The 276896-nt window shown below is 40.4% G+C and overlaps 7 protein-coding genes across 15 annotated transcripts; 2 read left to right on the forward strand and 5 right to left on the reverse strand.

Annotated features, from left to right (window-relative positions):
* Window positions 1–29509: 29509 nt before the first annotated feature.
* LOC108709901 (pro-FMRFamide-related neuropeptide FF) lies at window positions 29510–34993 on the forward strand. Its single transcript, XM_018250147.2, has 3 exons — window positions 29510–29635; window positions 31887–32008; window positions 34556–34993. The coding sequence occupies exons 1-3, from the start codon at window positions 29510–29512 to the stop codon at window positions 34677–34679; spliced, it is 372 nt and encodes a 123-aa protein (XP_018105636.2). The 3' UTR covers window positions 34680–34993.
* Window positions 34994–37215: 2222 nt separating this feature from the next.
* On the reverse strand, window positions 37216–47647 carry tarbp2.S (TARBP2 subunit of RISC loading complex S homeolog). Of its 3 annotated transcripts, none has more exons than XM_018250148.2 (9): window positions 47470–47637; window positions 44847–45046; window positions 43172–43274; window positions 42132–42203; window positions 41414–41486; window positions 40756–40873; window positions 39796–39923; window positions 39129–39312; window positions 37216–38843 (listed from the first exon to the last, which is right to left on the reverse strand). In XM_018250148.2, the coding sequence occupies exons 1-9, from the start codon at window positions 47517–47519 to the stop codon at window positions 38686–38688; spliced, it is 1086 nt and encodes a 361-aa protein (XP_018105637.1). In that variant the 5' UTR covers window positions 47520–47637; the 3' UTR covers window positions 37216–38685. The 3 variants fall into 3 exon arrangements, with proteins under 3 accessions (XP_018105637.1, XP_018105638.1, XP_041440403.1); XM_018250149.2 differs by having other exon boundaries at window positions 44877–45046; window positions 47470–47634; XM_041584469.1 differs by lacking the exon at window positions 37216–38843 and having other exon boundaries at window positions 40721–40873; window positions 47470–47647.
* Window positions 47648–63286: 15639 nt separating this feature from the next.
* Window positions 63287–119784, forward strand: map3k12.S (mitogen-activated protein kinase kinase kinase 12 S homeolog). 2 transcript variants are annotated; one of them, NM_001100941.1, is given in 14 exon segments: window positions 63287–63559; window positions 100402–100884; window positions 101267–101450; window positions 102053–102244; window positions 104553–104711; window positions 111250–111408; window positions 112460–112568; window positions 112729–112838; window positions 113175–113291; window positions 113731–113853; window positions 114731–115163; window positions 115754–115824; window positions 118061–118334; window positions 118625–118787. In NM_001100941.1, coding segments are annotated over 13 exon segments (2424 nt in total). In that variant the 5' UTR covers window positions 63287–63559; window positions 100402–100466; the 3' UTR covers window positions 118700–118787.
* Window positions 119785–128579: 8795 nt separating this feature from the next.
* On the reverse strand, window positions 128580–156936 carry pcbp3.S (poly(rC) binding protein 3 S homeolog). 6 transcript variants are annotated; one of them, XM_018248031.2, is made up of 14 exons: window positions 156643–156935; window positions 151542–151603; window positions 148866–149017; window positions 148562–148618; window positions 147868–147984; window positions 146608–146739; window positions 145786–145914; window positions 143813–143887; window positions 140829–140930; window positions 139305–139346; window positions 138909–138984; window positions 138526–138581; window positions 137529–137698; window positions 134378–135018 (listed from the first exon to the last, which is right to left on the reverse strand). In XM_018248031.2, the coding sequence occupies exons 3-14, from the start codon at window positions 148932–148934 to the stop codon at window positions 134664–134666; spliced, it is 1380 nt and encodes a 459-aa protein (XP_018103520.1). In that variant the 5' UTR covers window positions 148935–149017; window positions 151542–151603; window positions 156643–156935; the 3' UTR covers window positions 134378–134663.
* A 4719-nt stretch (window positions 156937–161655) lies between these two features.
* LOC108709903 (proline-rich protein 13) lies at window positions 161656–171237 on the reverse strand. Its single transcript, XM_018250153.2, has 4 exons — window positions 171107–171237; window positions 164402–164446; window positions 162036–162451; window positions 161656–161925 (listed from the first exon to the last, which is right to left on the reverse strand). Exons 2-4 carry the CDS (start codon window positions 164421–164423, stop codon window positions 161890–161892), a joined length of 474 nt encoding a protein of 157 aa, XP_018105642.1. The 5' UTR covers window positions 164424–164446; window positions 171107–171237; the 3' UTR covers window positions 161656–161889.
* A 6197-nt stretch (window positions 171238–177434) lies between these two features.
* Window positions 177435–191503, reverse strand: LOC108709904 (anti-Muellerian hormone type-2 receptor-like). Its single transcript, XM_018250154.2, has 11 exons — window positions 191116–191503; window positions 190863–191039; window positions 190151–190285; window positions 185691–185756; window positions 185460–185590; window positions 182530–182760; window positions 181489–181603; window positions 180369–180526; window positions 179978–180125; window positions 179753–179889; window positions 177435–177734 (listed from the first exon to the last, which is right to left on the reverse strand). The coding sequence occupies exons 1-11, from the start codon at window positions 191174–191176 to the stop codon at window positions 177618–177620; spliced, it is 1476 nt and encodes a 491-aa protein (XP_018105643.2). The 5' UTR covers window positions 191177–191503; the 3' UTR covers window positions 177435–177617.
* Window positions 191504–217373: 25870 nt separating this feature from the next.
* sp1.S (Sp1 transcription factor S homeolog) lies at window positions 217374–234894 on the reverse strand. Its single transcript, XM_018250155.2, has 6 exons — window positions 234708–234894; window positions 233553–233635; window positions 226890–228312; window positions 222105–222273; window positions 221129–221328; window positions 217374–219117 (listed from the first exon to the last, which is right to left on the reverse strand). The coding sequence occupies exons 1-6, from the start codon at window positions 234712–234714 to the stop codon at window positions 218801–218803; spliced, it is 2199 nt and encodes a 732-aa protein (XP_018105644.1). The 5' UTR covers window positions 234715–234894; the 3' UTR covers window positions 217374–218800.
* Window positions 234895–276896: the final 42002 nt, after the last annotated feature.

Below are 276896 nucleotides of genomic sequence, written 5' to 3' on the forward strand. Positions count from 1 at the left end.
AAGAAGAAGAGGATGACTCCATGTTGCTCACCGAGAGGAACCCCAGGCTAAAAAAGTATTTTGCTAAAAGGAGCACCGGCCTGTGCTATCAGGTAAGTGATTACAGCCACTGGGGGTTGCCTAACTTTTGGCACCCCACCTCCCAGTGATTTATGCTTTACTTGTCCTTTTGAAAATGTCTTTTTTAGTAAATCTGGGTCAGTGATACTTTAGCTTCAAAATAGGCTGTTATCTTTCTTTCCTTAAAACAAACTTAGCCTGAAATTTCTTTTCATTCTTGGCCACTGTTCCCCAAAATATTGAGCGAGCATACTTAATGGTAATACCTGTTCTTGCAGTTTCATAGGTTCTCTCTGGACAGACGTTTTGCCTTGTTACTGCTTGGCAGGTCTCCTTTACTTCCAACTGTTTTTATCCATCTATACCCACTTGTCTGCTAGGCCACATTTATTTTGGTCTTTTTGTTTTTTGATTAGCACACTAAAAGAAGATTAGAGAAAAAGATAAAATAGACGGTGGCCAGAGAACCAGTGAATGATTCTTATGCAGGATAAAATGGAGTCTATAATAAAATTTATAGAAGAGCATGAAATTATGCTAAGCTCCTGATCTATTCAGTGGAATTTGTATATAAGATGTATAGTGGCCCTTTAAAGGTAATTATTCTATAAAAAGTTGTCCTGCTGAATTGTGCTTAGGTTGCAAACACCTATACTGGCATAGTTTTGTGTATCGCTGTCTGAAGATTTGGTTGTACATGGAATTTCAGATTGCTGACTGCTCTAGGCTGCTCAAACCTCCAGTGATATTAAGCTGTGCTCCTGACTGGTTCCTCCTATTAGGTTATTTAAAGGAAGAGGTCAGTGTTAAAATAAAAACTGGGTAAATAGATAGGCTGTGCAAAATAGAAATTGTTTTTAATATAGTTAGTTAGACAAAAATTTAATGTATAAAGGCTGGAGTGAACCGATGTCTAATATAATAGCCAGAACACTACTTCCTGCTTTTCAGCTCTCTAACTCTGAGTTAGTCAGTGACTTTAATGGGGCCACATGGGAAATAACTGTTCAGTGAGTTTGCAATTGATCCTTAGCATGCAGCTCAGATTCAAAAGCAACAGATATGACCCATGTGGCCCCCTCAAGTCTCCGATTGGTTACTGCCTGGTAACCAATCGGTGGAAACCAAGAGAGCTGAAAACAGGAAGTAGTGTTCTGGCTATTATGTTAGACATCCAGTCACTCCAGCTTTTATACATTACATTTTTGGTAAACTAAATATATTAGAAACATTTTTTAGAAATAATTTTGCACAGGCTATATATTTATCTATTTACCCAGTTTTTATTTTTATACTGAGTTAAACAATAGAGGAGGGTATTGGGAAAAAAATGAAAATATTGTTGCCAGACAGCCTGAGAAGAATGAAAGCTTCTGCAAGACTAAAACTGTACATTCAGTCTGTAAAACCTACAAATGTCATAGTGGTCCTTTAATAATTGACCCCAAGCAGTTATACGCAAGAGCTTACACAAGATGATGTTTGCATCATGTGAGCTATCATGTAAGAACCACCTGAGCGTGTATGGCACACATGCTTGTAAAATGTATGCTTCTTATTCTATTCGTTCATATCTAAAGACATTCATTTACTTGCAGAAAGTATAGTATTATTGTAAGAAAAGCTAAAGTAAAATATGCATTTATACTTTAATATATAAAGTATGCTGTACTTGTCAAATAACATTTTAAAATGTATAAAAAATCTATGGAAAAGTCTGTGCAACTTTTAATCAGCCAGGGGAAGGTATTTTATCTGCATTTAAAAGGCACAGACGATTGTTTTAACTCCAGATTTTACATCCAAATTTTACAAATATGATAGCGAATAATTTTTTTTTCCAATTCAAGAACATTTATTTACCAGCAAGGATGAGATAAACTTCTCATTTTTAAAAAAAAAAAAAATCAAAATCCATTCAGTTGTCTGCCAGGGAATTTGCTACATTGAGTGAATATCATTTAGTAGGGTTGGACTTGTCTGTCGGAACACCAGGAAAGTGGCTCCGAGATGACTGTTTTCTGGTTGGGTCTAGGAGGCCCACTCAAACATTGGTCTTAATCAGTTTTTTTGTTATTGCCGGTTTCATAAAACAAATTTGAATTTGATCTTCAAGATTTATCATACTCTGGCCTTTTAAGAACTACTATTCGCCACCTAAAACCTGCTGAATTGCAGTTTAAGTCAATGGGAGATGTCCAGGGATCAATTTGGAGTTTTTGGCAGCCTTCTTGACATTCAAGCTTTTTCCCCCGGAAAAAAAAAAAAGTTTTTACAATTCAAATCGAATTTGGTTAGAGTTTTCAGTCGATTTATCTTTGAAAAATTTTATTTTTTTAATTTCAATTGGTCGAATTTATGGGAGTTTAGTGGAGTTTTTAAAAACTCTAATGAATTTGAAATTCGACTTTTGATAAATGGGCCTCCCATAAACTCCATTTTAATTAAATAATTTTAAACATGATTTTCTTTTTCTCTGTAATAAAAAAACAAACAGTACCTTATACCTGCATGAGTGGATGACTAAAGCCGACTGTAAATAGGATCCATGTATGAGGCTCATCTTGCCATTATTGGGATAGTTGGTCAGAAAGCATTCGTGTTTTCTACCAATAATAGGAAATCAGTATATTGCCCCTTTGTTAATTGTGTTCCTATCCTCTTATGTTCTGTATATTTATGGGTAAAACAAAAAAGGGAACAGATTAAATGTTTATTCTAGAGCCTATTTACAGTATTGTATTGCAATAAATAAAGGGTGTTACTGAATATTGAGTTTTTCAATCAAAAGCAGGTAAATGTAGTATTTTTTTTATAGTTTGATCTAGTACTACATATGTAGGTTATTACAAGCAGATTGTATGAAATGAACAATTAGGGCATTACCTATAATCTGATATATGCAGACTGTGCTTATGTGCTCCTGTTAAAGGAAAACTATACCCCAAACAATGTAGGTCTCTCTAAAAATATATTGCATAAAACAGCTCATATGTAAAACTGCATCATAATAATACACATTTCTAAGTAGTATGTGCCATTGGGTAATCATAAATAGAAAATTGCCATTTTAAAAAATAAGTGCCGCCCCCTGAGATCCTACGATTCATTGTGCACACAAACATGCCAAACAAACCATACATGTTAGGTCACATGAGCCAATTAACAGACAGAGTTGTGTCTTTTGCTTCAATACTTCTTCCTGTTAGAGTTGTAGTATTTCTGGACAGGTGATCTCTGAGACAGCACACAGACCATCACGAAATGGTGGTTCAAGACAAGAGATGTAAAAGGACAATATTTACTTAAGTATATATTCCAGTTTGGTAAGATTCTTTAATATGCCACTTAATATGATATAAACTATCTGTTGATACTGTGAGCATATTTAAAGGAATGGTCCACCTTATAAGTTAACTTTTAGTAGATTATAGAGTGGCCCATTTTAAGCAACTTGTCAATTGGCCTTCATTTTTTCTTTTTTATAGTTTTTGAATTATTTGCCTTCTGACTTTTTTTCCTGCTTTCAAATGTTAAAAAAACTAAGGCTACACATTTATTGTTATTGCTACTTTTTATTACTCATCTTGCTATTCAGACCTCTCATATTGATATTACTGTCTCTTATTTAAATCTATACATTGTTGTTAGGGTAATTTCGACCCTAGCAACCAAATTGCAAACTAGAAAGCTGCTGAATTAAAAGCTAAAAACAGTAACTAAAAAAACAGCTGCAAATTGTCTCAGAATATCACTTTCTACATCATACTAAAAGTTGATTTCAAATCTGCCCCTTGCACCTCCTATTGACTTGAATTGGAAATTCCAGAAAATATTTTTTTCCCCTTGAGCATTTTTGATTTAAAGAGATACTGACACTAGAAATTAAACTCTTTTTTTACATCCATCATATTTCCTTTGCAAGCTACAGGAGTCCGTTCGCATTAGAATCTCTGGCAGGCTGAGATTGGACAGTCAGGTTGGCAAAACAGTCAGGTTTAGAAACTTCAACTATGATTAACTTTGTTAACCAAACCTATAGGTAACTTGTAATGTAAAATCATATTTCAAAAAGTAGTTTTTTAGTGTAAGTATCACTTTAAGGAGTTTTTCATTCAGTTCAATAGCAGCCACAGAATTATTTTGTGCACTGCAAAGGCCCCCAAGTGTCCCTGTGTGCCTTTGAACAAGGCAGATATCACCATTTAAGCCATAACTTGCACTTTCTGGGGGTTATTTATCAAAATCCAAAAATGATCTCATAATTTTCTGAAAGCTACTCCAACCAAATCCGCACAGATTTTTTCCCCTTATTTATCAATACATATTTCAGAAAAATTCCTGTGCAGTGAAAAACATGAAAAATTAGAATTGTTCGGATTTGACGCCTGAAAACCAAGAAATCTTTGGTTTATTGCATGAAATCCAGCGCAGATCAGAATATCTTCTAGACTTCTCCCATTGACGTCTACATGAAATCGGCAGGTTTGAGTTGGAGCACTTTTTTATTAGAACTTTTAACAATTGATGCACCGAATCCAGGATTCGGTTCGGGATTCACCCGACTCCTTCTGCCCAGTCTAAATTAATCCGAATACTGATTTGCATATGCAAATTAGGGGCAGGGAGGGAAATGGCATGACTTTTTTGTCACAAACGAAGGAAGTAAAAAAAGTTTCCCCCATTCCCACCCCTAATTTGCATATGGGAATCTTTCTCAAAGGATTCCAGGGGTCGGCTGAATCCAAAATAGTCGATTTGGTGCATCCCTACTTTTAATAAATTCAAAAAAAAATTATTTTTTTTTTCCACAAATTAATCGGATTTTATAGGGGGAAAAAAAGCATTGTAATTTGAGTTTTTTGCATTCGGACTTTAATAAATAACCACCTCAGAGTAAGTCCTTTCACCAAGCAAGATGAGAAGGATAAATCATTTTATCTTTCCTGTAAAATCCCCTGAATTTGTCCCTGTTCATGTATAATGTGAATAAACTAATCTGTGTGTGGACTAATAGCCGTGGAAAGCAATTGGCAGTTACAAACCTGATCCTCAGCATTAGTGCAACAACTTGCTGCCCATTTCATGGCTACACCTAGTGCACTTATACAATTTCTGCTTGTTCTTTTTAGTATTTCTCACGGCATTTAGATTCTTTTTTGATATTCGGTTGAAGTTGATGGATGCAACACTGCTTTATTCAATTTGTATTTGGGAGATTGATATGTCACCGATTTATTGCATTTTGCCCCTGTTCTGAATTATGCTGAACTATTAGCTGTATAAAAATGCCAGTAGGAACATTAGTGCCTTACCCTTTATACTTTTTCAAGATAAAGCAATTAAAAATAGCAATTTGTTAGCTTGATGTAGTTCTGTACTGTGTTGGTACAGGCAGACGGAAGGATAATCTCAGGTGGGCACCTGTTAATTTGCCAGATTGATATTTGACTATTCTTGCTAAGATTTTGTCGTATTAGTAGGGACACAACTGCCTTTAGTAAACTTTGCTGTCTTTGCACACTTTGTGTTTGTTTACTTGTTCTATAACAAGCCATGATAATCGTGTGTGTAGGTGGGTGAGAGAAAAGCAATGAGCACCACTGTACACTGGATTAGACTCCGCACTAATCTATATATATATATATATATATATATATATATATATATATATATATATATATATATATATATATATATATATATATATATATATATATATATATATATATATATCTGTACATGGCACCCCTTATGTTGTGCCTAATGCAAGACAGCTTGTTTCATTGACATTAGAATGGCATTAGGAAAATCATTTGCTCTCTACTTGGTTTTTGAACTTGAAAAATGGGGGAGGGCAGCGGCAAAAATACTGCAAATTTGTGTTTTATTCTTAAAGAGAACCTGTCACTCCTGAATTTTTTTTTTTTTTTTAATGGCAAATGAAAGAGAACACAATGGGCTTCATCCACTTAATTCATCCTTATTATGTAAAGCACGCAGACATTCGCCCAAGATTTGTTTGTTGGACGAATATTGTGCGTTGCATTGTGCAAACGTATTTTGTGAATAAAGCCCAGAGTTACTATGATGTTAATGGGAGTTTTATCTAGCATATATATATATATTATATGAATGTTTTATAATGAAATTGTATATTGCCTAATATTCTAATTAGTCTAAGTATTGGGAGACTGAAGGTGCATAGCAAATGCATTTGACCGCTTTGGAGAGCTAGACTGGCTGCCTGGCCTGCACGTAACTGCCACCTGTGTGTACTGCCAGATAAATGCTGTAGCTCCTCCCACAGCCACCAGTATGGCTACACTCACCTCAAGGAAAACTGAGAAGGCAAGTGAAACATCTTTCTTTGCTAGTTGTGAAAGAAATTTTTTATCTCCTATACCAGGGCCAGACATGGCCCTCTAAGGGCTAGTCCACACGGGGAGATAGCGACGCGTTTGCGGTCGCGGCGACAAAGCGCCGCGACCGGCGCAGGCGACAGTTTTGTATGGGCGCCTATGTAAAAACGCCTGTGCTAACCACACGAGGCGATGCGCTTTTCAACAGTCGCCTGAAAAAGCCTGGCGAGGCATTTTCAGGCGACTGTTGAAAAGCGCATCGCCTCGTGTGGTTAGCACAGGCGTTTTTACATAGGCGCCCATACAAAACTGTCGCCTGCGCCGGTCGCGGCGACTGTCGCGGCGCTTTGTCGCCGCAAACGCGTCGCTATCTCCCCGTGTGGAATAGCCCTAAAGGTTTTTTTAATAGCCCACAGTCTGCTCAGGGGCTCCATAGACTTTCCTATATGACATTTTTATTTTATGCGAAATCTAATTGGCCCACTACATGTAATAAGTTGGAAAGCACTGTCTTATACAATGGTTGCTGGTATGACAAACTCATTATTTGCCGCTCACCAGATATAGTTACTTGTGCTTTCCCTCCTTCATTAAGTATGTTAAAGCGAACGTTACCACTTGAATGACGCTTATATAAGAAACTCAGGATAGGCTGATTGTCTTAGATCCTGGTCTTTTCCATTGGCCGTAGCCAATTCCTGTGGCTGGCAGTGTATTCACCATTTCATGAGCTGTACCACAAACCTTGCCTTAATGAGAGCTGAATGTCTGATGCTGAGAAGGATGTAAATGATATTGTTTTGTTACTCAGGTACAACGTGTGCATTAATCTCTATATCAAAACATATGTATTCTGTAAGTGACCCTTGAGCTCAGAGGTTGTAGGTATGTCTCTGTAGCATTTAACCCTTCCCCTTTCAGAGACCTGCAGAGCAAATCTCTCTGGACGTGGGTGGAATAAAGGGTTTGCCTCTTTCGCCCTTGTTGACACCAAATAATGTTATGTGCCTTTTATTTTTGTTAATCATTAACATTAAACTCTGTGTTACCAAGTGTATCTGCCTCCTCTTTGATACTTCTGTCATTATTTCCTTTGGTCAAATATTAAACCGCACTTTGAAATGTTACTTCCCCGCTCTTTATTTTTATTTAAATCAAGAACACCGCATGAGTAATAATTAAAGCAACATGCCTGAGTTTGGTTGTCTTGATGGACTTTTAATATAGGTATAGTGTCATAGAGCAGAATGAAATGAACACTGGCATTGCCCTGCTATGGAACACATACAGAAGCAAACACAGGAGTGCAGGCTCATGCATACGTACCCTACACAATGTAAGTATACAAATATTAGAAAATTTGCATATTCATGAGAAAGGGGATGTTCACCTTCCAATACTTTTTTCAGATCAGATTCACTAGAAATACTTTTATTTCGGTTACTTTCTATTTGTGACAACTAGGAGAGGGGTATTACTGATTTTGTTTTAAATTGATGTATTAGTTGCTACATTTCTTATCTTTGGGCCTGCTGAGCATTAAAGAGGTTGTTCACCTTTAAATTAACTTTGAGTATGATGTAGCGAGTGATATTCTGAGACAATTTACAACTGGTTTTCATTTTTATTAGTTGTGGTTTGGGGGTTATTTAGCTTTTTATTCAGCAGCTTTGCAGTTTGCAGTTTCCACAATCCAGGTGCTTGGGTCCACATTCCCCTAGCAACCATGCAGTGATTTGAATAAGATACTGTAATATAAAATAGTAGAGGGCCTGATTAGAAAGATGAGTAATAAAAAGAAGCAATAACAATACATTTGTAGCCTTACAGAGCATTGTTTTTTTCAGATGGAGTCAGTGACCCCCATTTCAAGGCTGGAAAGAGTCAGAAGAAGAATCAAATCATTCAAAAGCTATAAAAAAAATAACTTTGCTTAGAATTGGCTATGCTATAACATACCAAACTTTAACTTACAGGTGAACCACCCCTTTAAAGGCAGCTGTTAGAATTGATACAATAGTTGCTAATATTCCCACAGATATGCTGAGAAATGTATCAACTAAATGTAATAATTTGTAACAGTTCAGAGTCTGCAGCTGGATCACTGAGCTGCCAGACTGAGACACCAGTGAACATTAAGCTTTAATATTGGGGGGAAAAAGGTAATAAAAAATGGAAAGCAAATGGGGAAAAAATGTTTGTTTTCAGATTGTTCACCAGAAATAAATTGAAATGAAGGAAATGTTTGGAAGGTGAACAGCCCCTTTAAAACTTTTAGGCAGGTATTTATTACAACTCGTTATTTTTCTCATTTTTATAAAAAAAAAATCAAACTCCCAACCACGAATGGCCTTAACTTACTTAAAAATCCTAAGCATATCTGGGAAAAGTAAAAAAAAAAAAATCATGCAACAATTAGAATCCTGCAACTTGAAAAAACAGCTTCAAAATGGCAGAAACCCTCGGGTTTGTGTTTTAACTGTTACTATTGTGTATATCTGCTAAATTCTCTGTATTTGTAAGGATACGAGTGATTATTAATATAAATATGATAATCCAAAGCCACTGTCGAAATATTTGCCTTAAATTGTTCCAGTTCCAATATGACCTCTGATTAGTTTTTTTTGGGGTATCGTCTCTCATAAAGAAAATGTCATCAATATAACTAATCCTGTTTTTTATACAAGAGTAGCATACAATTATTTTTCTATGTTTTTTGCTTACTCCCTAATAACAATTGAACTCTTTTTCATAAGAGACCATTGGGCTTATTTATGACCTCCTAAGGCAGTGTTCCAAGAAATGTGAAAATGTGTCAATTTTTTGCTCACTGCATTTCTGCAGGTCTCTGCACTCCATTTTGAAGCACAGAGACCTTTGTCTACCCTGTAGAATCTAGAGATATATTCATGAGGGACAAGTACCCCCAAGATTGCAGTGGTCCCAGACCCTTTTGCCTGCACCTATTATAGTTGGCCACATTGTCTTTCCATGTCCATATATTATAAGATGTAGAAGTATACTGCTGGGATTAGACGTTGAAGCAACAGGATACATTTACATGGAGAGGGGGACCCTAAAATGTATATTTTTTTGGGGGGGGGCAGGCTAGTTACACTTCTATATTTAATATTTTGATAAAGAAGGGGATTTATGCCTATTAACGCTGTAGCACTTGTCCCCAGGTCAATGGTAAATGGGGCCCAGGGAGCAACAGACCTGGATATAGGTGTTTTTATTGCTTAACTGTATTCCCTGCTTTGTGTACAACATTAGCAACCAACCAAGTCTTTGTGTAGACTACAGTTGTGACATTGATTTTCCCAAAATAAGATTACAGTAGCTAAAGTTTAAATAAGTTTAATTATGTTCTGTGTTGTCTATACAGGAATTAATTTACATGTAAAATCCAATGTACCATGCTAAGTGTAATGACAAAACATGGCCACAAGGTGTCTCTGTGCTCATTCATTTCCGTTGCTACATTCTCAGTTGAGATATATATTGAAAGAGGCAAGCATGTATCTCTGATGCATCTTGGGGATCCCTACAATGTGTCCTTAACAGGATCAGAAGTTTGATGTGCAGATATGAATAGAGCTCATGCCACCCTGATGCCGCTCTGGATCCTCTAGAAATCAGTAAGACATTTGTGTTGCTTATTCATTTTTTTTTCAGTCTTAATGGACAGGCATCCATTAAAGAAACTCACTTAAATTATTCAGGACCTGCTTTCTTGGTATTAACTTTTTATTTTTTCTTCCAGAACGAAGGATTTTTAGGAGGAAAAGTTACTTGGAAAGTCAAGTTGCTGCCGCTTGTATAGAGTGGTGTGCAGTGAGCAGCTTGACTTCCTACTTAGCTAAATGACATTCCCTGGCAAACTGGTCAGTATTCCTTAAAGTCTATAGTTTACCTGTGCATTTACTTTATTATGATGCAGACAGTTCTATTCTGACATAATCTGCAATTGGTCTTCATTTTGGCAGCGGAAAATGAATAGGAGACTGGACTGAACAGAAGGATAAGTATTAACAATAAAATTGTAGCCTCGCTGCAGCCCTCTAAGGTGCATGTGCACACAAATTTTGAGGCCAGTGCACACAATGAATTGTGGTACGCACAAAGAATTTTTTGTTGAAACTAAATTTTGTATTAATTTTGACCTGGGCACATAGATTTTAATAACTGCACACACAAGTTTAAAATAGGCATACAAAAGAATTTTTGCGGACACAGCCAAAATGGAATTAGAGGGAATGCATAGCCTCCTCCTTGTAGATCTTTATCTTTTGTGAAGAACTACAATGCAAAAGCTACAAAATTGGCACAAGAAGATATGTCATTACTAAATGAACACCCTGGTACAGCTAATAACTATCTATTCATTATATGCTCAAAGCAACATTTGTGTTCAGAATAATAGCAGTCCGACATCACTAACCTGATCAATCACTGTTTTTGGTAGTAATTCCATTTTTACATGGCAAATAATTTACTAGTAGTTGTAGTAGAGGAATAGAAACCCAACAGTCATGACATGCATGCTGCTGATTCGGTGTCATTGAATCATTAATTGAGGCTTGTTCCAAATAATAGCAGTGGGGAGTTCAATTAGTGAGGTCAGTCATTCTGTAGAAAAAAAAAACAGGTGTCAATTCCGGCCCTTATTTAAGGAAGGAAGGAGCAAATGTTGTGGAACAAACAAAAGAAAACAACCTAGGGACTATCATGGGGTCTGTAGAGGATCCTCGTTACCTTTCTTTTGTGTATCTTCCTTTTTGTTTCCTCCTGTGGAAAAAGATGCCACGTAAACTGGGAATATATTGTTTCAGATATTGTATTGGTGATATGTTTTTTATAAGAATTCCAGTCAGCATCTTCCTTCAGGAGAGCATTAAGAGGGGAAAGTATATTCGTGTGAATAGTTAAAGGAAAACTATACCCCCCAAACAATGTAGGTCTCTATTAAAAGATACTGAGTAAAACAGCCCATGTGTAAAACCCTGCTTCATGTAAATGAACCATTATCATAATAATATACTTTTTAGTAGTATGTGCCATTGGGTAATCATAAATAGAAAATTGCCATTTTAAAAAATAAGGGCCGCCCCCTGAGATCGTAAGATTCACTGTGCACACACACAAACCACATGTAAGGTCACATGAGCCAATTAACAGACAGAGTTCTGCCTTTTGCTTCCTCACTTCTTCCTGTTACAGTTAGTGTTGTAGTATTTCTGGTCAGGTGATCTCTGAGGCTGCACAGATAGAGTCACGAAATGGTTCAAGGCAAGAGATGTAAAAGGGCAATATTTATGTAAATATATATTCCAGTTTGGTAAGATTCTTTAATATGTCATTCAATTTGATATAAACTATCTGTTGCTTAAGTATTCATTTTGGGGGTATAGTTTTCCTTTAAGTGTAGCTTGAAATTGAAGTCACTAGATGGCAGCAGCCTTTGAAGGTTGGACACTTCTAGAGCAGATGAGGTCCTAAGCCTGGGGACCTGTATAAGGGAGTTGGGTTTGAGGAAGAGCTACATGGGCTCTTGTAACATCCAGTGAATTGTACAGACCGTTCAAAGGAGCAGTAACTTTTAGTATGTTATAGAATGGCTAATTCTAAGCCACCTTTTCTTTTTTTTTATTCTTTCCAGCTTTCGAAAGGGGGTCACTGATCCCATCAAAAAAAAAACAAATGCTCTACAATGTTTTTATTATTGCTACTTTTTATTACTTCCCTTTCTATTCAGGCCTCTCCTATTCATATTTCAGTCTCTTGTTCAAATCAGTGCATGGTTGCTAGGGTAATTTGGACCCTAGCAATCAGATTGTGGAAACTGCAAACTGGAGAGCTGCTAAATAAGTAAAAAACCACAAATAGTAAAAATCAATTGCAAATTGTCTCAGAATATCAATCTCTACACCATCCTAAGGGGCAGATTTATTAAGGGTCGAATTGAAAATTAGATTTTTCAAATTTTTTTTTTATGGTTAAAACTGTCACATTCGATTAGGGAATTATCCAAACTCAATTTGATTTTCGAGATTTATCAAAGTTTGGCCCTTTAAGAATATATATATATTCAATTTCAAGTTAGATCTAATTCATGTGAGTTAAAAAAAAATTCACATGAATTCAAAATTCAACCCGTGATAAATGTGCCTCTAAAAGTTAACAAAAAATGGTGAAACCCCTTTAAGCTGATGGTTGCCCAGGCATGGTGCAACAGGCAGGCCCAAATTTGTGGCGAGGCCATCAAGGCCCAAGCCTAGTTTGGCAAAATATTAGGGGCGGCATGTCGCCCATCTGCTTCTGAGGACAAGAAGCTCCCCAGTCAGGGCCACCATCAGGGGGACACAGGGGGTACTCCTGTACCGGGCCTTAAGGGGGGCCCGGCTGTGCTGCACTTAAAAAAAAAATACCCTGGCCCCCCTTGACAGCGCCAAAGCCGTGCCGCCTTTTCCGAAGTCCTGAAGCAGCGAAAAGACCGAAGTTGAAGTCCTGTAACCACAAGTTCAGTTCTACTTAACACCAATGTGTGTGTTTTTTTTAAACCCCTAGCCACCAATGTATTATTTTAATACTCTATATGCCCCTGACACCAATGTTTTTTTTAAAAAAAATATTCTCTGCGGCCACAATGTTTTTTTTTAAAACTTTTATGGGGGGGGGGCGTGGTGCCACAGTTATAAGGGGGCCCTTACCATCAATGGCTTTTTATAACTTGTGTGTGTGTGTGAGTTTACTGGTTTTAGCGCTGATGACTGTGTGGTCTTTTAACTGCGGTGTGAAGTGAGATCTGGGGGGGCCTGAAAATGTTGTTGTTTGGGGCCCTGTCCCCAGTTCTCCGGCACATTCGCATGAAGGGGGGGTTGGGAGGGCGTCCGTGCAGGAAATTCGTCCCTGAGAACAGGCTGATGTTGGTTAGGCTAGCTAGGCGCAGGTTAGTCATCTAGCTTGCTAAGGCAGATGTAGATCTATTAAAGAGGTTAGTGTGTCAGTTGTGAGCCAGCTGGAGAAACCATTGAGTACAAGTAGGTTAGTGTTTGAAACATGTGAGGTTGCCAGTGGGGACAGGAGAGGAACTGTGCATTATGGTTCTGGATATAGCACCTCTAGAGTGCCCCCCCCATAGGAGAGACAGGTAGTATGCTCCATTTTATGTATGAGGAATGTATGTACCAGTCCATGACTGTGAAGAAACATTACAGTTTGGGGTTTACTGCCAAGTTGTGTACAAAGCTGCTGCAGGTGCACCCAATTTCCATGGGAATCAGAGCTACTAACTGGCACAACTCATTGTGGCACTTGGAAAGGAAGTTGCTCTGTGCCGCATGATACTTCCAAAAGTGTTTGTGTGCCTTTAAAACTTATGGGTGAAATGTTTTTTAGTTGGCAGTATCTATACTAATATGTATATTTGCAATGTGAAAGCCATTGCTGAATGTTAAAACTTTTAAAAACAACATATTTCTCTGCATACCAGAAAACATTAGCAGGGATCCAGCTAGACATGAACAGCATTTAAAATATAAAAGTAGAAAGATAAGCCATTTGTGCCAGGACACAAGTCACAAATGTCTATATAGAGAGACGTCTGTAAAAGCAGCAGGAACATAAGGAATGCATTCAACTTATTTCTCTAAAAAATGTATTATACGGTTATTGTGCAATTATCCAGAAAATGCCAAATTACAAGTAAGCTGTCACCCATAGATTCCATTTAAAAATATATATATATTTTATTCTCTGTAATAATAAAACAGTACTCTGTACTTGAACCAAACTAAGATATAATTAATCCTTATTGGAAGCAGAGCAACCATACTGGGTTTAATTCATGTTTATATAAGTTTTAGTAGACTAAAGGCACAGAGATCCAAATTGCAGAAATTTTTCCTTTACTCGATCCATTATCCAGAAAACCCCCAGGTTCTGAACATTCAGGATAACAGGCCTCATACCTGTACTGAAATAAAGTTCCTTGCCTCAATCTTTTCACTGTGTTGCCTAGACAAAGGGAATTCCATATCAATTTTCTGTCTATTCCTCTAGCTATAATGAAATGCCATTGCCTGGGGCAGAAAAAGAAAATAATTTTTCTAGGTTGTTTGGGAAAGTGCTGGAAGAACAAAGAAAGAAAAGCAGAAGACTGAGAGCATGAGAGGGAAGGAGGGATGTTACTCAAAGTGAGAGAACGCTGATTAAATATGAGATGCAGATAGAAATTTTCCCTGAAGGAGTGAAATTTTATTGCCATAAATGAACTCAGGAGTGCAGGGATAGGACAAATTGCTTTAATAACAGTGTAACTCTCTGAATCAGAGATATGAATGGGCCGGAGAAATGCAAAACAGGAGAGAATTGAACTGAATCAGATTCCAGAGGGGCTTCCAGAAAAAGGACTCTCTATGGACTCTCTATAGGGAGCAGTTGTGTATGTCCTGCTTCTATATTTTTTTAGTAGCTCAATAAATTTGTCTGTCTCTTGGGATCGTCCAGATCAGACCCCTCCTCCCTTGTGCCCACTGTAATTTCCCCATTTGCTCCAGTTCCTCTGCAGGAATGATACCAAATCACTATGATGTACTATCATATTCTGTGTTTGTGGAGCTCATGGGACGTATGAACAATGCAGAACACGCTCTTGGCATGATATTGCTCATATGTGCTGAAACTTCAACTATCCTTAAAGGCCATGTAAAGACAAAAAAATAAAATCCCATTTTTCTGAGACAATTTACTTTAATGAATAAAAGAAACCTATCTCCAATATACTTTAATTAAAAAATGTGTACCGTTTTTAATTTAAAAAAAACGACTGTATGCAGTGAAATTCCCCCTTTATTTACTGCTGTGGATAGGAATTGTCAGACGGTCCCTAACTGCTGAGCAGGGAAACAATTTTACTTATGAACAGCAGGGGGAGCCCCCGCCTTACTTCTCAGCCATGCAGAACTCAAGCAGCTTTGTTTGTTTCCCTGTAGAGCAGTCGGCGACTGTGTAGAGATTTGTATTGGATTTTATATACCCTTTACATCCCCTTTACTGTTTCCAACTCCAGCTGCAGGGACAAAGATCATGCAGCCAGATAACAGATAAACTAGGATTATTGTTGCTGCAGCCACTGGTTCTGCAGAGTTGGAGAAAGTTTGTATTAAACAAAAACTATAAAATCCTTAATAGATTACATGACAACACAGGAGCCAGTGCAGTCTGCCTATTCTGATTATTAATCAGTCTTGCTGTATCAGCTTCTGGCAGATATTATTTGATTTGTGCTGTTTTCATAATTTATGTTGATTCCTAAGCAGCCCAGACCACACTGAGCATGTGCACAGTCTTGGTCTTGCAAAGTTACAAGATGGTGACCCCCTGTGGCCAACTTTGAAAGCATAAATTATTTGTTTGATTAGGCTTGTGGTGCAGTAAGTTTATTTTTAGTATATCAAATACAGCATTTCTAGCCTTTCTATTTTAGACTTTACTTCCCCTTTAACATTCTCCGCAACATATATCCCCCTAGTGAACTAACCCAGTGTCCATGAGGTGCTGTGACTCTGTGAATTATTTTTCACTGCTTCCAGGCTAGTGGGAAAGGGGCAGAAAGGAATTATAACAAAGCCCAAGAGTAAAGATAAAAAGGTACCTCGGTGACACATATAACCCAGGAACAAGAGCAGTTAATTAACCATGGCAGCAGACATGAATAAACTTCAGCTTTTTTCCCCCTCAAAGTGCAAATCCAGGGGATTGGCTAGTTTGCAGAAAGCTTCAGATTTCTTGGAGCTGTACCAGGACATACACCTTTGGGGGGGGGGGTGACAAGAAGTAAAAATTCTTTATTATCAGCCAGGCTTGGAAAGTCTTAGCCCTCCCTAGCCTTATTGAAAATCTTCTCAGTCCCAGTAAATGTGTTTCAATAAGAAAAAAGTCTTTCCAACACCATCAGTTTTACTCTTGTCGGATGAAGAAGCAGCTTTCTCGTCCAACAGGAGCGTCTTGTTGAATGGCAAATGTTTCATGTAGTTTACACATCAGATTTTTGTATCAGTCCAATTATATTAACCCATGCGACTTGGACTACATGCAACTTGGATGCGATCTGTCCATCCGACAGCATCTAACAAGATTTCTTGTGTAGTGTAGCCCTTAGTCTTTTTTTATTTCAGTTAGCCAAAACACAAGCAGAGTTTGGTGTAAGGGCCTCACATGGGTGCTCTTTTATTTGCACATTTAAAAATGTATTCTGGGGATGCACCAAATCCACTATTTTGGAATTGGGCTGAATTTACTTCGTGGAAGATTCAGACGAATAACGAATATGCAAAGTAGGGGCGGGAAGGGAAAAAGAGAATGGTACATGACACGTGAATTTAAGGTTTTGGATTCAGTTCAGCCAGGAACAACGATTTGGTAGAATTCTGCTGAAAAAGGCTGAATTCAATGCATCCCTACAGTTGCATTCATTTTTTTTATTAAAAATGTGCATAAAGAGCAAAAAAAAAAGAATTAAACTTGACTGCAATAAAACACACTTCTGAACACAAAAGTAAAAGGCAGAATATAATACAGTCAAGTTGCTGATGTGTTTAGATCAGTGATCCCCAACCAGTGGCTCACAAGCAACATGTTGCTCACCAACACCTTGGATGTTGCTCCCAGTGGCCTCAAAGCAGGTGCTTATTTTTGGCTTGGAGGCAAGTTTTAGTTGCATAAAAAACAGGTATACTGCCAGTCCACATAGGTGCTACACTGTACTAATAGCAAATCACAGCACTTATTTTACACCCAGGAACATTTTTATGCTTGTGATGCTTCCCAGCTCTTTTTACATCTGAATGTGGCACACGGGTAAAAAAAAGGTTGGGGACCCCTGGTTTAGATGAACTAAAAGCATGTGTACAAGAGGTTGATGTGTCTTCTGCCCAATGCAGTGAAATCGTCCCCAGGTGATTACATTCTGCAGTTGGGCAGAATATACCCCTCCCTGTTGTATAATTCCTGCAAACTAACCGTACAATGGAGAATACAGGCAGGGGAGTTTCAGAGATCCTTGCCACCCCCCCCCTTGCACCCAGCACATACCATTTAGAACACCAGAGTGGGTGTATGGGGGGGCCCTATGACTAGTTATTGCACTCTATGCACTAGCAGAGCCGAAATGCTGATTTAAAAGTCTGAATTTGGGCTCTTAAAGTTACCAGGAGCTGCTTGTTTGCTACCCCTGCCTACTTGCCGGCTGCTACCGTCTCATGGCATCAGCACCCCTAAATCAGGGGCATTTATTAAGTCATCAGGTTCCTTGGGCACATAAGACTCATCTCTACAGGACTTGTACAATATGAAAATCAGCCTGAAGTCTTTCCTATTCCTTCTCATTAGTAGGGTTCAAAACCCTTTCACTTTACATTTGATCTCCATTTATCACAAGGATTTAACCTAATTTCGTTTTTTTATCAGTTTAGACGGACTAACGATGATGAGTTGCTTGTGATGCTGAGGCAGCAGGAATGGTCCTGGGGGAAATACACACACACACACACACATCAACACCCACAACAGACTGAGGTTCATATTCTTTCATGGAAAACTATTTTGTGGAATATGCCATAATCAGCATTAGAATTATCTATATGAGCAATGCAATAGCCTGCTGGGCATTCCACTCCAACTGGCAGGTTTCCTTTGGACAAAAATGTTGAGCTTGATGGAAAAGTGTGTCTTCTTCCAAATTCCATTATTATATAAGAAGGAGACACAGCATTTCTGTCTTCGCTAGGAACCTCTCCTTAATTTTAACATTTCCTTGCACGCTTAAAGAGTTGATATAATAATTACATCACTAAGTACTTAAAGTAAAAAAAAATATGGGGAGACAGGGCTTCGGGTTGAAGAAAGTGCCAGTTTTCCCAGCATGCTTGGCTTATGTCAGCATTTAATAAGATACACCTGTGATTTAAGGTAAATACCCTTTACTCAGGGAACTATGTAATGCAAGAGGTCGACTGGCAAGTTCAGTAAAGGGACCAAAAGAGGCAGCACACTGAGCCCCAATAAATGACCCTTAGTGTTACTAACCATAGTTTGGTTAATGTGTTCTGCACTTTGAATATTTGACCTGAACAGGAAACATATGCCGTAGGCTCACAGAGGAGGCTGGGAAACAAGTGCTATGAGAGAATGAGGCTCTTAAGCTTGTTAATGAGGTAATTAAGTCAGGCTATAGATCAGATAACTACCGGCAGTGAGTGGGGAAAAAAATCAAAGCTACAAAGGCAATTTCATATATTGATTGAATATTTGCACTTCAATTTCTGCAGATAGCAGGGAATTGCATCAAATCTATTAATTCATTTACTGTTCTCTACTAGGAACATTGCTCTGCTAATCACCACGCTGGTGCCATGCTTCACTTACTCACTGTCCCGCACATTGGCTCTTTATCTGGCCCCAAACAGGAAGCCATTACTGTGGTTTCCAATATGAGCGTCAGAGAGAAGCTTTAGGAGCGTACTTCCTCTGGCACTGCTAGAAGCAGCCGCCGCTCCACTTGTATTAACGGATCAGCGCTCAATGGGCTTCTGACCTGGTGAACAATACACTGCAAGTACTCTAGCTAATTGGACGGCTTAGGAAGAGTGTAAACAAGAAGGGTAGGGTGTTGCACTACACATGTGGTGCCAGTGGGGTAAATATTTGTGTTCAAACCTTTCTCTTTGTGATACACAACACCTCAATAACTGATTTATATCTAAAGGGAATGACTCAACTGCTTGGGTTTACTTTTATTTCTCATTAAATCACGGCCAGATTTACATAGTGGGCACCCCTTGGCCTGCTACCGTTCGTCATCCCTGTCCCCTCCAGGGGGACAGCGCATCCCCAGTGTTTTTGAACAAATGTGGGTATGGTTGGGCAGCATGCCGCCCCCCCTAAAATCCTGCCGCCCTAGGACCGGGCCCCGGTGGCCTTTTCCACAAATCCAGGCCTGCATTAATTGTTGTGTCAGTGCCCAACACAAACCCTTTCCTGTATGGAGCACATAGAGTTGCACATAGAGTTGCACAGGGATGCAGGGGGTACCCCGTAATGCCCAATGGGGAGTTCCTCAGAGATCTACAGAGGATGGCTAAGAATAGTACCTGGGATGCTTAGGGCTTGGAGTTTTCCACATAATGAGTCTTCCCATAATTTGGATCAACATGGATGCTAAAACATATTTTAATTGTCTGCAGCTGAGATACCATAGAGTTTAATGTCCTGTCTTCTTATTAAGAAAATTAAAATGTCAAAATTAGAAACTGTTTGCTTGAATAGGAATCCATGGGAAATTGCATTCCTGTATTTTGGAGCATTCTGGATAATGGGGTTCTGGGTATAGTAGATCCCATATTTGTACCGCAAAAAGCAATAAACATATTTGTTTCTTATACCCTCCTGTAATAATGTTTTTTTGGGTCCCCAATAATGTTTCTGTGAATAAAATGTGTTCAGTATGAATGTCTGTGTTCTGTAGAGATCTATGGGGCAAAACATTCGCCCAATTCCGTGTATATAAATATAAAGAAATGTTGTGTATTGCCAAAAAGCTATGGCCAGTGGGATAACTAGATGTTAACTGGGCCCCACAGCAAATTAATTTTAGGGCTCCAAACGTATCCTGAGGTTGTCCCTTATACCTTCTGGGCCCCCTGCAACCGCAGGGTCTGCTTCCTGTGTAGTCTACACCCCTGGCTATGGCCCACATGTTGCTATGTACCGGCTTACAAATAGAGCAGGGCTGCATCAAGCAAGCATTTTATTCTGCTTTAAAGATTTTTAACCTTGAAACTGGATATATTAATATTATTATTATTATTAACATGTATTTATATAGCGCCAACATATTGCGTAGCACTGTAAAGTAAATGTGATTATACAACTACATCACATGAATTATATACATAGAATATATGGAGTAACAAACATCACAATCAATACAGGTACAAAGAGGTGAGGAAGGCCCTATGCATAGGCATACAGTCTAAAGGGAAGGGAGTAATACACAAGGTGTGGGAGTGGGCAAGATCGAATTAAGTGGGTGAGAAATGTGGTATTGTATGTGGTGTTGCGTTTGGTAGTTAAGCAGAGTGAGGGTAGGCTTCTCGAAAGAAGTGCGTTTTCAGAGATTTCTTGAAAGCAGAAAGGTTGGGAGAAAGTCGGACAGACCGTGGGAGAGCATTCCAGAGGAGGGGTGCAGCCCTTGCAAAGTCTTGAATGCGAGCATGTGAGGAGGTAATGAGAGAAGAGTTGAGTAGCAGGTCAGTAGAGGAGCGTAGTAAGCGAGTGGGTGAGTATATAGAGATGAGTTCAGAGATGTAGGGTGGGCCAGAGTTATGAAGTGCTTTGAAAGTCAGTGTCATTAATTTGAATTTGATTCTGAAAGGTAATGGAAGCCAGTGCAGGGATTGACAGAATGGCGAGGCAGAGGAGGAGCGGTTGCTGAGGTGTATGAGCCTCGCAGCAGTGTTCATTAGGGATGTCGCGGACTGTTCGCCCGCGAAATAATTCGTGCGAACATCGACCGTTCGCGTCCGCCGAATGTTCGCGAACGTCGCGCGACGTTCGCCAATATGGGTTCGCCTTAGCTGGCGCTTATTTTTGCCCTCTCACCCCAGAGCAGCAGATACATGGCAGCCAATCAGGAAGCTCTCCCTCCTGGACCACCCCCACACCCCCTGGACCACTCCCCTTCCATATATAAACTGAAGCCCTGCAGCGTTTTTTCATTCTGCCTGTGTGTGCTTGGAAGAGCTAGTGTAGGGAGAGAGCTGTTGAGTGATTTGAGGGACAGTTGATAGTAACTTTGCTGGCTAGTAATCTACTTGATACTGCTCTGTATTGTAGGGACAGAACTCTGCAGGGATTTGAGGGACAGTGAGTTTAGGTTAGTTAGTTTTGCTGACTAGTAATCTACCTTCTACTGCAGTGCTCTGTATGTAGCTGCTGTGGGCACTGCTTCTGATCTCATCTGCTGACTGCTGTAATAACCCAATAGTCCTTGTAAGGACTGCTTTTATTTTCTTTTTTGTTTTTTTTACTTTGCTACTGTAAGAGCCCAGTGCTATTAGTCTAGCTGTGTTGGGGAGTGGGACTGGTGTGCTGCTCCTCCTAGTAGTTCACCACTACCAGCACCAACCAGAGTCAAAATTGTTACAAAGTATCTTATTTGCACCTGTTAGCTGTTCTGAGCTCTCTGCCAAAAGCTAATTAAGTTAGAAACTGTTTTTTTTCTGGCTGTTCAGTTCAGAGAAAAGAGGGACTGGTGTGCTGCTCCTCCTAGTAGTTCACCACTACCAGCACCAACCAGAGTCAAAATTGTTACAAAGTATCTTATTTGCACCTGTTAGCTGTTTCTGAGCTCTCTGCCAAAAGCCAATTAAGTTAGAAACTGTTTTTTTTTCTGGCTGTTCAGTGCAGAGAAAAGAGGGACTTTCCAGTACAAAAGAGGGACAGGGGGTTGAGTGGTCAAAAAAGGGACAGTTGGGAGGTATGCAAGTGCCACCTAGCTGTGTGAGCTTTTTCACATTCTGTCTAAATAACAATAATAATTCCGTGTCCGTAAACATCACCTGAGTGATGTTTTTACAGCAGCAATAATATATTCCGTATCCACTACTGTATACGTTGCCCTTGCAGGCATTGTTTGCCCAGTCTTTAACCAAGTGCCACCTAGCTGTGTGAGCTTTTTCACATTCCGTGTCCAGAAACATCACCTGAGTGACGTAGTGTGATTTCTGCCCTTTACAGCACAAAACGCAGCGCTGTGTCAACAATGTATTTTTCAGATACATTTTTGCCCTTGATCCCCCTCTGGCATGCCACTGTCCAGGTCGTTGCACCCTTTAAACAACTTTAAAATCATTTTTCTGGCCAGAAATGTCTTTTCTAGCTTTTAAAATTCGCCTTCCCATTGAAGTCTATGGGGTTCGCGACGTTCGCGAACCGTTCGCATTTTTGACGCAAGTTCGCGAATATGTTCGCAAACATTTTTTCCGCCGTTCGCTACATCCCTAGTGTTCATTATGGACTGGAGAGGAGACAGTCTCTGGAGGGAGAGGCCAATTAAAAGAGAGTTACAGTAGTCTAGACGCGATATGATGAAAGAGTGAATAAGAATTTTGGCAGCATCTTGGGTGATAAATGATCGTATTTTGGATATGTTCCTTAGGTGGAAGTGATATGATTTAATAAGTGACTGGATATGAGGAGTGAATGACAGGGCAGAATCTAGGATAACCCCAAGGCATCGGGCCTGGGGAGAGGGGGTGATAGTGGAATTGTTAACTATGATGGATACTTCTGGGATGTTACTGGTGTTAGTTGGAGAAACCATTTCAGTTTAAGAGAGGTTTAATTTAAGGTAGCGTTGCAACATCCAGGTAGAGATAGCGGACAGGCAGGAGGAGACGCGATTTAGGAGTTCTGGGTTGAGATCAGGAGATGAGAGATAGATCTGAGTATCGTCAGCATAGAAGTGGTAGTGGAAACCATACGAATTTATTAATTTGCCAAGGGAGGAAGTATAGAGGGAGAATAGTAATGGTCCCAGGACAGAGCCTTGAGGAACTCCAACAGAAAGAGGTAGGGGAGAAGATGCTACTCCATTGTAGGAGACACTGAAGGAACGATTGGTGATGTAAGAAGAGAACCAGGACAGGGTTGTGTCACGAAGGCCAAGCGACTGGAGGGACTGGAGGAGGAGAGGGTGATCTACAGTGTCAAATGTGGCTGAGAGATCAAGCAGTATTAGTAGTGAGAAATGATTGTTGGCTTTAGCGGTTAAAAGGTCATTAGTTAGTCGAGTCAGGGCAGTTTCTGTGGAGTGTTGTGGCTTAAAACCAGATTGTAGGGGGTCCAGCAGGTTATTGTCAGAGAGGAATGAGATTAGTCGGTTGTAGACTAGGCGCTGAAGTAGTTTGGAGATGAAAGGTAGCAGAGAGATAGGTCGGAGGTTGTCAAGATTGGAGGGATCAAGAGAGGGTTTTTTCAGAATGGGGGTGACAAGAGCATGTTTTAGTTGAGAAGGAAACAGTCCAGTTGAGAGCGAAAGATTAAATAGGTGAGTTAAGGCTTTGATTAGACAAGGATTGGTATTGCGGAGAAGTTTTGAGGGAATTGGATCAAGCCGTCAGGTGGTAAGGTGAGAAGAGGCCAGAAGCTTTGAGACTTCCCCATTAGTGACAGGGGTGAAGGAGCACAGGAGAGACTGGGGAGTGTGGAGGGAGGGTGGTGGAAGCCTAGCGGGGTTGAGTAGTGTAATGTCCCTTCTGATAGTGTCAATTATGTTTTTGAAGTGCTCAGCAATATCTTGAACAGAGACAGAAGTGCATGGAGGGGGTGGAGAAGGGGAAAGGAGAGTTTTAAAGGTGGAGAAAAGTTGTGCTGGTTTTTTAGAAAGGGAGTTAATGAGTGAAGTAAAGTATGTTTGTTTGGCTTGGAAGAGGCTGGTGTTAAAGGAGCGCAGGGCAGATTTGTAGCTCCAAAAGTCTGATTCTGATCGGGATTTGCGCCAGCAACGCTCAAGTGCACGTAAATGTCTTTGGAGCGCTTTTGTATGAGCAGTATGCCAAGGTTGAAGTGGTTTGGGTCTAGAATGTTTAGTTTTTATAGGAGCAAGCTCATTTAGGGCAGTGGTGAGAGTACTATAGTAGACAGAGGTAGCCACATTAGGACATGAGATGGCTGAGATATTAGAGTGAAGAGAGTCAAAGGAAGAAGAGAGATGTGACACGTCTACAGCTTGCAAGTCACGGTAAGTACGTGTTTGGGGAATAGCAGGGGGTGAGGAGGGAGTTAGTGAGAGTTGAAATGTGAGCATATTGTGATCAGAGAGGGGAAATGGTGAGTTAGTAAAATTGGTGGTTGAACAGAGTCTGGTAAATATGAGATCCAGAGTATTACCATTGGAATGAGTGGGGAGTCTGAGCACAAAGATAAGCCTAGGGAGGAGGTTAGTGAAAGAAGTTTAGAGACAGAAGAGTTGTTAATGTTGTTAACGGGTATATTAAAGTCACCTAATATGATGGATGGGATGTTAGATGAAAGAAAGTAAGGAAGCCAGGCAGCAAATATATAAAGGTATTTCATTCAATTTCAGGGATTTCTAAAAACTACCAGAACTTCAACATTTCTGAAACTTCTACTTGGCCTGACTTCCTTGACCTGCTCACTCACACCACCACCTTCTCCCTCACCGCTCTGTCCAGATTCCACCATCACCATACTAAATTCTATAGATAGTATAGATATGGGTATATATAATTTATGTGAAGGTAGGGAGGGGTGTGTGTATGGATGCTGGGTTTCATGTGGAGGGGTTGAACTTGATGGGCTTTGTCTTTTTTCAACCCAATGTAACTATGGAACTATATCACCCTGAGACCCCTTCTTGCTCCCCATTACCTCTCTCTGGGTCTCTCCGTTGCCCATTGATCACTCCCCCCCAACTGTGCCCCCCTCATTGCACCAGAGGTGCGGCTCTTATCCCATTCCCTAGTTCTGGCCCTACTAATTTCATTCATCTGTGCTTGATTTGTGGTCTGCATTGTAAGCCAGGGACTTGTTCTGTTTCCATGGCATTAACATAAAGGGACCCGACCCAGTGTTTGTTGGTTGGGAGGAGTGACCCATGACCGCCCAGTACCTAATGTATACATGGAGGGAGGTTATAATTGTTTTGTTGCAAGGCCAGGTGAGGTGATGCACATGATTTGAAAGCTCTACCTAAAGACAAATTAAAATACAATCTACATTGCCTTGTTATTGACATGATATCACATTACCAGTTCCTGGCTTATTCATGTTCTAGAATTTCCTGACGAGGATAAATAAACATATTTTATTGGTGCCCGAAAGATAAGAACGTTTTAAGATTTAAACAAAAGACAACTGCAATTTGACTTTACAGGTATGGGACCTGTTTTCCGGATAATGGATCCTTCCGTTATTTGAATCTTCGTAAATTAAGTCCATTAAATAATTATTTCAATATTATATAAATCCAATAGGATTGTTTTGCCTCCCATAAGGATTAATTATATCTTAGTTGGGATCAAGTACAAGGTTCTTATTACAGAGAAAAGGGAAATCATTTTTAAAGATTTGGATTATTTGGATAAAATAGAGTCTATGGGAGACGGCTTTCCCATAATTCGGAGGGGTTTGGAATAACAGGTTTTCGGATAACTGATCCCATACCTGTATATGTAATGTAATTTAGTCCTTGCTCCCCGCATGAACAACATGGAAGACTTGTTCAGCAGCTTCATGCCTCGTACTCAAGGGCAGCCAATCAAATTCCCATCATTTGTTGGGGGACATGTGTTTATCATAGCAGTAGCACAACATACATTTTGCTCAATGATTCCACCATAATATATAAAGTATGTTGCTTGGAGCAAGGCTTTGCTGTTTTCTTTTAATCTATAGAAACATGCTGAGCCAAATGAGTTCTTTGAAAGAATATGAAGATAAACTTAGACTTGCATTAAGAGGTATGACATTTACCAAGTGCATGATTCATTCTGACTATCACCAGGTTATTGTCTCGTGGAGGGAACGAGCGAGATGTTGCCAGGCATGACTCTGCAGGCCGACATCCCTCTAGTGCTTGTTTGTGACTATGTGCTAATATTTCTTTGCCATCTGCATGTTCTTTGTGATGCATTAGTAAATCATTAGTGTTCAAAAGACAGATCAATATTACATGCATTCTAGAAAGAACTAGGAAAGATCTCAAGGCGCATACATGGCCGGCTTGGCATCGAGAAGTAGTTGCACAATGTTCCACTTACATGATGTCTTGCAATTAGCCTCATCTTAACACGCTTCTAATTCATTGTTGTCTACAACATGCAATGTTTAGTTGGTTGGTTTATTGCATATTAGCAGTAAGCTTAAAGGAAACATGCGCCTACAACATTATAGAAAGACAGATTCTACAATGGAAATTCCTTCCTTCCTGAGAATGATGTTGATACAAGTTTCTTGACCCTTTTATAGATAATTAGAAGTTCTGATACTAAGATCCAATAATGTAATGTAAAAAAAAAATGTTTTAGTTGGCTTTCCTGTGGATTAGTGATGTGTGGGTCAGGGTTTCCCTGACCCGCACCCGACCCTATATTGAACCTGTATGTTCAATGTATACACCCATTTATTGTACTGCACAGTGGAGTATGTTGGTGCTTTATAAATGCATGATAAAAATAATAGTAAATCATAAAATTAAATTAGACGAGACTTTTTAAAACCATAGCGTTTTTGTGGCATTTTGTTTCTTAAAATATAGGTGGCTTTTAGTACGTTTCATCATTTTTAAAGGATAAGTAAACCTTAAAAATAAGTGAATGTAAAATTGATGAGGGTGCTATTCGAAGCACTTTTGCAATGTACATTTTTTTTTTTAATTCCAAGATATTAAAGGATACGTGTACTGTTAATAGGACTTATCTGTTTAGGAAAAAAAATTGAAACCTTTCTCAAATCTTTCCTAAGCAGAAGAACATCAGAGCAGCCTCTTTCTTTCTCCTGACAACTTCCTTGACTACTTAGTGGTCAGGCTGGTGGGAAAATGACAAAGTACATGTATCCTTTAATATCTTGGAATAAAAAAAAATTAAATAAATAATGAGTGTACATTGCAAAAGTGTTTAAAATAGCACTCTCATCAATTTCTAAGGTTTCATTATCCTTTAATTGTTCTGGATGATTTGTGTTGCCTCTAAAAAAATAAGACTGCCTTTAGCTTTCTCAGTGCTATATGTGAATAAGAAAATGCCATTACTCCAAAAGAAAATGAAAAAACTATTAGCACAACCCACTTAATACTGACCGTCTAAAAAATGAACCAGGGGATGGTGCAAAGAAAACTGTAGTTTGACACCTCAATTTCCAGTTTGTGCAGATGAAATGTTACTATTGTTGGCTCACATTGTGCTTAGAGCTTCTGTCAAACTAATTTCATTAAAGTTCTGCCCTGTGCTCTGGTATTTTTTGTGCTCTTTTGTTTGGATTTAAATGGTATAGTGGATATATATACGTTTGACTTGAGAGAAATGCATGTTTAATGGGTTAGAACTTGGGTTCCTGGGTTGACAGCTGCCCTATTTGATCACATTGACGTAGTTGGTCAGCATAAATATATTGCAATATATGGACAAACAATTAGTGATGGGCGAATTTGTCCCGATTCGATTTGCCATGAATTTCGCAAATTTCTAGCGAAAACTGGCGAAAAATTGATTTAGACGGCAGCAAATTGTCAAAATGGGCACTGGCGTCAAAGTTGACGCCGTCACCCGTTAAAGTAAATGGGCATCCGTTAATCGCCGGCGTCGGAACCGTTTTTCGTCGCAAATTTGCACCTGTCAAATAAATTCGCCCATCACTACAAGCAATCCCTGTTTTGTTTAAAGGGTAAGGCATTTTTTAGTAGCAGTATGCACAAAATGTCGCTGTCTTAAATATATTGATAATGGGTTGAGTGCAGAGGACTCTTGTATTTGTCTATATGTATTTTGTGGTCACATCCTCATTGCACCCCCGCCTAATGGTTTAAACTTTAGTGGTGAGCAAATCCTTCTACAGGAGCCAGTGACCAGCTCCATGTTGTAGCTCCCAACATTCCCAGATACAGTCAGGTGATCCCAGTTGTGACCAATTAAAAGGACAATCATTTGAGAGTTTTAAACTTCAAAGTAAGTGAGTTACAGGTAAAACTTAGTCCCTGTGCAAAATGTATAATGAAGCAATAGAATTGTAATGAATCAGATAAAATTGAGCATAGGTCTGGCCAGATATGGGATGACTTTGACGTAGTTGGCCAGCTTAAATATATTGCAATATTCATATATACAAACAATCCCTGTTTTGTTTTAGGGGGGAATTGTTTTGTAGTTTAAGGCACAAAATGTCTCAGTGTCCTTAATATATTGATAATGGGTTGAGTACAGAGGACTCTTGTCTTTACTTGTGGAAGAAACCACAGACAGTCAGACAGACTCAAAGAGGCTTAAGGGCAGGACTACACGGCCGATTTTGCAGCGTTCCGACGCACTGCGTAAAATCGCAGGCGTCACGTCGGATGCAACGGAAATAAGGTAAGTAATTCAATTGTCGCATCGTCTCGCATTGTTGATGCGACAAGACTGTCTGATGCAGACGCTGCACGCTGCGTCTGCATCCGACAGTCGTGTCGCATCGCGACACGATCCGACACTGCCATTACTTACCTTATTTCTGTCACATCCGACGTGACGCCTGCGATTTTGCGCAGCGTGACGGAACGCTGCGAAATCGGCCGTGTAGTCCTGCCCTAAAGTGTGAGGCAATTGTGAACCCCAGTATCTTATTCAAGAGACCCCCAGATAAAGGTTCTTCAAATTTGATTTATGTTCTTGTGTAATGTCTGTCCAGTCTTTCACTTTCATGCTAAGCACCTCCTGATAAAGGATGGGATGGACCATTCTGATGCACCCCCTTTAATAAAATATATTTTTTTCAAAAATCTATACAAAGTGATCCATTCCGAAACTGCGAGTGCCCAAATGTGATTATGGCTTTATTGCTTTGGGACAGGAGAGATTACATTTGCTTTCTAGTTCTCCTTGCACTGGCTTTGTGGTGTGATTGTGGAATACTTTGTCATAAGAAAGTGGAAAGCGTTGCTGTCGTGTGCGTCGTGTGTTTGTAAAAGGGAAGAAATTAACAAATATTCGAAACCCGCTCCCTTTGGGACCCCAGTACATTAGCAGAACAAACAGCTTTCAATTAACTGTTCGCAAAGGGGTTTTAAGCTCAATTTAGTTGGATTTATCAAAGTAATAAGAGGAAGGTGAGATTTGCTCAGACCCAGGGGGGTATTTCACCTCTCCAGGGTCACATCCCAGCCTCTGGCTCCTGACAGCAACATGTGCATTTCCACTCTACAGATTAATCACCTTTCTGCTTTGCCTCTCCTACAGCCCCTCCTTCTGGGGTTCTCCTATTATATATACAGGGCTTGGGAGGTAGCACAACTCACACTCTCAGCCATGCAGCCACTCAGTCTCATGCTTCTTGCTCTGCTTGCGTGTGCCAGAGGTGCCCGCTCTCATCAGGCAGGGGAAGAGCTGTCAGACAACTTTCTGGAGGTGCCACCTAGTTACCTGGATTCACAGGTATGTTCTGCAATGTAGTGTCCTGCTGCCAGCTCTTGTATAGAGGGGAAGGTTTATGACAAATGAATTAGGAAATATACATTCATTTCCTGGGAAAGATACAATGCCTGAATAAGACTGACTCTGATTTTTATATATATATATATATATCTGAAGTTAAGGTTATCCAGAAACCCGTTATCCAGAAAGCTCCGAATTACAGAAAGCTATCTCCCGTAGACTACATTTTATCCAAACAATCCACATTTTTAAAAATGATTTCCTCTTTCTCTGGGATATTAAAACCTTGTACTAAAATGTAATTAATCCTTATTAGAAGCAAAACCAGCCTATTGGGTTTATTTAATGTTTACATAATTTTCTAGTAGACTTAAGGTATGAAGATCCAAATTACGGAAAGATCCGTTATCCAGAAAACCTCAAGTCCCGACCATAATAGGTCCCATATCTGTATCTCATTGTAGGAGATGTCAGTCCATGATGATCAGATGATGATAATGTAATCATGTAGCATGCAGCACTGGCATCAGGATTTTCAGCTGGTGACCAATTCATTATTCTATATAAATATAATTAGCTAGGCTTATATACCCACATGCACCAGTTCTGGTTTGGGCACTATCTGCTCGGAGTTTCTGTGCATCTATGTATTTTCCCTCCAGGAAAGGGTAACTGAACCTCCCATCTATGTGTCTGGGATATGGGAATTAGATTGTAAGCTTCACAGAAAATCATTCTGGTGTTGTATAAATAAAGCAGAATATCATCATTATCACTATTTGTTATTACATTGATAGTAATATTGAAAAAAAGTGATAACCTAGCTAGAAGAAATAGGCAAATAAGTGTATTTTAGAAGCATTAATAGATGATGTCTTCCACAAAGTATTGGAGTAAAGCTTCTCTTATGCATGGAACAGGTCCTGCTTTGTATATGGGGGGTACACAAACAATGGAATTGCTGTCATTAATGTGTTTTCTAATGCATGCAAATAAAAGAACTCAAAGTGTGTTGCAGGGCACATTATGGGGCAAATTTACTAAAGGGCAAAGTGGCTAACTTTAGCAAAAATTCACCGTCGTGACGTCATTTTGTTACTCCGCCGATTTACTAACAGGCGCTGGGGTAAATTCGCTAGCGAAGTGGACCTACTCTAGCGCTACTCGCACCCTTACGCCAGGCGAAGTTGCGCTATGGCGAAGGGACGTAACTACGCTAATTCACTAACTTGCGCATTTTACTGAACGTTACCTCTTGCGCCAGATTTGCCTTCGCCACCTGAGACCAGGCGAAGTGCAATAGAGTAGATAGGACTTGCTTCAAAAAAAGTTGACATTTTTTCTAAGTCCCAAAAAACGCTGGCGTCTTTTACTTTTTTAAGGGTGATAGGCTGTGAAAGATTGTACATTTCTTTTGGGGTACCCTCCTTCCCCCCTACATTTCCTAACATATGGCACCTAAACTATACAGTGGGCACATGTGTAGGGCAAAATAACAACTCTATTTTATTTTATGAAGCTTTCCCAGCTTGTGTAGTGTAATGTATTTGCTGCTACATATACGTCCATTCAACTTTAACTTGCGCCATATGCAAATTAGGCATCGCTAGCGTAACTTCGCTTGACGAATTAACACTAGCGCGACCGCTACCTTTTGCCTCCCTGAGCGCAATTTTAGTGAATTAGCGGCGCCCTGGCTAAATTTCGCCTGGCGAAGTGCGGTGAAGCCAACGCTGGCGCAACTTCGAAGGTAAGTAAATTTGCCCCTAAGTATTGCATGTATCTGTAGGAAAGGGATCTCGCTGCAATATCCATCCCATCTCCCCTGTTGTAATAAGATTCTACATCTTCAGCCTATTCTGTGATCATGTCCATTCTGAGCAACACTAAATAATAGTAATGATTATTAGTAATGATGTAAATGAAGGTAGAGTGACAACACCATTTATTCTTTAACCCTTCCATAGATTGTATAATTACAGGTGCTGGCATCTTTACATGCAACACATGGTTACGGCACATTTAAAAACCACCAGCAAAAGGAATTTATCATGTGCTGATTGTAAAATACCTGTTATGGAGGCGCCTTTATCATCATATAAACGTCATCAAAATCGTTGTAATTAGACATAAATATTGTGGTTAAAAAGAATATTACAGTAGATGCACCAAAACCCATCCTTGAGTTGCTATCGCTGTCAGTATTATCTGCCCATGCTATTGTTATTATTAATAATTATTATTATTACAGACAGATGAGACCAGTTTTATGTCACAACCGACGACCGATGAGAAAACAGTGCTGAATACATTGCTGAGGACAATTCTTCACAACAGACCAGCCCGGAGCTCCTTTCTTTTCCAGCCCCAGAGGTGAGATGCAGATTGAAATAAACAGGTTTTCCAAAAGGCTGATGGATTTGCCAATATTTTACTATAGATCAGTTAGGAGCTGTAGTGTGTGGGTCAGCCAAGACCCAAAATATGTTCTTGTAACTAAAGGCGATGCTTTTCTGTCACATTCTGCACATGCCATAACCCTTAAAGGGCATGTAAAGGCAAACAAAATAAAATCCAATTTTTACTTTCTTTAATGAAAAACAAACCTATCTCCAATATACTTTAAATAAAAAATGTCTACTGTTTTTATAATAACCCTGACTGTATGCAGCTTCTGAGGAAGTGGCCGGTAGCCAGGAAACGCGTATAGTGGGCAGCCTACAATATGTTCTGATCATGCCTTTACCATTTTTAATGATTCTTCAATACATTTCAATATTTTAACGGACGAATAATCAGCTCCTTTGGTGCTCCATTTTTTTTGTGCTTTCACTTTTTGCAGTGAAATTCAACCCTTCATTTTACTTACTCTGACTGCTGTGGATAGGAAACTTAAACTAACAAAAAAAATTGTTTCTACTTAATGAATAAAAAAACATCAAGGCAGTTTTAACTTTCAATTCGCAAAGTCTTTATTAAGAAATTACTTACCAATTCTCTGCTTGTGCTCCTCTTAAGAGACGGCGACCGGGTGACGATCCATCATGTGGCGCTCGATTTCTCCTCCCTGCCTTCTATATGAGATAGCCAGGGAGGAGAAATCGAACCCCACACGATGGATCGTCGCCCTGTCACCATTTCTGAAGAGGAACACAAGCAGAGAATCGGTAAGTAATATCTTAGTAAAGACTTTGCGAATTGAAAGTTAAAACTGCCTTGATGTTTTTTTTTTCATTAAGTAGAAACTAATTTTTTTTAAAAAAAATAAATAAATAATGTGTTACTGGTCTTTTAAGTCGGCCCCTAACTGCTCTGCAGGGAAACAACCATACTTTCAAATGGTGGGAGCTCCCCCCACCTTATTTCCCAGAACGCAAGCAACTTTGTTTGTTTTCCTGTAGAGCAGCCGGCGACTGTGTAGAGATTCGTAACTGCAGACCCAGTGCAGTCTGTTTACTCTGTATATTAATCAGTCTTGCTGTATCGGCTTCTATGGCAGATATTATTTGACTTGTGCTGTTTTGATAATGTATGACGATCCCTAAGCTTAGCCTCCCAACTGAAGCCCGGACCACACTGAGCATGTGCGTAGTCTTGGTCTTGCAAAGATGTTTAACAAAGTTAAAAGACGGTGACCCCCTGTGGCCAAGTTTGAAAGCATAAATCATTTGTTTTATTAGGCTTGTGGTGCAGTAAGTTCATGTTTATGTTTACTATACAAAATACAGCATTTCTAGCCTTATTCTATTTTAGACTTTATTTCCCCCTAATGGGGCATTTTTGGAAATTCTGAAATTCTTGAATTTTAGTAGCTAAGGAATGGGCCAAATTGCTTCTCGTTGCTCACTATGCAGATGTGACAGTCTCCATGTGCAATTGACAATCACCTGGAAACACTTTTAAGACCACTTTCAAGCAATTAGTAAAGCAGAGCAATGAGTGGGTGGTGATTTTAGTTTGATATGGCGCCACCTCCAGACTACTGAAATTGAACTCAGTGGCAAGGTTTAATCTATCAGGCTAAGCCACGTATTGAGCATCGAATGGTCTATCCCGTCCAATGTAACAGCACAATTTTCTAAGAAAAGTGAGGAACTGAGGATCAATGCCCTAGTGTTTTGGATGACTGTGTGATTTATTAGCTCCAATAATGCAACCTTAGGCTCCTTTATAACAATGAAGGTTATGGGCCTCTCCATAAGGGTCAGGACAGTACACAAGTAGTCACTAATAGGTGGGCAGTCCCTGAACAAATGGAGCAAATTGTATCTCCCTCCACCACATCTCTAACATCGGACTGGAAAACATTCCACTGACCAGACTAATTTAATTTAAGGTATAATTGGTAAATTACATTGAATTGAATAAGGTCACCTCTTGTATGGATCAAAAAGGAATATAGATTACTGGCCTCCATCCCACTCATCATTATTAAGGTTGGGATGTCACACTTCCATTTGATATATACTGAATGGAGCAGCCTCACCTGGAGCGAGAAGTAGGAATCTCGCTCCAGATACAGGGATATATCCATCACATGCAGTACTAGGGCTAAGGATACTAAGAAATGAGTTACCGTGCCAAAGACTTGCAGGCGGCAAGAGACCAAGGGGATGTGGGAGTCTTTGATAATCATATTTTGAAATCTTATTGGTTGCTAGAATAAACCTTGACTGTGGCTGTACTGATTCTACATAATACATAATATAAGCAGACCGTTTTTCTCTTATATAATGACATTCATTATCTTCCACCTACAGACTTGGATTTCTGGGCAGGTAGGGATCCACCAGGCCAAATTTTGGAACTTCTAAGGTGGTGGTGAGGGAATACATTTTTGACATACTCAATTTCCCAAATTTGTAATAAATCAAGCCTGGGATATCTGCTTCTAGTCCCTTAACCTCTTTTCTTCTTCAGATTTGGCAGAGACGAGCGCAGTTCAATGTTAGGAGAGAGCAGGATCCACTCACGAGGCTGGGATTCTATGGCGCCTCAGTTCTGGAGCATGGCCGTCCCCCAGCGCTTTGGGAGGAAGAAATGAAAGAGCACAAGACATTCATGCTGACAATTCCTTTCATGGCTACGACAGGTTACAATGGATGAGGAGCTTGTGGAGCAGGGACGGGTACATGAATGTTTGCAGAACCATGTCCCAAATACATGCTACCACTGTCAATTATTTTGAAAATTTACCAAATTCTCTTACTCCTTTAATTAGAAAGTGCCCACTCCCTTTTGTATTTCTCTCCTCTCATGTACACAGCACTGGCATTTTCACGGGTGCAGTTTAGTATCAGCCTACATGTGCCAATTCCTTCTCCTGCTCTTATCAATAAATTCATGTGTTGACCAAGATGTCCTGTTGTGTTCCTCTTACACACGAAATAAGTCTCTTCTTGAGCTTTTCCCACACAACGGGAAAAAAGAAGGAAAATGCCAAGCTCCCTGGGTATGTTGAGGACCATAAGCAACAGTAGAACATAATTGAGTTTTGTAGCACCGGAGTCCGTTGCCCAGGTGTATGGGGTAATGGTGGAACTATAGATATTATCCTGTATTATATAGATTTAATGAGTGTCATTCTTCCCTTTACAAAGTACTTATGTTTTCACAAACTTAAGGCAGAAGCCACACACAATGTTTTTGTTACTTTTTATCCCTTATTTTTCTATTCAGGCCTTCTGATATTCATATTCCAGACTCTCCGTCACACCACTGACTGGTTGCTATGGTAAATTGCATCCCGACAACCAGATAGCTGCTGAAATTCCATGCTAAAGAGCTGCTAAAGAAAAACCTAAATAATTCAGAAACCACACAAAAAAAAACTTGCAAATAGCCACATAATATAAATGGCTCACGTGTTGCCTTATGGACTAAGTCAAAATTGAATTTAAGTCACAATTAGATACACAGTCTTAACACTTCCATTTACAAACGCCTATGCCCTACACAACATCTTTAAGAATGATTATTGGAAATTAAAGGTTTGATGATGTGTCAGATTAGTGGAGTCAGATTGTGTGTCAGATTTTGATGGACAGTTAGATCCAATATATTTTATGGGGGCAGCTCCCTTTTCAGATTAGAGCTTTCTCAGATAACCGACTCCGCATGTAGAGATACAGGATTTCCGGTGATTTTAAAACAGTGAGCTCAAATACATCTTGTAGGTAAGGAGCCCCTCTATAAGATATATTGGATCTAACTGTCAATTCACCCAGGCCCGGATTTGCGGCAAGGCCGCATAGGCCCGGGCCTAGGGCGGCAAAAACTAGGGGCGGCATGCTGCCCAGCTGCATTATGGGGACGTTCGCGTCCCCGTTCAACTACACCAGCTGCGCCAGCATTGTCGCCGGCGCGCTGGGAAGGCGGGCGCTAGGACCGTGCGGCCTAGGGGCGGCCGGCCAGCCGACACCCAACTGCTGCACGAAGAGAGAATGAAGACAGTCAGATACTGAAATGGGGAGAGTGAAGATTAATGTGATCATTTCAGAAACGAGTCCGAATTTGTGGTTTAGAGAATGTCTTATTTTAGTCTGATGAACCATATATTAAATTTTCATTTTCACGTTAGTTCCCTTTTAATATTACTTATGTCACGGTTTCCCATAAGGAAGTCTGGTAATAATCTAGCAGCAGGCACTGACTATTACAGAAATACTAGAGCATGAGTTTGTATGGTGTGCAATGGTCACCATCAGTGTCCTCTATAGGAACGGCATTTTCTTCCCTTTTCTATAGGGGAAGCAACAAGCAACTAAGGGCATTATAATAGCTGGACATCTCCTTCAGTGGAGCACAATGGTCAAAACACCACTTAAGCCTTTTCCAGAACGGCCTAGAGATTGTTTTATTTATGTTCTCCGGTGCAAATAAAAGCTATTTACAGGTGCCTGCGGAGCCAAGAGCAACGTATGTGGTGCATTATACGTCTGCTGCACAGAGGGATACACAAACAGGGCAACTACCAGGGACCCATTATAACTCTAAACACATGTTTTAAATATTACTGTCCCCCATGCAATAAAATGTCTTCCATGTAACAATCTTTGGGTTTCCATCACGTATTGCCCCTATTATTACGTAGATGCACTATTAAATAACAGAAGCGGTAACCGTTTCATCTGTCCTACCCTGAAAGGTTGTTCTTTTCATTTAATCACAATAATTGTTCATTGTTACGTTTGTTTAAACACAATGCCTGAAACTGTGATTAACAGATGGGCAGAACACTTAATGCTGCATTAGTCGCTTTCTCGTATTAGCACAAATTGCAAACAAACACATTTATGGGCATAGAGCAAGCAGTGAAGCTTTTTTAGCGTAGCGCCATAACTACTTGGAACTTGTTATACAACGCTTACCACCCAGAAAGAAGCGGCACTACTTACATGCACCGACTGTTATCTGCCAAACCAAATGCAGGGCAGATGGTGCCCATATCGGAGGGTCTTTTCAAAAGGATAATGTCCAACCTGCTGCCCTCTAGTTGTTAAACTGCAAAGTTCAGCAACTGCCAGAGGTCAGGTTAGAGATCCCTGATGTATACACTGAAATTAACAACTGACCGTTACTCAATTTATTGTCCTTTATTGCTGTAGCACCAACATATTATGGAGCATCAGAGAAAGTTCACATCAGACCCTGCCCCAGAGGAGGTCACATTCTATAGGTGTCTATAGGACACATGTATTTTCTGTTGCAAGGTAGAAGATCTTGGTCACAGCTAAGCAGTTTGTGCCTAGTGCTAAAGCAAATAAAATACCGATATCAGGGGACTCAAGTAGTGGGACGAAAAAAAGTGCAGTGAATGCAGCCTGTCCAAACTGGGGAAGCTGCAAATCTGGGGGAGCTGGAAACAGAAAGAGAGGTGCATGGGGATTTAATAAGAAGCATTAAGTGGTGATCATCTTCCCAAATGCACAGGGCTGTGTTCAATAACAGCCCTTTGAGTTGTAGTTTGCCTTTATATTAGGGAGCTAGATATCCAAAAAGGTTATTGTTTAAGCATATTTATTCCTTACAAAAGATGTGTAAACGTGACCTCACAGCCAACCGCTATATGAAGTAACTTCCGATTGGCTCCAATTGAAGAGAGGAAAGAGCATGGCCAGCAACTGTAATGATTTAAACAGGATTAAAGATTTTGCTCTCAGATGCAGCTAGAAAACCATAGTTTACAGCCAATTCTATGCCATTTACAGGACAAAATGGAAACCAAAAGTTGCACATAGCAGATATGGGATTATGCATAGAGGTTTACACATTCCGCAAATCAAATTGATTGTGAAAGCCAGCTCAAATCTGCCTAATGATCGAATTGTTATGGTAGTTCACTCTTGAGTTTAAATTGAGGCTGGAATAATTAGAGCAACAAAGACACTTCCAGAAGAAGTAAAGAGATCCCCAGGGAGGGTACAAAACATCGCAGTTGCTCTTTCTAAAGGATACACACTGAAATAAAAACAACCTTCCTCTTCCAATGGAATCTTGGGATAAACTCTAGAATGGTTCATCCCTTCCACAAAAAAGGGAAACGTTCAAATAATTTAATGTGGGATGGGCAATGAAGCCTGGCAGCTCAACATCCAGTTATATCAGAAATAAAGGTTTCAGCAGCTAATGGTGCCTGGGACAGGAGGGGTGTGTCTTGACAGCCAGTGCTTGGAGGAAAGTTTCTGTGTTTGTTGAAAAGAAACATTTTCCAGCATTCTGCTGCATTCACTACACTCTTACACTCTGACCAATGGCATTTCATCTTCAGTCAGAATTTCAATATCCTTGGGAATCGTGTATCGTTGTACCAGGGCCTGCACCAGTGATATAAAAGGCACCAGTCCTGTTACGCTGGCCTTGCAGAACAGATATTTGTGGATTCTTTGTCTTATCAATGAATCGTTTGGCAAAGTGCAATTACCAGACTGGTTACCGGCTCATGCAGTCAAGTCCTTCCGTGACTGAAATAAGGTAAACTGGTTGTGTGAGATCTTAATAAAAAAACAACTGGGGGGGGGGGCAGTGGCACTGTTGCCCCCCCACCAAACTCACTTGCCCCCTGCCATGATTTTTAGGTACTGCAAAGCATTGTGGGCAGCATTTGCACGAGCTGCATCTCGGGTTGTGGCGGAGCCATGACAAACAGTAGTAGGCTGTGTAGAGAGTTCAACCAAACACTGATAGAGTCCACTCAAACTGCGCTCATCTGCAGAGACAGAGAAAGGACAGACAGATATTAGACACACAACTACCATGAATAACACCAACTGCACCAAACCAACAGTAGAACAATGAGCACTGGCTATAATAAATGAGAAGCTAGAACATTGAAGATAGCTCGTAGTACAAGTTGATCCAGGGACTGGTCCAATCTCCCTATTGCCCATGAATGTCCAAAGTTGAGCCTTCCACTGTTCTTAGCAGCACCTGACGCCTGTCTATAAGAAGCTGCAGGATGTGAATTCAGCACGTGGAGGACACAAACGCTCACCAATATCGAGGTAGCTAATCTGGAAGCTCTGCTCCTCAGACAGATCCTGCAGGAGGCTACAGAAGCCAGAGCTCGGGATGGTCAGGGGGTTACTTCTTAGATGCAGAATCATCTCTCCAGAGGAATTTCGCAGGGAGTCCCAAGTGCAAGCTGTCCCTCGGCCCCGACTTCCATCCAGCTTCCCCTGCCACATACAGAACACAGGAGCACAATCAGATGAAATTACGACTCAAACCATGAAATTAAGAATCATATTGTTCCTATGCAACATATTCCCAAGAGAATTAGGACTAATGTTAAAAAGATCTATTTTGTGGCTATTTGTACTTGTCTTATCCAAGGGTAGGGACAACCATTATGCTACATACAGCAAGGTTAGCTTTTTGGTCATGCTGACAAACGTGTGGACTGCTCAATGGCCCCTTCAGAGTCATCAGTCATATTAACTACTAGATGCAGTCCTTGGCCTAATCGATATCTAGCAAAGAACGTTCTTTTAAGAGATGGCAGTTTTTGGACAGTTGATGCCTGCATGCTTATGGGCATTTTGGGGATGAAGAAAAATAAAAAGCTGCGTGAGATTAATTTATTCCTCAACTTATGGCAGCATTGGTATCAGGCTTACCATAAGGGATAAAGCTGACAAAAGCAAGTTCCCAATAACTACCATAGAAAACTGATCCTCCTCAGGTTCTGTCTCCCCAGACTCCCGATGCTCTGCAGGTACCCGGTGAATCTGAAGAAGCATCTTTGCAGCTGCATTCCGCTTTGCCAACTTCTTGGATGTGCCACTGCCTGTGCAAAATGGTAAGATTTGTACCGGTTATGCCTCATGCAAAGGTTGAACAGTTCATTTTGCCATATAATGTTACATAGGCCTGCAAAAGCTAGGACTGTCAGTATCTCTGGGGGGGTGACATATTTAAATGCAGAAACATAAGTATACTAGCCATTAAACAAACACGCATGCAAGCAGCAGAGTTTGTAGTTGAGCGGTATCATAAGAATAATGAGCATATTAGATTCTGTGGCTGCTGAATATAAATTACATGCAAGTTTTATTTTTCGGAGCCAGTGTAACTGAACAGTTCTGTAAATTTCCCAAGCACAAAACAATCCTTTGAGGCCTGTGGGGATGCTCGGAGCGATTGAATTAGCTCAGTCTTTCCTACACATTTTTAAGCATGAATAATAAATTTGGTTAAAGCAATGAAATTAAAGTTATTCTCATCTGTCAGCAAAAGTATATTGTACGTTTGTCCGTGAGCCACTGTGAGAGGCTGATTTTATAATGGATACTGAATGTACCAGTCACATATCTGAGACCTATAACTGCAGTCTCTTTTGTAGTAGAGTAAAGGTTAATTGTAAGAAGAGGTCAAACGCAGATTAATGCTGCAAAATTCTGGTGCTTTTTATTAACACACTACATCTTTCGAGCAACGGTCTTTTTCATTAGAAGGAATCCGTAAGAATCGCTTTAAAAACAGAGAGTGAATCCTTATCCTACGTATAATGGAAAATGCAGTCTCTTTTGCACCTGGTATTAAAGTGGGGATTAGGAAGGCATATAATTAGAAAGCAGGACATGCCTGAATGTGGCCCCCATACCACAAAGAACACCAACCAATCTCCAAGAACCTTTCCACTCGACACGTCATAGTGAATTCCTTCCTGTGCGCTGGACCAGACTCTTGGGTGACGGTGTATTCTGGAAGTCTCCAGCCCTTTTGCACAACTAGCTCCTAGAGGAAAAGGAAAGGAAGCACAGTCAAGGGAAAAACAAGATGGGGTCAATGAATAAAGAGGGCTAGAGAAAGGAACAGTGACTAATTCTAAAGAAAATCCAATAATACAGGTTTGCTGCTTGTTATAGTCTTGTCTATCGTTAACCATTTAGACTGATGGCAAGGAAGCCACTTTAGCTCTATGGAAGATATATTTTCCATCACAGGAAATACAAAATGACTCATTGAGCAAATTCTGCACTGTTCCATGACTGCAAGCAACTCAATCTGCATTGCAACAGTGGCAAAAAGGAGCGCAGCTTTAGCAAAGTGCAGCATAAAAGAAAATGGAAACACTGCAAGAATACAGTCAACCACTATATAGTTTGTCCATCATGTCTGGGTGCTGTGAATAAGGGTGCTCGGCAAATGCTTGGTGGTAACCAGCATCTAAATAAGGATGGCAGTACCACCTATAACCTGCTGAGGAAACAGAAGGCACAGTACTTATGATAATTAGATAAGTGATGAAAAGGGAACAATGAGGACAGTACTCACCTGCAATGCCCCCACAGGGTTACATTCAGACTGTTGTGCTGAAAGTGGGGGTTTCATTTCTATGGTGTGATTCCTGCCAAAAATAGATTTTAGACATCAGGTAAAGGTTGAATGTTGATCAGCAATGCCATCTTCGTTTATTTAAGCTTTGCTCCCTGTACAAGATTATTATATACAGGTCGGTTTGAAGTATCTCTGGCTAGGAAGAGGCCATGCTGGAATGTCTGGCTAAACTCCCACAGCTGAACAATACATCCAGCTTCCCAATAACACCCTAACTTCCAAAAGTGTATGTGATCAGTTACTAGTTTTTAACAAACAGCGTTCTCGTGTACTACAGCCCGGAAAAAAATACATTGTTACGTACTGTGTGGGGTCTATAAAAATGTAAATTATATATATTTACTAAAAGTTTTAAGTGTATGACCTTGCAGAAAATGAATTACTAATAAAACACTGGGCTATGAAATGGCATTAATCCTCCCCTGTTATTGTGCATGTTCCCCTGTACCCTCCACCTCAGGATGGTGCCCTGCGCACTTGAAGGACAAGTTGGTGCAACATGAAAGGTAAACACTATTAGGAAGGAGAAGCCATATCTTTGCACAAACTCTGTTGCTGCAGGTGGCACACAAGCAGCTTCATCTTTCAAGGAACATAAATGATGCAGGAGAGGAGACAATCATTCAGTTTTTTTTTAGAAAATATGCAGAAATACCTGGTGCTTGGAGGGGGGGACATATCTGCAACTTCCTTCAGCTCTGCAGGTTGTTCTACGGACAACATCACACTGTGAATAAAACAATTCATTAAGTATCGGTCAGTTATTCCCGATGGCATCACACCCACTTCCAAGATAACAAACAAGATATACATAATTATAAATCAGACACTTGTAACTTTATTGCCTCCTGGAGAAAGCTGCCTTCTTGAGAAAGTGATTGGTCAGAGCATTAAATAATCAGTAACATCAAAAAAATGACGGTGTTTTAAAGTAATGACAATATCATGTAAATTCGCCCTGCACTGGTAAAACTGGTATCCTGTTCTCAAACGGCTGCCCCCATGGCTACACAGCAGCTTGTTTATATAAACTAAAGCTGGGATCCCCAAACTTTTTCATCCGTGAGTAACATTCAGGTGTAAAAAGAGTTGGGGAGCAACACAAGCATGAAACAAGTTCATGGGTGGTGCCAAATAAGGGCTGTGATTGGCTATTGATGGCCCCTATGTGAATTGGCAGCCTACAGGAGGCTCTATTTGGCAGTATATCTGGTTTTTATGCAACCACAACTCGCCTCCAAGCCAGGAATTTAAAAATAATCACCTGCTTTGGGGCCACTGGGAGCAACATCCAAGGGGTTGGGGAGCAACATGTTGCACACGAGCTACTGGTTGGGGGATCACTGATCTATTATAGTATAGTTTCTGAAGCAAACACAGAGCTTTTACCAGCACAGGACAACAATACATTATATTTTAATTACTCTAAAACACTTTCATTTTTTGGCGTTATTGTTCCTGTAAATATTTTATGTAACTTTATTTGAGTTTGTCAACCATATTTTATTTTATTGCTCTTTACATTTGTCAAATGAGCAAATGCATGAGTGTTCCATTAATTCACTGACGTCTATTTCACATCTAAAAATGACATGCCCAACGTTCTCTTTTCTGAAGGCAAGAGACTTCCTTATAGAGACAACTTTCTGCTGCTGTTTATAGGCAGTGCAGTCACATTAATTCTCAAGTTCTCACCTGTTTTCCTCACACATAATTCCAAACATGTCCCCTTCTTTTAGCAGTGACAGTGCCTCCTCGGCTGCCTTGTGCTTTGCAGCCTTTTTGCTGGGCCCTTGACCTGTGAGGGAGACAGAGGAAAGAACTCTGAGGAGGTCACACTTATATTTATTCCTGTCCCGTGGTCCATGGGAGACATAAAGGGTCACAGGAATGTAACAAGAAAACTCTATAGTTGGAATACAAAAAGTGATTAAGCATTTCATTTCTCACACAGTATTCTGACAAGTAACTGGAGGGGCTTGTAAGGACTACAACACTTTTTGAATTGACTAGATTCTAGCTACTCTCAAATGGAATAATATACAAGCAGTGCTACCAGTACTACCCGGCTAAAAGGGTTCCATCAAAAAATGAAAGTGTTTTAAAGTAATAAAAATATAATGCAGTGTTGCCCTGCACTGGTAAAACTGCTGTGTTTGCTTCAGAAACACTACTATTGTTTATATAAATAAGCTGCTGTGTAGCAATGGGGGCAGCCATTCAAAGGAGAAAAGGCTCAGGTTACACAGCAGATAAGCTCTGTAGAACATAATGGTGGTATCTGTTATCCACTATTTAACCTGTGCCATATAGCCCTTTTTTTTCTATTTCCACCATTGCTACACAGCAGCTTGTTTATATAAACAATAGTAGTGTTTCTGAAGAAAACACATCAGTTTTACCAGTGCAAGCCAACAGTACATGATATGTTCATTACTTTAAAACACTTTAATTTTTTGGTGTTACTGTTCCTTTAATGAGCCACTGGTGTTAAAATAAGCATAGTTAATTGCACATAAAACCAGTATAAAACTAGTCAAACATTTAATGCAATAAAAGTTGCCTTTCGTGCATAAACTGTGAATATAAATGCTGTGCTGGACCTGTATATAAAAGTGTGGGTCACAGAATTTAAAGGGGTGGTTCACCTTTAAGGTAACTTTTAGGATGTTATAGAATGGACGATTCTAAGCAACTTTTCAAATGGTTTTCATTATTTATTTTTTATAGCTATTTGCCTTTTTCTTCTGACTCTTTGGAACTTTCAAATGGGCGTTGCTGACCCCTTCTAAAAAGCAAATGCTCTGTAAGGCTACAAATGTATTGTTACTTTTTATTAATGATCCTTCTATTCAGGGCTCTCCTATTCACATTCCAGTCTCTTATTCAAATCAATGCATGGTTGATAAGGTCATTTGGAACCTAGCAACCAGAATGCTGAAATGGCAAACTGGAGAGCTGCTGAATATGGTCACCTAGACATGCACCAATCCAAGGCCAGTCCCTTCTGTTGCATTCTGGGTGATCTGAGAGCAGCCCTGCCTGTAACCCATCCCTCCCAATTGCAGCCCCATGAACAAATGTATAAGAAAATGAAATCAGAGAATCTGGAAATGATTAGGGCTCAGTTCATGTTACAATATATTTCTGGAAACAGGTCGCATGTTGATAAGACACACGAGCAGTTCTTGCATTCAGTACAATGGCACTAGCAAGACAAATGTGGCTGAGATGCAAAACAACTATCACAGAGCTGAATTGGTGCCCACTGCATTCATGTGAAAGCACAAATCTGGATGGCTAGGATCTCTGAGGACAGAACGAGGACTTCAGAACAGAAGAAGTAGGTCAGGGACGCTGGGCATTTCACCTCTAGTACTGGGCGGCGCAGAGAACTGACCGGTGCAGTTGATGTCTCCAACAGATACGCGAAAAGTAAAGTTGGGTTGATGGGCCTGTCCTTCAGCTTTAAGCAGGTCATATACGGGAGTCTTTCCTACCCGAGTGCCATACTCCTGAAGTAAGCTGATTGGGGTCTTCCCAGGACTCGATGCCAGCATCTGCTCAATACTGCACAGAGAGAAAAAAAGAGAACGGCTGTCATTAATTCATCACTAGTAAACTCAATAAAACCAGTGTGTGCATGAGTAAGTACCACAGGGGCCTCTATCTGCTTATAGCATCTGCTGACCAATGAAAAAGCACTTAGCCTTTTAACTATATACTGTGTGAAGAGCAGGTGTTTGCACAATAAGAGTAAAGTTGGCCATAGATGTAACAATTACGATCTTTCTTGGAAAAGATATTTCCAAGAAAGATCGTTCGTTTCAATACACACGTGTAGAGCTGAATCGTCAGATATACAGGTAGAAACAATAGAATTCTACCTGTAACTGATGATTCAGCACTAACAATGGCCTATGTTTGGGAGCCTTCAAAGGCACCCGATCAAAATTTTCCACCCAGCCCGATTGACAAGCCGACCGATATCCAAGTCTTCTGCCGACATCGGTCGGATCTTTTTCCACCATACACGCAACGAATATAGGACGAAAATTAGTTTCGTACGATATTATCTGTGCGTCTATGGCCACCTTAAGTGCATTAAGGGATGGGTGCCAAGTCAGAAAACAATATTTTCAAATGCACATTTGCAGAAGAGTCTTATGAGTGCACAGAGTATGTACAAGCTGTGGAAAATAAGAACATTGCTTCACGTCTCCAACATATGGAAATATTCATATGCTGGTTAGGATGAGTAGGAAGCACAGGACATACAACATTCACCAGGATTACCAGAAAATGTACAGTATTGTGAGCCACATGCAGTTGTCCTGCACGTGTAACTCAACATGTCAGGAACAGATGGTTATGTCAAGTGCTCCCTCCTGTATTCTTCATCAGTCTCCGCTCTCAGTCCTGCTCCATCACTGTCAGACCTCCTCCATCTCCTTTTCCATATCCTTCCTTCCTTCTTCGTCGTCCTCCCTGTCCTATTGGCTAGGCTTTTAAAGGAGAACTAAACCCCCTAAAATGACTAAAAATGCCATATTTTATATTTTGAACTTTTTGCACCAGCCTAAAGTTTTAGCTTGTCAACAGGACTTCAAATTTGTCACAGGAGGTCACCATCTTGGAAAGTGTCTGTGACACTCACATGCTCAGTGGGCTCTGAGCAGCTGTTGAGAAGCTAAACTTAATGGTCGGCACTAATTATCCAGCAGAAAATGGGGTTGGTCTGTAATATAAGCTGATGCTACAAGGCTGAGTACTGGTTTCTGTGCTGAAAAGTTAAAATACAGACGCACACCCTGGTCCTCCAATCACGAAGTCCTGGTGCACAGTGAGATAGGTTATCGGCCACCTATCCAATGTATACAGCAAAAGATTCACTGGCACACGGGTAATGCTGGCAGGGTGATACCCTTGCCATAAATTTAAAGCAAGGGTATCACCCCGCCAGCATTACCCGTGTGCCAGTGAATCTTGTACTGGTTTCTGTGCTGCCATGTAGTAATTATCTGTATTATTTACTAATCAGCCTTATATTGTGACATTTCTATTCTATGTGTACTGTATATTGTGAGTGGGTCCCTAAGCTCAGTAAGTGACAGCAGCACAGAGTATGTGCAGCGAATCAGCAGAAAAGAAGACGGGGAGCTACTGGGGCATCTTTGGAGACACAGATCTTTACTGCTAAAGGGTTGTGGTTGCCTTGGGCTGGTACAGAAGCACAAACCATAATGTACAACATTTCTAGCTACGTCTTTAGTTACACTTTAGTTCTCCCTTAAGAAGGGCACAGCTTGTGTTACAAGGAATGAAGACATGGCCCAACAGCGTGCGGAGGAGAGAGTGGCATGACCCATGGAAGTAGCAATTCAGGGGCCTGTAAATTGCTGAAGAATACAGGGAGGGGGCAGAAAGGATAACCATCAGAGGGCTCATGCTATACCTGAAATCTGACACAGTATATACAGGACAAATACATGTCCTAAAATGAACACCGTGCGCTGCTGCCTAAAGCATAATAGGAGACGTATTGGTCCCACCTGGACCTGCAGCAGCGACTGTGCATCAGAGAGTAACCGATAGCAACAAGACCAAAGGACCTGGGAATCTGCACCAGAGCACAATAGTAGAAAACTTACCCAGAAATTGTCATTTACACAATGTTAATAGTGACTTTGTATCTCATTGAATTCCTAATTCAATGAACTCCATGAACCCAGGCCTGGCAGGGAGTGAGGCAAGAAATAGAGGCTGCAGTACTACAGTGGCACCTTCTCATCAGCATGGCGGCTTATGAATGCCCTGTGGCAGCAGAATACACACACAATTGTTGATTTTCTAGTTCGACGCAGTGTCCCTTTAAGTGTGAGCCTGTCACTCTCAGCGAACCGGATGAATGAGCCGCTTCGCTGGCCTATAAAGGGCCCTTTCCGGGTCTGTATTTGTCAGAGAAGCCGCAGGAGGTGCCCGTACCCACTTACCTGGGGAATCCTGAGGGCGTCTGATTTCCACATTCCCCGTTCTCGCTCATTCCCTCCTGTTTTCCGCTAACCAGCAACAATGGCTGGGGCGGGAAGCGTGGCCCCCCACAACTCACCCAAGTCAATGGCGCGTGTATATCGGGAACTGTAGTTTCAGCTCCCCTGTCTTCTAATACCTACTAGGACCATTTAAACTACAATTCCCAGATGCCTTTTCTTCATGAGGGTAAACGTCAATGTCGCAGCCAATCAATAGGCGCGTCATCTAAACTCTCAACATGATTGGTTTAAATCTAGAGGGCGGAGGAAGGGGGCGTTTCTTGTTATTTTTTTTACAGTCACAAAGGTGAGAAGAAGCCTATTAATCCCGCCCATCTCGCCGCTAATAGGCCGCTTCTTTTACCAGCGGGCTCCTTGCAGATAAGCTTTTATTGGTTGCAGGAAAACTTTCAGGTGAGTAGCCGAATTTCTTATTGGCTGCATGTGGCCGGTTGAGTGTTGTGTATGTGGAAAGGTGTCTGTGATCGCAAGAGGAGGCAATTGCTGCAGATGGAGGGACCTTTGCTGAAATGGACAAATTACCTGTCAGGTTATTTATTACACGTGAGGCTCTTATTTCTAATTCCTACTTGACTGTAGCATCCCTGACACTTGCTGTTATTCTCAGGGGTAAGCCCTCGCAGCGGGGTGGAGGCAGGGTGTAGTGTAACTGTAACTGTGTGCAATGCACAAGAGATTGGGCGCCAGTAGTTTTATTTGCTTAAACAATAAACGGAGTTTATTAACCAAAACCAGAGTTCACCATGGAGCATGAAACATAGAGTAAAACAGAGATCAATCAAGGTAACACAATATACTCACTGTATGAATATAGAACAACTCTCTGAGGAGTAAGGAGTACATGTAGAGAACAATGCAGCTTGTTGGAAGGTATTTCCCCAATCTTCAGGATTACCTTAAATGGAACTCAGAAACTCTTACTTCCCTGAGTTTAACACTTAGGCCCTACTATGGGGTCAGTAATACCCGGGATCTTAATCCCTCTAATCTCCTCGGCGGAGCTTTGAGCTGCTCAACTAAATACCCTATCTATCACTCCTAGAGTGATCTATTAAAGGGTATAACTATCGCTTCACTAAACTCAGGATGAGTTCCACCACCCTAACCTCTGTGGCCTAACAGAGGAAAGGTTCAGCAGCAATGGCCTCTACCTCATGGCTTTCAAGCCCTTTTATATTATACCACAGTGCCATCTAGCATCCACTGTGAGAACTGCAGGGATGACATAAGCACAAGGTCCCCATAAGGACCCACTGAGGTGTCCATATTACTAGGGATATGCCTGTCTGTAATGGGTAAGGGTGTCTAAGATTTTCACATCCCTACACTGTAATTAAATTACTTATGAGTTTTTTTGGGTTTTTTTCCCGGTGGGCCAGGCATCAGTGGGCCCTTTTGCTTCTAATGATTTAGCCTATTTCATGGTCATTCCCTATTTCTTTATGGGGAAAAAAAGCACGTAAGTAGATCTAAAAGACTAGCAGAATAAAGAGGTTGAGTGAGGAGAGGAGGAATAATTGTTTGGAAAGTGGGCCCACTGTCTAAGGTTTTCTGGTGGGCCTCTGGCATTCCAGTCCTTCACTGATAATGTAGCAGAGATACACAGGTCACATATACTCCAGGGAATCTGGATCACACCAGAACAGGGTTTCCTTCTCCTTTAACCAATTGCAATGCATGTATATAGGAAAATGTTTTATTCCCAAAGTGAACCTAAACTGCTTTTGCTGTAGAGCTCATTACCTACTAAGTACATTATTGGCCTTTTGCTCAATGTACATTGTACAGTGCATTGCATACCTTCCCAACTGTCCTGTTTTTCGCAGGACAGTCCCGATTTGGACATCTCAACCCGCAGTCTCTAATTGTTACTGTGTCCCGACTTTCTGTTTGATCTCCTGCACTGAACAGGCAGCTTAAAGAGCTATTCAACTTCATTAGCAAAACTGTAATAACACATAAAAAACCACAGAAACTTTCATAACCTGCCAAATTTTGTAAAATGGGTCAAACAAATTCTGAGTGTGGCAAATCTTCTTGTCCCTCTTTCTTTTTCCAAAATGTTGGGAGGTATGCATTGGCTGTATCATATTTCTTTTATACCACAGTAATCTGAGTTGTCCAGCAAGGCATGTCATGGGAAGCAGCTAATGAGAAATTATACTGTAACCTCCCCATATGGACCTTCTCCATCTCGCCTTCAAACACTGGGATTTTGGCCTGTGGTGGTTGTATTCATTTTGATTGTATTTATGTCCCATTCAATTCTCTTATTCTTTAGGACTTTTATATTTTTGAAATTTTACATACTACAGGTATGGGACCTGTTCTCCACAATTTTCAGGACCTGAGGTTTTTCAGATAACAGATATTTCTGTAAATTGGATCTCCTTATTTTGTCTACTAACAAATAATTTAAACATTAAATAAAGCCAATAGAATTGTTTTACCTCCAATAAGGATTATATTATACCTTAGTTTGGTCAAGTCCAAGATACTGTTTTATTATTACAGAGAAAAATGGAGTCTATGGGAGACGGCCTTTCTGTAATTCGGAACTTTCTGGATAAAGGGTTTCCGGATAACTGATCCCATACCTGTATTTGTATTATCTTTTCTTTTAATATTTATTTCTTTTTTTTCTTTTAATATTCGGTTCTGCTAGTGCAGAGAGCACAATTGTGCAATTTTACTCTCCACACGAGCAATGAAAGGGCATCAAGGAGCCCCGAAATGTTGTCGTTAGCAACAAATCAGCAATTAATTTATATCAGTCTGCCATCAATTAGAAAATGAAAGCAAATATTAAATTTTTTATCGGTAAGTGTACTTGTGTCATTTAGCACCTATTTTAGTCAATCATCTGCATACTGTCAAGTGAGGACTCCCTTTTAGCTAAATATGAATGCAATACATTGATTATAACTTTCCTTCCCCAGAGGAGCCTTCTGCTGGTGAAACCCTTGGAAGGAAATTGTCGAAGTTGCAGGTATTTTGCAATTTTCTGATGCAGCAAATACAAGAAATGCAAGGAGCAGTGGATACAGATGGGCCCGTAGCTTCTCCTGATATAGAGGTATCAAATGCCTGGGTCTGGGCTTTTGTGGGCTTTTTACAATTTTGGGCCTGTACAGAGGAACTAGTATGCGCTGGCCCATTATGTAGAGTTAGCTGGAAATTATTCCCCAAGTGATATGAATGTCCTATGAGCTTACTGTATACTGATGGACATTTCTTCAACCATGACCATTTTTGCTATTACTTTATCTCATTTTAATATGTCCATGTTTTTGAATATCTATTGTACAGTGGGATTTTTTTTCTCAGCCTCTGACCAAGCAGGTTTAACTGGATTAGTGATTACAGGATAATCTGCACCATCTATCAGAGAGATTACATTTCACGTGCAAGGTGAAAGAAATGAACTAAATCTGCTTAGCACCTAGTAATGTCTTATGACTAAACTGGAAATTTGTGTAGATATGTACAGTATATTATTAAGGTGCACCGAATCCAGGATTCGGTTCAGGAGTCAGTCAGGATTTGGCCATTTAGGATTGTAGGATTTAGTGCTTGTTGAACTGAATCCAAATCCTTAAAATCACACAAAGAAATAAAAATGTTTTCCCTGTGGGACTGTGAGTAATCTGACTCCCTAAAGGTGGCCATAGACCATCGCTCTGATAACATTGTATGAAACTTTTTTTTCAAACAATATTTGGTACGTGTATGGTGGTAGACGAGTCGACCGATATCAGCAGAAGACTTGGATATCAGTTGGCTCAATGATCTGGCCGGCTAGAAAATTTTGATTGGGCACCTTTGAAGGCACCTGAACAGCGGCCATTGTTACTGCTGAATCCTCAGATACAGGTAGAATTCTATTGTTTCTATCTATATATCTGATGATTCAGCTCTACACGTGTGTATTGAAACGGACGATCTTTCTTGGAAAGATCGTTTCCAGGATAGATTGTAAATGTAATGTTTATGGCCACCTTTCGGGAACAGTCTGGGCTGTAATTGCAGGCAAATTAAAACAATGTGTCTTAAGGTGGCACCTCTACACTGGGTGAGTAGGGGTCTGTATAACTTTAGTAGTGATTATACCATAGAAACTAGAAATACTATAGAAACTGTTTTCTAGCGATGAAATGTTTAGGTGGATTCCAACTGAGAAGCTATATTACAACCATAACTAAAAAGTAATTATAGATACATCGAAGGATGATGTTGAACTAGGTAAAAATTGCTCAATTATTGGTGTTTAATTGATTAATGTGCATGCTGGTAAGGGAAGCAAAGCTGTGTCTGTGTGAGTTCAATTACTATTGCTATTATGCTTTGTGGAAAGTACAAGCAGCCTGCTGTGCCTTGTATGGGACCTGTTCTCACATCTCTTGCTCATTAGAAGACTGCATGAGGCACATCAGTTCCAAGCAATATGGAATTGCACAGGAGATGCCTCCTCTAGAAAAGCCTGCTGGCATTAAGCTTCCATGGCACACAAGGTATTTTATCAGGCATGACTATTTTAATCTCTGGGCCTACTGCTGCCATCTTGTGGCTGTTTTGTGCTTTCATTAGGAAGTTACCAAAAAATTCATTCTGCAGAAAGTCGTGGCATTAGAAAAGGGAATAACGGGAGAGTTAGTATCTGCAGCTGCAGATTGGTTATCCAGTTGTTTATACATAACTGTATTCATTGCTCAGTTAGCCAGTGATAGTTATGTGCCACACACAGTGATTTGCACAGGCTCCTGCACATTCCAGATTTTATGAAGATCGTTTCATATCTATATCTCCTTCTCCCCAATTTTACAGGTGAAAAATTCAGTGACCCCTTCTCCTATGAGAACACCACAGAGGTATGACCTAATGAGACATGGCTGGATAGTGACCAGCAATTAATTTCCTAGCTATGGGTCACTGCACTAGGGGAAATCTGTTTCCATATTTGTGAATAGCCAGTGAAATCCATCCATGGCTGCACTGTAAGACTAGGCGAGTATGAGACACAGAAAGATCTCACATTTTATTATCTGTAAATGGCATGTTTAGCCGAAGGAACTCTCTCTATACAGTAATGAGTGTCTTATTTATAAACTCAATAACATTTGGAACCTAAACATCTAGGAACAAAATCAGAAACATAGCTGTACAAAATGGTTTCATGCACAGCATCCCTCTGTACATGTGCACGTATGTATATGTTTATAAAGTGCTACCTGTGTACCCATTGCTGTACATTAAAACAATACAATAATAAAAAATACATAAATACTTTTACATATACAATCAAATTTAAGCACTAAGAGGCAAGAGGAAGGAAGTCCCTGCTGTACAGAACTTCTCTAAATACATAAGATTCTTAAAGGGACACTTATTAAAGGGGTTGTTCAGCTTTGCTTAACTTTTTGTATGATGTATTGGGGCAAATTTACTAAAGGGTGAAGTGACTAATGCTGGCGAAAAATCGTGTGATGTAATTTTGGGCATAAATTCACTAGCGAAAGAGACTCTGGTGCTACTTCACACTCTAACGCCAGGCGGATTTTCGATCTGGCGAATGGACGTAACTACGCAAATTCACTAAGATACGGATTTTAATGAAGATTACCTCTTGCGCCAGACTTGCCTTCGCCACCTCAGACCAGCGAAGTGCAATAGAGTAGATAGGAGTTCCTCAAAAAAAATGTGAACATTTTTCTAAGTCCCAAAAAACGCTGGCGACTTTTTAGTTTTTCAAAGTAAAAGGCTGCAAAAGATTGTACATTTTTTTAGGGTACCCCCTACATTTCCTTACATGTAGCACATAAACTATACACTGGGCATATGTGTAGGGCAACATAACAACTTTATTTTATTTTATTATCGTTCGGTGCCCTGGATGCAGCTTTGCATTTTAGTGAATTAGCGAATTTTTACCTGGTGAAGTGTGGCGATGTGAGCAAAGCTGTCGCTGGCGAATTTCCGGAGGTTAGTAAATTTGCCCCATAGAGTGATGTCTAATGGTTTCCTTTTTTATAATTTGTGGTTTTTGCTTTATTTAGCTTTTTAGTCAGCAGTTCTCCAGTTTGCTAATTCAGCAATCTGGTTGCTAGGGTCAAAATAACCCTAGCTACCATGCATTCATTTCAATATGAGACTGGAATGTGAACAGGAGAGGCCTGAAGTGAAAGATGAGTAATAAAAAGTAGCAATGACAATAAATGTGTAGCCTTACAAAGCATTTGTTTTTAGATGAGGTCAGTGACCCCCATTTGAAAGCTGGAAAGAAGATATACTAATTCAAAAACTAAAAAAAGCAAACATGAAGGCCAATTGAAAAAATACATAAAAATAGCCATTCTATAACATACTTAAAGTTAAATTACAGGTGAATCACCTCTTTAAAACATCAAGGGTTTGTATTGCTAAAAGAGAAGCTTACAGACTTTATAGGCTTGGGTCTCCTTTTGTAGCCTAACATTTGTTTGGGCGACCCTTGGGTCGCAGAAATATGAGAAGATGTTTGCTTTTATATAGTTCCAGTTTAATCCTAAAGTGTAAATACACCACCATGAAACTTGTTTTCCTTCCTTCCTTTGGAATCATTGGGGTGATATTATAACAGATGCAATCTTGATCTAGGTACAGTTAACTACAGAATCAGCAGGGAGCAGTCACTGCTTTTTAAAACATCTGACTGGTTTCTGTGGGTTGATAAATCTGGGCAAATTTTGGAGCTTCTATTTTATTATGTCTTCAGCAAGTAATGGAACTGACATAACAAGGCCTTTTCTCTGAGTCTCCCAGACAGGTTGATGATGTCACTGTATTATGTATTATTATGTGCTGGGCCCCTCTGAAGATGGGGGGCCTGGTGCACTCTAGTTATGCCACTGCATGCAACTTCAAGAATCAGTCATGATAAAATGGTGTGCATGAGAGGAGATATTTTGCTCTAGTAGGGGATCATTTAATAAAACGATTTGCCCCTTTTCTAGTAACCCATAACAGAGAGCATTTATTGGTCACCTATGAGTTACTAAACCTGGCAGCAATTCTTTTAACATTTATTAATTTACTCCGATAGATTTATACAAGTAAAAAAACAGGCAGGGATAGGTTCAATTTTTATAGGTGCTAATACCAGAACTCACGGAAATTCGGTAGGATTGATTTTGGCTTTTCATTTTAAACAATAATTTACAATCTCTTGTACTGAAATTCCCTGTAATTGATGCCTCATGTACTTTCCTTTGCAGAAAACCTTTGGAAGAAGCCCAACTAAATTTCATCCTGCATTATCTGTTTTTTGTACAGAACTTTTTTTTTTTTTTTGCCTGCAAGAACCAGGAAGTTGGAAAGTGAAATTCATTTGTTTCCTTGTTTGCCCTTTTAATGCAAGAAAGAACTGGCATTCATAGCTGTTTCTTAATTAAAACAATATGTTCAACACAAACGCTATTCATTGCATTAACGTTACTGCCCTTTATTTTACAGGTGTGTGTGTCAATGTAAAAAAACAAAAATAGAGACCACTCAGGCTCACCGCAGACTTCTCCCAATGCCAGGTGCTCAGTCTCCAGTGTCCCCACTGTATCATACGCAATAATCCGAATAGACGCCACTTCTGGGCTGTTTTTATTGTAGCAGGTAGCTGATCACATACCTAACGCGTTTCGGGATAAAATCCCTTAATCATAGGCTGACGTTCCATTACAAACAGCTGTAGTTTTATACAAGTTATTATAGTGACCCCTAGTGGGCTTACTTTAAAATACTTTTTTATTTTAAACTTTTAAAAAGGTTTTTCTGTTGAATTAGTTAAAACACAATATACAAAATATATATATATATATACAATAATCTTTCTATTAAAAAAAACCTAAAAGACCAAATAGAAGATTTAATACCCCTATTTAAATTCCGAAAAGGGGTGTAGTGCCTAAGTATACTTTATGGATACTAATTGTGGGTTTCGTACATTTTTCCTTATTTTCTTTTTTTCCTTTTTTATCTTATTCCGATCTTATTACATTGTATCCATTACTGGTATGGTTTCTTATTTACATGGGACCTATTTATTATGCATCTCTGGACATTTTAGAAGGGTAAAGGGGAGGTAAAGTGCATGTGTGTGTGTTTCTAGAAAAACACACCCTTGCAACAATCAAAATTATTTCAATGGGATTGGATACTCTATTTTGTTGCAATATATGTCATTTTTAATATAAATAACTAATGTCATGTCTGTAATTGAGGCCATTTGTGTGTGTCAATGTACGTGAGAAACATTTCATATTACAAGGGATCCTTTATTGGGGTAAATGCAGTCTTCAACAGCTCCTCCAACTACATTGTTTACCTTATTACTGCCTCCCTTCCTGCAGATAAGCTACACTTTGAATTTGTTATTGGATACCCATAAGGCTTTTCAGATATACACTGCCATCAGAAATCCTGGGGTAATATGATGAAAACTGATTTAAATAAACAGTAACAATGAAAAATGAAAGTCATGAAAATATTAGGTACTGTTTTGCTGCACTGGAAAAACTGGCTACTATAGTTCATATAAACAAGCTGCTGTGTAGCCATGGGGGCAGCCATTCAAAGCTGAAAAAGGAGAAAAGGCTCAGGATACACAGTAGATAACAGATAAGCTCTGTAGTATACAATGGGATTCTTCAGAACTTATCTGTTTCTAGGTGTGTAATAGTTTACACAAGGCAAGAAGGCCCTTCTGAATGTCTTTAGGAGACTGTTGTTCTGGCACTTTACTCATGTACCACTCTGGGGTATTGTTTTGGGATTCCTTTATATTTCACATAATGCAGGTTAGAGACATACACCACAATCATAAGCAGTTATAAATCTACAGTAACTGTAACCTAACCAGGGATATTACACATTAATATTTCTTTGTAAGACTGTAATTAATGTCTAAAAATATTGTAGTGTAATTATAGATATTGTACATATACCTGGGGTTTTGTAAAGCAAGTCCTCCATTATTTCTCACTGAAATACATTTTACATAAAAAAAAAACAGAATAGGTTGGGCCTTTCATAATATGGCAAAAGGGGTTCCCGGGAATAAATCTATATTTAACACTATTAAGCAGGGCATTGGAAGCTCATTCTTAAAGTGGGTCCACAGACCAAAATTTATATAAGGCTTCTTTTATTGGATTCCATAGGCAGCCTCATTACTCTTCATACTGTTGACTTTACTCCTCTCTCTCTCTGTCAGATGCTGATTCACAGTAGGACTCTTGCACTTCTCATGCTACATGATACTATATTAAGGAATCATAATGATGAATAATTGACAGTGTGAATGAGAAAATAGCTTTAAGCATGGCCTTACTATGCAATGGTCTCTGAGGGGAAAGGCTTTTGTCCCAGGGGGGTGCTGAGCATAATTACCATACAGGAATGCACTTGCTCTATTAATAGCTTGTTGTCAACAATGGTCTCATTTGAGGCTTGTTGTGATCTTATTTGTTTATTCACTTCAATGATATTAATGCTTTACCACTGTTATTCTAAAACTTGCTGCCAAGTTGTGCCGAAGCATTCCCTGTTACCAGATGGGCAAATTTGGGTTCATTTATGATCTCAAGATCTACTGTGATAGAATAGATGCAAAACGAAATATGCATTAATACTATTTACAAATGCACTTGCACCCTTACATGCTCCTAACAACTTGCAGCGAGTGGCATTCCGCCCTTTCAGCCTGCTCTGATAAACTGCGCATCAATGAATATATGAACACTTAGGGGTTAATTTATCAAAATCCAAAGTTATCTCGTTATTTTCTGAAATATACTGTGACCAAATCGCACGGGTTATTTCCCCTTATTTATCAATTAATTTTCCTGAAAAAATTTCAGTTATGGAAAAAATTGTGAAAATTGTACGAAAATTTGAACCGTGCGCATTTTTTTTGGATTTTCTTCCCGAAAAATTTAGATTTTATTCAGATTTTGCCCAAAAACGACGAAATCTTCAGATTTTTGCATGAAACCCAGCGCAGATCAGGATATTTTTGGGACTTCTCCAGTTGACTTATATACAACCTTGGCAGGTCAGAGATGCTGGATTTTCGGATTCTGACTTCTGCCATCCTCTGGGTATAATAAATCACAACAAATTCAAAAAAAAATTTTCACTAAAAATTCAGATTTTATATATAAAAAAACTCGATATGTTTTTTCGACATTTGGACTTTTATAAATAACCCCGTAAGGAACTCTAAGCAACTGGCAACCTGAACCTGGCAGTAATTCCAGGGTTCCTCTAACAGGTTGCATTCATGGATGCATCTAAGTTGCAGCAGTCAAAATTGGAGGTTAAAGCTATTAGTGATGCAGTGATGCCATCTACACATGTAGAAATCATATGCCACAAGACAAGTACGATTCATGAAAAGTGGGGGATAATTTGCACTTTTGGCAGACACTACTATGCTGGAATTCTGTAAGAAAAATGCTTTGTGGGAAAAAAATGCATATTGTCTTGCTTCTGTGAGTCCTATGGTGTTTTATTCTATGATTAGTTTGCATTTGTAAGAATGGGATGGGGGGCCCTTTAGGCCGTCATGTTCATTGTAAGGCTACATGGGGGTCATTAATAAAGTTTGTGCAGTGTATATTTATTTGCATATAATTGGTTTATGCATGCAAATCTGTTTAGTGAATATTTTGCCAGCCACTAGTGTTTTGGCGTAACTCTAACACAGTGTGTACATAAAATTTCGCACTTTAAATACACCAATCTTGTCCAGTGTTATAACTATAAACAAGCACAGGGCAAATATGTTCACTGCGTAAACTTCTGCACAAAGTTTATAAATGGACCCCCATGACTCATTATTAATAGGTTTTTATCAAGACCAGCCTTGAAAAGTCCTTGCGGAGAAAGATCAGCTGATGTGGTAACAGACAATGAATAAATGAGTTAAGGTGGCCATACAGACCGAGTCGGCAGCTTATTGGCCCGTGTATGGGGGCCCGCATCTGTTCGTTGATGCGGTCCCGCGATCCGACCGCCCGTTCGCTAGGATAGGGCCCAACGATCGGATCAGCCCGATATTGCCCACCTGAGGTGGGCATATCGGAGGGAGATCCGCTCGTTTGGCGACATCGCCAAACGAGCGGATCTCTCCATGTATGGCCACCTTTTGTCTTTGGGATGAAGTTATTGGTGGGCAAAATTTGTATAGATTGTGTAAATAGGTTTAGGTACCCAGCTGTATAAACCGACTACGACAATGCGGTAATGGCGGACACACACAGTGTGTCCAGTCTCCCATCCAATCGCAGCTCTCGCGATACGCCGTTCACTTTTTGCCGACTACACCATCACCTGCTGAATCATTGCGGAGTGCTGATCAAAGTATATCTAGGAGTCTGGCATCTTTAATAACAACTTGGCTGTATTCAGGCACATAATCAGGTAACATTACCCACGGTCAGGGTCTGTCACCTGGTGATTTAGACAAGATGGAATCACTCCCCATAGTGTTCACTAAACACACTGTCCAGGGCCATTAAACATGAGTGAATGCAATGCCAGAGGGTACAAGGCAGACTAAACTGGTCTCCTTTGTCTGCTACTTTCTAATTCCACTATCCAACTCCTTGCTGAGCATTTGACAGTGACATGAGGAAAATACATAGGAACAAAAAGCTAATACACATAAAGCAGCTCTCCATTTTAGACAATGCGGATCAATAAAAATAATTTTCTTATGGCATATAAACTAACAAGCAGACACGAGTGCCTAATGTAAAAGCCCTTACTCGGCTGAAAACATGCTGTCAACAAAGGGAAAGATTATATACACCCCTCTGACATTTCAGAACAATTGATATAATTGAATATGTTAACTCTCAATAAACCATTGTGTGAAAAAAAAAACAAAAGAAGGTATATGATACAGCACTATTGCTAAAGACTGATCAAAGACCCACCAGTCCTAAATGCTTAAATTAAAGGAAACTTGTGTTCTGACCTCCCGTGTCAATTTTAGCTGTATCTCAAATCTCTGAAGACCTTGCTCACCCCCCAACCTCTGCCATCCTTATGGGCTCCTCCAGTTAGGCCCACTTCTTGGGTACTTGGTATGCAGGACTCCATATCCAAGTGCTGACCTGGACTAAATAGGAAAGATAGAATTACTGTGCATCAAAGCAGTGGGTAGTTTGGAACTCATTGGACTCACCTGGAGTGGCTCCCCTGGGAAGAGAGAAGTTTGAATAACTATGCACCTAACCACTGGGCAGTTTGGAACTGACTGGACTGTTGCGGGAAGAGGGATGTTAGCATTACCGTGGATCAATCCTCTTGGCAATTTTAAAGCTGTTTGCCAGTTTTGGAATATCAGCAAAAGCAGCCTCTAAGTCTTTTATTGGCCCCATTTTTAGACAACTGGAAGTGAGGACTGTCTGGCAGGCTGCAATGGAAGCGTGTGAAATATAAGTAAAATATATACCCTGAGTGCTTTGCTGCTAATTATTATCTTGAAATTATGTATTAGGCAGGGGATATGGGTTGGTGCTGTGGGGGCAGGTTTCACAAAGAATCACTAAGTATTTGTCTCTGCATCATAAATAAATAAAATTCAGATATTTTAGCATATTTATATTTTTGTGCTCTAATGAATGTCCTAAACCTTTTGCCAAAGTACTCAGCTGCTTGTATACATCGGTTATGATGCTATTTTTGTAGCACACAGACATTAAGGTAAAGGGATATGTCTGGGCTGATCTTATAGAAAATGAGCTCATATTTGATTGACATGGGTCCAGTGGACCCTTGATGTGGAGTTTCTTTGTGTCTGTATTCCTTGCTGTGCACATCTGGTTCCAAGCCACTTAGTCCATTAGCAGCCCTTACCGTACTGATCAGATTACAAATTGCAAAGACTTATGGGGTATCAACACATTAACTAAGTCCCTTGCTAGGAACCAGCGCCTCTAATGTACAAGATGGGAATGCCCTTGATGCAGCTTGTCCTTAAAACTCACTCAGCTGTAGCCGCACATGCTCTTTCTTTCCTTACATAATCCTTTTATCTGTCAGAGATGTGCAGAAGTCCGATGATGTAGGCTACAAGACACTGCCTTTGCATAGCCTTATTTGTATCTAAACAAGAGCCCATTTGGATGTTTCTGGCTGCAGAGCTGTGATATCTACCATTACCAGGTATTGCCTATGGGTAACACTTAATAATAAATGAAACTGACCAGTCTGTGGCCTAACAAAGTGAGCTAAACTAAAAAAAATCTAGATACTACCATTTAGTTTACAATGAATATCTGACTGCTGTTTGCACATTACAAAATGAATTAGAAGGACCTTATGCATATTAATGTCTTTAAGCCTTGAAAAAAACATATTAAGGTAAAAGCTAGAGGTAGTTGACCCTGTGCAGTTTAGCACCTCAGGTAGCCAATATACCCCACATTGTGTTGGCACTTTCACCCAGAGTCTCAACCACATCTCTACATAGACACGTGGCTAATGGAATGGAAGTCATCAGGGTCATGTGAGTTTGGTTCTATTCCATTTGCACTGGTTGAAAGAACATAAAACCTTTATGATAATATGTTAGGACTCTTGTGTAGTGACCTATAGGTGAATGTGATGTCTGACAATGTGGGCACTGCTAGGCCACAATGGCATTGAGTCCTGATATATGATCCTGCAATCTTAAATGGGAAAACATGCATCAGTTAATAGTGCTGCTCCAGCAGACTTCTGCACTGATAATCGTTTTTCAAAAGAGTGGACAGATTTTTTCAACATTTAATTTTGAAATCTGACATGGGATTAGACATATTGTCCATTTCCCAGGTGCCCCCAGTCACGTGACTTGTGTGCTGATAAACTTCAGTCACTCTTTACTGCTGCACTGCAAGTTGGAGTGATATAAACCCCCTCCCTTCTCCCCCAGCAGCCCATCAGCAGAACAATGGGAAGGTAACCAGATAGCTCCCTGGTAGATATAAGAACAGCACTCAATAGTAAAAATCCATGTCCCACTGAGACACCTTCAGTTACATTGAGTAGGAGAAACAATAGCCTGTCTGATAGCAGTTCCATATATTGTAACCTCCACACACCTGTAGTTCACTCTCCCTGCTTATGGTGGTGCTGGACTTACATAGACCGGGCAAGGTCCGTTAGAAACAGTGAAAAGAAGTAACCGAATCCACACACATACAATTTTTTGAAAGCAGTTCCATCCTGAAGTGCTGGCTCTTTTTGAAAGCACATGGCCAGGAGAAATGAGCTAAGATGGCGCCTACACACCAATATTACAACTAAAAAAGATACACCTGATGTTTTAGGAATGAAATTTTATATTGTAGAGTGAATTATTTGCAGTGTAAACAGTGTAATTTAGAAATAAAAACGACACCATAAAAATCATGACAGAATCCCTTTAATCTCATTCTAGCAAGTCGAACAAAATAATATTAAATGATCACGAGGCCTATATGTTTCCTAACACACACACACCAGTGAAAATGCACTTGGATCAACTGTAGTGGAATTAGATGTAAATACTCAAAACACAGTGACATTCCCATATATTGGCTTTTGCTGAACTCACATTTGGGTGTCGTATACACAATCCAGTACATCGAGTTGGACCAAATGACTGACTGGACCATATGACTGACTGCCTTTCCTTGGGCTAATGACATTTTTCAGAGGAAAGCCATGTTGCTGGCATTATATACAGACCACGGGCTGCTCAATGAGCCAAGAGTGATGGTGTCTGCCTCCAAAATCTGTATATGGGAAACAGGCCCACACTGTCAATCTGTTAATAGTGGCAAATGCCAGATTCCATAGACACTCACTATTTATTAGGCCTCTGTGTTCTAGAAATGGCAAGTCATAATCTGAATCCCAGTGCAGAGCTGGAGAGAAAGAGCCCTTACATCAGAGCTACATGTCAGGGCCAGAACTAGTGGTGGGCAGCAGCGTCACCTGTATAAGACGCAAAGAAGATTTTTGGAAAGTGGAGTAGTGGGCACTTTCAGAAAATATTGCAGAATGCAAAGGGTCACTTTATTGTCTCAGCATTGAATCAGCCCCACAGCAAATTATTTCTCAGGCCCCCCAAAATGGCTGACGTTTTACCATTATTTATTGAAATTGCATATGAATTAATTAGGGCATAATGGGGCCCCTATTCGTCCTGCAGGGTCTGCTTTATCTGTAGTTACAGCCCTGGAGCAGGCCCAGACTGGCCATCTGTGAGTTCTGGCAAATGCCAGAGGGGCTGCCATAAGATGCCGTAGAAAGTCCCTATTTAGTGGTCTGATGGTGAGCTGATTGGGCCTCTGTGTACCTGAAATGCCTGGGCCTATTTTGACTCCAAGTCCAGACCTGCCCTGGAGTGACCCTTGCATTGGGTTCCAAAGTCCCAGCATCGCATCTATAAATCTGATGGGCTGCCACTTACATTTCAGCAATACACTGGTTCATTGGGATATAGGAATCCATTACTATCCTAGCAGAAGCTTAATTCGATCAATGACACGGGCATAGCGACATAGAGAGCGCTAATGTGGCGCTAACTGCACCGCAACGTCACCTTCATCTACAGCCGCTGTCCTTGGTCCTGAACAGGGTTAATGCTGCTGCTTTGGGCGTGACTAACCTCCGCTGGGATGCGTAGATGGGTGGGCGTGTCTATCTTACTGTCCCTCCCCCTTTAACACGCGAAACCCCCCCCACCCCTAAAGCATCAGTTCGGTGCACCGCTGGTCTCTGTGTCAGTCCTATCACAGGGGAGAACTGGGGGTCTGCAGTCTCATCCTCCCCATCCCCCTCACAGCTGTCTCTCCATCCCTCTCCCTGACACTACAATTAGCCAGATGGGGACCAGGCAGAAGCAGTGACAGAAGGCCCCAGGGACAGGCGTCTCCTACACTATTGTGCGACTGAGGCAGCGAGACACACGGACACCGACTGGCGACACATCCCGAGACGTCTCTGGAGCGCTGGCTTACAGGTGAGAGAGAGGAGGCTGCAGAGATTGCTCTATTGGTTCTCCATAGCTTTCAGTTTATTCTCCTTCCTTCTCATGTAGCACATCATGTACAGGGGGAATGGCTTGTGCTCTGTACTGTGTATTGTACTGTGTATTGTGTATATTGTACTGTGTATTGTGTGTAGATATAGATATATAACATCGTTGTGTGCTGCTGCTGATATGGGATGAAGCTGCATTATGTAGCCCTCTGTATGTGCTGCAGGCCTGCACCAGCCATGACTAGTATATAAATATATATATATATATATATATATATATATATATATATATGTGTGTGTGTGTTACCCTGGGCACTATTACAGCCCAGACCAACAGGCAGTGAGAGACTATAAATCACACATAAATGCAGAAAAATCAGGGAAAGGCCTGAGGTCTGTTACATTATCCCACTACCCCCCCCCCCCAGTGACCTATCCATTAGTGCAGGGGTGTCCAAACTTTTGGCTCGCCAGGCCACATTGGAAAATGATAAAATTGTCTGGGGCCACACATGAAATACACAAAAACACGTTTGATTTGTAAGAGTAAAGGAAATACACAGGAAAGAACTACAATACCAGTTGGATAACCAGATGGAGCTATACACTGGAATATGGGACACCTGGATATTAAATAGACTTATTATTACTGTATATTATTATTACTAACTGGGCAATGGGCAGAACCCCCCCTCCTCCTATTTCCTCTGGAACCAAGCGTTTCAAGATGGGCCGCATTCATATGCATCCTGGGCCGCATGTGGCCCTCGGGCCGCAGTTTGGACACCCCTGCACTAGTGCTACAGAGAGCTGCCAGCCATAGATAAGAAGCACTAGGCATGTACCATCATGGCAGGGGTACTGAGTCCAGTGCAGTAGAACTGGTGCCTGTGTAGGCAGGTGAGAGCATAGATGTAGGCAGGTTATAAATAGCAACGGAGATAAGGAAAAATGGTTGCACATAGAAGATGCGTAAACAAACAGCATACAGCGGAAAGGTTTCATAGAACTTGAGAATATGCCCTGGGAAATATGCAGAGCTTTCTCTTGTTTATTTTAATCCAAATGCACGGAAACCGATATTAATTATTTTAAAAGCGCCTGGAGATTCTTTTCTTCCGAATGTTGGATTGTTGCTTTATAATAAATGTGCTCAGCTCTGGAATCATTTGCTTGTGGTGCTGCTGGAGCAATCCCATGACTGGCCATGAAGGGGCAGTAGAAACCTATCCAAAGAGTAGGGGGGGTGCGATGAATGAAAAAGGTTACACGGATTGTTCATGGGTTTTTGTATGTCTCTGCTTATATCCACTGCCTGGACTAAATGTATGTGTGTGGGGAGGGGGTATATTGTATAGAAATACACTGGTAACTATCTGTACTTTACTTGTTTGCTTATAAATGCTATTTTGTTTGTTTACACATGGCTTGTATGTCTCTGGATACACTATGGATTTCTGCATGTCGGTATGATTCTGTACATATAAAATACCATTGCCTGATATATTTGTGTGTATTGTTAATTTAGGAATATCTAGGCTGCAACCCTCCAGCTGTTTGCCTCTAACTGTCATGGGGATGCTGGGAGTTGTAATTTATACTGAAGAAGAACTGGTCATACAATTAATATAAACACCCCCCCAAGTGACCCCTGTCATGTGGGTCTACCCTAAAACCAGCCCTGTGTGTTACTGTGTGCAGGCCGCATATGGATCAGTCAAAGGAATGTGTGTTCCATTGCTTTCTTATAAAGCACGTCTCTAGTAGATATCATGCTCGCTTGAATTTGTGTAGGAGAAGGTTCTTGGCAGTGTGAGCACAGAGCGATGGCTTGGCAGCTTTTATCTTGTGTGTTTGAGAAAGGATCTAATGCTGAACATGACAAACTGTTTATATGATAAGTCACAGATGGACAGGCTGAGTATGCCTAATCTTACAATATACATACTTGCTCTCAATAATTTACAATATTATGTAGGGTGCAAAATATTTATGTAAATACCCCACAAAATACATTATTGTAGAATTCTTAAAGCTAGTGTCGGACTGGCCCACAGGGATACCAGGAAAACTCCTGGTGGGCCCAGGTGTCAGTGGGCCCTCCTGCTTCAAAACATTTGGCCTATTTAATGGCCATTCTCAATTTCTTTGAGAACAATGAGACAAAATAGATTGAATAATAGATTATAGCATGTAAAGAAAAGAGAATACAGGTTGTGGGAGGAGAGGAATTATAATAGTACTAAGAGTGGGCCCCTGGTCTAAGGTCCTTTGGTGGGCCCCTGGTCTATGGTTTTTGGATGGGCCCCTTGTTTTTCAGTCTGACACTGCTTAAAGGGCACCAATAAAAAACTTGGTGGGCCCCAGCCCTGGTGGACCCCAATACCCCGGACCCGCTCTTCACAGCAAGCAGCTCCTGCACTCTTGCTCTCCTTCGTGACCTCCCCCGCCAGCCGATCAAGTATTAGCCTGCACCTCTGGTATGGGGAACAATTTTAAGATGATAGATGCCCTAATTAAATTGGAAGTGATGCTTTTATCAATGTAGTATTGCACAGGTTACACCGTATATATATATATATATATATATATATATATACACACACACACACACACACACACACACACACACACACACACACACACACACACACACTCATTATAGATGCTGCAAACAGTGTACACATGTCTATTACAGGTATGGTATCTGGAAACCAGTTATCCAGAAAGCTCTGGAAAGGCTGTCGCCCATAGACTCCATTATAATGAAATAATCCAGATTTTTAAAAATGATTTCCTTTTTGTCTGTAATAATAAAACAGTAGCTTGTACTTGATCCAAACTGAGATATACAGTAATTAAACTTTACTGGAAACAAAACCGGCCTATTGGGTTTATTTAATATTTACATGATTTCTAGTAGACTTAAGGTATGGAGATCTAAATTACGGAAACATCTATTATCCGGAAAACCCCAGGTCCCGAGCATTATGAATAATAGGTCCCATACCTGTACCATATATGAGATTCAATGCACAAAGCATGCTTGCGCTACTTATTATACTGGGAATATTGTTGATAACTGACCATCAATGTATTTATGCTCAAGTCTAGCGCCACAGGGTGCTCTTAAATTTTGCTCTCCATGGAACTATTTATTTATGTCTATTTGTTGGTATAAGGGCAGAAATGCTGAGCACGTAGGGACGTGGATCGATGTCTATTGATTATTAGTAAGAAAACATTAAGTGACACATAAAATGAAAGCCTAGAAGGGCTTAAAGCAGTCGGAAGAGGAGACCCTCCCAGAGAGAGGATAATGTTACAACAGATTCTCACGTATTCTCTGTATCATAATATTATTGTTTATAATGCAGTAGGCCTGCAGAACAGCATTGTTTACATACAAGAAAGATTTTGACAGTGGTAGGGTGTTTAAGGCTACTTTGTATTAGGAAAGTATAAAGCACAGGTCTCCAACCTTCAAACATTAATACATTTTGGAACTACTGTATGTACCATATTCCTCTTTCTGCAAATGATATTAACCATGGCTTGGCTGTTATTGATTGGGAAATTCAAGTGTGGAGTAACACTTACTGTCTGCACTAGTTGGCACAAATCTCACAGCTATACATTGACTAGACCAGTGTTTTCCAGCATTTCTATATAGTGGGTCAATTATCAAATATATCACGTGTTTTCATTAAATGCCTCAAGTTGGACAACTTTGTCCTGGACATTGACCGACAGCCCTCTGCTGGGTTACTAACTCTGCCAAGCATCAGATTTAGTTTTGGGATATCGCCTTTATGTCATCTATATACTCCCCAGAAAGCGAGGCAGGCAGCCACGAGCAAGTAAAATATATTAATGTTTTTGTAGGTGGATGAGAATATCTTGATCTAATAATTCATAGGAACCAGTCATCAGCTTTATTCACTTAGTGCAGGTAGAATGATAAAAGCAAATACCTGTTTGGTTATCCAGGGGAATTAATTAAGAGAGTTGCAATCGAGGTTAAATATTAGCTAATATAGTAACTGCAGCCGTACACAATATATTTTCTCAGGATGCCCTGCTTGGTCTTTATTGGGAAGCAGAGTTACACAACATGTTCATGTTGTGTAACTCTGCTTCCCAATAAAGAGTATCGCAGTCAACTTGCTGCCTTGGGTTTGTTCCACAACTAACTGCATTATTGATACATTGAATTGGGATATCGAACACAGGATAACCCGTGGAATTAAACCAACAAAGACTTTTGGTGAGCCGCACTTGTTCCTTTATTTGCCCTGCTTGGTCATTGTCTTCTGGCCCACAGCTACATTTTGGTGCTGGCATCATTGTAAATGGGCTTTCAATTTAAGACCTACTATTGCAGCTCTTGTCTGACAGCCCCTATTGTTATATGTCTGACTGGCACACAATTTTATTTTATAGAGTTTCTCCCTTGTTTTTATATGTGCATCTATCCCAGAGAACATCCCATGCAATGAGTTAATGCCTCTAGATGTGCATCACAGAACCATGGTTGACTTAGACCTACAAACGTGTTTCACTGTATTTAGTTTATCACTGAGGCCCATTGCTTTCTTTAGCGCTCAACTCAGCAAAGCCTTTGTTTTCTCTGGTTACTGATTGTCCACTAGGGTCACCATCAGAAATCATTGGGCTCCATGCTTTTTAGTTAGGAGGGTCCTCCCCCTGGGGGGGCCCAGTTATAAGTCCACTGCCTGCCCCCTGGGTGGTGGGCTGTGTCTACTAAGTTGGATGGGGCCCCAATTAAGAAAAATGTCCAACTAAATGTCACACCTAACCATGCCACTAGTCCACCTCCAGCCATGTCCCATTACAGCTACAACCCCCATACTTAACTCACCCACTTTAAACTCCTTGAACAAGATGTTTGTTGGACCCCAATAAAAATGCCCTACTGTTACCCCAAATGTGGCCCTGCTGTGCACTGATGAAAACTAACAAGACTGCACAGTCTGTCTGCATAGTGATGATGGGACTCTGATTATCAGTGGATAGTTAGCAGATGGGGAATAGAGGGAGTGATTTTCATTTTCTTTTCCAGTTTGGAGTATTCTTCATTCTTTATTTTCTTAACCTTTTTGTATAAAAATTATTTTGCAAATGTACATTATTTCTTTGACATCCATCCTATTTGCAATGATGGTCCCTTCTGTAACGTCCTCGCCACCTAAGCTGCCACTTTAGACCCCGACAAACAAGTACCCATATAGAAAATCTGGCACTGCCCACAGAGCAAACCTTCAATGAACCTGAACACAGTGACTAGTACTTAAATGTGCAGTACACAGACAACATCCCACCATATACAGTACATGCAGAATATGACCATGAACTTGAAGGACTGGCTGAAATGAAGTAGGACAGAAGCAGAGAGCAAACGGACAATGCTGTCAGTCAGGCTGGCTTCCATCAGTCCATCATGCCATTCAGCAAAGCTCCAATCATTCATTCTTGGGAACGAGTAGTTGAGATAAACCAAGGCTAATGAGGAAATACAGTCAATCAATCACTCTGTATCCCACTGGGTAGAGAGAGAATGAAGGTGATGCAAATGTAAGCTCATTAGGTCAGGACCAATTGATATCACAAGTCACATATGTAGTTTGTTTCACACCATATTCCATATTCCCACATGCCATCATAATAACTCTTCTGCCGGCTCTCTATCAATGCAAGTGGCCCAGGCTGACCCAGTATATGTCATATATTAGAATTCTATTTACTCACTACTCGCATTGTCTGTAATCTTTCTCTAATCGTTAAACTTGCAGTCTAGACAGCAATGAAACAACCTGACAGCACTAGCCATAACCAGAATGGTTACAATTGTCACCATTGTACTGTGATTGTCAGCATTATTAGTGATGTAATGAAGAATCTAAATTGGCTAATTTATGATTTCATGTATTTTCATGTTCTCCTTAGAACCCAGTTCTCCAGCGAACGATATTCAGAATTGCTTTAAAAATGATATTGGTCATGACTGTATGTAGAAGAAGGCCCTGCGCCTTACGTCACGCTGTATAGTCAGGTTTTATGAGTCATTGCATATAATTGAGGCTTCTGAAAGTGGAGGTCACCCAGAAAGGTTGTGCATGGAAGAAGTCAGTAACTGCTCTGCTGGGGCAGAAGAAAAGATACTCAGAGAGTTGTGGTAGAACAGTAATGAATAGAGAAATCAGTGTTGTATAAAGGAAACTAGGAGACAACTGTTGTCAAGGTTACAAAGCTGCAGTTATATCATGAACCATATATATAATATTTTTTTTTCTTTTTATCATCTGTGTATATGAACAGAAATCATTCATCTTAGTCCTTTTCCTCGGCAGCAGCAACCTCGGAGCAACTCTTTTAATGCTGTGCTCTTACACACCCAAATAAAAATATTTGTCTTACAGAATGATGTCCAGAATATAGCTTTAGCTTCATAAATGAAATGGATCATTACCCAGTATTTATGGATATTTGTAGACTTCTAATTCTGGGCATGTCAATGTGTCAGTGGCCCTTACTCTTTAGGCACTTTCTGTGCAATTCTTGTATAGTCAGTGACCCTAGATTGATGACTTGAGCCCAGTATTAGCAACTGGAGGTGTCAGACAACACTTACCCTTCATGTAATCAATTATTTCAGTGTGGAAAAGAAATAGTTAAATCTTTAATGTTTAGTATTTGTTTTATTAAGCAATAGCCAAACCAAGCAATCAATTAACCCCTCTCAATTTTTTTTTTAAACACCTTCCACCTTGCTTGCAACTTACTGTGAACATGGGTCCAAATTGTATCAACCTGGGAATAAAGGCTTTAGTGTTCCAAAGAAATAGTTGTACATATTTTCTACAGGGCTGCCATCAGTAATCATGGGGATCTATACTAAAAAGTTAGCAGGGCCCCCAGAAAGTGAGCCATACCAACAAATAGAATAGCACTCCAATTAAAAAAGTACTGTAGCGCGCCCGTAGGTGTAGCTTTTGCTGTGTATTAAGGCTGTGTGTGACCAGGCTAAAACTGCTTGTGGTGTGCCCTGGACCCCCAGTGTACCCGTGCAACTCCCTGCAAAACTCCCGGTACCTGGTGTAGATCAATGCAGCAGGATATTCAGCCAGACAATTTCTTTGCAGTAAACTATAACTTGTTTATTAACAGAGAACAGTGGCAAGGTTGTAGTTCACAAGCACTTCGATGTTCACAGTAATTATAGAGTAGCTTCAAACAGTAGTATTCCCTCCAGGGGGGACAAGGTGCAGCAGACAGGCTAATATTCAATATTTATAAGTTACAGCAACCATAGACTTGGGGAATAGTTACCACTCTCACTGGGCACTATCCCTCTGGTGAAGCACTAAGGCATGGGTTTCTCAGCCTGAGGTCTTGTATCTTGGCACCGGACTTGATCCTCACCTCACCCACTGTATTCAGCCTGGGGTCTTGGGTCTTGGTATCCTATCTGGTCCTCAACTCACCCACTGTAGTCCTTGCACTAGTGGTTCAAATACCACGGGGTCCTAACCCCACTATTTCTCCTCGTTGGAGCCACATCTGCTCACTAGCTACCCTGTGCTGACTTTCACTCCTAGAGCGACTATTACTGTATTACTATCACTATCTTACACTTAACTAACTTTCCCGGCAGACCTGGACCTGTAGTACCTCACACTGAGGCAAAGTCCCAGGACAGACCCAGACCGCATGGTGCTAAACCCTTTTATATTGACAAACAGTGCCATCTAGTGGACAAACTCCATGAACTAATGTGGACCCAGCAAGGGACATAGCTGCCTGAGTTAACTAAAGGACCCTTAGGTGTCCAAATACTACAGGGGAACTGCCTGAGTAATTTAACCCAAATCTCAGGGTCCCTACAGTACATTGAAGGCTTAGTTATGCCCCTGATTTACCATGGGCCATCCCCAATTATGCCAACTCTGTCCATAATCCTCCAAATTCCCACCCACTAAATATCGAGCTTCTATGGCATTTTACAGCTGCCGCATTTGCCACATTTTGCCATCTTGATTGGAATTTATCCCCATAAGATCTGCCTCCAGTGCATTGCCTGGAGAATGCGAGAATGAGAATATGTGCAATAAAAAATGTAACATACAGGGGCAATTAAAATTTAGTATGATCTTGTCATTATTCTGAAAACTTGCCATTGGGCTTCATTTTGTTTATATTTTATGGTTTTATAAAATATTTACTTGTTTTGTTCCACAGCTCGCAGCCTTGGAATTTCAGCTTCTATCTAGTTGCTAGGGCTTAGTTTCCCTAGCAACCAGACAGCAGTTTAATGTAAGATAAATAGCAAAGGTCCGGAACAGAAGGGAAAGCAATCAAATAAAAACTCTAAAAATGATAATGACTAATAATCTCAGATGACAATTGTCTGGATTGACGGAGCATTGTTACAGTAACCAGATGGCATTTTTCAGTTGCAGCCTGGCAGGAGAAGAATAATAATTCAAAACCCATACAAAGACCAGTTGAAAAGTTGCCTGGCATAGGTCCATTCATACCATGCTAAAATGTATTTAAAGACTAAAAAACAACTAAAAACTTGCTCCCATCTCATGATAATGATAATGACCTTGTAGATATTGAGTGATGGAAGAAAACAACATGGGTCCTTAGTGCCAGTGTTCTAGGGTACAAGTTTGACACTGAATATTGTACTTAATGCCATGGGCAGAAGAATCACTGAGGTTATGGCCCCCAGAGTCTCATTTAAATCTGACACATTTCATTTCTGTAATTAAACCAAGGCTGTTACAGAACATATTAAATTACAGCAAGAAAGTAGAAACATGTGAGTTACTGTCCCCTAAACACATTGTTACTGGTCTACTTCCCAAAAAGTTAAATGTTGTCCATTTAATGCAGACTTATTTTCACTTGGAACAATGTTTCAGTATAAGTGGTGCACCCCGTGGCTCCCTTCAGAAGCAGAATGAGATAAAGAGGATTTGCTGGCTTTAAGGAGACTAAGGGCTAGTCCACACGGGGAGATAGCCACGCGTTTGCGGTCGCGGCGACAAAGCACCGCGCCAGTCGCCGCGACCGGCGCAGGCGACAGTTTTGTATGGGCGCCTATGTAAAAACGCCTGTGCTAACCACACGAGGCGATGCGCTTTTCAACAGTCGCCTGAAAAAGCCTGGCGAGGCATTTTCAGGCGACTGTTGAAAAGCGCATCGCCTCGTGTGGTTAGCACAGGCGTTTTTACATAGGCGCCCATACAAAACTGTCGCCTGCGCCGGTCGCGGCGACTGGCGCGGCGCTTTGTCGCCGCGACCGCAAACGCGTGGCTATATCCCCGTGTGGAATAGCCCCAAAGGATTTCTTTTCACACTGTTTCTGAGATGCTTCAAATACAGATTTCTGCATTGTATTATCCCCTTTTGTCTATCTCCAGTAATAGTGAAAAATCCTTGTTCAATTACAACATAAATATATTAGTATATAATGATCACTGTAACTATATGTGTCTTCAATTGGGTTCCAGGTAGGAACTACAGCCATGGGAAGTCTGAGGGATACTAATTACAGCAGATGGGAACAGAACCACTTTACACCAGTGTGGCTAAATGTCTGCTTGTACTATACAACCTATAACCTGCAACCTATATGGCCCTATAGTAGACGACGTTTATTGTAGTACTGTATTGTAGGGAAGTTTATTCTGTGCAAAAAAAATATTCTTTCCTTGTATATGTGTATCCCCACTGAGAAGTTATTGTTTGTCTATTCTAAAGTAGACTGACAAGTCTCCAGGGCAAAAATACAGCAATAGCAGCATCTCCCCTAGAGGCCGTGAATAGATGGTGCCCCTTCTGTTGCAGTGGTCATTACTGTATTAAAGCAAGCAATAAGGTACATTTGGGATGCCTTATCTAGAAACCTGTTATCCCGAAAGCTCTGAATTACAGAAAGGCCGTCTCCCGTAGACTCCTTGACCATGATAATCAAATTATCCAAATTTTTCAAATGTATATCCTTTTTCTCTGTAATAATAAAACAGTAGTTTGTACTTGATCCCAACTAAGATATAATAAATCCTTACTGGAAGCAAAACCAGCCTATTGGGTTTATCTAATGTTGACATGATTTACTAGTAGACTTAGGGGCAGATTTATCAAATGTCGAAGTGAAAATTCAAATGAAAAAAATTGTAATTTCTAGCTATTTTTTGTGTATTTCGACTAGGGAATAGTCCAAATTCGATTCACATTTGAAAAAAAAAATCGAAAATTCGAATATCGAAATTTATCATATACTGTCTCTTTAAAAATTCAACTTTGACCATTCGCCATCTAAAACCTGCCAAATTGCTGTTTTAGCCTATGGGGGACCTCCTAGAACTTATTTGGAATCAATTGGTGGACTTTGAAAAATCAACGTTTTTAGAAAAAACTTCTAATCTAATTTGATGTTACTTAGATTCGTACAATTCGAATACAATTCGAACGAAAACGGACTATTCACCCGGCAAAAAAAACTTTGATTTTTTTTAATAGATTTCAGTTGGTCTTTTTTTTCGAATTTCAAAGTTTTTTTATGTGAAAATTCGACCCTTGATAAATCTGCCCCTTAAGGTAGGAAGATCCAAATTACGGAAAGATCCATTATCCAGAAACCCCCAGGTGCCGAGCATTCCGGATAACAGATCTGTACCTTTACCTGTACTGCAATGTTATCCTCATAGAGAATCCTTTCTCTGCAAACAAAAGGTGATGCCCGCATATGCTAGTGCCTGTCTAAGGCAGAGTACAAGTAATAATGTGTATGCCCACAAAATAATTTTGACTATATTTTTACAGCATAAAAGTCTGGATTTGGTTATTTAATGGTTATTTAATCAAGGGTCGAATTTCGAAGTCCCATAACTTCGAAATTCGAATGAAAAAATACCTAAATTTATCAAAAAATCAAAGTTTTTTTATTCTGGCTGAATAAGTCAGTTTTCTCGATCAAATTCGCATCATACGAATCAAAGTAACAGCGCATTCGATAGCATTCGATTAGAAGTTTTTACAAAAAAAAACCTAGATTTTTCAAAGTCCACCAATTGACTCAATTGACTCAAATAGGTTCTAAGAGGTCCTCCATAGGCTAAAACAGCAATTTGGCAGGTTTTAGATGGCGAATGGTCAAAGTCGAATTTTTAAAGAGGCAGTACATGATAAATTTAGATATTCAAATTTTCGATTTTTTTTTCAAATTCGAATCTAATTTGGACTATTCGAAGTTTTTTAAATTCGAATTTTCACTTCGACCTTTGATAAATCTGCCCCATGGTTCCTGCCCTTAGAAGGCACTCGCTATATTTAGTTTCCAACCTCAAATTTCATAGCACTACTAAACAGCAGCCATTTGTATTGGCCCCTTACTACATATACAGCGGGGTCTGTATCAGCCCATAAGTACAAAGAAACACATAGTCGGCATCCATATCAGCCCAGTACACACACAGCAGCCATTTGTATTGGGCTCTTAATGCATAGACACACACACAGCAGGCATCTATATCAGCCCATTGGTACAATGAAACACACAGTGGGCGTCTGTATCAGCTCATTAGTACAGAGGCATGCACAGCGGCCATTTGTATTGCACCATTAATATAAAAGACATAGGAAAACTCAGCAGGCAGCTGTAGGCAATAAATATGTCCCAGAAACACAAAGACACTGGAGTGGTGCAGGAATGTGAGTGCACTTTTGTGGTTGTGGGGCCAATTTAGGTTCCCTGGTCTGGTACTGCCAGAGAAAGGAACATGGCACAGTTTTTCTCAGAACAAAAAGGCATCAACAACCTAATTTTTATTCCACATCAAATAGCAACATAAAGGTCATTTGCAAATTAATATTTCCAGCCCAACTCTCCAGCACCAGGAGGGGGCAGGATATATTGCACAGGAGTAAGTTTAGAGCAGACACACATATTTTGTAGCAGCTACAAAATAGGCAATACTGATAATCGTCTCGAAGACACTATACAGGGGCACTAACTTCGAGTGAAGGATTCGAAGTAAAAAAACTTCGAATTTCTAAGGGGTAGAGTTATCAAGGGTCGAATTTCGAGTTCATGGGAGTTATTTAAAACTCCCATGAACTCGAAATTCGACCAACTGCAATTTATTAACAAATTCGAATTTTTGAAACTCTGGTGACTGGGATCGACTCGCAAACTCGAATCTAATTTGATTCGAGTTTTTTCTCTGAAAGAAACACGATTTTTCAGGAAGGCAGCAAATAGTTCTAATTGATCCCAGGACGTCCCCCATAGGCTAAAACAGGCAGACAAGCAGGTTTAAGATGGCGAATAGTCAAATTCGATGTTCTTAAAGGGCCAGTCTATGATAAATTTCAAAAATCTAATTAGAATTTTTTTAAAAACTCAAATCTAATTTAACAATTCCCTAGTCAAATTTTAACGTTTTGCCCATAAAAAAACGATAACATTCCAATTCAGAATTCGAATTCTGAAATTTGAATTTTCACTTCGACCCTTGAAGTGTCCTAGCAAAGCTAATTATTTTGTAGTCATGACAAGTAGGTGCTACTAGTAGCTCTGTGTGTCTTCACCCTTAGACGTCAGGGAATATCAACTGGTGCATGTGCCATTGCTTCCAGGAGCACTTTGAACTTTACCATCTTGTGCATGGGCTTTAGTTGCCCTTTGATTATGTTATGGGCAGGGTCACATGGGCTGAATATATAATGCAGTCTTCTTTGCAGCCTCAGTGGTGGCTCTGGCGAGGAGGGTCTGTGTATTTGCGGCATCCAATCCGTAATTGCATTTAGTGATTGACAGTCACATCGGGTCAGATCTAATGTGGCATCACTCGCTGCATCAGGGAAATGCTTCCTAGCAACTGGCCCTTACTTTTTATGGTTTGTAAACAATGAAAATAGCCTTGAATTGATTCCATTTAGGGAATCATTCATCCTGCCGCCTGTTCCCTTTTATTACCAATGTCTGGAAGCTGCGACATTGAACATTACTGGATTGCTGCTTTCTAACAGGAAAGGGGCACATGGAAATCGCCTGATTCACAGAAACCATCAAATAAATCATTGTCATTATTTCTATTTATTTACAACGTATCGACATTTTGCCCAGTGCTGCTCCATACAGTGGGAATAAGCAAACAATGCAGCAGAGGGGTTTTACCCACAATGCAGCATTTTACATAAACTCCAGTATAATTGTATCCACAGCAGTGTTGGACTAGCCCATCGGAATACCAGGAAAACTCCCGGTGGGCCCAGGTGTCAGTGCTGCTGAACTTTTGGCCTATTTCATGGCCATTCCCTAAGAGGCTAAACAGATGGAATAATTGATTATAGTATAAAGAAAACTATAGAGGTTGATTGAGGAGATGAAGAATAGTACTGAGAGTGGGCCCCTGGTCTAAGGTTTTTGGGTGGGCCCCTGGTGTCCACGTCGACACTGATCCACAGCAAATTGCCTGAGATGCATCAATATGGATGCAAATTAGCGTGTGTTTTGGTTAATCACGTGTGTGAATTTTTTCCCCTAAATTTGTGTTCAAGTAGCATCAGTTCCGGTGCACTTTAATAATAAAATTAGCATAGGCAGATATTAATGAAGGGTTGGGGAGGCTGCAGCACCCAGGCGGAGCATAATACTAGGGTGGAGCTCAGCTCTTGTTGCACAGTATACATTTTTGCTCCAAAATCCCTTCCGTATGGAAGTCGAATTCAGTGGATCAACCTTTCTCCATCTGTATTTCCAATGCCTAGTGTGCCTCGCACCTAAGCTGGCACAGGTGCAGATGGGGGGGCCGCTGGTACAGATGGGGGGCTGCTGGCACAGGTACAGATGGAGGGCTGCTGGTACAGATGGGGGCTGCTGGCACAGATGGGGGGCTGCTGGCACAGGTAAAGATGGGGGGATGCTGGCACAGGTACAGATGGGGGGGCTGATGGTACACTGGTACAGATGGGGGGCTGCTGGTACAGATGGGGGGCTGCTGGTTCAGATGGGGGGCTGCTGGTATATATGCTAATATGGGGGGGGCGATGATTGGAACCCTTGCCTAGGGTGCCAAACTACCTTGGCCCGGCTCTGCCTAAGCAGTAGTGATTCGCCTGGCACTAGTTTGCAGCGAATTACCGCTTTTCACAGCCGTCATCAATTTCTGATTTTTCCGTGAAAACGTTCGAATTGCTCAATTTTTCAGCGAAAATGTTCGAATTGCTCTATTTTGTAGTGAAAACATTTGAATTGCTCAATTTTTTCATGAAAATGTTCGAATTGCTCGTTTTTTTTATGAAAATATTCGAATTGTGAAATGATTTTTCATGAATTTTCGCAATTTAGCGAATTTTGCAGGAAATTAGAGAGCAGCATCTGGGCAGCGCCTGAATTTACAGAGTACAACCCTACAGCATGGGTTCTGAGTCTGAGTGCCCCTTCACATGGATACAATTGATACCATAGTTGCATACTTTTATAGGACACTGCTGTGAAATGTACTTAATAATGTAGCTAATGTAACCATTTCACCAAGTCACTGACCTGGCTCAGAGTGAAAGGAAAACCAAACAAAAACATATTTTAAACCTACATTTAAAGGACATACAAAGGAACTAAAAAAGGTAATTGTTCCACAGTTTTGTAATGTGTGTGTACTTGGGTTTATATACTGCTATTAGTGTACATAGCTCTATTGACTTAACTGATTTACTCTCATAAAATAATATCTTTTTTCAGATATTTCAGTTTCATTTTAATGCACGCCTAATTAGAGTTTGGCCTTAATCGCTAAATTAGTCTCCATAATGTTAAATAATTAAGACTGCAGTGGAGTTGTTTTCTTTGCTTTCCATTTTATTTTATATTTTTACAGTTTTACAAAAAAAATAATAATAATGGGCTACAGAAAAAAAACAAAAATACAGTGTTGGCAATAAGTAAAGCAAATAATATTACACTCTAGTTCCCATATGGAACTATTTAGTATTTGGTATTTATATAGTGCTGAGCTGACACATTTAGAGAGATTAAACATCTTTACACCAGTCCCTGCCCCAGTAGAAATTACAATCTAACATGCTTCTGTTTCTTTGTTCCTTTCTATGTGAAAAGAGATTTCCCACTATCTGTCTATGATGCCCTCTAATGCCCCTCACAGGCACCTTTATTCCAATGAAGGCAACTCCAACTTTTCAGCAATTCTCCAATCCCTTTTACCAGCTTAGTTGCACTCTCTCCAACTAATTTATATACTTCTTAAAGGGAACCCGTCAACCAAAGAAATTATTCCAAATTCTATTTTATCATGTTAGTCAAGCAAAATGCCCTTTAATTACACTGTATAAATTATTTGAAACTTGTTCGGGAATTCATAATTATAGCAAGCAGGCAGGAATAAAAAAAAGAATTTGGGTTTCATGTTTAATTTGAAAAGGATTTTTATTATACAGCTTTTTATGTCTGGGTGACAGGTCCACATTAAGGAGGCCAAAACTGCACTGTATACTTAAAGTGGACCTGTCACCTACACATAAAAAACTGCATAATGAAAGTCCTTTGCATGTTAAATATGAAACCCCCAAAAAAATTTTCAATAAAACATCCATACCTGTTATAAAGGTGTTTAAATATCTAAACTGTCAATCAAATATTACATGCCCCGCCTCTATGCCCGTGGCATAGAGGAGGGGCAGTCAATTACTTTCACTTTCCATTCAGCACTTCCTACATGTCACTGCTCTCCACACATTCCCCCTTCCCTCCTCAGGCTCTATATTTGTGTAGGGCACTGCACATGGACATTAGGTCCCCCATTCTGATTCATACACAAGATTTTGGGGTGATACACAATTTCCCTTAATAACCGTGTCCACAAAATGGCTGCTGCCTGCTTGCTGTGATTGTATAATTCCAAGACAGAAGGAAACAAAATTTAAATAATAAATACAGTGTAAGTAAAGTTTATTTTGCTCAACTAACATGATAGAAAAGAATTTGAAATTATTTCTTCGGGTGACAGGTCCCCTTTAAGGTACAACCTTACCAGGGATCTATAAAGAGGCAACATTGTGTTTTCATTTCTCCAATTAATGCTCGTTCTATAGTGAGACAGAACTTACTTTGCATTAGTAGCCACTAAAGGACGCTGCTGTGAGTTACACAGGCTGTTGTCCACAACCCCTCCCCCAAATCCTTTTCTGTTAAAAAAAATCATTAGCCAATTTGCTGGCCAGTTCTCCAGTTTAGAGATTGCTCTGCAAAGTGGCAGCATTCTGCATGGAATGTTTGGTTTTGCACAATTTACTTACAATGCCAACCCAGGAAACCAACAATAATGGATTTCTGATTAGATCTCGTGACACTTGTCAGAATGCTCAATTATAGGGATTCTCAGACATAAATCAACACAAGAACTGCTACTTTGAAAAGGAAGAGATTTAATCATCTGATTACACATTTTAGTAATTTTTCTTAAAAAAAATCTCTGCTTTACTGAACATTACAAATTGTGTTCAGGTATTTACAGATGGTTGGACAGTAGGAAGGGGCTATCGGGGGTTCACCACCTCCCCCAGGCCCTGTTCCTCTTATCCTTCTGTGAACAAGCCATTGGTATAAATGTAGGTGAAGGTCTTTAAAAAGTGATCACGGGACAAGGGGGTAGAGTTGATTTTTATATAATGCAGTGTTGCCCTACACTGGTAAAACTGCTGTGTTTGCTTCAGAAACACTACTATTGTTTATATAAATAAGCTGCTGTATAACAATGGGGGCAGCCATTCAAAGAAGAAAAGGCTCAGGTTACACAGCAGATAAGCTCTGTAGAACTTAATGGTGTTATCTGTTATCCACTATTTATCCTGTGCCATATAGCCTTTTTTCAGTTTCCACCACTGCTACACAGCAGCTTGTTTATATGAACTATAGAAGTGTTTCTGAAGCAAACACACCAGTTTTACCAGTGCAAGGCAACACTACATGATATTTTCATTACCTTTATAACACTTTCATTTTTTAATGTTATTGTTCCTTCAGCTTATCATCCTGGTAAAAATCAACTCTACCCCCTTGTGCAGTGAAACACTACATGATATTTTCATTACTTTTTACTGTTCCTGGGGGTTGTACAGACACAAGGGGGCAAATTTACTTAAGGGCGAAGTGGCTAGCGAAAATTCACCAGCGTGACATCATTTTGCCACTTTACTAAAGGGTGCTGGCGTAAATTCGCTTGCGAAGTGGACCTACTCTAGCGCAACTTCGCCTGGCGTAAGGGTGCGAAGTAGCGCTAGAGTAGGTCCACTTCACTAGTTAATGGCAAAGGGGCGGAACTACACTAATTCACTAAATTGAACATTTTACTGAACGTTACCTTTTGCGCCAGACTTGCCTTTGCCACCTCAGACCAGGCGAAGTGCAATAGAGTAGATAGGGATTGCTTCAAAAAAAGTTGACATTTTTTTAAGTCCCAAAAAACGCTGGCGTCTTTTACTTTTTTAAGGGTGATAGGCTGAAAAAGATTGTACATATTTTTGGGGTACCCTCCTTCCCCCCTACATTTCCTAACATATGGCACCTAAACTATACAGTGGGCACATGTATAGGGCAAAATAATTACTCTATTTTATTTTATGAAGCTTTCCCAGCTTGTGTAGTGTAATGTATTTGCTGCTACATATACGTCCATTGTACTTTAACTTGACGCCGTATGCAAATTAGGCATCGCTAGCGTATCTTCGCTTTGCTTGATGAATTAACGCTAGCGCAACTTCACTACCTTTCGCCTTCCCGGGGCGCAACTTCATATTTTAGTTGATTTGAGCAGCCTGGCAGACTACTTCACTAGCGCATTTTCGGCGCTTAGTGAATTTACCCAAAGGAGTGACCAAATTCTATAGGTTAGCGAGAGCTGTTTGCTCAAGAAGGTGCTGAAATACCGTTATTAAGATAGTTTGGTTTGAGGATATGGTCCAATGTCCCACAATAAGAAGACATAAAGGTTTTGGGTATTCAGAGATAAAGGAGTAATTACTGTAAAGATAAAGAAATAGTTACTGTATAAAGGGACTATGCCTGAAATCTTCCAAACCTTCCACCTGTCTGAGAAGGTCCTATTATGCTGTCGTTTGGCAGTGGAAAAGATCGTAGTCACTGTTATGGTCTTCTCTCAACCCTTAGGGGCAGATTTATCAAGGGTCAAATTTCGAGTTCATGGGAGTTATTTAAACTCCCATAAACTCGAAATTTGACCAATTGCAATTTATTAAAAAAATAGAATTTTTGAAACTCGGGTGAATAGGATCGACCCGCAAACTTGAATCGAATTCGTTTCCAGTTTTTTCTCCGAACAAAACTCGAATGTCAGTAAGGCTGCAAACAACTCCAAATTAATCCCAGGACATCTTCCATAGGCTTAAACAGCAATTCGGCAGGTTTAAGGTGGCAGATAGTCGAATTCGAGGGCCAGTGTATGATAAATCTTGAAAATTGAATTTGAATTTTTATAAAAACTCAAATTGAATTTCAACAATTCCCTAGTTGTATTTCACAGTTTTGGCCAGAAAAAAACTCGAAAATTCTAAATTTGAATTTTCACTTCGGACCCTTGACAAATCTGCATCTTATGGTTGCCAAAAAGCTACACTGACTTTAGGAATAATTTTGTGTCTTCCGCTTTTGGTGAAAGGTCAAATATTCTTAATAAAAAACAAAAAAAAATCTAATTTAATGTGCAATTTAATGCAATACAGCAATGTGCTAATTTTCCTAAGACATTCCACATGAATGCTATTTCCTTCAACTCCCAGCATCCATTTCCAGCAGGGGGATTTTGTGAACTGCAATTCAATAACAGCTGGAAATCATTTTTGTGACCACAAGCAAGTCTCTTTGAATGCCTCAGGTCCAGAACGGAGCATGCTGGGCAGATTCCTGGATTTAAGCCCACTGCAAAATACTCAAAATTCTCCCCCCCCCCCCGTAGTAATGTTAAATTGCTGAAGGAGCAGCACTAGTTCTTGTCAGCCAATCTCTGGCTTGAAAACACGCACTCGAGCCTGCATTCTCCTTCTCTGGCTCATAGAAATAGCATGTTTTGATGTTAAGCCACATATTTCCTAATAAATGAATTACATAGCAGGGACTGGCGCATTTTAAGGCTAATTCAGACGTTCATTCATTGCTATTTAAGTGAGAATAGAACACCCACACAATAGCCGCTGTGCAGCTGTAAAGTAAAAGCCTGCTGTGTCCTGCTGTTTCTCCTCTTTAAAGTGATGCCCTTCTACCCTTTGGGCTCTAGGAATTCTATAGAGGTAATGATATTAAAGGGATTCTGTCATGATTTTTCTGATGTAGTTTTTATTTCTAAATTAAGGTGGCCATACACTGAGAGATCCGCTCGTTTGGCGATGTCCTTGACCTTGAGGTGGGCAATATCGGGCTGATCCGATCGTGAGCCCTAGGATATAAGTTACTGAGGAGTTTCATGACCATATAAAAACACAAGGCTAAAGGGCGAGTGTTTTTATACAGGTCATGGAACTCCGAAGTAACTTCTAATATCCTCATATTTTACAACTGGGGGTACTTTATTTATTATAATACACAAGTTTCAGTGAGTCATGTGACAGAAATGACATCAGAACTCACCGTTTATAACTGATGACATCAAAACCGTTTATAAGGATATAATTTACAAGATATTCATGGCTTTTGTGTATTATATATATATATATATAGGGAGAGAGACTGATATCACTCAGTATAAATATGACTGTGTTGTGTAATGCAGGATGCACAGAGGTTGCAAGAGTGAGTTATATAAGCACCAGTTAGTGTTTGTAAGTGTGTGTTAAATATGGATGAGATGATGGTTGCTGCAGTGTATCACAATATATAGGATTCATTGCACACTATGCAGTGTCAGTATTGTAAACAATTATTATTATTATTATTATTATACGCAAGGATTGTCTACGCAGGTGACCCTGAGAGCTTCATACATTTCTATTACTGTGTCATATCCAAAACATTGGATTTAAATGTATATGTGTTATATGTGTCTAAATTTATATGTTTATCCATGAATATAGTGATATACTTTTGTGACAATTGTGTTAGATGACAGTATACATTCTAGCGAAGGCTGTGAGTGTCTAAATTGAGAAGATTTACCTTTGATTTACTTTTTGTGACAAATGTATTTGGTGGCAGTAGGCCCAGACTGGCAGTCTGTGGATAATGAAAAATGCCAGAAGGGCTGCTTTAAGATACTATAAACAGTCAGTATTTATTGGGCTGTTTGGTCCACTCTGTATTTAAAATAGTAGGACAGGACCTATTTTAAATCCCAGTCCAGACCTTGATAACAGCATGCCTTCCCATCATGCCCTGTGAGGTGCACAGTTTGGGGACTGTGGCAGCTGATGGAGAGCCTTGTTTGAATCCTTTCCCATTGGCACACAGGCAGAAATGCAGATTTGCTGACACAGCAAGGTGGCATAGAGATGCACGTGTTCTCCCACGTACTTGGCTTTGCTTTTCATTTCTCTCATCACACCACTTGATGTGTTTCTAACCCTCCCTCTCTAAAGCCAACTCCCATACCAACCCTCCAATAAGGGCTGAAAGTTTCTGTAATAGGTCCCCGGCGCTGCCTGGCCACATCCTCCTGATTGGAGAATACAGGGGTAGAAGTAAAGGAAGATTGGCTCTTGCAGAGGCCCCTTCTGCTTTCATTGGAGAGTGCCCCAAACTGATGTTGCGGGGGGGTTGTTGAGAGGCAGGGAGAGACTCTGTCCGGTGTGTGTGCTGAAGGGAGGTCGTCCCAGAGGGGGGAAACGTCTGGCAAACATATTTTATTTATGCTGTTTGGGTGCATTGTGCGGCACTCACACCCTGTCTGCGCACAGAAGCTCTGCAAATTTCCCCCCATCCACACAGAGCAACCAATCGGCTGCCATCACTGGTCCCTTTTACCAATCAGAGGATGACTGCTGTAAAACAACTGGTTCTGCCGCACTCGGATTGGTAGGCACAAGTGGGGGTATCTGTGCTGATTGGAGAATCAAAGCATGGCACAGGTGTTGCTGAGAGATGTTGGAAGGCAAAGCAATCAGCAGTATCTTTTCTTTAGGACAGGAAACAATTATGGCAACTTCTGCCTGTAGGATGCCAAGCCCTGAAATGTTGTTCCTGAGAGTTTTTCTGCATGTGACACTCCAGACACTGCCGGGCTATTTCCTATCATATTAGAGCAGGTTCTGCAAAGTCTGACTGTATCTCATATTTGCAGAGATCATTGAAATGCAGCTTCATATTGCCACTTGATTCTAAGGCAGGGGCAAATATTTATTATGAAATGTTGGTGCATGATGATATCAACAGCAGCTCCATGCACTTATTACTGTATATCTGCCATTAATTTATGCCCCCTGTTATTGCAATCGCTTTGCTTTCTCTATTTTCTTCTACTTATCACATACCTTTATAGCTTCCCTGTTATTACAGTGGTCGTTCAGCCTTCCCTGTTAATATATGCTACTGCACCCCATTATGGCATACTCCCCTATTATTGCAGCGATAGCACTGCCTTCCATGTGCAACACAATGTTATCATATAGCTCCCAGTGATCTCCATGCTTTCCCTTTGAATGTTCTTCTGCTTTACCACATTCCTTTCTACCATTCCTGGTAAAGTTCTGGGACTGCAGTCAATTATTAAATAGCTCCATTACTGAAGTGATCAAGTCCCTTGTATATGTTCTTCTTCTTCAACACACATTTAATTTATAGATCCCATTATTGCAGTAATCCATCTTCTTTCCCCTGTGCGCTTTTGTCTACTACCCCAATTCTTGCTTAAGTCTCTCATTATTGCAATGGTCCCTCTGCCTTCCCTATACATTAACAATTTTCTGCAAAATATCCCAAATATTTAATCAAATGTTCATTCTGGGCTTTTCCCTATATCTGTTCTGCTCCTTACCCCCTAGAATACCAGGAGTTTTATTTTAAGAGCAATTGGAGGAATATGTTGGACATCCCTTATAATGACTTCTAAGAATCCTTCTGCTCCAATGCTGAGAATGCAGTACCTTGCTGCTATAAAACGGGCCCTAGAATTCAGAGTTAAACTTCATGTCCCAGACTGTAGGAACCAAGATAGTAGTACGTAAGCAAAAGGTATTGGCTGGCAGAGTGTTGTGGGGCAGACTTCAGCAGTGCAGCATGATTGGATATAATGAAGAAGAAGAAGAAGTAGTTTAAGATGAAGTTTTTCATGTGGATAACTGCAAGGAAAGCAGGGTGGGCTAACTGTGTTGGGGAGAGACATTTGCTGTAATTAGGATTTGCAAGGACTACTTGTCTATACAACAGAAAGTGTAAGTGATAATTCTAATAATCCAGACAATTTCCAATAGTTATGGGCACTCTGACAGCAACATGTCAAGTAAGTTCAGAAAACAAGTTTGTGAGCATGGAGCGTGCATCAGGAGGATGGCAGATATGCCTGCCGCATGCAGTTCCTAGCTATCACATGAAGGATTCAACGCTGGGCAAATCCTATAAACTTGCTTTTTCTTCTCTTTCTCTCTCCCTTGTTGTAATCAGGCGTTTGCTCTGCCTCTCAACATCTCCCAGCAACACCTTTGCCAAGCTTCCATTCCACCAATCAGCACTAAGTAACCCATGTGCCCACCAATCATGATGTGGAGAACACACTGTTTACCACTCAGTTATCCTTTGATTGGATGGAGTCGGTCAGTGCTTGCTGTGGAATGGCTGAACTGCATGTATAGAGGGAAAGTTGCAGGTTTTTCATTTGCAGACAGAGAGAAAGAGGGAGGGCAAAGTAACACACATCTTCCAGGATTAACCCCTTTAACCAAGACAATATTCAGAATTTCAACTGCAGTACATGGCAAGAGAAATGTATAAGCTCCTCAGATAATCTTCAGAACAGCATGGTGGAATTAGTAATAGCAAAAGTTATACTGTAAAATTATCAGTATCCTCTAGGTCTTCCAAACCCCCAATAATTCAACAAATGTTGGAAAACTCTGAATAGCTTACAGCACTCCAGCAATAGTGATGGTGTAGGATAAGAAGTATAGAGAGATGGTGCCTATAGTCTCTGGGAAGGGACTGTGACTGTGGGATATCAGGTATAGTAGGCAGAGATGGTGCCTATAGCAGCAGTGGGATAATAGTCTCTGGGAAGGGACTGTGACTGTGGGATAGCAGGTATAGTAGGGAGAGATGGTGTCTAAAGTAGTAGTGGGATAATAGTCTCTGGGAATGGTCTGTGGCTGTGGGTAGCAGGTATAGTAGGGAGAGATGGTGCCTATAGTAACAGTGGGATAATAGTCTCTGGGAAGGGACTGTGGGATAGTAGGTATAGTAGGGAGAGATGGTGCCTATAGTAACAGTGGGATAATAGTCTCTGGGAAGGGAGTGTGACTGTGGGATAGCAGGTATAGCAGGGAGAGATGGTGCCTATACTAGCAGTGAGTCTCTTGGAAGAGACTGTGGCTGTGCACCCCTTAAAACAGGGGTCCCAACCTTTTTTAGCTGTGAGCCACATTCAAATGTAAAAAGAGTTGGGGAGCAACACAATCATGGAATAAATTCTATGCTAAATAAGGTCTGTGACTAGGTATTGGTAGCCCCTATGTGCCTTGCCAGCCTAAATGAGGCTTTGTTTGGCAGTGCACTTGGATTTTATGCAACCAAAACTTGCCTTCAAGGCTGGAATAAAAAAAAATAGGCACCTGCATTGAGGCTTTGAGAGCAATATGTTGATTGCGAGCCACTGGTTGGGGGTCACTGCCTTACAACCTTGAGCTCTATACATTTCCAAAGAAACAGTGAAGTGCACCTTGGGCAGTCAAGAATGTTACTTTTAGAACATAGAGGTCAGCTCGTTCTGTATCATCATAGAGATAATGATCCTGTCTGGCCATTTTACCAAAAAGAGTTGTCTGAATGCCTATTACCCCATTGCAGCTGATGTCATTCTCTCAGAAATGTCAGCACAAGTGATTTTGACATCATAACAGTTATCTGAATGTTTTTATATCCCAAACCTTCAATGAAATTATCAGTGGCTCATCTTGCAGATTTAGTTCATCTTGCAGATTTGTCCATGCAGACATTGTCTGTCAGACAGGTCAAAATGTTCGATATTGCCTCCTGCATGCCTGAGTGCATGTGTTATAATCCAACAAGGCTGTCCAGCTGGAGGCAATTTGGGCTAGATGTGGCCCTTCAATATGTTTTAATATAATATGGTCTTCAGTGTATGTAAAATTGTCCTAGAGCAGATTGGAGAGCAGTGTATTCCATTATGCCAACGGGTGGTGGCCTTGCAGCCAATTGGGCATGGCATTCTGATGAATTAGTCAATGTAACAGGTGCATAAATGGTGCCATCCATAGTAGCAACAGCTCCATCTCCTAGTCAGAGAAAAATCATCACACTAAGGGGCAGATTTACTAAAGGGTGTTTACTAAAACACGCTGGCGTCTTTTCCTTTTTTCAGAGTGATAGCGTGTAAAAGTCCTAAAAAATTTTTTTTTGTGTAACTGGTTTCCCCCATACATTTTCTAACATACCGAACATTAACTATACAGTGGGCTCATTTGTAGGTCATTATAACAACTCTATTGTCTTTATAAAGGTTCCATGGACATGTGTAATTAACAGTGGAAATGTAATGTATTTGATGCAACTTATAACATAAACACGTGCATTCAACTTTAAATTTCTCGCTTTATGTAAATTAACCTGAGCGCTTGACCTCTAGCGAATTTGTGCTGAGCAGAAATGAACGTTAGTGCATTGCTGAAGTAACGCTAGCAAAAATTCGCCAGCGTTCAGCGCCCAGGACGAAACTCTGCATGTTAGTGAATTAGCGTTGTCTGGACGAATTTTCGCCTGGTGAAGTGTTGCAATGGGTGTGCGAAGCAGACGCTGGGGAATTTTCGCTGGTTAGTAAATCTGCCCCTAAGCATTTTCCTGTAGCAAATACAATTAGCGAGGGCAATTAAAACTTGATTTTGCAAGTTTACCTGAAAATGATCCGTGGTCTCCATCTCCATTGCTTGGGCTTCAGTGAGGCTCCATGCTCCCAGGATATCTCTACATATGCACAAATGGATTGATAAACAGCACAGGCCAGTCAGTAGCTACAAGGGCGTATAAGGTTTTGAGATGGACTAAAAGTCAAATAGATTTGTGGGGGGAGGGGGTTATTCTTTCACTTATAAAGCTCTAGTAAGCCCCACCTAGAATATGATATGCAGTTTTGGTGTCCTGGATATTACTGAATTTAAAAACGATGTATAAATATACAAGGGGACCAGTAGGTCCTTCCAACTAACACAAGGGCATTCATTCCATTTAGAAGAAATGAATTCCCATCTAAATATTCAGAAGGGGGGTTATTACAGTGAGAGTTGTGAAGTTGTGGAATCTTTTTCCCTGAATCAGTTGTAAAGGCAGATACATAAGATAAATTCAAGAATGGGTTGGATGGCTTTCTATCAAGTGAGGGAATATATGGTTATTGATAATAGCTCTTATTAGAAAGGTGATCCAGTGACTGGTCCAATTGGCACCTTGAAGTCAGAAAGAATTTTTCCCCCTCTGAGGCAAATTGAAGAGGCTTCAAGATGGGCATTTTCTGGATTAACTACCAGTAAGTCAGATTTTCTTGAGATATAAAAGATTCAACGTGTCGATGGACATGTTCTAAGTGACTATGTCACTATGTTATCCTATGGCTCAAAACCCAATTGGGTCCCAATTTTGTTTGGGATGGGTGTCCATGATCCCCTTTATTAAATAAGAAACACCTTCCAGCAGTAATTTCTGGGCTGCTTCTACAAATGAATTTAGGACTTGGGAACTTGGGTCCAGCGAGGAACAGACCAAGAAACACTTTCCCAGTTTGTTTCCATATTGAACGTGTTAAAACCCATTAGAAGCAGTGAGACCCAAGAGCCATGAATAGCCTCAAAAATGAATCCTTATAACTGGTGCTTAGTGATCTAAAAATACATTAACATTTATTTATGGAAATTCAGATAGTGTTTATGCACCTTTTCTAAATAAGCCCAACTAAATGAGTTCACAAAAAAATTGGAGGCATATGTTAATTTTGAAATTGATATATATAACAATAGACGTACAACATTTCTATATTTTCCCTATATATAGATTAAATATATTATTGTATGGAAGAGAAATTGCATTCACATGACTTATTCTAGTCTGCACCATAATATTTGATTAGAGCGTCTCAGTCAAGACTAATGCTGTCAGTGATCAAAACGCATTGATCCTCAATAAACGATGTTGCAAGACCCAGGAGTGTCATCTCTCTGTTCCCTTGCACAAGCTATGGTGGCGGCAGCAAGGCCTTGACATTGGGTTAGTGAGCGCTGACCTTTCCATTGACTGGATAGATACATCAACATCTTACGTTCTGTTTACTTTCTATGACGAGCAAAACTCCTAAGTAGAAGCCCTGGGGAACTGGCTGGAGTGGACTGGCTCTTCCCAGTATAAAAGGGGAGGGGGGGGGGCGGCAGGCAGATGGGGAAGGGGCTGAAAGGAGGAGGTGACATGATGGGGGAGGGGCAGCAGTTGGTGGCAGAGGGTGCTGGAAGTCAGGGCAGCTGGGCATAGGATTAGCAAACACTATATTAATATATGCATTTAGAGTTACTGCTTTGATGTGTGTACATACACTCGTACGCTATCTATTCCCAGGCTATAAAATCAGATACCTAGACAATAAGATTACACTTATAGCCCTAAAATGGTATTTGTTATTCCTTTTGCAATTGCACCATATTATTGTGCAGAGGGGCTGCTCACAAACCCACACACACACACACACAGACACACACACAGACACACACACAGGGCTACGGTGACCCAAATAGTCACAAACACACACACCATCACACTGACACACACTGTATTACAACGTCTCTCTGCTGTCAGTGCTATCTTTAGCTCTGACTTCATGCACTGCTGGTAGGATGCGTCTCCCTGGCAACGCCGCAGCGTGCGCTATCCCATAATACTTCCCTGCACTTGATGTCAGGTAATCATGTGACCTACAGGAAACAAACGCAGGAGACAACGTGTCTCAGGGGGGTTACAGTCACAAATCATCCACAGCTTACAGATACACCTACCTCTAGAAGCTCGGCACTGGCACATTCTGTAATATGTATGCACTATGCTATGTCGGAGTAGCTAGTAACCATCCCAGATATTAACTGGGTGTAAATATGACCATTTAGGCACACTGTTGGAGCCTGGAGTTCTCTTCTTTAACAAGTTCATTGCCTGGTACTGCCGTGGTGCTTTTCCTTTGTGCCAAAGCTCTACATTTTCACACCTCTCGTTGCTCAGCTTTTCATATCCCCCACTGAAAATGTTCTTGTTGTTCCTGAGCTCAGCATCAAGACTGCAACTCTCTTCCAGTGGCTGAGAGAAAACAGATGAATTAAGTTGTGTTCATTTACACAGCTGTCGCCTTTCTACAGTTTTAATGCCCCACTTGGTTCTTTTGTCAGGCTCTTATTTATGCCAAACCCCCCCCCCACAAGTTAAAAAAACATTGGTGACCAGCCCCCCCCCCCACAAGTTAAAAAAACATTGATGACCAGGGTCCCCCACAAGTTAAAAAGCATTGGTGGCCAGGGGGTTGAAAAACAAAACATTGGTGTTCAGTGGAACTTACCTTTAAAATTTGGTTGCCTTCATCCTCCAGTCTTCGTCGTTCTTCTTTGTTCGTTTCCATCGTGGCTTCTTCATTTTTTTCCAGAGTGACTTCTTTGTTCTTTTCCGGTGCAGCTTCTTCGTTCTTCTCCAGAGCAGCTTCTTTGTTCTTTTCAGTCGTGGCTTCTTCATTCTTTTCCATCATGGCTTCTTTGTTCTTCTCTAGAGCACTCTTTGTTGTTTTCTGGAGCCCAAAACATTGCTTTACTCTGTGTGTATATGAGCTGAATAAAACACTTTTTCACTGAGTCACCTTTTCAGTGTGTTCCTGGATTTTTTTGCAGCTGGACATTGATCCCTATACAACAGTGGTGCCCAAGATGTTGATCCCGGTCTACCAGTCGATCACTTTAAATTTCCTGGTAGACTGTGGAAAATAGTCTCAAGTAAAAAAATATAGTTGAGCGTAAAAAATTAGTCACATGTAAAAAAAATGTTGTCGTCCATAGAATTCAATGCATATCGGCAAATTGGGGTACTGGGGTTTTTTATACATGGAATTGCCTCTGTGCTATCTTGAAGTGAGTTCTTAAGGTAGATCTCATGATGGACATCAGGTGGCAAGAGTAGATCATCAGGTGACAAAGTCTGGGCACCCCTGCTATACAAGGTAGGGCTCCTATCGGTCAATAACACATAAATGAGTGTCAGCAGAGAGAAAGGCTAACTTTCAATACTGATCATTGGTCAAGACTTATGATGAGTGTCAGCCACAAATAAAGCAAATGCAGCCTAGGTTAGGATTGGGCAGCTCACCTACCTGCCCCCAAAATCTGCAAGTGTGGCTTTCTCTTCTATCTGGGAGTCTCTTTCCTTTAGGAAAGCAGTTGTGGTGGATTAAAGGGGAAATTCAGCATTATGATGAACCTATTCTAAGCAAATTTTTCATTGGTCTGTGTGTTTTGGCATCATTTTATCTATATCCTTCATCTGGAAATGCTATCTGTTTGTATGAGGTCACTGACAGTTTCATTCTTTATTTAGCACCTCTGCTATTTAACTTCCATTTTGACTTCCAAACTTATCTTTAGTTGTTAGGGTCATCAAGCGTTAGCAACCAGATAGCAGTTACAATGTCAAGCCTGGCAAATGCACATAATAGCAAAAAAAAAAAGCCAATTAAAAAAAAACACAAAAAATGAATAGCGAACACCAACTGCAAATGATCTGTCTTCATAATACTAAGTTAATTGTAACGCAGGAATGCCATAATCAAAGTACTGGAGTTATGCGTGTAAGGCACTAAAATTGCACAGGAACAGTAACCCATAGCAACCAATCAGCAGGTAATATTTACTGGTCACCTTTTTAAAAGCAAACATCTTTGCTATGGGTTACTGCCCGTTAGCAAACTTAGTACCTTGTATTACCTATGGGGGATATTGTTCTATTGGTCAAGCAAAATCACCACTATGACTTTAAAATAAAGAATCGTTGGTATACTCTGCACCTTGTGGCCTCACTGAAAGTTCTAATGTGAGCATTTATCTATCAAACTGGCTAAATTGTAGTTAGGTTAGACTCCAGCTGAATCTACTGGAAAATCCATTCCACCAATGAATACTTTGTTTCCTTAGATATTCTGGGCTCTTGCCTTCCTGGAATGTTTCCTTTAATGACTGACAGGATCTGGGCTTTTATTAGCCAATGGATCACCCATTGAATTGACAGTTAGCCTACCTGACCAATATGCTGGTGAAAATCAGCCAGAAGTTTATCAATTCCTACACAGTCCTCAAACCAGATATGGGTCTCCATAGGCCCCACTGTAGATTCCTGTCATTTGCCCCCTGGCCAATAATGGGCTCAGCCTGCTTTTGAGCAGATAAACAGAAATGAGCCACCTGGCATTCAAGGGAATCCACAGGGCCAAAAATATAGAAGTAAAAGCAATATTTATTAATAATAATTTTCGCCCTGTGGATTCCCTTGAGTGGCGGATGGACCATCTTCTTATATTAATTTACAGCTCCCCGAGCTGAGCATCTGGTGCACCTGGGCAACTGATTCCACTTGGTGAGTTATCTACCTCTTCCTTCTCCTTGTTATATCAGTCCGTTTGGACAAGTACACGGGTAGCCTAATTGGGCCTAGAGTAGATGCAAGCTTCTCAGCATTCTATCAAGACAGCAACCACTGCTCTTACCCAACCCTCTTCCATCCACTGGCACCATTCTCACCTGTTGGCGTCTATGTTAGCAGCACAGGGACAGAGTTAGAGGAGCAGCAGAGCTACTGTATATAACATAGTAACATAGTAAGTTAGGTTGAAAAAGACACAAGTCCATCAAGTTCAACCTTTATATGCCTAGTGTCTTAGCCCCACCACAAATGCAGCCTGGGCACATGTCTCTTCTGTTTATCTCCAGTTCTGGCCCTAGTCAAGAGTCAACACACACAATCGGATCTTGCCTTCTATGACCAGAATTAAGCCCCCAACAACTACTATGCTTTCACAGTGCATTTGCTTTCTATATAATGATATTTCGATATATATATATATATAGTGTATATATATAAAAACACTATTTTTTAGAATGGATACCTTACTGATATATCTGCCCCTTATGGCAGTTCTTGGGAATCACTAAGGGGCTGATTCACTAAGCTCGAGTGAAGGATTCGAATGAAAAATACTTCGAATTTCGAAGTATTTTTTGGGTACTTCGACCATCGAATTGGTTAAATTCGTTCGAATTCGAACGAAATCGAACGAATCGAACGAAAAATCGTTCGCCTATTCGACCATTCGATAGTCGAAGTACTTCCCCTTTAAAAAAAACTTCGACCCCCTACTTCGGCAGCTAAAAGCTACCGAAGTCAATGTTAGCCTATGGGGAAGGTCCCCATAGGCTTGCCTGTGATTTTTTGATCGAAGGATTTTCCTTCGATCGTTGGATTAAAATCCTTCGAATCGTTCGATTCGAAGGATTTAATCGTTCGATCGAACGGAAAATCCTTCGATCGATCGATCGCAGGATTAGCGCTAAATCCTTCGACTTCGATATTCGAAGTCGAAGGATTTCAATCCGAGGGTCGAATTTCGAAGTATTTTTAACTTCGAAATTCGACCCTTAGTGAATCGGCCCCTAAATGTCATACTGTGTACCAGCCTAGAAAAACAGACTTCCCTGTATATTTCTGCTTTTTAACAGCCTCTCTGCACAAATCCCTATTCCAAAGTGCTCTGCATCTATCTAGTCTCATTCGATTCCCATACCCTACCCACACCCAGTCTTCCTGGCTCCCACCTTTCCTTCTGTGTGTCCCCACCCCCTGCCCCCTCCTACTTCTACCCCTGCCCATCTATCATCCATTTCACCTTCCCCCATCACATGCTTTATAGACTCCTAGCCCTACCCTCTTAACAACAATGTATTGTGCAATGATGTCACTGAGGTTTAACTACAATTCATGGTTCCCCTTCACCTTCAGCTGCAAAGGTCCAACCTAATATAAGGTAGGAGCCAAAAAGCCCAGTTGCTGATTGGTTGCTTGGAATACAAGAGGCGGAGGGGAGCAGCCACAGATACAAGTAGCAATTAGAGAGAGATGTCCTGAGTGAGCAGCAAGGGATATTGTTTGGAGAGGAGGTGTATTAAGGAGAGGAGGTGTATTAGGGAGAGGAGGTGTAATAGGGAGGGAAGAGGTGTATTAGGGAGAGGAGATGTGTAATAGAGAGAGGAGGCATATACTATACACAGACTAGAAGATATACAGGACAGGGAGGAGACAACGTGAGATTATAAAACCATGGGGGTACAAACACAAATATATATGTATATATGCTCCAGATCACAAAGGCATCAATGATGCTGAGCACATAGAGACACATGGGATACACAACATGGAGATGTACATTATACAGAGAGGTGGGATACAGAGCAGAGAGATATTATGAAGTGAGCACAATAGAGAGCATTGAGGCACAGCAGAGTCACAGGGAATAGGCTACAGAACAGAGAGGAACAGCATTGAGAGCACAATCAGGTTCAGAGAATACAAAGCACAGGGCAGATTTGTTGTTCACAAGAGGTTAGAGGCCATAGAGGGAATACAGAGCACAGAGAGGTAAGGGCAATACACAAGGGCACATGTACTAGAGAGATAAGAAACATATTGTCTCGACAGCACAGAGACGCATACATCCTAGAGAGCAAAGAGAGAGATAAATGGTAGACTGCTCAGAGAGACATATAAGCTAGAGAGAGCAGAGAGAGATATGGGACAAGTTGGATAGAGAGACAGATAGAAATAGGAGAGTACAGGAGATCAGGGGGCAGGGTATATAGGTGAGGACAGAGGAACACTAAGGCACATCAGAGAGGAAAGGCACGTGGGTTTAGAAGCACAGGGTAAATAAATGCAGATATAATGTCAGGGGTCGCCAGGTACATGTGAGGAAGGGGGGAAAGATAATTTTGGTATTGTACAGACGGCGCCTACAGGAGAGGTTTTTATTTACACTATAGAAATAAACAGGCGAGATTGTAGAGAGGAGAGAGAGCTCAGGGGGTACAACAGGCAGCGGGGAATGGAGCAGGGCTCGGGGGTCTCCCAACAGCACAAGGGCCCTTAGTACGGAGCAACTGGACAGCGGCCGGACAAAGAGCGAGTTGTCGCTGCAGTGGGATTCGGAGGGATCAGGCGGCGGAGATTAGGGGCCAGTGTGTGGGGGAGGGGATGAAGATCAGCGGAGCAGCCGGCGGGGAGGCAACTAATCCGGGGGCTGCACTGGTAGGTACTCGGCGCTGTCTGAGAGTCGGACACTGAATGTGTGTGGGGGCAGCTGTGTATGTGGAGATGGAGTCGTGATGCACATGGCTCAGTGTTTGGCTGCAGCTACACATGGAACATTGCGCTTGTTGTTGTTCTACAGACTGGCGCTGCTGTACTGTCTGTGGGACTGGGCTGTCCGTGTACATCTGGCAGTGAGAGCGCTATTAATGGGAACAACTAGCGGTATAGCAGCGCTGAGGCGAGGTGCAAGAGCACGTGTGTGTGATTGTGTGATTGTGGCACTGCGTGTAGATTCTGTGGCTGAACATAAACACTGTGTGTAATGATATATACAGGAGTAGTGAGAGTTCCGTTAGCGCTGCGCTATACACTCAGTATAAGAGGTAGCGCCAGTCGGCCGGTTCATATTAACTGTAATGTGGGTCTTTCTCTGTCTGGCACTGGGTTTATTGTGCTCCAGGCAATGGATCCAATTCCGTATAGTCGGCGTGTGAGAGATCTGGGCAGGAGATTTGTATATAGTGTGTGTTTATTTGCCATATTGTGGATTGATTGAATACTTTGCCGGTGAGAGTGTGGGGAGCCTATAGCGCTGTCTGCTGCCGGGAGTCTCGGACCCTTGTCTTTTTGTTGCAAATAGTGGATGAGTTTACTCTGTGCTGTGCTGTATGGCTGTCAGGATCCTTGTGTGGATCACTAACCCCTGGGCTTTGTGGGTGCCGGGAGTTGTGTTTATGATACAGTGGATTCGAATGTTGGGCTTTAAGTGGGCGCTGGTATTGCTTTAATGTGTTTATATTCCATGTACAGCAGTAGATACATTGTACTCAACTATTGTGGGGGGACTAGCGATATCGTTGGAATATAGGCGATGGGGTTGGCCGTGTCGCCCTTTACATTGCGATTGTTTGCGACCCGATTAGTGGTGTGACAAAGCGGTATAAGTGTATGTGATGGGATCACTGCATCCAGTGGAGTACAGAGAGGCTTGTGCTCATCTTAATACAGGTGGCTCTATAGCGATGTGATGGAGGGTTTGTGCTTGTGGCATAGTAGTGATGCGATTGCCTGGGAATTTGCGAATTGTGTGCTGGTTGTGATTGAATTAATGCAGGTTGTACAATAAGGAGCTGTTCGTGCCGCAATTAGTGCAAGATGCACATTACTGATGTGATAGATTGGTGCATATATTAGTGTATATATTAGTGCACACATTAGTGCATATATTAGTGCATATAATAGTGCATACATTATTGCATATATTAGTGTATATATATTAGTGCATATATTAGTGTATATATTAGTGCATATATTAGTGCATATATTAGTGTATATATTAGTGCATATATTAGTGCATATATTAGTGTATATATATTAGTGTATATATTAGTGCATATATTAGTGCATACATTATTGCATATATTAGTGTATATATTAGTGTATATATTAGTGTATATATATATTAGTGTATATATTAGTGTATATATTAGTGGATATATTAGTGTATATATTAGTGCCTATATTCGTGTATATATTAGTGTATATATTATTGCATATATTAGTGTATATATATATATTAGTGTATATATTAGTGCATATATTAGTGTATATATACGTGTATATATTAGTGTATATATTAGTGCATATATTAGTGCATATATTAGTGTATATATTAGTGCATATATTAGTGCATATATTAGTGCTTATATTAGTGCATATATTAGTGCCTATATTCGTGTATATATTAGGGCATATATTAGTGTATATATATTAGTGTATATATTAGTGCATATATTAGTGCATACATTATTGCATATATTAGTGTATATATTAGTGTATATATTAGTGTATATATATATTAGTGTATATATTAGTGTATATATTAGTGGATATATTAGTGTATATATTAGTGCATATATTAGTGCCTATATTCGTGTATATATTAGTGTATATATTATTGCATATATTAGTGTATATATATATTAGTGTATATATATATTAGTGTATATATTAGTGCATATATTAGTGTATATATACGTGTATATATTAGTGTATATATTAGTGCATATATTAGTGTATATATTAGTGCATATATTAGTGTATATATTAGTGCATATATTAGTGCATATATTAGTGCTTATATTCTTGTATATATTAGTGCATATACCTTGTACTTATTGATTAGTACAACAGTGAGTATCTTGTACTAGGATTATTAGTACTTGTGGCATCTATTGCCGGGATTCACTCTGTCTGATTACAGGCTGCACCAGTTTGTGTATAGGCTCGAACAGTATGTTGGAAATCGGATGCGAATTATGTTACACGTGAAGGCGCAGAGCGAGAAGTAAATGAGTTACTGTTGATAAATACCGCAATTGATGGACCCGACCTTGTGCCTTTCCTTATCCATCCATCCAGCCTTATCCCTTGTCTGTAAAGGCGCTAGCCCTTTGTACTTGTAATTTGTGGAACAGGCCATCAAGGTATTTTGGTATGGGATCTCCATAAATCGGTAAATAAATAAACAGAAATCCTTTCTATCTGCTGAGCAATTCGCTTTGCCGAAGCCGCGCTGTTCCTCTATGGGAGGGAATGTTTCAGCACGTCGGACAGCTCCGCGGGTTGCGCTGCGTTGGGAACTACGGGCCGCAAGGATGTTGCACAGAATATTCGATTCCTGCTTTTCTTTTTGTACCATATGCCATAAATGATACCCTTCATTAATTATCTGCCTGAAATGACAAAAAGCCTGGTTGTAAATAACTGTATGTGCAGGAGGGTTACAATGTTTATGATCAGCAGTCCAGCAATTGTAACAGAGGTGCTGAGCTGAAGCAGAATGCTAGCCTTGGGGAATTACTGTGTCTACATCTTTCTCTAGTATATAAACTAGCTGAAATGCCTATTTCACATACTTCCCAATAAACAATGCTCTTCTTCTGCAGTCATCAATAGCTGTTGCGGTACTTAGGGGTTGTTGTTAGTACTTAGGGGTTAATCCCCTGCCTAGAGGCTGTACAAGTAAAAAAGCACCCTGCAGATGCTGTGTTAGCTTTCCCTCAGTCCAGCACTTGTTGTATACTGCTGGCTGCCCCCTGCTTGCTCAGCTCTTTGACAGTGACCTGATATATTAGGAAACATCAGGTCTGTGCCAGATCACTGACAATATCTGATATCTCAGTGCAGGGCCAGTAACTAGACATGGCTGTGCATCTATCTGTCTGGGTGATCTATCTAGCTGTCTATGTGTCTATAGCATACACTGTGCCTCATGAGTATATTAGAGGTCAAAAAGAGCCCCAGGTCCATTAAAAGAATGTATGTGCAGGGCAGCTGTTTTGTACAAGTATAAGTGTGTGTGTGTATATATATATATATATATATATATATATATATATATATATATATATATATATATATATATATATATATATATATAAAAAATGTCATTTTTATTATTACGTAGTATCTATTTGGAAATAGATACTATGTAATAATAAAAATTAAATTTTTTCACTAAAGGGAGTGCTGTTTTGGAAACTATTGGTGTATGCAAAAATTACCGTGCACCCCTCTCTATTCTACATTGCCTTGGAGTGTGGATACTCATTGGAGAATTCTATATATATATATATATATATATATATATATATATATATATATATATATATATATATATATATATATATATATATATATATATATATATACTGTGTATGGAGGATCAGCACACACTGTAGTGAAGGTGAAAAAAATTCCTTTTATTTTCCAACAAGATTACATCTTAATCTGACGTTTTCGGACAGTATATACACCTTTAACCGTGCACCGCTGGAATTACCTCGTTTGGAGTGCTGGTACTGTGGGACAATATATGTGTATATATATATATATATATATATATATATATATATATATATATATATATAAACACACACACACACGAGTTTAAAGTGGAACTAAAGTCTAAAATAGAATAATGCTAGAAATGTTGTATTTTGTATACTAAATATAAACATGAACTTACTACACCAGAAGCCTAATTAAACAAATGATTTTTTGCCTTTACATCCCCTTTAATACACACAATTTTCTTCTTTTAAAGCAATTTACTTGTATTTGTTAGTTTTACTTAATTCCTTGATGCCTGGTAATACTTGTGGTACTTTCCTTGACTTGCACATGGCACTATAATAACATTACATAACTTTTGATTGCTTCAATTTTTATTGCAGAACTGACATTGGGAAACTAGACATCACTGTATGCATTTAGTAGTTTATTTGCTGCACCAGATACAATGGCTTGTCTACATGAAACACGCACTCCCTCGCCTTCCTTTGCCAGTTTGCTATCAGATGGACCAATTCGCCGGCTGGATATCGACACTCCTCCTGGCTGTACCCCTGAGCAAGAACTGACACCCACACAATGTGTCCTCCGTGGTATGGTGCGATCTGAGGGGGGCTCTCCTCACAGTGAAGACTGTACAAACCCCCTCACTCACAGTGAGCCTCAGGACCCACAAAAGGCTGAAGACAGGGGTGGAGGGGGTGCAGAAGATTGTCCTTTAGAAGACAGACCATGTCGGGCATTGGGAGAAGGCCGTATGCAGTGTCAAGCAGGGGTTGGCTTTCTCGGAGGGCTTTTTGGATGTCTGAGACCTGTCTGGGCAATGATTGGGAAAACTTATTCAACAGAACACAAGCAGGGAGAAGGTGAGTGCAGCCGGGGGCAAAAACAGGAGATGCTCAATATACAGAGGGATAGGGAAGAAACAGAGAAAATAGGATGACGGTTTTGAGGGAGAGGAAACCAACTGAAGAAGCCCGGAACCAGAAAGACTTTAGACTCAGAACTCTATAGAAAATTATAGTTTGCTTTTAAGGCTAAGACTTTTTCTCATTTAGATCCCAAGCTGAAATCATTAGCTAAAATCCTAATAGCAGCTTCTGAGGCCACGTTACTTAGTGTATATATTAGTGTATATATTAATATTAACACAATTTTCTGCTGTCCCACCATGCTTAGTGCGCCCAAAGTTAGCTGTGATTATGCATTCAAAAATACATGGCATTCACCTTATTTTCCCTTTTCAAGACCCATGGGAGATTCCATTTGAAGAAATCCAGGACCTGCAGTGGGTGGGCAGTGGAGCCCAAGGAGCTGTCTTCCTTGGGAAATTCCATGGTGAAGAAGTGGCTGTAAAGAAAGTGCGAGATATTAAAGAAACAGACATCAAACACCTCCGAAAGCTAAAGCATCCTAATATCATCACCTTCAAGTGAGTACAGATGGGGTCTCAGCACCTTTATAATAAAGTACTGTGAACACAGTTATTCCCTGAAATGTAGAAATATATGCAAAAGCTGCTATACTGACTTAATAATACTCATTTAATGACCAGATCTATTTAAGATTATTTTCTGCAGCGACCCTATTAAAGGATCGAATGTTTTAAAAGTGCAAAATATGTATACTGTATATAACTTATCCCAAACAAATACTGCCAAACACAGGTACTCTAAGTGGACAAGTCTGGGTTTGGGAGATGCTAGGAGAAGGTTACATGACTCAAGGCAATATAATAATCTGGGGTTGTATAACATGGTTTGGACTAAGGCCCCTGCTCCCAGTAAATACAAACTTTAACACTACAGAGAACTGTGCAACAATAATCTTGCAATCATGCACAAAGCAAGATCTATACAGAATTGGCTTGTTGAAGAGGGATGGACAGCAAAATGTCCAGATATAGATATATATATAAATATAAATATATATATATATATATATATATATATATATATATTTCTAAATATGTAATTATCTCCGTACTTCATTACAAGTTATGTTTGTACTAATGCTTTCTGGTTTCTCTTGCAGAGGGGTGTGCACACAAGCTCCTTGTTACTGCATCTTAATGGAATTTTGTGCTCGGGGGCAACTGTATGAAGTCTTGCGTGCTGGGAGAAAAATAACCCCCTCCTTATTAGTAGACTGGTCCATGGGAATTGCTGGTGGAATGAACTACTTACATCTCCATAAAATAATCCACCGTGACCTCAAATCACCTAAGTAAGTGTATATTGGTCTATTGTATGCCTGTAAGCCTCAAGGGAAACGCCGGCTTTCAAACCAAAATTTGATAGAGGCCCACATAAAACAGAAACCTCTAATATACCCATCACAGTTACCTGTTTCTTTAAAAAGTATGAATAAATACCATTTTCTATGCTGAAATTCCGCTGTTTAACAGTTCTTCTCTTTCTGCATCATTTGAAATCCTGGCAGGGAAGGAGGGACTAATCACTGATGTTACAAATTGTAACAACTACTCCACAGTTTACAGACAGCATGCAGGAACTACATAACCCACAATGCATTGCACTATGATGTTCCTTTCCATATTGAAATCACATGTGCAGGGAATTGTGGGGTTTGGAGGATACAGACTGAGGACAGCTGGCTGTTGATACAAAGTAACAGTAGTCAGCCAACTCAGCAAAGTAGTCAGACAGATCAGAAGGAGAGCAGGGGGCTAGGCTTAGGGGACTGTCAGAAACCCTTAAAAATCATGAAAAGTCTGCATATTTTTTAATTGATGTATATTGCAAAGTTGCTTGAAATTATGTTTACATTTCAAAAAGCTTAAGTTATGTTTTTGTGGAGTTCCCCATTTTTTTCAGTTTAGTTATTTTCAGATTGTTCACCATAAACAAACACTTTTTTTCAATTGTTTACTGTTTTTCCAAAAATTATGGTTAAAGTTTAATATTTGTGTCTCTAGTGTTTCAGACTGGCAGCTCAGTGATCCAGGAACATTCTGAACTGTTACAATTCGATACATTTAGTTGATACATTTCTCAACATCATCTGTGGAATATTAACAACTATTGTATCAATTCTAATAGCTGCCTGTAATGAAACTCAGGGATTTTACTCAGCAGGGACAAAGATAAGATAAGAAATCAGTGCTGTCCAACTTCTGTGGTACCGAGGGCTGGAATTTTTCTGGTCTACATGGTGGAGGGCCGATAATGGAAGCCAGTGTTATCCATTCCCTGTTTTAGACCACATCCACTTTAAACCACACCCATGTTACCCCAATTCCACATTATAGCACACCAAAAAAGGGACCACTCTAATATGTACTACATACAGTGACACAGTGCTGGTGTCCTATTAGCATTTTGTATAAAGTGTGAACAGGTGAACAATTTGGGCAGTTTCAGTCTGGGTCTCAGGTGTGAACAGTACAGAACTTTAGGATGTGAACAATAGAGGTGTCACATGTGTGAACAATACAGGGGGATCACAGGTGTGAACAATACAGGCGATTACAGTCTGATTTGAGGTTTAAACAATGCAGGGGCCAATTATCTCTGTTGGGATACCTTTGAAAGTTTACACATGGTAAGAAAACACAGCAGGCAGACTTTCATGTGGAGGGCCACACAAGGGGGGTCATGGGCCGCCAGTTGGACAGCCCTGAACTAAATGTATCAATTTAAAACAGTTAAAGAGTGGTGACCCCGCCTCCCAGAGCTGCTTTAGAAGATGAAAAATGAAACTTTACACTTAAATATTAGAAAAACGATCACAAATAGAAAGTAATTGGAAAAAGTCTATATTTCTTGTGAACAATCTGAAACCAACTGAACCGGAAAAAAGTGTTTGAAGGTGAACAACCCCTTTAACAATCTTCTGCACTTCAGCTCTAGTTATGGGCGAATTTATTCACCAAGCGTGAATTTGTGGCGAATTTGCCTGTTTCGGCCCCAGCGAATAAATTAGCGAATTTGGTGCGAAAATTCGCTGGTGAAAATTTGCCAGCGTCGAAAAAATTTTGACAGCAAAGTTTTTTTTTGACGCCGGTGACGGTTCCAATGTCAGCTCCAATTTTGACGCCGGCGACGATAAATGGAAGCCCATTGACTTTAATGGGGGCAGGCGTCGATCAAGTGGCCATCTACTGATATGCTTGGGAGTGCAATGGCAGGGCACAAAAGATTATGAATTGTGCTGCATGATGATTTTCTGCTTAAGTGTAAAGCACCAATTAGGGACCCCCTATATTCCCCTCAGAAGCTAGGTATTTACAGGATGGCCATGCTAGTTACATTGGCAATACCATTTCACCTTGGTATGTCAGAAGTCTTGTGCTATCTCTCCTTGCAGTCTCCTTGTGTATAGCCATTTTAGGCTAATCCATTCACTGTAATTGCTTCCACAAAGGAAACTCATATCAGGCAATTAGATCAGATATCTACTTGTGTCTTTAACAGTTGCTAATCCCCATATCATCTGCCAATAAGACTGGGTTTATGACCCATGTACTGTAAGGAGTGTTTCTAAATCACATTCAATCCTTTGTCACCCACAGCATGCTCATCACCTATGATGACTTGGTCAAAATTTCTGACTTTGGTACCTCCAAAGAGTTGAGTGATAAGAGCACCAAGATGTCCTTTGCGGGTACAGTTGCTTGGATGGCACCAGAAGTGATACGCAATGAGCCTGTTTCTGAGAAGGTGGATATTTGGTGAGTGCCTACTGAATGAAAGGCTTAGACTAGACAGGGATTTGACCATGTTTTGTCTTGACAGAGTTTTCTAGGCATCAAAACAATGTTAGTCCTTTTGAGACAAGTAGGAGTGTGATGGGAATGTTCAACTAGATTCCCATGAGACACATGCAACCTACAATGTTTTTTATATCCCCCAGATTGAATGAGCGCCCTTATTTTATCCCATTGTCCTCATTTCCTGCATACAGTTTTACCAATGTAACTGTTGCTTAGTAAATAAACCATGCTTTAATTGCGTTTCATTTATTATGCATCAGCTCTCCAAGGATTCCATGGACCATGGTTTGCAGATAACAAATGGTATTGTGTCTAGACATATACATAACTTTTAATGAAGCAAGCCGGGCAAATGAACACACCGTCCCACTAATTGGATATCTGCATAGTATCAATGGATACTCACTGGCATCAGATTCCTCTTCCACGTCGAACAGTTTCTCTTTAATAAATAAATACAAACAACATCTCCAACAGAAAGACCATATTAAGTGGCCAATAATTTGAATATCATTATGTTTTCTTTTGAAGGTGTTTAGTGCCTTATGGTGAGAAGTAAAAATTTAGGGGGACCATAATGCATTCCCCTGAAATAACCGCAGTAAGCTGCTTCCGTGCTAAACTGTCAGCTACAAGTCTGGCCCTCAGTAATGGTAATGTTCTTTGTAGTGCATAGGATGACAAAACGTAGACTTGGTCCCCTGGGGGAGCCAAGATCATCTGATCATCTCAAGTTCCTACATGAGGGACAGTTAAGGTGTAATCAGTGGTGAATACTTATTGGCTGTTCCCAGAGAGCCCAACTTTAAGAGATAACTCATAATTGGTGACTTAAATACTATTGGAACTATAGACTGAGGATGTATACACCAATATCCTTATCTGTAAACTTTTTATGATGTAAGGGGACCCCATTAAATATTGGGCCAAAGTGGGGATTGAGTCAGAAGATCACTGATCTAGTGAATACTAAATTCACATGCTGAATACCAGCAAGGCCAGGTAACGGTATCTTGGGAGTAATGAATATTATTTTGTTACACTACGACTCCCAACATCCCAGTGAATACATAAGTTATCTTTCTCATGTAGACTTCTTTGCTTAAGGGCCAGTTGACTGACAGGAATACAGATGAACAACAGTGAGATGGCCTATGAGTTTTTTTCTCGGATTAAATAAAGCCATATATTTTAGTAATTTAGTTATTCCTTTGCGGACCTATTATATAAAGATTGTGATGCACTGCACTTGCAGAGATTCTATCCCTGCATCCTATCCCGTAAATGTCACGTGCTGGACAATCTGCTGAACATTGAGCTACTGGGTCCTCCACAGACAGAACTCTTCTTGGGGGAAATGTTGATATCTGGCAGGCTGCCTAGTCAGAGGGTCCAGTGAGCCCTGGACCTGCTATTTCCACCTAATTACATTAGTCATTTTTTCCATTTACTGTGCAGAAGCAGAATGCCAGGTCTGGGCAAAGGCAGAGAATGGAGGGTAAAGGGGTGAAGTCAATTGTTGGAAATGTCTTAAATAGTTGCATCTGCATTCTATTTTCCTTTGCTTTTTTTTTTAACCCTGAAATCCAGAATATAATGAATACAATGCACAGACTAACATGGATATTTAATGGGATTATGTTTAATTGTAATATTTTTTTTACTGTTTAGCTGATGTTAATGTAGGTCTGATATAACTGTGTGCACTTTATACTTTGGTGCACTTTGATTGGCACTTGATGTGGCACTTTGATTGGGGATATGACCAATGTGTTTTGTTTGTGTATTAATTGCCCCTGGTGCAGCCATAGTATTTTGCACCTTGTGTCAGTTGCACAGTGCGCAGAACCCTTGATCAGAGTGGGGGGGGGCTACATAAATCCCTTGAAGAGCCACATCTTGTCCATGAGCCTCAAGTTGGACAGTCTTGCCCCAGGAAGTCATTACACAAAACTGTTTTCTTTTCCATTGGCTTTGTTATCCTATATGGCTTCCTTAAATTTGTTGTGAATTAAACTCAATAGGAATAAGTGAAGGAGATCCACAACGCAGTAGCAGAATAGTAGTAAAATATAAAAAGTATTATGTGTAAGCCTATGTGTAAGTGCCCATTTGGCACGAAACGCGTTAGGCTATACATGTCCTAATAAATACACTTTATATTTTACTACTATTTTGCTACTGCATTCATTAATTGTGGATCTCCTTCACTTATTTTGAGTATTCCAATTTTGTACTGGGTTTTTTTTTTGTGAGAAGACCACATGGTGATGAAATTTTTGTGAACTTTATATATATATATATACTTCAAGGAAACAGATAAACATGCCACTTTTTGTTTGTTTTAATGCAACTCAATAGACAATGGGGCTCATTTATAAACACTAGGCAAAGTTGCACCTGGGCAGTAGCCCATAGCAACCAATCAGCTATTAGCTTTTTTTTCAGCCAGCTACAGGTTAAACACAGAAAGCAATCATCTGATTTGTTGCCGTGGGTTACTGCCCAGGTGCAAATTTGCCCAGTGTTTGTAAATAACCCCCAATGTATTACTGTCATAGCAGCTGCGCTATTCTGCATGAAGAAAAATTGACATTTGGGGACACTTTTTACACTAATACATTATGCGGGGAGGAAGCGGGGAGGGGGGCTATGGGGGGGTAGTGGATGGGGATTTTAACGTTGGGGGTTTAGTTCACCTTTAAGGAATGGTGATCCAAATTACAGAAAGATCCCTTATCCAGAAAACCCCAGGTCCCGAGCATTTCAATAACAGGTTCCATACCTGTAATAGTCATACAGCAGTGATTATACATTCAAGACTACATAAACATTAGTCATGGAGCAGGGATTATATATAATAGTAGTTGACTTGGAACAGGGTTTATTCTACCACCTTAAACAGAGTTATTTGGCATTCCTGTATATAGATGAGTTTAGAATAGGTTTCCATATAATAGATTCCCTGCTTCATTCTTAGGCTTCTGACTTTCCAGTAACATCATCATTGCATTAAGCATAAGGGCAGGGGTGCTTCGCTAATGAGGCAAGTTGAGGCTGTCGCCTCAGGCGGCAGCGCCCCACTAGGTACCAGGGGCAGCAAAAATGCTGCTCCTGGTACTTTAAGAGCGAATTTCTGGGGGAGGGGGGGCAGCAGCAAGTGCTGCTGCCTCAGGCAGCGGAGGGGCCAGGATCACCCCTGCATAAGGGCAGACACAGAAAAGCTTTTGCAAATGGTTCAGCTTGAAGGTTAAGTCTGTTGAAGCCCATTTCCCACCTCCCAGTTCTTCTCATTTTGTAACTGAGAACAAGTGTTAAAAGGAGCAGTAATTCCTGACCATGTTATTCATATATATATATATATATATGAAAAGTGAAAAAGTGCCACCTAGTGGCAATTTAAAAAAGGTTATAATAGTAATAATTATAATAATAATAATGTGCCATTGTTTACTCAGTGGGAAATGCCATACAGATTCCACATTATTTCCTGACTCACGATTGGACATTGTAAAATCTGCAAAATGAAATCCGTTTTGGGCATGAACATTATCACAAGGCCATTGGTGGAGCAGAAAGTGTCAGGAACCAGGGGTCCATATGTATCGTCAGGGCCAGGGGCGTGATTAAACCATTGCTAGGTTAGGCACCGAAATTTATGTCAGTGTCCCCAACACAAGACAAGTTATAGGAATTATATGGAAACAGATACAAGTGAATAAAGCAAATGTTTCATGAACAGTCAGTAGAAGGCAGTGCTGAAAGCTTATAAAGAGAAGAGCGTTGTTAGATGATTCTGCAGGATGGAGGCCATTGTCATCTTTATTTTTGCTGAAATAAGATAATGGAGAGCAAAATAATTCAGCTTTGGTCTATCCTCACTCTGTTGTCATTTGTTATTTTTCCTTTCTTCCCAAGCTATCTTTCTTATCCCCTTTGTGTGATCCCTTCAATCACTGACTCCCTTTAATCTGTGAAGTGGGGGCATTATCCTTGGTACCGGGGGCAGCCAGTGTTTCTATGGAGACAAGACATACGATGGGTGGGGGATTAATGCCCATCTGTCAGAGTGTGACCTCTTCCTCAGAGGGCACCATCACATTATATTGCACGCTGATGGCACACTTGCACATGCTCACAAGCACCCACTTATTACTCAGCCGCTCTGGATACACTTCCCGAGGACACGCTGCAGATGGGACCTGGTTTTTGCTGGCTCTGTCTAATCATGAAAAAGATGAGTCATTTTATTAGGCTCTGTAAATAAGCCCACTGAAATTAATTCTTAATGGCTTTTATTGGGGATTTCAGCAGAGAACAGTTTTGATGTATTTTGCCATAATTTCCCCAGGACATGACACACAGTGGGGTGTGAATTCTAAATAAGCTTTTGGTGATTTTGTGCACATAGCACCATATTAATTATAAATATTAATACTCCTACCACGTGCCCTGCCCAGGTTTGAAAGGTTAAATATATACATTAAAATTACTTATTACAGTGGCATTGTTGTTTCTGGCTTATTTCTGTTTTGGTCATATCCTTTCCAATTTGGAATTTTAATGAGTATTTGGTTGCTAGGTTCCAGTTTCCCTAGCAATCAGGTATTGGCTTGACTAGGAGAACTAGAGGTTGCACAGGAGCTGGCTTGAACAGAAATATAAATGCTGAAAAATATCAAATAGCAATAAATGAATCTGAAGCATGGTTGGTTGTTGTGGTCGGTCTTCTAGCAACCAGACAGCATTCTAAATCTCTTGAGAAAGAATTTATAGATAAATTGTTTTAAAAAAAAAAAAAATCATAAAGAGCAATTGCAGAGGGTCGCAGAAGTACACTTTGTTAATTAAATAATAATATTAAAGTAAAGTTGTCTTTTAATGATTATTTCAACCAATATACCAGTTCTAGCAGCCACATTCGTATGTCCCCACAGCTCTTTTTCTTCATTTATCTTTAATGACTTTTCCTACATTTTCCCTGGTCCCTACTGAATACCAATTTGTCATATCTACACATGTCAGAAGTGCTATGATTCAGTATCTGTTTGCTAAGAAAAAGAGAACACTATACTGCTCAGGGCATTCATACCCACAGTGTGGGCAGGTAGGAAGAGGGTTAAGGTTTTTATTAGAAATATTGTGTGCTTTAATATGAAACATAGATGATATTAAAAGCAGAAAGCAATAAATGGCGCAGATGTAGAATTTCTCAAACCCTGACTGTGACTAAAGCAGAACTGTATCAGGGAAGGGGTCGCTGCAAACAATGGCAGAATGGCTAGTATCACACAATCCTGTGTATCTCCCTCCCTTTTCCCTATATTTACGTCAGTACTTCTCTGATTTCTCTCCATACCAGGAGACTGGCTGCTATTGCAATGACGTGTGACTGGGTAATGAGGCTACTGATTCCCACATGTACTCACGTGTCTCTACAGGAGCGCTGAGAGGAGCATTGCCATAGTAAGACGTGCCAGGCTGGGCCATGAACAGAGTCGGACATGAGGGTGCCTTGCGTGGCTTGGAGAGCATTTGCCAATGGCCCTCAGTATCAGTATACAGCACTTTTATTTAGTAGATCTTTTAGTTTTTTATCAGAATGTTCCAGTCTCTTCCCACCAGCTATAGCTGAACTACAACCTCCATCATCCCAAGGTTCAGCAGTAGGAGGGAAGAGACTGGAACATCGGGATACAAAAACTATCTACTAAATAAAAGTACAAGTAAATGTAAAAGTGCTGGGCATCTCTGAATTGCCTAATTTATTTAAAAAAAAACCCATTGGACCTATACTTTAAGTTCAGTTCACCAAACAAGTGGGGCCAAACTGTCAAGATTTGATCGCCACCAAGTGGATCATAAAACGGGACTAGGGATACCGGTCAGGAGAGGATTGCATAACAGCTCTAAAACAGTTCTCGCCTAATAGGGTTTTCTTACCTGCTCAATAACTACAGTATATGCCCAACTGGCAGGCCATCAGACTGCGTTGGCAGCTTTTTATGACCAACTTTAATTGGGTCTTTCTGCAAGGATTAAGGACCCTGCTGCCATGATGGCCATGTGCTTTGACATATTTTTGTTTGTATTTAACTCCATTAGCTGCTTCTCACCGACCCAGTGATGTTGCTCCTCCTTTGTTTATTTCCATTATTCCCATTTGCTTAAACAACTCAGGTTCTATTGTGTTCCATTTCCCTCATATCCTAACTTAAATGAAGCCTTTACATTCCCACTGTTTATTATTCCGCCCTCCCAGAGCCACACACTAGCACAACATTTGGGTTTGCAGGTTTCAGGCAGCTGCTGCATTACCCCTTTGCCCCATGGGACCTGTCCTACTAACCCTCCCCATTCATACTATTGGCACAGCTCTGTGATCCTTATCAGAGAGGCCATGCGTAATTATATTGGGTCTGTCTCTTGCTTTGTGTCCAGGAATAATTGTATCCTTTTTATTTAGTTACATTTTTTTTTTGTCTATATCTTTCAGGTCCTTTGGGGTGGTTCTTTGGGAGCTGTTGACTGGAGAGATCCCTTATAAGGATGTGGATTCCTCTGCCATAATTTGGGGGGTGGGCAGCAATAGCCTGAACCTCCCTGTGCCATCTAGTTGTCCAGATGGATTCAAACTGCTGCTAAGGCAATGCTGGTAAGTGCACAAATACAGGACCCCAGTGTTTCTAGTCAGATAACATTTACAGGTTCACCCTAATTTCTGGTTTTGTCTATAAATTCCAGCTCATTCTCAACAGAGCTCATATACTAAGCCCAAAACTGTGCCCAACCACATGCCATTCATAAAGCTGCTTCCAACCATAAACACTATAGTTGCACGTTGCACCAAATTGTGGGTTATATCTGCTTTGTCACAAGTGTAGGCATATAGCAAGGGAGCCCTAGAACTAACATGTCTTCTTGTGGGGGTATCAGAAATGACTCCGTTTGTACTTCCATTGATAGTTGCTGAAACCTGTAGTCAATTTACTGGTGCGGATGCAAATTAGCTGCAGGGCATGCAACTGTGACGGTTCCTGCAATTATGATGGTAAAAATGAAGATTTGCATTGTTTTTATTTCAATTAATTCATTGCACTGGCATTAAATGAGCTTGTCAGTGTATAAATAAATGCTGGCCTTGCTCATCTCTTGTTATATAAGAATATGGCACCTCTCCTTTCTCACATATGAGCACTGCATCTTCCCCTCCTTATGTGTGAACATGACAACACTTCTTATTTTCTATATAGATTCACAAGGGTCCATGCTTAGGATGGCACCTGCAGGGCAGTGGCCATCAGGTGCCTATACAGAAAATTAAATGCGTTGCTTTCTTTTAATTCTCCACCAGACTGTGGCCAACCTGTCTAACTAGTAGGGGAGGAGTAGTTGGAGGACCATGCCTAGGAATATAAATTCAGCCCTGACCTTACCTACCTATGATGATGGCACCTCTCTGTATGGTCCATTCTTCAACATTCAACATGGCTTCTTGACCCGCTTTATCACCAGATATTTATAGGGGCATATTTATTAAGGAGTGAAAATAAAACAGAGCTTAATAAATATGCCATGTATTTTACAACTTATTTTGGTGTTACATATTTTTCACAGCTTTATAAATATGCCTCTTCTGTGTCTCTAGAATGTGAAGGGGGTGATGCCTTTCATTTAATTTCTACATTTGTTCCAAATTAATGCAGGGAGAGCAAGCCAAGAAATCGCCCCTCGTTTCGTCAAATCCTGCTGCACTTAGATATTGCTTCTGCCGATATCCTGTCCACCCCTCAGGAGACCTACTTCAAATCCCAGGTGAGAGTGAGCTTCTATGCACTACATCTCCCATAATTCATAGCCAACCATGGGTTGCACACGGATGTGGGATATAAATACAGGCTAATGGCTTATTACAATGAGAGTTTGTGCCATGGCTAGTTGATGCCCAACCATGTCTGTGTGTCCTTTGCCCTAGGTGGAATGGCGAGATGAGGTTCGGTTATATTTTGAGAAAATCAAGTCAGAAGGAACGTGTCTGCAGCGTTTGGAAGAGGAGCTGATAACACGGCGCCGGGAGGAGTTAAGGTATATAGACTTTCTTGGTCACTGGCACTGGATCTTTTCAGATTATGGGCACTCTATCTGTTCAGAACGAAACCCTCTTTCTCAAGTTCTGTAACAGTTTAAGTGCTGTCCTTTGTCCCAAGCTCTTCTGAGTTGATGAAGTAACCGCTGAGACCCTCCAATTGTACCACTTGTGTGGGATACCGGGATAGTTCAACAGCCGGAGGGCCTCATATTTATATACCTGCTGACAAACAGGTTCAAATTCATTCATATTGCTTGACATCTGATGTTGATCTAGTCACAGAATATTTAGAATCCCTATGGGATGTAACTAATGTGTGGCATTATTTGCAGGCATGCCCTGGATATTCGAGAGCACTATGAGCGCAAGTTGCAGAGAGCAAACACTCTGTACGTGGAGCTGAACTCACTCATGCTGCAACTGGAGTTGAAAGAGAAGGAGTTGCTCAGGTGGGTTCATGGGGAGTAATATTCAGACTCTGCAAGATGCATGCAGACATTTCATTGCTTGCCGAGCTGCAATATACCTGATTTTAATGGAAGTTGTAGTTTAGCAACAAGTGGAAGAATGCAATTCTGGCTTTGCTGACCTCGAGTGCGAGTCCTGTGCCGATCTTTCACTCATTTAAGAATCCCAGCTTTACCTGAATGTAGACAAGCTTTACTAAGGTTAATGTATCTGCCAAGGAGGAACCAGCAATGTGGGAAGGCCAAGGATAAAACATAAAGTAAATGCACAAACCAGGCTATTCAGACTGTGGCCCTCTCTAGCTGTCAGCTGTACTAGGTGCCAGGTCTGTGTTCAATAGCAGTGTTCTCTTATTGGCAAGACTGAATTCCTGTTGCATCTGACAAACACAGAATAAATTGCATTCTCCTTTTCTTTCAGGAGAGAGCAAGTCATGGAAAAGAAATATCCTGCAATACTGCGCCAGCCTCGGCCCTCCAGTACAGTGGAAAAACTTATCAAGAAGAGGAATGTACCTCAGAAATTATCCCCACATGGGAAAAGGTGGTGCCATCATTCTTTCTTTATCCATTTATAACACTACTCTGCTTCTCTCTTTTAGCTTGATGGCAAGAACTCAAGGGCGTTTTTGGCAAATGTGTTTTTACTGGGGAAATTGGGGTCAATACCTTTTAAAGCACTAACAATGTTTCATATATTCATATTGGAAAGTTGCTTATGATTGTGTTTTCTTTATTACGCAAAACAGTCATTTTTGGGGTTGACATCCTTTAAAGAGAACTAAAGCTTAACTACAGAAGTAGCTAGAAATGTTGTACATTATGTTTTGTGCTTCTGTACCAGCCAAAGGCAACCACAGCCCTTTAGCAGTAAAGATCTGTGTCTCCAAAGATGCCCCAGTAGCTCCCCATCTTCTTTTCTGCTGATTCACTGCACATGCTCTGTACTGCTGTCACTTACTGAGCTTAGGGACCCACTCACAATATACAGTACACACATAGAAATGTCACAATATAAGGCTGATTAATAATTAATACAGATAATTACTACATGGCAGCACAGAAACCAATGCAATTAGCATTGGAATTTAATAATATCAGCCCTGTAGCATCAGCTTATATTATAGACCAACTTCATTTTCTGCCTGATAATTAGTGACGACCCCTAAACTTAGAGCCCACTGAGCATGTGAGTGTCACAGACACTTTCCAAGATGGTGACCCCCTGTGACAAGTTTGAAGTCCTGGATCATTGCTGCTTTTGAGAAGCTCAAACTTTAGGCTGGTGCAATAAGTTCAGTATATAAAATATGGCATTTTTATCCATATTGATTTTTAGTGTTTAGTTCTCCTTTAAGGTAAACTGCCCCTCTGAATTAGGTTTTATAAATTCACCTTCATATTTATAATCTCTGTTTCAGGCCAGACATTTTGAAATCTGAAGTCCTGCTGCCAAAGGTAGACTCTGTCTTATCACCCTCTACCCCCACTGGTTGCCAGAAACTTCCCCCATCCCCAGGAAGGGGTCGTCGGGGAAAACCTCGGTACCGCAAAGCAAAGGACATGGTCAACCTAAGAGCTGCAGTTACCCCTGAGACCACCCCTCAAAGTCAACCTCCTGCTCGGGACCCCCATCCTCTGTCTTCCTCAAGCCCTGACCTGTTATCTACCCCTCTGGAGGCCGAAGCCCGTAGGGGAAGTCAGAGTGCAGAGTGTTCCCCTGTTCGTTCTTTGCCTGGCCCTCCAAGCCCTGACTCCTCCTCAGGTCGGGCAGCAGGGAGCAGAGCAGCCAGAGGAGGGCAGCACCTCACCCCATCAGCCAGGCTGTACAGAGCAGCTGTCACAAGGAGTCAGGTACTTGTGCTGTTTTGTGTTATTCATCCATCATTAGTTTAGTTCTGCAGTTATCACATATGTACCCATTACTTCTACCATAATTATACTATGCACATGATCTCCCTACCAGAGTACTGTACAAAGCAGATGGTTGGTAGGTGGCACAAAGATGGGCGACTTTCCAGACTGAAATGACCAGAGTCAATAACCAGTGTGTCACCTGCCATTATTCAGTAGCGCCAGTCATTTACCTCTAGTGCCACTACTAAATTGGTTTCACTCCATTGCTTCTTGCCATTGCTTCCCCATTCTTCTAGCTGGGGTGTCTCATTCAGTTTTCTTTGGCTGGTTAATGAAGGGCCTCCATGAGAAACTTCTGAGGGTTCTAGAATGCCCAGTGGGCAAATTTGGGTTCAGGTTGTGTCAGTACTACTTATGTATGGGGTTGTATCCTGAAGCACTTGTTCCAAAACTGCTGCTTGTATTTTGTCCCCCAAAGACTTATAGTAAAATATCTATCATCCGTTATATCACTGGCAGTAGAACAACAGCCACAAACTGGCAGTACAACAACAGCCAAGGTTACATGTCCTGCATCTGTCTTTTAGAAACGAGGGTTGTCCTCCGAAGAGGAAGAGGGGGAAGTTGACAGTGAATTGGAGATGGAGAGAAGACAGAGGTGAGTGAACCTGTGCTGCGTTCCTGATGCTTTTGTCATGCAGCGCATGAGCAGGAGACTGTGGGAAGTATACAGTAACATAAAGAAACCAACAATGGAGTTTAATAGGTAACAAAAAAACGAACAGACCAGACACAGAAATGCACAAGATGTGTCGGTTATAAATGTACCAGTTGACCCCAAACCCATGGAGATCCTCAACTGGTTGGGTGGTTCAGGTTGGGTGAGGGTCAGACTGAAGAAGTGCACTCGTACTCTGCTCCTGACAATCCCCTGTCTTGGAAGCAGAGGCACACACTGAAGTAGTGTACATAGTGAAAGACATGAGTACAGACAATAAGACACGGGTACAGCTTTGGTTTGAAACCGACAATGGCAATATTCTGTGGATTAGGGTCTATGCAGGGTAAGGTTTTGTAGGTCAGGGATTAGTTTTTTCTGACCCGCACATCATTAGTTTTGGTGACCAGCATAGTAGTGGCAGGCCTGGGCCAAAATAAACTTAGCTGGCCTGTATTATTACTGTTATAAGTTTGAAGTTGTATAACTTTTGCTAATCATTATGTCCCCCCTGATAAAATCAGCTATAGGTGGTATAAGTGGTACCTAGTGCAACTATGGGCTAATTCACCATGATGACCTTTAAAAAAAGGAGGGATTAGGAAAGACATATTATAGATTAAATTGCCCTAATGTCTCAGAACCGTTTTAGGTGCAGGATCCCAAAGCATCATATTTGTAACACTCCGAGAGGAGGAGCCTGGGCTGGCTGTAAGCAAACTGAACCTATAGGGCCCAATTGGACCTTACACCCTGTCTCCTCTGGAGTGCTTGTAACACTAGATGAGACAGTGATTACTTCCCACATTATACCAATTACTCTTGCAGCCTCCTTAGGATCACTGATGTTAAATCCTGTGCAGGGCTAGGTGCAGGCCCGGACTGGCAATCTGTGGGTTCTGGCAAATGCCAGAGGGGCTGCTGTAAGGTCCCATAGACAGTCACTGTTTAGTGGGCTGGTGGGGACTCTTTGGGCCAATCTGTACTTGGAATGCCAGGGCCTATTTTGACTCCCAGTCCAGCCCTGGCTAGGTGTGTGTGTGGGGGGGGTGGGGGGCTGTCACTGAGTTTGTCATAAAATGCCCAGAGGCCAGACTGTGCCATGGAACAAGGGAGAGAGGCAAACAGACAGCACTGAGTAGGAAAAATGGAGAGGCATGTAAAATTTGCATGTCCAGCTCCTGAGCCCCTGGGTCCTGCCACCCAACAAGACCCAGTCTAGAGGCTCCCAACAAAACAGTCCAACAGTCTAACATATTCTAAAACTTTGCGCTTTCATCTGTAGCCAATTACATAACTGGATGTGCAGTTACACACTGAAGGCAAAAATCAGCAGTACGTTTTTGCAAACCATATGGAAATCATAAAGGGATGGTTCACCTTCCAGTTAACTTTTAGTATGTTATAGATTGACCACTTCTAAGCAATTTTTCAATTAGGCTTCAATTAGGCTTCATTATTTATTTTTTTATTTATTTGAATTATTTGCAACCTTCTTCTGACTCTTTCCAGCTTTCAGATAGGGGTCACTGACCCCCTAGAAAAGCAAATGCCCTGTAAGGCTCCAAATGTATTGCTATTGCTACTTTCTATTACTCATCTTTCTATTCAGGCCTCTCCTATTCATATTCCCATTTCTTATTCAATTTAGTGCATGGTTGTTGGGCTATTTTGGACCCTAGCAACCAGATTAGCAACCAGATTGCTGAAATTGTAAACTGAAGAGCTTCTGAATTAAACGCTAAAAAGAACTCAAAAACTATAAATAAAAAAATGAAAACCAATTGCAAATTGTCTCTGAATATAATCTAAAAAATGAACAACCCCTTTAATTATATGTCGAAAATCTGAGTTTTGCCATTTTTTTTATATTTAACCTTTTATCTTTTAATACAAATGTAGGCAGTCCATTTTAGTTCTAATTTCCTGGCTCTTGTTTTTAAGAGTTGTTATGCTGCCCCCTGCAGGTCATAAACTGTAACACCAATCCCTCGGCAGTCATTTTTTCTGTTTAATAACAGTAACATTTAATTACATTTGTTTGGGCTTTGTGCGTTTGTCTGCGTACAATTTAAAAAGCTATGTCTGTACCAAGCAAAGAGAAATAAATGGACTTCTATTAATTTTGCAATGCTGCAGCTAGCTGCTTCTCACTCAGTGTTTGGGTAATTTGTAGGTGGCCCACAGGGATGTCCCAGAATCAATCACCCAGTTCGGAGAATCTGTCAGATGGGGAGGAAGGGAACACAACTGACCCCTCTCACAGTGTCACCCCTGATGTGTTGAGCACTAACACAGATGAACGTCCGGATGAACGATCTGAGGATCTGGTGTCCCAAAGCTCTGAACCCCCTCTGGATCTTCTCACCCAGTCTGATGGACTCTCAGAGAAGGAGGCGGTTATCCAGAAAGTGAAAACCCAGCTGAGCAATGAACAGACTGCAGGAGAGGTAAGATACCTGGGTTGTTGTGTGTACTCTATGACAACCATGAGTGCAGTTGTTACTGGTCCTTAGAGAATCTTCTCCATCATGGCAGCTGTCCCTTTGTTTGGGACAAGAGCCACATATAATCTACATGGAAAGCATTCTCAAACCTTTCCTCGTTTGTATGCAAAACAGAGGGAATCTGGAAACGATTTAAAATGACCATTTTCATCAAATCTCACCCACTGAATTTAATAGTACAGCCAGGGCAGCTGCCCATTGAATAACATTCGCCTGTCTCTTCTTTCCCGCAGAATGTCGTCCTGTATGATGACTCTGACTGTGACAGCGTTGAACTTGACCATTCGCTCTCTGCAACGACCTCATGATGCCACTGCAGATATACCTCCTGACTGTATATAGAGGAAATATTTATATAAATATTATCTATAAATATAATACATAATATGTGAATAGACTGAGCCACACCTATTTCCCTATATCAAAGATCTGCAACTTGTAGCTTTTGAGTTGCTACGGAGCTACGACTCTTAAATGTGGTAGAATGTTTGGTATTGTAGTTCAGTAACAGCCGGTGAGCTACAAGTTGTGGATCTCTGCTCTAGATTCTTCCTCAACCATCGCCACCCATGCAACCTACACGTAGCATCCCCTCACATCTAGCTGGGGATGAAATCTGGAAGCACTGGAAGCAAAGCAAAAAAAGCCTGCACCCCAAAGATAAAGGATTTAACAAATAGAAGTAGCCCCGTGGCTGCCACTGAAACTTTCTATAGACTGGCAGCCAAGGAGTTAATGAGCACAAACTAAAATGTTCTCCCCTTTCTATGTAGAACTTCATTGCATGGTATTTATGATCTCACTATGCATGGACAGAATATCCCCCTTTTAAATGCCTGGTGGGCATCCAGTGCATGACAAGCAAAGTGCAGCAGTGTCTTCTAGAAATGAAAGTTTTTTCCAGAGTACCCGGGGGCGACAGTTGCTTTAGTTTAGAGTCATGAAACTATTAATGCACTGCAGTCTCCTTGCCTGTAAGATATGAGTCCTGCAACACATTACAAAGCAACTTCTGCAAAAAGATGGGTCGCAGCTTCTCAGGCAGACAAGCGATCAATGGAGTCCAAGGCACATACGTCGGAGTTGTACAGGAAACTTCATGGAGCAGTACTTATCAGGGAGTCTCCGCAAGAAGAGGTTGGAAAAGCAATGCTCTACTAGACCACTTTTTGCAGTCTTGATCAGTCTTGATGAGAACTTCATGGTGCTATGCCCTCTGGCTCTGCCTTTATATTCCTTAGGGCAATGGATCTGTAGGGCAAATTCAGTAGCAGTGGGTGAATGACATTATCATCTGGTTCTGAACTCTTGGACTTTGCAGCATTGTATGGTAATGCGTTCTAGTCATTTGTGGTGGCCAGGGGTTAAACAGATGAGGGATGAGATGGAAATGAGATATATATATATATATATATATATATATATATATATATATATATATATATTAACATCGGTCATATCTCTTTGTTTATTGAATATTCCAAATCAGGTTCTGTATAGATCCATTCTCTTGTACATGAGCAGTACAATCTGATGTTAAACTTGAATGGATATTAGTGTGGATAGGTCGAGTCCTTTTGTTATATGTTGCTACAGAGTCTGTGTTGGCAACTCGATGACCTTAGACGTTGTTAAATTGCTGCTTGTAGTTGAACAACATCTGAACATCTCCAATTGCCCTCGCCGGCTACAGAGTCCAAGGATCAAAATAAAGGAAACTCTGCCACAAAGACCTCATTTTTGAATGGCACTATATGTCTTATCCTTTCTGCTGTAGGACTGTGAGGTGAGTTGACAATCCAGTGGACGTGCTACAAGCATTTCCAGCAGATAATCCAAGACTTATTTATAGGACCAACGCCAGATCTATAGCCCCGGCTGTAGTCACAGTGTTTGTTTTCTTTTAAATCAAGGGGTCTTGACCAAATGTTGGGCTGCAAAGAAAGAGGGACTCACAGTAAAGCTGGCCATAGACGCAAAGATCCGATTGTACGAATCGAGGATTCGTGCGATTTTCGGAACGTGTGTGGAGAGTCCTGACATTTTTGGTCCCACGGAGATCGGTCGTTCGGTTGATCGGACAGGTGAAAAGATTTCTGTCGGCTGCTGCTTATATCTCTGCATGTATTGCCGATCTTATGATTTTCAGTGGGAGACTGTCACTAGTTTTGTCGGACATAACTTTCGTACAATTGCTGTCAGGGGCAGAACATTGGCTCATCTGTTCTTTTCTACTTTATTTGATCTGAATGGTTAGTGGCAGGTTGGGAGATGGGGAAGTCTGATTGTTCGAGGATTCGAACGATCGGATCTTTGCATCTGTGGCCAGCTTAAGTCTGGAAACCTGTACCCTAATTTATGTTTATGAATCCCTCCTTCTTTTCAGCCCAATGTGTTCAAGGCCCCCATAATTGATCCAGATTTGCTTGTCTTCTTTGGTTTACATTGTAATCCAAGCTAAATTACATCCATGTCTGGGCTTGTTGTGCTGTAGGTGTGATACCTGTGAATCATCAGCAACATGAGCAGAATTTCCTATTTTTGTCAGTTCTCTCTGTCACTAGCACCAAAGCCTCTTACTGTATCCATTGTGCCCTGGACTACTTGTGGTCACTTCTATAGGGACCATGTTATAAGGCCACCTAACTAGAATTGGGCACTACTAAACAAGTGCTATGCTCACCTATAGCATACATGATCCTGCCTCTAATCCACCCAGGCCACAGCTTGAACTTTGTGTAAGCAAATAACTTTGTGCGACTCAGATGTTTCCTTTATTTTGCTAGTTACCTGTATAACAAGTCAAGTGGCTCTGTTTATATGTTGGCTATGTCTTGCTTGTCCTTTCTTTAGTGCTTAAATTCAGTCTTTAACTGGACTACAGCTCACTGCAGTGGCATCCTTTGCTTCAGACAGTGACTGCATCAAATAAGCTCAAAAGCTGATTTTTATGATGCTGTGAGTTGAGGATTGAGAATATATATATTATTATATCAGTAAAACAAGTTGCATAGAGTAATATGGGAAGAGCAAGCTGCTCAAGGTGCAAAACTTGATGCTTAATGTATTGGAATAGGGAATTGTTAATTGATTTACTATCATTTTTCAGTACAAAACAAAGAAAGCACTTACTTACTCAGATAAAGCCTCATGTGCATTTAATGCTTGCTTTATCTTTCAACTGCATCTGCTGCTCAGCTCTGGCACAATTACAATATTCCCCGCATCCGTAGTTCCAAATACATCTAATTAGTCCAATCCTTGCCTATAATCCATAGACAATTTATGAAGGGTATGGAAAAACAAAATGGGGCTATAAGTGCTTTTATTAGTCCATACAGAGCAGGTAAAAGTATTAATGTTAACAGAGTAGCAAATAATTTTGTACCCAAATAAGATTACTTTCCATACATATTGCTCTTAGATCACATATCAGGGCGCATATATTTTATACTATAGGTTTCTCCCACATTAAACCTCAAGTTTTCAGTTTGACATTATCCAGCTGAATATCGGGTCAAATCACATAGCTGTGTCCTTTCCCAGGAAGCTTACAGACCAAAGAAGAGTTACAAAAAATACCAGTAATGGCCACGTATTACCAAAAGGATTTCCTACATTGGTTGCTCTGAATGACTCTGGCTATATACAAAATAGCGAGTATTGTGAATTCTCCCGAGAGTGCGAACTGACAGCAGTACTCCTGCTCAGCTATATCTGCCAGTTTGCCCATTTTAAAAATCAGAACAGTTTTGGCTGTAAAATGCCCGGATCCACCCACTTTCTTAGAAGCCCCACCCTATTCCAGTTAAAGCAGGACTGCGCCTTACAGATAAGGTGAATCTGGGTGTATACGCAGTTATTTCTTAATTCTGTGACACATGTAAGAGTAACTCTGATAATGCCTGCCCATTATTTTACTGTATATATTGCTCCCATAATATATATATATATATAGCTGATATCAAGAGAGGCTGAGGGTTAGAAATATCAGCATGAGATATGAGAGATGTTTACAAGAGGAATAAAGACATTTTCCTGTGACTGTATGGTACGTAAAATAGATCACTTAGGCGTAGGTAGATCTGCAGCAAATCTCCTGATGGCATTGTGTGCAATGAAAGGCCTTGTATCAATACAGGTATGGGATCCGTTATCCGGAAACCCGTTATCCAGAAAGATCCATATTATGGAAAGGCTGTCACCCATCGACTCCATTATAATGATATAATCCAAATTTTTAAAAATGTCCCGTTCTCTGTAATAATAAAACAGTACCTTATACTTGACCCCCAACTAATTATTCCTTATTGGAAGCAAAACCAGTCTATCGGGTTTACTTAATGTTTAAATGATTTTCTAGGAGACGTTAAGGTATGAAGATCCAAATTACAGGAAGACACGTTATCCGGAAAACCCCAAGTCCTGAGCATTCTGGAAAACAGGTCCCATACCTGTATATATCTTCAAAGAATATTTTAATTACTGCTTAAAGCAGGGATGTCAGACTGGATAGGAAGCTATATATATATATATATATATATATATATATATATATATATATATATATATATATATATATATATATATATATATATATATATATATATATATATATATAGAGTAATGTCATTATAGGTAGAGTAATGTCATTATAGGTCATATAGGTGTGCCAGAAAAATTCCTTTGGGCATATTAGGTTGTATAGGATGGAGCCCTGAAGAATGATCAGATATTTGCTGTAGGCATTGATAGACTATAATTTCCAGTGTGACTTACTTACATATCCACATGCAATGACTGTTCTACGTTTTGTTAGCTAGCCCATTAGCTAGGTGCAGTACAATCAGTTCAACCAACCCACATGGCATTGAGTTTCTAGTTGTTGGCCAGAGATGTAGTTGAACTATGTGATACACTCCAGGGTACGGCAGGATCCCCATGACTACCTGCTGTATATGGAGTTTCTTTTTCTCAGGGCTGGAGAAGTAATGGCTCCAGGATGATGTGCATTCGGTTCTAATGAGAGAACCAAGACTGTTGAGCTAAGGATCACTTTTTTTTATGGATTTGGGGGGAAAGGAATAGTGTTTCCCACGTGAAGTGCATCGAGGACCCTCTAATGAAGACTTTTTAAGGGATGCTGGGTAAGATCTCATAAGTATTTGTGATTGTCCATTACATTCCAATCTGTACTCTACACTTCTTTTTCCTAATCCGCTGATTGATAAGCTTTGCCTTGAACCGCTGTAACCATTTGTACTGATCGAGGAGCCGGAACGAACGCCCACATCTTAGATATTAAAAGACGGGCCACAAGGCTGAGCTCTCCCTACCAGACTGGTGCATCTTTGTGTGTATGTATTGCAAAATCAGCAGGACCCTGGGCTAAATGCCACAAATAAAACATATAACCTATTAAAAAGTTGAGCATTTTGTAAAGAAAATACCCTCAGACTCGTGTGTATTTATTTTAAACATTTGCAAAGCTTCAAAACCAACCTCCTCCCTGTAGGAACCATGAGTACATGACAGAAGGTATGCAAAGATATCAGCCTTAAGTTCCTGAGAAATGATCATTTGGCAAATACTATTGTCCTTAGTTTTAATAGCACCACAGAGGTTACTATTCCCTGTGCCAGAGGTGCTTGCAGAGATAGGGTCCTGCCTGCCTCTTTATTGCTCTAGTGTGCATGTCTATTGAGTATATCTAGCTTGCAAAGCTTTTAAAGGTAATGTAAAGGCAAAAAAATAAAATCCCATTTTTACTTTCTTTACTAAAAAAAAGTTTATCTCCAATATACTTTAATTAAAAAATGTGTACCGTTTTTATAAGAAACCTGACTGTATGCAGTGACATTCTCCCTTCATTTACTGCTGTGGATAGGAATTGTCAGACGGCCACTAACAATCAAACTTATGAACAGCAGGGGGAGCCCCCGTCTTACTTCCCAGCCATGCAGAACTCAAGCAGCTTTGTTTATGATGATCCCTAAGCAGCCCAGACCACACTGAGCATGTGCACAGTCTTAGTCTTGCAAACATGTTTAACAAAGTTACAAGATGGTGACCCCCTGTAGCCAACTTTGAAAGCATAAATCATTTATTTGATTAGGCTTGTGGTGCAGTAAGTTCATGTTTATATTTAGTATACAAAATACAGCATTTCTAGCCTTATTCTATTTTAGACTTTACATGCCCTTTAAAGATGGAACCGCATAATAATAGCAATCTGATATCAGTAACCCAAACAAATCACTGTTTTTGGTAGAAATCATATTTCTACATGGCAAATAATTGACTAATAGGTGTAGTAGAGTCCAAACAATCATGACATACATGCAGCCGAGTAATTGAATCATTAATTGAGGATTAGTCAAAATAATAATAGCTTGTTCCAAATAAGAGCAGTGTGGAGTTCAGTTAGTGAGCTCATTCATTCTGTGAAAAAAACAGGTGTCAATTCCAGCCCTTATTTAAGGAAGGAATGAGCAAATGTTGTGCATGATGGTTATAGTGTATTTCTTTTTGAAAATCTGAGTAAAATGGCTTGTTCAGGACATTGCTTAGAAGAACAGCATACTTTGATTAAAAAGTGGATTGGAGAGGGGAAAACATATAAAGTGCAGAAAATGATAGGCTGCTCAGCTAAAATCATCTCAAATGCTTCAAAATAACAACCAAAACCTGAAAAACTGAGGAAAATGGAAAACTACCATCCGAATGGATAGAAGAATAGCCAAAATGGCAAAGACTCAACCAATGATCAGCTACAGGAAGATCAAAAAACATGTATAGTTACCTGTGAGTAATGTTACAATTAGAAGACACCTATGTGAAGCCAAGCTATCGGCAAGAAGCCCCTGCAACGTCCCATTGTTGAAAAAAAAAAAAACGGTGCCGAAAGAGGTTCCAATTTGCTAAAGAACACAATGGGGTATATTATATCAGAGTGAAGTTAGAGATCACAGTCTACTAGAGTGAAATTCCGACACTCTCCATTCATTTCTATGGGATTTTAAGAATAGTATTTATCAAGGGGTGAAAGTTCACCCCTTGATAAATATGCCTTTTCAGAAGAAATTAATGGAGAGTGTTGGAATTTCACTGGGGCAATCTCTAACTTCACTCTTTGATAAATATACCCCATTGACTGGCCAAGATGAAAGCAAGATTGTTCTCTTTGGGTCTAGGGGCCAGACACTGAATTCCAATCACAGTACAGCGTGAAGACAGTGAAGCATGGTGGCACAAGCATCATGATATGGGGATGTTTCTCATACTATGGTGTTGGGCCTATTTATCACATACCAGAGACCATGGATCAGTTTCAATACATCAAAATACTTGAGGAGGCCATGTTACCTTATGCTGAAGAGGAACCCAAACACACCAATAAATGAGTAACATCTTGGTTCCAGAACAAAAAGAATGACTGGAGTGGCTAGCCCAATCCCCGGACCTTAATCCAATAGAAAACTCATGGGGTGACATAAAAAATGCTGTTTCTGAGGCAAAAGCAAGAAATGCAGAAGAATTGTGGAATGTAACAGGTGGCAGAAGTTGGTGGACTCCATGCAACACAAGCTTAACTAAAGAGGTAGCTAGAAATGTTGTACATTATGTTTTGGGCTTCTATACCAGACCAAGACAACCACAGGCCATTTAGCAGTAAAGATCTGTGTCTCCAAAGATGCCCCAGTAGCTCCCCATCTTCTTTTCCACTCACAATATACAGTACACAAAGAATATAAATGTCACAAAATAAGGCTGATCAGTAATTATTACTGATAATTACTACACAGCAACTCAGAAACCAGTGCAACAAGCACCAGAATTTAATAATCAGCCCTGTAGCATCAGCTTATATTACAGACAAACCTTATTTTCTGCTTCTCAACAGCTGCTCAGAGCCCACTGAGGATGTGAGTGTCACAGACACTTTCCAAGATGGTGACCCCCCGTGACAAGTTTGAAGTCCTGGATCATTGCTGCTATTGACAAGCTGAAACTTTAGGCTGGTGCAATAAGTGCAGTATATAAAACATGGTATTTTAACCAGTAATTTTTAGGGTTTAGTTCTAGTTTAACCAAATTGCTATTCTGAACACAACTGTACTTAGAATTATCTATTTAAATACCAGGAAGCCTTGTGAGAGTGTAGCCATGTTAGAAGGAAAGTAGACACCTCTTCTTTCCTACATATTCATCGTTAACTCCGATACAGTAACACATTTTCATGCATCGGACCACCATACTCAAAACCCCCCATTTTTTTAGCAATAAATATATTTTCAAAATTCGTGCCATCTCTTCAGGACTGAGCAGGAGACAGAACTGCTCCATGGGCTCACTATCCTGAGCAGTCAGGTGATCTATAATAAGCCTCCCAGCAACAAATAACTTTATATGCACATAACTTGTTTTGGTGTGAGAATGACCCGTTTCAACTACACATGGTCTGATTAAGCTGGAAGCTGGAGGTTGGTATGCCTACAATACCATAATGGTTACTATACATAGTACCAAACTAGAGGTGGTTTGATGTCATTATAAATAGGGTAATTTAAGATTAGACATCTAATTTGCATTTTGTTCGGCCAAACATGCTTCCTTTACATTCCAGACCCAGCTTCTTCAATGTATTGCCAAGCCAGCCCATGGCTTTAAGGTGGCCATAGACAGGGAGAACATTGAAGTAGGCAATATCAGTCTGATCAGATTGTGGGCCCTATCAGAACGGAGGCCAAACGGGCGGTTGGATCGTAGGACCGTATCAACGAAAAGATGCGGCCACGATCCAACGGGATTTTTTAACCTGCCCGATCGGCATCTGGTCGACTTCCAGCTAGGGCTCTACACATGGGCTGATAAGCTGCTGACTTTGTTTGTCGGCAGCTTTTATAGGGCCATTTGTGGGGGCCTTTAGCCTCGTTTCAGTAGCCAACCACTGTGGTAGGCTGTAAATATACTTTGAAGGCAGAAAAAAGAAAGTTGTACAGAATGTGGGGAGAATTCCAGAGAACGGGTGCAGCCCTAGCAAAGTTTTGATTGAGAGCAAGAGATGGTAGTGAGCATTAGTGAAGGGGCAGTACTAGTTGAGGAGTCAGTAGTGGATAGTAAAAAGTGGTTTGGAGAGTACCGGGAGATGAATTTGGAGATTTAAGAGGGGCAGAAATATAAACTGCTTTGAATGTGAAGGTCTTTAGTTTGCCTTTTATTCTGAAAGGTAATGGAAGCCAGTGCAGGGATTGGCAGTTGTAGAGGTGTAGAAGCTTTGGGGCATTATTATGAGTTGGCAAGTCACTGGAGGGGAAGGTCAACAAATCAAGCGTTATTATAGAAGTCAAAGTGCAATATGAGTTTAGGTGAAAACCTACATGATTTAGTAAGTGGCTGGAAACTAGGAGTGAAGGACAGGGCCAAATCAAGGATAACCACAAGAATGGGTATGAGGAGAGGGAGTGGTTAACTGGGATAGATACTTCTGGGATATTATGGGGAAGACAAACTCCATATCAGGGAGAACTGACAGGATATCTAAAGAGTGTAGCTCTATAGGACAATCTAAATGTATAGCAGTCCTATACGTTTGCAAAGACATTGAAAGCAAAAGACTGTTTTAAATATGTAATTTTATTTAAATTGTATATATATTTAGTAACAGAAAACTGTACAGCACTAATCCTGCATAAAAATTAAAAATCTCAAAAAAATTGTTTTAGCATAATATACCTTGAAAGAGACCGATAGTGTTCTTTAAATGGAAAGAATGTATTACAGCACATGTACGGTATCTGATGTGCATTAGGAGTAATTTGTTACATTAAGGATGAATGTTACAGTTGTTTTAAAGAATAGACTGTGATTTGGTTGTTCAGCATGCTGGCAAAACACCTAAAGATAAAGCTGCTCGGATGAGTAGTAAACCGTCTTCAATAATTACTCAGCAAACCCAGTTTTTTTTTTTAATTACTTATATTAGATATACATGACCTGGATGAATGAAAATCTTCCTAGTCATTCACCTAAAGATAATTCTGGGGAATTTGGGCAGTACACAAAAGCTTTAATCTTGGAGCTCTAAAGAACACTACAAATTAATTCATGTTAAAAGTGATCTTTACTAAAACTGAACATAAGCAATGAATGCAGCCAGTGAATAAGGGACAAAGAAGAAAGGCCACACAAGTTCCAGTCCGTCTTTATTTACTTGTTTTCTGAAAAATTCCTGACATTACAGAACTAAATTGAAATGCATTTATTACCTCACTCTTTACAATGTGACTTTAAAAAAAAAAAAATTCATAGGGTACAAGACAAACTTTTAGAAAACTAAAATCTGTTATCAGCAGGTTTTAACAGCTGGAAGGGGAAAAACGTAATTAAAAATATCCAAAAAAAAAAAATGACCGCGTGGAAGAGGGAAAGCGAAAGGAAACCGTTTGCAAACTAGTTAAAACCTGAAAAAAGGCTGTTTGCAGGGATGTGCAGACTGACAGTGAGCTAAACAGAAGGAGATGCTGAAGACGTCTAACTGCTTCCCATGCCACCAGCTTCAGAGGAAAGCCTGAAAGACAAAAAAAGGAAAAGATTAAACATTTTCACTTCTTATACTGGATTCTTCATGATAACCTGACCTATATTTCCTTGGAGCGAGATGTGAATAAAGGAATGTACCATTAGGTTAAAATAATTATATATACTGCCCCTAAGAAATTTACAGTAGTACATAGATAAAATTATTTAATACTACTTCTACATTTATGGGGCTTTCAACTTGATTTGTCATGCAACTAACAAGACATTGTGCAGACACAGTAAATGCAATGCTACACAATGCAAGTGACTGGAAGCCAGTGTGTGACTGCCCCATTATGATAGAAAGGAATGATGTGCTCAAGACAGATCTGCAGTCCGTTCATGCCTTGTACAAGGGCAGTTTTGATATCTGTATATAGAAGCTAAAACGGAACTTGGGGTGCTGTTCCTGCTACAATGGGGTGTTCCATTTGTAGAAACTAAGAGGGAACTTGGGGTGCTATTCCTGCTACAATGTGATGTTCCATTTGTAGAAACTAAGAGGGAACTCGGGGTGCTGTTCCTGCTACAATGGGATGTTCCATTTGTAGAAACTAAGAGGGAACTCGGGGTGCTGTTCCTGCTACAATGGGATGTTCCATTTGTAGAAACTAAGAGGGAACGCGGGGTGCTGTTCCTGCTACAATGGGATGTTCCATTTGCAGTCAGACCATGTCACACTCACATCTAGGGTTTTAAGGGATTATAATTAGGAACACACATTTTTTGGGATTCAGCCAAATTCCAGACCTTTCACAAAGGATTCATCTAAATCCTGAATCAGCCAGCCTTCTAGCAAGTTAGGCTAGGTTGCAAAAGTGCTTTGAATTAAAAATAAGAGAATAGCAAAAATTAATTTTAAAGGTTTACTTATCCTTTAAAGTCACTAACTCAGAGTTAGAGAGCTGCAAAGCAGGAAGTAGAGTTCTAGCTATTATGTTGGACATCCAGTCACTCCAGCCTTTATACATTACATTTTGCCCAATAACTATATCAGAAACATTTTTTATTTTACACAGCCTATTTACCCAGTTTTATTTATACAATGAATTGCCCCCTTAATGGAATGCATTTTAGTTTGCAGTAAATAACATTTCCCAAATTACGGAGGAAAGCTCAAACATTATGCAAGTTATGAATGATGGGAAGGAAGCACATGACTTTCGAAGATGAAACCATGACAAAATGACCACATGGAGGTTATAGTCTAGTAAACTGCTTTACAAATGTGATTTCTGTCAGTAAGCAAGAGGGGATGAGCCATTGATTAAATTATATAATATACAAGTAAAAGCCAACGTCTGGTGTAAGTGACTAGATTAGTGCAAGCGTTTCCACTGTAGTGATAAAGAAAACAGGCTGAATTTGGGAAGCAGAAAGTGTGCAGGGGACAGCAGCAAGAAGCAGCACTTCATTAAAGGGGATGTCAACGCTTGTTACTGCATAATGAATCTTCTAGTTTACTCCTAAATAAACAATGTAGCAGACGTGATCTGATCTGATTGACCGGAATAGACTTCTGCTAAAATCAGTAGTTTATAGAGACAGATGCGGATTTCAATACATTGCAGTTGTGTAAAAGGCAAAAGCTGCTGGTAGTTATCCAAACCCTTTTGGGTGGAATGCCTTTTAATGTACAATCTGACTTATGACATACAAAGGGGAATGTGATTAGTGCAGGATTATTCTTCAGAAATTCATCTGACATCAATAAACATATTTGTTACTTGCACGTGAGCATTACAGTTTGTGAAAACTACATGATCGTTTTATTATAGAATACCATTAAAAGCAAATTAAGCTTTATATATTCCCACTGTATAAAGGGAAGATCAACGCCGCTTGGGCCTGAAATAGTGTCCAGAAACTGAATATTGTGTCCACTTATTAAACCAGCAAGTTATTCTGTTGCAACACATTGAATTTGGGAATGGGGGTGGTTAGGTCCATGCAGCATATGCTAAAGGCAATGATACACAGTAGATTTTGCCGTCTGTGTTTGATCGCAGCAACACACCATTCCTTGACGCCTCCCCATCCGCAGACATGCAAATCAGCTGTCAACTCACCCAGTATTTAATTATGAGAAAACTTAAAGGGGGTACTCAACACAAACACAACTTAAAGGGATTCTTTCATGACTTTTAGGATGTCATGTGTTTCCAGAAAGAGCCAGCACTTTAGGATGGAACTGTTTTCCGACAGGCTGTTTCTCCTACTCAATGTAACTGAAGGAGTCGCAGTGGGACCTGGATTTTACTATTGAGTGTTGTTCTGAGATCTACCAGGCAGCTGTTATCTTGTGTTAGGGAGCTGCTATCTGGTTACCTTCCCATTGTTCTGTTATTGCTAGGGGGAAAGGGGATATCACTCCAACTTGCAGTACAGCAGTAAAGAGTGACTGAGGTTTATCAGAGCACAAGTCACATGACTGGGGGCAGCTAAGAAACTGACGATATGTGTAGCCCCATGTCAGAATACAAAACGAAATACAAAAAAAAAAATCATGAAATGTCTGCATATTTTTTAAGTTGATGAATATTGCAAATTTGCACTTTTCAAAAAGCTTGTTTGTGTGGAGTTCCCCTTTAAAGGCAGCACTTAGAATTGATACAGTTGTTGGGAATATTCCAAATGCTTCTGGTAAATGTATCAACTAATGTAGCCACTAAATGTATTGTAACGGTTCAGAATCTGCCCCTGAATTACTGAGCTACCAGTCACCATAGCATCAGTTAGTAGTGCCGGAGAATTCTGCATGTTTCGCAAAATTAATTTAGTTTCTTTTAATGGTTTGCAACAGTTCTCCAAGCCTAGCCCCCTGCTGATCTGTCTGACTACTGTTACTTTGTATCAACAGCCATCTGTCCTCAGCCTGCATCCTCCAAACCCCACAATTCCCTGCACATAAGATTTCAATAGGGAAAGGGACATCCCAATGCAATGCATTGTGGGTTATGCAATTCCTAAATGCTGGCTGTAAGCTGTGGAGAGGTTGTTACTGTAACACTGTTTAGTCCCTCCTTCCCAGCCAGGTTTTTAAATGATGCAGAAAGAGAAGAACTGTTGAACAACTGGATTTCAGCATTGAAAATGGCATTTATTCTTACTTATTGAAGAAACAGGTAACTGTGATTGGTATATTAGGGGTTTCTGTGTTATGTGGGCCTCTATCACATTTTGGTGTGGAAGCCAGAGTTCCCCTTTGAATGCTACTTTAAGAATTAGCCGAGCACGTTTCCTCTGCAGCAATTGCAATGTTAAATGGAGGCAATGTGGGACGTTTGGTTGTTCACCGTTACAGATTCACAGGCAACAAAACATCCCGTGTCATTGCACAGTCACAAATATTTGTCATTTGACACGTCGGCGATGTTCAAATCACATGGTTTATTGCTTACATGAAGCTAAGCTTAGGGGTCTTTATTGCCATGTAATAATTATCCATATTAATTACTAATAAGCTTTATATTGTGACATTTCTATTCTGTGTACTGTATATTGTGAGCGAGTCCCTAATCTCCGTTATATTGTGAGTGGGTCCCTAAGATCAGTAAGTGACAGTAGCACAGAGCTTGTGCAGTGAATCAGCAGAAAAGATGGGGAGCTACTGGGGCATCTTTGGAGACACAGATCTTTACTGCTAAAGGGCTTTGGTTGTCTGGGGATGGCACAGAAGCCCAAAACAGAATGTACAACATTTCTACTTCTTTAGTTTAACTTTCCTTGTCCTTTAAGCAGATTTTCTCTTTAAAATGAAGATATGCACATATCAGTATTTAACATGTAATTGTGTGTCTTCCGCAACTCAATATATGCAGTTATTTACTCAATTGATTTTCCTTAAATAACCAAACGTGTAATTAAAAAATAGAATGCACTTACAACTTGCCAGTTTAACTTTAATAAGAGGCCAATACAGCGGAGTACGTAGATATTACTGCCAAACCACAAGTCCATTTAATAACATATAAAACAAAATGGCTGTAATCATCATAAGCCACATTCCCAGTAACACAACAGTAACTTTCATGTACTTTCAGTTAATTTTCATGTTCACATAATCTGAACTGGTCAGAAACAATTTAAGATTCACTTGTTTGGTCAAACTGCCAAAATCAATTGGGCCACAACAAGTTAGCGAAAGTCCCAACAGACCCAACAACTGGAGCATAATAGGGTGGCTAGCAAGACACATCAGTAAATTAATGCATCAACACAATAATGAGTTAGTCATTTAGTTCTACCGGATGTCAGACAGGTCCAATAAGCCGTCAGCTGCTTTTATTGGCCCCTTTACAGGTCATCACCTCCCTTGGACATTAATTTTGTTTACTTTTGTAATGGAAAAGGCATAGCAACTCACCTTGAAACCTATGGCATAAACACGTTTTGCGCAGAACAGTGCAATGGTCCCACTGGTCACCACCAAGTCTGCTTTACACAGTTTCCCTGTTAAACCACTATGAGAAGCTGTACAGGGCACATGGGCTATTGGAATACGAGGCATTTGGAGAACTGCTGTGCTGGGACAGTCAAATGGAGTTCATTTTCAAAATCTATTTTAAGCAAAACAGCAGACCAGATTTCCACTCAGGGTGGTTATAATCGACTCCTGGCACAATTGTTGCATATAGTACGCTTTTGTAGCCTGGCTAGTAAAGGAGGTCAAAACTTAAAGGGTATCTTGTGAAAATGAAAATTTAATATAAGCTTCAGCATAGTGAAACAAGAAACTTCCTTAATACAATCAATTATATTCTGCATTGTTTCTGAAATAATCAAGTTTATCTTCACTGTCCCTCCCTTAGCATCTGTTTCTCTTCATTTTCTTCTCATAGCAGATGGGTGTCCAATATAACTTATAGGGGGGTTCCTTTCCCATCAGATGTTTTAGAGCTCATTCAAATAACCGATTCCAGTACAAACAGAATCTAACAAAAAAAAAACTGCCTTTTGCACAAATTCTGCATGTAGAGAGACATGATGTCTGGTGATTTTAATAGAGTGAGCTCTAATACATCTTCTAGGCAAAAAGGAGCCCCCCTATAAGATATATTGGATCATTCATCTGAAACCCAACTGCTGCATGAAGACAGAATGAAGAGAAACAGATGCAGAGAGAGGAATAGTGAACATAAACTTATTTTCAGTAACGGTACAGAATTATTAATAGATTGTGATTTCGCAATAGATCCCCATTAAACAGAATGTAATGTAACCTAATTAAAAGGAAATTTACTCCATTATACAGAAATCATTTAAAAGGCTAAATAATGCACACAAAAAAAGATCATTGAGAGGAAGAAATAAGTAAAGCATTTGTCTAGGAGGATATTATGATTATCAAGGCATTCATAGAAAGCCCCTCCCCATCCAACCCAATAAAAAGTGCAACTATAGCCTTTGTTGTTAAAGCGATGGCTGTTTTTATTATTAATTAAAACCACTCACAGTCAATGCTTACATTTCCAAATGGTGAATGAAGTTATGAACAACGGCTAACACTACTGGCGGGTTACAACGAGAAAGGCAAGCGGGAAACTAATCTTTTTCAGTCAGTAATTAACATCCAATTGTGGGTACAGCTCATCACTAGCATTTAAAGAACTACAATGAATTTAACAGAAACACTATTTAATGTGGACAAAAATGAAATACAAAAGGTTCTTATCTAAGACGATGGGAATTTCAGTAGGGAGAAAACCGCTGCTTTTCCGATTTCACTTTAGAGTAGAGCTGGGCGGCAGAGGAAGATGAGGTAGAGGAGGAGGCGGTGGACACGACATTAAGAGCCAGGAGCGGGACGGGTTTCATGTCAAGCAGATTGGAGACACAAGGGACAGTCGAGGGAGTGGGAAGGCTGGAAGGTGGATCCGAGGATGAGGAAGAGGAGGTGGAGGCTGAGGAGGGTTCACAAGCCCCGGCTGTGGAGGTGATCACCAGAGAGGAAGGGGCAGCGGAGGAAAGGGTGGAGGGTTGAGAGATGCTGAGGTGGTCAGGGGTCGTGGCACTCTGGGAAGAGGAGGGTTTAGCGCTTTCTAGACTGTAACAGAGGAAAAAGAAAAAAAAGGGAACAAAACAAAAACGGGTGGGTGGGAGGGCAGGAACAAACGGAGGAGCACAGGAGGATAACAATGGAAGCCAAATGCAAACTAAGTGCTCTCTGCATTTACTACTCTCAATACACATATACTAACTACATTAGCAATAACTCCAGACTGGAACATTGTCTACATTAGTCGCACACGGACAAATCTCTACTGCAGGCGGCTACTCTCCCTAAAATGCCTTCTGGTGGGTGATTCATATTCTTGCTGGCGGGAAGGCATTTCGGGGAGATTTAGTCACCTGCAGTAGAGAAGATTTGTCGCTGGGCAACTAATCTCCCCCATCTGCCATCAGCCTAAAGGTAGTCTGCCTCTAGAATAAAATATACTAAATGTTACACAAAGTTCTCATACACCAATAGATATTAAACCTTTTCCACCTATAGAACGATCATTCCCTGCAATCCAGGGAACAATTCCCCCATCTTTGGCTGGCAGTCATGTAACTCCTCTCTCACCTAGGTCCATGTCAGTGAAGGATTTAAGGAATCCCAAATGCTTTCCATAGAATCCGTGCCCCACCCACACGGGAAAGAGGGGACGTGCCACAAAAGTGTGATTAGGCCTTGTTCACACTGGCTTTTTCATTAGTTTACAGATTCAGGTCGAGTGTTAAATTGCATATATTGGGGTATATTTATCAGAGATTGAAGTTAAAGATCACCACAATCCACTAGAGTGAAATTCCGCCACGCTCCATTCATTTGTATGGGATTTTTATAAAAATAATTAAAAAAAAAAAAAAAATATCAATGGGTAAAAGTGAAAATTCCCCCTTTGATAAATCCGCCTTACAAAATCCGATAGAATTGAATGGAGTGGAGGCATTTCACTCTAGCAGACTGTGATAAATATACCCCATTGTGTTAATATGCCTTCATAAACCAAATCCAACCCTCCTGTTTTTGCAACACGGGAATGCAATAAAAACATTTTTTCAATTAGCGGATGTGTTTAGGCACACTCACCGAGTCTTACATGTACAAAAAGAAAGCCCGTGTGCAAAAGTCCTAAAAACAGGTTGTATTCCCTCAGATTTTCATATTATCGAGCCTCAATGTATAAACTGGTTTACATAATGAAAATGTTAAAGTTGCAACGTTATTTGTAAGTGTAATTGCAGTATTTATCAGATTCTGGGATCTGCAACTCTTAAAACAAAAAAAAAACAAATGTAGCAGAAGTCAGGTCTCCTCCAGATCTGTTAAGGTCTCTTTCTGTTTAACTAAACAGGGTTGTTCAGCATCCAACACTGTTTGGTCAAGTTTTTAGATCGTTACCCCTTTTAGATAGTGTCCCCTTTTCTAATACGGACGTTTCATGCCTACTTGTGGTGTTCTAAATGGATACATTAGTCGATACATTGCTTATATTTGTCCCTGCTCAGCAGTAATTGTTCAGTATAAAAATAAAAACTGGGAAAATAGATAGGCTGTGCAAAGTATATAATGTTTCTATAGCCAAAAAATGTAATGTATAAAGGCTGGAGTGACTGGATGTGTAACATAATAGCCAGAACACTACTTCCTGCTTTTCAGCTCTCTTTGTTTCCACTGATCATCCAGTGACTCCAGCCTTTATACATTATATTTTTGGCTAACTATATTAGAAACATTTTGTATTTTCAGAAAAACCCCCGCATTTAACCTTCCACACAAACTTAAAATAGGCAGCACATTACTATACAGGAGGTGAGCTCTGGACAAGCAACAACCATACATGAGCACAGCTTACATATGGCATTTACTCCAGTCATGACTACAACTCATGTATCTATTTTCTCAGGCTAATTATGTGATCAGAAAGCACACGTAGGGGCTTATTTATTAAGGGTCGAATTGAAAATTCAAATTTTTTTTTATGGTCAACTGTCAAATTCAAATAGGGAATTATTATTATTGAGATTTATCATATTCTGGCCCTTAAAGAATTAGAATACTAAAACCTGCTGAATTACTGTATAAGTCAATGGGAGAAGCGCAGTGAACAATTTGGAGTGGTTTGTAGCCAGTTTTTTCCCCCAGAGAATAGTTTGATCAAATTTGAGTTGGTAAAATTAGTCTGAGTTTAATATATTCAATTTTTTAAATAAATCGAATATTCGAATTTCAAGTTAAATCTAATTCATGCGAGTTACAAAAAAAACGAAACCATGAATTCTAAATTCGAATACTGATAAATGTGCCTCTTAATATTTGAGAGCAAGCCAGTAAGTCAGTTTGAGCTTGAAGGAGGTACAGAACACTAGTTCTGTACAGATATCCAGTCACTACTTTACATACAAAAGTTCTGCACCACAAAGAGGAGCAATGCAAAGGCCAGACATATCTATTGTAGGCACAGGAAGGCAAGTTTTGTTAAAACCATTCTGGACCTCCAGAAATGAGCAGCCAGTAGCTGGCTGCTCATAGCACAAGCTGATTCTGTTACGACTGAAATGTCTTACCTGACATTAATAAGGTACTGGGCCAAACTAATGCTGGCTGTGGATCCAGTGATGGTCACCTGGCGATCATTTGAGCCCTCCACAGGGTTAGCTATTTTTATCTGAGCCCCAGACATCTGGCGAATTTCATTTATTTTAGCTCCCTGCCGTCCAATGATACAACCGATGAGCTGAAAAAGAAGTCATCGTTACTACAGCGGTGTCTTTTAAAAGGGATAGTAAAACATCCTTAGAAAAAGAATTGTATTTCAGCATCAACACACATTCCTTCAGTGCCTTAACCAACTGCATCACTGGAACTTGTCCCAGCATAGTGTTGCATCCCTCTTAGTGAATACAGAACTTGGCAGCCATCATCTTAGCTGGGTCACTTCTATTCTAAGTCTGGATCTTTGATTGGGGTAGCAGCAGCATCAGTACTAAAGCTTGAGTTATCTTCCAGTGAAAATGCACTTATTTTCAGCTTATTGTAGTGGATTGTCAACAGTTCAATATGACTGCCAAAAACACTGCACAGCTGTGCAATTCTGGGGATGTACAGTTAAATTAAGCAAAGATTCAGCAATGCAGGAGTTATAAGGACCGGTGCTGAAATAAATACTATATACATGATACTGCCTTGAAAACATTTTTTTTTACATTTCTCTATATTGACTTAAAACACCGTATAACGGATAAACTTTATACAAACTGGATAAATAGTTCACTACACCATTTGTCAGTTTTCAGGCATAAATATTACTTTGTATGGCAGCAGCCCAGAAAGACCATGATCAGTAAAAAACAGTGAACCATTATATATTTAAAAAAAAAAAAAAATAAGATAAAATCCAACAATGATTTAAGTTAGAGAGCTAAATTACAGCCAATTTTCGAAGACCAAGAATTTAGGCAAACAGATGAAGAGTTGTTGCATTGAGAATTCTCAATATGCTAATTTATGAATGTGCAAAGCTATTCTATAGCATTAAAAGCATAAAAGATAACAAATACATACATCATTTGGAATGGTGAGTTCATGGGAAGTCGCCTGAGCTGAAGCATCAATCCCACCTAAAATCAGAAAGTAATAAAGATTGAGGATGATCAGGACAAACACGCTATGAATTTGAAATTGCTTTAAAAAACAAGCAACTACAGAAAAATGCAATTGAAAAGATTTGAATCGGTTACATCTCATACAGAAGCCTGCAGTGAATTTAGCAGTCATGATTTTTTTAAATTCCTAAGAATGCAAGATTTTCCAAGACCTCTTTATATGCCACTGTAATATTAATCAAACTCCAAAGCATATCATAAAGTAGAATATTTTGAAAAGCAATAGTTGTGAAAGACAGCTGTGAGTCCCATTGTATTTATTTAGTAAGCATAGATTCTTACCACTGAATCCAGTGTTGCCACTATGGGACATAGGAAAGTGGGACTGCTGCATTGCTAGTTGGTGCAACTTGGTCAGCTAAGGAAGAAAGACAATTCAACAAACTTCATTGAAGAATTATAAGTTACAAGCACGGCAACTGTTCTGAAATAAACGCCAGGAGGCACAGGCATGCCTGAAATTTGCACAAAAGCAAAAGGAATAAGGCCAGATTTTGTTTGAGAGAATATTAAACTTTAGTGTGCTCAAGCACTCTTATGCAATACACTAGACAACATTAAGATGCTGCACAGGTTATAGTCTGAACATTTTGGTTAAAACAGAGATTAAAAAATGTTCTATATGAAAAGCTGGTTAGGTAAGCCTTTAGTAAAATATATGTATATATCAAAACTTACATCAGGCTGAGGAATGGCATACTGTCCTTGAATGGTATAAGCCTACAAGAAAAAAAAAATGCATGTTATGAAACAGAAGACTATATAGTTCAGTAAAGTTACTGGCTTATGTGGGGAAGAAATGCTATCAATATGCAGTCCTATATTTTAAACTGGTAATCTTTAGCCAAAATTATTTTACCATTTACAGGCAGAATAGCTGTATGGAAGAAGGCTCTTAAGAATGTAAAATTAGGACACATTCCAGATTTAATCTACGGTAAAATGTAAACAATTAAAAGAAAATTAAAAAAACTTTAATTTGCCATTTAGCAAGAGGATAGTGCATTTGCAGATGGGGTGGGGAAGAGCGGATGAAAAAAATAAATAAACACAGCTCAACCTCTTACTTTTAGATTTAATCAACTCAGTATGACAAAATAATTTGCCCCTTGCAAAGAACTAAAACTCATTACAGTCAGGTAGGTGAATGCTGTAGGGCAATGACGGTGAAAAAATAAAAGGATACCGAGAATGGTCTCAAAACACATATCACTCAGATATCCATGCAAAGGCATTTTTGAGTGATTACATGATTGGAAGTGTACTAGCCAGGCCAATTCTTAGTATTAAAAAAACAGAGCAACAAATAAAGTGTGTCACTGGACCTTAAGTGAAGAAGAGAAAGATATGTATGCTTGTAGAACAAGTCAGTACTATATTTGTGCCAAAAAAAATTGCTTTAGTATGTGTAAATTAGATGAAGAGGCCTTATACATACTTGTTCAACATGAGCTCAATAAATAGGGCTTGCGTGGAACACTTTTTGCCCATAGTTTTAATTACGAAAAAAAAAACCCCACTATGGTATGTTATTTCTTACGCTAAACAGGGAAAGTAGGCTACTAGTATACAACCAACTCCCTTTACCTTTTGTTGCGAATGATATGAAAGCAGGGATGTGTGCACTGGTAATCCATTTATATACCTTGCATACACCAATTGTAGTAGCTTCAGTTTCCCAGTTTACTTCAAAAAAGGAAACTCATGATTTGTGGGAAACAAAAAGCCAATTCTTTCAACATATGTTGAACAAAGGAGCATACTGCCCCTTTTCACTGCACACTGGACTTTTGATACTTCTGCTTAATAATCAGCATGTTGCCAAAATATCCAAAACTACCTTTATACTGGAGTCAATATGAATTTTAGCTGGTAAAAGAATTTGAATCCTGTAAAAATGTGAAAGGACAATTTTCTTCTATTGCACCATTCACATGCTTTACCTGCAAAGATTGAGAATGACTGCAGTACAAAGGTATTTAGATGTTTTCCCCTTGTGCCCCCCTTTACATATACTAGAAACCAAACAAATCAACTCTCCAGTAAAAATAAAACCAAACACTAAAATAAAAAAAGCAATCACAGTTCAAACAAGCTTGCACATGATCTGTGACAAGAATAAAGAGCAACAGCTTCAAGATGTAAGGACAGCAGCCAATTAACTCTAACCAGACAGGGAGGAAGATAATAATTAGGACCTACCCCATGGAGATCCACAGCATCTAGGGAGACCCCCCCTGTGTGGGACCTTCGCCCCTCCCACAGGTCAGTCTCACATGCGTGCCCTCCGGCTTGGCGCGACACCTGTTGAACAGAGCGAAAATGGGATTCAGTTATCTCTGATAAAAGTCACAGCCTCTGTCCTCATTGAGAAGATACAGCCCCACCATATCATCCCCTATAATGTAGGAAGGGAGAGTTGAGTCATGGATCCAAAAGGAGGCCTCAGGTTTATGCTCTTCCTTCTCAACACTTTCTCACCACTATCTAATGGTCGAATGGACTCCCTAATGTAGTAATAAAATGTTGTGAGAAGTATTACAGACCATAACAGCTGTAAGAAAACTTCCTGTGGGGGTTCAGTTCTTTATAAGCGGTCTTTATTTACGTACTTAGCTAAACAGTTGAAGAAATCAAAGATTACAATTTTTAGAATATACTGTGTTCAATTAAACTAATTCAAAGGTTTTATTTTACATTTTAAAAACGATTATATGGATCTGGTTCATTCTATATAATGCGGATCTTTTGCCAAGAATGACAAAAGAACTATAAACACTGGCTGTAGCTACTGGCACCTAGCAGTGCTGTAAAAAGTACTTGTAGCATGGCAATGAAAACTACAGCATATCACATGTAGGTAGTTAACACGCCTCAATTCACAGCAAAGTCATGTAGAACAATTTAATGATACAATCAAATCACCCACAAGAAGTTTATTCCTTAAAAATAAGATACTTGTGGGTGTTAAAATGAACATTTTATTGGTTAATAGTTTTTGAACAATCATTGCCTTAAAAAGAAAAAAAATTAGCTGTGCAACACTAAAACTTATCTAATGTTTCAATGAGACTGTTCCCAAAATTTAAAGTGCACTACACTTCACATTTCAGTGCTTTTTTTTGCACCAAGCATCTTGTTTACCTTCATATAAATGTAGTTTCATCCGGCTTTGCAATAAAAGCAATACTATTACAAATTTTTCAGTGTCCCGTAATATCAGCGTAAATACCATCCCCACCTTTACCAAGCATCAATCTTAAAATTTTTGTTCCCTGCACTCGCTCCCCAAGCCTTTTAGGTGGGTCCATGAATCAGGAAGTCATTTTGGATCCATGATTTAAACCCAATGTTTAAAAAAAAAAAAACGAAGACTTTAAGGCAGATACTTCCATCAGAGACACTTACACTTTGTTCAAAAAGGTGATGCTTCATTTTAGTACAACAGGTAAGGGTTAACTGGGACTCAAATAGGTAAGGTCAAAGGCTTCTGTGCTGTCCTTATTCCTCTCCTCTCAGTTGATTTAATGTGGTTCATGGAATATACAGCAAGTCTTACTTAAAAACCACTTGTTCTAAAATTACCAAAATGCAAGCTGGCTTTGGGGTATCTTCGGAGACCCCATCAGCACATGATTCGGGGCTGGAAATTACTAGAGGTACTGCTATTTGCTCAAAATGCCTACCTTTGACTGCAAAGGGAATGTGTTACCAAGTTCAGACAAAATCCAGTTAATGCATAGGCTTTGAAGGAGAAGTAGCCCTTAAAAACAAGCTAGAAATGCCATATTTTATATACTGAACTTAATGCAGCAGCTTAAAGGTTTAGCAGCTCTAACAGTAACAACCTGGGTGCTCACCATCTTGGATTTTGCTAAGAAGGACAGTGACCAGTACATGTGCTCCAGGTAACTTGAGAAGCTTAGGTGAAGTGAAGTGGCCTGTCATACGAGATGCTGCTACAGGGCTGATTAAAATTTGTATGCTAAATATGGAGGTTTCGGAGCAGTGATGCGATGAATCTGAATTATTAATGGGCCTTGTATTGTGACATTTCATATACACAGTATAGGTATATTGTCACCAAATAACTGGCAGTAGAATCGAAGATGGGGAGATACTGTGGTATCTTCAAAGACAGATCTTCACTGCCAATGGCCTGTGGTTGCTTAAGGCTGGTATAAGTCCAAAACATAATGTGTAACATTTCTAACCTATTTCTTGGTCAAGCTTTAATTCTCCTTTAAAGGGTTTGTTCAAATTCCAAAAACTTTCTGTTCAATTGTTCACTAATAAAGACTTTTTTCAGTTACAGTCCATTTTTTTTTTTACAGTTTTTCCAATATCGAAGTTTAAAGTCCATGTCTCTGCTGTTTGTAACAGTTTAAGAGTCTGCACCTGAATTACTGCTGCCAAACTTTGCAACATTTAGTCGATACATTTATAAGCAGCATCTGTGACATATTAGCAACTATTGTATCAATTCTAGCAGCAGCCTTTAATGCAATGGTCCCCAACCAGTAGCTCGTGAGCAATATGTTGCTCTCCAACCCCTTGGATGTTGCTCCCACTGGCCTCAAAGCAGATGATTATTTTTGAATTCCAGGCTTGGAGGCAAGTTTTGGTTTCATAAAAACCAGGTGCACTGCCAAATAGAGCCTCAATGTAGTTTGACAATCCACATAGAGGCTTCCAAATGCCCAATCACAGCCCTTATTTGGCACCCAAGAACATTTTTTATGTATGTGTTGCTCCCCAACTCCTTTTACTTCTGAATGATGCTCACGGGTTCCAAAGGTTGGGGATCCCTGCGAATAACAGGGATTCTGTTCATCGGGGACAAAGATAAGAAGTGTATCAACTAAATGTATCAATTTAGAACAGTTCACAGAGTCGGAGACACCTTCGCAGAGCAGCTTTAGAAGGTGAAAAATTAAACTTAACACTTCAATATCACAGAAACGGTCACACGAAGAAAATAGAAAAATTTGAAACCAACTGAACCGAAAAAGTGTTTACTCAAATATAGGACATTGCTTGAGATTCTCAAAGCTATCATGGCTTGAGTAGAAATGTTCTACTTCTATGGTTTGTCGCAGATCATGTGCAAAACACACAAATGCAGTCTGACAAGATACCAGAGACCATGCATTTAATTTAGCAGTCAGTATTCGAGGAAGACTTACCTGACCACCTGCGAAGATTACAGGTGAACTGGAGGGTTTAGGCCGGTATGGGATGGTGACACCTTTTGGGGGTGACTGCAAAATAAAATAAAAAATATTAGTCGGCACACAAACCTACATCAAATGGAATTCAGAGTAAAACAAGCAGATTTTTTTCTTTAGGATTGATAACATTACTTTCAAAGTTCTTTAGACTGACTAAAGGCTTGTGGGGCTGTAGGAGAATTTTTGACATTTGACACATGAAATGCCAATGTTGAGTACGTTATATTCTTAGTCAACCTGTTGCTACAGACATAGGGTCGGTTACCAGCTTCAAAGCCATGTTTTCTTATTTTCGTTCTTTAGTGCATGAAAGGAGGAAAGAAGAATCTAAGGCGGGCATAGTGCAACAGGTGTATAGTCAAGCCCCCAGACAATCTTGCAGTTAACAACAAAATCAAGGGGACTGACAGTTGGCCAAATAAACAACAAACACTTGTTTCAAGATTACTCAAACAAGGACCTTACGGTTTACTAACCCTTTAAATACCACAGATCATGGAATTTACATTATGCAGCACTTCTAGGCAGGGAAATAAACGCTCCCTTGTTCTCGGCTGCTTGCCAACGTACGGAGGCAGAGAACATGTGAACACCGAGGTGCAAAAGCCCTAGACAACAACACATGAAGACGACATATTGCCCGTTTGCTTCACTTCCTGCTCACTCCCCGAGACACCCACATGCATACAAAATTAGCCGCTCCCACCTGGATCCTGCACCCTAACAGACTTTTCTACCAGATTTCCAGTCTGGTTGTGCCAGGTTAGTCTCACTTTTTACACTAATGCACAATTTATTTATTTTTTACACAAACTCATAATCTGGTAATCTATGCACATATGGCATGACATTGTTTGGCAAGGCCCTTGGCATTCATATTTTTTGAAAAAGTTGGGAATATGAACTTTACATCTAGTTACAGAAGTGGCACTACATTCCTGGGTACACTTAAAGTTCCTCCCAGAAAATGTCCCTAAAGAGTGAGGACAGAATTAGAAAATCTTAAAGGAAAACTATACCCCCAAAATGAATACTTGAGCAACAAGATAGTTTATATAACATTAAGTGGCATATTAAAGAATCTTACCAAACTGGTATATATATTTACATCTCGTGCCTTGAACCACCACTTCGTGATGGTCTGTGTGCTGCCTCAGATCACCTGACCAGAACTACTACAACTCTTAAGAGGAAGATGTGTGAAAGCAAAAGACAGAACTCTTGTCTGTTAATTGGCTCTTTTGACCGAACAAGTATAGTTTGTTTGCACCGTGAATCATACAATCCCAGAGGGGCGGCCCTTATTTTTTAAAATGGCAATTTTCTATTTAGGATTACCCAATGGCACATACTAAAATTAAGCATATTATGAAAACGGTTTATTTACATGAAGCAGGGTTTTACACATGAGCTGTTTTATGCAATGTCTTTTTATAGACCTACTTTGTTCTGGGATATAGTTTTCCTTTAACTATTTTCTAAAATGTAGGATTTAAAAATGAATTGCATTCCCTTCCTCTCATAGAAGCTCTTAAGCCAAGCCACCAACAGATATTTTGATGTATTAGGAGACATCTCTCAGCAGCATCACAAAAACGTCATAAGCCAGTGTATCAGTTGTACACAGCATGCCCTGTAACGCTCCGGAAACATGATCACATTAAAGACTAAGGCGATGAGCGGAACCACCAATCTATCAAATTATAACTGTTTAGACTACATAGTTTAAAAAGTTGCTATTGTCAAAAAATTAGGGAAAAAGTAAACCGTGGTAAAAAAAAGGTGACATTTACATTTGACTATTTTGGGTGAAATGAAAGCTGCATTTAACCATAAGGAGTTTTTAAATGCCACAGGGGGAAATAAATCCCTGCTGTATACAAATACACCTACTACGCGTTTAAGACATCAACAGCTATAATACTTGCCTCCAGCATGACTACGCAGATCTGTTTGACGCACTCTATAATGGATTGCGGAATGCCAGCAATGGTGATTGCTCTTTCTGTAGAATTAGGCAGCATGTCCCCAGCCACTTGTACCTGAGCCCCTGTACTCTGAAAGAAAACCGCAACACAGTGCTTTTAGGCAACAATCTAGTTAATGAGAACCACACAAGCTACAGTGGATCAATAAACCTAAAAGCAAGAGATCATACTTCAATTATTTCTAGGTACTTTTATTGGAACAGTAACAAAGTGCAATGCAAATTTAGCATGGGGTGGATTTAGTGTGTCTCCATAGTTCTGGCTACCTGCCATCACAAGAAAGCCAAATATAGATTTGGTGTATAAAACTAGCTCATATAGATGCTCTCTGTAAGTCAGACATCTTTAATGCAGGGTCTCGGCACGGATCAATTGCACCTGAAATGCCAAACACCCACTCTTTGTTCTGCCCACCTGCCTTGTCAAGGTTAATTTTCATCACATAAGTAGAAGGGAGAGATTATCTGCAGACCTCTGTTTTACGACAACTGTGCATGCACCGAAACTCATGAAAATTGTTGAAAGCGCCGGTCTCATTCCGAAGAGGCTGAAGATGGCGCCCATCAACTCCGCATTTGCCCGGGGTAGCATGTAGGGTATTTTTTTTTTCTTCTTCTTTAAAGGGAACATTGCTTGTAACAGAAAGACCATGGGTGTATACACCCTCAAACTGTCCTTTCAGTCTGAAGGCCAACTGGTCAGAGAACATATCTGATTGGTTCATGTAAGGCCAGTTTAAGTCTTTAAGGAATAAACACTTACCTCTCTAATTTCCTTTATTTTGCAACCTCCCTTGCCAATGAGGGATCCACATTGACTGGCTGGAACCACCAGACGCAAGGTAACTGGAGGCTTGCTAGATGCAGTGCTGTTGGTCATGGAGCTGCTGATATCCTGTTAAAGTGCAGTTATAAATCAGCATCTTACAAATTAAGTTGATGGGGGATGAATACCTCTGCAGAGGCAGAACTCCATATACAGTAGCATTTTTTGAAACGTTTTAATAGAAAGATTGACATTGTCCAGGACCAACAAGGGATCAGATGCTTAGACAAATATTTATGAAACTCAGTATCACAGCTCCCTATTGTATGTACATTTTAGTTAGATGGCACATTTTTTTTGCCTGTCCATATTCCACCTTGTCAGGGTAAAGACCATATGTACAATGTAAGCAATTACAAATGCGTCCATTTGCCACCAAGACTGGTTCATTGAAACTATTATGCCTAATTCCCCATTACCTTTTCTCTCCCCCCCCCCCAAAGAGATTCTCAAATGTTTGACACATTCGTTACAGATGAACTGTGTGGTATTCCATGTTCACATGTGTACATATCACAACAATTTCATTAAATGCTAGACTTAAAGGAGAAGGAAAGCTACCAAGGCAGTTTATTGAGAATACATTAGCCACAACAGTGCAAGATAGAACGCTAATTATTTAGAATGCTTTTCCATACCCGAGTAAACAGCTCTAGACACTGTCTCGGTTTGATTCGGATAGCAGCTGCCATATTATCTTGCCCTGACATCACTTCCTGCCTGAGACTCTCCCTTCTCACTCATACCTCAGATTACAGCAGAGAGGGGAGGAGGGAGGATCAAACTGAGCATGCTCAAGTCCAAACCCTGGATGTTTAAACCGAGAGATGGAAGTCTGATACAGAAGCCCATGTCTACACAATAGAAGGAAATAAATGTGGCGTTTCTTTTGACAGAGGACTCATAGCAGCATTATTTTGAGGGTTTACTTGTGTATTTATATAGACCTTTCTGATGAAGCTCACTTAGTTTTAACCTTTCCTTCTCCTTTAAAGGTGATCTAAACCCATCCATTTAAATATAATCCCACATATTATGCACATTGCTTCCCAGCAACACCATACCAAATTTTGTGTTTCTTACCTAATCCAGCTCCCCTCCCAAATTCATAAAAGTACATAAGAAAACCCATATAATATCTTAAATTAAAGCACCAACAAACTGTTAACACCCAAGATATTATAGCAAATGCATTACCTCTTCCAGTTTATCTATGATCATAGAGAAGGCTTTAAAGATGGCGTTCGTAGGACCCGCCAAGGTAATTATCCTTTCTGGACAATTGCCTTCTGAGATGTTAATCCGGGCACCACTCTAAGGAGAGGAATGAGATAATATGCATTATATGACAATATTAATGATACGTTCTGTTGGAGAATTGCGATATATATATATAGATATATACTTTTTATTGTTTTATTTTATATATTTGGGGGAAAAAAATATAAAAAAAACAGATATAATATATGCTATAGCTGATCAAAGAGCACAAAGGCAATTTTGTACACACAAAATGACATGTATTCATGAGGATCTCTAAATAGTCTGCTCAGCAGTGCTGTATGTCACATCACATGAATCACTCAGACTGGAAGGCAGAGTTAATATGGGGACTAATTTTTGTCTTCATGCAAGTCTATGGGAAAATTCCTATAGCCATTAAAACCATAAATAACTTGCAACCAAAAACTGCAGAGCAGTTTAGGGGATTAAACAGAACACACCATATCATACTGGAGACTTTCAAAATGTAGAAATCTACATTTTGGACTAAAGGATGCTTCTTATAGACTATCAGGAGGAATCAGACTTTTAGATACAGCCTGTCTTAAACAACACAAATTCACTTTTGCACAGAAATCTTACCAGGGCAACTCCTATAAAAACATACCTCTTCACGCATCTTTTTAACAGATTCTCCTTTCTTCCCAATAATGCTTCCAACTTCCTATTAAAAACAAAATAAAAAAAAAATTTAAACTTATATAGGTGTATAAAAAAAAAAAAAATCTAAATACATTCTCTATTGGAGCAGGTATATGAATATATGAGCAGAAGGAGAGTGCAAGAAAGAGAGAAGGAGAGAGAAGGAGAGAACTTTTAACAGCCTTTCCCTGTGTGTCCCACTGTTCCGGTTCAAATAAATAAAATACTATACATGTGTAACTACAGGAAAATGATAATGCTCTGCTTACCTTCCCATGCATAAGCAATCTGATGGTGAGTGTAACATTCAGGCCTCCTTCAATCACACCGGTGTCCATGATAAGTCTAGTTCTTTAGGATCAAGGCTATTGTCAGAAGCTGTACAAAGTAGTCAAATCTTTGGTCACAGGATGAGACACGACTTAAAAAAAAAAAAAAGTTTGTATTACAATTGGTTTACCTTGCACTCTTGTTAGAGAAAACCTTCAGTTTCCCCAATAAGTAATCTAAGCAACTTTACAATCGATGGTTATATGAGGTTTTTAATGATTTTTCATAAATTATTGTTTCATGCCAAAATGGCGCCTGTCTGGTTTCTAGAGTTGAGTGAAAATGTGCAGTACTCCATGCTGTACCCAAAAGTGATTGTGCCAGTTCTCAACTGCCAATAGATTTCTTATCAGATAGGATCATTTTCAAGTATTAATTGTCCACCCCTGACACAATAGCTCAAATAAAAGCGTATTAGTGCCTTATGGGCATGAGCATCAAACAAAAACCACAAAAAAGCTCTTTTACAAGAATTTGGGGTGTAACAGTGTACTATGTATAAAATACCTTTAAATTATTTAGTATGACGAGTGATATTCTGACAATTTGCTAATGTTTTTTTTTTTATTATTTGTGGTTTGGGTTTAGCTTTTTATTCAGCAGCTCTACAGTTTGTAATTTCAACAATCGGGTTGCTAGGGTCCAAATTAACCTAGCAACCATGCACTGATTTGAATAAGAAGCTAAAATAGGAGAGGGCCTGAATAGAAAGAAGAGTAATAAAAAAAAGTAGCAATGACCATAAATGTGAAGCCTTACAGAACGTTTGTTCTTAGATGGGGTCAGTGACCCCCATTTGAAAGCTGGAAAGGGTCAGAAGAAAAAGGGCAAATAAAGATCAGTTGCAAAGTTTCTAGGAATTGTACACAACATCCTAAAAGTTAAATCAATAGTGAACCAGCCCTTTAGCAGCAACAGCTGTCTCAGGGTCTCGACAGTAGCTTTGCAGCATGGAACATGTCAGATCTACTGTAAAAAAGCAGCACCCCTGTATATCCAGAGGCTTACCATAGCTTACCATAGCTGGCCATAGACACAAAGATCAGACAGTGCGAATCATCGTATGATCGGACTTTCCCATCAAACAAACAAAGTAGAAAAGAACAGATGAGCCGATGTTCTGCCCCTGACAGCAATCGTACGAAAGTTATGTCTGACAAAGCTGGTGACAGTCTCCCACTGAAAATCGTATGATCAGCAATACACGCAGAGATATTATCGGCAGCCAACAGAAATCTTTTAACCTGTCCGATTGACCAAACGACCGATCTGCGCCGGACGAAAAATGTCGGGACTCTCCACACACGGTCCGAAAATCATACGAATCCTCGCTTCGTACGATCAGATCTTTTCGTCTATGGCCAGTTTAAGGGACTAACTGCTAAAATGTTATGAATATTGTTCATGCAAATTCTTTATCCAATCAAACACATCAAGTACAGTACTTATGTAGAGGGTTTAATCATTGAGCAACTGGATAGTTCAAAGTCCAAATAGGTCTGCAGTCCTGAAAATACATGCTCAAGCTGTTTGTGGACCGTGCCTTGAGATCTACTGATCCCCAGCTAAAGGTCTACTGGTAGATCCCGATCTACCTTTTGGGCACCCCTGCTATAGAGGTACAATGAACACTGTGCCATATAGCTATACCAAACACCACAACTCGCACACAACAGGAGTAAAATTTAAAGCCACTAGGGCTCATATCAACACAGGCACATAAGCAGCAGTGCAGTAAACACATGGCAACCAATCAAGTGTTTGCTTGACTGTTCTACTTGCAGCTGCCTGTAGGGATAGTGGCAAATGGGGACATTAGTCACCCATCGACAAATCTCCCAGAAATGCCTTCTCGCTGGCAGGAATACGAATTGCCTGCAGGATGGCATATATTTTCGAGGTCGCCTCGTGAGGAAACATCGGCCAACTTTGGAAATCCGAAACGATTCATATGCCATCCCACCTGCAATTTGTATTCTTTCCAGCAGGAAGGCAATTTGGGGGGAGATTTGTCGCTGGGACAACTAATCTCTCCCTAAAATGCTACCAATTTATTACAATGAGTAACTGCCTATGTGTATATTTGGCCAGTCTTGGTGCATGACCCCCACTGACTTTGAAACAGGTCTACCAAGCTTTAAGAAACTAGACCAAAAAAAAAACTATGGGCTGCCAAACAACTTACTACATTAACTCCCAAAGAGGGCACAAGCTCAATGAACTATGATCACTTGATGGAAGCGGATGATTAAATCCATACAAAGTAAATACAGCTTTAGGTCCGTGATCATCATCCAGTGGCTTGGGAGCAACATACTCACCGTCCCCTTGGCTGTTGTTCAAAGAATGTTTTGTTTTTTTTAATTTTAGGCAAGTTTTGGTTGTATACCGTAAAAACCGTGGGTACTGCCAAACAAAACCTCCTGTAGGCTGCCAGTCCACATCACACACAATTGGTCTGGGTTTGCTCTTCTGCTTCTCTCAAAAGCCCAGTTACAAAATTAACTTGTTTTATTCTGTCACAGTTCCAGTTATATCTAGGACATCAAATAAGCTTTTTTCACTATTCAGGCACAAATAAACCAATTAGTGTGCCTATTAAAAGGGGTTTTTACCTTTGAGTTAACTCTGATGCAGAGCGAGGTTGCTTTTTCCACAGAACAGAATGCTAACGATGCTGGATGTAGATCATAACGGGACATCACATTAGTATGGTATGGGCACTGCTAAAGTAGATTTGTCAGGTAATTTGCAATTGGTTCATTTTTACGTTTTGTGGTTTGAGTTAGAGCTTATACAGCAGTTTGGTTGCTAGGGTTCAATTTACCCTAGCAACTATGTGTTTGCTAGGGTTGACATACTAGGAAATCTCGTCCGACAAGAAAGCCATAGAAATGGGGGGGGGGGGGGACTCAGTATTCTATCAATTCCAGCTATCTTCTGGAGGATCTGTGTCATCCATCATACACAAATTGGGTACTTTGAACGATCCGACATAACAAACAAACACAAATGATGGAGCCAAGGCCAGTATTTCATTGAGCAAAGACAAATAATTGGCTGGCTGGCAAATTACCCTTCCCCCAGCACGCTTGCCAAAATGTGCTTCAGCAGCTCATGTTACTATTTTTCTATTGATTTTAGTTACAAACAGGATATAGTGGAGTTGGGGGGGCCAAGGGATAATGACCTGCCAAACAACAACTGGGGAGAACACTGATGCATATTAAAGGGGGGAAAACCCCAAATGAAGCCACAGTAGATCAAAAACAGGTTTCAATTTTTTTTTTCTGGAGAACAGAAAATGGTGTAAAATCTGGGAAAATAAAAACTCTACATAGAAGACTCTTTTATATAACCTGATTTTAACATATCTATTTTCTAGCAGCAAATTTCCCTTATTCTACAGTTTTGAAGAAAGCCACATTACCCTTCTCTCACAGTGCTAGACCTATGCCAATCCTGTTACTGCCATTAGAGGGGACAATTATTTCCTATCAAAATCACAGGAGCAGTGGCTGGAAGACTTTTGCACTAAACCACATTCTCTAAATTGCAACCGACTGCTTACACAGCCATCTTATTTATATAAATCTGCAGCAATGCTTCCAAAGCCATTTTACCAGTGCAGTAGAAGAGCACATTACACATTTAAATGGATATAAATAGCTCATTATTTAAGTGTTAACAGTCCTTTAACACCCTCAAAAGTGATAACTACTGTTTCTCTGCTCATGTGGAAAGCAGACAAAGAATGGAATGGCCTTGGAATGGAACTCTGAACTGCAGCCTTCAGGCACATGTTAAGCCTTCATTTGGCCATCTGAGCTCAAAAAAAAGGAGCCAAATGGCTGGCAAATGCCACCAATACCTACTTCAGAATTAGCATGTGCTTAATATTGAGCAGCGACGGCTCAAGCCCTCCCAACAGATGTGTATGGCTTACTGTGATCAAGGGCTCCACATTCAAATTACCAGGCTTTTCTCTATTTACACTATTACTCAGCACATAACATCATTTACATGTTACATTTAAGACGTTCAAGGGATTCTGTCATGATTTTTATGATGTAGTTTTTATTTCTAAATTACACTGCAAATAATTCACTCTACAATATAAAACTTAATTCCTAACACAACAAGTATATTTTTTATAGTTGTAATATTGGTGCGTAGGTCATTTTGCCTGGTCATGTGCTTTCAGAAAGAGCCAGCACTTTAGGATGGAACTGCTTTCTGGCAGGCAGTTTATTCTGCTCAATATAACCGATTGTGTCGCAGTGGGACCTGGATTTTACTATTGAGTGCTGTTTTTATATCTACCAGGCAGCTGTTATCTTGTGTTAGAGAGCTGCTATCTGGTTACCTTCCCATTGTTCTGTTAGGCTGCTGGGGAGGAAAGGGAGGGGGGTTATATCACTCCAACTTGCAGTAAAGAGTGACTGAAGTTTATCAGAGCACAAGTCACATAACTATGCGGCGCTGGGAAACTGACAATATGTCTAGCTAGCCTCATGGTAGATTTCAAAATTAAATAGAAAAACAAATGTGTTTGCTCTTTTGAAAAATGGATTTCAGTGCAGAATTCTGCTGGAGCAGCACTATTAACCGATATGTTTGGGGGGGGGGGGAAGCATTTTCCCCTATGACTGTATCCCTTAAATACTACTGGTACATAAGTTTAGCCCATAATGGGGCATGGTTCAAACCATCCCACTACAATTTAGCTACCACACATGGCAAGACTGTGTGGCATATGTATTGGTTGGCATCCCTAGAGAGTCTTCCATGAGCAACTACATACATTTGTATCATACATAATTTCAGTTTCTATCTTACCAACATGGACATTGGCAAGCAAGTGTGTTGTCAGCCCTATATTGTCCATTGATTCCCATCTGAGTGAAGGGGACACTATAAGGACATCTCATCTGGCTTAAATTTCCAGGCTAAAAACTGTCTTGTGTGTGACATTAGCCAGAAGACTTGAGATAAAACTACAGGTATTTTTAGACACAAACAGCAGTATTAAACCATAAAGAAAGAAGCTTCAAGTGCCAAGAATGTCCATATCTCTGACACATTTGAAATTGCCAATAACAGATATGCAAGTCACGACTAAAGGACCTTCACATAACCAATGTCATCAGGGTCACTGTAACAGATTAATAGGAAAGTGTGCCAAGGTCATTCCTCTTCTTTAAAAACATGATTATTTCTTCCAAGGGATGCTTGACTCTAAAGTTAATCAGTAAATTTACCTCCAACACCATTTTTTAATATTCAATATATTTTAATTAACATATACATGCTAGATATAATTACAAGTGAAACGGGGAAAGGGTTAAGCTTTTATATTCAATAAAGGCTATATACCTACTATCAAACTATGCAAGAATCAATTCAGATATTGCTTTTATGCCTCTCCAATTGATCTTGTGTAACTCAATTAAACTGGTAGGCCAGGGTCTAAAGGATGACAGCTGCATTTCTACTATCAGCACAAGGGAGGGCACTGATGCAGCACAGTATATAATATTTATTCAATGAACTTTGCTATGCACCCACAGCAGTATCTCTAGCCTGATCACTCCCTTCCTGCCTTATGTTGCCTCTACAAAGATTTACTATCACATTCCAGTTCCCATTTACAGACATACTTTAATTTCCTCCACACCAGCTGCTCTGTTGAAATTGCAGGCATTTTAAGAAATGGCGAGACCCACATGCTCATGTCTTGCCTACCACCATTATTTAAAATCATGTGCACTTAAAATATTTAGTCAGTGCGCACATGGTTGGAATGTGACAGTAAAACACCACAATAGGGAGCACAAGCCAAGGAAGAAGCCATACAGGCAATGGAGGATCCAAACAAAACAATGGCAATGATACAAGATGGCTATTATGGTGAACTCTCATGTGGGCAGGCTTCTGGGAATGATCCAGAACATGCACTCTTTTGGCCACCTAGCTGCACAGACTGCAAATTGCTCTAATAGTAGAGCTGCTAAATGGAAAAGCTATTTAGAAGCAAACTAAAAGGGATCACTGCAACAGACAAACAGAGCCTGTTGAGATATTATGAACAGGGAGCTTGCCCGACCCAAGCTCATACAGCCACATGATAAATACCCAAGGGCTCATGCATACAGGCCACCTTCTTGCCTAATCCTATTTTGGGCTTTAGGATCAAAATGGCTTGCCCGACGAGTGGATTTAAGTTTAAGGCATGTTGCTATTGCAGAGAGTGCTGGGCAACTGTTTCCATCCAGTGGAACACTTATACATGTTGAGGGGTCAGTTTATAATGAAGCCTTTTTATCCCCAAAGAGGTCAGTACGTATCTTAAGCCAGTAATCCCCAGCCAGTCGCTTGCAACGATGTTGCTGACCAAGCCCTTGGACCAGTGGTCCCCAGCCAGTAGCTCGCAAGCAACATGTTGCTCACAAACCCCTTGGATGCTGTTGTCAGTGGCCTCTAAACAGTTGCTTATTTTTGTATTTCAGGTTTGGGGGCAAGTTTTGGTTGCATAAAAAACAGGTTCAGATAGGAGCCACCAAATTACAGCCTTTATTTAGCACCCTGGGACATTCTTGGATGCCTGTGTTGCTCACCAACTCTATTTTTAAATGGGGCTCATAGGTAAAAAAGGTTGGAGACCCCTGTCTTGGATGCTGCTCCCAGTGTCTTTGAATTCGGGTGCTGATTTCTGAATTTCAGGCTTGGGGGGGGGAAGGTTTACATAAAAAGATGTACTGCCAAACATGGACAAAGGGACTACAAATAGCCATTTACAGCCCATATTCGACACCACCAGGAACTTTCACCCCCCCCCCCAAACTTTATATTTGGATGACCCCTGCTTTAAGCCATTAAGCTCTTCTGGAGGGTCACACTTGCCTATCGGTCTCCAGTCAGTAGGCATTGATGTTAGACAAGGTTAAGCTTTCTGCCAACTATATGAATGGAGCACTTGTGTATCACCTTTATGCCCATCACTTACATCCACTCTATGACCCTGAGATCCCTTTGGGGGGAGGGCACAGCTTGAAAGAACTCAAATAGTGATGTGCCCTGAGAGGAGTGGGTTAACATACAAGACATGCAGTTTTACCATTATCCCACGTATTAAAGTAGTTAACAGGCAGGTAGACTGATGTCCATAAAGAGCCCAGGTTATATCAGGCACAATTGTTATAGGGTTCACTTCATAGGGGGGAGGTTCTCATTACAAATGCCCAGTTTTAACACCCCCTTCGAATTATTGCCAGGGTTCAGTTCCCTGATGCCTACCCAAAAAAAGCATCATTTAATAAGCAAGTCAATGGGGTAGAGTGTAGAGCAATGTGAATAACAGGCCGCAGTACTTTAACACCCCCCTAGAATAAGAGCTGCGAATGGGATGCCCCGCTGCCCTAGATTCGCCATGAAGAGGAATAGGAAGATGGGTGGCACGGTGCAATACTAGCCATGGACTTAGGGGGGCAGCATGGGGCACAGCACAGGCCGCCTTCTCACATGGTGCATTCAATACAATGAGTCAGGGCCTTCTCCCATAGCTCAATAACAAAGCAGCCAGGGGTCGGCCTTGGGGACTCTCCATCCCCTTTCAGACTGGATTAGGATGCGGTATTCCTGACCCCCAGGCCCTTCCGACCGCCTCAACATACAGTAAGTGAACAACACGTGACGCAGGAGCAAAGTAGCACTTACCTGCGGGTTATAAAGGACGTGAGGGCGGGAAAAGTGAGAGCGAGAAAGAAAATAGGGAAAGGGGGTAGGAAAACAAGGGAGGAATGGGGAGGAAGGAACGGTCCGGAGGCTAGGGGCCCCGGGGAGGGAGGGGAGGAGAGAGCCGGGCGGGCGAGGAATGGCGACGGCGGGAGGGGCTGGCGGGAGCTGCGGCTTCTGCTGCTGCCTCTGCTGGTCTGGGAGGAGAGAGGAGGCGCGGGTAACTATCAACCCGCCCTAACCGGAAGTCTGCGCTATACACGCAAGGTGCGACCACTAGGGGGTGGCAGTCGAAGTGCATATACTTTATTGGCGTGCAGTGACGTGTAATGATCAGAGGTGTCTGCAAAGTCCAATAGGAAGGTTGCAAGAGAGGGAACACACCAATAAACTGTCGAATGCTAGCGTAATGGTTAAATATAGTCTCCGCATTCCCCAAGCCGAGGAGTTGATGACGCAAGACAACGCCATGTTGGTACACCCTCGATCTCCGCACGCATACCGGGAAAGAACACGCCGGCCTCTGAAGCAATATGGTGCCGCCCGAAACGGCACGCGTTTCAAATCTTTGCGGTGAATTAAATAGTTCCTTTATCCCCAATATGACAACTGTTAAAATACTTGATGACGCCATCACTTAGTGTACAAAGATGGCTTACAATAAACAACCGTGAAGTCAAGCTCAGTGCTCAAGCTGGGACAAAATGGCCGATAGTAAACTTCCGGCGCAAGTTGGTCACTGCAAAAGCATCTTCAAGATGGCCGATAAATACGTAGTTTTTATTATAGCGGTACTGAGGAATTGTTTGCGATAGCGCCTCCTTGCGAGCACTTGTTAATTACACCCACGACAGCTGAATTTTTGAATGACCCAGTTTCTCATTCCTCTGGTGGACTCTAATTTTACATGTTGATTAATATGCCCTATGGGCTCGGAGCTGAAGATGCTGCTGTAGTTCTGGCTTCTCTCGGTGGAGCAATACGCTGATCCTGTAACTAGGACTAATCCCAATGTGATTCATTAACTTGTTGTCATGTAAATAAAGGGGACCTTCATTAATAAAAAAATACACTAAACTGATTCATATGTGAGCCCCTCAATCTGAGTCTGAGCACTATTTATTAAAGAAACTACATAAAAATGAAACTTGGTAAATAGATATGTTGTGAAACATAAATGTTTTCAATATGGTTAGCCAAGAATGTAATATAAAGGCTGGAGTGACTGGATGTCTAACATAATAGCCAGAACACTACTTCCTTATTTGCAGCTCTATAACCTGTTACCAGTCAGTAACCAATCAGTCCTATAAGGGACATAAATGTACTGTTAGTTTGCTTTTGAATCTGACCTGCACACTAAGGATCAAAAGCAAACTAACAGAACAGTTATGTCCCACATGGCCCCCCTTCCAGTCGTTAAGAGGTTAGAGAACTGCAGAGGAGATAGATAAATTCTGGCTATTATGTTGGACATCCTCTCACTCCAGCAAAGCCCCGATTTGTGGCAAGGTCACAAAGACCTGGGCCTAGGGCGGCAAGATTTTTGGGGTGCATACAGCTAGTGTTGCCCCTGGCCTGACAGGTAAAAATGATGGTTGATCCCAATGTTATTAATAGGAAAAAAAGATAAATATATAGTAAGGCTGGTATTTTTTTCCAGAAAATGTGGCAACCCTACATGCTGCCCAGCCAGATTCCAAATGTATTAGAAGCACTGGGGATGCACTGTTTAAACAGCTCGCACACTTATTCCCCAGTGCCCTGGATGGAGCCTGCACAGGCAGGTGTTTGACTCTCTGGCCTAGGGGCGGCCAAAACAGAAATCCGGCACTGACTCCAGTTTATATAGATTACAAACTATAATAGAAATATTTTATATTTTGCACTATTTACCCAGTTTTATTTTTACACTGTACTGTTGCTTTAAAGTAGTGTTCCTCAATCAGCAGCTCGCAAGCAGGTCTGGGCTGCGAGTCAAAATAGGCCCTGGTATTCCAATTACAGAGAGGCCCGTACAGCCCACTAAATAGTGAGTGTCTATGGCAACTTACAGCAGCCCCTCTGGCAGTTGCCAGGACCCACATATTGCCAGACAAGGCACCAGGTCCCTAGCATTCTGGATAATAGGTACAATTCCTCTGTGTGTATACAGTGTCGGACTGGCCCACCGGAAAAAACTATAATCAATTATTCCATCTATTTAGCCTATTTTTTTCATAGAAATAAGGAACGGCCATGAAATAGGCCAAATGTTTAGCAGCATGAGGGCCCACTGACACCAGGGCCCACCTGGACTTTTCCTGGTATCCCGGTGGGCCAGTCCGACACTGTATACACACAGAGGAATTGTACCTGTTATCCAGAATGCTCGGGACCTGCGGCTTTCCAGATAATGGATCTTTCCTTAATTTGGATCTTCATACTTTGTCTACTACAAAATCACGTGAACATTAAATAAACCCAATACAGCCGAAAGTGTGGTGTGCACTCCATTTAATAAATTTACATGCCTGGTGGCAGGAGTCTGTAGATTATAAAACATCATATTACACCACACTCACAGGTCTTTAGTGAACAAAAATGACATTTATTGAACCAATGTTTCAGCCTCAACAGAGACCTTTATCAAGGTACAGTGCTGTACTAAGAGCTGACCTAAATAACCCTCACCTAAAAAGTGCCAGAAAGTCTGTTAGTTTCCATAGTAACTATAGTGAAGACCCATGTGCAAATGAATATGACAGTGGATGCCAGAAGCTAATGGATAGAGGAAAAAAGTGTGTTCTTGTCTTGCCGAGCATGTAAAAACACTCACAATGCTGTTACTATCTTAAAGGGGTTGTTCACCTTCCAAACTGTTTTTTCGGTTCAGTTGTTTTCAGATTGTTCACCATAAACAACAACTTTTTTCAATTACTTTCCATCTTTTATTTTTTACCTTTTTACAAAAATTGAAGTTTAATGTTCCTGTCTATGGTGTTTCAGTCTGGCAGCTCAGTGACCCAGGAGTATTCTGAACTGTTACAATTTGCTACATTTAGTTGACACAATTAGTTGATACATTTTTCAACAGCATCTGTGGAATATTAGCAACTATTGTATCAATTCAGCTGCCTTTTATGAAACTCAGGGATTCTGCTCAGCAGGGACAAAGATAACAAATGTATCAACTAAATGTATCAATTTAGAACAGTTAAAAAGTCGGCGCCCCCCCCATCCCAGAGCTGCTTAAAGGGGTTGTTCGCCTTTAAATAAAGTTTTAGTATGACATTGAAAGTGATATTCTGAGACAATTTGCAAATTGTTTTATTTTCTATTATTTGTGGTTTTTGAGTTATTTTTTATTTTATAACTCATAACAGCTCTCCAGTTTGCAATTTCAGCAAATTAGGTTGCTAGGGTCCAAATTACCCTAGCACGAGTAATTTGAATAAGAGACTAAAATAGGAATAGGAGAGTCCTGAATAGAAAGGTGAGTGATCAAAAGTAGTAATAACTATAAATGTGTAGCCTTACAGAGCATTTGTTTTTCTGATGGGGTCAGTGACCTTCATATGAAAACTGGAAAGAGTCAGAAGAGGAAGGCAAATACTTTAGAGTATTGGAAATAAATAATTAAGACCAATTGAAAAGTTGCTTAGAAACGACCATTCTATAACATGCAAAAAGTTAACTTAAAGGTGAACCATGAGGTGAAAAATTAAACTTTACACTTCAATATTAGAGAAAAAATAGAAAATAGAAAGCAATTAGTATAAGGTTTTATTTCTGGTGAACAATCTGAAACCAACTGAACTGGAAAAAGTGTTTGAAGGTGAGCAGCCCCTTTTAAATAGTATCCAAAAACAATGAACTCCACCATATAGTATACTATGATATAAAAACTAGTTAAGAACAATGTATCAAGCTGGAGTACAATGAAAGGCTAAAATGGCAATGTAAACCATAAAAAGACAATTGGATGCCCTGATAACAGGAAATCAAATATGAAGAGACTGTAGGTAAAAATTAGTACAGTGTGCAATCATAGATGTGGGAACATGGGTGAGGCAAAGCAAGTTGGTAACCAAGGAGTTTATATGGTCATGGGACTCCTCTGTGACTTATAATATCCTTATAATTTACTATAAGGGGTGCTTTATTCACTATATATTGTGGTTAGATCACTACCAGGATACCTGGGAAAGTCCAGGACGGAGCTTCTATATCTCCCAAATTCCTAACAGAGTGGTTCCAGGACTGCTAGTCCAGCCCAGATGTTTTGTGTCTACCTGAAGCACCTCAGATGGATTATTAAAAAGGCAGCTCAACCCAGAATAGAGGAGCTCCAGGCTGGGGAAAATGCGTAGTAAACTGCCTGTGAGCTCACTGAGAAGCTTGGATATCACGATCTGTTTAATTCTAATTCATAGGCTTCTGACAAAGGAATTTCTTACCACTGTTTCATTTTAAACACATATAGCACACCGTGGTTCTCATTGTCGTGCTTTCCATCCAGTAGAGAAGTACCTGAAACTGGCTCTTTTTTCAGGCTTAAAATCAGCAGTAATGGTGCTGTATGGTGAATAAGAGGCGGCAGAGTTGGTTTTGGGTGCTTTTTGGACTCCTGAATTGCATTGGCACAGAAATTGTTGTCTCACTTAAACCCGATGGCACAGGCAGGTTCATGGGTACCAGGAAATATGCTATACATGTTTCATAATTTTCTTAATTTTTTCCAGAGCTACTTTTGTTCACTATTTTTATTTTTATTTTTTTGCATGGGAGAAATTATAGCCCACATTAAGCAGCACCCATACCTCACTTTTTCTTGACAGCAACAACCTGATTTAATATTTATGGGCCACACTTCTCTGTTGTGGCCTGCTGGTAAACAACTCAACATCTGGTGGCAGAACATGACCAACCTCTTTCTGTATCCTTAGCACAGCTGTCTGCATAGAAATGTATTTTGTTATATCAATTATATTATCATGTTTGAAAACACTAAAATAGTAAATGAAATCTTTATTTGTTAGAAGCAGGTTAAGAAAATAAAAAGGACTGTGCATCTGTGGAAGTACGTAGCACCACTCTTGCTGTGGAAGTCTTGCAATAATATTTAAAGAATCATTCTTTGGTTTCTTGGCAGCAGCAAATAAATGCTGATGTTTTAAAGAGGTCAATCATGTTGTCTTGCAAAGGGACACATACAAACAGCTCAGCCAGAGGGGCTTAGTTGCATCACTAGTCACTGCTAGAGGAAGATGATGATGATGATCTCTGCAGAAGTGGAAGAAAGACAAACTCAATAAAAGTCATTTACATATTTTTTTCCACCCACTAATCCCTTTATCACTTTATTCATAGTCTGCTCAAATGTATTTTCTCACCCTTCCATGTGCGTGCTTGTGGGATTTATGTGCTTTCTTCATCTTCTTCTTCATCTTCTTGTCCATATGGTGGCCAGGTATAAATGGTCCTCCGGGCATTGCTGGATATCCTGGCATACCAGGTCCAGAATGTGGTGGGTAAACAGGTTGGTGCCCAGGGTGTACTGGATTAGGTCCAGGATATGCAGGCTGCCCTGGAGGGTATACTGTTTGCCCTGGGGGGTAAACTGGTTGTCCAGAAGGATAAGCAGGTTGTCCAGGAGGGTATACTGTTTGCCCTGGGGGGTAAACTGGTTGTCCAGAAGGATAAGCAGGTTGTCCAGGGTATGTACCAGGAGGCACTGTACCTGGAGGGTACGCTGGGTTAGTTGCAGGTGGGTATCCTGTATTTGGTGGATATGCTGCACCTGGTTGCCCTATTAAGTATTAACAAAAAAAGCAGCCAGAGAAGATAGAATGATTTAATATAAATATTTATGGAAAACTCAAAAAATGAAAGAGAAAAAATGTTTACCCCTGAAATATTCAGTTTTAGCAACTCTAGTGTTGCCTAAATATGCAGACAGCACAGCCAGTTAGGGTCCCTGAATGGAAGCAATTTTATTACCGGTCTAAAACCATTATTATGTCAGAAACCCCTAATGCAGAAAATAACTGTTAGTAATGTAACGTTAATTTTATATTTAGATCCCCAAACATAATATGACCCACCAATGTGCCCTCTGCGTCAAAGTTGTAGAGTGTTGTTTTAGAAAGGCTAAAAGGGGACACAATTCAGTTGTTTTAGATTGATTTAGATTCCCCAGAAATAAAGACTTTCCATTATTTACTTTTTACTGTTTATCCAAAATCTAACTTTAAAGTTGAATGTTCCTGTCTCTGGTCTTTGAGTCTGGCAGCTCAATAATTCAGGTGCAGACTCTAAACTGTCACAATTTTGCAATATTTAGTTGTTACATTTCTCAGCAGCATCTCTGGAGTATTAGCAACTATTGTATCAATTCTAACAGCTGCCTGTAATGAAACCCAGAGATTCTGCTCAGCAGGGACAACGATAACAAATGTATCAACTAAGGGGCAGATTTATCAAGGGCAGAACTGAATTCGAGGGAATTTTCGAAGTAATTTTTTGGATACTTCCACCATCGAATAGACGACTTAGACTCAAAGTAAAATCGTTTGACTATTCGACCATTCGATAATCGAAGTACTGTCTCTTTAAAAAAACTTTGACTTCAATACTTCACCAAATTAAACCTGACGAAGTGCTGGGTTAGCTTATGGGGACCTTCTAGAGCATTTTTTTTTTTTTTGAAGTCAAAGTAAAATCGTCCGAATAGTTTGATTTGAACGATTTAAATCGGTCGATCGAACGATTTTACTTCGACCGCAAATCGGCAAATTCGATGTAAAAAAGCTTCGACTTCAACATTCGAAGTTGAAGTAAAGCCATTCGATGGTCGACTTTCAAAGTATTTACCACTTCAAAATTCGACCCTTGATAAACCTGCCCCTACATTTTTTTTTTTTAAATACCCATATCGGTTATAAACTTGTTTAAAAATCTCAGCTGTCAATCATATATTGCCTTCCACTCCTCTATGCACCCCTTATATTCCCTCTCCACCTTCGACATCATCTAATTGTGTAACCAGTGCATGGCTACCAAAGCCCCATCTTGGCGATTAAACAAGATTTTGGCATGATGCAATCAGTGTCCACAAAATGCTTTCTGTCTGCTTGACTTCCTAGACTAAAAGAACCAAGACTCAAATAATTGATATAGCGTAAGTAAAGTTTATTTTGATTACTAGAGTTTCCCTTACATTAGCAATAAAATATAACTGGGGCTTGCCAGAAACACTTTATCTAGTCTGTTTCTGTTAAATGATTTTTTGTTGCTGATTTTCTATTACTCATTTGTAGGGGTGGGCAAATTTGATGCGTCAATAAAATTTCGCCGCACGTCAAAACATTTTTGACGCCCGTAGACTTTAATGCCCATCAGCGACATTTTGCCGGGGGTTTTTGGCAAACATGTCAAATTCGCCAAAGCCTACTTTTGAACACAGCATAAACTAATTGCAATGGTAGTATAAAAAATATAATAATCATAGATGTATTTTTTTTGTTTAAAACTCCCAGTTATTCTCCAGATTTGCCAAAAACACCCATTTTAGTTTAAAGCCCACTCCTTTTTTGCTCCGCTTACCAATAAGCTGTCACTATATAAATTCATATAAAATGCCAAATGTTATATAATAATAGAAATTCTCATTAAAGATGAATACCTTTGCAATTAAACAATTATACTTTCAACTGAGTTTGCAGGTAGTGGTCCCAAACTGTATACAAGTGGTACATACCTGGAACGTTTGGATTCCACATATTTTTCCAAAGAGGAGGGTTTTCTAAATGGGAGAGAAATTGGAACTGAATATTTATGCATGTTGTTGCAAAACATTCAGTGCAAGATCTGTAACATTAGCTATAATTCAATACTGAGGACTACATATATCTGTTCTCAAAAATATACTCAGGCTCATTTATCAACACTGGGCAAATTTACCCATAACAATCAAGTGATTAACTTCTTAAAGCCAGGTGCAAGTATATAAATGAATGCAGCAATCTGGTTGCCATGGGTTACTGCCCATGGACAAATTTGCCCAGTGTTTTTACATCTATTGCAACATTTCCTTTGCATGTTCTAAATGACAGGTTAGACTGAGTGGTAAAACAGTAAGTAACAATGACTTACAAAAGCAGACTTGTCAGTTAAAAATGATCAACGTGACCTATAGGTAACTTTATAGGCATATATATCAAGAATTAAATTTGTGAGTTGCGCGAGGGTTTTTATTCCTCGGATAAACTTGAATTTCGAATGTTTGGATATTTATGAGTCAATCTGAAAGTCAAAAATACGAATGAAAACTGATGGGGCAAAAAAACCTCTAATAGAGGTCATGTCCCAAAAAACTCGAATCAATCGAATTAATGTCTAGAAAACTCGAATTGATGGAGTTTTTGGATAAAAACCCTCAAATCAACCAACAACATGAGCTTAACCTAGGACTTCTCCTATAGACGTCTACATGACCTTGCCAGATTTTACATTCAAATTTTCTAGGTTTTTTGCTTAATAAACACCAGACTTTCAAGTTTTCGATAATAAAACTTGGGTGCAAAATAAAAAATTGAATTGTGAAAAAAATCAAATTTGATTTTTGATCAACCGGCTGCTAATGTACATAAATATTTTGAATATCACTAATTACTACAGTAGCATTATTTGAAGAGGAATAGATAAATTGTGCTTAATTGTGGTGTTCTTAAACACTATAGCCACTGTTTCCCTCTGGCACTTCTATTGCTGCAAAACTTCAACTTTCTGATTCCGACATTTCAGGAATATGTAGACCCCCCTGCTTAAAGGGATACTGTCATGGGGAAAAAATTTTTTCAAAATGAATCAGTTAATAGTGCTGCTCCAGCAGAATTCTGCACTGAAATCCATTTCTCAAAAGAGCAAACAGATTTTATTCAATTTTGAAATCTGACATGGGGATAGACATATTGTCAATTTCCCAGCTGCCCCAAGTCATGTGACTTGTGCTCTGATAAACTTCAATCACTCTTTACTGCTGTACTGCAAGTTGGAGTGGTATCACCCCCTCCCTTTCCCCCCCAGCAGCCAAACAAAAGAACAATGGGAAGGTAACCAGATAACAGCTCCCTAACACAAGATAGCAGCTGCCTGGTAGATCTAAGAACAACACTCAATAGTAAAAACCCATGTCCCACTGAGACACATTCAGTTACATTGAGAAGGAAAAACAGCAGCCTGCCAGAAAGCATTTCTCTCCTAAAGTGCAGGCACAAGTCACTTAGACCTTTGCTAAATCGGCCCCATAGTAAGATGTTGTAAAGTATAAGGTTTGCAATGATTTCAGCATTTTTAAGGTACATGTATGGGATCAATTATTCGGGAACCCGTTATCCAGAATGCTCCAAGTTACGTAATGGCCACCACCCATACACTCCATGTTATCTAACTTTCTCCAACCTTTCTGCTTTCAAAAGATCTCTGAAACACACTTATTTAGAGAAGCCTACCCTCACTCTGTTTAGCTACCAAATGCAATACCATATGCTACATCTCTCACCTGCTTATTTTTTTTTATATTGCCCACTCCCGCACCTTGTGTCTCTTTCCTTTCCCCTTTAGATTGTAAGCTCTTTTGCACAGGGCCTTCCTTTTGTACTGGTATTGGTTGTTATGTATGTAACTCTGCATGTTATATGTACATAATTCATGTAATTGATATTACAGCGCTGCTCAATATGTTGGCGCTCTAAAAATACATGTTAATAATAATAATATCCAAATGTTTTAGCACATGAGATTAGTCTCCCATGATACATCTTCACTATTGCAGGGTAATAATCTTCTGCAAATGCTTACCCACCAGCAATAATATAAATCGCCAGTGAGAAAACATATGCAGCACTTTGTTTTTCTGTGTTCACCCCTAAGTTTCCTCACGAGGCAACCTTAGAAAAACAACAAGCCGGTGGGAAAGCATTTGCAGGAGATTAGTCATCTGCGGTAGTGAAGATTTATCACAGGCAACTAATCTCCTTGTGTACCAGTGCCCTTAGAATTCTGAAGTCTTACAGAAGTGCTAACTATGCAATTTTGTACTGTGGAGCTTCACTATTCAAATGTCACATTTTCGGCATTAGAATATTTTAGAGGTCATTTAAGAATGCAACCACAAGTGTGGGTGCTTAGACACAATGGAGAGTGCATATTGATGCGATTCATTAAAGGGATACTGTCATGGGAAACATTTTTTAAATGCATCACTTAATAGTGCTGACATGGGGCTAGACAAAGTGTCAGTTTCCCGGCTGCCCCAGTCATGTGGCTTGTGCTCTGATAAACCTCAGTCACTCTTTACTGCAAGTTGGAGTGATATCACTTCCTTCCCTTCCCCCCAGCAGCCTAACAACAGAACAATAGGAAGGTAACCAGATAGCAGCTCCCTGACACAAGATAACAGCTGCCTGGTATATCTCAATAGGGATGCACTGAATTCAGGATTCGGTTCGGGATTCGGCCAGGATTCAGCGTTATTCAGCAGGCCACATCCTTCTGCCTGGCCGAACCAAATCCTAATTTGCATATGCAAATTAGGGGCGGGGAGGGAAATTGTGTGGCTTTTTGTCACAAAACAAGGAAGTAAAAAAAGTTTCCCCTTCCCACCCCCTAATTTGCATATGCAAATTAGAATTCCGATTCGGTTCTGTATTCAGCCGAATCTTTCGTGAAGGATTTGGGGGTTCAGCAGAATCCAAAATAGTGGATTCGGTGCATACCTAAACCTCAATAGTAAAATCCAGGTCCCACTGCGACACATTGAGTTACATTGAGTAGGAGAAACAACAGCCTGTCTGAAAGCCGTTCCATCCTAAAGTGCTGGCTCTTTCTGAAACCACATGACCAGTCAAAATGACCTAAGATGACGTCTACACACCAATAATACAACTAAAAAAAAATACACTTGCTGGTACAGGAATTACATTTTATATTGAAGAGTGAATTATTTGACATAAATAGTGTAATTTAGAAATAAAAACTACATCATAAAAATCATGACAAAATTCCTTTAAAGGGATACTGTCATGGGGGAAAAAAAAATTCAAAATAAATCAGTTAATAGTGCTGCTCCAGCAGAATTCTGCTCTGAAATCCATTTCTCAAAAGAGCAAACAGATTTTTTTATATTCAATTTTAAAATCTGACATGGGACATTTTGTCAATTTCCCAGCTGCCCCCAGTCAGGAGACTTGTGCCTGCACTTTAGAAGAGAAATGCTTTCTGGCAGGCTGCTGTTTTTCCTTCTCAATGTAACTGAATGTGTCTCAGTGGGACAAGGATTTTTACTATTGAGTGCTGATCTACCAGGCAGCTGTTATCTTGTGTTCGGGAGCTGCTTTCTGGTTACCTTCTCATTGTTCTTTTGTTTGGCTGCTGGGGGGAAAAAAGGGAGGGGGTGATATCTCTCTAACTTGCAGTACAGCAGAAAAGAGTGATTGAAGTTTATCAGAGCACAAGTCACATGACTTGGGGCAGCTGGGAAATTGACAATAGGTCTAGCCCCATGTCAGATTTCAAAATGGAATATAACAAAATCTGTTTACTCTTTTGAAAAATGGATTTCAGTGCAGAATTCTGCTGGAGCAGCACTATTAACTGATTCATTTTGAAAAAAAGATTTTTTCCAATGACAGTATCCCTTTAAGGTCATTGTGTCCAAACATGTTCCTGCACTTCCACGTGGCTGCAAATGTGTCCACCACTCTTCTTCTAATGTATGGTGGGCAACTGTGACTAATGACTTTGCAGAACCCTGAAGCTACACCCACCCTGAATGTGTCAAGTGAATTTGACGGAAATTAAGTTTTGCCTCCAGAAGTGACCCACCTATACCTGTACAATTACCATGCCGTTATTAGGAAACCGCTAGTAAAAAAACATCGTGATTTGCATTACGAGATGACCACGTGTATTTTACCTAAGTACTAATTGGAGAAAAAAACAGTTTAGAAAACCACCATGTTTAGCAATAAGGCATTATTACCTGTTTTTGAGGACAGTTTTTTTTTTTTCAGGGGCTGAATATCAGAAATGAAAATGCATAGCTACATTTTAAAGGGATACTGTCATGGAAAAACATGTTTTTTTCCAAAACACATCAGTTAATAGTGCTACTCCAGCAGAATTCTGCACTGAAATCCATTTCTCAAAAGAGATTTTTTTATATTCAATTTTCATGTGACTTGTGCCTGCATTTTAGAATGGAATTACTTTCTGGCAGGCTGTTATTTCTCCTACTTAATGTAACTGAATCCCTCTCAGTGGGACTTGGCTTTTACTTTTAAGTGCTGTTCTTAGATCTTCCAGGGATGCCTTGGGGCCCATTGGTGTTTCAGAGCCTAGCCATAGCATAGAAATAATGCATCTTTAGTGATGATAAATTACAACCTATGGCCCTTCAGCTATTGCTAAAATTCAAAACATAAGGGTTGTCTACATGTGCTGTTGGGTTATGGGTTTGTCATTACAGATACAGAGTTGCTGTTGCTTTTTTTTCCCCTCCATCTTGTCCTACTATATCCACCTTCACATAAGTACCCCCATATGTGTTTCTGGGAGACAAACTACAATAGCATAGCAGTGGAACAATAGAATAAGGTTGTCCTTAAACCCAGTTTCCTTGACAGAAGCCTTGTCTCAAAGACTGGGCAAAAGTTTCCCCAAAATATAGTCCTTGACTATTGCTGCTCAGGAACATATTGTCTAATTAGTTAGATCCAATATATCTTATAGGGGGGCTACTTTTGCCTAGAAGATGTATTAGAGCTCACTATTAAAATCACCAGACCAGATCATGTCTCTCTACATGCAGGATTTCTGCAAAAGGCAGTTAATGTGTTGGATTTTGTTTGTACTGGTGCCGCAACAGCCCTGCTTGCCTAGGGCATCTGTGTGGTGCAGCCCGGCCCTGTCTAATATATCTGCTAGGAAAGAAAGCCCCCGCCGGCGGGTGGTGCGCACACACTTGGCATTGGGGGGGGGCAGTGTGCACACGCTCGGCGCCGCACCAGGTGAGTTCAGAGGGCGGCCCTGGACAGAAGTGCCGGTGGGCCCAGGGCCCACCAGTCCGACCCTGTGTTGAAGCTTATATAAAATTTTAATTTTCACTATAGTTCCCCTTTAAAAATCACTGCTGATTGCTTTTTTAAAGCGGTTGTTCATCTTCCAAACACTTTTTTCAGTTAAGTTGTGTTTAGATTGTTCCCCAGAATTAAGGACTTTTTTCAATTACTTTCCATTATTTATTTTTTACTGTTTTTCCAAAATCTCAGTTTAAAGTTGAATGTTCGTGTCTCTGGTGTTTGAGTCTGGCAACTCAGTAATTCAGGCGCAGACTCTAAACTGTTACAACATTGAGTTGATACATTTCTCAGCAGCATCTCTGGAGTATTATCAACTATTGTATCAATTCTAGCAGCTGTCTGTAATGAAGCTCAGAGAGTCTGCTCAGCAGGGACAAAGATAAGAAATGTATCAACTAAATGTATCCATTTAGAACAGTTTAAAGGGTCGGCGACCCCCCTTCCCAGAGCTGCTTCAGCAGGTGAAAAATGACACTTCACACTTCAATATTAGAAAAACAGTGACACATAGAAAATTGAAAGTCATTAGAAAAGTCGTTATTTCTGGTGATCTATCTGAAACCAACTAGTTGTTTGAAGCAGGGTCGGACTGGGGCCCACCGGGACTGCTGTTCCAGGGACCCCCTTCGACCCCATGTTCCTCTACTGTGCTGAGCTCGTCACTCAGTGCGCAAGCGCATTCGCAGAAGGCACTGCGCATCGGCGAAGACTTTTTTTCCCCCAAAATAGAATTATTGGGAGAGGGGGTCTGGCCCGGCGGGGGCCCACGAGGGTCAGGGCCCACCGGGTTTTCTCCCGGTGTCCCACCGGGCCAGTCCGACACTGGTTTGAAGGTGAACCACCTTCCTTTAATGGAATGGAGGAGGGGGTCAGTGACCCCCTACTATAGACAGCGAAAGTCCAAAGTTTTATATCTGATAAGGGGCCACAATAACTATTAATGACATTTAATTTTTGCTTGGTGATTATATTTGGGGAAAGTCCTGTCATTATGTATAAAGGTGAATCCTGTGAATGAGTGAAAAGTGAAATGAGCCCTGTAATGAACAGAAACAAGAAAGCCATGGAATGTCAATGGGCTGCGCTGGGAAGTGTGAAATATTTATTAACCTTATAGAAAAAGTGCTGTCGGTAAGTACAACAAATAAACATCAACTGGTTGTTAAGTGTATTATTCTCTCCCGTCATTGTCCGCTAAGCCGGAGCAGGGAGAGCAGTAGTACGAGTCCGGGTTACTGAGCTGTGGGGTAATTACAGGTTTAATTAAATAACGTTCTACACACAGAATTATAGCGTTAGGGTGAGGCGAGCAGCGCACATACCTGTCACACCTTCTTTCCTAGGAGCCTCTGCACTCCTTCCGGGAGACCTTGCACTGTTTATCTGCTCTTTAGCACTTCCTAAATGCCATTGGCTATCGTTGCCCCTTCCCCTTTCTTATTGGACATCATTACCAGTCTCACCCCGCCCCCTGCGGCCAGTGGCACGAGACACACCCGAAACAAAACTGCGACGTCATTGAAGCGTCCCTAGTCCCAGAGTGTTGCTGCCAGTGTTCTATCGATTTTTTTGCGCACACTCCCAGCTAATATCTCTCTCTAGTCCCACGGGAGTGCTTTCACCATGCATCTCTATGTCCCTCTATAACTATGGTGTGGGGTTTTCTGGGAAATACAGTTAAAGTTGCAGCAGGCCCAGACTGGCAATCTGTGGGTTCTGGCAAATGCCAGAGGGGCTGCTAGAACGTCTCATAGAAAGTCAGTATTTAGTGGGCTGGTGGGGGCTGTTTGGGCCTCTGTGTACCCTAAATGCCAGGGCCTGTTTTAATTTTTTTTAAAGAAAACTACTGTTATAAGTCATGGATCATGTGTTGTTAGGCCATGTATGTAATGTATATTCAGAGGTGTAACCTGTGACCATACCTCCCAACATTTTGGAAGTAAAAAGAGGGACAAAAAAATGTTTTCCGCACGTAGCGCAGCAATTTTTTTGACCACACCCCTTTCTGTGGCCACACCCCCTAATTACCATGTTTGTTTTACAAAATTTGGCAGGTTATGAAAGTTTGAAAATATTTCTCCTTATCTAAACTGTGTTTTTGTGTCTCAAAATTGTTACAAAGTATATTATTTGCACCTGTTAGCTGTTCTGGGCTCTCTGCTAAAAGCCAATTAAGTGAGAAACTTTGTTTTTTTTTCTGGCTGTTCAGTGCAGAGAAAAGAGGGACTTTCCAGTACAAATGAGGGACTGCGGGTTGAGCTGTCAAAAGAGGGACTGTCCCTCCGAAAAAGGGACAGTTGGGAGGTATGCCTGTGACTGCTGGGGGCCTCAGAAGGTGCAGGGGTTTAGAATGATTGAAACTGACCACACAAACATTTAGATAAAAGAGACAAGTGATTTATTGATACTTAGCACAAAAGCTGAGGGACTCCCCCACAGAGTATTCCAACATAACCAGGCATTTTCAAGTACAGGCATAAGTCACCTGGCCAACCTCTAGAAACAGTTTTATATATTATTTTCAAAACAGGATACATACTCCAAGGTACATACTATATATGTCAAATCAAGCATTATCTACAGTAGTTTTACATCCTCAGACCAGAAAAAACCTTCTGCACCATTAAGGTGTTGTACTATTCTTAATCAGTGAACCAGTAATTTTCCCTACATTGTATCACCACCAGTGGGCAGCTAGGGTTGCCACCTCTTTTCCCTCACAATTCTGACCTTCAGTTTGTAAGCAGGTGTGATGTCACTTGGGGGTAGGATGATGATGTAATGGGGTGTGGAAATGGGCAGAGTAGAGTTGGACATGTACTTAAAGGGGTAATTGGACACTGGACAGTGTAGATGGTCTGGGAGGGGATTGTAGGGTATTACATTTTTTGCAGCGAATACATTGCGGGTAAATGTTTAATTCTGGCTGGCCCAGTTTAATACGGGCCAGGTGGCAACCCTATGTGCAGCTCCATCTGCCTCCATCAGCTGATGGCAGGGGTGCTGCACCAATGAGATGAGTTTAATTTGGTTGGGGTAGCGCCCCACTGGTTATCAGGAGAGGCAAATTTGCCACTCCTGATAACTGTAAGAGCTAAATTTCCAGTTATCAAACTGGAAAGAGTACAATTGTGTCTGTGCTAGCATTGTGGACCCCTAGACCCTCTGGGCCACCTCCTGCGCCAAAAAGGTGAGTGTGGGGAGATGGGGGGGGCAGAAGCAGGCGGCCTCAGGATGACAGAGGGGCCAGGATTGTCCCTGGCTGATGGCACAATACCTCCCAAGATTTCTTTTTATCAAATAAGGTGTATAATAAAATTAATTCTAAACTAATTGTTTGGGGTCACAAAACTGAATCCAAGCTTAATTTTGTTCCTATGAGGAACGAGGGTCTGAAAAGCTGGCTTACAAGAATATTCATGTTTGCAGAACACTCCCTTTCCTGCCTGCCTGTCCTGCATGAACCATCTGCACTGGGACTGGACAAAGAAGACAATAGGTTCAAAGATTAATCTCCCTGTCATATATAATGGGTAATTTAATAAAACACACAAAGTTTGTACTGGCCTAGTCACCTATGGCAACCAGTCAGATGTTTGTTTTTCAAGCGTACTAGTAACTGCTACCTACTGACTGATGCTATAAGTTACTAGACCTATAGCAGACTTTGCACCTCTTATTACATTGTCCCATTACAGTCATAGAGCCCATCATTCATACAAGGAGGCAGTCAAGGCAGCACTCTGCAAACATAATACTTTTGTGTGGAGAAGCAACTGAAAGAACTGTATAATATGCAGCAGGCAGGGAACTGGAGGGGGAGGTTTCAAAAAGTAAAGCCAGTAGTGAAGGGAGAAAATCTTTAACACTACTGACTCCTTTTTCAACTGAACATTAAAATACTCTGGCTCTAAGGTGTTTTGGGGCTTTTTGATGTTTTTTAAGCAGCCCAAAAACATGATGCCAAAGTGCCGGAAACCGCTACCAAATTGCATGAAACCGCTGCAATGAGATTGCATGTAAAGAATTAATTGCCAGGGAAAAGTGTTGTGATGGGCCTCCAGGCAGTTCTGGACTGAGTTTCAAAATGAACCCTGAAATCTCAAATGTACAGAGGCCCACCAGATTAGCATTCTGGGCCTGCCTCCATGTAGCATACACATAACAAGTACTGGCACAAGGCCTTAGCAGGCGATTTCAGATGTTAGTCTATGGAGGCATCTTTTAGGTTATTTGCCATTATGACTTTGTGCATAGTTTTCAAACTTCTAATTAAAAAGTGGAGCTCAAAAGGCCTTAAAGTGCCCCTTCTGCAATTACCATGAAAAGGGTGTTCCTCCCAAAAGTTGATTTTTCACATAAGGAAAGAAAATGCCATTTTGTGAAACTTTCCAATATTTAGTGGTTTGATGTTATCTATAAATGTTATTGCAGTTGAAAGCAGTATTTGTTCATCCCTCTGTTTTCTGGGACTGACTCATAAAATAATATAACAGTCAGGTCTGCTCCAGATCTGTGAATCAGTTGGCTTGTAACTGTTTCAGGAATCAGAACCAGGAGTGCAGAGAATGTGAACAGACAGATACCACATCTATTTACTTTAAAAACACTGAAAATATTTAATGAATGTATATTGGAAATTGTTCAGAATGTGCCAGTGCATCATACTCTTAAATTTAGAACAAATTTGATTAAAAAATGTAATGTTGTGGGTTGATTTACTTAAAATTTTTTCAAAAAGTCCTACCCATCAGTTCCACTTCTTGCTGCCTCCTTTCCCAGGCTTCTCGGCATGTTGACCTATAATATACGCACCAATCAGCAGCTAGAATGACCTGGTGGGGAACTGACACCTGTCTTTGCTTGTGTAGGCAGCGGCTGTAAGGACATGCCCACTTCATTTTTAAAACACAGACAGGAACAATGGCAGATTTGTAAGTGGCTCCAATAAATGGTGCCATTATAAAATATAATAGTATTGCTTTATCCCAAGGTAAAATAAGCACTATACAATAAATTATTAATTTTTGCCTACAAGATTGGATGGGGGCGTTTTAGTTAAGTTATATGTTTCCTTTAATTTCATGGGGCGGTCTGGGAGGTGGGACAGATATTCCTAGAGGTCCAACAGAAACTAGGCAAGGGGAACTGGAGAGGAGGAACAAGGTCATAGAGCAGAGAATCAGGCAGAACACGGGCAGGAACCAGGCAAGGGAATCTCAAGAATGTAGTCCACTGTACAAAACCCAGTGGCTGAGAAGGTTAATGCAGGCATAGTTCCAGAGCCGGATTTATGCAGTGGGCGCCCCTAGGTCCACTGCTGTTTGTCGCCCCTGTCCCCTCCCCTTTATTCATGCAAATTTTCTGGATTGGAGCAATGAGGATTGGCATATGGGAATTTAAATAAATGATTGTAGCGCATCCCCAGTGTTTTTGAACCAATGTGTGTGTGGTTGGACAGCATGCCGCCCCCCTAAAATCCTGCCGCCCTAGGCCCGGGCCTAGGTGGCCTTTCCACAAATCCGGGCCTGCATAGTTCATCATGCAGACCAGGGTTTGATTTCCAGTGGATCCTGATACCTTCCTATTGTTTTAGTGAATGTTAAAACATTCCAGACCATGCTGGGCCAACCCATTTAAAGTTTATTTTGCATTCATTAAAATGTGATTGGCTATGGCTCATTGTACTTCCACCCTAGTCTGCTACACAGAGCTCTATCCCTGTGCCCTCATAGTTTCACACAATTAGATTTCCTGCACTACACACTATTGTATGGGCCTTATTAGATCATCTGTTGATTTCCATTGTTACATCCAACTTAACAACTGAGCAGAATAAACATCTACATTTTTTTAAAAGGCAGCTTGTGTAATTGGCTGGAAATACACCAATTGCTTGTAGTGGGTGAAGCTGTTTTTCACTTGTTTGACATGGGTATTATCTGGCTGTATACAGAACAAGTTTACTGTATGACAGCATACATATTTTATCCCTGATTAACATTAAAGGGATTCCATCATTATTTACTTTTCACAAGCATTGTTGTGTTATCTTTCTGTCACAAGAGCTCGATTGTTATAAATGAAAGATTGTTTAGTCTTTGTTTCCATTGCATGAACTATTCTATTTTTTCCATGACACTCTCCTAAATGTATAAACCTTTTAAATTTACTGACTCTTAAAGAGTAAATATAAACCCCTAGTTCAGTGAATGGGGTAAATGCTGGATGTACAGTTTGCGTGTTGTTTGACATAAGATATATTTATTTTTTCCCGTACTAAACAGGGAAACCTGTGAAACTTAAAGCACTTTAATTTATCAACCTCCTGGTGCTTCAGAGTAGTTATGGAAAAATAAGAAGGTAATCAAATCACCCCCTATATAATGAACTCCCCCTTATCTGTAAACCTGAGACAACATGCAGCTGGGGGGGGAAGGAAATGATTTGTTTATACAAAGTTTATTGTCTATGGGGAATGTCTTAAAACAATAGGCATAATACAGACATGTATTTTGTTTAAAGGAGAAGGAAAGGCTAAAATTAAGTAAGCTTTATCAGAAAGATCTATATAAATACACCAGTAAACCCTCAAAGTAATGCTGCTCTGAGTCCTCTGTCAAAAGAAACACCACATTCTTTCCTTCTATTGTGTACACATGGGCTTCTGTATCAGACTTCCTGTTTTCATTTTAAAAATCCAGGGAAGGGCTTGAGCATGCACAGTTTGCTCCTCTCCCCCTCCCTGCTGTTATTAGGCAGGAAGTGATGTCACACCAAGTGAATATGGCAGCTGCTATCCTAAACAAACAGAGAGAGTGTCTAGAGCCGTTTACTCAGGAATGGTAAAGCATTCAGCAGAATAACTAGTGTTATAGCTTGCACTATTGTGGCTAATCTATTTAACAATAAACTGCTTTGGTACTTTTCCTTCTCCTTTAAAGCTTGAAAAAATTTGGCCCTAAAGAAAATGTAAACTTCGTACTGATGATGCTGAAAACAATTTTTGCAAATGTCTTCCAGATTTACTTGTTGGCCTTGGGCAGCACTGGGCACTAGGGATGCACCGAATCCAGGATTTGTTTCAGTATTCGGCCTGGATTTGGCCATTTTCAGCAGGATTCGGATTCGGCCGAATCCTTGAGCCTGGTCGAACTTTTCGCCACGGCACTATTTTCCCCTCCCCCTTGCTGGTTTGCATATGCAAATTAGGGTTCGGGTTTGGTTCGTTATTCGGCTGAATCTTTCATGAAGGATTCAGGGGTTCGGCTGAATCCAAAAAAGTGGATTCGGTGCATCCCCTACTGGGCACAGCTGAGGCATGGTTGGGGCATAGCTAGAAAGGGCTGGTTTGTTTAACACAAGTCCAATGTATTCTGAATATAGTGTATATGCGTGTAATGCACTTTAATCACAATCCTGACCATAATGTAATACTTGACTGCTGTGTGCCCTTTGCCAGAATGGAATTAGAAACACTCTCACATAGTAATGCAGTTGATGTTCTAAAGATAATAATGAATTGTACTAAATCATGCTGAGGCTTATGCCACACAAGGGAATTCAACAGTGTTTTCAGCATATCAAAAACTGTTCAGATATGTGTAAAGTGTGTAACCTGTACCCAACTCCAACATTTAGATCACTCGCAAGCCAAATGCTGAGACTTAACTGTCAACAACAATAAAAATGGTCTTTGTATTAATTGTGTTTTAATGTAAATATTGGCAGTATTAATATATCCATGATGTCTACACAGTAATGGCATTGACAACTGTGCTTCACAACAGTTGTTCATTTCAAGCCACTCAGTATGAGTTTCGGTGCCTCTGTTCAGCATTGTGGGTTACAGAGCTTGGTGAGTCTCTCCTCTGCACACTGAGCTGTCAGCCGAGCCTCAGAATCAGGATCCCAGCAATCTTCCAGAGTCTCCCAGAGGGCTCCAACAAGCTGGAAAATATAGGGTACATGGAGATTTATTATACAGAAGCACTATCATTTCCTATAGAGTCTGATTTAAACAAGCAATTCGTCAGTCTTTATGTATTTGCTTTTTCACTGTTAATACCTCACAGTGCCTTCTAATTGATATTGACTAAGGCAGCAATCATAAATCATGAAAATTCATACATTCATGAAAACACAAATAAATATTCGTAGTACCTTTTAGCATAATGTCACAAAAGGTGGAGAAACAGTGTGTCTAGAAAACCCCAGGACAACAGATCTACTACAAGATCTGTTGTACTACAAGTACACATTAGTTGCCCTAGTCAAAGTAGGTGCTTGATTTGTAAAAAAAAAAAAAAGGTTTTCCCATGTCACATTATATGCCAAGCTGACCGGTAAAATGATGGATGATCCCAATGTTATTAATAGGGAAAAAAGCTAAATATATAGGAAGGCCGGTATTTTTTTCCAGAAAAGGTGGCAACCCTAATAGTAAGCCAAGGTTTATTTGGATTAAAAAAATATGTCTAATGGTCAGTTTCATTCCACGCACACTTTTGAAATTTAGAACTGAACCTTTCTTTGCTTGAGAGATACAACACAAATGGGGTTGCCAAGCTTGTATTTGTAGTAAAAGCACTTATCAAACTATTCTTTATACACTGTTAGATAATAAGGAACATAAGTTATTTAGGGCAATGGCACACAGGGAGGGTGATTTGTTACCTGCAGTTAAATCTTTGCTACTGAGGGCAACAAGTCTCCAGAAAATGCTTTCCCACAAGGAATAATGTAAATCACAATTAGAAAAACCTACAAGCCTTCTGAAGTTCTGAAGTTGACCAAAGATGAGGAAAACAAAGCATCGCATACTTTTATGGCAGAGACGTACGATCAGATTCGGGGAGATTTAGTTGCCCAACGATAAATTGCCTCTTCTTTGGGGCGACTAATCTCCCCGAACTGCCTCCCACCACTTACAATGTAAATCGCAGATGGGGTGGCAGTCAGAACGATTTGTTTTCCGAAGTCGACTGAAATTTCCTTGTGAAGCAACTTTGTGAGACTTCGGAAAAGGAAGCTCACCGACTGCCATCACGCTGGCGTTTTACATTCTAGCCGGCGGGGAGATTAGTTGGCTCGAAGAAGAGGAGATTTGACACTGGGCGACTAATCTTCCCGAATCTGAGGGTGTGCCTCTGTGCTTAGGGAGATTTGTTGCCCACAGTATCTAATCTTTACTATGGGCAACAGATCTCACCATGTGTCATTGCTTTAATTCTTCCAATCCTTTTCAACTGGATGCCTCACGCTAATGCCACATGTGGTGTTTCTCCTACAGTGCAAAGATAGGCTGCTTGTCACACACTGCATAATGACAGGTGGATATCATTGTAGTCACTGGCATTAGAGCAGCATATTATCACATTATCCTTATGGATTGACTGGTGGCTACTTTATTTCTTCTACTCAAGAAGCAGAGGGTCTTGAGTAGAAGTAAGTCAAGGAGAATAAAAGCATACTCTTTATAAGATATAGTAGTACTTGCAATAATATAATACTATAATATATATATATATATGTATATATATATATATATATATATATATATATATATATATATATATATATATATACACACACATCCCAAAATGTTATTTTTTCTATTTTTTTCTAACCATATAAGTTGTTACATTTTATTTTTTACTACGTTAACTCTGGAGAATGTAGAAACTAAGAACCATTGGTGAGCGACAGGATTCAAGTATAAAAAAAGGACAAATGCCATGGATAGTCTAATACCACTTAGCACTGTAACTTGGCCAGTATTGTTAAACTACATTTTCTGTTTTAACAGATCAATGTGTCAAGGAAATAGGAATAAAGTCTGTCACAGGAGTCATAGATGCGTTGATGACGCAAGGTCAGTCTCATCTTAAATGTCTGATTATATCTGTACTGGTAAATGCCAATGCAATATGTGTATTATGAAGACGATACAGCAGTTAATAAGTTACCTTGATATTAGTGCCCCAGGTTTTAGGAAGCTGTGGCCGCCTCTTATTTTCAACTATCAACGATTGCAGCTCATGCAGAGTAGGATTTGGACCCAGTTCTTCCAAGAACACCACTTGGAACTCAGGTGCACTTTGATCTAAAAGTAACAAGGCTTGACCTTAGTCTCATCTGCATACGAATAATATCTAAAATATATTTAGTTTATTTCAAGTATTGCCTCTCACCTGCATATAAGTCATTACAACGACTGAATATTTCCCATAGTAAGAGTCCAAGTGAATAGACATCAGCCTGGGTCAGAGCAAGCTCCCATAATACAAGATTCAAAGATCCATCCAGCATCTCTGGAGACATATACCTCAGCGTACCTGTCTGTAGGAAACAAGTGATACTCAGCCCACTTGCAAAATAACATAGGGCAGGGGCATTAACTATTAAGAAAGCAGACCTGTGACTGCTGGGAAACTGGGAAGTTTGGGACGCCCAGAGGGGCACCATCTTTTAAGAATTTCCAGAATATGCTGATGGAAAATGTCTTTTTGACAAAGTTTCCATCAGCATATTCTGATATTCTGGTTATGACATGGATATAGGACCTACTTATTATAATCTTACCATATTGATAGCTGGGTCCTCTGTGTTTCTTTTCATTATCTTTTGTCCTTCCAATACAACAGAAAGTCCAAAGTCTGAGATTACACACAAGGAATCAGACGTTACCAGGATGTTTTCACTGCTGAGATCCCGATGGGCAATTGGTGGTTTGTATGTATCTGTAGAAGGGAAATTAAGAAACTTGATTTCATAAACCCACAATCTATGTATAATATAGCTGTTATACTATCTATGCTTATTAATATCTGAAATGATCGTTGGTTGGTAAGAGGAACTCATACATTATACATGTGTTCGATATGTAGGTCATATTATGTTCAAGGAAGGGTTTATATGTGTGTTTGTGCATGTGAATTTAGTAATTATCTTTGAAAACACTGCCATAGCAGATCTAAATTATTCAAATGCACAATACACAGCAAATGTTCAGCTTGTATCTGCATATACCCCAATGCATCCACGTGTACATCTAGAGTTGTCATCTTTTACAAGACTTCCTATATTTGGATCTTTCTCCCTTATAAATAATACTGAAGCATCATTCTTACAATCCAGACTAGTAAAATACCAGTCAGGTGTCAACCTTATGCGTGTCACTGGCCATTATCTTCCAGCAAATTTTCATGATTCATAAACAAATTCATAAAATAATTTCCTTATATGAGGTATGCCTCCAGTGCAATTTTACTACTTTGTAGGACACAACTGAGAAACATTTTCCCATAAGAACAATAACAAAATTGAGGTTATGCCACGTGGGGGTTCTTTCAGATTAGTACAAAATTCCATTAGTCTCCTCGTATTGTCATGTTCTCTTAAAAAGAATTAAAAGCATTAGGCTTAGTCAATTTGTTGCTAGCATACTGTGGGGAATGTCCGCCCCTAGGAGGGTGAAAAGCTGTGTCTGAGGTGTCCATACTGAAAGCCAGAAAGCGAGAGATTAGGAGACAACACACATTTGTTTTACTACAGGAACTAATACTGAACTAGTCTTTAAAGCTCAATATGATTGAAGGTCAGTTAGGCTGTGGTACTGGGTGATCACTTATTTTCTTCCCTATATATTCTTGGAACTGTTACTAAATGGCAATATTTTCGTGTTTTTGTGAATGATTCAAACCTTCTTTCCATATGTCTGCATGTAGGAATGCCAGTCCTCTGGCTAGGGATGTTGCCATTCGGCAAGCTTTCATCCAGTTCGTGGTAGAATGCGTCAAGTAACTTCTGAGAGAGCCCTGCACAAAATAATAATAATAATATATATTAGACTACGCCAATCCATTCTGTTATCCATAACACTGTTTCGCTTTTACAAGTCTAGAATTACTAGGGGAGAAAACGAGGTGAAATAGTGAAGGTCTGCACCAAATTTTGTAAAATGTTTGTTAAATTTTGCAAAAAAAAAAATGGCAGATTGACATTGTGTTTTTGCACTTTGCACCCTGCCTTTCAGGTTGTATATAGTAACACCTTACAAATACCTGCAGTTCCACCCTGCCTTTGGTCCTCACAATGCTGCATTTATAAGCAGTGTTGGACTATTTCATGCTCATTCCCTATTACATCATGGGAACAAAGAGGCTTTATAATGGAAGAATAGAGTATAGTATGTAGAGAAAAGACACTAGGAGAATAAAGAGGTTGAGTGAGGAGAGGAGGTATAATAGTTTGGAAAGTGGGCCCTCAACCTAAGGTTTTCTGGTGGGCCCCTGGCATCCCAGTCCGACACTGTTTATAAGGAAGACAAACAGAACCTTACTTAATGTATACTGTTTAGAGTAGAGGTTTTCATTTTTTGTTTGGAGTTCAGGACCTCTTTTTGATCAACCTTAGCTCATAACAAGGTTATGGTTTGAGAAACCACTGTTCATTAGTTATAAAGAAGGCACCTTTTTTTTTACAGGCTAGGAACAAAGCAGGATCCCGCACACCCAACAGATAACAGCAATATGCCTGGTGCTCACTGGCAGAGGTTCGGCAGCCCCACAACAGAGTACAGCAAAGGAATTCCAACGGCACACAGGACTGTGAGAAATCTTCAAAAATTTATTTCAATGCGGAGTGCGATGCAACGTTTCGGGGAGTAAAACAGTCCTGTGTGCCGTTGGAATTCCTTTGCTGTACCTTTTTTTTTACCCCACAAGTTTGCTATCTTACTTACTTTAGGATAATGCTGCAGAACCAGAAGATAATGTTCCTTCAGGATGCTAGAAGAGCCAGCTTTAAGGAGATGAACTATGTTCTTGTGACGAAGAGGAGTCAAGAGGCTGAGGATCCTGCATTCTTGTTTGTACTGCTCTCTTAGGGCTGATGGAAAGCACTTTATGACCACATTTCTCCCATGTAAAATCCCAAGACTTAACTTTACCGACAAACCATCCTCTTTGAGTGCCTAAAGACATAGACAACACAAACTATAGCAATTAAAAGTTACAACAAATTTCTTTGTTACAATATCCTTCCCATGTGTTATACTTTCATAACAATATGTGAGGTGGATCACAATGTCCCCTGGATCCAGACACTAATATGACAGTGTGTGTGCATTTTTATTTCTTCTGAAAGGTAACTGATGACTCACAACACATTAATTAGGGGGGCATCAATTAGTGTTACAACCTCTGTTGCCTGCAATTACTGTTAAGTCTTCCATAGGTTTAAAATGCATTAGAGAAAAATAAAGCAAGCCACAGACCTTCCTTATGTGTGTTCAAAGCCACAAGCTCTTCGCAACCCATTCTTCATGGGACACTAGCATATAAAAAATGCCACTGATAATGATTGCAGAGTCTTATAGAGATGAGATAATCACATCCCCCTAGGATTAAATGTAAATAGATGTAAAGCAAATTTTGTGGATGAGTTCTTCTAGATTATTAAAATAAGGGGTCTGACATTTTCAGGGCATGTTTTTCAAATGTTATTGCAGATGTCAATACTGATTGTGGCCTATTTGTTCTTGGTGATCCTTGGGTAAATTCCCCTTTTACACAAACTATAGCAGCCCTGGGTGTACTGGGTACACTCACAACCATATTGTGGTACTACAGGTCATAAACACACCCATTTTCTGGCACCACAGGTCATGAGCTCATCCTTTTTGTGGTACAGGTATGGGACCTGTTATCCAGAATGCTTGGGACATGGGGTTTTCCAGATAATGTATCTTTCTGTAATTTGGATCCTCATACCTTAAATTTATTAGAAAATCATGTAAACATGAAGTAATCCCAATAGGCTAGTTCTGCTTCCAATGAGGATTAATTCTATATACAAGTTACTGTTTTATTACTTTAGAGAAAAATTTAATTATTTTTTAAAATTTGCAATATATGGATAAAATGGAGTCTATGATAGATGGCCTTTCTGTAATTCAGATCTTTTTGGATAACGAATCCCATACCTGTACCACAGGTCAGGAGCACATCCAGATATTGGGAATTACACTACTCCCATGCAGGTGCTACACTTAATTGCACAAGAATGGAATATGCCCTGGAACATGAACTCAAAGACTTTGTGCACTTGTGAACTGTGTTAAAAATCTTTAGGGATGCACAAAATGCAGGATTCGGCCAAGATTCGGCCGAATCCAAGTGCCTGGCTGAACTAAATCCAAAGAATCACATGACTTTTTGTCACACAAACAAGGAAGACAACATTTTTTGCAGCACACAATTCTCTTTCCCTGATTTGCATATGCAAATTAGGGTCCAGATTCAGTTTGGTATTCAACTGAATCTTTCACAAAGGATTCGGGGTTCAGACAAATCCAAAAATAGCAGATTTAGTGGATCCTTATCAGGAACAGGCTCATTCTAAGGAGATAGAGGATGATCATCCAAGACTGCTGCAGACTGGTTCACAGTCTGCAGAGAGACTACAACATCTGAGACAGCCTTGAGGAAGAAGAGGACTAAATACCATCTTCTTCTCCCCATCCTACCCTTAAATGGAAAATAAAGCTTTGGAGTCAAGTGGAGTCAACTCCACTTTTCCTACCTCACTTTCCACTGTACATCCACTCCCCCATAGCTTTAATGATTTGAATATATATATATATATATATATATATATATATATATATATATATATATATATATATATATATAAACTTGATTGCACAATCTTTTACTGGAGCCTTAATCTCAGAACTTGCTAAAGATCCTGTGTCGATCCTGTGCCAGGCAAATCTGGGATTTCCTCAATAACTAAAGACAACAAGTTTTGCCTCATATAAGCTGAAATTTTGAATGTTTAGGATGACAGTATTCAAAATGGCAGTTAAGGACATTGATTCTGTGTTTTGTTGAATACTTATACAACTATATAATCAATTCTGGGTTAGCACAAAGACATATTGATATGGGATGGGTTTCATAGGTAACAGAATCATAATGCCGCCAGTGTCAACTTACATATTATATTACTATACAATGTCAAACATCTAGTCCATGTTTAAGTGAAGCCCAACATACCAGTGATAAAAGGTTTGAGCCAAGGAGGCAAGACCAATGTTTAGGTTTGAATGGGAGGCAGGTCAAACTTCAAATAGGGTCACTCCTGTTTGGGGATGTAATAGTATTGTAGCCCATATGGATGAGACCTTGGATGCTGTGACTTTAATCAAATGTAAGAATAAAGATATTTTACTGATGCTGGACTGAGCAATCCTTGACCTTTTTGGTGTGCGCTGCAACAATTTGGAATTTGTGACTCTACCGTCTCCCTTAGCGACAGACTCGGGGCAGTAGCACCCGGGTCACAATACGAAGCATGTAAACCAATTACTATATGTTGCCGATCAATATTGGGAAGGCCAAAGGGCGGTTATATTAACTTTGGAGTTTCAGCGCAGGGCCCGGAGCCGAGAGCACCTGGGCCACATAAATTAAACCGTGAGACCCAGAGGTCATTAGTAGTTAAAATAATTTTGGGAGAAACCCGTTGCTTCAGAAAGATAGACACACGCTAATGGTACTGGGCATATATGTGTACAAGTTCTGGAGGCTATATGAGTCATCAGATGGGAGTCAGGTGTGGGTCATAACGTAAAAGAGGACTTTGGGCTGGGCTAAGTGCAGATAATACCTGGAGTATGGTGAGCCCATCCACTGGTGCTGTTGGGGGTACATTCTCTTCTCCTTTGATCACATCCTGCAGCTCCAGCTCCTCTTGGCTTTTTCTAATGAAATGGTCTAGGTGTTTACGTTTTCTCAGCACTTAACAAGAGGTACAGAAAATAAAATAAAAATCAGGATTAAATGAAGACCAGACAGGCCAGTTTAACAAATTAATAACCCTATAATGATATCAGCATACCTATAATGATCCCAAATACACATAGAATCAGGAAGCTGGTAGTCACAAAAACATAAGAATAATCACCTAGAAAAACAAAGAAAGTGCACAAGTCATCTGCAGTAGAGATGGAGAGGAAGGAACCTGTTTCTGACATGAAGTGTTTCCTGGCGTTAGGAATAGCCATTGGAAATTATTATGTGCTGTACAAGATACTCCACTAGTACATATAAAGAAGTCTGTGGTGGTCAAGACTTTTTTATTTCACCCTTTGTTGCTGTAGGAACAACAGAGAGCCCTGGGGCCCCTAGTAAGCAAGGGATTAATAACAACAACAAGGCCATTGGGTGAGATTCTAGAAACATGTACTGTACCAGCCAGGGTAGCTATAAAAAGAAGCCTGATACACAGGAGTGATACTGAAGCAGTTTGGGGGAGATGGCAATGTAAGTGCTTGTTTACTGGGTGTCAGGGGCCCTAGCAGCTTTTTGATATCCTTTGAAATTGGAGGGATGGTGGGAGTTACAGTTTGAAGACCACTACAGTGGCTCAGCATGGCAACAACACAATTTACTGATTTATAATTTATTATAATTTATTATTTTACTCACTCAGTTATAGAGATACGACTAAGTATCATTTGTTAAAGGAAATTAAATCAAAGGTAAATACCCCCTTTAGTTTACTGATATGAATTGCTGCCATGGTGCATGTGTTGCATGACATTAGGAAGCTATGCTTGTGTATTCTCGCATACTGAACTGACCAGTGTGTCCCATGCTTCTCTCACTGCAGCCAGAGTCTGTGGTCATTGCCTTATTGAAGCTGCTGGCATTCCGGCCTTGCTCCCTCGCAGATTCCATCCAATTGCAGGAGACGTTCCACTGAGCACATCCCTCCAGTTCAGCTTGGGCGGCTGATAAGAAACCGACTTTTAGAGCAACATGTTTCCTCCTCCAGAAGCACCTGTGTTCCCCAGTGATAAGTGGCAATCCTAACCTTGTACGTAATTCCAGCCCACGTAAATACAAACCACCAGTCATTTGGAGTGAGATGTTTCAGACAATAATCTTTGTAGTTGCTGGGGCTCATTTACTAAAAATTAAATTGTGTCTGTACAGTAACCGCACAGTAACCCAGACTGGCAATCTGTGGGTTCTGGCAAATGCCAGAGGGGCTGCTGTAAGGTCCCATAGACAGTCACTATTAATTGGGCTGGTGGAGGACTATTTGGGCCAGTACTTGGAATGCCAGGGCCTATTTTGACTCCCAGTCCAGACCTGCAGTAATCGATCAGTTATTAGCTAAGTTGGTTTAGTTTTGTTAGTATAATATAAAGCAAATGCCTAGTTAGTTGCTATGGGTAACTGCACCAGAGCAGTTTTGTACTGACTTCAGTAAATAAGGACCCAGCCGCAACCCCCCTTCTACCACTGCCCCCCCCCGGCCGCAACCCCCCTCTACCACTGGGGGGTCTGCAGTGAGGTATGGGTGCAAAGTCTAGAGCAGGGTTCCCCAACTTTTTTAACCCGTGTGAGCCACATTCAAATGTAAAAACAATTTGGAGAGCAACACAAGCATGCGAAAAGTTCCTGGAGGTGCCAAATATGGGCTGTAATTGACTGACGGTAGCCCCTATGTGGACTGGCAGACTACAGGAGGATCTGTTTGGCAGGACACCTGGTTTTTATGCAACTAAAACTTCCTTCCAAGCCTGGAATTCAAAAATAAGCTTTGAGCCCACTGGGAGCAACATCCAAGGGGTTGGAAAGCAACATGTTACTCACGAGCCACTGTTGGGGATCACTGGCCTAGAGAGAGGAGCAGGACTGGATAAACTGGGCCCACCGGAGTGTCTCACCAGCCCAGTACAACACTGGAGATTGTAAATCAAACCAACTGATTATGTCACTGCAGAACTTTGGTTCTTTAGGCACACAAATTGATTTCAACCCCAATAATTAATAAAAGTGTTCCTAGGTGCAGTAACCCACAGCAACCAATGAAATCTTTGCTTCTAACCATAGGCTGCTATAGGTGACTAGACCTGTGGCATACTTCTTTTTTCAAATAGCCCCTGATATTGCCTAGGTGATTATTAGTTCAGTTGGACAAACCATTCACTGACCATTCACTAGCTAGGGAAATCATTTGCAAGAGCAAAATGTCAGACAATTATTGCTTGGAATGCAAACTGTCATGATTCTGAGTGACAAAAGTACAACAGCATTTGCAGGCAATTGCCACACAAGTAAATACGGATGATTGTGAACGTTTTTCTCTCCCGGCTATGGAGCTACTATTCGCTGAGTGGACAAAATTGCACTGTGTGCCATTGCCTTAGCTGGATTAAAGGAGAGCAATGTTTTAAAGGGGTTGTTCGTGTTTGAATTAACTTTTATTATAATGCAGAGAGTAATATATTGAAACATTTTGCAATTGTTTTTCATGTTTTATTATTTGTGGAGTAATTTGGCTTTTTATATAGCATCTGTTTAGGCAGCAATCTTGTTGCTAGGGTCCAAATTACCCTAGCGATCATGCTTTGATTTGAAAAAGAGACTCTAATATGAATAGGAGAGGGACTGAATAGAAAGATTAATAATACAAAGAAGCAATAAAAATACATTTGTAGCCTTACAGAGCATTTGTTTTTTAGATGGGGGTCAGCGACCCTCATTTGAAAGCTGGAGTCAGAAGAAGAAGGCAAATAATGCTACACTTGCGTATCATGCAAGTGTCAAACAAGTGACACCTTAACTGCCCCAAAGATATAGCTATAAAAGTTTAAAGGACACGGAAGCCCTTATTCACTGAGAGGTTGCCAAAATATTAGGATCCCCTCTGTAAATCCACTGTGCCAGTGCTCCATTTAGGAAAATAATGGACTGGCCAGGAGAAAAAAAAAAATTGCCACACCACCATGTTACCTTATTCTCAGATGTCATCAACTGGGTTTGTGCATGGCTAGTAGAGTAAAATATTCATATGCAATGGTATCTCCTCCCAAGGGACGTTTTTCCCTGGGCCTCTAACCTTTCTTTGTCTGTTAAGTTAAAGGGGATATTCACCTTTAAATTAACTGTTAGTATGGCGTAGAGAGGGATATTCTGAGACAATTTGCAATCGGTTTTCATTTTTTATTATCTGTGGGTTTTGAGTTATTTAGCTTTTCATTCAGCAGCTCTCCAGTTTGCAATTTCAGCAGTCTGGTTGCTAGGGTCCAAATTCCCCTAGCAACCATGTACTGATTTGAATAAGAGACTGGAATATGAATAGGAGAGGCCTGAATGGAAAGATGACTAATAGAAAGTAGCAATAACAACATATTTGTAGCCTTACATAGAATGTATTTTTAGATGGGGTCAGTGATCCCCATTTGAAAGCTGAAAAGAGTCAGAAGAAGAAGGCAAATAATTAAAAAACTATAAAAAAAGAAATAATAAAGACCAAGTGAAAAGTTGCTTAGAGTTAGTCATTCTATAACATATTAAAAGTTAACATAAAGGTGAACCACCCCTTTAATATAACTGCCATGCAGTTCTAATCTCACATCTGACTATCACCCCGCACAGTGGGCAAGAACATTATGGGACAGATTTATTATGTGGAGTAAAAAAAGAATTTGCCACACATCACCAGGAAGCACCATGTAAAAAACAGCATCATTCAACACAATTGACCCCCAATTATTGCTCTGTGAGGCAAGAAGTTTGTTGTTCTTTTTATTATTTTTCTAGATTATTATTTCATATGTATTATTATTTTTCTAGATTATTATTTCATATGTATTATTATTTTTCCATTCAGACCCTCTCCTCTTCATTTTACATTATCACTAACTAGTTGCTAGGGTAAACTGGACCCAAGCAACTAAATAGCCGATGAAATGCCACAATGGAAAGCTGCCGAACAGAAGAAAACAAAATCATTAAATAAATAATAATTAAAAAAATAATAATATAAAAGCAATTGCAAATTGATTAGCTGCTGGTAAACATGATTTTAGCGTGTTATGTGAAAGCAATAGGGACCTAAGATTGTAAGCTCCACAGGGACAAGGAATGATGTATAATCTCTGTAATGCACTGCATATTATAAATAATGCATAACAATAGCATTTATTTTTGCATGGTGAGGTAGCTATTTTTGTTCTATATCGTTACTTCCTTATCAGTGTATTGTACATAAGTGGGCTAAAGCCTAGCAGGAACTGGAGCATAATGCAGTGCCCTCCTCCCTAATGTTCAAATGTCTAATAAATTGTGACACCCTTAAGTTATTATATATGTTAGTGTCTCTTTAAGCTAACAATCACACAAAGCATATTATTCATGTCTCCAGAAATGTGAATGTCAAAATGAAACCAGCATTCCCCTTGCCCACGCTTCTTCAGCACCCACAGCCCTACCAAGGCCTCCCCTTGAGAACAGCACTAGCCACCACCCCAAGGACCTATATATATATATATTTATACTCACGGGAGATCATGGGTTTTTGGGGATGGGTAATGTTTGCATTGCACATGTCTGATGAACAGAAGCAGTGATACTGGGACTGGATTCTCACGGGATTGCAGAGTGCTGACCTGCACACGGCATTTTTTGGATAGCAGCCTTTATAAACACACAAAGACATGAAATATAAGCAGAAGCATCGTAAGATTCCCTAAAATGTTGTTTCAGGTTACACATTAGGCAGGGAGGTCAGGCTTGCGCCTCTTTCCTTGTAATGAACAAGACCAACATCCTTCATCATCCATGGGCAGGATGGAGAGGCTAGGAGATGGCAATAAAATAAAAATGATAGCTGTTCACTATTTTTGCAGAGCCATGCATTAAACTAGAGGAACACTATAAACACAGCTACATTCAGAACATACATTTCATATCAGTTTTAGAAAGCAACTGAAAATTATTTTTTTTTTTGTGGGCACTCTCATGTCCAGGAAATGGTTTGTGTAGACTTTATTTCTTGGCAAAATGAAACACATTCAACTTTCATTTTTTTTAAAGACTTCACTTTTTATGATAACTTGGCCACCGGGTACACTTTTTTCCTGGAATCTTTGCAGAATATGGGCCAAGGCAATACCCACACTTAACAACAAAAGAAGGCCCTCTGTGCTCCTATATATTTCAGTGCAATTCAAATAAGACATATATTCAGAGATCACTACTAAACAAGTCTTACCTAATATGACTGGCTGAAGTTCCCCACTGAACAGACTCCATAGACCCACACAACAATTGCTCTCCTTGCAGTATATCTTTCCGGGTCCTTGTAGCTCCCCAAAGTTGGAGACAGGGAAGCTGACACTGGAAGAGGAGTTCTCATATAACGCACAGGTGATGCCTTCAAGGTGGACAACTGGAGGGTGTGGAGGAGAATCAGGTAATGCAAATTCACAGGTTATACCTTATTGCACTGCTAGGATGAACCTCACCTGGTAGAGTTAATGCAGAGCTAAGCAGAAGAAAGTTCAATAATAATTTGCCATGAGACATTCCTATTAGATGTTGATATAACCGTTTCCTTCGCCTAATATTTCTAAGAGTTTGCCGTTAGATCAAACTCATCCTCATCATGAGAACAGTCTGTCTTTATCACTTTGCCTACTGCTGGGCTATCTACAGTTCCGGGCACACAGCAGGTGGAGGAGTTGCACATGGGAGGAGGAAAGTCAAGGATTTTAGCTGTGGGGCGTATCTTAGGCCTTTGTACATGTTGGGGGGAGTGCTGCTTTGGGAGCACACTGAGGCAAGCTTGAACCCTAATATTTAAGAACACAGAATTAGGTTCATATAAGCGAATGTATATGCTGCTGGGCATTTTTGCTCTGTTCTTTCAGGCCAGCTCTTCCCACTAGCATGCTACATTCATTCCTATTCCTATTGCTTTGCACTGTGTCGCATATACTATAACAGGGATTTTGCCTACAAGTACCGAGAGCTGGAATTTTTCTGGCCTAAGTGGTGGAGGGACAATAATGGAAGTGTTGACTTTTGCCAGTTTTTAAACAATAGCCACTTTAAACCACACCCATGTTATCCCAAGATCTATTAAGACCATATTAACATTAATGGTGGTAACACACCAAACAACCAAATGGTTGGTGCGCACTGCAGGGATATCACTTATCACTCATATTTGAAAAAGTTGTCATATTAAGACACACCCTTAAAGCCATATGCCTCCTCCCCTGTGTATAGCACAGAAATCACCAGCACAGAATTAAAAGGATACTGTCATGGGAAAAACATGTTTTTTTCCAAAATGCATCAGTTAATAGTGCTGCTCCAGCAGAATTCTGCACTGAATCATTTTCTCAAAAGAGCAAACAGATTTTTTTATATTTCATTTTGAAATCTGACATGGGGCTAGACATATTGTCAGTTTCCCAGCTGCCTCCAGTCATGTAACTTGTGCTCTGATAAACTTCAGTCACTCTTTACTGCTGTACTGCAAGTTGGAGTGATATCACCCCCCTCCCTTCCACCCAGCAGCCTAACAACAGAACAATGGGAAGGTAACCAGATAGCAGCTCCCCAACACAAGATAACAGCTGCCTGGTAGATCTAAGAACAACACTCTATAGTAAAATTCAGGTTCCACTGCGACACATTCAGTTACATTGAGTAGGAGAAACAACAGCCTGCCAGAAAGCAGTTCCACAGGGCAGCACTGGCTCTTTCTGCACATGCCCAGGCAAAATGACCGGAGATGGCTGCCTACACACCTATATTACACTTTTAAAAAAATACACTTGCTGGTTCAGGAATGAAATTTTATATTGTAGAGTGAATTATTTGCAATGTAAACAGTGTAATTTAGAAATAAAAACAACATCTTAAAAATCATGGCAGAATCCCAATCATGACAGAATCTGCATCCGACAGTCGCGTCAAATCAATGCTGCGACTTCATCTGACATTTCTATCTCTTACCTCATTTCGCACGCTATTTGTCGCATGCATTTTGTCACAGTGCGTCGGGTTGGGCCAAAAATGTCCATGTAGTCCTACCCAAACGCATGAACTAAAGACTCCAGCGTAGTTGCGGTCCCCATAATTTCCCTGCAGTCAGTTGCGCATTACACCAATGTCATTAAAGGTACTTGTGCACGATTTGTGATGAAGTGCATGCAAAATCGGACACAATTACAGTAGGTGATGTCATCCCTTGAGGACGTAATGATGCTCAAATTTTGGGAAAAACTGCCACAGTGCCCATTGCACTTGTAGACATACGTATGCCCTTAATGGCTCTTACAGGCAGGCTTTTTTTGTGTGTTTACAGACTTGCACTGAATGCATAAAAATGCATTTATTGTGTTTACATATATTTGCACATGTGTTTTTGTCATTTCCAAATACAACCCTATAATTTAATGTCACATGAATGTGGGTCAAGTTCAAGAAAATGCAGCAAATTACATCTACAAAAATGTGAAAAAACCTAATGAGATAAAAAGCAGAGTACTAGAATCAGGCAGAAAATAACAGTTAATCAGTTAGGAGATGCGCGTAGGTGCACTTAAACCTGCATCTCAAATGCGTGTGAAACACATTAAAAAAAAAGTGTGCACAAACCTTAAGAATACACATTCACGTTGTGAAATGTACTGTTTCCTAAATGAGAGAGCATGGTGCCAGTTTAGGATCCCAGACTTAAATGACAAGCAATATAGAACTTTTCAATTGGTCTTCATATTTTAAAATAATTTTTGATTTATTCTGCCTCTTTCCAATTTTAAAGTCACTGATTCTGGCAGTCTATAAACTGTGAGGCTGTTTTTAGTTATTGATACTTTGCATTCCATTTAGGGCCTCTGCTATCCTGCTTCTAGTCGCTCATTTAAACTTTTGTACTACTGCTGGGTTGCTAGGGTAAACTGGACCCCTAGCAACATAGAGCAAAAACCTAAATAATTAAAAACACAAGCAGAACCACAAAATGAAGACTGAAGGTTGTCTCAGAATATGAAAGTTTGTGTTATACTAAAACAATTTATACCTCCTACAAGGTTGGTGGGGGGCACCTTGCAAGATTGGAATAAAGTCTGCTGCATATAATCTATTATTTGTGCTTTTACAGACATTCATTGTTAAGGGGCCCCCTAGAATCATTGAGGCTATTTAATATTTGTCTCCAATTATAGTATGAACAGACCACTTTTCACACATTGGATGTGGGGTATATAAATGGCTGCCACAGAAATTGGTGAAACCATCAGTTGGAGGGGGTTTGTGTGCAACAAATTTGGACCATGTCCCACAGACATCAAGCTGGGCCCCTGTCAAATGTTTACTTCAACATGAGTGTAGCGCTTGGGCCTTCTGTGCCATACTGTTCCTAATCATTTGTACTAGTCCCTAGTATGAGTCCAATAAGCCAACACCTCCCCCTAGGCGGGTTTGGTCCATGTGTATGAGAATTTCCAGAGAGGAGAGGGTGCAAATGTGAGCAGACAAGATGCCTGGGAGAAAGGTAAATGAGACTTTAACTCTCACATAAGGTATTCTGGCCAGAGACATGAAAATCACTCTTTTATCGTATCAGTCCCGGTGGCCAACTATGCATCCAGAACCACTGGTTTTATAGCACAGATACAGCTTAATAGTTCAGAGCCATATATCCAAACAGACAACTAATCCTAGATTTTCTTAAAAGGTCAGCGCTAATTCAAATCTCAGGGGGAAAAAATATGATGAAAAAAGGAAAAAGATTTTTTATAGTGTAGTATTTACTGAGAGTTGTAGTTCCACAACCAAAATAAACTCTTTGGTGCAGTTACCCTTTACGGTTCACCACATGTGGCTATTAGATGGGTACTTACAAACGTTTAGATATAGCATATGCACATCAAGATTTGTAGAGAATAAAATTGTAGGATATTCTTTCTGGGCTGGAAGAGGTTAAAATTGTACAAATATAGTGTAAAAACCCTTTTTATTATATGACATTAAAAAATCAACTGGTTGCACTCACATTTTAGTAGTTAAAACAGGCATATAGTCTCTTTTCCGTGCAAATCTGTACTGCTACAAGTCTTTCCCAGTGGTTTGTGTTGAGGTTCTGACCCGCGTTTCCTCCACGATCCACTTCCTGGTCGCTTGGATATGACGTCAGCCGTCTATGCCTTACGCGTTTTGTCGCTTAGCGACTTCATCAGACAACCAATCCTGTTTGGCTTCAAAAATGGCTCAGCTCCTTTACTGCTCATACTCACTTTTATTTTTGGCTACATTCCAGTTGGTTAAAAGTCTTCAAACTACAAGGAGGGTTGCCACCTGGCCGGTAAAAATGATGGCTGATCCCAATGTTATTAATAGGGAAAAAAGATAAATATATAGGAAGGCCGGTATTTGTTTCCAGAAAAAGTGGCAACCCTAACTACAAGGGAGTACAGCTCCAGACACAGTCAATTCTTCTTTAATGGGGAGTCCTCACGATGACGCATGTAAGTGCTAAATGCAAGAGGAAAGCAACATACTGTCATTATGAGGACGCCCCATTAAAGAAGAATTGGCTGCATCTGGACCTGCAGTTGAACGCTTTCAATCGGAATGCAGGACACCACAGGAAAAAAAACCTAGAGTGTGTAAGAGCCCTTATACGGCTTTGTGCATAGAGCTCTGCTGCCACATAGTGGCTTCTTGATATCCTAGATCTAGAGCAGGGATCCCCAACGTTTTGAACTCGTGAGCAACATTCAGAAGTAAAAGGAGTTGGGGAGCAACACTAGCATGAAAAATGTTCTTGGGGTGCCAAATAAGGGCTGGGATTGGCCATTTGGTAGCCCCTATGTGGATTGTCAACCTATATTGAGGCTCTGTTTGGCAGTACATCTGGTTTTTATACAACTAAAACTTACCTCCAAGCCTGGAATTCAAAAATAAGCACCAACATTGAGGCCACTGGGAGCAACATCCAAGGGGTTGGAGAGCAACATGTTGCTCACGAGCTACTGGTTGGGGATCCTGATCTAGAGCAAAGAACAAATAAATGGCATTCTGGCAAAAAAGTCACTGGACTGCACTGGTTGCCTGTACATTGTTGATACTTTTAGTGTTCACTGACAGTACTTTAGCCCCACTGTCCCTGTATAAACAGCTTGCTTACTGCTGATGCATGCTATGTTGCTGTTTATTTACCTCTGATCTATTAAGATTGAATCAATTTATTAGACAGAATTCTCTCCAGGATTATCCTGTATTTACACAGTGCTTTTCATAGATTGTTTATTACTCACATAGCATTTTATAATCCTGCTTAACCAGTTAGACTTATAAACCAATGTTAACATCAGAGCCCTTGATAAAAATGTGCACTTCTTGGTGTTACTGGTCCTTTAATACTCTTCAAGAACCAAGTCAGATTTGACTATCCCGTGTGAAACAGGGCCCTTAACAAGGACCTTATTTCAGTGCTTGCTGGATAACTGATATCATGCCTGTATGTGTGATGTAAATTCTACTTATGACAAATGGTGCCTTTTGCTTGTTTCCCTAGATACTGTGCAGGGGATAAAGGTTTACTTTACTTTGTTTGAGCCTTTGGTCCTGACTTTTATTTCTGCCTGCAGGGTAATGACACACAGCAATTCTGTAACAAACAAGGGAAAGTTGTGCTCACCGCTAATTTTTAAAACCATTAGGCGGGGGTGCAATGAGGCTGTGACCACAAAATACATATAGACAAATACAAGATTCCTCTGCACTCAACCCATTATCAATATATTTAAGACAGAGACATTTTGTGCATACTGCTACTAAAAAATGCCTTACCTTTTAAACAAAACAGGGATTGTTTGTCCATATATTGCAATATATTTAAGCTGCCAACTATGTCAAACTACACAGCAATTCTGGCCAAGAAGGTGAAAGTGCTTTGGATCCCTTCCCATTGATGGAAATGAATGGTGATTGCCTGTAATAATGGTGCATGGTACCTGTGTGTTGTTTAGATACAAGGCAGCCTATAGGGGGAATAACATGGGGGAAGACTTCAGCAACGTGTTGGTGTAATTACCTGCATTGATAAGGTCTGCTTTAGGAGTGCCCATATTTTAATAATGCGAGGACTCCTGTTAGTGATGTTGTCCCATTATGATCTACATCCATAAAAGCATTGTTAGTGTTCTGTTCCGTGGAAAATATTACTTAAATATTGATTTATGAGAAAATGCATACTGTTATATTTTTTTTAAACCAAAAAGTTTTTATTGATTTTCATTCACAAGACAAGGGGGAGGGGGGGAGGGGGGGCATACTGTTATATTTAACAAACTATTTCTTATGTAACCGTAACATAGTAAATATCTGAATGGAAAGCATGAAACAGGAGGGTGATTTAGACAAGCTGTTTGTTGGGTCTTGAGATCTACTGATCTCCAGCTAAAGGTCTACTGGTAGATCCCGATCCACCTTTTTGACACCCCTGGTCTACTTCATCTACTTCTTTGTCTACTTCTGTATGAGAAAACTGTTGTCCTGAAAGACAGGCATATTGTGTAATGGGAATTATATTTTGCTTGACTTAAGAATCTTGTTGTTGTTCTGGTTTGCATCTTGTATTTGCATACTCCAGGAAATTGTAAAGCCAAAAGTCAACAAATAGGGTTCTCTAGTCTAGAACCTTGAAATGTTGGAGCTTCGGTCAAGTTTTGCTCTAGGCTTAAAGCAGTGATCCCCAACCAGTAGCTCGTGAGTAACATGTTGCTCTCCAACCCATTAGATGTTGCACCCAGTGGCCTCAAAGCAGGTGCTTCTTTTTGAATTCCAGGCTTGGAGGCAAGTTTTGGTTGTATAAAAACTAGGTGTCCTGCCATACAGAGCCTCAGTGTAGGTTCACAATCCACATAGGAGCTACCAAATGACCAATCACAGCACATATTTGGCACCCCAAGAACATTTTTCATGCTTGTGTTGCTCCCCAACTTCTGAATATTGCTCACGGGTTCAAAAGGTTGGGGATCCCTGGCTTAGACGAACAGTAACACCAAAAAATGAATGTTTAAAAGGTATGACAATATTAGCACTGTTGTCCTACATTGCTAAAACTTGTATGTGTGCTTCAGAAACACAACTATAGTTTATATAAACAAGCTGCTGTGTAGACATGGGGGCAGCCATTCGAGCACAGGATACATAGTAGATTATGGATACATTCTGAAGAATCCCATTGTATAATAAATATATGTATATAATATATGTATATATATATGTATGTAATATCTATAAAAAAAGAATGCTGTTTTCAAATGAACTATTTGCAAAATACTAAAAGTTAACTTAAACGCCTTTAACACTATACAATTTGTACAACCATTTCCTAGACCTGATATCACCCTAGATAAACATATAGTATTGACTATATAGCTTCCTCTATCAAACAGGAGCGATGGATGAATTTGTATAGTATTAGAAATATTTTCTTGGCAGTCTTGTATGTGGTGGTAGTGCAGGGGTGGGGGGTGGCTTTACCATCACAGGGTCTGCTGTATAGTTTGCACCACTTTATCCTGCATATAAATAACAGTAGCGTTTGCAGTACTGGCATTAGCCATGTTTTTGATTGAAATCTGTTTGCAGCTGTAAAGTATGCCAAGGACTTGTCAGACTTGTCAATTCAGTACCTTTTGAGGGTAATCCTTTGGACCCAAACACTGGGATTTCCCCCCCCCCCCTCGTCCAAGTGCTCTAACTATTCCCCATATATTGTGCGTCCAGTGGAGGAAATAACTGAAGATGATCTAAAAAATTTTGCCAATTCTGTAAGGGATAAAGTTTGCAACACTGTGCATGTAATACTTTAAAATACTTTAATACTTTAAAGTACTCTATTCAACCTACATTGAATTCCAAACGGAAGAAAGATTACTCTGTTCCCAGCTGGCTGCGATCTTGGTGTCTTTAATTTAGGCTACAGTATTCCATCAGTGCCTTGTCACACACCCATGAGTTCAGTTGCATTGCACTACATGGTAATAGATCTTATGCGGTCCTGTTAAATTTTACCTTTGGATATGAGGTTCTAGCACAGAACAGGCACTATGACTTATTCTTTCTACTTTCAATGGTATTCAACTTCCTGCAGAAAGAACATTTTTAGGAACATCTGAATGAATCTTACATTTCTAAAGTGCCCTTGGCTGACTTTGTGATAAGAGCATCTAGTTAAAGGGATTCTTTCATGATTTTTATAATGTCGTTTTTATTTCTAAATTACACTTACACTGCAAATAATTCACTCTACCATATAAAATTTCATTCCTGAAGGTGTATTTTTTTTTAGTTGTAATATTGGTGTGTAGGCAGCAATCTCATGTCATTTTGCCATGTGCTTTCAGAAAGAGCCAGCACTTTAGGATGGAACTGCTTTCTGGCAGGCTGTTGTTTCTCCTACTCAATGTAACTGAATGTGTCGAGTGGGACCTGGATTTTACTATTGAGTGCTGTTCTTAGATCTACCAGGCAGCTGTTCTCTTGTATTAGGCAACTATCTGGTTACCTTCCCATTGTTCTGTTGTTAAGCGGCTGGGGGTGTGGAAAGGTAGGGGGGTGATATCACTCCAACTTGCAGTAATGAGTGACTGAAGTTTCAGAGTACAAGTCAAATGACTGGGGGGCAGCTGGGAAACTGACAATATGTCTAGCCCCATGTCAGATTTCAAAATTAAATAAAACGAAATCTGTTTGCTCTTTTGAGAAACTGATTTCAGTGCAGAATTCTGCTGGAGCAGCACTATTAACTGGTGAGGTTTGATTTTTTTTTGTCCCATGACAGTATGTATCCCTTTAAGAAAAAGCACTGTAGAGTTTCCTAGGTTAGTTAATGTCACTATCATTTGCTTCCTCAAGAGAATAACTTATTATAATACACAAAATCCATGAATATCTTGTAAATTATATCCTTATAAACCAGTAATGTCATCAGTTATAAACTTAGGGGGTATTTATCATGGTCCGAATATCCCAACCTCGAATAATTCATGGTTTTCGGGGGGGGGGGGGAACCTACAATTTTTTCAAGATTTATTAAAGTCTATTGGTCTAAAAACTCCAAATCCGAAACCCCAGCATCTAAAAGCTCTTGAGGTCCTGTATAAGTCAATAGGGAAGGTGCCAGTGTCTGCGCTGATGTCCGTACCAATATCTGATGAGTTTGCGGTTTCTCAAATGACCCAGAACTTATAGCAAATGTGCAAGTCATTGAACCCCTGGGTAATAGTGACCATAATGTTATATAACTTAATGTCTGGTGCAAAAAACAAATATATACTGGGGCAACAAAAACCATGAATTTTGCAAATGCTAATTTTAGTGCCTTGAGGGCTGCCCTACAGAGCATTGATTGGGGCATTAAGTTTTCAGCTAAAAACTATTTTGCAAATGCTAATTTTAGTGCCTTGAGGGCTGCCCTACAGAGCATTGATTGGGGCATTAAGTTTTCAGCTAAAAACACAGAACAGAAATGGTTGTCATTTAAAATGACATTAAATCATTACTGTTCTCAATTTATTCCCTTAAGGACTAAACGTAGAAGCTCTAAGAATCATCCTATGTGGCAAAGAAGTTAATGGGAAAGAAGAGAAAGGCAATTAAAAACTACAAATCTGTTGGGACAGAAGCTGCATATAATGAATATAAACACTGTAATAAATGTTGTAAATAAGCAATCCAGAAGGCAAAGAAAGGAAATGAAGAGTTAAAAGCGGTGGAGGTGAAAACTAACCCTAAAAAGTTTTTTAAATATATTAATAGTAAGAAAATGCAGGTTGAGAGTGTTGCTCCATTAAATAATGGTACCAGTATGGTTGTAACAGATACAGAAAAGGCAAATGTGCTAAATAAGTTCTTTTCTTCAGTGTATACAATAGAGGAGTCTGACTTCCCAGGCTCACTTCATAGCTGCACTAATGGCTCAGCTCAATCTAGTCAGTGGCTGACTCAGGATATGATTCAAAAAGCTTTAACCCTTTGCCTGCCAAGCACGTACGGCGTACGTGCTGGCAGGCAAATGCTCAGGCTGCCAAGAACGTACATTGTACGTTCTTTGGCAGCTGAGCTCTCTCTCTGCTTCGGCGGCTTTTGCCGCCTCCGCAGAGAGTGTGGAGAGAAGACAGCCCCCTAGGCAACGAGGCTGGGGGGCTGTCAAGTCGGATCTGCGACTCGATTGTCGCAGATCCGACTTCAAAGTAGCAGACGCATCGCATGGAGCGTCTGCTACTACACTCACCTTCTTCCTGCCTGCAGAGCCGCCCACGCACTTCCTGCTGCGCAGCAACTCTGCAGACACGCTGCCAGGACTCCTCCAAAGAAGACAGCGATTCTCCTGCTCCAAAAACGGTAAGTGCACGTTTTTTTTACACACTTACCTGCACCTACACATACTTACAGTACATTTATACATTTTAGTAAAGATTGGAATTTTTTTTAATTTTTTTTTTTAATTTTAGCACACTTGGTCCCTTTTGTACAGTTATTTACACTTATTTACACTTATTTACATGTATTTGCACACTCAGATAACTTTTATTAGTGCACAAATATGTATACACAAACAGGTGTTTTTTTTTTTTTTACGAATTCATTATACTGTTATCTTTTGTTTTTTTTGCCTAAAAACGTGTTATTTTGGCAGCGTGACTATTGGATAATCGATTTTGGCCACTAATTACGCTGTCAGAACAATTATTTTGTTATTTCATTGATTTACGCTATTTTTGTGGTTTTATTGCAATTTTATCCCTGCATTATTGTTCCTTATGTATCTTTAGTATAGTTTTGCTGTTTGGTGCTTTGGTATAGAAAGATAGATTTTACTTAGTTTGATCCGCCAAAATATGTGCTTTCCAAAAATATATGGGTTTCTGGGGGTCTTTTTACAGTTTGGGGGTCTTACGGCACATAACGTACAGTTAGGGTTCTCTTTTCTGCAGCTTAGTTGGCTAGCGTGAAAATTCATAGGCACGTTTTTGATTTGGGGTCCATACACAACACATACTTTGGTAAATCTATACATATTGGGCATCAAACTATTTATTAGACCTCTGACGTCCATATTTAGAGAGATTTTTCTTTGTACGTAAAACATTGTGTGTGATAAATGCGGCAAACTGCAAAATTTTTAGGCGATTTTCAGAAATGTTGTAAAAACCTATATGTTTAGAAAAGCTTTGCAGTTTGGTAGTTTCGTGTAGAAAGACGTCGTTATCTTTGTTGGAATCGGCAGAATGTGTACTTTCCAAAAATATATGGTTTTGGGGGGTCATTGCTGTTAGGAGGGTCTTGAGGCACATAATATGAAGTCAAGGGTCTATGTTCACAGAAGGCGAATCGGCAGCGGAGAAAACTCATATTCACTATTTTTATTTGGGGTCCGCACATGCCAGCTGCCTTGGTATATCTATGCATATTGGGCATCAAACTGTTCAGTAGACCCTTGGCATCAATATTTATGGTGTTTTACAATTGTATGTAAGAAATTGGGTGAGATAAATGCGGCCAATTGCACTATTTTTTTAGCGATTTTCAGAAATGTAAAAACAGTTGCTTTTATCGCCAAATTTAGGAAAGGCTTGCGACTTGGTACTTAGGAGTGCAAAGACATGCATACCCAATTTGGATTCGCAGGAATGTGTACTTTCCGAAAATATATGGTTTTCTGGGGTGAACTTACTTTTTTCTACCTTTGCCCCCCCCAAAAACTATGTAAATGTGTTGATTTTGCAGTACCTCAAATGACAGACCATATGGGGGTCTTCCTTTTGGGGCCCCTATATGCCACGTGCTTGGGTACACCTATACATATTGTGTATCAAACTGTTCACAGGACCCTAGGCTTTCATATTTGGGGTGATTTCTCTTGATACCTAAAAGTATGTGGGAAATACGATGCTGCAGGGTGGAAAATTTGAGGTGATTTTTGGAAATGTCATCAAAATTGCCAAATTTAGGAACATTTTGCAGCTTGGTGCTTTGGAGTACAAAGACATGCATACCCAATTTGGATTCGGGGGAATGTGTACTTTCCGAAAATATATGGTTTTCTGGGGTGAACTTACTTTTTTCTACCTTTGCCCCCCCAAAAACTATGTAAATGTGTTGATTTTGCAGTACCTCAAATGACAGACCATATGGGGGTCTTCCTTTTGGGGCCCCTATATGCCACGTGCTTGGGTACACCTATACATATTGTGTATCAAACTGTTCACAGGACCCTAGGCTTTCATATTTGGGGTGATTTCTCTTGATACCTAAAAGTATGTGGGAAATACGATGCTGCAGGGTGGAAAGTTTGAGGTGATTTTTGAAAATGTCACCAAAATTGCCGAATTTAGAAACATTTTGCAGCTTGGTGCTTTGGAGTAGAAAGACATGCATACCCAATTTGGATTCGGGGGAATGTGTACTTTCCGAAAATATATGGTTTTCTGTGATGAACGCACTTTTTTCTCCCTTTGCCGCCCCCAAAACAATGTAAATGTGTTGATTTTGCAGCACCTGAAATGACAGACCATATGGGGGGGTCTTCCTTTTGGGGCCCCTATATGCCTCATGCTTGGGTACACCTATACATATTGGGCATAAAACTGTTCAGAGGACCCTAGGCTTTCATATTTGGGTTGATTTCTCTTGATACCTAAAAGTATGTGGGAAATACGATGCTGCAGGGTGGAAAATTTAAGGTGATTTTTGGAAATGTCACCAAAATTGCCAAATTTAGGAATGTTTTCCAGCTTGGTGCTTTGGAGTACAAAGACATGCATACCCAATTTAGATTCATGGGAATGTGTACTTTCCGAAAACATATGGTTTTCTGGGGTGAACTTACTTTTTTCTACCTTTGCCCCCCCAAAAACGATGAATGTGTTGATTTTTCAGTATCTGAAATGACAGACCAAATGGGGGGTCTTCATTTTGGGGCCCCTATAGGCCACGTGCTTGGGTACACCTATACATATTGGGCATCAAACTGTTCAGAGGACCCCAGGCTTTTATATTTGGGGTGATTTTTATACTCAATAGTATGTGGGACATACGATGCTGAATGGTGGACGTGTAGAGGTTATTTTTGAAAATGTCCCTAAAATTGCCAAACTTCCCCCGAATTCCATATTGGATTCGGGGGAATGTGTACTTTCCGAAAATATATGGTTTTCTGGGGTGAACTTACTTTTTTCTACTTTTACCCTCCCCCAAAACGATGCAAATGTGTTGATTTTGCAGTATCTGGAATTACAGAACTGATAGCTCAAATGGGGTGTCTACATTTTATGGCCCCTATATACCACATGTTTAGGTAAACTGATACATATTGGGCATCAAACTGTTCAGTGGACCCCAGGCTTTCATATTTGGGGTGTTTTACATTGATACCTAATGATGTGTGGGAGATATGATGCTGTAGAGTGGAAGCTTTGAGTTAATTTTTCAAAAAATTCACCAATTTCTATAAAACATTATAACTTTAGGAAACAATTGCAACTTGGCAGTTTGGAGTACAAAGATATATTTACCCATTTTTGATTCACCAGAATCTGTTCTTTCTAATAATGGGTAGTTTTCTTGGGTAAACCTACTGTTAGTGGAATGTTTGGCCTTGAAATCAGAAGTATGCTGTTTGGGGAGCGGTGCTTTAGAAATTTGGTACTGTACTGCTTAGAGATTTTGATCTATACAAGTGAGAAATCTCCATAAAACGATATATATTTGGTATTGCCGCGTTCAGGAGACATAGACCTTTCCAAATCGGCTGTGTTCTCGTACATAAAATAAATTATGTTTCTGATATATGTGATTGTTCTTTGTGAAACATGATTTTTTTCATTTTATTAGACACTTAGAAGCCTATATTTCCCAGGGCAGCCCGTCCTGTCAGTGCAGACGTATGGGGTTAAACCTGGATATCTCCGGAGGCAGGACAAAAGAAAAAACTTTAAGCCTTTAGGTTCCGCCTTCTCCCTTAATTAACCAGCTCTGGCCTTGCCACTTCAGTTTTTTTCTTTTGTCCTGAGTAGGAGGTAGGACCAGGGGTTATTCCCCTTGTAATTAATTAGAGTAGTTAGCTCTTTTAGTTTTATTTTTCAGGGAATGTGCGGAGCCATTCCCTAGGGGTCTGGGCAGGGCTCTCCCTCCTTGCCAGCAGTGACTGCCAAGTGGAGAAGTCTGAAAACATTTCTTTTTTGGGATATTAAAATTACCAGTTGGTAATTCGCCCAGACAGACAGGCCCAGGAGGCACAAAGAATTCTATGGCCAGACATTGGTTACTGCCAGGTGGAAGGCTACACATTTCCAGCAGTTTGGATTTCCACTGCAGTGCGTGTATACACAGGTTTCCCCCTACTGAAGAATTAGGGGAAGGTTGCCACAGGAGGATTCACCTCGCATGGAGTAGGTATGAGGCAAGGGGCTATACAAGCCAGAGCCCGCCCCCCAGTTCTGTCGTGACCCTGCCTATTATTCCGGGCAGCCCGCCCCGCAGGAGGAGGTAAGTGCGAGTTACTTACGAACCGCTGGAGAGCGGTGCTGTCATGTAGCGGCGTTCCCTCGCAGTGAGTGCGGAAGTCACGCTGACGTCTGGCGCTGTGACGTCAGCTCTCGCGTGAATTGGAGGCGCATCCTAGCTGGGACGCGGTTGGAGGCCTAGGCGCAAAGAGAAGCGCTACGCTGTTGCGGGGGAGGCAGAGGTTATCTGCGGTGCAGGGGTGAGTGTTTAACACCCATTATGTCGGTTCCAAGTCTGCCCGACACGTTGCTTGATCTTATTAAGGATATGCCGCAAGGGGACAAGGCAGAGGCAAAATTGAGGAAGTGCAAAGCTAAATCTAAGCGCACAAGGTTGTCTCTTAAGGGCATCCATTCCCCACCAGAAGTAATTGATCAGAGAGGTGCAAGTTTAAAAGGGAATTCGGATACAGAGGTCGTGCCTTTCATGCTGCCTGAGTCAAATCCCTTATTATCCCAGGAGGCTTGTCCTTTAGCACAACATTCACCAGTAGGGCAGTCTGCTGAGGAGGATACAATTAATGCAGGAAATTCATCTTCACAGCAGCAACAATTTTCGGAACTTATTAAATGGGTCAAAACAGCTGTTCATCAGTCACTTCAGCAGCAAACAGTGCAGAAAAGGAGGCATAGATCCCCTTCTTTTTCATCTCCTAGTTCTGACCAATCCAGAAGCTCTGACCAGTCACAGGATTCTTCAGAATATTATTCCTCAGATTCTGATTCAGAAGGGCCAGTTTTTGTCCAGCAGGAGCAGGTTAAACGCCTTTTAAGAGATATGCTGCAGACTCTAGAGATAAAAGACACAACAACAGCCACTTCTAAGGCAGATAGAGTGTTAGGTTTGCAACCAAAAAAGCATAAGTGTTTTCCGGTGTTTAGATCTATTACTCAAACTATTGATTCTGAGTGGAATCATCCAGAAAAAAGAGTGAACATTAGTAAAAGATTCTTTACTAAATACCCTATTCCTGAAGAGTACAAATCTAAGTGGGATAAACCACCAAGGGTGGATTCGTCGATTTCTAGATTATCCAAGTTTACAACACTTCCTACAGAGGATGCCATGGCATTCAGAGATCCTATGGATAAACGTATGGAGAATGCACTAAAGAGAGGTTGTGCAAGCACAACGGCAATTTTCAGACCAGCTACCGCAGCATCAGGTCTGGCACGTACTGCTAAGTTCTGGACACAAGAATTGTTACAACACTATGCACAAGATTCGTTTCTTACAGCTGAACTTAACAGAGTGGCCACAGCTTTTGACTTTCTAGGTGAAACAGCAATGGAGATCATAAGATTAGCAGCAAGATCGTCAGCGAATGCAGTGGCTGCTAGGAGAGCTTTGTGGCTTAGGCATTGGTCAGGAGACAATGCGTCAAAGGGGCGATTAGTCTCATTGCCTTTTTCAGGGGAGCATCTTTTTGGACCTGAATTGAAACAAATTATTTCAGAGGTAACAGGTGGAAAAAGTTCTTTTTTACCACAAGGACGGAAGAACCGTACAGATCAGTATCGAAGACAGTCAAACCGATCTTGGGGATCTTCGTCTAGATCCTTTCGTCCATTCAGACGTAACTCATATAACCAATCTAGTTCATCAAACTACGCGGCACGCAAGAGAACAACCTGGCCCAGCCAGAACAAGCAAATTAGAAAACCAAACGTGCTCAAGACCTCAGATGCATGAAGGTCACCAAGCACCGGGTGGAATCGAAGCAGTTGGCGGGAGACTTCTAAGTTTCTACCCAGTGTGGGAAGAGCTCATTCACGACGAGTGGGCACTAGACATAGTAAGAAGTGGTTACAAAATCCCTTTCGAATCCCTTCCTCCTCGAAGAGTGTTTGTTCCTTCTTCTCTACCACGCAATCCAGTAAAAAGGAAAGGCTTGCTAAACTGCATCTCAAACATGCTGGAAGCAAAAGTCATTGCAGAAGTTCCTCACCAATTCAGGTTCAGAGGTTTTTATTCAAATTTATTTTTAGTAGAGAAGAAGGGAGGGAGTTACAGGCCTGTCCTGAATCTCAAGCCTTTAAATGTTCATATAAAAAAGCAAAAATTCAGGATGGAGACGCTAAGATCAGTGATCAATGCCATGGAGCCTCAATATTATATGACAACCATCGACCTGCAGGAGGCGTACTTGCACATACCGATACATCTGGGTCATCAGAAGTACCTGCGGTTTGCTGTGGGTCAGAATCACTTCCAGTTCAGAGCCCTACCTTTCGGATTGACCACAGCACCTCGGGTGTTTACGAAAGTATTGGCTCCAGCAATAGCCATTCTAAGAACGGAAGGGATAAAAGCAACTCCATACCTAGACGACATCCTCATTATGTCTCCTACGGCGGAATTGGCAGAGGAACAGACGCGTCAAACGCTCAGTATACTTCGTCGCTTCGGGTGGCTGATCAATGCCAAGAAGAGCAACTTGTTACCAAGTCAATCAATCAAGTTTCTAGGAATGCAGTTCAATTCCAGGACAAGGTTGGTGGCACTGCCAAACGACAAAGTAACAGGGTTACAAACAGCGACCTTAAGTTTTCTGCGAATGAGGCAGCCCACAGCAGAAGACCACTTAAGGCTGTTAGGGTTGATGGTGTCGACTCTGGAGGCAATTCCTTATTCACGTTTTCACCTAAGGCCGCTTCAAAGGCATTTTCTGGCTCATTGGAACAGGGATCACAAAGACTTGTCTCAGAACATTCCACTCACAAATGGTCTAAGGGAAGAACTGAGGTGGTGGACAGAGGAGAGAAATGTTGCAAGAGGCTGTCTGTGGTCACTGCCACCTTGGATAGTAATCAGCACGGACGCCAGCTTATCGGGCTGGGGGGCAGCAATGAACGACAAGACATGTCAGGGAGAGTGGCTGCAGAAAGAATCCCGGCTGCACATAAATGTGCTAGAGTTGAGAGCAGTTTACAAAGCACTGAGAGTTTGGTCACACCAGCTAAAAAATTGTCCAATAAGAATACAATCCGACAATGCGACTGCAGTGGCATATATCAATCACCAAGGAGGCACAAGAAGTCAGGCAGCGATGAACGAGGTATCCAAGATATTTTGGTGGGCAGAAAACCAGGGCTCAATCTTGTCAGCAATATACATCCCAGGTGTGGAAAATTGGGAGGCCGATTATCTCAGCAGAAACAAGATCGATCAGGCCGAGTGGGCTCTCCATCCAGAGGTGTTCCAGCTCCTGATACAGAAATTCGGAAAGCCAGAGATAGATCTCATGGCATCACACAGAAACAACAAGCTTCCACGGTACTGTTCGAGAACAAACGATCCAAGGGCAGAAGTAATAGATGCCTTAGTCATCCCATGGAAGTTCACAAAGGTTTATCTATTCCCACCATTTATACTGTTGGCAAGAGTAATAAAGAAAGTTCGTCAAGAGCAAGTGCAAGCAATTCTAGTTGCACCGGATTGGCCTCGACGAGCGTGGTACGCGGACTTGGTGAACATGTCAGTCTCACCACCATGGCGTCTTCCGCTGCGTCCAGATCTGCTGTTGCAAGGACCAGTCAGGCATGACAACTTGCAAATGTTACGCTTAGCGGCATGGGACTTGAGACCCAGATCTGGAGAGACAGAGGTTTCTCAGAGGAAGTGATTAAAACCTTAGTTAGAGCAAGGAAACCTTCTACGGTCAAAATCTATCACAGAACCTGGTCAATATTCCAGTCGTGGTGTAGTGAGAACAGAATTTCTTGGAAAAATTGCTCCATTCAACAATTCCTCAGTTTCCTCCAAGGAGGTCTTGACAAGGGTCTTAGTGTGGGAGCACTAAGATCACAGACGTCAGCATTGTCTGTGCTTTTTCAGTTTCAATGGGCTATTCAACCTGAAGTAAAACAATTTTTTCAAGCGGTTATGCATATCAAACCTCCATACAGAGATCCCACCCCTCCATGGGACCTCAACCTGGTGCTAAAGGTGTTACAAGGGCCTCCATTCGAGCCTCTAGCAGATTGTTCTGACAAATTTTTAGCTTGGAAAGTAGTTTTCCTTCTAGCAATTTGTTCAGCTAAGAGAGTATCCGAGCTGCAAGCACTCTAGGTAAAAGTTCCTTGGATGATATTCCACAAGGATAAAGTAGTCTTTAGGACTATACCATCATTTTTACCAAAAGTGGTGTCAGAGTTTCACCTGAACCAGGATATAGTACTACCATCTCTATGTCCCAATCCACAGAACGAGGCAGAGAAACGTCTACATACTCTGGATGTGGTTAGAGCTCTAAAATATTACTCTAACCGTACAGCTTTTAGAAAATCAGAAGCTCTTTTTGTTTCTTATGGGCCGCCAAGGAGAGGACAAGCGGCTTCTAAGAGAACGATAGCAAGATGGTTAGTTGAAGTTATCAATTTTGCATACAAGCAATCTTCGAGACGGCCACCGTTTCCTGTCAAAGCTCATTCTACGTGGGCCGTCAGTACATCATGGGCATTGAAAAATTGTGCCACAGCAGAACAGATTTGCAAAGCGGCAACATGGTCTTCAGTTCACACCTTTGCAAAGTTCTATAGGCTCAATATTTTCGCCTCAGCAGAGGCAGCCTTTGGGAGAAAGGTGCTGCAAGCAGTAGTACCTCCTTAAGTTCTCCCTCCCTTGTTTTTTATGGGAAGACGGCTCTTGAACGTCCCCATACGTCTGCACTGACAGGACGGGCTGCCCTGGGAAAACAGGATTTTCTTACCGGTAAATCCTTTTCTCCCGGGCCCGTACTGTCAGTGCAGTAAGTCCCTCCCGTTTTTTAGAGGAGGTGTTGGCGGTTTGCCAAGGTTCCTTTCGGACCAGAATTACCTGTTATATTATTTAAAATGAAAGAAAAATATTTTAATATATATGAATTAAATATATATATAAAAAAAAAAAAAAAAAAAGGATTTTTAATTTCTTAGTCAATAGTATGACTGTTTATGTTGATACCGTTATGCCTTGCATGTTTTCCAAGTTTCTCCTATCCAGGGCTTTGGTACGCAAACTGAAGTGGCAAGGCCAGAGCTGGTTAATTAAGGGAGAAGGCGGAACCTAAAGGCTTAAAGTTTTTTCTTTTGTCCTGCCTCCGGAGATATCCAGGTTTAACCCCATACGTCTGCACTGACAGTACGGGCCCGGGAGAAAAGGATTTACCGGTAAGAAAATCCTGTTTTTTTTACAGAAGTAGAATTACACCAAAATTCTTACATATTTTTAAAGTTCAGGTTGTCCTGAAAAAAACAATATATTGTTTTACTGGGTAAACTAAAAGACCGCCCCAGGAAAGGCCCTTAAAGTGAAAGAGTACAAAATGTCTAAAAACTGCTTGGCAATAGATGTTCGCATCTAGGACAAAACGGCTGGCAGGGAAAGGGTTAATACAGATTAATGTAAACAAGGCTCCAGGGCCTGATGGCATACACCCCCGGGTTCTAAGAGAGCTTTGTTCAGTTTTAGACCAGCCCCTATTTATGATTTTCTCAGATTCACTGTCATCTGATATGGTGCCTATGGATTGGAGAAAAGCTGATGTTATTCCAATATTTAAAAAAGGATAATCTCAGCCTGGCAATTATAGGCCAGTAAATTTTGACATCTGTGGTGGGAAAATTATTTGAAGGCTTGTTAAGGGATCACACTCAAAATTTTGTCCTAATGAATGGCATTATGAGCAACAATCAGCATGGCTTTATGAAGGATAGGTCATGTCAGACTAATTTGATTGCTTTTTATGATCAGGTAAGTAAGATTCTGGACAGTTGGGGGGGGGGGGCAGTAGATGTGATCTATTTGGATTTTCCCAAAGCGTTTGATACCGTGTCCCACAAACAACTGCTTTCTAAACTAAGGTCTGTTGGGCTTAATGAAGTCGTTTGCACATGGATAGGAAACTGCCTACAAGATCGGTTACAGAGGGTGGTTGTTAATGGGACATTCTCTACTTGGAGTAAGGTTCTTAATGGGGTCCCTCAGGGCTCGGTATTGGGTCCACTTTTATGTAACTTGATCATTAATGACTTAGGGGAGGGTGTTGTAAGTAATGTATCAGTGTTTGCAGATGACACAAAATTATCCAGCCCAATTAATTCCATCCAGGATGTGGCATCCTTGCAACATGATCTTGACAAACTGGGCAGCTAAGTGGCAAATGAGATTCAATGTTGATAAATGTAAAGTCATGCACCTGGGATGTAAAAATATCCAAGCCAATGTTATATTACAGTCAAACTGCACGGGTCAGGGCCCCACCCCATGGAGACTAAGTCACACATGGGGTACATGCTCTTGTTTACTAATAGGTGATGGATGTGTGTCTTTTTTCAACCTTACTATGTATTGTGACATTTCTATTCTGTGTGTACTGTATATTGTGAGTGGGTCCCTAAGCTCAGTAAGTGACAGTAGCACAGAGCATGAGAAGTGAAAAGAAGATGGGGAGCTACGGGGCATCTTTGGAGACACAGATCTTTACGGCTAAAGGGATGATGTAGTTGACTTGGGCTGGTACAGAAACCCAAAAACATAACATACAACATTTCTAGCCTAATTCTTTAGTTCTCCTTTAACTCAGTTTTAGATGAGCTAGACAGTCTTTACTGTGAATCAATGCCATTCATCAATAAAATACTTCTTGCACTTCTGCATAGCTGCACTTGAGGCATGCATCCATTACACTTCATGTTCTGAATCCCTGCAAGTTTACCTAATGATACAGGGCCTACAGGCATGGAGGGTTCCTTTAGCAGACTGAGTTAACATGTGCACCATACTTGCGCCTAACGAACCACGAGCAGATGTCCTCTTGACGAAGTGCTGGAAATAATGAAATTCCAAATTTTGAAAATTGCAATTTAATCAAAATACAATTGTGATTAATCAAAATACAATTGTGTGCACTTTGATGCATCCAATGCAAGTCACCCTTGCATTCTCATACTACCCTGGGGATTGCCGAAATGAACAGAACCTTTCCCAAACTTTGAATTCACTGACCATCAGCTCAAAGACTTTGAAAGGCAAAAAAGGCCTTATTTTAAAGATTTGGATACTCTTAATGTGTAGGTTGTATGATACTATAAGTTCCATTGCTTCTTAGTGACTTCTAATGTACAAGAACCATGAAAATCCTCTTAATTATTATATCCTACTTGGCCTTGTGCTTTCGTATGGTATCAGAACTCCTTGGTGACTTGTTCTATTTTACTACAGGGGCACACTCTTCCCTATATAATTTACAGTAGGGGATACATTGTCCTATAATACAAGGGATACTCAGTTTCCTGTATAACTGACCCTGCAGCTGTGTGCCTTTATACAGTCACAAAACCTCTGACTTCTAATATCCTTATAATTTACAGTAGGGGGGGTACATTTTCAAATGACCCCCTACTGTAAATGAAATGCAAATAAATACTGCATTCTGACATCAGAGGTGCAGATTATAATGAATCCCCTACAAAAATAAGAGAATATCAATATTGTATGAATCAGAAATCACCTTGGCTTTCCATCCTTGGTATAAATGGTCGTAAAACTTGTTGCTCACTTCTAACCTTAATAAATGACAGTAGGGGGTACATTATATATTGCATAAAGTACCCCCTATTGTAAAATAAGGATATTACAAGTTACCGAGGAGTTTCAAGACCATATAAAACCACAAGACCGAGTGCTTTTATACAGGTCATGGAACTCCGAGGTGACTTCTAATATATATTTTCCAACAAAGGGTACTTTATTATAATACACAAGTTTTAGTGAGTCATGTGACAAAAATGACATCACTACTCACTGTTTATAACTGATGACATCACTAGTCATCGTTTCTAAGGATATAATTTACAGGATATTCATGGCTTGTGTGTATTAGAGTGTTTTCAGAAAGCTATGAAATGTGCCTTCCCCATCATAACAGAACCGTTTTTAGAAAAGCAGATGGGCCCATGCACTTTCAAAAATACAGCACGCACTCTTATCGGCTTCTGTAAAAAAAATATCCTGTTACAGAGTCTCGTGGGAGCTAAACACAGTTACCCTCTAGATCTACAGTACGAGCGCCTGTCCAACATACCTTATGCCTCTCCATTGCAGGACTAGGGATGATCCGAAAGGAAATGAGGCTACAATCTTGTAGAACTCTTAAACACTTTATTAAAAAATGAAAATGTAATTGAGTTTAGAAGTGAGTTATAAACTACAATAATTGTTTTCTCTGTACAAAAAAGGGGGGGGGAAAAAGAAACTTGCCTTTAAAATGGTTTCCAACATTATTACATCAATTCATTAAAACAAAAAAAGAAAATCAAAACATTATAAAACAGCTTTTATTTAAAGGTGTATTTGTTATTGCCAGTGTGTTAGAAAGGTTGAGGCACTGTTATAATGTTCCCAGAGATTGTAAATCTGCATTACGCCTCCCCCCAAGCTTTGTGTCAAGCAGAGCGATCACGAACTCCACCTGTATCTCCCCCACCCCGACATGGAGACTAAGTCACACATGGGGTACATGCTCTTGTTTACTTACAAAAAGAACAAAAAAAAAATAATAGTTATCATAATTGAATCTGCTTTACCAACCACCACATATATATATATATATATATATATATATATATATATATATATATATATATATATTGCTGGTATGTACCCGCCCTTTATACTTGAAATAATAATCTCCATTTATATATATATATATAAAAAAAACTTCCTGCTCAGAAACAGACTGATCCCCGTTGAAGAATTGCAACTTACGGAGCGAAAATCAAATGATTCCAATAGGACAAAGTAAAGGCTGTTGACCAGACACTGCTTGTGGATAGTGGAAAACTCTAAAATCGACATTCCCAAATACCAAATTCTCCCCCCTAATGAAAGGGCCACAGCTTGCATTTGTCACAGTAGTGTTGGTACGAACATGAAAGAAAGCAGTTGTCGATTCATGTTTAATTAGGTTCAGGAAACTGAAAACAAAAATGTGTGGGAATAACGAAGTCAAAAACCTCTCCTATTGCATTAGTATTTCACTGCTACACTAGGGGACAGATAAGTAAATGTTGAGTTCAGATTTTAATAAATAAAAACTCACCCACATTCTACTCATTCCTATGGGATATTTAGAAGGATATTTATCAATGGGTGAAAATTGGAACTCACCATTTCATAAATACGCTTCCAAAAATCCCATAGGAATGAATAGAATGTGGGTGATTTATTGAAACCTGAACTCACATTTTGATAAATCTGCCCCTAGGAGTATGGTGAGTTGCTTCTGCGCCATTACTTGCCATTCTCCCCTAAATATTCTGCAGTTCTCCGGCAGCAAACCCACCACTGAGAATGACGTACTAAAACAGCTTTGGAAGGTTCGGTGAGAAAGGAAGATGCATTGTGATATGAACAGATTGAGCTGAAAATCTAAACATCATGATAGGCTAGAAAGGAGTCCATTCAGTTAAATGTAGCAGGTTATTTGCTGGTATTATTCAGAGAGGCTTATGGAACGTACGATTGAGCAGCCCTTCTTCTCCAATTAAAACGTTGCATCACGACTTTCAAACCAGCCAACATCACCCCTCATCTCGTAACATTATTTTTGTTCAACCAGACCAATGCTGGAGGTTACCCGAGAGTCAACCCTGAAAGCCGAATTCTTTGGGGGTGAAGTTTAGTTGTAGAAAAGTGATATATGTAGTATCAGCTCTCGGACGGAATGTAAAGTAATGGCAGATGAAGCGTTTAACAAATGTACAGTAACCATGTATAGACCAGGGAACAGCCTGGACCCTGTGGTTAAATTTCGCTCAAAATTTCATTAGCGAGTGTCTGTGCGGTAATTGCCAGAACCACGGGTGCACCAGCAAGATCAGATCTTATGTTCGTTTATGGAGGGGTCAATTCTAGTGTCCACCCTCGAGCTACAAGTCGTATGGGTGTGTCGGACATTACTCTTAAAGGATGAGTAAACCTTAAAAATAAGTGAATGTAAAATGGATCAGGGTGCTATTCTAAGCACTTTTGCAATGTACATTCATTTGTTATTTAGTTTTAATTCCAAGATATTAAGGGATACATGTACTGTTAATAGAAGTGAATTTTGATACAACATTTTACCACCAGTCTATAGTCAAGGAAGTTGTCCGAGAGAAAGAAAGGGGCTGCTCTGATGTTATTCTGCGTAGGAAAAAAAATTAGAAACCTTTCTCAAATCTTTCCTAAGCAGAAGAACATCAGAGCAGCCTCTTTCTTTCTCCACTACTTGGTGGTCAGACTGGTGGGAAAATAACCAGCAGGCGGCACGGTTGTAACAAAATTCATTCATTTAACAGTACTTGTATCATTTAATATCTTGGAATTAAAAAATAAATAAAAAATGAATGCACATTGTAAAAGTGCTTAGAATAGCAGCCTCATTCATTTTACATTCACTTATTTTAAGGTTTACTTATCCTTTAAAGCTGTAGCATCTTTTTCCCAGCAGCAAAACTGCAGCGTGTTACTGAGAATAGCCGCTAGTGAACGGCCTGACACATTTCCCTTCTCCTTTCCATTGATGACTTCTCGTTTCCCAATACGTAACAAGACACAACAGTACGAGACCACGTCAACAAAAACGGAGAGAAAAATGTATTCACAGGCTCTGTATAGAATAATCTAGACGTTGAATCAAATTCGCTACTATTACTTTACCTTGTACAACAGAAGTCCCACTTCAATCGTCAAAGCAGAGACAAGAAGAAAACTGGATATATTATCCTAAATTAGGAGTGGAAAAATACGTTTTCATTACCAATTTGTTGCATAGCATTTCCAATGTCACTGCATTGCCTTAACACAAGTTCTAACGTACATTAAAAAGAAAGTTTAAGATGTGTATGTCTGTTTAAGCAAGGGCTTCTCCTAAATAAAGGTTTCATTAGATCTTATAATCCTTATTATTAAAGGCACAGTGTTTCATTAGCATTTAGCAGGACGATCTGGAACGAACAATCAGATTTTTTTTTTCCCCCCCTTTGGCCAAGAGAACCCATCGTTCTAGATGATCAGAAAGAGCTAACAATCAATATATAAAACACTATATCCACCGCCAAAGCAACAGGCTTTAGAATTCATATCTGCAAAGCAATTAAGTAATTTCCAACAGCTGCACCCCCATCACGTCATTCATAACCAGAATACAGAATGCAAAACATCCCCCCAATGGTTATGGTGCATGGGTAGCAAAACTGTATAAAAATACATTTCACTTAATGGCTTATGTATAGGCTACGCAATATTATATAAAAATAGGTAGCAGGGAAGTCCCAGCGATTGCAGTTTCCAAAATAAAATATATATATATTATTTACAGTAGCAATTTGTATAAAAGGTCCCTCTCCAATGCCAGTGTGGGAGAACAAAAACTAACACTGGACAAAGCTACGGATTGAATTAGTTGATTAACAAAAAGCTGTAAGAAAAGAGGTTACATTCGTTAATGTGCTTTGAGTCTATATATTTCAGCACGTCTGGAAGCGATGGGTGTGATTATTACTCTGAGCAGAGGCTTAATGAATCTGCCCCTGAATCCATGATCATTACACCGAGCAGTAACAATGAATCTGCACTCAATCTATGGAGTGCTATATATTATTTGGTAGTTATGTTTAGTATTTAAAGGAATTGTTCAGTATAAAAATAAAAACTGGGTAAATAAATTTGCTGTGCAAAATAAAAAATGTTTATAATAGTTAGTTAGCGAAAAATTTAATGTATAAAGACTGGAGAGACTGAATGTGTTCAGAACACTACTTCCTGCTTTGAAGCTCTCTTGCTTTCAGCTGATTGGTTACCAGGCAGTAACCAATAAGTGACTTGAGTGGGGGGGGGGGGGGGGCACATGGGCCATAACCGTTGCTTTTGAATCTGAGCTGAATGCGGAGGATGCAAACTCACTGAACAGTTATGGTCCATGTGACCCCCCCCCAAGTCACTGATTGGTTACTGCCTGGTAACCAATCAGTGGAAACCAAAAGAGCTGAAAAGCAGGAAGTAGTGTTCTGGCTATTATGTTAAGACATCCAGTCACTCCAGCCTTTATTAGGGATGCACCGAATCCAGGATTCGGCCGAATCCTTCTGCCAGGCCGAACCGAATCCTAATTTGCATATGCAAATTAGGGTCTGGGGGGGAAATCACGTGACTTTTGGTCACAAAACAAAAGTAAAAAATATTTTACCCTTCCCATCCCTGATTTGAATTCCGCCGAATCTTTCGAGAAGGATTCGGGGGTTCGGCCGAATCCTAAATAGTGGATTCGGTGCATCCCTAGCCTTTATACATTACATTTTTGGCTAACTATTAGAAACATTATTATTTTGTACAGCCTATTTACCCAGTTTTTATTTTTATACTGAACTGCACTGGTTAAACAAAAAAAAAAAAAAAGGGAAAAATGGGGGGGGGGGGGGGGGGTAGAAAAGTCCCTCAAGCACTCACTACCAAAAGCAGATTCTGGATGGTCACTGAACTGTTCTGCAGATGTAAACTACAACATGGCAGCCCCAAACCAGCGGACTACTCATGCTATTTAGCACTGAACCATAAATCATACAGTGCCTAGGGTTAAAGAGTCTATCCTAGCCCAATCATTAAGATATAGATTTCTGATCAGTCATGTGATGATGATGATGAAGATGATGATGGGGGGCAAAGATTCAGAAAGAATATATGGAAATCTACCGTATGTCAGCATTAAAGCATCTACTAAGAGATCCAAACCTTTCTTGTTCAATGGGAATGAACGTTGAAGAATGAGAGATGGAAGTAGAATACAGTTACACGTCAAAGGCTTCCAACCACTTTCACAACTGCTCGGCAGAGTAGAACAAGTTCATTAACTTAGAAAAAACACTAAGGCTACGCAGTGACCAAAGCAACTTTTGGTCTAAGCATTTGTTATATATAGATATATGAATATAAAGATTTTTTGGCATTTGTATTTCATCTGAACTGAGTTTTATAGTTATAGTATCTCTGTTTAAAAAAAACAAAAACGTATTGCATTGATAAATCAGTTTACCAAGGCATGATGGCTAAGGGTGGTACCTTAAGTCTTTGCTTGTAAAATACAGAAAATATCAATATTATATATATATATATTTATATTAAAAAATAGATGAGTTCTGAGAAATGTTTGCCGTCTTCACACCAACACAAAGAAACGGTGGTACATGTGAGCACCAGAATAGAGAGGCAGGATATTAACCCTTGCAAGGACAAACAGTGATGCCCATGAAGGGGGCGATAAGTAAGGCCCATTTTGCCCAGAGCTGGCATAAGCATTCAGCTGGAAATATCCTGGTGAAATATACAATGCAGGTGCGTTTCTGTGGAGGACAAAGGTCTCTCCCAGTAACTGTGTGTATGAATAATCAGTGCTGTTAAAGAATGGATTACAACAAGGCGGAAAAAGTTCCATCAAGGGTAATGTGAACTGGCACACCCTTGCACTACCGTACAGGAGAGTTTAACCCCCCTCTTTTTGGACCCATTGTCATTATGTTACTATAGACCTACCCTCCCACCCATTCCATCACACTTATTTACGGTCAACAAATAGTCCTTCCAAACCACTGGATTTCAGAAGCCATTGCCACTAAGATTGATTGACTGAAGATCTGCCACTTGCATGACGTTGATACCGCTGCTCGCCAACCGGGCGATGCCCTCTGGAGATATTGCTTCCATGGCAACCATGTTTGTAGTGATAAGGGCCTGGGGGGTTGGAGTTGAAGCAGCACTGCCATCAGAGCCCACTCCAGTGTCCAGGTTTACGGTCGTCATGGTGACAGGGCCACCCTGGCCCTTCTTATTCTGATGGGTCTTTATGTGCTTGGACAAATGATCACTCCTCATGAAGCGCTTTGGACACTCGGTGCACATAAACTTTTTCTCACCTGTTTCATAAAAGAGAGGATGGTTTTGCATCAATGTGTTACTGCATCTACAATAAAAAGGAAACTACACAACGCAAACAATAACAGTGTATGGTGGTTTAAATGCGAACAGATCCGTGCCTTTATTTTAGGAAATACCAAATGTTTTATTGTACTTTATGGAGTACTTCATTGAGTAATTAACAGCTGTTAAAGTAGAACGAAAGGTTAAAACCAAGTAAGCTTCATCAGAAAGGTCTACATAAATACACTAGTAAACCCTCAAAGTAATGCTTCTCATCTGTCAAAATCAGACTTCCTGTTTTAAGCTTAAACCTCCAGGGCTAGGGCTTGAGCATGCTCAGTTTGCCCCTCTGCCCCTGTAAATGTATAATTTCCTCAAAAAACAAATATGGAATAAAAATATGGTAATATGTAATTGAAACAATAAAGAAGGTTATTGATGTTCAAATAAATGAACAGACAGCAAGCTAAAATCCCCTAATGTTACTTGGGCTTCATGGAAAACAAAGACTCTGGTTGGGGGTGGTGTCAACTGTAGTTTAAGAAAACAAAATTGACCAACCACCCACCCCAGTGGAGGGAGCTTCCGGTTTGTTGCTCATTATGCACAACGTCAGATGCTCATTATGCAAATGTGCTCTGTGCAACATGGACGCTTCCACCGTGAGCTTCCCTCCTGGTGTGGGTGTTGTAGGACTGGCATTGGCAATTTTTCAAAAAACAAAAATGAAGTTAGTTATTTATTTATTAAAATCTTTAGAAAGAACCATCTCAGTTTTACCTTCAAATAACTAGAGGAAACAAATTTAGATCCTCCGATTAAAGGGGACCTGTCACCGGAAAAAAATATTCCAAATCCTATTTTATCACGTTTGTCAAGCTTTAATTACACTATAAAAATTTGAATCTTGTTTCCATCAGTCTGGGAACTCAAGTATAGCAAGCAGGCAGAAACCATTTTGTGGACACTGTTATTAAGACAAGCCTTGTATCATCTCAGAAACTTTTTTGTGCACCAGAATGGGGGACCTGATGTCCATCCTCATGCCCTGGCTACACAATTAAATGGTGAAGAGAATGTGGGTAGTGCAATCACATCTAGTAAGTGCTGAACGGAAAGTGAAATAATTGCCTGCCCTGCCTCTACTTCTAAGGCATAGAGGAGGGGCAGGCAATATTTGATGGACAGCTGAGTTTACAAAAGCTATGAATACTTTAATAAAACAAGAATTTGGATTTCATGTTTAACTTGAAAAGGACTTATTATACAGATTTTTAGGTCTGGGTGATGGGTCCACTTTAAAGGGGTGGTTCACCTTCACATTAACTTTTAGTATATTATAGAATGGCCAATTTTTAAGCAACTTTTCAATTGGTCTTCATTATTTATTTATCGTTTTTGAATTATTTGCTGCCTTCTTCTGACTCTTTCCAGCTTTCAAATGGGGATTCACTGACCCCATCTAAAAAACAAATGCTCTGTAAGGCTACAAATGGATTGATTTTGCTTCTTTTTATTACTCCTCTTTCTATTCAGGCCTCTCCTATTCATATTCCAACCAATGCATGGTTGCTAGGGTAATTTGAGCCCTAGCAACCAGATTGCTAAAATTGCAAACTGAAGAGCTGCTGAATAAAAAGCTAAATAACTCAAAAACCACAAATAATTAAAAATGAAAACCAATTGCAAGTTCTCTGAGAATTTCACTCTCTACATCATACTAAATGTTAAATTAAAGGTGAACAACCCATTTAATGTATTGCTCCCTTAAGAATTTAAATTAAAAAAACCCTGATTTTGTATTTTTTATCTGAAACTTGAGATAATTGTGTACTTATACAGGTATTGCTTCTGCTTTTACAAAACATAAAAATGAATATCTAGAGGAGCCAAAACACAACAGAAATGTATCAGATAAAACTGGAGCATCGATATGTACAATGACGAAATTGTTGATTGAAATGGAATACAGTACATGATACTTGTACATTGGGTATATGGACCTACCGGTATGGGTGCGCTTGTGTCTCTGAAGCTCATCGCTACGTGTGAATCGTTTACCACAAAACACCCAAGTACAGACAAAGGGGCGTTCTCCTGTGTGCCAGCGCAAGTGTGCACGTAAGTGAGAAGTCTTCCCATACACTTTTCCACACCCTGGAATGTGGCAGATGTGCTGCTTCTTTTTCCCTGGATCCCCCGAACCCCTAACAAAATGGAGACATTCCAGTTACAACATGTTACAAGTTAAAATGTAACATAAAAAGCCAATGTATATGTATTATGTATATTTAACAGTTCAGTGTGAAAATAAAAACTGTGTAAACAGATAAGCTGTGCAAAATAAAAAATGTTTTTAATATAGTTAGTTAGGCAAAAATGTAATGTATAAAGGCTGGAGTGACTGGATGTCTAACATAACAGCCAGAACACTACTTCCTGCTTTTGAGCTCTCTAATTCTGAGTTAGTCAGCGACTTTAAGGGGGGCCACATGGGACATAACTGTTCAGTGAGTTTGCAATTTGCAGCTCAGATTCAAAAGCAACAGTTATGACCCATGTGGCCCCCCTCAAGTCATTGAGTGGTTACTGTCTGTTAACCAATAAGTGGAACCAAGAGAGCTGAAAAGCAGGAAGTACACTGTTACACTGTTTTTATTTTTACGCGGAACAATTCCTTTATGGTGGCCACACACAGGCCCTAAAAGCTTATTGGCCCGTGTGTGGGGCCCTCTGATGGGCAGGGGTAAAAATACTGTTGGATTGCTAACTGCATCTGTTCGTTGATGCAGTCCTGCAATCTGAACGCCCATTATGAACCGATCTTTGGACCCTAGGGCTCACGATTGGATCAGCCCGATATCGACCACCTCAAGGTGTGCATATCAGGGAGGGATCTGCTTGTTTGGCGACCTCTATGTGTATGGCCACCGTTAATCATAAAACATGGGCACTGAACTCTAAATTCAGATACTGGTCTTACCTTCCCTCGCCTTCTTTGCAGTATGGACAGGTGCAGGCCTCTCTACGCATCCTGCGCCCAGGTTGAGGCTGGGGGTCTGGACTTGTTTCACCCTCTTCCATAGCAGAGTTCTCATCATGGAGCCCATCAGCACCTGCAGCATGGATGCTCAGATGGCCACTTGCATCCCCTGTATAAAAGGAAAAGATAGATATTATATACACACACATACTGCATTTTACAGGAGTTACCATGCTGTCCCTATGTCTAGATTATGGGACTGTGCCAGGAAACAACTTAGACATAGACTATGATCATTTCCTTAATGGTTGTAGCAAATACTTTTCATAATTTGCAAGGACTGAAGCCACACAGACACGAAGGGGCAGATTTATTTAGGGTCAAATTGAAAATTCTAATTTTTTTTTCAAATTGTGAATTATCCAAACGCGATTCAAGTTTTAATTCGAATTCCGAGATTAAGCACACTCTAGCCCTTTAAAATTTCAAATTTGACTATTCGCCACCTAAAATCTGCGCGTTCATGTATAAGTCAATGGGAGACGTCCAGGGACCAATTTAGACATGTTACGACTATTGATGTGCGGGTCGGGAAAAATCCGAATCGCACCCGCCCGACTTCCGGGTTCCTTTTATAGATCTGCACCCGACCCGCCGCTGATGTCACAAAAGGGGCAGGGCACGCAGCTGTGCGTCTATTAAAACAGAAGCTGGAAGTCGGCAGTGCAAGGTGGTGGGCGGGGAGAGCAGGAAGAAGAGCTCAAGCCGGACCGGTCCGCCACCCACGGGTATCAGGCCAGCCCACGGGTATCAGGCCAGCCCACACATCACTAGTTACTTGCCTTACTGAAAGAGTTTTTTTTTCTCCGAAAAAATTTCAATCGAGTTTTAGCTATTACATTTTTTTTATTAAATAACCCCCCAATTGAATTTTATGTATATTTGAATTTAATAGAGTTAAAAAACAAAAAAAAACTCACATGAATTCGAAATTCAACCTTTGATAAATGTGCCTCCACATATTTGTTCCAACAGTCTGTGTGAGCCCATTTTTATACCCGTAATATTCGTAAGGGGGGACCTTGACCTAATGTGGTTTCATAGTTTGAAGGAATTGTAGGGCTGCACAAACGTATACTCTTAACAGTCCACTGATTTTACCATTTAGAACCCCATCCGTTTAAACAGATACCTACATTAGCAATCATGTGTTTCACGGATATAAAAATACAGATGGTACAGGTCAACTAGTTTGTGTTGCATACATTCAATTTATTGAATTGCATTTACATTTTTGCCTTGTTGAGAACCGGTTAAACCAGTGATATAGGTAGGACATAACTGGTTGAGTAAGGCTGAAGTCTGAACCAAAAAAAGGATGAAATGCCGGGGGAGGGTGGGGTGAAATACATGACTACAAAGCTCCCAGTCTGGTAACTCAGTCTATTTGCAGACATTTAAAAACATAATATAATAATAGTATGGCTAAATTTTAAGTGCATGAATTATTTCACTGTTAGTGGATAATCGAAGCTTACAGAGGAATCTGTTCATCTTAACTTGCAAACCAGGATTCAGATGTTATAATGTTCCTTTACCATACTTATATCTGCTGGTCTTTCTGAATGATCTATCCAGACAAAGCATAGCCGTTTCTGATGCATGGTTAACCAGGAGAATTCCCCTTCAGAAAGGCGAACAGCCAAAACGTCGGGGTAATTGCCATTCTGTGGCAAAAATATATGCTTCCTTTCTGGCGAGTATCTGTATTTGACTTAATTTGGGTGGTATGTATTTATGCATTGTAAACTTTTTGGACAGTGTTGCCTTATTGTGTTTATGACAAAATTGATTATTTTTTGTGAATGTTTAAAATTAATTACCGTAAATACGATTTTTTGCTATACCACCATGTCTGTTTATTCAGTGTTCAAGCCCTCTTCATTTATATTGAATCTTGTATTTTTTGCTATGTATGGGTCGCATATTTTGGGCCGATTGCACCTGTAAATAAACTATGTTAAACTACCATTCACTATTGGTACATCAAGAATGCAGCATCCTTGCAACACGATCTTGACAAACTGGCAATCTGGGCAGCTAAGTGGCAAATGAGATTTAATGTTGATAAATATAAAGTCATGCACCTGGGATGTAAAAATATCCACTTATACCCTTAATGGGACTGCACTAGGCAAATCCATTATGGAAAAGGACCTTGGAGTCCTTGTAGATGATAAACTTGGCTGTAGCAAGCAATGCCAGTCAGCAGCATCAAGGGCAAATAAGGTCTTGAGCTGTATTAAAAGGGGCATTGATTCACGAGGAGGGGGTCATTCTTCCACTTTAGAGCGCACTGCTAAGGCCCCATCTAGAATATGTTGTACAGTTCTGGTCTCCATCACTCCAGACATTATTGTATTAGAGAGGGTACAGAGAAGGGCAACTAAGCTGGTAAAAGGTATGGAAAATCTTAGCTATGAGGAAAGACTGGCCAAAATGGGGATGTTCACGCTGGAGAAGAGGCAGGGAAAACCCTTGCGTGTTTATTTGCAGTTGCACAACTATAAATAAACACGCAAGGGTTTTCCCTGCTTGAATCAACCGTGATTGGAATGGTCTGTCTGGGAGGGTGCCGATCCCGTGCACCAGGCGTTATCTACAGAAGGCCAGGGTGTCCAAGTGGGCCATACAATCAACCGGCAGTTAGGCAGATTAAAAAAAGTTTAAAGGTTTAACTTGATGGACGTGTCTTTTTTCAACCTAACTTACTATGTTACTATGTACATTAGAGTGCAGTCCAACATTAATATTTCTGCATTGTTGCAGCAGCGCCTGGTCAAAGGCAAAAGTCGAGCAACAGGAACAAGTTATTTTGCTCAGCCTATACACCAATGTCTATCATAAATAATCTGATATGTGCTTTAGGCAAGCATACATATGACTCCCTTAGAGCCCTAAGGGAATAATACTTGGCACAATGGATATCCAATACCTCTGCTGTTTTTAGCAAAGCATTCGGATTTAGCCTGGCTACATTATTTACTGTATTTCAGCTGTCTTTTAAGCACAAATGTACTTTGATCATGTATGTATTGATTTATGCTCTTTGACAAGATATTGCTTTACATTTATGAGGACATTCTACAGATCCGGTATCTTCTGCTTTATTTTAAAAATAAAAACTAAAAAATGATAGAAAAAAACTAGTAAATGCTGGTAAGATCACAATTATTCAACTGCCATTTAAGTTTTGAAGAGTTCTGGCTGTATGGACAGTAGGTCACCTAGCAGGGTCTTATCTAACACAGCTTGTTTCAGTGAGCAGCCTTCATTAGTTACAATGCTGCTTTTAGCTCTTGGACCTATAGGCAAGATGCTACAACGCTGCAAGTCTTAGGTGCATTGCCCATGGAACCTGCATATGAAGAATGCATAATGTACAGGTATAGGATCCATTATCCAGAAAAGGCCATCTCCTATAGACTCCATTTTATCCAAACAATCCAAATGGCTAAATATTATTTGCTTTTTCTCTGTACAGATATAGGATCCCTTATCCAGAAACCAGATATACAGAAAGCTCCGAATTACGGAATGGCTGTCTCCCATAGACTCAATTTTATCCAAATAATCCAAATTTTTAAAAATGATTTCCTTTTTCTCTGTAATAATAAAACAGTAGCTTGTTCTTGATCCCAACTAAGATATAATTAATCCTTATTGGAAGCAAAACCAGCCTATTGGGTTTATTTAATGAATTTCTAGTAGACTTAAGGCACGAAGACTGAAAGATCTGTTATCCGTAAAACCCCAGGTCCCGAGCATTCTGGATAACAGGCCCCATACCCATAGTAATAAAACAGTACCTTGTATTTGATTCCAACTAAGATATAGATATTGGAAACAAAAGCAGCCTATTGGGTTTATTTAATATTTACATGATTTTGTAGTAGACAAGTGTGAAGATCCAGAGCATTCTGAATAACACGTCCCATACCTCTATATGGCAAATTTCAGTTTTTCCCAAGTGCATCTGGTGAGCACTGATTAGTCTATGGCGATAATTCCTTGTGTCGCTGCAATTTAAACACATCACTAATGTGCTGCTAAACAGTACCAGGAGGGAAATTATGAACAAAAGAAGGAAAGAAAGAAAGACTGTCCTCATACAGCACATGGATCTCAATATTTGGAACTGTACAAAGGACTATACAAAGGAAAATGAGTTGATAAATATTTTCCCATTGAAATGACTGAAATTTGCTAGCAGTCAATAAAACGTGACAAGGCGTCAATGGAGAAGAGCCACGGCAGGAGCCTACTGGGGTCAAAAGAGCTGCCAAAACAGAACATACAAATAAAAGGGAAACTATACCCCTCAAACAATGTAGGTTTCTATAAAAATACAAACAGCTCATATGTAAAACCCTGCTTCATGTAAATAAACCATTTTCTAGTAGTATGTGCCATTTGGTAATCATAAACAGAAAACTGCCATTTTAAAAAATAAAGGCCGCCCCATGGGATTGTATGATTCATGGTGCACACGAACATACCATACATGTTAGGTCACATGAGCTAATTAACAGACACACTTCTTCCTGTTACAGTTAGAGTTGCAGTATTTCTGGTCAGGTGATCTCAGAGGAAAATGTACACTTACAGTAAATATATATTACAACTTGATAAGATTCTTTAATATGCCACTTAATTTGATATAATCTGTTGCTCAAGTATTCATTTTGGGGGTATAGTTTTCCTTTAAGCTCAGACAAGACTTACCAGTTGCATTGGTGATTGTTAAAGGTACTCCTTGAAGCTGGTGCACTTGAATACCCGAGGCTCCCAACGCTCCAAGATTAATGGTCTGCAGGCCATGCATGGATGACAGTTGAGCAGCATTGACGGTCACTGTACCAGCAGGCATTGATGTGAGAGAATTAGTACTGCCAGACTGCCCCAAAGAAACCCCCTGCATTGGAGCAAGAGTGATGGTCTGAGCTTGTGGACTCTGAACTTGCAGATTCTGCAGCTGTATGGTCTGCCAGGTAACTTGGCCATTCGGACCTACAGTAGGTGTACGTATAATAATTGGACCTGTGTTTGGCATGGTCTGAATCTGAAGATTCTGTAGGGCATCTTGGGATATGGCCTGTGTACTAAAGGCTTGACCGGACAGCTGAGCTGCCTGCAGAGCCTGGATTGTCTGCCCACTCTGGACTATTTGAGGCTGTATGAGAATTTGTTGCTGTTGCTGGTTCTGGTCACCGTCCTTCTGCTGTCCCTGCTGAAGGCTTCCATTGCCTTGTTGCACAGAGTCAGTAATGAAGCTTAGGTGGCCAGTAGATCTCTGAGATGTTTGGACCTGGACATTGGTGCCCGGTGTGCTGCCTCCACTGCTACAGTTCATAAGGCTCATATTACTTGGGGTGGTACTAGTGGAGAAGTTGTTGGCATTGGTATAGAAAGTGCCAAAGTTAGCCTGGGAAGTAGCCAACTGGGAGGAGCTGATAGCCACCCCTGAAGTAACTGGCTGAGAGTTTTCCTGAGTTCCAGTAAGGGTCAATGACTGAGATGTTGGAGTGAGGGATGTTGCATTCATGGGAAGCAGAGTAATGTTACCATTAAGAGCAACAGGGACATTAGTTAGGTACTGAGTCTGTCCTGACAGGACATTGTTGGTCAGACCCATGCCCTGAATAGGGACTGCTTGCTGTAATAAATTTGGCATTGTAAGTATGTTCCCTGTACCAGTGCGATTAGTGGTGATAATCTGCTGGTTAGTAGCTGGGATGATCTGCAACTGGCCTGAAGCATCTTGCTGGACATTGACTTGAGTTGGGGCAGTGGTGAACTGGAGCTGTTGTCCGTCAACTGTCTGAAATTGCGGTATGACTTGGTATTGAATGTTGGGCATCACACTCTGCAAACTGGTCAAAACCTGCTGATTTTGCACATTGGGTGCAGCAACCACATACTGTCCAGGGGCTATTGGGCGGTTTTTAGAAGTGGCATCACCTCCAGCTTGATCCTTGGTAGCAGCTGTAGAAATAATCTGCCAGCCATTTGCTGTCTGGGCAATTTGAGCAGTACTCAAATCCAATTCGGTTGCGCCCTGTTGCTGGCCGTTGCCATTTCCATTCTCGGGAGGCTCAATTCTGCTACAGGTGGCAGCCAACAAGGCCAAAGGAGAAGGCTGAGAGTCCTGTTAAAAAAAAGGGCTTGTTCAGATCAAGGATAAGAAGTTTACGCCAAATGTACTAAAATTAATTACCACATAACGTAAATTGACAATTCCTGGGGAAATGGCAAGAGCAGAATTGGGGATTATCCAGGAACTGGATCACCCAACCCTTTGTGTTCAGTGTATACAGCCATTTAAAGGGGTTGTTCACCTTCCAACACTTTTTTCAGTTCAGTTGGTTTCAGATAGTTTACCAGAAATAAAGACTTTTTCCAATCACTTTCTATATTTGAACGTTTTTCTAATATTGTGTTAAATCTAATTTTTCACCTTCTAAAGCAGCTCTGGGAAGGGTGGTCGCTGACCCTTTAAACTGTTCTAAATTGATACATTTAGTTGATACCTTTCTTATCTTTGTCCATGCTGAGCAGAATCCCTAAATTTCATTGCAGGCAGCTGTTAGAATTTAAACAATAGTTGCTAATACTCCAGAGATGCGGCTAAGAAACAGCTTTAACAAAGGTCGAATTAAAAAAATCGAATTTAGAATTTGATTTTTTTTATGGCCAAAACTGTCAAATTCGACTAGTTTTTAAAACTCAAATCTAATTCGATTCGAGTTTCGGGTCAAACCTATTCACCATATTTTAGGAAATTCAAATTTATTTATTTTTATAAATTTTGATTGGTCGAATTTTGAGTTCATGGGAGTTTGAGAGTTATGATAAAACGGTAAAACATAAAAAAATGTGATTGTGGCCAGTGTTATTTATTTTTTTTACTTCCTTAGTTTGCAGCACTTGTTTTAAAAGGCCTCTGGCTTGTCTAGATGCTGCTTTGCATATATTGAGGTTTGTGATGAGAGCACAGGTAAGGTTTCCTCTTGATGTCTTTTCCACGCAGGTCAGGTTTGTGCAAACAACACTACACCATGGAACACAGCAACTCCACTTTTGTGTCAGTCAAACCTTGCTGCAGCTCCTTTGCAGTCATATGAGCATTTGCCTTTCTTGCATGATACAAGCCTTCCTCTCTGAAAGCTTTCTTACTCTCCCCTTGACTTTCACAGTTCCCCTTAAAGGAGAAGCAAACCCTAAAGTTAAAAAAGCCATACCCTACATAGACCGCCTCCCCAGCCTAGCTGCTATAGTGGGCAAATGCCCCTAAGTCTTAACTTATCCCTCGGTGTAGATTCTGTCAAGTGGAGTTCACAGGCACCATCTTCATCAATTTGTGGGTCTTCTCCTGGCACTTCGGCAATTTCCGTGAGTTTCGGTGCATACGTAGAAGCAGAAATATGCTCAAACTGCCCATGCACCGATAGGGCACTTACTTCCCGAAGAGAACTCGTGAACTCCGCTGGACAGAATATGCACCGAGGGATAAGAAAAACTTGGGCCATTTGCCCGGGGTAGGAGCTAGGCTGGGGGCCCTGAGGAGGGAGTCGATGTAGGGTAGGGGTTTTTTAACTTTAGGGTTTGCTTCTCCTTTAAATGTCACTTCTTTATGACATCACTTACTAGTGCCAAATTGCAGTTAAACCTGCTAAAGTTTTGCAATCCTTTTATAGCCTGCCCCTGCTTTGTAGGCAATAATTATTTTAACTTTCATTCAGTTGCTTCAAGGAGCCCATGGTTGTTGATTGACAGCGCAAAGTTTGGGAAGTCTTGAGATTTTATTAAAACACCAAAAATGCAAGTGTTTTAAAGTAATGAAAATATCATGTACTGTTGCCCTGCACTGGTAAAACTGATGTGTTTCAGAAACACTACTATAGTTCATATAAAAAAGCTGCTGTGTAGCAATGGTGGAAATTGAAAAAAGTCTATATTGTACAGGTTAAATAGTGGATAACAGATAACACCATTATGTTCTACAGAGCTTATCTGCTGTGTAACCTGAGCCGTTTCTCCTTTTTCATCCCCCACATTGCTACAAAGCAGCTTTTTTATATAAACAATAGTAGGGTTTCTGAAACAAACACACCAGTTTTACCAGTGCAGGGCAACATTACATTATATTCTATTACTTTAAAACACTTTCATTTTATGGTGTTACTATTCTTTAAGCTCTGCAACCATTGTCAGGTTAAAAACAGTGCATCAACGGACAAATGGGAGAGGGTGCAAAATGTAGCACATGCCACAACTGCTATTTGTCTGTGTTCCTACATGGTATAGTTGCTGAAAATGTAACTGTGCATTAACATTGTAAATATGCTTTCTGCTCTGTAGTGTTTCACAAGCGGTTATCTGCTGACTGGCAGGTGCATCCTCCTATAGGTTATAGCTCACAGCCTGTGCAACAGACAAAGCTACACCTCCATGCAGGAAGCATTCTCTGCACTTAGTATCAGATCTGTGTGTAGCCTAAAGCATCTTTTTACAGCTAACTGCAAGACCAGGAGTATTATATAGTTTATATAGGACGGATTATATGCTGCCTTTAGTTTAGAAATACAGGTATTGGATCAGTAATCCAGAAAGCTCTGAATTACAGAAAGGTTGTCTCCCATAGACTCCATTTTATCCAAATTAAAAAAAAAAAAAGATTTACTTTTTCTCTGTAATTATAAAACAGTACCTTGTACTTGATCCAAACTAAGATACAATTAATCCTTATTGGAAGTAAAGTCAGTTTATTGGGTTTATTTAATATTTACATGGTTTCCTAAACAACTTAAAGGCATTATGTCATGATTTTTATTTCTAAATTACACTGTTTAGTGTAATGACACTGTTTACACTGCAGATAATTCACCCTACAATAAAAAAATTTCATTCCTGAACCAGTGTATTTTTTTTTAAATTTATATTGACATGGGTGACTTAAAGGTGATGCAATTTTATGTAAATGGAGAAGCTCATCTTGCTTGCTTTTCTTTTCCTTTCTTTCCTCTATCTTATGCTAATTGAAAATCAATAAAGAAAATTATAATATTGGTGTGTAGGCAGCCATCTCAGGACATTTTGCCTGGTCATGTGCTTTGAGAAAGAGCCAACACTTTAGGATGGAACTGCTTTCTGGCAGGCTATTGTTTATCCTACTCAATGTAACTGAATGTGTCGCAGTGGGACCTGGATTTTACTTTTGAGTTCTGTTCTTAGATCTACCAGGCAGCTGTTACCTTGTGTTAGTGAGCCGTTATCTGGTTACCTTGCCATTGTTCTGTTGTTAGGCTGCTGGGGGGAAATGGAGGGGGTGACATCAAGTACAGTAGTAAAGAGTGACTGAAGTTTATCAGAGCACAAGTCACATGACTGGGGGCAGCTGGGAAACCGACAATATGTCTAGCCCCATGTCAGATTTCAAAATTAAATAAAAAAAATCTATTTGCTCTTTTGAAAAATAGATGTCAGCACAGAATTCTGCTGGAGCAGCACTATTAACTGATGCTTTTTCAAATGGGCCATCATACTACAGAAGGCAGCCCAAGAGGTGAAGGGACTGGGGCTGTTCTCAATGGGAATTAATAGAGAGCTGTTATGGTGCCTCTCAATGGGAATATAGGAGAAATTTATGATCACAGTACAACACCCTGAAGTGATTCCCAAATGTTGTAATGGGGTGCCACCAACAAAAATACCCTTTCTGGCTGACCCAGCTTTCCCCACTTTCGAAGAAAGCAGATGTGTGTTAGTAAGAGAAGAAAGAAGTCCCAGCAATACTGCAGGGGGGTCATTGCCCAGGCATGTCAGTGTGCATGTATTCTCAGAGGGACTACAAGCAGCATTACTTATTTCACAATAATTTTCAATAATAGAAGGCATTACGGTATGTCTATAAAATATTACACCATTACATACAGATATGGGAGCTATTATACAGAATGCTTAAAAATCTGGGGTTTTCCGGATAAGGGATATTTTGTAATTTGAGTCAACATACCTTAAATCTACTAGAAATCATTTAAACCCAATAAGTGTGTTGCCACCAATAGGGATTCATGCAGCTTTGCCAGGATCAAATACAAGGTACTGGTCTATTATAACAGAGAAAAGGGTTTTTTTTTAAAAAAAAAAAAGAAAAAATAGGATTATATACATAAATGGAGGATGAGAGATGGCCTTTCTGTAATTTGGAGTTTTCTGGGTTATAGGTTTCAGGTATATGAAAGTTGCAGCTGCAGTATTTGCAAGACTTGTGGTTGAGAGTAGGGATGATATCTAACATAAAATAGGGGGCGCCAACGTCTGTGATGTCCTAAGGCAGCCAAACCATAGCTTCAAAACCCTGTATGGGGGAGGGGTGTTGGAAAAAAAAGACAATTATACCCACAATGGGTGTGTGTTTTAAAGTGATACTGACACTAATAAAATTATTTTCAAAATATTAATCTACATTAAAAGTTGCCTATGGGTCATGTTGATTGTTTTTCGCAGACAGTTCTGATTTTGTAAGTAATTATTACTTGAAGTTCCTAAACCTGACTGTTTTGCCAACCTGAATATCTCTTCTTAGCCGGTCAATTAAAGTTTCTAATGTTAATGGACTATTGCTGCACAAATATGGCAGCCCCCTCATAGAGGAACATCGGGGTAAGAAAGGTAATGTAAAAACATCACACAAATACTTTCATGGCAAAATTATAAATGGCATTCATAGACAATGTTATGACAAATACAAAAAAAAGGGTTATTTTCTGGTGTCCGTATCTTTAAGTGATACTATTGCTCAAATCAGAAAAACAACATTCTGTGATGACAGAGATTTAGGGGAATTGTCTTTTCAGCCTTTGGTACATTCTGAGCAGATTTATCCCTAAGTGTCAATTATGCTTGGTCCGATGCTCTGCTTTGTGCAACCACAATTTAGGAACCCCCCTCGGGCCAAAGCAGCCGACACCGCTGCTGAATTGAAATGAAAATTGTAGCTGCCGATGAGACTGAATGTGAATTTAACCCTTCCATTGCTGCGTTCCAGGCCCCACTTTCTGCATTAGCAACGGCACAAAGAGTGTCAGCATGTAAACAAACCAGCATGTCAAGGAGACGGAGAGAACAGGAGGGACAGGGCTGGGGGGAAGGGTTTCTGGAGCCTGCCCTAAGTGGGCAGTCAGGAACAAGGGGGGTGGGAGGTTTGCCAGGCAAAGGGTGGGAGGACAGCAAAGATTCTCAGAGAGAGAGAAAAAAAATAAAGCCTCACCCCCCTCCCCCCATGCTCATCCAGTGTACATGAAGCCAATGTGAGAGGGCTGGCTAGTTCCTCAGCATGGTCCCTGCCTATCTGTGTATAATGCAACATGTGTGGGTTCTTCCTACCTGCCCCTTCTGGATGAATCCACCTCCTCCTGTCCGGTTTTCGGACTTTATTCCAGGCATGTCATCGGACGCGAGCTCCTGATCTGCAGTCACAAACACAGAGAGAGAGTGAGTAAACATGTACACACACACATTACACAAGCTTACAACATGGCGCGGCCCTACTTCAGTGACTGCACAAAGCCCTCAGCTGCCAATGTAACACCAGAAACCTCCACTTTATACATCAGCTTCTTATTAACAGACTGATAAACTACAACTCCCACAATCCCCTCGACAGCACTCGGGTTGCCCTTCTAAAACCTCTCACAGAACAGCTGGTTTTAAGGCACTACTGCTGTTTATGTACAGCTCCCAGGATTCCCACCAGGCCACTCGTGTGATCTAAAAGCAAATAGGCTTCATCTGCCCTGGCCAACTCCACTGGTGAACTACAACTCCCAGCGTCCCCGCTCGAACGTCCCTCCCATCCACTCGATTTCAGTGATAACTGCCCGGGCCAAGGGCGGAGAATGGTTTCAGTGTCAGGGAACTACACATTTCCCACGGGCGTCGATTGACGTGGGACTGTGAGAGTTATGTGGGCACCAGAGGGTCGGCTGTGCCCAGAAATACCCAGAGCAGGTCGAGTTAGGAGGGGGAGAGGCTAAATCGGAACAACAGACGGAGGCCCGCAAGGTTCATAACCTAATATTAAAAGCAAAGTCAACGGGCTCAGTATTACACTTTAGGGTCACGTATTGCACTTTGACAATGTCACGAAAAGTACCGGCTACTACGCAAGGAGGGGCGGGGGGCAATTTTACAATTCTACCCCACCCACCGAGGGGGCAGAAAAACAAGGGCGGGAGAGGAGGACAGCAGGGAGGGGTTCTGCCGCCACCACCACCTCCCCAGATATAGGGAGAAGTAAAAAAGGGGGCGAGGAAGGAGAGAGAACGAAATAGTGAAGGCGGATTTCACTTTATTTCTACACCCCCCCACCTCCTCCGGTGGTACCGGCCGCACACAACATTCCACCGCGCGCGCCGAAAAGCCCACAAAGTGACCAGGGGGAGCGATCCCTTACACAATGTACGTGTGAGAAAGCGAGGGGGGCCTCACACCAAGTTTCGCAACCCGTGTTACCTCCCGCCCTTATGCCCGCTCTCTTACCACTCATCTTGTTTCGGGGGGCCGTAGGTACTTCACGCAAACCTCGGCTGACGATGGCAACCTAACCTGGCTGCCGCGCGGCGGAGACGGCGAGTAGGCGGAGTTACGGGCGGAGATCGACAGACTGCCTAACCACTCCCGCTGAGGGGCGGCTCCACCCGCCCAATGGGGTGGCGCGGTTAATTGCAGACTGACAGAGAAGCTTCACCAATTACAGATGGATTGACCCCGCCCAGCCACGGAGGTGGTGCGTGTGTGATGGGGGAGGGAAATGAAAGAATGTGGCGGGGGCGGTGGCTCTCCAAGGCTGAACCCTACCCAAGGTTAGAGTGATACTGAATTGAGCCAATCACAATCGAAAGAGGGCTAGAGGCGTTTCTTTAAGGGACAAATCAGACGAGATCAGCCAGCGATTGAAGGGTTGAGTTTGCATGAGAAGGCAAATGAAAGTTTGACCGGTCATTATAGGTTTTAGGCGCCATTTCCTGGAATTGCTTAAAGTTGCTCTTTAACTGTTTAAATTGATTCCAGGCGTCGGTATTAAATTGATAATCTTCATTCAGTATATTAAAATGGCCGCAGTCGGCTATGAAATGAGTGAGTGAAGGGGACATATCTCGTATAGATATTCAGTGCTATCAGATGTATGGGAGAGGCGCAGGATCTAGTGTGTGTCATATAACAGAGACACGGGTTAGATATGACTGAGCAGAAATGTAGGGCAGGTTTTCGGTTATAATAAATTGGAGCACAATATTTAATTGGAGGCAATACTCATTGAGTAACCAGGTCAGGGGAATATCCAATCATTGAAGAGGTTGTTTCCCATGAATTAATCTGATGTAGAGATTGATATTCTGACATTTGCAGTTTGTTTTATTATTTGTGTTTATTGGGTACTAATAAGTAGCAATAACAAATAATGGGCAGCCAAAGGACAGAGACACACAGTCAGATTCGGGGAGATTAGTCACCCGACGACAAATCTCCCTTCTTCGGACGACTCATCTCCCCGAACTGTCTTTCCGTCGGCTAGAATGAAAATTGCCGGAAGGATGGCAATCAGAGCGCTTCCTTTTCCTTGTGAGGCAACTTCGGGCGACTTCGGAAAACGGTGGGAAGGCATTTCAGGGAGATTAGTCACCCTGAAGAAGAGGAGTTTTGTCGCGGGGCCAATTTCTCAGAATCTGACCGTTTGTCTCACGTGGGAGGGCGTTTGTTTTTGAACATTTGAAAGCTGTCAGAAGAAGGCAAATAATGCAAAAAAAAAAATGAAAATATATATAGTGGATAATGTACCCCCTACTGTAATTTATAAAGATATAAGGCCGAGTGTATTCATACAGGTCATGGAACTCTGAGGTAACTTCTAATATCCTCATATTTTGCAACTGGGGGTACTTTATTTATTATAATACACAAATTTCAGTGAGTCATGTGACAGAAATGACATCAGAACTCACCGTTTATAACTGATGACATCAGAACTCACCGTTTATAAGGATATAATTTACAAGATATTTATAGCTTTTGTGTATTATATGAAAATAAAGGCCAATTGAAACGTTGCTTTGAATTGGCCATTCTATAACATTCTGAAATTTAACTCAAAGGTGGACCACCCCTTTATTGCCAACTTTATAATTATAATTATAACTTTATAGTTTGATCAGTTTAATTAATTATCTCCAGAAAACAGTCCTCGGTTTATTCTTTTACTTATGACGATAAAGTTGCAATTTTCATCATGAACGTTAAGAGTATATTATGTAGGAGTGGTGGCATGTGCTCCCATTTATCTCAGTTTTTCATATTACTCGAGGCCAATTGATATCATGTCCTTGTGGAAGAAAAACATGATAGTTAAAAGCATGATAAAGAGCCTGCAAGGGCTCAAAACATTGATGTTGCCCTGTATGTACTAATAATGGGATATTAAATGGAGTGCTGCCATGTGTGCACAACACAATGCTGAGAGGGCCTTTCTCACAAGAGCTTAAAATCCAAAAGGGAAATTAAATTAGATAGAAGGTTGGGTCAAGATAGTGGCAGGCTCAGAGTGCAAATATGGGAACAGGGCAAATGCCAGATGGCCTGCTGTAATCATTATTTTGGGCCTTTGTGTGCTAGCAGAATTTTGTATTTTATTTGCACTCAGTGCCAGCCATTTCTGAACATTTTGTGTGCTCTCATTTTAGGGGCATTACCTGGGAGGGGGGGATTTTTAGTTTACCTAGGAAAGCTATATATTGGGGGGGGTTTTTTGTATTTTTTTTTCTCTAAATCTGCCTGCCTGCGTTTTTGTGTATTTTCACTTTAAGATTTAGAGCTCTAAATTCCAAAAAAATTAAAAAATGCTATTTTCCTTTATATAGGGATGTATACCAGAAAATTATTTTATTGTATACACTGGAAAGCCTTCAGTGTCTTGAACGTGCCAATAACAGATGAACAGTCATATGAAAAAGTTTGGGAACCCCTCTCAGCCTGCATAATAATTTACTCCACTTTCAACAAAAAAGATAACAGTGGGATGTCTTGCATTCGTCATTGACATCTGAGTATTGGGGTGTTTTCTGAACAAAGATTTTTAGTGAAGCAGTATTCGGTTGTATGAAATTAAATCAAATGTGAAAAATTGGCTGTGCAAAAATTTGGGTAATTTTGCTAATTTTAATGAAAATCATCAAATTTAACAGAACTGGAGAGATTTTTAAGGCCAAATGGTCAAAAATACCGCCATCCAGAATCCAGACACTCATCAAAGACTATAGGAGGCGTCTAGAGGCTCCACTATAAACTATAGTAGAGTTTATGAAGCAAACACACCAGTTGTATCAGTGCAGCACAACCATACATTATATTGTCATTACTTTGAAACACTTTCATTTTTTGGTGTTACTGTTCCTTTAAGAGCTGGAGATATTTGGATGTTTTTATCACTCATCCTTTAATCAAGCAGGAGATCAGAAGTGGCAGGTGAGAAGATTACCAGTTCAGTTTCGTCCATTGATTTTTAGACAGCAAGAGTACATAAATGAATCGATTCTCATTGAATTGTACCAGTCTTCCAAGCTTTCTTCCCTATCACGGCTGAACTTTTGTTTGGTGTCCTTGTTTCATGGATTGTGGTCTGTACAAATGTGTTGTTTATAAAGGCCTTTTCATTCTATACAACTGATGCAGAGCTGTCCAAACTACTGGTATGTCCTACATGTAGAATGTAGTTGTACAAGTCTAAATATAATTAACTAGATAAAATCTGAACTATAACCTGCAAGAAAGATTTGCCATTGGGCACAACAAGTCTGCTGGAAGGGAACTCTACATTGCATTTTTTATCCATAAAGATAGCACTCAATACACTTTTGCTTCTCATTGGAATACATGACATGTCCAGGGCCTTGGGCAAACATCCAATTGGTAGGTTCCCTCATCCCATAGCAAATTATTTTGGCCATGCCCACTTTGTGGCCACACTGCTAAGTACAACACCCATTTGATAGCAGTACTCAGACATGCCAGTATAATTAGTAGAAAAAATGGATAGTGAGCATATTAACCCCAGATATGACAATATAATTCCCTAAGTAAAATGGATAACAGGCATATTAACCCTTGATGCACCAGTATAATTACTACAGAAAATGGATAATCAGTATATTAACCTCCAGTATAATCACTGTTTATGCTTAATATAAATGCATGAAAACAAAAAAGCATCCAACCTGATTAGATTTTTTTTAGCATCCCAAAAATATTCTGTTGTCATTTGCAGTTTGATGAAAAGGGGTTTTTTTTTTGGACAGATAGTTCTGCCAACATTTGCAAACCGGAATATATAATTAAGTAAATATTTCCCTTTTACATCTTTTCCCTTGATTCCCCATTTTGTGATGGTCTGTGTGTTGCCTCAGAGATCACCTGACCAGAAATACTACAACACTAACTGTAACAGGAAGAAGTGTGGAAGCAAAAGACAGAACTCTGTCTGTTAATTGGCTCATGTGACCTAAAGTATGGTTTGTTTGTGTGCTATGTGAATCGTAGAATCCCAGAGGCAGCCTTTATATCTTAAAATGGCAGTTTTCTATTTAGAATTACTTAATGGCACATGCAATTAAAAAGTATATTATTATGAAAATTATTTAATTGAAGCAGGGTTTTACATACTATGAGCTGTTTTATGCAATATATTTGTATATATATATATATATATATATATATATATATATATATATATATATAGAGGAGTCTCTTCCTCACACATTTTGAGGCTGGCATTTTAAACAATCAACTGGCGTTTTAAAGCGGGTCTATTATTCAATCTAATTTCTCTACCCATATTCAATGAAAGGAGTGGTAAAATGGGTAGCTTCTAGGGCACAATTGCCCCATAACATACACATGGAAATAATTTACCTTTTTTCCTCATTTATTAGAACCCCCAGTACCACCATATTCCTTCTTGCCAGATTTTCATTACATACTCATGCATGCTTTTGTTTTGTGTTGGTGCACAACACACAAATTGTTAATAAACACATTCCTTTGCAGAAACTGACATGACAACCTTGAAAATCCATATGCACAGTTTTTATTTTGGGCTCTCTATATGCCACATGCTTTGGTAATCTAATGCATAGCGGGCATCAATTTGCATCCACATTTCGGTTGCAAATTTTAAACCTTTTTTTTTTTTCAAACTGCTCTATGTTTAGAAAGGGCAAAGTGCAAAAAACATATATGCCGTGTTTCTATGCATCTTCTTCTTTTTTTTTAAATACAGATTAATGTGTTTTTTGAGAGTCCCAAATGCAATCCTTTTATTTAGTTGCCTTTTGAACACTCGTCAAGTGCAAGAGAATTTAGCAAATTGTGTCTAAAAAAACACAATAAAATGCAAATGCAGCAAAACACAATTCTGAACTCCCAAGAGTACAACTAGGCAGAATATAATGGAATTAATTGTCTGATACATTTAAGTGCACTCAAACTTGTGTCTCATTCTGTGTCTCAAACACACAAATTGCCCAGGTGTAACAGCCCTTACAAATAGTTTCAAATATAGTTACTTATATATATATATATATATATAGAAAAAAGACCAGCATCACTGGGGTTTTCTTTCAGAAAAAAATGTGTTATTGTATGCATAACCGACATGACGTTTCGGTCCCCACTGGGACATTTTTTAAGGTAAACATACCTGCAATGATTCACAACATATATACCCACCCCTCATGAGTGCATACAGGAGGTCCGGGGGGCCATATCCTTTGTGACATGATGTTCCCTCGGGAACTGAGCATTTGAAGCTGGCCATTCATATCCATACTGGGCCGCATGCGGCCCTCGGGTTGGACACCCCTGATGTAGCCTATATTAAGTTAAAGTGCAATGTGTTCCCCTAAAAATCTCATATAGTATCATATTGTAATAAAAACTAAAAGCTGTATCTATAACAACTATATAAATATCCTCTAACAAAATCTGCATATTGCTCAACAAAGTTTAAGATAACAACATATTGGTCTTGTAACGTTCACAACTAGGAACTGTTGTGACCGAGGATAGCCACTCCAAGGGGAGTGGATATGGTGGACGCCCAGGGGTGTAGCCATAGGTAATAGTAGGCAAAAACATGATGGTGATGAAGTTATAGCAGGTTTATTGCAGACGGAACACAGAAACACAAAAGGCAGGAACAAGCAGAATGGCTGATCGAGGAATCCACATGGTGAGGGAAAAAAGGGGAACACAGGAACAAAAGTACTCACTCAGGAAACAAGGTAACAAGGTTTTCAGGAACAAGACAAACAAGGTTTTCAAGGTTCAGGTTCAGATTCAGATTCAGATTCAGATTCAAAATAGCAGGTCAGGAACAAACAGGATACAATCAATGACTCAGCACTGAGCAAAGCTCAGGGCGGGGTTTATAAAGGGAAGGTGATTAGGAAATGGGAAACACATGAGGGTAAACGAGGTGGGTGGAAAACACTGTGAACAGGCATATAACAGAAAACAATACACTCAATAGTTCAGAATCAGCCCTGAGAGCCCCCAGTGGCTCATCAGGTAAGTGCTGCAAATAAGCAGAACAGCACTATCAGAGTTCAAGTCCCGGGCTGATCCTGACATTACCCCCCCCTTGAGGATCGACCTCCGGGCGATCCCAGGATCAAATGGTCCCCCATCCATTTTAGTCCAAACCCTGGGGAAATGGGCCGAAGCCTCGCCAGAAACGAGAACAGGAGCTTCTTGAGGATTGGAAAACAAAACAAAGAAATTGCTGGGGTCAGGAGCCAGAACAGGAACATTGGCAGAATTAGGAGCCAGGATATCACAGCCAGAGTCGGAAACCAGGACATGAAGACAGACAAAATCAATACAGGCACCCATTACAGGTGGCGGACCAGGAGCTTGGACACCCATCACGGGTGGCAGACCAGGAGTTTGGACACCCATCACGGGTGGCAGATCAGGAATACAGGCACCCATCACAGGTGGCGGACCAGGAGCACAGGCACCCATCACAGGTGGCGGACCAGGAGCACAGGCACCCATCACAGGTGGCGGACCAGGAGCACAGGCACCCGTTAAAAATAGGAAGAGGCAAGCCAGGACAGCAATACCAACACCTACAGCAATAGACCTGATAGAGACAGGATTAACCGCCCTACCAGGTCCAGTAGCAGGGAAAGTGGCACTATCCAGGGCAGGCAGGTCCTCAGGCCCGGAGGCCAGGGCAGGCAGGTCCTCAGGCCCGGAGGCCAGGGCAAACAGGTCCTCAGGCCCGGAGGCCAGGGCAAACAGGTCCTCAGGCCCGGAGGCCAGGGCAAACAGGTCCTCAGGCCCGGAGGCCAGGGCAAACAGGTCCTCAGGCCCGGAGGCCAGGGCAAACAGGTCCTCAGGCCCGGAGGCCAGGGCAAACAGGTCCTCAGGCCCGGAGGCCAGGGCAAACAGGTCCTCAGGCCCGGAGGCCAGGGCAAACAGGTCCTCAGGCCCGGAGGCCAGGGCAAACAGGTCCTCAGGCCCGGAGGCCAGGGCAAACAGGTCCTCAGGCCCGGAGGCCAGGGCAAACAGGTCCTCAGGCCCGGAGGCCAGGGCAAACAGGTCCTCAGGCCCGGAGGCCAGGGCAAACAGGTCCTCAGGCCCGGAGGCCAGGGCAAACAGGTCCTCTGGCCCGGAGGCCAGGGCAAACAGGTCCTCAGGCCCGGAGGCCAGGGCAAACAGGTCCTCAGGCCCGGAGGCCAGGGCAAACCGTACAGAAACTGGCTCGGGAAGAAGCAGTCTTCTACGAGCTGACACGGGAACGGAGTCTGGCTGGGCTGCTGGCACGGAGACTGGAACCGTCTGGGCTGCAGGCACGGAGACTGGAACCGTCTGGGCTGCAGGCACGGAGACTGGAACCGTCTGGGCTGCAGGCACGGAGACTGGAACCGGCTGGGCTGCAGGCACGGAGACTGGAACCGGCTGGGCTGCAGGCACGGAGACTGGAACCGGCTGGGCTGCAGGCACGGAGACTGGAACCGGCTGGGCTGCAGGCACGGAGGCTGGAACCGGCTGGGCTGCAGGCACGGAGGCTGGAACCGGCTGGGCTGCAGGCACGGAGGCTGGAACCGGCTGGGCTGCAGGCACGGAGGCTGGAACCGGCTGGGCTGCAGGCACGGAGACTGGAACCGGCTGGGCTGCAGGCACGGAGGCTGGAACCGGCTGGGCTGCAGGCACGGAGGCTGGAACCGGCTGGGCTGCAGGCAGCTTTCGGGGAGCCGGCACAGGCAGCTTTCGGGGAGCCGGCACAGGCAGCTTTCGGGGAGCCGGCACAGGCAGCTTTCGGGGAGCCGGCACAGGCAGCTTTCGGGGAGCCGGCACAGGCAGCTTTCGGGGAGCCGGCACAGGCAGCTTTCGGGGAGCCGGCACAGGCAGCTTTCGGGGAGCCGGCACAGGCAGCTTTCGGGGAGCCGGCACAGGCAGCTTTCGGGGAGCCGGCACAGGCAGCTTTCGGGGAGCCGGCACAGGCAGCTTTCGGGGAGCCGGCACAGGCAGCTTTCGGGGAGCCGGCACAGGCAGCTTTCGGGGAGCCGGCACAGGCAGCTTTCGGGGAGCCGGCACAGGCACAAGGTCTGGCTGGGAAGCCGGCACAGGAACAAGGTCTGGCTGGGAAGCCGGCACAGGAACAAGGTCTGGCTGGGAAGCCGGCACAGGAGCAAGGACTGGCTGGGAAGCCGGCACAGGAGCAAGGACTGGCTGGGAAGCCGGCACAGGAGCAAGGACTGGCTGGGAAGCCGGCACAGGAGCAAGGACTGGCTGGGAAGCCGGCACAGGAGCGAGGACTGGCTGGGAAGCCGGCACAGGAGAGAGGACTGACTGGAGAGCCGGCACCAAAGCTGGAGACTGGAGAGCCGGCACCAAAGCTGGAGACTGGAGAGCCGGCACCAAAGCTGGAGACTGGAGAGCCGGCACCAAAGCTGGAGACTGGAGAGCCGGCACCAAAGCTGGAGACTGGAGAGCCGGCACCAAAGCTGGAGACTGGAGAGCCGGCACCAAAGCTGGAGACTGGAGAGCCGGCACCAAAGCTGGAGACTGGAGAGCCGGCACCAAAGCTGGAGGCTGGCGAGCCGGCACAGGAGCAGGTGACTGAAGAGCCGGCACACGAGCTGGAGACTGGAGAGGGTGCTGGGAAACTGTAGAAAAACTAATAAACTGGGGTTCAGGTCTGAGAGAAAAAGAGGGTGACCTGGGTTTGGCAGCTGCCACAGGAGCAGAAGGTTGTGGAGGAGACAAGGGCCCAAAAACTGGAAGTGGCCGATCTGACACAGGCCAGATAGCGGTTTGTAGTTCATCTTCATCCGAGTCTAGATCCTCCCAGTCCTCATCGAAGGCAGAATCCTCCCAATCATCATCGGAGACAAAATCCTGCCAGACATCATCAGTGAAATGGATGGCGTCTTCTGCCTTACCCTCTCCATCCCAAGGGAGTTGCAGTTTAACAACAGAGTCAGAAGGCATGGAGGGCTTTCCCAAAGGCTTCCTGTAGTTGGGCTGAGTCATTCTGTAACGTTCACAACTAGGAACTGTTGTGACCGAGGATAGCCACTCCAAGGGGAGTGGATATGGTGGACGCCCAGGGGTGTAGCCATAGGTAATAGTAGGCAAAAACATGATGGTGATGAAGTTATAGCAGGTTTATTGCAGACGGAACACAGAAACACAAAAGGCAGGAACAAGCAGAATGGCTGATCGAGGAATCCACATGGTGAGGGAAAAAAGGGGAACACAGGAACAAAAGTACTCACTCAGGAAACAAGGTAACAAGGTTTTCAGGAACAAGACAAACAAGGTTTTCAAGGTTCAGATTCAGGTTCAGGTTCAGATTCAGATTCAGATTCAGATTCAGATTCAGATTCAGATTCAGATTCAGATTCAAAATAGCAGGTCAGGAACAAACAGGATACAATCAATGACTCAGCACTGAGCAAAGCTCAGGGCGGGGTTTATAAAGGGAAGGTGATTAGGAAATGGGAAACACATGAGGGTAAACGAGGTGGGTGGAAAACACTGTGAACAGGCATATAACAGAAAACAATACACTCAATAGTTCAGAATCAGCCCTGAGAGCCCCCAGTGGCTCATCAGGTAAGTGCTGCAAATAAGCAGAACAGCACTATCAGAGTTCAAGTCCCGGGCTGATCCTGACAGGTCTATATTGAAAATCCATGTATTATACAGTATGTATTATCGTATTGGTAAAAAGCAGTTAAATTGCATTTTTGCATCCAAGGCCTCTAGGTGCTACACAGACCAATTCATAAGTCCAAAACCTTTCCCTTTGTAACAATAAGTGGTCCACATCCCCACCTCTAGAGGGATTTGGGATGTGGTCAATTAGCATATATTTAAAGGAAGTTATTGAATGTTTGGCATGTAACCAGTGCTGTTCCACTAGTTGCTTAGATATATATACCTTCTTAGGTATAGGTTCCAGAGCTAGACGAACGATGCACGTTAATCCAACCCTTAAGTTGTCTGCAGGTCTTTCCACAATACACTAGCGCATAAGGGCATTTAATGATGTAGACAACATTTCTGGACGTGCGGGTCTTTTAAGATAAAAAAATTAATTAATTAAAAAAAAAATATATATATATATACATATATTTATATATATATATATATATATATATATATATATATATACATTATTACATTATACAGTATATTATGGTGTGTGATAAGATGATTTTATTTATTGAATCTTTATGTATTGAGTTAATTCTTGTGATTAAAAAAAGAAGTGAGGCATAAAAATTAAAAGCTAGAGGGTAGAGGTCTTATTTAGTGAGTAGAATGGATAACTGTTCTGTCTCGCTGCACCCTGGCTGATGGTAGTTGTATATTAACTTTACAGAGTCAATGAAGTTATTAACAAGGGTTTATTATTACAGTCCACTGTACCAAAACAAAAGCTAAATCTGATATGCTGGTATAATTTGAGTGATGGCTGTTAGTAGGAATGCACTGAATCCAGGGGGCAAATTTACTAAGCGGCAAAAATTTGGCAGTTACGGCTTCGCAGGCAGCTCAACACTTTGCCAGTCAATGCCAGACAATGCTAATTTACTAACATGTGAAGTTGCGTCCAGGGCGCAGAACACTGGCGAAGTTGCGCTAGCGTTAATTCGGCAAGCAGAGCGAAGTTGCGCTAACGCTGGCTAATTTGCCTACGGCGGGAAGTTAAAGTTGAATGGACGTATATGTTGTAGCAAATACATTAGATTACACAAGGCCAGGGAAGCTTAATAAAAGAAAATAGAGTTATTATATTGCCCTACACATGAGCCCAGTGTATAGGTTATGTGCCATATGTTAGGAAATGTAGGGGAGAAGCCGATTACCCCAAAAAAAAATTACGCTCTTTTGCAGCCTATCACCCTGAAAAAGGAAAAGAGCCAGCGTTTTTTGGGACTTAGAAAATTTTTCAATTAAATTTTAAGGAAGTCCTATCTACTCTATTGCACTTCGCCTGGTCTGAGGTGGCGAAGGCAAGTCTGGCGCAAGAGATAACGTTCAGTAAAATCGCATCTTAGTGAATTTGCGCAGTTACGTCCCTTCGCCAGAGCGCAACTTTGCCTGGCGAATGAGTGCCAGCGTCAGTCTCTTTCACTAGTGAAATTACGCTGCGCCCGTACCAAAGTACCGAAGTACCAAAATTACATCATGCTGGCGAATTTTCGCCAGCGTTAGTCACTTCGCCCTTTAGTAAATTTGCCCCCAGGAGTCAAATCTTTTTGCAGGCCTTAATTCTGTGAACAGTGAGCCTATTTTTTCTAACAGTTGATGGATTTTTTTTTTAAATTACTCAAAATGCAAATTTGTGTACAGATCTAGTTCAATGTTCAACCAAATCTTTTGTGTAGGGTTCAGTATTTTGCCAAATATGTATAAAAAGTTTTTATACTGAGCCAGAGTGACAAGGGTGGCTTTCATATGCCAGGGTATTTTTAAAGGATTTTTTTCCAAAACAATGTATTTATCACATTCTCATACTGAAGTAAAAGGTTCCGTTCATAAACCTTTCAATGGCAGTGAATTTCTGCCAGTGGAACTGTTAGTTGGCAGGTAATACTGATTATACAGCACTATCACTTTTGTACTTCATTGACGGAACTAAAGAGTAATAGTGCATAGGACAATTTGAAGCATTTTCTCACCCAGCAAATTGTATCTTCATGGGTGATGTAAAAATATTCTAAATCAACCCTCCATTAACTTTAAATTGGCAGTACCCAGTGCAGTTTTCTGCAGGCAATTTGAAGAGGGATAATGAGCTCTGTATAAACATAGCTGAAACAGGTCTTTGTGACATTAGCCTCATACTGGAGAATCCTACAAGATTCCAAGCTCTTCAAAATTTATCCCAGTTACTAAAGAATTTCCCTTTGATACCAGACGACTTTCCATGTATTACCCAGCCACCAGGAAATGGGCCACTAAGAACAAATTGATAGCTCTGTTATCACTGGACTTGTGCAGTAAGTGCAAAATATAATTTATGCATTTGTAGCACAATTTGTTGTTTTCCTTTACCTTATAAGGGTTAGTATGGATTTAAAATATATTTTCTAAAGATTTCTTGCTAAATACAGGGAAATACCTATGCTTATAGAGTCATGTCGTGCAGACAGTACAAGTAGTAAGTAACAGTATTATGGAAGCTTGTGTAAACTAATACACCAGGAAAATACTAGAATTCATGAACCTCTTAAAGGAACTGTTCAATATAAAAACAAAAACTGGGTAAATAGATAGGCTGTGCAAAATAAAAAGTTTCTAATATAGTTAGTTAGCCAAAAATGTGTATAAAGGCTGGAGTGACTGGATGTCTAACATAATAGCCAGAACACTACTTCCTGCATTGCAGCTCTCGTGGTTTTCCCTGATTGGTTACCAGGCAGTAACCAATCAGTGGCTTGAAGGGGGGAGGTCAAAACTGTTTGCTTTTGAATCTGACTTGCATGCTAACGATCAATTGCAAACACACTGAACAGTTATGTCCCATGTGGCCCCCCTTAAAGTCGCTGACTAACTAAGTTAGAGAGTTAGAGAGCTGAAAAGCAGGAAGTAGTGATCTCTTCTGTTATGTTAGACATCCAGTTACTTCAGCCTTTATACATTAAATTTTTGGCTAACTATTAGAAACATTTTCATTTTGTACAGCCTATCTATTTACCCAGTTTTTGTTTTATACTGAACAATTCCTTTAATATTTCTCTGAGGAAAATACAAAGGGAAGATAATGAATATAGGGAGTAGTTAGAAGGGTCAGCAAAATGTTGTGTGGATGAGTAAATAGTATTCCCTTTTTTCTGGATGGGTTAGAACCGTTAGAGTGACTAAGGCTGGGAAATGCTGCATTTTGCACTAGGCTCCCAAATGTCTGCTGAGTCACCTGTAGAGACCACGCACAAGTGAGAGTAAAAGAGCACCATTATCTTTGTCTTTGTTGTTCTGAAGCTGTTTCCTGTATTTCGTAACCACTTATTACTTTCAGATGCCATTTGTGTTCTCTGTTGCTGCTCTGCTTCTGCACTGAACCATGCAGCTAACCTTGCTCTACCCGCTGAGTATGCTACAAGAGGCAAAAAAGGAGGGTTGTGGGAGCACTCCAAGGCCAAGTAAAAATATATTTAAAAACAATGGAAGTGCTACTGATCTGCCCAAATTAACTACAAACAGAGAAAAAGAAGGGGGATTGATCAATGCACATTCCCTAGTCCCCTGTCTCATACGTAATCCAGTATCTATGCAAGTGCATGTATTTACAAAAACAGGGGTTTTTAGTTACAAAGTTATAATCATCAAATAGTTGGGGACCACCAAATGGGATGTACCTTGACATGGTATGGTGGCTTACCAATTTTATGATCATAACTTTGTAACTAAAAACCCCTGTTTTTGTAATGCACTTGCATAGATATTTGATTACTTATGAGACAGGGGACCAGGGAATGTGCATTGATCAATCCTCCTTCTTTTTCTCTGTTATACAAAAGGAGTCAATGTTGATTATGTACCGAGCAACCCATTATCCAGAAAGCTCCGAATTACGGAATGGCCGTCTATCATCTATCCATTTTATCCAAATAATCCAAATTTTTAGAAATTTTCTCTGTAATAATACAGTACCTTGTACTTGATCCCAACTAAGAAATAATTAATCCTTATTGGAAGCAAAACCAGCCTATTGGGTTTATTTAATGTTTACATGATTTTCTAGTAGATTTAAGGTATGAAGATCCAAATTACAGAAAGATCCATTATCTGGAAAGCCACAGGTCCCGAGCATTCTGGATAACAGGTCCCATAACTGTATTTGTTTTTTTTTGCAAGGAGTGGTATATTTTTTTTAGGCTGAGGCTAAGCATGCACCTTTCCTGTGACTATATAAAAATATTTGCAAATCGTTTGCATGTTCTACGTATTTCTGTGTGTGTTTTTTTCAGGGAATTCTGGTTCTCTCATACACTAAAAAACAACTGACCCTAGTATGCGTGTTTCAGAATTCCTATGGACCATACATTATGCTCCACTTGGGCAGGGACTGATGTGCATAATAACCAAACTCTGAAAGAGCTGTGTAACATGTTGGTGCTGTACAAATAAGAATAATAAAGTAAATAGCCTTAACCTCCTGTGGTGACACCATCTATGTCAGCTGGGAGCAGCTGCGAATACAAACTACTTTTCATTTAACAGTTGCTCAGCAGTATGTTGTGGCATGACATTACACTTACAGCATGTGTAATATACCATACAAGATCCAGTCATAGTTAGCAATGTTTTCTGTCTGTGTGTAGGCCATGTGTAAAAAAGAAAAAAAAATGCCTGTACTTTTAAATGCCATGTTCATGCCTTATGTGGTCACAACATAATTGCACCCCTGCCTAACTGTTTAGTACTGAGCACAACTTTCCTCTTTAACTACACTACATACTGGAATATACTACATCAGGAGTGCCCATACTTTGCTAAATGTGATTTTGGCCTATTAGGATCTACATCTATAAAAGCATTGTTGGCATTCTGTTCAATGGAAAATATTACTTAAATATTGATTTACGCAAAATTGTATATTGCTATATTTAACAAACAACTATTTCTTATGTAACTTAACTGCCTTTCTACCGGCAAGAATCTACATTGCCTAGCGGTATGGCACTCGGAGTGCTTTGTTTTCCAAAGTCACCCGAAGTTTCCTCGTGAGGCTGATCGGATTCAAATCAATGGAGTCAACTTACAGGTTGACTGTGCACTTAATACTGCTTGATGCATATACAGCTAAAGAGCTTCCAAGGTGTTCGTATCATGCAAAATACAGAGGCAGAGTCATACCGTGTTTGTGATAGCTGTGTAACAGAACTCAATGCAAATTAAACAGGGTAAAACAGCAAAATAAATAAGTTCATCCTAGGATTGGTTTCGCCTGCCAAAGTACTAAAGGATCCTCTAGAGGGCCCCAGCCTAGGAAACGTCTCTAGTTGTGTCTTATATTCTCCATGAACCTATATAACCCCTGTACCATCTAGCCCTATCTCCATCTAATCGTTGTGGGAATGGCCCCTGGATGTAAGGTTTTCTGGTTTCCCTAGGAGGCCCAGTCTGACCCAGGTTCACCCTTCTCTTGTAACAGTATTACACAGCATTAAGCAATCACATGTCACCTAGTGCTCATTGCATAGCACTTTCTAAATCCCTTAACAAGAATATTCTTTCAGCAGACTCCAAGGCACTCAGGACAAATGTAAAACTCTTTTCCTTTAGCATACAAAGACAGACTTATTGAGACAGCACAATACCACCTTCTGCAAGTCAAATACAACCCAACTGCAAATCTCACGAATACCCAAAAGGCAAAGAGATAGTCAATCCTTGTGGTTTTATGATATTCCATGTATGATTCAAAAACTCCCTTTAAAAAGGCATCTTACCCTGTCGTCACCCACCTGGGAACTGGATCTGTTGAAATTGCACGTAATTCTCAGATCTGATGTTGCATTTCTGTACAAAGTACCGCTGCTCATATTTTAATTTTCCTTTTAAAAAATGTTCTTTTGTATCTTTAGAAGGAGATTGTTTATTCCGGTTTATTTACGCAAAGTAATATATGGAACAGGGACACCTAGGGGGCCATTTACTTAGCTCGAGTGAAGGAATAGAATAAAAAAAACGTTGAATTTCAAATGATTTTTTTGGCTACTTCGACCATCGAATTGGCTACTTTGACCTTCGACTTCGAATCGAACTAAAAATCGTTTGACTATTCGACCATTCGCTAGTCAAAGTACTGTCTCTTTAAAAAAAACTTCGACCCCCCTACTTCGCCACCTAAAACCTACCGAGGTGCCATGTTAGCCTATGGGGAAGGTCCCCATAGGCTTTCTATAAATTTTTAGGTCGAACAAAAATAGTTCGATCGATGGATTAAAATCCTTTGAATCGAGCGATTCGAAGGATTTATTCGATTTTTCGTTCCATCGAACTATTTGCGGTAAATCCTTCGACTTCGATATTCGAAGTCGAAGGATTTACATTCAACAGTCGAATATCGAGGGTTAATTAACCCTCGATATTCGACCCTATGTAAATCTGAGATGGGTTCCGTTAACCGGAAACCCTTTACCCAGAAAGCTATGGATTACAGAAAGGCCGTCTCCCATAGACTTTATTTTAATAAAATACTTCAAATGTTTAAAATGATTTCCTTTTTCTCTGTAACAATAAAACAGTAACTTGTACTTTACCCTAACTAAAATATCATTAATCTATTGGATGCAAATCAAGCCAATTGTGTTAATTAATATTTAAATTTTTTTAGTAGCATTAAGGCACGGAGATCCCAATTACGGAAAGACCCCTGATTCAGAAAATCCCAAATCTCGAGCATTCTGGATAACAGGACCCATTCCTGTATACAGAATAGGTGGTAAAACAGTCAGACGACTACAAATATATATATTGTATATGTAGGTTTGTATATGGGTGGCAAAATATGAACCTATCATTGTGTTACAGCAATTACAACCAGGTCCGGACTGAGAATTAAAATAGGCCCTGACATTTCAGGTACACAGAGGCCCAATCAGCCCACATAGAGGCCCAAACAGCCCCCATCAGCCCACTAAATACTGACTTTCTATGGGACCTTGCAGCAGCCCCTCTGGCATTTGCCAGAACCCACAGATTGCCAGTCCGGGCCTGATTACAACTGTGGCAACGGAAACAACACAAAACAATGTCTCAACAGGATCAGTATTAACTAAATAACAGCCTTTTTTCCCCACAAACCCTGGAACAAAACTCATTTGGTGGGTCCTGGATATCTGATAGATATGCTGGTGGGTGTCACAAATTGTTTTCCTAGCAACTCTTTTATTGGTATATTTATTGCAAACTCCAGGAAACCTTGTCTTAAAAGGATCTGTTCTAAATAATAAAGGGTGTGTTTATTTGAGTAACAATGTACAGGGAAATACAGCCACAGTTATAATCCCCAAACAATGAGTGGATATTTAATTCTTCCTCATTACCAAATGGATCTTCAGATTGGGAGAAACCAAACCCTTCAATGAACACAGAAACTGATAGACAGTAAATATATATAAACTATTTTTGTCTCTCTCTGTATCCTGGTTGATATATTTATAGGAATTTATATAGCACTGTATTTAGATCCGGCGCCACACTAGGCACTGGACCTCAACATGCTCTTCATTGTGGAACTGACGTACAGGTCCGGACTGAGAATTAAAATAGGCCCTGGCATTTCAGGTATACAGAGGCCCAAATAGCCCACATAGAGGCCCAAACAGCCCCCACCAGCCCACTAAATACTGACTTTCCATGGGAACTTATAGCAGCCCCTTTGGCATTTGCCAGAACCCACAGATTGCCAGTCCGGGCCTGCTGACGTTGGGTTGCCACCTGTGCGGTTTTGACCTGGTCAGCCCAGTTTTTGGAAGGACTGTTCAGGTCAAAACTGGCTTAGCAAAACCGGGCAGGATTTCCCGAGATTGACACTGTGATCGGCCGATCGGCACATCATAGCCCTGACGTCACAGATCCACCCCAATCATGTCACAGTCCCTTCCTGCTATGTCACAGCTCTGCCCCCGATATGTCATGGCCCCACCTCCCCGGGAGTTCGTTGGGGGAAAGGTGGCAACCCTAAAGTGACATCAATCACATGAAGTATGACGTAATTTCCACTGCCTAGCTTGCAAAAATTTGCTCCTCACCCCCCAGCTTAGACAACAGATTTACCCACTGCAGCAACTGGGGAGATTTTTGATTGTTACAAAATACAACATATAATTAGTTATATAGGCAACTGAGGGCTTAAAAATCCTCAGAAAAAGGAGTTGATCCTAAACGTTGGGGTTTCTCATCTTTTGCACAACCTGTCTGCTTTAACATATTTGCTAATTTGCAATTTGAACACTGGTGGTATGTACACGCTACTGTTTGTAATATAGTGAATAAAGTACCCCCTCTTGTAAAATATAAGGATATTATAAGTTACCGAGGAGTTTCATGACCATATAAAAACACGAGGCCGAAGGCCGAGTGTTTTTATACAGGACATGGAACTCCGAGGTAACTTATAATATCCTAATATTTTACAACTGGGGGTACTTTATTAATTATAATACACAAATTTTAGTGAGTCATGTGACAGAAATTACATCACTACTCACCGTTTATAACTGATGACATCACTACTCACCGTTTATAAGGATATAATTTACAAGATATTCATGGCTTTTGTGTATTATATAGATATATTGCTGTATGTATATTTTAAGCATTTATTGCTTTTGCATACACCACAGTGTGCTAAATTTATGTGTGTGCATTTGCCTATTTTACAATGACTTTTAAGATGGCCATAGATGCAAAGATTTGATCGTAAGAATCTCAGCTTTGTACGATTTTCGGGCCGTGTGTGGAGTGTCCCGGCATTTTTTATGCCATGTCGAACGGTAGTTCAGACGATCGGACAGGTTAGAAAATTTCTGTCGGCTGCCGATAATATCTCTGCATGTATTGCCGCTTTTTTTACCAGCTTTTGTCGGAAGTAACTTTCGTACGCTTGCTGTCAGGGGCCAAACATGGTCTGATCTGTGCTTTTACTACTTTATTTGATCTGAATGGTTAGTGGCAGGTCGGAAGATGCACCGAATGATTGTTTGTCCGATGTGACAGTAAATCTGCACGTCTATGACCAGTCTTACTTGCATGACAGGAGGGGACTGACCTCCCTTGTAATGAACACAACTTCAAACAAAAAAACAGCAGTTATATACTTGTGAATACATATTCTAATGTGGGAAAAGCCCGTCCTAGCAGACTATACATACAGCGATTATTTGGCATTAGGAGAAAGGGACAAAACTGCTCCTTTTTCCAGGGAGACACACTGCAGGGAACTGGAGGTGCCTGTTTGATACTTATCAGTGTGTTTCTGTGTCTGGCTGCCATGCTATCTCCTGGATACAGGAAGTTGCTGACCTTCCACACCCATGTTTGTTCAGTAGCAGTGTGCTGCACGTTCAGCTGTCAATGCCTGCGTTGGTGGAGGTTACAGCGAGCCAAGACATGTGCTGATACAAAGCACACCTCGGTTATTAGCAGCCTTCCCACCCCTGCCCCATTACACACCCCCTGTCATCTCTCCACACCCTCCTGAATGGGCTCAGCTTTGGGCGGGCATTCAAGAGCGTGGAGATGTAAACAGTCTGTGTGGAGGTCAGGCCTCTGGCACACCCAGTGTCAGCTGGGATATTTCGGGAAGTGTTGCACACAGCCTATACACGTGGCCATGTCTTTTCAGCAATGCTTCCAGGCCCAGACTGACAATCTTTGTATGCTGGCAAACGCCAGAGGGGCTGCTGTAAGATGCCATAGACACTCACTATTTATTGGGCTGGTGTGAGGCTGTTTGGGCCTCTGTGTCTGGTCTGGTATGGGAGTCAAAATAGGCCCTGGTATTCCAAGTACTCAGAGACCCACCAGCCCACTTAAAAGTGATTGTCTATAGGACATTAAAGCAGCCCCTCTGGCATTTGCCAGAACCCACAGATTGCCTGTCCGGGCCTGCTCTGTGTACTGGAAATGCCAGTAAAATGTTTTGAATCCCAGTCCAGACTTAAATGCATTTCAGTAACTTCTCCCCTTTCCCCTAAGAGTGGGGACACTGTTTATTTCCTTTTTATTGTGCTAAACTCACTGCTGTTGTTGAGGGTTCAGGGGTGGTGCTAGTAGTGAAAGTAGTATATAAACATTAACCTAGCTCAGGCACGATTATGGCATTGTACACCAGATGTGTAAAACTGAACTTTCTAATTGTTTCTTTCTACATTTTGTTCTAATGCTACAGTTCATTTGTGGTAAAATCAATATATGTCTGTCTTTGTGCCTACGTCCAGTCTAAGCACAGGTTATGTCTTTGTTGTTCACTGAATTGTGTTGTTCCTAGCACTCTCTCGCTGTTTCTCTATTACTTCATTGGTGGTGCTGGTTATCCGCCAACCCCGGCCAGGTCCCTTAGCAAAAACAGTAGATATACGGATCCGCACACACACTATTTTCCGCAGCAGGGGACTGTGCCCCTCTTTTTATTATATCACCAATTGATCAACGTTTCAGACCCGAAACGTTTATCAATTGGTGATATAATAATAATAATAATAATAGTGTGTGTGCAGATCCGTATATCTACTGTATTTGTTATTCACTGAGACACTGTCAAACTGCTTGTAGCAAATGAAACATAAAAAATTGGGAAAAACAAAAGTGAATATAGAGTAAAGAATGTGTCAATAAAAGGTGCTGACTCAGACCCTGCAGACAATATATATAACTATTATTAACATTTAAGTAAAGGGTAGGGGTTCCTTCTAAAAACAAGGATTTCCGGTTTAAAACCTGACAGGTGGCAACCCAATCTGCAGAATATGCCGACTCTTTTTTAGGTACGAAGTAACGTGAAAACTGCCTGTCCGGATTCCTAAATTAGGAAATCCGGACAGGACATTGAAGATGACATTAAGTCCCGCCCCAGACATTATCAGCCCCTCCCCCAACGCCACCAGACCACCCCCGACATTGTAGAATAAATAGGCATATACATTAAAGGGGTGGTTTATTATAGCCATATAGAATGTCTAATTATAAGCAACTTTTCAATTGGCCTTTATTTTTTGCTTTTTTATATCTAATATAAGTAATTATAAAACAACTGGACTTGCTGACTAATTATTGAAGACGTTTCACTACTCATCCGAGCAGCTTCTTCAGTTCAAATGACTGGTTGGGAATTTCTTGCCATATAACCTCTTCCACTAATCCAATCACAATGGCACATTGTAACTCTTCAAAGAGGTGACATCTGAATTTTACAGAGGTGTCGATTCTGTGTAGTTACTGTGATACAAATTTGTACCCCGGTGGTTTCAGAACACTTCACACATCCATTCATGCAACTCTCATAAGTATCACCTGTTTCTAGGAGTTGCATGACACATTGGGAATCCTATCACAGTAACTACACATATATATGTATATTGGTGTGTACTTTTTATATGAACACATTTCTGAAAATTACCATTAAGAACCTGCAATAAGATTATAAAAGGATTACATTTTATGGTCAGCACCCCTTCAAATAATGGACCATCCCAATGCCTTTTCTACTGCTCATAGCAGCAGTCTAATTTAGCTCCGGCCAGGGCCGGATTTAGTATGTGGTTGCACAGAGGCCGCACGGTCCTGGAGCCTGGCTGCGCTGTCCTAACACCTGCCCGTATACCCCCTCCAGTGCGAGTGAACATGCCTGCCTGCACTGGAGCGCTAGGGAACAGTGCTTCCTGGTAAGAGGCTGGGCTACATGCCGCCCCTTCTGCAGCCCTAGGCCTGGGCCTTTGTGGCCTCGCCACAAATGTGGGCCTGACTCCACCCCTTACCTCTATGAGAAGCTTCCTGCTCCTCAACTGTGTGAGGAATGAGAGAATCTCCTCCTGATGAAGCAGCTTCTTTCCCAGGGCAGATGAGTGTAAATCTGTGTGAATGCCAGTGTATATGTGTGTATCAATGCAAGTGTATGTGTGTGTTTTTGTGTCTATCTGTGTTTGTGTGTAAATTAACTGTTAGTGTTAATGTGTGTAAGGGCAACTGTGTGTAAGAAGGTCTGACAAACTGTGTGTGAGATACAGAGACTATAATGAACAATGTGCATAGCCGTGTGAATAAATTCATTAGTGAATCTTATAGGTACAGGTTGGCTGTGGGTTTTGCCAAATGGGTGTATTACAAATTTACCGGCAGCTACATAGCTGGTAAATTTGTAATACCGGCCTTGGCAGGTGTTTTACCGGCTAGGCCGAGTGGCAACCCTATCGCTTCCTGCCTCATTTTACATTTTTCAGGGGACCAGAAAAATGGTGTAAAGTCAGGGAAATGTATTATATATCGGTGGGACCACAAAAAAGAGTTTGTGTCACTAACAGAATGACCAGGGCCGGATTTACATAAGGGGCACCCCTAGGCCCGCTGATGTTCCTTGGATTCACACAGATTTTCATTGGCTGGACCAGAGCAATGGGGATTTGCGAATGGGAAATTTGAAAAACTATTTTATCTCCTGTTTATCCCCAGTGTTTCTGAACCAATGTGGGTGTGGTTGGCCAGCATGCCGCCCCCTAAAATCCTGCAGCCCTAGGGCCGGGCCTTAGTGGCCTTTCCACAAATCCGGGCCTGAGAATGACAATGCTATACATGTGCAACAGTGACTACTTAACATATTTATAGAGAAGCTGTTAGTGTGGAAGCCAAATTATGGGTACAAGTAATTTGTGTATTATGTTTTCTTCCTTGCCCCCCCTGGAAAATTTTCTGCTGACGCCTATGGAAATGACCACTCCCACTCTCGCTTATTATAAGACTGTGGTTTTAAGGAAAAAAAGGAGCTGGCAAGAGTTCTTAAAAGCTCATAAATTGGATCTGCTGCCTGAAAAGGAATCTTTTGATCTTTGGGTTCTATTGCAGAAGCAGAAGGAGACTGGGCGGAACAGCAGCTGAAGGGGAGAGTGACGAAGGAACAGCAGGACTCTCCCCTAAAGATCAACCCTGGATCTTGACTTGAATTTGCTGATATTCGTTTTGTTACTCTTGATGGCCTGGGTCAAAGCTGCAATTTGCTGAGTGAGTTCATAAGTAGTGGAACTACAACTCACCTAGACTACAGTGCATAAAAATGAAAGGGCACCAGGAGGTTCTTGTAGTAACAAAACAGAACACAATTTATATGTCCAAGACAAATGATCCACAGGGTATGCTCACAATCCACAGAGGCAATGACAGACATGATGTAAAATACAACAGGACGGCCAGCAGAGGCAGCAAAATGTGGCACCATGTGGATGCAGTTAGTGTAGCTAAAGGTACACCTGTACTATTTAACCTTTCTACCTTACGCTCATAGAGAGTACTATAAAAGAATATAACCTGTCTCTAGCTGGCCTCATTCACGGTACAAGAAGCAATTTTATCTGTTGGCCTCTCTATGCAGTACGATATTCCAGCAGTCCCTTTCAACTGCTAAATCCATCGTACTGGCCTGATCTTTTATTAACGGATACGCTTATTTTACAACTGGAAAATAAAACCAATTCTCTTGATGTAGATGAATGCAAGATTTGATGTGCAATTTTTCTGCAAGCAAGAGCCACATCAATGGGCAGAGAAAAGCTACAAACTTCTACAACTGAAGATGCCTGGCAATCTATACACACAAATAATAATAAATAATAAAAGAGGAGAAAGAACACATTTGTATTGCGTCAGATTTTAAATAAATTTTGTCACCACTAGGGGTCACCAAATGACTTCTATAAGACTATTTTCTCCCGCTAAACTAACTTGTGTTTCATTACTACTGATGTGCAATAGAATTACCAGATCATTTAAAAATTCAGGGACACTTAATAAATATATGTTGCAGGGATTGTTTTTAAATTGCAGCCCACCACTACATATATAGTAAATACAATCCAAATAATATTAACCAGGGCATTTTAACAAGTTGAGGAAGAGATTTGAAAGATTTGATTCCCATTCTGGGTTCTGCACTCTACAGAACCAATATGCCATAGGATATTTTTTTATTTCACTTGTCACTTTTTTATTTCACTTGTTTATTGTCACTTTACTGAAGTTATCTGTTCTGAGTATATGGATTTAGAATTTAGAAATAAATGAAAACATTGACATTAAGCCATAGTCATCAGCCATTTATCCATAGTTCCAACAATATATAGAACTGCAAATAAGTGCTGTTCACAAAATCCCAGTGTATTTAACCTTTATATGAATCTTTCTGTATCTAGAAGTGCAAATACCCCTGGGGGGTTGCCTAACTTTTGCCACAGACCAATAATTATAGCTTTCCTTCTCCTTTAAGTCTACTCTGTCTGCACCGATGACATATATGGTGAAAGATAGCTGTCATCAAATTGTGTGCCATTGCCATAATTTTAATTACTTACACACTGATAAAATACTTTTATCTTTTCCACTTTCTTTGGCCTTTAAAATGTTCAAATCCATTAATGCTGCAGAGATATATCTACAGTAATCAAACTAGTTGTTCCTTGAATAAGAAGGGATAAGAATAGACACTTGCAGAACCCTAGGTACAATGCTTTCCAGCATCCCTTTAATATGTAAAAACATGGACAAAAATAATACAACAGAGGGGAATCATTTAGTAGAATTGGAACCTGGAGTAAAACTGATAAAGGGAGCATTAAATATCCCCAAAAAGGTCTTCAAGTAACTGTGCACTGGTTAAGCAAATTCATAAAAATATGAAGCAGCAATATTAGTTTGGTGCAATAGGTTCTTGAAACAGGAAATGGATGATATATTTAGTAAATTGTTTTTAGAGTGTGTAGAATGTAGTTACAATCACAATGCCAGGTGTGTAATTTCTATCCATGATACACCATAAACACACAGCAAGATACAGTCAGGCCTAAAGGTATGGCATCCACACAGTTGTAGTGAATAGTGAGTGACAAGAAGGGTGAGTCTGGATTAGCCGTTCTTCTATGTTACATCCACACAGTTGTACTAACTCAGTACAAGGTTATTTTTTCTACTTTTTACAGCATCCTTTTATTAGGAGTATGTCTAATAGAACTGTTCTATAACAAAATTTCTGTATCTTATAGTAATGTAGTTATTGCTGATAATAGGAATAATAATATTCCTCCAAAATAATAGACCATTATTTATCATTGTGCCCAGTTTTACTTTAGGCCCTTCAGATGGTAATGTCACCTTTATCACGGGCACTTTGGTCACATTGATCTTCGCAATGTGCTAAAATACCTTGGAAACTCTAAAAGCCCCTTCCCATTATACTCTGTAGCAGTGAGTGCTGAACTATGCCACTGGCAACAGTCACTATGTAGGGGCCAAAAAGGCCAGTTAGGGCAATATTGTGAAAGTTTTTCTTTTTTTGTGGACCTGGGTGAGGTCAATCCTATCAATCAGACTTAACAATAACGTGTTGTCCTAGATTTCCTTGGAATTCTGGCTGAATTTCTTATACAGCTATGTTTTCATATACAGATAAGTCACCTGTTATCCAGGATTCTCAAGACCTGGGTTTTCCTGGATAAGGGGTCTTTCTATAATTTGGATCTCCATATCTTATGTCTGCTAAAAAATCATTTAAACATTAAATTGACCCAATAGGATTGTTTTGCCTCTATTAGGGATCAATTATATCTTAGTTGGGATCAAGCTCAAGATATCGTTTAATTATTAAAGAGAAAAAGGAAATAATTTTTAAAAATCGGAACTATTTACTTTAAATGGAACCTTTGTGACGTGACCTTCCTGTAATTTGGAAGTTTCTGTATAATGGGGTTTCAGATAACAGATCCCAGCCATACCTGTAGCAGTAACCTTGCTATTAGCTAAGACGTCACTGACCAATTGTGGGGCCTTATAGAGGGAGGACAGTGCTAAACAGTCTGTAAACCATTGTCCATATATAACAGCAAGTTAACATACGGTAGATGCACTGGCATAACAATACAGGCACCAGAACAAAGAATACATGGTTATAAAAGGCCAATCTGAAATACATTTTGAATCGAGAAATCAGTTATGGGAGTAGTTTAGTTTTGCTTTCCAAGAACATTCATCCACTGTAATTTATAATTAGCCAGTATAATACTCCCATTTAAAGGATTAATTAAAACAAACAAAAGAAGTTGCAAATACATTCATTAAGGTACAGATTGATGAGCAAGCACATGATATTAGGTCCAATTCGAAAATACCAGGCCCAGACTTGCAATCTGTGGGTTGTGGCAAATGCCAGAGGGGCTGCTGTAAAATGCCATAGACAATCACTATTTAGTGGACTTGGCGGGGATGTTGTTTATGCAGTAGATTTAGGGCTTTTAAAGGCATTTTTAAAACGCATGCTGAGCATGAAATAAACACATATATTAAATATATATTTTTACGAAACTAAATGCTTTTTCTCCCGTCCTAAATGCAACCATCTGTTCTATTGAAGGCTGAATGTGCATCAATCACAAGAGAATGCAACATGCTGCATCTAAACAAACGCACTGAAACACTTATGGAGTAAAACACAATTTAGAATGTTCATGAGTACAACATACCTCCCAACTGTCCCGTTTTAAGTGGGACAGTCCCACTTTTGACAGCTTAACTCACAGTCCCGAGTTTCTCTTTGATCTGCTGAACTGCCAGAAAAAGATACAAAGTTCCTAACTTAATTGGCAGAGAGCCCAGAATACATAGGTAATATTGTTTTAGATAAGATAAGAACTTACACAGCTTAAAGGGCAATTCTCCTTAATTAGCAGAACTGTAATAACACATAAAAACCACAGAAATGTGTTCAAACTTTCATAACCTGCCAAATTTTGTAAATGGACATGAGAATTAGGTGGTGTGGTCACAAAAATGGGTGTGGTCAAAAAATTCAACGCGCTTCGCACGGCAAATCTTTTTGTTCCTCTTTCCAAGATGTTGGGTGGTATGGTATAAACAGGCGGAATATAATGAAATATAATGAAATCAATTAGCAAATGAATTTATTTCACTCAAACCTGACGAGGAAACTTCGGGCGACTTCGGAAATCGAAGCGCCGCAAGTGCATTGACGCTGACGTTTTGTCATTATAGCAGGCGTCAGGCAGGGGGAAGGCATTTCGGGGAGATTGTGGCCCCGCAGAAGAGGCGATTAGTCACCAGGCAACTAAATCTCCCTGAATCTGCCCGTGTGTTTGAACCCTTAATGTGTGTTAAATGCAGAAAAAAACCTGTTTGTAAGAGCCCTTTGGAAGAGTTCTCAATAACACACTGTGAAAATACCTTCAAGCATAGAAGTCCTCCAGCATAATACTTCTTTAACAGAAAAGGTGAGAAAAGTCAGTGGGGCTCAATCATTTATCAACACTGGACAAATTTGCCCATGGGCAGTTACCTGTAGCAACCAATCAGTAATTAAGCCAACTGTAAAAAGAACAATGAATGCAGTAATTTGATTGGTTGCCATGGGTTACTGCCCATGGGCAAATTTGCCCAGTGTTAATAAATGACCCTCAGTGTTTCTGATTCTGTGTCTGAGAAAGCTGCGCCATGCGTAATGAGCGCAACAGACCGATTTTAGAAATACAGTATATATGTCCTGCTCTGCCAGTATGTGGAATGGATACATTGATCATGGTCAAACCATCCCACCCATGAAATCCATGTTTGCATCCAAGTCCAACTGGAAAAGAGACAAAATACATATTCAGTCCCCCCCATAGCCCTACCTTCCTTCGAATGCCTATCACTCCATTTGCCTAATTTTGTGCTTTGCAGACAAATACATATTTTTTTGGCAGAGCTCCATAACCAGCCTACCCCAACAGAACTGTTCAAGGGATGGTGGGATTCCTGTAGTGGTAGAAGAAGGGATGGCTTCACAGCAAGGGAATGTGTCCTGTCTCTGTTATGTGAGTAAGCTTTTAACCCCTTGGCTGCCATCTCAGCCACTGCCGCAAGGTTACTCAAGAAATTATATCTTTCTTTTTTAACAAATCTGTCACCCCCTTGACAAATATAGTAAATATAATATTTAATAAATAAGACTGGCTGCATCTTTATAAACAGAATAGTATAGTATATGATATATACTATCTATTATATATAATATATAATAATATAATGTATATAATAGTAACATTACCATACCATGAACAATATTACTGCTACTGTTTACTTTTAAGATTAGAATTACTCCCTGACCTCTCCCCTCTTGCTTTTCCTTTCTCTCCATTTTGTTATCCCTGAGCAACACTATAGGGGATCAGGTGAAACTCCATGCCCCATATCTTGTTATCCCTCCATCAGCTGCTGATTGCCTGGACCTTGTTCAGTGAGGGTCAGGTGGTTATTGCAGCGGTGAATGATATGTAGAATCTTGAGAGTGTGAACCACACCCTGGTATTCTTTGCCACAATCAATAAAGGACAGATCAAAGTTCAAAGCTGTAATTGTAATTTTATACTGTATAAGTGTTATACACAAGGGTAACTAATTCATTAAAGGAGAACTAAACCCTTAAAATGAATATGCCATATTTTATATACTGAACCTAAAGTTTCAGCTTGTCAATAGCAGCAATGATCCAGGACTTCAAACTTGTCACAGGGGGTCACCATCTTGGAAAGTAAAACAAGAGACCTGTGGCACAGCTGATGCGGTTGATTCAGTGATCAGTGTTTTATTCAGCTCACAAAACAAAGCGGCAACGTTTTGGGCCTCTGCTGGGCCCTTTGTCAAGCCTTGACTTGACAAAGGGCCCAGCAGAGGCCCGAAACGTTGACTCTTTGTTTTGTGAGCTGAATAAAACACTGATCACTGAATCAACCGCATCAGCTGTGCCACAGGTCTCTTGTTTTGCTATACACAGTTCTTTGGCTTTGGGCAGCTTTGGGTCCGATACCTGACGGCAGCTGACACCAATCCGGTGTTACAGACCTAGAGCAGCACTCCATTGTTGGGATTGACCATCTTGGAAAGTGTCTGTGACACACACATGCTCATTTGGCTCTGAGCAGCTGTGAGAAACTAAGTTTAGAGGTTGTCAAATTATTAAGCAGAAAATTAGGTTTGTCTGAAATATAAGATGATACTACAGGGCTGATTATTACATTCTGATGCTAGTTGCACTGGTTTCTGAGATGCCATGTAGTAATTTTCTGCCTTATATTGTGACATTTCTATTCTATGTGTACTGTATATTGTGAGTGGGTCCCTAAGTTCAGTAAGTGACAGCAGCACAGAGAATGTACAGTGAATCAGTAGAAAAGAAGATGGGCAGCTACTGGGGCATCTTTAGAGGCACAGATCTTCCCTGCTATGATTGATTTGGGCTGGTACAGAACCCCAAAACATAATGTATAACATTTCTAGCCTACTTCTTTAGTTAAAAGGACCAGTATCATCAAAAACACTTTTTAAAAAAACTTGTTTGTATATAACAAAAAAAACCAACCAAGACATATTTAACTTTAAAATCACAAAGTCTTTATTAATAAATAACTTACTGATACTCTGCTTGCGCTCCTCTTCAGAAAAGGCGACAATCCATCCGCCACACAATGGATCGTCGCCCTGTCACCTTTTCTTGAAGAGAAGAGCAAGTGGAATTTAGGTAAGCTATTTCTAAATAAAGACTTTGTGATTGTAAAGTTAAATATGTCTTGGTGGGTTTTTTTCATAACATACAAACACATTTTTTAAAAATTTTTCGTGATGTTACTGGTCCTTTAAGCTTTAGTTCTCCTTTAAATATATCCTTAATATGTATTATTATACACAACAAATGTGACTATCCTGTGAAGATTAACCTTATAAATTGGGCTTAGTGATGTAACATGACTCACTAAAACTTGTGTATAAAAATAATATACCCGATGCTGTGAAATATATGGATAATGGAAACCACTTCGGAATTCCATAATCCGTATGGCCTTGTGCCTTTATATGGTCAGGGAAATCCTTGGTCGGGGAAATCCTTCTTGTATTACATTAGGGAGCACATTATTCCCAATGGCCATTCCTAAGTGCACTGAATCCTGAGCACTGTCACACTGAAGCATGTTCTTTTAATTAAAGCAATTTGGCACTGGGTAAAAGCCCTTTGAGTGCAGTTCTTCTGGGTGTAAAAAAAGACATAAAGATAAAAGCATAACCAGCTTTAGATCAGACGACCAAACATTTCTGAGTATTTGGATCCCCCATATCATTTTTAACCCATATTGAATCTCACATATTTCCTGACATTTTTTTTTTTTTGCAGATACAAACATGGAATAACAGAAACTACAATTATATACTTGTAATGATTTTAGTTGAATTGGTACATTTTCTTGGTGAGGATATAATCTGGCTGCAGACACCATGGACTAGTCTGGCAGACCACCATTCCTTCTAAAAACCCCAGGATGGGTCACAAAACCAAGAGCTGACCATTACCACATCCTTAGCCTTGCGGTATAGATGCTTTCTATTAGTAATACACCCAGTAATTATAATACAGAATACAGTGGTATTCTAAGATAAATTACAATTGGTCTTCATCTTTTTTGCAGTTTTTGATTGATTTACATTTTTGTTGTTGTAATTTGAATTTTAATTGCTGTCTGGTTTTTAGGGCTTAATCACCTAATTAATGAATTATCTTAATTAGAGGACAGGCTAAACAGAGCTGTACTAAATATAAGCAATACAAAACAAAATCATAATTATATAATTTAAGACAACTGGGTTAATTTACAACCAAAACTGCAGTTGAAGTGGTATAAAAATGGAAACAGTTGCACAACTTGACACTATTCATTAAAGGTACTTGAGGATAAAGACACTACATGCAATTCCATATAACTGTGCTTGGCCGGTGTGTCCATTGTGACTCCTTTCCCAATTACTCACATGTTTGCTTGTCACTGGAGGGAAGCCTTAAAGGAACAGTAAGACCAAAAACTGAAAGTATTTAAAATAATATGTACTGTTGCTCTGCACTGGTTAGCTGTCATGTTTGCATCATAAAGGCTAAACAAGCTGCTGTGTAGCCATGGGGAAGCCATTCAAGCTGGAAAAAAGGAGTAAAGGCAGAGGTTACATAGCAGATAACAGATAAAACATCATTGTATTGGACGGGGCTTATCTGTTATGTGATATGTAATCTGTGCCTTTTCTCCTTTTTTCCATCTTGAATAACTGCTCTCATGGCTACACAGCAGCTCATTTATATAAACTATAGTAGTCTTTATTATGCAAACACACAGCTTTATACCAGTGAATGCTAACAGTATATGATATGTTAATTACTTTAAATTGCCTTAATTTTTTTTGGTGTTACTGTTCTTTTAAGATGCTTTATCTTAAAGGAACAGTAACACCAAAAAAAATTAAGGCAATTTAAGGCTCGAAGGTGACAGTTGCTGCAGGGTTTCTACAGCTGTCAAAATACACAATACGTGAGCGCCTAAAAATCACTTGCAGGTGCCATTTTGACAGTGGAATGTAAATGATTTAATCCTGATTCAACGGCATCTTATATATCAAAACATGCACATGCAGCACCCTACACAGTTGCAATTACTGGGGAATTGTGTGAAAATACTACATTCTGGGTAAAAACTATGGCAAATTGCATCTTAAATTACACTCTGCACAAGACACTTGCATAAGGAATATCCCTTCATCTTTTTGTTCTTGCTGGGGTCAGTGAAACTAACAGATAGGATTTCCTGTTTCAGGCCAAAAAAAGGCACAAATAGGTTGTGGGTCTGTAACATAACTTTGGGTGTCCCTGTAAATTCTTGTGATACACAAAAATGAAGATGACCCACAATTTTGCATGCATTTCAGGTCACCTGTGGGCACCTCTATCGAGGAAGCAGACCTAGGTACCCCTGCAGGGTCTGCTTCCTCTGTAGTTATGCCACTGGTGTATGCACTGAAGTTATATAGCGTGTATAGTGTGTACTTGTAATACTGCTTTGCCCAGCCAACTGTGAGTGCAATTATTTTGCTAACCAGAATATACAATATTGATACATCTCTTTAAATTCTTTGCCTAGTTGACTCAAATCTAGAGACTAGCTGTGGATTTTATATCTGCTTTCCTGAATCAACGGTACACGGACGCTTTATAATGTACATTACCCATTGTACAGAGAAATCTCCTCGACTTCACTCAATTTGTTGGAAGAGTTTTTGCAGATCAAAAAACAAATGTATATGCTTTTTGCTGAGAATGTAAGAGAAGTTGTTGATTCTGACACTCATAGCTACTTTTCAGGATTTCCTAGCGCCCCTATACTGCCTAGTCCTAGCGCCCATCTACCACCTTCTCTCACCATGAGCAAATGCGAGATAGCACAGGGAAGCTTTCTGTCCCCAGTGCTCTTTAGAATGAGGCTGGGGGCCATGCTAATCCTTTAAACTTTGCCGCCCTAGGCCTTTGTGGCTTTACCACAAGTTCGGGCCTGCTACTTTTACGTGATACATGGCACTAAGGAGCGCAAGTGCAGAAGAGTTCAGCTGTAACCCGTTGGGCATCTGTGTATTCAATGTATATTCCTCTGATCATGTTTTTAGGAGCTGGGCCTACCTAATCAACGCATTTGATAATTGGGAAAGAGTTTCAGACCTGCTCAGCAAGTTCCACAGCTTGCTAACAATGAGGACAGTCCTAAAGAGGAATCATTGTATTCTGACATGATGACATCTGGAATCTCCTGGACAACAGAGCAATCTAACGAAGTCTGTCAAGTGTGGGAAAAGGTAAATTATATAATATGCCAGAGGGCAGTACAGTAGTGTTTCACAACAACAGTGACCTGCAGAGAAGGACAGGTTTAACTAAATGGTTCTCCCAAACATTGAATGGCTTAATATGTGCTACTAATCTCCCAAATTTCTCTCCCAAGCACAAAATCTTAAACTGTAAAAAATTCTGCTCGTCCTTTGATATACTCCATGGGAGCCTGGGTGTGTTATGCCCCTGAGGCTGGACACAGTAAAGTACATAATAAAAACTTTACATTCATGTTTTAGTTTCTGACAATAATGGGAAGACTCTGGCCCTGTTATCCAATGTGTGGTCAGAGGTGGTTTCTATCCTTGCTGAACTTACCCCATTTCAGAAGGAGGACCGTGCTGTGCACCTAAATCTAAGCCTTGTGCCATATGCTGAATCTTGAATTATTCTAGAATTATAACAATAGGTTTCTATGACATAATGTATACATTCACATCTTTTATACGGCTATTATAGGATGAGAACCCAGTTATATAAATCTAGGTGAATGATATCGCTTGGCTCTTAACAGTAATTGCTCATCAGCAGCATCATCAAAATACTCTCATTTTGAATAAATATTTCTTATTCCCCTTCTTTACTACATCTATTACTTAATTTTTAAGCAACTATTACTTTAGTAATTCCACTTTGGTGCAACAGTAGGGGCAGCAGATCTAATGAATATTAGGGGTTGGGGGCAGGGTTTATAGTGTTCACAATCCATGGGCATCAACAAATTGTGAACTGTGAAGATAAAATACTGTTTATACTTTTGGCACATTTTACTTAGGAGTTAACTGTGCTGGCAGAATTTTGTGAATAAATAACGCCTTTTATTTTATCAAAGTGTATTTGATTGCTCTAGTGTCACAGACGGGTTAAGTCCTAAACTGGGTTAGTTTATTTATACAGTAGCTTTTATATTAACTTATACTGTTAAAGGTAGACCAATGCACTCTCTCAGTCTCTAATGAATTGTGTGCACACCAAATGACACCAGAAGCCCTGGATGTGGTGACAATTCCAGTGTTGTCACAGTGATTGGCATCAATAACTGCTATAGACTTACACATGGGAAACGCATGCTAATTTCATTTTAAGGGCTCTTACACACGGGCAGTTTTACCTGCGCTCTCCCTTCGTTGAGTTTTCTTCCGTTCAGTCGCAAGGGAGCGTAGGAGTAGACGCACTCAATTATTGTGAAGGGGGCTGTACTCACACAGATGCATGTAAGCATGTTGCGTTTCACCTGCGTTCGTCGCATACATGCGTCTGTGTGAGTACAGCCCCCTTCACAATAATTGAGTGTGTCTACTCCTGCGCTCCCCTGCGGCTGAACGGAAGAAAGCGCAACGCAGGAGAGCGCAGGTAAAACTACCCGTGTGTAAGAACCCTTAAAGCCACAGGCATTAAAGCAACAGAATAGATGCCACCCACCAATTTTAGATGTTAATTATACCCAATTCACTTTTGGTGCACATACCTTTGTGCATGGCTGTAATAACAGTGGGAAAATTATTCCAAACAAACCTACACAATAACTGTAATCAATTATAATACCATATGCTGGTAATATGGAAATAGAACAGCTGGGAGATGTGTGCTTTTTCACAAGGATGTGATGTGCCTATCATAGGTTGCTCTAGGACACTGCCTGTTTAACTGATATGGGCCTGGCCTGGCTCTCCCGGCTCTCAGTAATCCATGCTGCCATGGTGAGGCCGCCGTCAGGCTAATTAAAGGCCTGGGTTTGGCTAGCGGGCAGCTCAGAGGAAGCATGATGATCCCACTGACCAGAACGCAGCGTTGCATGTAATTATGCCATTTCCAGGCCCATGTGCTATAAATATCATGACAGAGAGAGGTGGCTGTTTTTAAAAGTCATTTTTACAATGTCTTTTGGTGTGTGGTGGGAATAAGGACAGAGAATATTTGGCTTCTTTTGAAGCCAAATAATCTCTGAGCAGCAAAATAGCGCTTGGCACTTAAATTTAGATGGATACAACCACTTTCTCCTCAGCTGTTAATGAACTACAACTCCCAGCATCCCTCATAAACTATTGGAAACCCTTCTTGATTCGTCAATAATTGTGGCCATGGGCATATTTAGTAACACTGCCAAACATTAATTAAATAGTAAGCTCTTGTGTACAGGGCTCTCTTATAGCATTCTTTATTCTGTAATCCTTGTTTCTTATAAATTAATGTTAATTTAGCTTCATTAGCTTCAATATCCCTGTTTTCCCCATTTAGCTTAATAATTAACAGAAACTATAGATTTTTTTGCAATTAAAACAATGGACAAAAAGTATGTTAAAGCTCTATATTTGTTGAACTCATGCTGATCAGGGGAGGTACACTGTCCCTTTAAATAGAGTACAATTTATGGTGAAATCCATTTTTTTCCCCTAGATATTGTCTCAACTGTGTTGACAGATACACCAATTTTCCCCTATATCTGTAACTATGAGCTAAGTGGGCCCTGACCAAAGGCTGCACCTGCAAGTCAGCCAATCACTGGGGTCTAGGGCCGGTTGCCCACAACCTTTTTTTTTTTTACCAGTAAGCCACATTAAAATAAAAAAAGAGTTGGGGAGCAACACAGTCATGTAAAAGTCCCTAGCTGTGTCCAAATGAGGGCTGAGATTGGCCATTTGTCAGACGCTACATGGACAGACAGCCTACAGGAGACTCTACTTTGCAGTATACCTGGTTTTATGCTATTAAAGCTTGCCTTGAAGAATGGAATTCAAAAATAAGCACCAGGAGCAACATGTTGCTCCTGAGCCACTGGTTGGGGATCACTGGTCTAGGGGTACAGCCCCCATCTGGCATAACAGAGGTGATGGCACTCAGTCTGTGTATATAGACAGTGTTTTCCTTAGACAATTTGCAATTGGTCTTATTGTTTTGTGGTTTTTGAATTACTTATCATAGTAACATAGTAAGTTAGGTTAAAAAAAGACACACATACATCAAGTTCAACCTGTTAACTCTATTTTTACCTGCCTAACTGCTACTTGATCTAGAGTAAAGCAAAAACCCCATTTGAATGCTCTCCAATTTGCCTCAGAGGGGAAAAAATTCCTTCCTGACTCCAAAATGGCAAACTGACCAATCCCTGGATCAACTTGTTCTATGAGCTATCTTCCATAGCCCTGTATGTATAACTTTATTTGTAAAGCTCTGTTAAGGAGATGCAGCGCTGTACAGTGCATAAAAGTACAATATATATATAAAAGAATACATGGGGGAGACAAATCACTTAATAAATATATACAGTATCAAATCAGGACAAAGAGCTTAAGTGCTATGTGGTAAGACATAGTGGGGAGAAGGTCCCTGTCCCATAGAGCTTACATTCTGAGTGGATGGGAGGCTAACATACAGGTACAAATTGGAGATGAAAAAGTGCACAAGGTAAGGCATAGTCAGTAGGGACAGGACTAGGCTAATGTTCTAGTCGTCCAAAAGTTAGACTCTAAGTTTTTTCTTGAAGAGATTAAGAGAGGATTCCTTATGGAGGAATTCAGGGATGGAATTCCAGAGGTAAGGAGCAGCAAGATAGAAGGGTTTGAGACGAGAGGTGGCAGTGGATGTGGATGGCGTGAAGAGAAGGTGGCTCTGAGAAGAGTGGAGAAGATGACCAAGAACATATAGTGAGACAAGAGAACAAATGTAGTGAGGAGCAGAGGAGTGAAGGGCTTTGAATGTTAATAGAAGGGTTTATATGTTATCCTTTGCTTAAAGGAAAACTATACCCCCCAAACAATGTAGGTCTCTATTAAAAGATACTGAGTAAAACAGCTCATGTGTAAAACCCTGCTTCATGTAAATGAACCATTATCATAATAATATACTTTTTTAGTAGTATGTGCCATTGGGTAATCATAAATAGAAAATTGACTTTTTAAAAAATAAGGGCCGCCCCCTGAGATCGTAAGATTCACTGTGCACACATACAAACCACATGTAAGGTCACATGAGCCAATTAACAGACAGAGTTCTGCCTTTTGCTTCCACACTTCTTCCTGTTACAGTTAGTGTTGTAGTATTTCTGGTCAGGTGATCTCTGATGCTGCACAGATAGAGTGACGAAATGGTGGCTCAAGGCAAGAGATGTAAAAGGGCAATACTTATGTAAATATATATTCCTGTTTGGTAAGATTCTTTAATATGTCATTCAATTTGATATAAACTATCTGTTGCTTAAGTATTCATTTTGGGGGTATAGTTTTCCTTTAACAGGCAGCCACGTTAAGGATTTTAGTTGGGGTTCCCTTTTAGGAGAGAGCAGAAGGCTCCTGGTAGCAGAGTTTAAGATTGATTGGAGGGGAGAGAGATGGGAGTCAGGAAGACCAGTTAGGAGGAGATTGCAATAGTCTAAACGGGATAAGATAAGGGCATGGATTAGTGTTTTGGCTGTTGTTTGCAAAAGAAATTGGCATATCTTGGCTATATTGTGGAGGGAGAAATTACAGGTTTTGGCAGTATTATTAATATGATTAGAGAAGGAGAGGGACTGGTCAAAGATGACCCCTAAGCAGCGTGCAGAGTTAACTGGGTTAATAGTCATGCCATCAATAGTAATGGTGAAAGGAAGAGAAGGGCTCAGCTTGGGTGGAAAGACCATGAGCTTAGTCTTGGCCAAGTTGAGCTTGAGGTGGCGTTGGTTCATCCAGGAAGAGATAGCTACTAGGCAGTCTGCTATCTGGGTTTGAACATCAGAGGTTAGTGAGGGAGTGTCTAAATATATCTGGATGACACTGACTGTATTCCCTCACTTGCTAAAAAGCCATCCAACCCCTACTTAAAGCTATCTAATGTATCAGCCAGTACGACTGATTCATGGAGAGAATTCCACATCTTCACAGCTCTCACTGTAAAAAAACCCCTTCCAAATATTTGGGCAGAACCTCCTTTCTTCTAATCGGAATGGGTGACCTCGGGGTATATTTATCAAAGAGTGAAGTTAGAGATCGCCACAGTCCTCTAAAGTGAAATTACACCACTCTCCATTCATTTTTATGGGATTTTTAAAAGAGTATTTATCAATGAGTGAAAGTTCATCCTTTGATAAAAATGCCTTCACAAATCCCATAGAAATGAATGGAGAGTGATGGAATTTCACTGTAGAGGACTGTGGTGAGCTCTAACTCTTTAATAAATATACCCCCTCGTGTCAGCTGGAAAGACCTATTGGTAAAAAAGTGTTAGAGAGATTATTATATGATCTTTTTATCCTTTTGTTCAGCGGCTCTTCGGTTTGGGATTTCAGAAGGTATCTGACTGTTTGGGATTAATTTACCAGGCAACCAGACAAAGATATGAATGAAAGAAAAAGATATACAATAATATAGGACCTGAATATAAATAACAATAAAAATTGTAGCCTTACAAAGCAATAGTTATTTGACTGACGGGGTCAGTGACCCCCATTTAAAATCTGGAAAGAGGTATAACAGGCAAGTAATTCATAAATGAAAATAAATAAAATATGAAGACCAACTGAAAAGGCCATTCTATAACATGCAAAAAGTTAACGTAAAGGCAAACTACACCATTAAAGCATATGGGCACATACCATCAATAATTTTGTAAAATATTCAGTAAGTGAGAACTACTCAAGTTGCGTTAAAAAAATTTACACAAAATTTACACAAGAGTGAGAAATCATGTTAAACGCTTCATGAGATTTCTCACTAATAAGACCAAGAAGGAAAAATGAGAAAGTTTCTTGGTTTACAATGATTGTACCCTTCAGTGATACACACTAGCACAGAGGAAAGTCCATGATGGTACAGCTGGGGGTTTTATGGATATCCTACACTAGGGGGGTTATTTATCAAAGTCCGAATTTATCTCAATAATTTCTGAAAAAAAACTCAGACCAAATCCGCACAGGTTTTTTGGGTTTATTTATTAAGACACTTTCCCGAAAAAATTTTTGCGGGAAAAAATCATGAAAAATCCGATCTTTATGATTTTTTCGAATTTTTCATCAGATTTTAACGATTTTTTTTGGATTTTTCACCAGAAAACTCTGAATTTTGCCCGAAAACTCCAAAAACGTTGGGGTATTGCCAAAAACCCAGTGCACATCAAAAAATCATTGGGACTTCTCCCATTGACTTATATGCAATCTGATGCCGGATTTTCAGATTCAGACTTTTCAATCCTCGAATTTTACCTGATTTTTGCATTCGGAGTTTAGTAAATAAACCCTTGGCTATGTCTATAATATCCGTTTTGTATGTTTTCATTCAGTCCAATGAAAATGAGGCAAATATACAACATTTCCACAAGTTACAAAAGCAGACCAAGTTCTGTCTCCACACATACAAAAGCTTGTTGTGCTTTAGGCATTAGGCCTGTACAGCATTAATACAAGTTTGGTATTAGTTGAAGGAATATCAGGTTTAAAGCATTCTGTGTAATAAAGCAGACTTTTTCTTCTAGATTTATTTCTGCTTACAGTTTTGTATCAATTATTAAACTGATCCAGAGTCTCTGAGTACTTGGTATAAAGTGAGCTTGTTTCGAGGTTCCGGTATGAGGTGATTGGTGATGGCACTAACGGTGGGATAACTTGCTCTCAAGAGGGCCTTCTTGCCTTATAAGGGATATGCAAACAGAAGCAAATGTTTCCCTTTGCATCCTGACCACAACTCTCAGAGCTGAATCTAATTGCAGGCTCCTCTCCCAGGCGTCCCTGAGCCACATGAGTAGAGCCGGCACCAGGGCTGTAGCTTGGAAAGAAGGGGGGCACACACATACTATCTTGTGGGTTGATCCTTGCCTTTTTTGACAGCGCCGTCATCTGGCTCTGATTGAGTCTGTGGTCAGGAGGTTCATTAAAGAAGTGGTGAGGCAGAGAAGAGGCCACAGGGATGGCTGCTTGTGAGGGGTTAATAAGGCCTCCCATATTCACATATACAATCTGCAGTTCCAGCTCACTGTTTTGGCATCTCCTTTCTTTCTCCACTCCACTACCACTGTACAAAAAGGGACGTATTCCATGTATCATCTTCCTTAATTTCAGCAGTCAAATATTCCTTTCTTAGGGGCATATTTATCAGTATTCACAATTGCACTTTTAATAAACACAGTCTTGAAAATTGATAAAACATTCTCCTCTTAATGCAGATCAAACCTGTGTCACTTCAGATGTTGCCGATCTCCTGGAATCCATAGCTAGACAGCGAAAAGCTGGAAGTTTTTGATTAACATTAGCTGGATGACTTTCATTGGTCTACATACTTTATTTGAACGCAGTTCTATGATGCATTTCACACACTTCTCACAGGCTGTGCCTGCCGTTGCACTAGCTTCTTAGTAATAAAAAAAAAAGCTTTGTATATGCTAGGCATGTATATATATGGCATATATAAATTCTTCTTTGCTTGATTTGGTCACGCACATGCTGGGTCAAATCAAGCTTATCCAATATAGTGTGATCCACGTTAATGGGCTGATGTGGTCCTTGCCCAGTAGGTAAGAGCAAACCAAGGAAAGCCAAGCTCACATAGCTTTCATCTTCATTTAGTTTAGCATAACTTCAGTGTGCTACTAAATACAATACCCTATGATACATCGCTCACCTTGCTTACTTCTTATCTTGCACAATCCCACACCTTGGGATATATTTATCAAAGAGTGAAGTAAGAGGTCGCCACAGTCCTCTTGAGTGAAATTCCGCCACTCTCTATTCATTTGTATGGGGTTTTTAGAAGAATATTTATTAATGGGTGATAGTGAAAGTTCGTCCTTTGATAAACAGCCTTTCAAAATCCCATAGAAATGAAAGGAGAGAATTTCACTCTAGAGGACTGTGGTGATCTCTAACTTCACTCTTTGATAAATATACCCCCTCGTGTCAACTGGAAAGACCTACTGGTAAAAAAAAGTATTAGAGAGATTATTAAATGGTCTTTTTATCTTTTTGTTCAGCAGCTCTTCAGTTTGGGATTTCAGAATGTATCTGACTGCATGGATTCAATTTGCCAGGCAACCAGACAAAGATATAAATGAAAGAATTAGATACACAATAATATAGGACCTGAATATAAATAACAATACAAATTGTAGCCGGTGGAATTTCACTCTAGAGGACTGTGGCGATCTCTTACTTCACCCTTTGATAAATATACCCCCTTGTGTCTCAATCCCTACTCATTTTAGATTGTAAGCTCTTTTGGATGGGGCCCTCTTCACCTTTTTTTTGTATTGTTTACTGGTTCCTATGTATGTGATTCGGTATGTTATGTGTATAAACGCATTTATTGTACAGTGCTGTGGAATATGTTGGAGCTCTAAAAATAAATTTATTCATAATAATAATAATAATAATAATAAAAATAATTTAAATGCCTATATATATAGAGTATGTAATACAGTATGCAATCAATAACATGAAAGGTGTTTTACTGAGGAGTTAAGTAGTTCATTTAAGCATGTGTGTTTGGCTAATGGATGTTGTACTCTCAGAGGAATGTTTTGGTCCAAATTACAGTTATTATTGTAATTGTCCTAGTGAGTAAACTGGACTTTGAAGTCTGTAGGACCACCAGAATCCCAGAGCAAAACAAATTTTGTGGGACCATATTTTATTGTAACCTAAGACTGTCCAGCTTATGGCCCTTCTGATGTTGTTAAACTACTACTTCCTGCAACCCTGGGGCTGGGAATTGTACTTCAATACGAGGTAAAGAGATGCTCTTTGTTCAGTGCTGGTATAAATTGTTACTACAACTACCTCCCATTATTATACTGTGCCAAATGTCCTTACCAATAGTTATTATCCCAGCAGGAACTAACTTGTCTTACTATCCCTCTAAGGAATTTGCATCTGAAAGCAGACAGCATAGCAAATTAAATATGATTATGGGTATGGGATCCGTTATCTGGATAACGGGTTTCCAGATAACGGATCACATACCTGTATAAGCACTTTTTTTCAAATAATCCATTTTTTAAGTTATTTCCTTTGTCTCTGTAATAATTAAATAGTACCTTGTACATGATCCATACTTAGATATACTTAAAGGGGACCTGTCACCTTTAGAAATGATTCCAAATTATTTTGTAAAATGTTTGTTGAGCAAAAGAAACATTACTTACACAATATTTTTTTTTTAAATTTGCTTCATTCATTCTTGGAATTACACAATCACAGCAATTAGGCAGGTGCCATTTTGTGGCAATTTGTTATTAAGACATGGTGTGTATTACCCCAAAATCTTGTGTATGCACCAGAATGGGGGACCTAATGCCCATGACCTGACTGCCCCACCTCTATGCCTCAGGCATAGAGGCTGAGCAGGTAATATTTGATAACACATTTATAACAGGTATGAATGTTTAAATAAAAAATATAGTTTGGCTTTCATGTTAATGTTACACATTAATTTGGGTCTGGTTTCAATAAGTAAATTAGTAGCCTTAGGAAGTTGTGGATAGAGTTGCCACCTTTTGGCCCATCTAACTCCGGACAGGGTGGAGTGGCCATGATATAATAAGGGTAGGATCATTACACGCTGAGGCAATTGGCCGATTGCCACGTCAATCATAGGGAATCCTGCCCGGTTTTCCAAATAAGGCAGTTTTGACCTGGACAGCCCTTCAAAAATACAGACTGTCTGGGTCAAAAGGTGGCAACCCTAGTGGCGGAGCTTTGATTAGGCTAGGAAAAGTCTGCACTTAGCAGTAAATAGGTT

Source organism: Xenopus laevis, chromosome 2S, assembly GCF_017654675.1.
Source record: "Xenopus laevis strain J_2021 chromosome 2S, Xenopus_laevis_v10.1, whole genome shotgun sequence".
NCBI lineage: Eukaryota > Metazoa > Chordata > Amphibia > Anura > Pipidae > Xenopus > Xenopus laevis.

What these genes read in the sequence shown, in the direction of transcription:
- LOC108709904 (XM_018250154.2), bottom strand. Translation starts at nt 191,176, where the DNA reads ATGTCTCATGGCAAATTATTATTGAACTTTCTTCTGCTTAGCTCTGCA. An exon ending in CTCTGCATTAACTCTACCAG is followed by an intron (nt 191,040 to 191,115) that starts GTGAGGTTCATC and finishes CACACCCTCCAG; the next exon opens with TTGTCCACCTTGAAGGCATC. An exon ending in TTCTGCAGCATTATCCTAAA is followed by an intron (nt 181,604 to 182,529) that starts GTAAGTAAGATA and finishes TATTTTGTGCAG; the next exon opens with GGCTCTCTCAGAAGTTACTT.
- pcbp3.S (XM_018248033.2), bottom strand. Translation starts at nt 148,934, where the DNA reads ATGGACACCGGTGTGATTGAAGGAGGCCTGAATGTTACACTCACCATC. An exon ending in TCATAGATAAACTGGAAGAG is followed by an intron (nt 146,740 to 147,867) that starts GTAATGCATTTG and finishes GCACTTTAACAG; the next exon opens with GATATCAGCAGCTCCATGAC. An exon ending in ATGCTGTGGATCTCCATGGG is followed by an intron (nt 139,347 to 140,828) that starts GTAGGTCCTAAT and finishes TTTTTCTTGTAG; the next exon opens with GCTTATACCATTCAAGGACA.
- map3k12.S (XM_018247931.2), top strand. Translation starts at nt 100,467, where the DNA reads ATGGCTTGTCTACATGAAACACGCACTCCCTCGCCTTCCTTTGCCAGT. An exon ending in CCTAATATCATCACCTTCAA is followed by an intron (nt 101,451 to 102,052) that starts GTGAGTACAGAT and finishes TTTCTCTTGCAG; the next exon opens with AGGGGTGTGCACACAAGCTC. An exon ending in TTATCCCCACATGGGAAAAG is followed by an intron (nt 113,854 to 114,730) that starts GTGGTGCCATCA and finishes TCTCTGTTTCAG; the next exon opens with GCCAGACATTTTGAAATCTG.
- sp1.S (XM_018250155.2), bottom strand. An exon ending in AACAATCACCAATGCAACTG is followed by an intron (nt 222,274 to 226,889) that starts GTAAGTCTTGTC and finishes CCTTTTATACAG; the next exon opens with GGGATGCAAGTGGCCATCTG. An exon ending in ACACAAGCGCACCCATACCG is followed by an intron (nt 219,118 to 221,128) that starts GTAGGTCCATAT and finishes TTTATGAAACAG; the next exon opens with GTGAGAAAAAGTTTATGTGC.
- LOC108709901 (XM_018250147.2), top strand. Translation starts at nt 29,510, where the DNA reads ATGCAGCCACTCAGTCTCATGCTTCTTGCTCTGCTTGCGTGTGCCAGA. An exon ending in CTAGTTACCTGGATTCACAG is followed by an intron (nt 29,636 to 31,886) that starts GTATGTTCTGCA and finishes TTATTATTACAG; the next exon opens with ACAGATGAGACCAGTTTTAT. An exon ending in TTTCTTTTCCAGCCCCAGAG is followed by an intron (nt 32,009 to 34,555) that starts GTGAGATGCAGA and finishes TTTCTTCTTCAG; the next exon opens with ATTTGGCAGAGACGAGCGCA.
- LOC108709903 (XM_018250153.2), bottom strand. Translation starts at nt 164,423, where the DNA reads ATGTGGAATCCAAACGTTCCAG. An exon ending in GTGGAATCCAAACGTTCCAG is followed by an intron (nt 162,452 to 164,401) that starts GTATGTACCACT and finishes AATACTTAATAG; the next exon opens with GGCAACCAGGTGCAGCATAT. An exon ending in ACAAGCACGCACATGGAAGG is followed by an intron (nt 161,926 to 162,035) that starts GTGAGAAAATAC and finishes CCACTTCTGCAG; the next exon opens with AGATCATCATCATCATCTTC.
- tarbp2.S (XM_018250148.2), bottom strand. Translation starts at nt 47,519, where the DNA reads ATGAGCGAGAACGGGGAATGTGGAAATCAGACGCCCTCAGGATTCCCC. An exon ending in ATTATGTGTGAGGAAAACAG is followed by an intron (nt 42,204 to 43,171) that starts GTGAGAACTTGA and finishes TTTTATTCACAG; the next exon opens with TGTGATGTTGTCCGTAGAAC. An exon ending in GGAAAGGTTCTTGGAGATTG is followed by an intron (nt 39,924 to 40,755) that starts GTTGGTGTTCTT and finishes CATTTTGCACAG; the next exon opens with GCAGTGGCACATCCAAGAAG.